General features: G+C 46.8%; 3 protein-coding genes and 2 long non-coding RNA genes across 10 annotated transcripts; 2 read left to right on the top strand and 3 right to left on the bottom strand.

Annotated features, from left to right (window-relative positions):
• Positions 1-9995: 9995 nt before the first annotated feature.
• cers6 (ceramide synthase 6) lies at positions 9996-122494 on the top strand (the record flags this gene model as incomplete). The annotated part of the gene is made up of 10 exons (XM_033023654.1): positions 9996-10103; positions 19739-19869; positions 65992-66049; positions 91192-91242; positions 98211-98303; positions 100700-100828; positions 107424-107530; positions 113293-113449; positions 118808-118831; positions 121624-122494. Coding segments are annotated over 10 exons (1002 nt in total), but the record flags the coding sequence as incomplete, so codon positions are not given.
• Positions 122495-145402: 22908 nt separating this feature from the next.
• On the top strand, positions 145403-201584 carry nostrin (nitric oxide synthase trafficking). 2 transcript variants are annotated; one of them, XM_033023655.1, is made up of 16 exons: positions 145403-145656; positions 159023-159108; positions 169746-169829; positions 173081-173143; positions 176512-176593; positions 176753-176815; positions 178988-179086; positions 180507-180632; positions 183305-183403; positions 184026-184151; positions 186840-186948; positions 187597-187685; positions 191760-191885; positions 194679-194889; positions 199149-199235; positions 200453-201584. In XM_033023655.1, exons 1-16 carry the CDS (start codon positions 145630-145632, stop codon positions 200581-200583), a joined length of 1608 nt encoding a protein of 535 aa, XP_032879546.1. In that variant the 5' UTR covers positions 145403-145629; the 3' UTR covers positions 200584-201584. The 2 variants fall into 2 exon arrangements, with proteins under 2 accessions (XP_032879546.1, XP_032879547.1); XM_033023656.1 differs by lacking the exon at positions 159023-159108 and having other exon boundaries at positions 145404-145656.
• Positions 201585-202440: 856 nt separating this feature from the next.
• On the bottom strand, positions 202441-216954 carry spc25 (SPC25 component of NDC80 kinetochore complex). Its single transcript, XM_033023657.1, has 7 exons — positions 216835-216954; positions 215951-216096; positions 210728-210793; positions 210496-210642; positions 208959-209063; positions 206117-206215; positions 202441-202642 (listed from the first exon to the last, which is right to left on the bottom strand). The coding sequence occupies exons 2-7, from the start codon at positions 216090-216092 to the stop codon at positions 202524-202526; spliced, it is 678 nt and encodes a 225-aa protein (XP_032879548.1). The 5' UTR covers positions 216093-216096; positions 216835-216954; the 3' UTR covers positions 202441-202523.
• A 3714-nt stretch (positions 216955-220668) lies between these two features.
• On the bottom strand, positions 220669-222014 carry LOC116975005. Of its 2 annotated transcripts, XR_004412507.1 has the most exons (3): positions 221937-222014; positions 221752-221830; positions 220669-221209 (listed from the first exon to the last, which is right to left on the bottom strand). It is a non-coding gene; the product is annotated as an uncharacterized LOC116975005 (long non-coding RNA). The 2 variants fall into 2 exon arrangements; XR_004412505.1 differs by lacking the exon at positions 221937-222014 and having other exon boundaries at positions 221752-221930.
• Positions 222015-223810: 1796 nt separating this feature from the next.
• On the bottom strand, positions 223811-236625 carry LOC116975004. 4 transcript variants are annotated; one of them, XR_004412501.1, is made up of 7 exons: positions 236355-236625; positions 232324-232403; positions 232140-232218; positions 231551-231597; positions 227974-228052; positions 225372-225418; positions 223811-223890 (listed from the first exon to the last, which is right to left on the bottom strand). It is a non-coding gene; the product is annotated as an uncharacterized LOC116975004 (long non-coding RNA). The 4 variants fall into 4 exon arrangements; XR_004412503.1 differs by having other exon boundaries at positions 223814-223890; positions 225368-225418; XR_004412504.1 differs by lacking the exon at positions 223811-223890 and adding an exon at positions 224251-224731 and having other exon boundaries at positions 225368-225418.
• Between the last annotated feature and the right edge of the window lie 1046 nt (positions 236626-237671).

The raw sequence follows: 237671 nt of genomic DNA on the forward strand, positions 1-237671 counted from the left end.
GTGAAAAAGGTAATATATGCACAGATTACTGAATATTATTTAGTGCAGACCTCACTGTCTGGATCTAATGCCCCTGTCCCACTTAGGAAACCTGAACGGAAACCTCTGGAGACTTTGCGCCCCACCCAAGGTTTCCGTGCGGTTCCCAGAGGTTGCAGGTGGTTGCCAGAGGTTGCAGGTAGTGGAAGCATGTAGGGAGACTGACAAAAACCTCCGGGAACCGCACGGAAACCTTGGGTGGGGCGCAAAGTCTCCAGAGGTTTCCGTTCAGGTTTCCTAAGTGGGACAGGGGCATTAGTGTCTAGAATGTAACGCAGCACATGTACTTCCTTGCATTTGAACATAGGGTAAATACAGGCGCTGGAACCTTGGACAAAATACGAAATGCAGGAGGAATTCAGCAGGCCAGGCAGTCTCTGTGGAGGGAATCTGTGGACAAATCACGTTACGGGTCGGGGTTTAGTCCTTCATCAAAATCAAACGGCTTAATTATCAATAGTCGAGGCTGTGAAGTGCTCTCGCCCAAATGTTATCGTTCCCTAGTAACCGTAAATGAAACTTGATTTATGGTCAACTGAAAATAATGACCTTGCAGATTATTAACTGCGATGGAAATGTCAAATGAGAGGGCATGGTTTTAAGGTGAGAAGGGGAAAGTTGTGCGGGGCAAGTTTTTTTTTCGTGCATGGAACGCGCTGCCAGAGGTGGTGGTGGTGGAGGCAGATATGATAGTGGTGTTTAAGAGGCTTTTGGATAGGCACGTGGATATGCAGGGGGTGAAGGGTCAAACACAGGCAGGTGGGACTAGTGTAGCTGGGACATGTTGGCCCGTGTGGGCAAGTTGGACCAAAGGGCCTGTTTCCATGTTCATATGAGATGCTGCCTGACCCGCTGAGTTACTCCAGCACTTTGTGTCCATCTTCAGTGTGAACCAGCATCTGCACTTCCTAGTATCTATGTCAGTTGTCATGAAAGGGAATGATGAAACTCTTACATGTTGAGCCATTATATCTTTTGCTCATTTTTATCTTGTTTTAATTCTATACAGTTGAAAATTAAAGATTATAATTTTTTTATTTTTTTTATGACTGTAATTTACAATTTAATAAACTCAAATTAGTTATCTCCATACTGAGATAATGTTTTATTAAACTTACATGTGGTCCTGCAGAGAGGAAATAAATATATTTTTAGATTTCAGCAGATTATTTAGTTACTGATTACAATATTCATAGATTTCAGGTAGATAGGGTGGTCAAAAATACTTTTGGCTCATTGGCCTTCATCAGAGTATTGAGTATAGATGGTACACAAAATTGCTGGAGAAACTCAGCGGGTGCAGCAGCATCTATGGAGCGAAGGAAATAGGCGACGTTTCGGGCCAAAACCCTTCTTCAGACTGAGTATAGATGTTGGGAGGTCATGTTGCAGTTGTATAAGATGTTGGTGAGGCCACGCTTAAGAGTATTATGTTCAGTTTTGGTCACCATGGTACAGGAAAGATGTTGTCAAGCTGGAAAGAGCGCACAGAAGATTTAAAAGGACAAATAAGACTCTACTCCTTGGAGGGTGGGAGGATGAGGGGTGATCTGATGGAGGTTTACAAAATCATGAGAGGAATAGATCGGGTAAAAGCACAGAGTCACCTGCACAGAGTATGGAATCAAGAACCAGGGAACTTGGGTTTAAGGTGAGGGGGGAATGCTTTAATAGGAACCTGAGATGTAAAGGGCCTGTCCCACTTACAAGACCTTTACAGGCGACTGCCGGCACCTGTGAGAGGTCATGAGAGGTCTCCTATGGTGGTGAGAGGTCACCCGCGACATGTCGCCAGGGGTCACCTGTACGATCGTGAGAGGTCTCCTATGGTCGTGAGAGGTCTCCAAAGAGTCGTAGCGTCTTTCTGGTCGCCGCTGAATTTTCAACATGTTGAAAATTCCGGCGACCTCTCACGGGTTGCGGAAGTCGCCTGTAAAGGTCCCGTAAGTGGGACAGGCCCTTAACTCTTTTACACAAAGGATGGGTGGGTGGCTGTGTGGAACATGCTGCCGAAGTAGGTAGTTGAGGCAGGTACTATCACAACTTTTAAGAAGCATTCAAATGGGTTCATGCCTAGGAAAGGTTCAGAAGGATTGGATTAAAGATGGAGAATGTTGGTCGGTGTGGGCAAGTTGGTTGTAGGGCCTGTTTCCATGCTGTATGGCTCTATGCCTCTAAAACAATCTAACAGTGAAATAAAATCTCAAATGGCAGTAAAACTCATGAAGACGCACCAGACAATAAAAAAAGAACTTGATTTATATTGTTTCCGTTGATAGTTAACCGAGGTCTGTGCATAGGAACATGGGTAAACTATAAATATTCCCTTCAATTGAATGAATTAGTTTTTTTTATTACTGTGGATAGTTTTTTTTTTACCAATTAAAAAATATAAAATTCTGGATAAGACTCTTCCCAATGTGGTAGAGTTGCTGCCTCACAGCACACAGACCCCCGCGGGACAGGCAGCATCTCTGGAGAGAAGGAATGGGTGACGTTTCTGCTCGAGACCCTTCTTCAGACTGATGTCTGAATCTAGCTCTGCCTTGATCAAAACGCAAAGTGCTGGAGTAACTCAGAGGGTCAGCCAGCACCTGGGGAGGGAACGGGCAGATGATGTTTGGGGTCGGGACTCTTTTTCGGACTGATGGGGTGGGGTTGAGAGAGCTGATCGAAAGAGATGAGGGTTTGAGAGCATTCTGCAGCACTACCTTTAGTTTCAACTGCTATTTATTCATTTGTCAGCTCACCATTTGATGACTTTGTCAGGCAGTTAAAGTCCAAATCCAACTCCAGTGTTCCCTTTAAGTAAGTAAGTAAGTTTATTGGCCAAGTATTCACATACAAGGAATTTGCCTTGGTGCTCCGCCCACAAGTATCAACATGACATGGTGACAGTTATGAATGACAAACACTAAACATTAATACTAATAAAACATTAATGATAAAACACCATTGACCAAGCATGTGAACCAACAAAATACCAGATCCAAGGGAGGCTACAGATGTTTGGCTGTTGAGTAGAGTAACTACTCGTGGATAAAAACAGTTTTTATGTCTGGCTGTGGCAGCTTTGCCTTCCAGAGGGAGTTTGTGGCCAGGGTGAGAGGGGTCAGAGATGATCTTGCCCACTCCCTTCCCGGCACTCACAAAGTAACAGGTTCAAGTAAAACCACGAGACAAGGAACTGCAGGTGCTGGAATCTTACGTGGAACACAAAGTGCTGGAGTAACTGAGCGGGTCAGGCAGCATCTCGGGAGGGTGTGGACAGTCTGAAGAAGGGTCCCGACAGAAAACGCCACATATTCCTTCTCTCCAGAGATGACGCCTGTCCCGCTGAGTTACTCCAGCACTTTGTGTCTCACTTTAGTGTAAACCGGCATCTGCAGTTCCTTCCTGTACATATAAACCAAAGTACTATTTTTCGAGGGCAGGCCACGATGGAAATAGATAGTTGGAGAATGTATATTTTCTTTGTCCGTGCTTTGGAAATCAGCATTTTCTTACAAGGGCACCTGATAAGTTTCAGTATTTTTAGATACAGTGCAGAAACAGGGCCTATGGCCCATCGGGTCCACGCTGACCAGTGATCACCCGTACACTAGTTCTATCGTCCACCCACATGGGGGCAATTTACAAAAACGAATTAACCTACAAACCCGCACGTCTTTGGGATGTGGGAGGCAGCCAGAGAGCCTGTAGTCAGGATTGAATCCGGGTCTCTGGCACTGTGAAGCAGCAAGCTTACTGCTGTGCCACTGTCCCACCCTCCATGCGAGGAGTGACCTGTCCTCTCATCTCCTTTGAGCCTGCTCAGTATTTTCACTAACAATGGCTTGCTTGCTGTCTGGGGTTTATTTCATAACATAGAAACATAGAAAATAGGTGCAGGAGGAGGCCATTCGGCCCTTCGATACAGCACCGCCATTCATTGCGATCATGGCTGATCGTCCCCAATCAATAACCCGTGCCTGCCTTCTCCCCATATCCCTTGATTCCACTAGCCCCTAGAGCTCTATCTAACTCTCTCTTAAATCCATCCAGTGATTTGGCCTCCACTGCCCTCTGTGGCAGGGAATTCCACAAATTCACAACATTCTGGGTGAAAAAGTTTTTTCTCACCTCAATGACTTCCCCTTTATTCTAAGACTGTGGCCCCTGGTTCTGGACTCGCCCAACATTGGGAACATTTTTCCTGCATCTAGCTTGTCCAGTCCTTTTATAATTTTATATGTTTCTATCAGATCCCCCCCCCCCCCCCACCCCCTCATCCTTCTAAACTCCAGTGAATACAAGCCTAGTCTTCTGGAGTGTTAACGTGCCAAATGTACTCTTGTCTTTGTCCTCAGTAAGCATCTATCTTGATCTGTACAATATCGAGCAGAAATCTAATTTGGGTGCCGTGGTGACATTGTTGGTGATGGGAATGGGGATTTTAAAACCATGGATTGTGTCCTGTCAATTAGTCGGCCTGTTGCCAGGCAGATTCATCTGCGTCACCAAGTGCATCTAAAATTGGGCGCATGTTAAAAATATTGTATATTGGAGAGCTGGAACAGATCGGGTAAACACACAGTCTTTTTGCCCAGAGTAGGGGAATCGAGAGCCAGAGGTTTAAGATGAAGGGGTAAACATCGAATAGGAACCTGAGGGGTAATGTTTTCACACACACAGGGGGTGGGTGTATGGAACGAGCTGCCAGAGGAGGTAGTTGAGGCAGGGACAATTGCGACGTTTAAGATGCAATTAGACAGGTACATGGATAGGACAGGTTCGGAGGGATATGGGCCAAACGCAAGCAGGTGGGACTAGTGTAGATGGGGCATGTTGGTTGACGGGCAGATTAGGCCAAATATCTGGATTACTCTGGCATATTTATAAATTATGTCTTCCTGTAAAACTGGAACACCACTAATTTTATGTACGCTACTCGACTAGGACCTGGTGTCTGTGCCAACGCACGGAGATGCTTGGTTTTACCATTAACCACCGTTGTTGTGCAGCAGAAACTGATGCATGCATGCACCAGAAATGCATGCAATATTCCACGGCCAGCCTCACCAATGATTTGGACAGTTGAATCATAATGCCTGATCTTTTGTACTCCATACCCTTCCCAAAGGAGGCAAGTGTGTCATGTACTATCTGCATAGAATAAAAATGATTGCAAAGAGTTGTGGATGCTGTCCAGACCAACACATGAAAAGGTCTCGATCTGAAACGTCACCCATTCTCTGTGCTGGAGTAACTCAGCGGGCCAGGCAGCATCTCTGGAGAACATGATTGGGTGACGTTTTGGGTCCGAAGAAGGGTCCCGACCCGATACGTCACATATCCATGTTCTCCAGAGATGCTGCCTGTCCAGCTGAGTTACTCCAACATATTGTGTTTATCTTTGGTTTAAACCAGCATCTGCGGCTCCTTCCTACACAAACCAACCTCCCTTCCACTGATCCTATTTATACCTCGTGCTGCCTCGGCAAGGCCAGCAACATAATCAAGGACCAGTCTCGTTCTCTCACTCCCTCTTCTCCCCCATCGCACAAGAGGTACAGAAGTGTGAAAACGCACACCTCCAGATTCAGGGACAGTTTCTTCCCAGCTGTTATCGGGCAACTGGACCATCCTCTCACCAACTAGAGAGCGGTCTTGACCTCCCCTCTACCTCACTGGAGACCCTCAGACTATTTTTAATTGGAGTTTGCTGGTCTTTATCTGGGAGTAAATGGAATTCCCTTCATCCTGTTTCTGTACACGTTGAATCAAGTATTGTCTTTCCGCTGACTGGATAGCGCACAACAAACGCGCGTTTCACTCTACCTCGGTACACGTGACAATAAATTAAACTGAGCTACACTACTCTGCCCCAGAGAGATGTGAGTTGAACACTTGTGTGGCACAATGCTTGTGCCTTTAGGCCTCGTCTGCGGTGAAGTTGTGAACTGTGGACAGTGAGGAAGCTGCTGAAAGTGTGGCAACTCCACTCTGGGCAGTGTTAGCGTGGACACCCTGTGACAGGTCCGTCTTACATCTGGCTTTGTGACCAATGTTGAAGAGTACTGCAGATGCGTTCAGAGCACACAGAGTGCTGGAGTAACTCAGCGGGTCAGGCAGCATCTCTGGGGAACATCAACAGGTGATGTTTCACAGAGTGCTGGAGTAACTCAGCGGGTCAGGCAGCATCTGTGGAGAACATGGATAGGTGACGTTTCGGGTCAGGACCTTTCATCGGACTCAAAACATCACCCAATCATGTTCTCCCGCCCCATTTAGCAATTTACAGAAGCCAATTAGCCTACAACCCCGCATGTCTTTGGGATGTGGGAGGAAACTGAAGCACCCAGAGGAAACTTGCGCGGTCACAGGGAGAACGTGCAAACTCCACACCGACAGCAGCCGAGGAGTGGATCGAACCTGGGACTCTGATGCTGTGAGGCTGCGTCTCTACCAGCTGCACCATCCCATCAGATTTGATTAGAGCTTTCTATTGTTAGAGGAGATATTCTCAGACTTCTGCTTCACTACATTGCTGTGCAGACTATATTTTTGGTAGACCCTGGAGAATGCAGATGCTGGAATCTGGAACAGACCTATATTTTGTATTGATTGCCATTATACAGTTGTAGGAATGCTGAGCATTGGAAACCTGACACCTCCTTGGTCTCTAGTCTTCACCCGTGGCTTTTTCATAAGTCATAGGAGCAGAATTAGGCCATTCGGCCCTTCGAGACGGCTCCTGATGGCTGATCTATCCCTCCCACCTAACCCCATTCTCCTGCCTTCTCCCCATAACCCCCGACACCCGTACTAATCAAGAATCCATCTGTATCTCCACCTTAAAAATATCCACTGACTTGGGCCTCCACAGCCGTCTGTGGCAAAGAATTCCACAGATTCACCACCCTCTGACCAAAGAAATTCCACCTCATCTCCTTTCTAAAGGTGCGCCCTTTTATTCTGATTGTTATTTTTGCCTCACCACTGCTATGCTTACCCTTTCCTTTTCCAATATGCGGCACCTCAGATGTCTGATGGTTGAACATAGAACATGGGACACAGAATAATACAGCACAGGTCCCTGGGGGAGCGTGCAAACACCGCACAGACAAAGCCTGGCAAGTGATAGGTGATACAGGTGGGGGGGGGGGGGGAGGTGATTGGCAGATGGGTGGAAGAAGTGACTCTTTTCTATCTGCCCCCCCCCCTTCCACCCACATCCCTCCCTCCAGCTTTACCTTTCACTCCTCCTATTCTCTCCGCACTTGACACCATTTTGTCTCCTTTTACACCTCCAGCCTTTGTCACTTACTCCACCGATCACCGCCTCACCTTTATCCACCTGTCACTTGCCAGGCTTTGTCCTGTCCCTGCCTCATTTTCAGCTTTCTCCCCCCCCCCCCCCCCCTATTCCATCAGTGTGAAGAAGCCCTACAGATGAAACATATAGATTGTTAAGGGTTTGGACACGCTAGAGGCAGGAAACATGTTCTTGATGTTGGGGGAGTCCAGAACCAGGGGCCACAGTTTAAGAATAAGGAGTAAGCCATTTTGAACGGAGACGAGGAAACACTTTTTCTCACAGAGAGTGATGAGTCTGTGGAATTCTCTGCCTCTGAGGGCGGTGGAGGCAGGTTCTCTGGATGCTTTCAAGAGAGAGTTAGATAGGCCTCTTAAAAAATAGCGGAGTCAGGGGATATGGGGAGAAGGCAGGAACGGGGTACTGATTGTGGATGATCAGCCATGATCACATTGAATGGCGGTGCTGGCTCGAAGGGCCAAATGGCCTACTCCTGCACCTATTGTCTATTGTCTTTATGACTGTGGAGGCCAAGCCAATTGATATTTTTATTGCAGAGAGAGATGGATTCTTGATTAGTACGGGTGTCAGGGGTTATGGGGAGAAGGCAGGAGAATGGGGTTAGGAGGGAGAGATTGATCAGCCATGATTGAATGGCGGAGTGGATTTGATGGGCCGAATGGAATAATTCTGCTCCTATCACATGACCTTATGGCCCCGACTGTGCCCATTCCCTCCACAGATGCTGCCTGACCCCACTGAGTTACTCCAGCGCTTTGTGTGATTTGCTCATGCTTTTATCTCACAGCTATGAGTGATATGCTTAATTTAGTTATTTCCTCGCAAGTGTGTGGTGGCAGTGAACTTTTCATCCCTAATGACGAAGAGAGATATTTAGCAGAAGAACGATAGGCTTTATCGCTGAATTCAGCTTTGAGCATTCACAGTTATTGTGATACGTTTATCGGAGGCAGGCAGATGGAATAATTTCACACTTATCAGGGATACTAAGATGATACCAGACAAGTGGCCGACAAAAAACTGCCTGCAAATGAGCCTGGAACACCCCCGCCATGGAAGGAAATTGCAAAGAAATATTTGTCCGATTATTGTTGAGGAAGTTAGAATGGTAATCTCTGCAAGAAAATGCGCAGATTAAACAAATACAAATAGGATTTTTTTTTTAAATTCTGCAGTGAATCTACAGATTACATTCCTTTTTAATTTCCCAACATGGACCTTGGTGGGTTTAGAAAGATGCAAAAACCCTTCCATTGACTCTTTTTACACTTCACGCTGCCTCGGCAAGGCCAGCGGCATAATCAAGGACCAGTCTCACACCGGTCCATCACGCTAACTTAGCTCCCTTGCATAGACTCCATTTATACCTCACGCTGCCTCGGCAAGGCCAGCAGCATAATCAAGGACCAGTCTCACCCTGGCCACTCCCTCGTCTCCCCTCTCCCCTCAGGCAAGAGGTACAGAAGTGTGAAAAGGCACACCTTTGGATTCCGGGACAGTTTCGTCCCAGCTGTTATCGGGCAACTGAACCATCCTATCACCAACTAGAGAGCGGACCTGACCTCCTATCTGCCTCATTGGAGACCCTCGGACTATCTTCAATCGGACTTTACTGGGCTTTATCTTGTGCTAAAGGCTATTCCCTTCATCCTGCATCATTACACAGTGTACGGCTCGATTGTTACCATGTGTGGTCTTTCCACTGGCTGGACAGAACGCAACAAAAAGCTTTCACTGCCAGAAAGTAAACTAAACTAAACTAAACTAAACTAATCCGCTTTGCCTGCAAGTGATTCATATATTTTTTGGCAGTATCTTTCCCCTCGTCCTGATGTTTTGAAAGCTTGGTGTGTAGGAAGGAACTGCAGATGCTGGTTTACACTGAAGATAGACACAAAATGCTGGAGTTGCTCAGCGGGGCAGGCAGCATCTCTGGAGGGAAGGAATGGGTGACGTTTCGGGTCAAAATCAGCCGTTCAAGCAGAAATCAATTTGAAAGAATCAGACTTCATCAGTCTGAAGAAGGGTCTCGACCTGAAACGTCACCTATTCCTTCTCTCCAGAGATGCTGCCTGTGCCGCTGAGCTACTCCAGCATGGCTGATGTTTTTGGGTCGAGAAGGGACTCAGCCCGAAACGTCACCCATTCCTTCTCTCCAGAGATGCTGCACAAACATAGTACTCTGTTAACAATGAGTTAAAAGGCCTGTCCCACTTTCACGACCTAATTCACGACCTTTTTTACTATTGGACATTTTTCATCAGGCTAGAAAAACGCCCCGACCTACTTGATGCCACCAGTATCTACGACTAGCATCACGACCATCCTACGAGCTTGTGACGACCATGCTGCGAGTATGAGTCGAGGGCAAACTCGGCAGAGGTCGTGAATTAGGTCGTGAAAGTGGGACAGGCCCTTAAATTTATTGTCACATGACCCGAGGTACATTGAAAAGCTTTTTTGTTGCGGGCTATCCTGTCAGTGGGAAGAATATACATGATTACAATCAAGCCATCCACAGTGTACAGATACAGGGTAAAGGGAATAGTGTATAGTTGTGATATTTGTTCTTTTGCTTGGTTAGTCAGTTCAAGGTGCAGCTTTTAACGGGAATGTTTAACAATATCTGTCTGTCTGCAGGTTCATTGCCAGGCCGTGTGCTTTAAGTCTCAAAATCCAAGCCAATGGACCCCAGAGAGCTCAGCCTAACGCCATCTTGGAGAAAGTCTTCACTGCTATCACAAAGGCAAGTATTTTACAGCCTGAGACATAAAACCATGCTTAATTATCAAATTGAGAATCTTTATAGAGTCATAGAGTGATACAGCGTGAAAACTGGCCCTTCGGCCCAACTTGCCCACACCGACCAACATATCCCAGCTACACTAGTCCCACCTGCCTGCGCTTGGTCCATATCTCCAAACCTGTCCAATCCATGTACCAGTCTATCTGTTTCTTAAATGTTGGGATAGTCCCAGCCTCAACTACCTCCTCTATCAGCTTATTCCATACACCCACCATCCTTTGTGTGAAAAAGTTACCCCTCAGATTCCTATTCAATCTTTTCCCCTTCACCTTAAACCTATGTCCTCTGGTCCTCGATTCACCTAATCTGGGCAAGAGACTCTGTGCACCGACTCAATCTATTTTATGCACCTCTATAAGATCACCAAGTACAACCTTAGGTCAGGGCCCGTGCAATGCCCTCTCAATGGAAGGTGTAAACGGGGTGACTTGTTCATTAGGTCATTAGTGATAGGAGCCATGTTAGGCCATTCGGCCCATTAAGTCTACTCCACCATTCAATCATGGCTGATTTATTTCCCTCTCAACCCCATTCCCCTGCCTTCTCCCCATAACCCCTGACGCCCGTATTAATCAAGAATGTATCCATCTCTGCCTTAAAAATATCCATTGACTTGGCCTCCACGGCCATCTGTGGCAATGAACTCCACTGACGTACTGTGCTGTCACAGTCAACGGTTATTTCTGTTAGCCAAGGGCAGATAAAAGACTGATCAATTGATAAACTTCCTTCTGTTACCACTCCAGATAACGAGAGCACGTGTGATGTTTGGTGCTGTGTCTTATCGCAAAGAACCTTTGCAACATGGAATTAGTGGTTTCTTATGTGTTGCTAAGTGTTTAAATAAACAGGTTTGGAACTCGCCAGTGGGGAAGGTTCACTTTCTATACATTTACATTAGACTTCGGACTTTAGAGATACGGCACGGAAACTGGCCCTTTGGCCCATCGACCCAAAAGCGATGCCACGAGTACCTACGTCGACCAGCAATCACCTCATACACTAGCACTATCCTACAAACTAGGGACCATTTTAACAACTTACCCAAGCCAATTAACCTACAAACCTGCACGTCTTTGGAGTGTGGGAGGAAACTGGAGCACCCGGAGAAAACCCACGGGGAGAACGTACAAACTCCGTACAGACAGCACCCGTAGTCACGATCGAACCTGGGTCTCTGGCGCTGTGAGGCAGCAACTCTACCACTGCGCCACGTTGCCCTGTATTATTTCATTTCAACAAGTATGTAATCCGGAACAGAGTGCAATTATTGGTCTTTTTAAATGATTTTGTTTTATCATCGTTGTTTGACTGCTCCGATTTACTTGGCAATTTCTACACTCTTAATACACACCCACACTGTTTCTACACTCAATAAACTAAACTAAACTCTTGGATATATTAGAGGCTGCTAATATTGCTCTGCATATTGTGGTCACATCCAGCGGTGGAGTAGACATCTGAAGAAGACCCAAAACGTCACCCATTCCTCCTATCCAGAGATGCTGCCTGTCCCGCTGAGTGACTCCAGCATTTTGTGTCTATCTTCGATGAAGTGCTAGGTTTCTTTTATGAGAAACCGAGGGAAAGAGTTAAGGGCCTGTCCCACTTTCACGACCTAATTCACGACCTCTTCCGAGTTTGCCCTGGACTCATACTCGCAGCATGGTCATCACGAGGTCGTAGGTAGGTCGTAGCAGGTCGTGATGCTAGTCGTAGGTACTCGTGGCATCAAGTAGGTCGGGGCGTTTTTTTCAAGCCTGATGAAAAATGTCCACAAGTAAAAAAGGTTGTGAATTAGGTGGTGAAAGTGGGACAGGCCCTTTACTGATGAATATGCGCAGGCCCGTTTCAAGCCTTGACCTTCATGTGGTCAAAGGAGATATGAGAATCCGCGACGCGAGTGTGAAAGATCAACGAGCTGGAAGTCAAGGAGAGGTCAACTAGGAGGCGAGGCTGGAGAAGTGTCGTAAATACAAGTTATTCTTTGCAAAGAATGTAACTGGTTCACGAGCATTCCTGCTCACGGCCTGTCAACGAGATGCATTGCATTCTGCTAATCTTGCTCTGGATCGCATGTGTATCTCTGTACAGGGCTGCCTTCATTCAGAGCAAGGACGGGGGACAGAGAACTAGCAGGACAAGTCTTTCCCCTCTTACGGCGCTCCTCAGCTGTAATTATGTGCAGTGGCGGGGCTGATGGATGTGCCGGTGCTGAAAGTCCCACCTCCCCGCACACCATTGTACGAATATAACCACTTATTGGTGCTTATTGAACTACAGTTTCGCAAATATAGTTCAATAACTAAGCACTTGTTGTGCAGAAAAAGATCCAATGTTTGTACTGCATGTATCAACAGCCCTAGCTCTCGACATCACCCCCGTTTCCCTTTCCTCCAGTCTAAAGAACGGTCACGACCCGAAACGTCACCTTTTCTTCAGAGATGCTGTCTGACCCGCTGAATGACTCCAGCTTTTTGTGTCCATCTTCGCCCCAGCTTCAGTATTTCTTTTCTTTCTACTCTTAGGCAAGAGATGTTCTTCTCAATGCTAGAACCCTAGATGTTCTTCTCAATGCTAGAAGCCAACAATAGCTCAGTGGGTCACATTTCAGTCTTTGAGTCCGAGGTTGTAGATTCAAGTCCCACTCTGGGAAGCTGAGCGTGAAGTTGTAGACGGATGCTCCCACATATGCTGGATTCTCTCTGCACGGGCGGTCACGGTGGCGCAGTGGTAGAGTTGCTGCCTTACAGCGTATGCAGCGCCGGAGACCCGGGTTCGATCCTGACTGTGGGTGCTGTCTCTACGGAGTTTTCACCTTCTCCCCGTGACCTTGGGTTTTCTCCGAGATCTTCGGTTTCCTCCCACACTCCAAAGACGTACAGGTTTGTAGGTTAATTGGCTTGGTGTAAGTGTAAATTGTCCTTAGTGTGTGTAAGGCAGAGTTAATGTGTGGTGATCGCTGGTCGGCGCGGACTAGGTGGGCCGAAGGGCCTGTTTCCGCGCTGTATCTCTAAACTAAACTAAAGCTGTGGAGGCCATGTCAATGGATATTTTTCAGGCGGTGAAAAGATTGTCCCTGGTGTATGTAGGATAGTGTGAATGTGCGGGGATCGCTGGTTGGCATAGATCTGATGGGCCGATGGGCCTGTTTCAGCGCTATATCTCTAAACTCAATTATAATCTAGATATTTCCCTCAACATACAATTTCATCTCCACATTAAGCAGACCCCTACACAGAGACGCGTGGTGGTCGGTGGGGTTCAGTGGTGGAAACACAGGAGGACTTCCTTCAGCTCATGTGATGGGGGCAGGAGCAGAGGATGAACAGCAACTGTTGGATGGAAACCAAGCACCGTCCAAAGCCCGGCTGGAAGCACGAGGCGATCAGATGAAAGATTCTTCATCAGCAGAAGAATGAATGGGTGGCTCCAAAGAGCCCAAAGTGCTGGAGTAACTCAGCGAGTCAGGCAGCATCTCTGGAGAACATGGATAGGTGACGTTTCACAGAGTGCTGGAGTAACTCAGCGGGTTAGACAGCATCTGTGGAGAACATGGATAGGTGATGTTTTGGGTGGGGACTCTTTTTCAGACTAAACAGTATCTGCAGTTTCAACCGTGGGGGATTCAGTTTGCAACCAGTAATTAACAGACATTGCACTCTCTGCAATGAAGAAGGGTCTCGACCCGAAACGTCACCCATTCCTTCGCTCCATAGATGCTGCCTCACCCGCTGAGTTTCTCCAGCTTATTGTCTACCTTCCATCTTTATGGAGATCACCCTCAGCGGGAAAGGTTCAGTGGTGACAGAAGGAAGGGAAACCTTTTTGCATTTGGATGGAAAAGGCGTTTTCCGGGAACGTTTCTCGGGAACGCTCCTAAAGATGATGCTCAAGGCCCATACTCCATCCTGGTCGTTCTGCAGTTGTACAAGGCCCTAGTGAGACCACACCTGGAGTATTGTGTGCAGTTTTGGTCCCCTAATTTGAGGAAAGAAATTCTTGCTATTGAGGGAGTGCACTCTGGAGTTTAGAAGAATGAGAGGGGATCTCATTGAAACATGTAAGATTGTTAAGGGCTTGGACACGCTAGAGGCAGGAAACATGTTCCCGATGTTGGGGGAGTCCAGAACCAGGGGCCACAGTTTAAGAATAAGGAGTAATCCATTTAGAATGGAGACGAGGAAACACATTTTCTCACAGAGAGTTGTGAGTCTGTGGAATTCTCTGCCTCAGAGGGTGGTGGAGGCCGGTTCTCTGGATGCTTTCAAGAGAAAGCTAGATAGGGCTCTTAAAAAAATAGCGGAGTCAGGGGATATGGGGAGAAGGCAGGAACGGGGTACTGATTGGGGATGATCTGCCATGATCACATTGAATGGCGGTGCTGGCTCGAAGGGCCAAATGGCCTCTTCCTGCACCTATTGTCTATTGTCTATTGTCCATCATGTGGCTCTGGAGGGTTTCAACAAACCTTGCTTGTGGGCAGACTGAGAACCAGTGGATGTTCCCACTGATCACCCACCCGCTCTCTGCAGCCCCTTCTAACAAGTACACTTGCCCGGGGGCTGAGGGCAATTTGGTCAACACTGGAAGACCAGCACTGGATGCAGCATGGAAACAAGCCTTCTAGCCCACCAAGTCCGTGCCGACCAGCGATCACCCCTTACATTAGCACAATCCTACACATTAGGGACAATTTACAATTCACAGAGGCCAATTAACGTGGAAACCTGTACACCTTTGGGATGTGGGAAGAAACCGAAGCACCCGGAGAAAGCCCACGTGGTCACGGGGAGAACGTGAAAACTCCGTACAGACAGCACCCGTAGTCAGAATCGAACCCGGGGGGTCTCTGGCGCTGTAAGGCAGCAACTCTACCGCTGTGCCACCGTGCTGCCAGCAGGGATACGTGATTCTTCCACAAGTCAACAGATGAAGAACAAGCAGGATGTGTAGGAAGGAACTGCAGATGCTGGTTTAAATCGAAGATAGACACAAAATGCTGCAGTAACTCAGCGGGGCAGGCAGCATCTCTGGAGAGAAGGAATGGGTGATGTTTCGGGTCAAAATCAGCCGTTCAAGCAGAAATCAATTTGAAAGAATCAGACTTCATCAGTCTGAAGAAGGGTCTCGACCTGAAACGTCACCTATTCCTTCTCTCCAGAGATGCTGCCTGTGCCGCTGAGCTACTCCAGCATTTTGTGTCTATCTTCAAGCACAAGCAAGGTTGAGGAACAGCTTCTCCCCAACGACTATCAGGCTCTCGAACACTATAAAATCCAACTGCCTGGGGTGCACGAGGGACTTTTAGCTTTGTATGGCCTTGCACTCTGTTTGTTTTTATTTATTGAATTTTTTTTGTCTGTTAATTACATTATCTAGTACTGTGTTTGCAAACCTGTCGGGCTCCTTCTGCTGTAAGTAAGAATTTCATTGTTCAGTTTCGTGACATAATGGGCCTGTCCCACTTGGACGACCTAATCCACGAGTTGAGAAGACCCTAGACGTGTTGAAAAAAATTTCAAGGTCATGTTGACTCGCCGAAGTAAAAGACCTCCTACGACGATGTCTATGACCTCCTACGACCCCTCTCGACCTCAGTCTTCCACACCTAAGACCAACTATGACTAGCTATGAGTGGAAAATGATAAAATGATGTAATGTTTGCATTTTTTTTCTCGGGCCAGTTACCGACCTACGACTACCCACGACTACCATCACGACCTACTACGACCTACCTACAAGTAAAAAGTGTCCATTTTTTCCATGCCGACCTGTTTTTGCTCGTGGACATTTTTTATCAGGCTGGAAAAAACACCGCAACCTACTTGAGGCCACGAGTACGCGGAGACCACTCATGAGGAAGAGGAAGAGTGACCTACGACCTCCTACGACCTCATGGCGACCATGCTGCGAGTATGAATCAAGGGCATAGAAACATAGACAATAGGTGCAGGAGTAGGCCATTCGGCCCTTCGAGCCTGCACCGCCATTTGATATGATCATGGCTGATCATCCAACTCAGTATCCCATCCCTGCCTTCTCTCCATACCCCCTGATCCCTTTAGCCACAAGGGCCACATCTAACTCCCTCTTAAATATAGCCAATGAACTGGCCTCAACTACCTTCTGTGGCAGAGAATTCCACAGATTCACCACTCTCTGTGTAAAAAATGATTTTCTCATCTCGGTCCTAAAAGATTTCCCCCTTATCCTTAAACTGTGACCCCTAGTTCTGGACTTCCCCAACATCGGGAATAATCTTCCTGCATCTAGCCTGTCCAACCCCTTAAGAATTTTGTAAGTTTCTATAAGATCCCCCCTCAATCTTCTAAATTCTAGCGTGTACAAGCAGAGTCTATCCAGTCTTTCTTCATATGAAAGTCCTGCCATCCCAGGAATCAGTCTGGTGAACCTTCTCTGTACTCCCTCTATGGAAAGAATGTCTTTCCTCAGATTAGGAGACCAAAACTGTATGCAATACTCCAGGTGTGGTCTCACCAAGACCCTGTACAGCTGCAGTAGAACCTCCCTGCTCTTATACTCAAATCCTTTTGCTATGAATGCTAACATACCATTTGCTTTCTTCACTGCCTGCTGCACCTGCATTCCTACTTTCAATGGTACACAAAATTGCTGGGGAAACTCAGCGGGTGCAGCAGCATCTATGGCATTCCTACTTTCAATGACTGGTGTACCATGACACCCAGGTCTCGTTGCATCTCCCCTTTTCCTAATCGGCCACCATTCAGATAACAGTCTACTTTCCTGTTTTTGCCACCAAAGTGGATAACCTCACATTTTCCACATTATACTGCATCTGCCAAACATTTGCCCACTCACCCAACCTATCCAAGTCACCTTGCAGCCTCCTAGCATCCTCCTCACAGCTAAGGAGGCTGCAAGGTCTCTCAGCTTCGTGTCATCCACAAACATGGAGATGTTGCATTCAATTCCCTCATCCAGATCATTAATATATATTGTAAATAGCTGGGGTCCCAGCACTGAGCCTTGTGGTACCCCACTAGTCACTGCCTGCCATTCTGAAAAGGACCCGTTTACTCCTACTCTTTGCTGCCTGTCTGCCAGCCAGTTCTCTATCCACATCAATACTGAACCCCCAATACCGTGTGCTTTAAGTTTGCATACTAATCTCTTATGTGGGACCTTGTCGAAAGCCTTCTGAAAGTCCAGATATAACACATCCACTGGTTCTCCCTTATCCACTACTAGTTACATCCTCGAAAAATTCTATAAGATTCGTCAGACATGATTTACCTTTCATAAATCCATGCTGACTTTGTCCAATGAATTCACCACTTTCCAAATGTGCTGCTATCCCATCTTTAATAACTGACTCCAGAATTTTCCCCAACACCGATGTTAGACTAACTGGTCTGTAATTCCCCGTTTTCTCTCTCCCTCCCTTTTTAAAAAGTGGGATTACATTAGCTACCGTCCATTCCTCTGGAACTACTCCAGAACTCCTCCAGGCAAACTCGGCAGTGGTAGCTAATTAGGTCGTGAAAGTGGGACAGGGGCTTAAGTCTATGAAACGCTCTTGACTCTTGCTGAGGCCGCACGTGGAGTATTGGGTTCAGTTTTGGACACCTTGTTATAGTAAAGATGCCTTTTAAGCTGGAAAGAGTACTGAGAAGATTTACGAGGATGGTGCCAGGACTTGAGGGCCTGAGCTCCAGGGAGAGGTTGAATAGGCTGGGACTATTCCTTGGAGCGCAGGAGAATGAGTGATCTTATAGAGGGGTATAAAATATTGAGTGAAATACAAAGGTTGCATGGACAGATTCTTTTACCCAGGGTAGGGGAATTAAGAACAAGAGGACTTGGGTTTAAAATAAAAAGCCCCTGTCCCACTTGCGTGTCCTTGGCACGCAAATTACGCGACCTCGTGGTCGCGTTGTGACGCGACAGTCCCACGAAAGCCGCGCGCGTCTTCATGCGCCCGCACAGCCGTCTGGATCACGCAACATCATTTGAAGATGGACACAAAATGCAGGAGTAACTCAGCGGGACTGGCAGCATCTCTGGAGAGAAGCAATGGGTGATGTTTTGGGTCGAGACCCTTCTTCAGTCTAAAAGAAGCGCCTTGACCCGAAACGTCATCCATTGCTTCTCTCCAGAGATGCTGCCGGTTCTGCTGAGTTACACCTGCATTTTGTGTCTCTCTTCAATTTACTTGGCCCCGCTCTGGGAGTAGAAGTGGGGGCGGATCCGGACTGCAACGGCCGTGAGCCCCAGGCCGAGCTCGGCGATCGTTCGCCTGCTTCTGCTGCTGTTGGAGGTGAGATGTTGCGTCACGCCAGGGTCTTGGGCCTGTCCCACTTTGGCCGTCAGTTACGCGACAGGCCGGTGGCACGTGAAGATTTTGTTCGGTACAAAATCCCGGAGCGCCGCTCGATACCACGCACAACTCCATACCCCTCCACGCTTCTCAGTGGGACCGGCCACACGATGCCCGTGTGCCTCAACGCGACCACAAGGTCGCATAATTTGCTGCGATGGACACGTAAATGGGACAGGGCCTTAACCTCAACAACTGTGATCTTCTATGGACTGTGTCTTTGATTGCACCGTGGACTTTGATTGTTGGACTATTATTTTACCTACCATTAATCTATTGTATTATTGATTATTATACATTATATTGTGTGTTATTCCTCGAACCACAGCAAGTAAGAATTTCATTGTTCCATTGTATGTCCATTTGATAATTAAACACGCTTGTCTCTTGTTCAGACTCTTTGTGTTATTGATCCAGAAGGCACAGCCAGTGTAGCCGCTGCCTCACTGCTCCAGAGACCCAGGTTCGATCCTGACCTTGGGTGCTGTCTGTGCGGAGTTTGCAAATTCCCACTATGAGCACGTGGCTTTCCTCCAGGTGCTCTGGTTTTCCTCCCACATCTCAGAGTCGTGCGAGTTTATGTTAATTGTCCCCAATGTGTAGGTGAGGGGTAGAGTCTGGGGGAAATTGATACCAGTATAGAAAGAATAAAATGAGTCTGAAGAAGGGTCTTGACCCGAAACGTCACCCATTCCTTCTCTCCAGAGATGCTGCCTGTCCCGCTGAGTTACTCCAGCATTTTGTGTCTATCAAGAGAGAATAGAGTTGGATTAGATCAGTGTAGGATCAGTGTACAATGGTGGGCCTACAATGACAGGCCCCCCTGTCTCCACGCTGTATCTCTCTATCTATCTTGAGGTATTGGCCTTTCATTATTTTTGCTCAAATATTGTCTGAAGAAAACGAACTCTATCAACCTCTAAAGATCACACCTTCTTCACTGCCCTTAAGGCCTCAGTTAGAAAACTCAACTCTTAGAAAAGTGAATTCTTAAGAATTGATAGATTCTTGATCAGTGCACGTGTCGGGGGTTGTGGGGAGAAGGCAGGAGAATGGGGTTGAGAGGGAAAGATGTTAGAACGTATGAACTTGCGCTTGCATCAGTGTAACAACATGGGTGGGAATCGTTCTGGCGATCTATAAATGTGGACTATTATTGATTATCAAGGAGAAATCCATGCTTGGCTAAATTGCCTTGTTATTGTTTCCCCAGCACCCAGATGAGAAGCGGTTGGAAGGGCTGTCCAAGCAGCTGGACTGGGACGTGCACACCATTCAGCGGTGGTTCCGCCAACGCAGGAATCATGAGAAGCCCAGCGTCCTTACCAAATTCTGTGAGAGCATGTACGGATTTAACCTGTTGTGTTTTACCAGTGTCACACTGAAGGCAATTTATTAATCTGCTGTGTTTCAATGCAGAATTGAGTTGTTGCAATGCAGAATTGAGTTGTTGCAATGCAGAATTGAGTTGTTGCAATACAGAATTGAGTTGTTGCAATGCAGAATTGAGCTGTTTCAATGCAGAATTGAGCTGTTTTAATGCAGAATTGAGCTGTTTTAATGCAGAATTGAGCTGTTTTAATGCAGAATTGAGCTGTTTCAATGCAGAATTGAGCTGTTTCAATGCAGAATTGAGTTTTCAATGCAGAATTGAGCTGTTTTGATGCAGAATTGCTGTGTTTTAATGCAGCTAAGGCGGTATTGAGTTGTTTTAATGCAGAATTGAGTTGTTCTAATGCAGAATTGAGCTGTTTCAATGCAGAATTGAGCTGTTTCAATGCAGAATTGAGCTGTTTCAATGCAGAATTGCTGTGTTTTAATGCAACTGTTTTAATGCAGAATTGAGCTGTTTTAATGCAGCTGTTTTAATGCAGAATTGAGCTTTCAATGCAGAATTGAGCTGTTTTAATGCAGAATTCAGCTGTTTCAATGCAAAATTGTGTTGTGTTTTATTCAGAATTGAGTTGTTTGAATGCAAAATTGTGTTGTGTTTTATTCAGAATTGAAGACAGTTGTTATCAGTTATGTTTTAATGCAGAATTAAAGACAGCTTTTATCTCTTGTATTTTAATGCAGAACTGACAACAGTTTGTAACCTAGAAGCAAGGAACTGAAGATGCTGGTTTACAAAACAAGACACAAAGTGCTGGAGTAACTCAGCAGGTCTGACAAATCTCTGAGAGCATGAATAAGTGACGTTTCGGGTCGAGACCCTCCTTCTGAAGAAGGGTCCTGACCTGAAACATCACCTATCCATGTTCTCCAGAGATACTGCCTGACCCGCTGAGTTACTTCAGCACTCTGTGTCTTTTTTATAACGTGTTGTGTTTGAATGCAGAATTGAAGACAGTTTATAATCAGACTGAAACAGGATTTTATTTCTTGTGATATTTAAAAATAATAAATTGATTACTTCTTGTTGGTGGTTCAGCATGTTAGCAGGTGAGCAAAACACAGTGCTGGAGTAACTCAGCGGGTCGGGCAGCATCTGTGGAGGGAATGGACAGATGACAATTTGGCTCAGGACGCTTCATCAGACTAGAGTCTGACTAGAGACACTTGGGACTCTGAAGAAGGGTCCCAACTCAAAATGTGGCCTGCCCATTACTTCCACACATGCTGCCTGACCTGCTAAACGCTTCCAGCAGTTTGTATCTTTGCTCAACATTCCAGCATCTGCAGTTTCTTGTCATAGACTCATACAGCACGGAAAAAGGCCTTTTGGCCCAACTTGCCCATGCCAACCAAGTCAAGTCAAGTCAAGTTTATTCGTCCCATACACATATGAGATGTGCAGTGAGATGAAAAGTGGCAATGCCCGCGGACTTTGTGCAAAAAAAAAACTACAAAACAGAATAGAATAGAATCAGTAATTACATATTTGTGGGAGAGAAAAAAAAGAAGAAACAGCAATTAAATGTTGAAAAAAGACACCACACAACAGTAAATTGGTTCAGTAAATAATAATAATAATAATAACTTTATTTATAGAGCACTTTAAAAACAACCACTGTTGCAACAAAGTGCTGTACATGACTAATCATGAACAAAAAATTATTACAAGACAATAAAAACATTAAAAAAGAGAGTAAAAACAATAAAAAACATTAAAAACACTAAAACAGGAGCAAAGTCTCATGCAGGGTCAAAAGCCAAGGAATAGAAAAGGGTTTTAAGACTGGTTTTGAAGATGGACAGTGAGGGGGCCTGTCTGATGTGCAACGGCAGAGTGTTCCATAATGTCGGAGCAGCAACAGAGAAGGCTCTATCCCCTCTGAGCTTCCGCTTAGACCTCGGTACCTCCAGGAGCAGCTGATCAGCTGACCTGAGGCACCGGGCAGGAGCGTAGGGATGAAGCAGCTCAGAGAGGTAAGGCGGGGCGAGACCATTTAAAGATTTTAAAACAAATTAAAACAAGTAAAGTTAGTCCCTGGTGAGATAGGAGTTTACAGTCCTAATGGCCTCTGGGAAGAAACTCCTTCTCAACCGCTCCGTTCTCACAGCATGGCAACGGAGGCGTTTGTCTGATCGTAGCAACTGGAACAGTCCATTGCTGGGGTGGAAGGGGTCCCCCATGATCTTGTTGGCTCTGGAGTTGCACCTCCTGATGTATAGTTCCTGCAGGGGGGCGAGTGTAGTTCCCATAGTGTGTTCAGCCGAATGCACTACTCTCTGAAGAGCCTTCGTGTCCTGGGCAGAGCAATTCCCAAACCAAATTGTGATGTTTCCAGTCAAGATGCTTTCCACAGCCGCTGAGTAGAAGCACTGGAGGATCCTCAGAGACACTCTGAATTTCCTCAATTGCCTGAGGTGGTAAAGGCGCTGCCTTGCCTTACTCACCAGTGCGGCAGCGTGTGATGCCCATGTCAGATCCTCTGAGATGTGGACTCCCAGGTATTTACCAAGATGCCCCATCTACACTGGTCCCACCTGTGTGGGTTTGGCCCATATCCCTCTAAACTTTTTCCTATCCATTTACCTGTCCTAATGTTTTAGAATGTTGTTTAGTACATCCCAACTACCTCCTCTGGAAGAGTCTCGACCCGAAATGTCGGCAATTCCTTCTCTCCATAGATGCTGCCTCACCCGCTGAGTTTCTCCAGCATTTTGTTTATATCTCCTCTGGCAGCTACACCCACCATCCTCTGGGTGAAAAAGTTGCCCCTCAGGTTCTTATTAAATCTTTCCCCTTTCGCCTTAAACATATATCCTCTGGTTCTTGATTTCTCAACCCTGGGTAAAAGACTCTGTGCATTTACCCTGTCTATTCCCCTCACGATTTTATACACAGCTTCTGCAGTTTCTGTGTCTCCATATTAGCAGATGAGGTCAGGTTCACCATTTAGAAAGGAGATGAGGAGGAGTTTCTTTTGCCAGACTCTGATGAACCTGTGGAACTCATTGCCACAGACTGCTGCGGAGGCCAAGTCATTGGGTATTTTTAAAGCAGAAATTGACAGGTTCTGGATTCATCAGTGGTCACTCGAAGCGAGTATGACTGTCCTCTCATGGAGGACGCCTGTGCGTGACTTTGTTTAACGTGGGGAGACTGGTGCACGGACAGCCACCCCACGTTCCTTGACAGATCTGGGTCAGGATCCAGTGGCGTGGAGTCCAAGACGACCGGAGACCCTTTTCTGCTGCAGCCTTCATCCGCCTTCCCAACCGTTGTGACGCTCCACTAAGAGCCATCGTCCTCCGCCTGTTCCACCGTTGAGGCCTTGGTTGGATTGCTCTTTGTCAGAGTCCTCCCCCTCGACCTTACCGCCGTGGGTGGCCCTACCAGGAGCGGAGCCCCAGATGGCATCGCTCTCAGGATCTCAGGTCCACACAAGCTTCTCCACCACGACAAGGTGACAATCCACGGAGAAGGGTTCTGGATTAGTAAGGATGTGAAAGGTAACAGGGAGAAAGCAGAAGATAGATAGATGGATAGATATAATTTATTGCCACACAACCAGGGTTGGTGGAAATTTGGGTTGTCAGCAGCAGTACAATAATAAAGAACACACAACCACAATAAAACTGTAACATAAACATCCACCACAGCATTCATCACTGTGGTGGAAGGCACAAAAATTTGGCCAGTCCTCCTCCATTTCCCCCCGTGTACAGGACCAGAGTCCAGTCAGTCCAGGATCGGCTCTTCCTCACCGGAGACCACGGCTTTAAGATGGTGTAGGCCGCAGGCCGGCGGTCGAGATTTAAAGTCCCCGCCGCAACCAGAAGCACCGTAGACTGCAGGGCCGGCGGTCGAAGCTCCCCTCCAGGGGTGATGGTAAGTCCATGCCAGACCCGCGGTAGAAATTGGCCGCGGGCCGGCAGTGATGGCTTCTTCTTCCCCCGGGTCCCCCACGAGGGATCCCGGGCTGTAGACGCCGCACCAGCTGGAGCTCTGCAGACCGCGGCTTCAGGCTGCGACTTCAGGCTGCCGGCTGCCCCGGGCCAGCGAAACGGAGCGCTCCCCTCCAGCGAGCCCCAGCAAGGGTCGCCCGCTCCACGCCGAGAGTCCACGCTGCGCCCGCCGCTGAAGCCCCGGGCGTGTCTCCGGGAAAGGCCGCGTCGATCCTTGATGTTAGGCCACGGCGGAGGCGACCTGGAAAAAGTCGCCTCTCCATGGAGGAGGCGACCGAAGCGGTTTCCCCCTTACCCCCCCACACCACCCCCCACACAAAACACACGAAGAAACACAAAATACACACTTTAAAACATACTAAAAAAAAAAAAAAGCTGGAAAAACTGACGTGCTGCTGACATGGCTGCACACAGAGGAGCGCCCCCTACAGAATGGAGTTGAAAGGGAAAGATAGATCAGCCATGATAGAATGGCAGGGTAGACTTGATGGGCCGAACGGCCAAATTCTACTATGACATGAATTTGATACATTAATGTGGCTATTTGCAAGTTCTCCATGTGAATATCTGGGTTTCCTCCGGGTGCTCTGGTTTCCTCCCACACCCCAAAGATGAGCAGGTTTGTCGGCTAATTGTCCTCCATAAATTGCCCCGAGATTGTAGGGAGTGGGTGTAAAAGTGGGATAACATAACATTAGTGTGAACGGGTGATTGATGGCCAGCATGGACTCGGTGGACTGAAGGGCCTGTTTCCAAACTGTATCTCTGAACTGAGAGGGAAAATTGTTCAGCCATGATCGAATGGCGGAGGAGACTCGATGGGCTGAATGGCCTAATTCTACACCAATGTCTTCTGGTCTTGCTCTCTATAGTCTTAACAACTAAAGATACATTTTTAACTAATACAGTATTTTAGATTAGACTTAAAATTAGATTCCTTTATTGTCATTCAGACCTTTTGGTCTGAACGAAATTATGTTGCCTGCAGTCATACACAGAACCAATAAAAACAAAACATCCATTAAACACAAATTAAACATCCACCACAGTGAGTTCACCAAGCACATCCTCACTGTGATGGAGGCAAAGTCTTAGTCTAATGCTCGATAACAGCCTGTTTTTGTAAACAAATGAAACTAATTCAAATCTGGTGAAAACTGTGATTGAATGAAATAGTTAATGTTTGATGTTGTTGATGATGTATATTTGATGCTCCCTCTGATTAGACACAACGACAAAAACCAACACAGCAAGTAGAATGGCTTGTAGACAAAAATGCTGGAGAAACTCAGCGGGTGAGGCAGCATCTATGGAGCAAAGGAAATAGGCAACATTTCGGCATCTGCAGTTCTTTCTTAAAGAAGTAGAATGGCTTAATGTAATGATTTAGACCAGGGGTCGGCAACCTTGTTCAGCATCGGGGCCAGGACCCATGTCTGTGAGCGGATGGCGGGCCACATCTATCGTCATAGTGTGGCACTTGGTGTGGTTTATTGCATTAGTTTTCACATGTTTTTCGATGAGTTTTCTGCAGTTCCCAGGTTGGCCCGCCTGCCCTGGGACTGGCTGTAGCGCCAAGGTTGCCTGCGTGCCCCGGGACGAGCTGTAGTTCCCAGATCAGCTCGCGTCCCCGGGACTGGCTGCAGTTCCCAGGTCGCGGAAAGTAATAATACGCCTGCGGGCCGGATGATTTTGGGTTACGGGCCGGATCCGGCTCGTGGGCCGTAGGTTGCTGACCCCTGATTTAGACTTTAAAGATACAGCGTTGAAACAGGCCGTTCAGACCACTGGGTCCGCGCCGCCCACTGATCACCCCGTACACCAGCTCTATCCTACACGCCAAGGACAATTTACAATTTTACCGAAGCCAATTAACTTACACACCTTTTGAGTGTGGGAGGAAACCGGAGCACCCGGAGAAAACCCACGCGGTCACAGGGAGAACGTGCATACTCTGTATAGACAGCACCCAGAGTCGGGATCGTACCCAGGACTCTGGCGCCGAGAGGCAGGGACTCTACTGCCGAGTCACTGTGCCGCCCTTAAAGCCAAGAAAGCCAAGCTAAGCTGAGAAAGCAGCAGGAGCTAAATGGGCACTGTTACCTTCTGATAACTTTACCTTCCTGAATTATTTCAGAAAAGCAACGGTGCCCTGCAGGGCAGCAGCAAATTACTGTGATTCTGCAAATCTGACAGAACATCTGAAAATGCTAAAAAAACAATCAGCGGGTCTCAGAGAATCCGTGAGGAGAGAAACAGTTTGTAGTTCAGATTTGTGACCTCTCATTACAACTAGTCTTTCGCCCGAACTTCAGTAAAAGCTTAAATTGTGGTTGAGAGATGAAACTCAAGACTAGTTCATAAGTTCTAGGATCAGATTTAGGTCATTCGGCCCATCGAGTCTACTCCATCGTTCAATTGTGGCCACACTATTTTCCCCTCTCAACCCCATTCTCCTGCCTTCTTCCCATAACCCCCGACACTCGCACTAATCAAGAATAGTAAGATTAAACGAGAACTTACCAGTTTGAAGTTTGATCTTTATTTTATGAGGAGTTGCGATGAGGGAATACGTGAAGACCCCGCCAGCACGCGTGCGCGGCATTCTTCAAAGCAGTGGTGTGGAATCACAGAAAATAGTAATTGAAGTAAACATAGTAAAGACAAGGAGAACTAAGATACCAGTTGACCTTTATAATTGAGGGCGGGAGCGGAGGGCACATAATCCCTCACCGTAACTCCTCATAAAATAAAGATCAAACTTCAAACTGGTAAGTTCTCGTTTAATCTTACTATTTTACTTCGGAGTCGCGTGAGTGATTGCGTGAAGATTTTAAAGCTCTGTGATTTCAAGCTGTGGAATAGTACATGCTTCACTCACTGCCGAAGTCATTCAAGGGAGGAAGTATGTTATTGTATTCAGACATGCATCCAATTCAGGCAATAACAATTTATTTTACCAAAATAATCCTCCCTAGGGCTAAATATATTACAGAATTCAAACTTGATTCTGCAATACCGCAGGTTTGGTTAGTGGCTTATTTTAAAGAATTGGAAGGTCTTTCTCTTGACCATCCTGCTGTAGCCAGGATATGGTCCATAGGCACTTCCTTGTCTCTAGTTGCCGGTGTTGCTGTTGCCCATGTGGATAGAAACTTAAGATGTCAGTATCCACCCCAGCAGCTTCCAAGCCTGTCTGAGCCGTCTAGCGATGGTTAGTGCTGATACCCGGCCATTAGGCTGTTTATGGCTGCCCATAGTGCTAATTTACTTCCTGTAGGCGGCGAGACTCTCGTCAGCAGCGGCCTCTGCAGTCCGTCTGCGTTTTTATTATTTTATGTCTACGTTTTAATGTAGTTTTTGTTATTTTTGTTGGGGTATGTGTGTGGGGGGGTGGGGGTGGTGTGGGGGGGTTGGGGGTAACTTTTAAATCTCTCCCTGCACGGGAGACCCGACCTTTTCTTTGTCGGGTCTCCGTTGTCGTTGGGGCTGCAACGAGGAGCGGCCTCCAACAGGAAAACCGGGGGCTCTGGTGCTGACTACTCACCTCACCGTCGCGGAGCTGGCCGAGTCCAGAGCGGGTGGAGCTGTGGTGGACGCTGCTGCGACCCGACCCCCGGATATTCGGTGACTGCAACTGCGGGTTTGGCGGACGGCACCGGGAGCCCGCGGGTCCCTGGAGGGAGACCGCTTTTCGGGGCTTCCGCAGCGGCGACTTCTCCCGCCCGAGTTGCGGGGTTGAGGAGCTCCTGGAGCGGGGCCTACATCACCGCCCCGCGCGGCTTGGAATGGCCGCGGGAGTTTGCGAGCGCACGCCGGGGGCTCTAACATCAAGACCCAGTGCGCGACCTTGCATCACCCGGCGTGGTTTTAATGGCCACGGGACAATTCGCCATCGCCCGCCGGGGGCTTTGACTTTGACTCTGACATGGGGGGGGGAGAGTGCAGTGGAGAGAAAAGTTTTTTTTGGCCTTCCATCACAGCAATGTGATGGATGTTTATGTAAATTATGTTGTGTCTTGGGTCTATTTGTTGTAATGTATGGCTGCAGAAACGGCATTTCGTTTGGACCTCAAGGGGTCCAAATGACAATAAATTGAATTGTATTGTATTAAGTTTTAGTAGTTTTAAGGTATAATAGAAGGTGTGTCATTACACACAGTCGGGTGTCAGTTGAGTATATCTGGAATTCCAAATTTTGTCCTGATGATCATGGTCTATCTTGTTTAACAAGCTCTAATATGCGAAGTTATCTTTTCTGGAGATGCCATCATATATCCCAGTCTCAGTTTATGTAGAAACTGGACCCCTAGATCTGAGACCAGTACTATTAGCATACTGTTTTTAAATGTCAGCCCCATTTGTCAGCCCCATTTGTCAGCCCCCTCCCCCCCCCCACCGGGACAGGGACATTGCTGGTGCCCCTAGCAATGTTAGTACAACACTGACGTCCCAGATCTGGGAGTACCTCCCTCTAGGAGGGTTGGTGTTGAAATAATCCTCATAAGTTTGACAACTAGAGGGTGAGATCCCATGGAGATTGTTGTGGCGCCTGCCATCAGCAAGCTGACAGGGCACTCCTGCATAATTATAGTATTGCAGCTCAGTCCTTCATCTACATGAAGGCTGGATAGGAATTCCCAGGACGTTGGTGGTTGTTGCTGTATTATACGCTACACCAGCCCTTGTTGATTCTTGATAGGCCGCCGTGATCATGCTCATGGTCCTGTCCGCCAGCCCGGATCTAGCATGGTGGACTATGGTTCAGGGACTATGTCCGAGACCACAGGGATCCATGGCTGTGTAGGCCAATCGGGTACTTTCAAGACACCTGATGTTGAGTCCATATGTGTTTTTGCTTAGGATCTGACTGATGAGGCAGGAGGGAAAAAACATTGTAAACAATTATTCCCCATTCAGTGAGTAACGTCCATTGCTGCTGCCCCAAGTGTGGTTCACAAGCGGCATATGTTGGTAACTGGTGATTGGGTCTAGATGCAAATAGATTGATAGCTGGTGTCCCTCTTTTGGTAATATCAGCAACTTTTTTGTGGTCCAACAGCCATTCGATGCTGTCATTGAATTTTCATGACCTGGTATGTGGCTCAGTATTGAGCTTACCTGGTAGGTAAGTTTGCTGATAGTCAAATATGTATGTTAACACACCATAGCCAAATATATTGGCCAGATTGACACATGGTATCGATCTTTTCTCCCATATGATTAATATGTGCCACCATTGTGATATTATCAATTCGTAGGCGGACATGCAGAGAGTGCATTGTTAGCAGTAGGCTTTTAGACCATAAAACGCACCCAACACCCGTGTTTTTAGTAATTAATTATTTTGTAGGTTTATCCAAGTCTGCTTTACTCTTTGGCAATGTTACAGACATATGGATAACGTTAATTGTAAATCCCAGAAAGTCCAGTTGTGGATGCCGTCGACTTAGATTTATCTGGATGGAGATGATCCCAGAGTGTCACCCTATGTTTGGTAGCTAAAACTGCTGATTTAGTTAGATCAGGGTTTTTTTCCCACAATTGATATATCATCAAGATATGCCATGACAATATGTTTTTGTTTCTAATATTGCCAAGGCCCGTTTTAATATCTTGGTGAAAAGTCTTGGGGCTGAAGTTAGACCATTAGGCAACGCTATGCCCTGTCATAGTTGCCCCATCCAGTTAAATTTTAGGTATCGACAATGATCCCTCCATGTCTCCCAAAACAAGTGTAATATTCCCCCTGTTAGTACAGGTCATACACCTTTATGTTCTGGAAGGAACCAGATCCACCTACTTACCTGGTTGCCGGTGGTACGTCCATTTCTTCAATTTCTGCCTCTTCTGCGGAAGAGACGCCGGAGTGCGGGGTTGGCACGTTTTCCATGAGGGTCGCTCTGAGCCTTGGCCTGAAAGGACCTTCATGGTGCTGCCCGGCCCTCATGCTTTCACCAGCGTCCTGGTGTTGATACCTGCTGGTGGTTGCATAGGGGTGCTGTCATTGCTAATGACGCTGTTATGAGCCTGACGGCTTTAATCTCTTTGTCGAGCTTTTCTCTGTACCATCGTCTGGGCGAGCAACCAATGATATGCCCGCTGTCAGAAGTTTTGAAATCTTCTGTAGTTTGACCTCCTGGGTTTTTGTGCCAGTCCCACTGTACCCCCAGATCGCATTGTTTGCTGCAGGCATTTTTAAAACGAAGTAAAGTTGACAGGAGGCCTATACTTCTGCGTAATTTTGTTGCCTGTTCCTGCAGAAGATGGAAGTACAGGTAGTCGATGCTGGCCGCCAGCCTGGTCTGTAATGGTACTTTTCGTTGATCCGTAATTTTGGTGATCACGCCCAGTAGCTCCTTAGGATTCTGCACCCCCTGCACACTGCCGTTTTCTTCAGCCACGTCCCCTTCTTCTGGACCAGCCCAGCCCAGGTCCACAACGCATTCCTCTGTCGAGGGAGATGCATTGTTTTACAGCCCTCGATAAGGTGCTGTTGTGGGAGTGCGAAGACTCCCATAGTGAGCTTGCTCCATCTCCCGGAGCAAGTCACGGGCGGACCTCTGCTGCACTCGGGCAGCGTGCCCCTTTGGCCGGACTCAGATGAGTATGATCGGCCGGTCTGAATCCTGCTGGGCTTTGCCTCCAGCCTGCTGCGCTGCTTTGAGCTGTACGACTCATGGCGCTGGATTCAGCTTGGAGTCGGTAAGTGGACCTTAGTAACCACGCCAACGGTCACTTTCACTGCCCTTGGGCAGTGCGTCCTTCTGGCCGGACTCCCCTGAGTCTATCGGCCGTACCGACTCCTGCTTGCCTGCAGCCCGCTGTGTTGTTTCCAGGTATACAGCTCGCGGTGCTGGGCTCAGCCTGCGCCGGTCGTACCCGGCTGTCGGCTGCCGGAACCTTCCTAGTTCCCCACAGCCTGCGGTCCTGGAACCGCTGTTTGCCCATGGCTGTCGGCTGCCGGAACTTTCCCTAGTTCCCCACAGCCTGCGTTCCTGGAGCCGCTGGACGTCTCTGGTGTCGGCTGCCGGGAACTGCCTTGTTCCCCGCGGCAGCCTGCGGTCCAGGTCCGTTTTTTCTTCCCCTTGTCCAACGTGCTGTAACATAAAGCATAGCAAGGGGAAGAATACAACTTCAATTTTTCCTTACCTGTGTAGAACCGTTTGAAATTTTCCCGCGGGAGCGCTCCACCCCCGCCTGTCGCTGTTGCACTGCGTGAGACGCAATGTCACGCACGCGTGCTGGCGGGGTCTTCACGTAGTCACTCACGTGACTCCGAAGTAAAATCTGACAATCACCGCCTGAAAAATATCCATTGACATGGCCTCTACAGCATTAGTTTAGAGATACAGCGCGGAAGCAGGCCCTTCGGCCCACCCGTTCTGACCAGCGATCACCACACATTAACACTGCCTTACACACACTAGGGACAATTTACACTTACACCAATTAACCTACATACCTGTACGTCTTTGGAGTGTGGGAGGAAACCGAAGATCTCGGAGAAAACCTACGCAGGTCACGGGGAGAATGTACAAACTGCGTACAGACAGCATCCATAGTCGGGATCGAACCCAGGTGCCCGGCGCTGCATACCGCTGCGCCACCGTGCTGTCCCTTAAACAATCCAAGGCTTCCTACTTTTAGTCTTCTGTGGTAATTACTTCCACCGATTCACCACCCTCTGACTAAAGAAATTCCTCCTTATCTTTCTAAAGGTACGTCCTTTGATTCTGTGTCCTGCAGTCTCCATAATCTAGACTAATCCATCATCAGAGAATTGGACAATGGGCAAAGTTACAGTCGTACAGCACAGAAACAGGCCCTTCAGCCTAACATCCATGCTGTCCAAGATGTCCCCTCTAACCTATTTGCCCACATTTTATCCCTCTAAACCTTTCCTATCCATGTACCTGTCCAAATATCTTTAGTGCTGTTCCTGTACCTGCCTCAACTGCTTCTTCTGGCAGCTCGTTCCATTTATCCACCGCACTCTGTGTGAAAACGTTGCCTCTCTGGTCACTATTAAATCTACCCCCCCTCTCACCTTAAACCTAAGCCCTCTAGCACTAGTCCAAACCTCCGATGTACAATTAAATAACAAGCAGTAAAGAGTGCAGAGAAGATTAACGAGGATGTTGCCTGGACTCAATAGACAATAGGTGCAGGAGTAGGCCATTTGGTCCTTCGAGCCAGCACCGCCATTCAATGTGATCATCCTCAATCAGTACCCCGTTCCTGCCTTCTCCCCATATCCCCTGACTCTGCTATCTTTAAGAGCCCTATCTAGCTCTCTCTTGAAAGTATCCAGAGAACCTGCCTCCACCGCCCTCTGAGGCAGAGAATTCCACAGACTCGCAACTCTCTGTGAGAAAAAGTGTTTCCTCGTCTCCGTTCTAAATGGCTTACTCCTTATTCTTAAACTGTGGCCCCTCGTTCTGGACTCCCCCAACATCGGGAACATGTTTCCTGCCTCTAGCGTGTCCAAACCCTTAACAATCTTATATGTTTCAATAAGATCCCCTCGAGGCCCTAAGCCACAGGTTGAGGTTGAGCAGGCTAGGACTTTATTCCTTAGAGCACAGGAGGATGAGGGTTGACCTTACAGATCTGTATAAGATCATGAGGGGAATATATAGCTAATGCAGGATTGGGAATTAGGATCGAACCTGGGTCTCTGGCGCTGTAAGGCAGTAGCTCTACCGCTGCGCCACCATGCCACTCTTTAGCTTAGTCAGTAAACTTACTTTAGTTTAGTTTATGTCACGTGTACTGAAGTACAGTGAAAAGTTTTTTTTTGTGTGTTATCCAGTCAGTAGAAAGGGTCTACAAGATTACAATCAAGCCGTCCACTGTGTTCAGATACAGGATAATGGGAATAATGTTTATTGCAAGATAAAGTCCGTTTAAAGGGAGTCCACGTGTCTACGATGAGGTAGATGGGAGTTCAGGACCACTCTTTGGTTGTTGGCAGAATGATTCAATTGCCTGATAACAGCTGGGAAGAAACTGTCCGTGAATCTGGAGGTGTGCGTTTTCACACTTCTGTACCTCTTGCCTGATGTGAGAGGGGAGAAGAGGGAGTGCCCGGGGTGAAACAAGTTCGTGATTGCGCTGGTATCCTTGCCGAGACAGTGTGCTCACTAGTATTTGATTTTTCAATCCTGGGAAAAAGGTTCTGGTTGTCTATGCTATCTGCTCCTATCATGTTGCCTCCTATCTGTGCCTCTGTCTTTGACAATAGGAAGTCCCACGTATGCCACAGAATACTTAGTGTTGCTATTCCAGCCTGACTGATGATTCCCATTCTGCAGTGCAAGCGTATTGTAACGTTTTTCATTTGCTAAGGCTCTGCGATGCAATACACTTTGTAAGCAGCTTTTACAGTTGACTACATGGAAAAGTAATGATAATGACCTAGATTTCGACGCCCCACTTTGCGTATTGTGTCCGTTTTGTTCATCCTGCTGACGGAAAGATCCCATTAAGCCGGGAGAAGTGCCGAGAAGATTTACGAAGATGTCGCCAGGGATCGAGGGACAGGTAGGGAGATAGGGAGAGGTTGGGCAGGTTCAGACTTAATTCCTTGGAGCGCAGGAGGCTGAGGAGTGATCTTATAGAGATGTATAAAATCATGAGGGGAATAGGCGAATGCACAGAGTCTTTAGCCCAGGGTAGTGGAATCAACAACCAGAGAACATAGGTTTAAGGTGAGGGGGGAAAGATTTAATAGGAACTTGAAAGGATTTTGTACGCAGAGGGTGGTGATAATATATATTGTTTGAAGGAACTGCAGATGCTGGTTTACATTATAGATGGACACAAAATGCTGGAGTTACTCAGTGGGACAGGCCGCATCTCTGGAGAGAAGGAATGGGGTTGAGACCTTTCTTCAGGATATATGGAATGAACTGCCAGAGGAGTTAGTTGAAGCAGGTACGACAACAGTATTTAAAAGACATTTGGACAGACACGGCTGCTCCTCGACCTACGATGGGGTGACGTTCCGATAACACCATCGTAAATCGAAAACATCGCGTCGAAAACGCATTTAATACACTGGGACCACGTGACCGGGAGTAACGTGCGGCTCGCTGCCGTTGTTGAGCGTTTGCCGATCGTAAAGTCGAAACATCGTAAATCGGGGAGCACCTGTACATAGATAGGAAAGTTTTGATGGGTTGTGGGTCAAACGTGGGTCTAATGTGACTATCGTGGATGGGGTATCCTAGTGGTCATGGACAAGATGGGCTGAAGGGCCTGCTCTATGGTATGATGTGGTAGGGTATGACTCGATGACCCGTGTTTTGCAATTAACGATGAAAGGATGGCGCCCATTGCTATTATCGTAAGGAGTTAACCATTAAGAACCAGCAGGCTTACGTATTGAGGAGCTAAGGCACCAGGAACAGTGGCACGACCGATCATACTAATTATCCGTTCAAATCAAAGAATTCCCACGGCTATGGAGACACAAGAAACTGCAGATGCTGGGATCGTGAGCAAAACACAAAGTGCTGGGTGGACTCAGCGGATCAGGCAGCATCCGTGGAGGGAATGGACAGACGATGTATTTCATTAACCTGAAGAAGGGTCCCGACCCGAAACGCCAACCGTCCAGTCCCTCCACAGATGCTGCCTGACCCGCCCTGACCCGCCCTGACCTGCCTGACCTGCCTGACCTGCATGACCTGCATGACCTGCATGACCTGCCCTGACCTGCCTGACCTGCATGACCTGCATGACCTGCCCTGACCTGCATGACCTGCCCTGACCTGCCTGACCCGCCAAATTCATCCAGCACTTTGTGATTTAATTCTTACAACTAGTAAAGCAGAAAGTAAAATTCAAGGATGATAACTCGCACTCTCTTCCCTCTCCTCAGTCCCCTCCACCCATATCCTTTCCTCCAGCTTCACATTTCACTCCTCCTCTTCTCTCCTTAACTGACACCCTTTGTTGTCTCCTTTTCACCTCCAGCCTTGGTCACTTATTCCACCCACTTAGTCCACCACCCCCCCCCCCCCCCCCCCCCCCCCCCCCATCACCTGTATCCACCTATCACTTGACATTGAAGACACAAAGTGCAGGAGTAATTCAGCGGGTCAGGCAGCGTCTCTGAAGAACATGGATAGGTGAAGTTTCGGGTCAGCACCTTTCTTCAGATCACTTGCCAAGCTTTGTCCCACACCCCAACCTCTGTTCTTTTCCAGCTCCCCTCTCCCCCCCCACTCCATCAGTCAGAAGAAGGGTCCCAATTTTAAACGTCGCCTGTCCTCTCCCTCCACAGATGCTGCCTGACCCGCTGAGTTAATCAAGGTAGCAGGCATTTTAAACTGGTACATTTGGATTTGCATTATGGTTATTTGCACGTTACGTTACGACCTGCGTTGGTTTCCTACGGGTGCTTCGGTTTCCACCTACGTCCTAAAGACATGCGGGTTTGTAGGTCAACGGGCCTCTGTAAATCTCATGTGTAGAGAGTGGATGAGAAAGTGAGATAACATAGGACTATGAACGGGTGATCGAATGTTAGCATGGGCTTGGTGGGCCGAAGGGCCTGTTTCCATGCTGTATCTCTTTTAATAGAAACTAAACATTTAGGACGGCATTGATGCACCATTATCACATTTATAACTTTTTTTATGAAACCTAATAATGCTTCAGTGAGGAGATGTAAAATATTTTTGCACCATTGTTTTCATATATTTCATCATTAAATTAAATTAATGAAAATGAACAATGGACCCTCGGGTGTAGTTTTGCACTGAGTGCATTTTCATGAATATGATTCATTGGTCAAGTTTGTCACAAGCTTTAGAAGCTAAAATTAGCCTTTGTTAATTGTGGATACATTTCTGATGGAAAGGTTTTCCCAACTGGATACTTAACTCAATTTTTGGTTGGCAATGAAAATGTTGCTCTATTTTAAAATGTATTTTGTAAACTTCCTAGAGGGCTAGTCCATGAAAATAATTCCCCTCTTCCACCCCGTCCCCGTCCCATTCCACCCATGTCCCTACTTCCAGCTTTACATTTCAATCCTCTTCTCTCCTTACCTGGCACCCTTTTCACCTCCAGCCTTTGTCACTTACTTCACCCATTTGCAATCACTCCCTCACCAGTATCCACCAGGGCCAGATTTAGATAAAGAGAGGCCCTAAGCTATTTCACTTGTGAGCACGCCCCCCAAACCCCCACCCCCACGACTAGAGGACCATGACTACCCGACAGTGACAGTGTGACACTTTTAGATCCTACTGTATGTTGTCATTAAACAGTTGGTTTTAAAATACATATTGGATTCACCGCGGAGCGGGCGATGCCTTACCTAGATCGCCGTTTGAAGCTCTGGAGTGTTGGGCCTGCGGCAGGGATGAGGTTTGGGGCCGGAGGAAGGCAGGTGAGTGGACTGAGGCCGAGGCGATGTCTGGTGGAGGGGTGATGGGTGGTCAGGGGGTAGGGGGGTATGAGGACTGTAGTGTGGGTGGGGAAGAGCTGGGGTCACATGGGTTATGTGGAATGGGGAAGACACAGTGGAACAGCCACTGAGGTTACCAGAGTTGGGGGGACTGGCACTAGGACCCAGCTCAGTCAAACCGAGGGGAGTGGGAATCTGCAGCGTGGAAACTTCAGGCCCGGTGCTGAGTCCAGGCTGCAGGTATGGCGACGGCTGCGGGCTGCTGGAGGGAGGGCGGTGGAGTGGCCAGGGTCAGCGGGCAAAGGGTAGGAGGTCCCTAAAGCTTGTCTAGCTTATACGTAAATCCGGCCCTGGTATCCACCAAAGATCCTGTAGCGGAGCAAGATAGACCACTCCTTCTAAATGCAATGGGCTGACGTGTAATACGCAACGGAGCGGAACGTGGGCCTTTTTTTCATCCATTTCAGTAACCCAACCCGACTCGCAGTGTAATCAACGTTGCAGGGGAACAATTTGTGTTAATAAATTATAATTCTGAAAATGAGGAGAAGATTTTTACCAAAGAACTTTTATTATTACGAGGATGTTTCCGTCTCCGCTCTAGTATCTTTGCTCCGCTATGGGATCTTTGGTGTGGAGACGGAAGCCGGTTACGAAAATGAGGCCGAAAATGCCCATGAATCTGCCCATGACCGTACTACATCTTTTTCGTCAAGTGATCTATCTTGCTTGCTATAGGATCTTTGGTATCCACCTATCACTCACCTGACTTTGTCCCGCCCCCACTTCTCTATTCCAGCTTTCTCTCCTCCCCCCTCCCCCTGCTCCATCAGTCTGGAGAAGGATCCCAACCTGAAATGTGTCATGAACATTTACCTCCTCAGATGCTGCCTGACCTGCTGAGATCCTCCAGCACTTTGTGTTTTGCTCAAGATTCCAGCATCTGCAGTTCTCGGTGTCTCAGTGTCACATAGAAACATAAACAATAGGTGCAGGAGTGGGCCATTTGGCCCTTCGAGCCAGCACCGCTATTCAATATGATCATGGCTGATCATCCAAAATCAGTATCCCGTTCCTGCTTTCTCCCCATGTCCCTTGATTCCATTAGCCCTAAGAGCTAAATCTAACTCTTTTTAGAAAACATCCAGTGAATTGGCCTTGACTGCCTTTCGTGGCAGAGAATTCCACAGATTTACAACTCTCTGGGAACAAAGCTTTACCTTATCTCAGTCCTAAATGGCCTACATGGCAACGTCTTTAGCTTCAAGGGCACTGTTTCCGTGCTGTATGACTCAAATACATTCATGCTTTTGTACCAAGTGGCCACCTCGGTGACATCCCGCAAACTGACAAAGAAATTGGGGTACATCATGATATTCACTGCTTTGAGTTTCATCATGAAAACCAAAAGCTAACAGTAGCCAATGAAATATTGAATGATCATTAGACAATAGGTGCAGGTGTAGGTCATTCGGCCCTTCGAGCCAGCACTGCCATTCAATGTGATCATGGCTGATCATCTACAATCAGTACCCCGTTCCCGCCTTCTCCCCATATCCCCTGACTCCGCTATCTTTAAGAGCTCTATCTACCGGTCTCTTGAAAGTATCCAGAGAACAGGACTCCACTGCCCTCTGAGGCTGAGAATTCCACAGACTCACCACTCTCTGTGTGAAAAGGTTTTTCCTCATCTCCGTGCTAAATGGCCTACCCCTTATTCCTAAACTGTGGCCCTGGTTGTGGACTCCCCCCAACATCGGGAACATTGGAATTACACCAATAAATGTAATCATTGGGAAGTTTAAAACAACAACCAATTCGTTGGCTGTACTATGCAGGGAGATGATGGTAACGCAACATTTAGTCTGGTCCATCTACAATAACATGATTATTATGAAATGAATTTTGGTCCATTCGGCTCGTCAAGTCTACTCTGCCATTCAATCATGGCTGATCTATCTTCCCCTCTCAACCCCTTCTCCCCGTAACACCTGACACCTTAGCAGCTGGAGATTATTGTCTTCCCATTCCCTCCATCTCTCTCTCTCTCTTCCCCATCCCCAACCCCATTGCCTCAAGAACACTTTCCCCCTGTGTCGTCACTTCATGTCTGCATGCCTACAACTTGTAATTGTCTTCTGTACTGAAAACGGAACAATGAAAATCGTACGTGCAGCAGCATAATAGCTTTGTAAATACCACCCTTCTTCTGATCAATTCCACATCACAAGATTAGAACTTGTTCAGCCAGAGCTGAACACATTTCTCGGCATCTGCATACAGTGTATGCATACAGTGGCTTCTTGTGCGTGGTGGCGGAAAGATTGGTGGAAACAGGGCCACGACGTGAACGCTCTTTCCTTGACTCCAAATACCACACTCATAGATGACATAATAAACAAAAAAAGTTCAATCAATCTATAACCCCAATATTAGCCTGCAAATAAATGCCTGAATTCCTTAGTGCAAACAAGACAGTTCCGAGTTTAGTTATAGTTTGTGATGTTCAATAGCCTGATGGTTGTAGTGAAGATGCTGTTCTTGAACCTGGCTGTTACAGTTTTCAGGCTCCTGTATCTTCTTCCCAATGGTAGCAGTGAGATGAGAGAGTGGCCAGGGTGGTGTGGGTCTTTGATAATGCTGGTTGCCTTTTTGAGCTAGCACCCCTTCGATGGTGGGGAGGTCAGTACCTGTGATGGACCGGTCAGTATCCACCACTCTCTGTGGATCCCTTCCATGGTGGGGAGATCGGCAACCATGATGGGCATGGCAGTGTCCACCACTTTTTGCAGTCTTCATTCCTGTGCGTTCGAGTTGCCAAACCAGGCAGTGATGCAACTAGTCAACATGCTCTCTGCTGTACACCTGTAAACGCAATCGTCGGCATGGCGATCCATTCAATCTTCTGAGGAAGTAGGGAGATTGATGGGATCTCTTTAAGTTGCATCAATGTACTGGGTCCAGGCTCCCCGTCGGATTGCAACCTTGGGATCAGGGGGTATGGAGAGAAGGCAGGTATGTGATATTGATTTGGATGATCAGCCATGATCATATTGAATGGCGGTGCAGGCTCGAAGGGCTGAATGGCCTACTCCTGCACCTATTTTCCATCTTTCTATTTTCTATGTTTGTCGTGGTCGGGGAGCTTGTGTGTCTCAGTGACCCCTAGAGCGATGCCAGCGGGAGATTCGTCTCCTGTTAGGGTCTCCCATGCTGGACAGGTCAAAGGGTAGAGGCGAGACGAAGAGCGATCCACTGGTCCTCCAGGTTGGGGGTTGAGCACAGGGCTAACAAACCCCGTCTCGTAAAACAAATATGTTACGGAAACAGCAACTGAAGGAACCAATACTACTGGGCTTGATGGACTTCCAGGGGTATTGACAGATGCTAAGATGAATGTAGAACCAGACAGCATCCCAAGAATAGCCCTGCACTGGACACTGAAGGGAAAATGAAAAGAGGGAGACCCAAAACCACCTGGCGTCGAACTGTAGAGCAGGAAATGAAAACAATGGACCTGATCTGGGGTAGTGTCCAGAAGCTAGCCCAGAACACACAGGAGTGGAGGACATTACTTGCTGCCCTACATGCAGGAGGCATAATAGGCAGTAAGGTAAGTAAGTACTGGGTCCAGGACAGATCTTCAATGATGTGCAGACCCAAGAACTTGAAGATGTTGACTCCATAGGAATGATTCCGCTAGTAAATGCTATTGTTTATCCTGAACTGAATGGGGCGATGATGTGGACTGGATGATTATTGATTACATGCAGAAAATTGCTCGCGATCTCTGTGAGTGATCAATCTTCCCACTAATTGTAATCATCCCCTAGTTTGATCTCTGCAAAAACATGTTGTGTCATTCCAGCAGTCATCTGGGATAGGATTTAAGGATGAATCAATTATTTTTTATACATCAAGTCAAGAGTGTTTCATCGTCTTATGCACCGGCAACGGAATTCTTACTTGCTGCAGCTTAACAGGCCTGTAAATGCAATCACACATAGCGTGGTCAGTGTGGTTTAGTTTAGTTTAGTTTAGAGAGCGTGCGTGCGTATGTGGAGCAGACCAGCAAATAGCGCAGCACGTAATTTTTTCGACTGCGCTAACTCGGTGAACTCCCACGCAAACCCACATAGTCATAAAGGCAGCCAGCATCTTAAAGACCCACATCACCCTGGGTGCCCATCTCGCTGCTACTGCTGAGAAGAAGTTACAGGAGCTTGAGAACTGTGACGAACAGCTTCTTCCCAGCGACCACAGGCTCTTGAACGCTGCACACTAACCTCAGCAACTGTGAGCATCTATGGACTGTGTCTGTGGTTGCACTACATACTTCAATTTTGCAGTACAGTATTGTGAGCTGGTTTCTTAGCACATCTGCATTTAATTTACTGTATTATTAATTATTGTAATCATATATTGTCTTTCTGCTGACTGGTTAGCACGCAATAAAAGCTGTTCACTGTACCTCGGTACACGTGACAATAAAACACACTTATCTATGTTTGATTGCATTTCCGGGCCTGTTAAATTGCAGTAGGTAAGAATTCCATTGTTCCATTGCCGTTATATAAGACGATGAAACACTCTTGACTCTTGAAGTATCAAAAAATAATCGATTCATCCTTCAATCCTATTCTGGATCTAACCTTCCAGAGCAGCCTACCATGTGGAAGCTTATCGAATGCCTCACCGAAATCCATCCATACAATGTCTACAACTCTGCCTTCATCAACCTTTTTGGCCACATCTTCAAAAAACTCAAAGGTAGGTAAACAAAAATGCTGGAGAAACTCAGCGGGTGAGGCAGCATCTAAGGAGCGAAGGAATAGGCGACGTTTCGGGACCCTTCTTCAGGCTTATGTCGGGGGGGGGGGGGTGGGTAGGAAAAATAAAGGAAGAGTCGGAGACAGTAGGCTGTGGGAGAGCTGGGAAGGGGAGGAGAAGGAGGGAGAAAGAGGGACTACCTGAATTGGAGGTCAATGTTCATACCGCTGGGGTGTAAACTACCCAAGCAAAATATGAGGTGCTGCTCCTCCAATTTGCGGTGGGCCTCACTCTGGCCATGGAGGAGGCCCAGGACAGAAAGGTCGGATTCGGAATGGGAGGGGCAGTTAAAGTGCTGAGCCACCGGGAGATCAGGTTGATTATTGCGAACTGAGCGGAGGTATTGGGCGAAGCGATCGCCAAGCCTACGCTTAGTCTCACCGATGTAGAGCAACTGACATCTAGAGCAGCGGATGCAATAGATGAGGTTGGAGGAGGTGCAGGTGAACCTCTGCCACACCTGGAAAAACTGCTTGGGTCCTTGAATGGAGTCGAGGGGGGAGGTAAAGCGACAAGTGTAGCATTTCCTGCGGTTGCAAGGGAAAGTGCCCGGGGAAGGGGTGGTTTGGGTGGGAAGGGACGAATTGACCAAGGAGTTACGGAGGGAGCGGTCTCTGCAGAAAACAGAAAGGGGAGGAGATGGGAAGATGTGGCCAGTGGTGGGGTCACGTTGGAGGTGGAGAAAATGTCAGAGGATTATGTGTTGTATGTGACGGCTTGTAGTGTGGAAGGTGAGGACAAGGGAGACTCTATCCTTGTTACGAGTGGGGGGGATGGGGAGTGAGAGCGGAGCTACGGGGTATAGAAGAGTCCCTGGTGAGATCCTCATCTATGGTAGAAGAGGGGAACCCCCGTTCCCTGAAGAATGAGGACATCTCCGATGCCCTGGTGTGGAGCACCTCATCCTGGGAGCAGATGCGGCGTTGGACGGAGGAATTGGGAGTAAGGGATACAGTACAATGATACAGGATACATGGTAGAACGTTTATTGCAAGGTAAAGTCTGATTAAATATAGTCCAAGGATCTCCAATGAGGAGACCGAAGAAGGGTCTCTACCCAAAACGTCACCTATTCCTTTTCTCCAGAGATGCTGCCTGACCCGCTGAGTTATTCCAGCAATTTGTGTCTATTTTAGGCAGACGGAAGGTCAGGACCTCTCTCGAGTTGGTTACAGGATGGTTCAGTTCCCTAAACTTCTTCTTCTTTTCGTGTCCGTCTTGTTACAAATGTTGACCTCGCTGTCATCGTCCGTCCTGAAAAGGACGCAAGCTTCCGGCGACAATCAGTGGGAGCCATCACTTGTCGCAATAGATGATGGTGGTAGCAGAATTAGCTCAGGTTACTTCCAGTTTCCAGCCCCGCGACGTGGACCCTTCTGCTATGGGGCCAGTTGCCTGATAACAGCTGGGAAGAAACTGTCTCTGAATCTGGAGTCGTGCGTTTGCACACTTTTGTACCTCTTGCCTGATGTGAGACGGGAGAAGAGGGAAGAGGAGCTGTTGCTTATTGAGGTTCCACTGTGCTCTTTGGACTCCAAAGGCATTTAAATGATCCCCTGAGTGTGCCCTAGATACATAGAAACATCGATAATAGGTGCAGGAGTAGGCCATTCGGCCCCTCGAGCCAGCACCGCCATTCAATGTAATCATAGCTGATCATCCACAATCAGTACCCCGTTCCTGCCTTCTCCCCATATCCCTTGATTCCGCTGGCCCTAAGAGCTCTATCTAATTCTATTTTGAATGCATCCAGCAGGGCTGCCAACATTGGGTGAGAGTTGGGAGTGAGAAATTGTGAGAGAACAAGCCCGAGGGAGCATAGCGACCGGGGGGGGGGGGGGGGGGGTGGGGGGGGAGGGGTTCCCCCTCCCATTGGTACGGAACATTTGCATTTTTCAGCTTGAAATTGTGCAATATGGTGCATACTGTAGCGAGTCTTTTAACTTACACTTGAATGCAATATATATGCTTTAAATTGGAGCGTTTTTGAAAGGGGGGAGGCTGGGCGATCACTGATCACAGGCCTTGGGGGCAGCCGGTAAGGGAGTGGAGCAACTGAGTGGGGAGAGGGTGTGGAAGAAGGGTGTCCCCCCTCCCAGGGTAGGAACTTTTTGAAATTTGATGTATTAAAATCATGTTTTAGTGCCCTGTAGAAGTATGATTTCAATGTTTTTTGTATGAAGTATTTTTAAGAGGTAACTTTTTAAGGGGTAACTTTATCCACACAAAGGGTGATGGGTGTATGGAACAAGCTGCCAGAGGAGGTAGTTGAGGCTGGGACCATCCCAACATTTAAGAAAAAGTTAGATTGATACATGGATAGGACAGGTTTGGAGGTATGGACCAAAAGCAGGTGGCGTAACTGGGACATGTTGGCTGGTGTGGGCAAGTTGCACCGAAGGGCCTGTTTTCACACTGTAACACTATGACTACATTATGCCTCCACCATGCATGAATGCTTCAAAATCAAGTGATCGAATTTTATTGCCATATACTCAAACATAGAAATATGGAAAATAGGTGCAGGAATAGGCCATCGGCCCTTCGAGCCAACACTGCCATTCAATATGATCATGGCTATTCATCTAAAACAGTACCTCTTTCCTGTTTTTTCCCCATATCCCATGATGTTGTTAGCCTCAAGAACTAAATGTAACTCTCTCTTGAAAACATCCAGTGAATTGGCCTGCACTGCCTTCTGTGGCAGAGAATTCCACAGATTCACAGCTCTCTGCGTGAAGAAAGTTTGTTCTCATCTCAGTCCTAACTGGCCCCCCCCCTTTATTCTTAAACTGTGACCCATGGTTCTGAGCGCCCCCAACATCGGGAACATTTTTCCTGCAGTTACAGTAAGTGAAAATCTAGCAGGCAAGCAGGATGCTTTCTCCAACCACCCCCATTTGAAGTCCACTATCTTCCACCGTTTCTACCCAGTGCTTGGTACTTACTTCCAGCAGCTACTGGTTGTCCTCCAGGATGCACCGAGCCGCAGCCTGATCCATGCCGGTCACCTGGGCGAATTTGGCACAGAGACTCTCACGGCAGCGGCACAACGCTTCGACGCCTCCGACGACCCAGGACTCTTGCACTGAGGCTGCTCCATGGCCGGAGCTGCAGTGAGCGACTCGCCAGCCCGGCAAACACTCGCCAGCCCCGCTCCCCGTCCGCATCTGTCCCCGCCGCTGCTTCCGCTTCCAACACCCGCGGCCCATGCAGTTGATATGAGTTTTGAAATTTTCGTTGATCACAGAATTTCTCACAACGGAGCGAGAGAAATTTGTGATCAGCGTGAGAATTTGGTGAAATGCGTGATTCTCACGCTCAATGCATGGGAGTTGGCAGCCCTGCCTCTCAATCCCCCTCTCCCTCTCCCCCCCTCTCTCTCCACCTCTCGCTCTCCCCTCTCTCTCCTCTCTCTGTCCCCTCTCTCTTTCCTCTCTCTCTCCCACCCCTCTCTCTCCACCTCTCTTTCTCTCCCCTCTCTCTCTCCCTCCCACCTCACTCTCATCCCTCTCTCTCTCCCCCCTCTCTCTCCCCCCTCTCTTCCGCTCTCTCTCCTCTCAACCCCCCTCTCTCTTTCCCCTCCCCCTCTCTTGCTCTCCTCTCTCCCTCTCTGTCTCTCCTCTCACCCTTTCTCTCTCCCCTGTCTCCCCCTCTCACTCTCTCCCCTTCCCTCTCTCTTCTCTCTCCCCCCTCTCTCTCCTCTCTTTCCCCCTCTCTCCCCTCTCTCTTGTCCCCTCTCTCCTCTCTCTCTCCCCCCTCCCCTCTCTCTCCCCTCTCTTTCCCCTACCTCTCTCTCCCCTCTTTCTCCTAACTCTCTCTCTCCCCCTCTCTCTCTCCCCCTCTTTCTTCTCTCTCCCCTTCTCTCTTTCCCCCCTCTCCTCCTCTCTCTCCCCCTCGCTTCCCTCTCTCTCCCCCTCTCTCTCTTTCTCCCTCCCTCTCTATCCCCCCTCTCTCCCTCACTACATACTCTCTCCTCTCTCTCTCTCCCCTCTCTCTCTGTCTCTCCTCTCACCTCTCTCTCTTCCCCCCCTCTCTCATCTCTCTCTCCTCTCTCTCTCCCCCATTTCTCCCTCCCACCTCACTCTCTCTCCTCTCTCTTTCTCCTCTCTCTACCTCCTCTTTCTCTTTGCCCCCCCATCACTCTCTCTTTCCCCCGTTTCTCTCTTTCCGCTCTCTCTCCTCTCAACCCCCGCTCTTCTTTTACCACCCCTCTCTCTAACCTACCTCTCTCTCCCCCCTCTCTCTCCCCCCCTCCCTCTTCTCTCTCTCCATTCACTCCCCCTCTGTCTCTCTCCTCTCTCCCCCCTCTCTCTCTCCCCCCAGTCTCCCTGTCTCCTTCCCCTCTCTCTCTCTCTCCACCTCCCTTTGAGAGTCTGTCCCTTCGGCACAGAGACTCTCGCGGCAGCGGCGCAACGTTTCCGACGCTTCTGCCGGCCCGGGGCACTCGAACTGAAGCTGCTCCATGGCCAGAGCTGCAGCGTGCGACTCGTCAGCCCCAGAAACACTCGCCAGTCCCGGCTCCCCGCATCTGTTCCCGCCGCTGGTTCTGCTCCCATCCCTCCCTCAGCCCCGGCTCTCCAACACCCTCGGACCATGCAGTTTATCCGAGTTGAAATTTTCGTTGATCACAGAATTTCTCACCACTGAGCGTGAGAAATTTCTCAGCGTGAGGGCGTGAGAGTTTGCTTGAGGGCGTGATTCTCACGCTCAAAGCGTGAGAGTTGGCAGCCCTGCATCCAGTGAATCAGCCTCCACCGCCCTCTGAGGCCCTCTCATCCTTCTAGATTCCAATGAATACAAGCCCAGTCGCTCCAATCTTTCGTCATATGACAGTCCCGCCATCCCGGGAATTAGCCTGGTGAACCTACGCTGCACTCCCTCAATAGCAAGAATGTCCTTCCTCAAATTAGGGGACCAAAACTGCACACAATAGCCCAGGTGCGGTCTCACCAGGGCCCTGTACAGCTGCAGAAGGACCTCTTTGCTCCTATACTCAACTCCGCTCGCTATGAAGGCCAACATGCCATTAACTTTCTTCACTGCCCTGCTCAGCAAATCATGGCAAGGGAGTGAAACGTCCTTGGAGATAGATTAAACGCATTCATTAGTTAGGCAAGAGAAATAAGCATGTTTCATCAGGGTATACACTAGGCACCCAGGGGATGCTGCAAAATTAGCCACGAAATAAACACTTGCATTGAAAAGACTCCGGGGATTAGTGGAAAATAATAGACTCTGTGTAATGAACCATCAGGAAATTGTAGTATTACAGTTTGAAATGCAGTGGGAATAGTCTTCAACGTTGCTGCATACAAATGTGTGCAAAACTAAACAAGAAGCAGTTACTGATTAATAATTCCAACTCTGAAAATTGTCTTTCAAAATTATCCTTTCATTGTGTAATTAATCTCTGGAACTGCTCCATTGAATGCTACATAATATATTCTAATAGTTTATCACTGTGCCAATTTGAACCTCTTTCTCGTTGACTCAATGAAATTGCAGAAGGTATCTTGACAACAAATATGTATACGGGATCTGTCCATTGATGCAAATAGCTTTTGCATAGACTTTAGACGTTTGTGATACAGCGTGGGAACAGGCCCATCGGCCCACCGAGTCCACGCCGACCAGTGATCTCCGCATACTAAAGGGCCTGTCCCACTTGCATGCGATTGCATGCGTTTGGCGCGACCAAACGGAAGCGGAGTTCGCGCTATGTTCGCGCGTGACGTAATTTGCGTCATACTTACCAATCAGCGGCGCAGGTGGCAGGCCGACTGAATTTGGGCATCGCACGGCGTCGGGCGGTGAAGTCATCACGCAACGCCACGCTGGCCGGTGACGCATCGCGCAATGCCACGCGCTAAGCGTATGCGTCAAGACGCTGCGTATGCCGTCAAGACGCTGCGTGTGACCGCAATGCGCCTGCGTGCTGACAGGCCGTTGGCGCGTCGAAGATTTCGGACACTGTCAGATTTTCGGAGCTCCGCGTGATGTTGGGACCAGACCCGCACAACTCCGCGCTTCTACTTGGGACCGGCCCCGCGCGGCCATACGGTGCCCGTACGCCTCAAGCGACCACGGTTGGTCGCGCCAAACGCATGCAATCGCATGCAAGTGGGACAGGCCCTTAACACTACCCTACACACACTATAGACAATTTGGAATTTTACCACGCCAATTCACCCGCAAACCCGTACGTCTTTGGAGTGTGGGAGGAAACCAGATTACCTGGAGAAAACCCACGCGGTCACAGGGAGAATGTAGAAACTCCACACAGACAGCACCCGTAATCAGGTTCAAACCCGGGTCTCTGGTGCTGTGAGGCAGCAGTTCTACCGCTGCGCCACCGTGCCGTCATATTTACAAGAATTTAACTAGATTAAGATTGTGACTATAAAGTGAATGACACTTCATGTAGAAACCCTAGAAATGTTGCCATTCATTGCTAATACCGCAGTTGTGATAAATAAAATATTAGATTCAAGAAAATCAAAGATATAAGAAGCTGTGTGAGACTCATAGAAATTTATGGCACAGAAATTGATTTGATTTGATTTGATTCTACTTTATTGTCATTGTCCATAGTACAAGTACTTAGACAACGAAATGCTTTTCCTCATACAGAACACGATAGTCCACAACACAAACATCCCCACAGCGGTACCAAAGTTTCCCACTGTGAGGGAAGGCACCAAAGTCCAGTCAACCTCCTCACTGATGTTCCCCGATGTTCACCCGTGATCGTGGCCTCCCGAGCCCCTCCGCAGTCGCCGCTATGGCGGCCCGATGTTCAGGCCCTCTCGCCGGGATGATGGAACTCCGACCTCGAATGGAAGAACATCCTCAGCAGCTTGGACCTCTGAATCGGCCACTTCCTACTCGAGTCCGAGGCTCCCGAAGTCCACAGGCCGCGCTGGGCGGAGATTCAACGCTGGCGGCCCTCGGCAAAGGGTCCCAGGACTCCGCGATGTTGGTCAACGCCGCCCGCGCTGGGAGCTCCGCAAACCACAGCTCCGCGATGTTGATGCTGCAGGCCCAACATTGCAGAGCTTCAAACGGCGATCCCAGGTGAGGCATCGCCCGCTCCGCGATGTATCCAGCGCTGCGCCGCCGCTGCTGGAGCTCTGGTTCGGTCCCTGGCAGCAAAGGCCGCGCCAATCCAGTAGGTAGGCTGCGAGGAGGGGTCTCGGAAAATAGTCGCATCCTCGCCAGGAAGAGACTGAAAAACGATTTCCCCCCCCCCTTACCCTACCCCCCTCCCCCACACAAAATACCGAAAAAATCCTCCAACACATACCCCAAACAAACCAAAAATAGAAAAACAAAGAGACTGTAGGCAGAGGCAGCCATCATGCAACCCCCCCCCGGATGTAATGTGTCCCTACTGCCAAAATCAGGCAACTGTGTAATACGGCTCTCCTTCCCATCTCCATTGGCTTGTTTAGTTTTGGGCTGGCAATCAGTTGTGTGTGTGTTCAGGGGAAAATTAAGGAGATTTGACGTGTCGCTGAATACAGTATTCCAGGTGCACGGTGAACAGCGGACTGGCTGGTTGCATCACGGCCTGGGTCACTAATCAAACACCCAAGAACTAAAGAGGCTGCAGAGAGTGGAGGACATTGCCCGGCCCAGCACGGGTACTGACCTCCCCACCTTCAAAGGGATCTACAGAGAGTGGAGGACATTGCCCAGCCCAGCACGGGTACTGACTTCCCCACCTTCGAAGGGATCTACAGAGAGTGGAGGACATTGCCCGGCCCAATACGGGTACTGACCTCCCCACCATCAGAAATGAGTCACTGGGCTAGTAAAGCTGCAGCAAATAAGAATTTTGTTGCACCGATTCCGGTACATGTGACAACTAAATACTCTTGGCTCGTGACACTTGAGACATGCTGGTGAAATAAAGTATGATTGTGGCTGGCATCTGCTCAGATGTGAAAATTGGTCGGCTGTGCCCTGTAATAAAACTCCCCCAAACCTGGTCTGATTGAAATGCATGTTGGAGGCCAATGCGGTTCTGCCTCTTAATTCATATCCCACTGTGAGTACGGTTTGGTAGAACAAATCTAATTTACAGAAGTTAATGGCCTCAGAAGGAGGTGGGTGTTTGAGATAGATTTTGATGCTGGGCCAAACTTCTAGCAATGTTAGAATTATTGAGAGGCATAGAACTGTACGGTATGGAAACATGCTCTTGGGCCTACAGAGTCTGTGCAGGCTCTTTTATAGTGGGTGGAAAAGTTACCTTTGTACATAAGGTCAAGTTAATGAGAAGTCACAAAGTGGTGCAAAGTTGCGCAATAGAGTGCTATAGGAGTTTACGATGCACTGGGATTGGTGACTGACACAAGATGGACTCTATCTTGAACTTCTGAACAATATTAACTTGTTCACAAAACCCTGCACTTTTTATTTCCCATGAAAAGTCAATTATTTGGATTTAACAGGGAATTCCAGTTAGAATTGTAAAATAATGGTTGTCAATTTTTATTTTTAACTAGATCAAGCATCACACACACACTAACCACCCCTCACATGCACACAATAACCACCCCTTTTGATATTCGAGAGAAGGGGGGAGGGAGAGGGGGAGGGGAAGAGGCGGGGAGAGGAGAGGAGAGGGGGGGGGGCGGAGTGGAGGAGGAGGAGGGGGGGGAGGAGAGGGAGGAGGAGGGGGGAGAGGAGGAGGGGGGAGAGGAGGAGGCGGGGGGAGAGGAAGAGGAGGGAGGGGGGGAGAGGAGGAGGGGGAGAGGAGCATAAGACATCCGAGCAGAAGTAGGCCATTTGGCCCATCAAGTCTGTTCCATCATCCCTGATCTATCTTTCCTTCTCAAACTCACTCTTCTGTTTTCTCCCCATAACCTTTGAATCCCGTACTAATCAAGAATCTGTCAATTTCTATTTTAAAAATACCCAATGACTTGATCTCCACTACTGTTTATGGCAATGAATTCCACAGATTCATCAGCCTCTGACCACGGAAAATCCTCCTCATCTCCTTTCTAAAGGTACGTACTTGATTCTGAGGCTATGAGCATTAGTCCTAGACTCTCCCACTAGTTGGAACATCCTCTCCACATCCACCTCCATCCAGGCCTTTCACTATTCGGTACGTTTCAATGAGGTCCCCTCTCATTCTTCTAAACTCTAGCGAGGACAGATCCAGTGCCGACAAACGCTCATCATATGTTAACCCACTCATTCCTGGGATCATTCTCGTAAACCTCCTCTGGACCCTCTCCAACACCAGCACATTCCTACTCAGATATGGGGCCCAAAACTGCTCACAATGCTCCAAATGTGGTCTCCTCAGTCTCTTCTCAAGCCTCTGTATGAGGCTTCAACATGAAGACTGCAAAATCTGCTGCAACCCTGCTGAACAGATCATCACCAAATTAAATTGGCCCATTACGTGGATGGATTTAGGACTTCCAGATGATTTTTTATGTGAACCACAATGAGACTGAGCACTGCAGATTGAGCAGAAGTCAAAACATTTAATGCTTCATGATATAAGATCAAGAGAATAAGGTTATGGCCAATCCTTTATCCATCTCCCGATGCTCGCAAATACACTGGTTAATTTGCCCAACAAATCCTCTGATCTCTGCATTAAATAAATATAGGTGTGTAAAACCATGTTTTATGTGCAGAGGGTGCATAGGGTGCAGACTTATGTGCATAATAATAATAATAATGGATGGGATTTATATAGCGCCTTTCTAATACTCAAGGCGCTTTACATCGCATTATTCATTCACTCCTCAGTCACACTCGGTGGTGGTAAGCTACTTCTGTAGCCACAGCTGCCCTGGGGCAGACTGACGGAAGCGTGGCTGCCAATCTGCGCCTACGGCCCCTCCGACCACCACCAATCACTCACACACATTCACACACATTCACACACAGGCAAAGGTGGGTGAAGTGTCTTGCCCAAGGACACAACGACAGTATGCACTCCAAGCGGGATTCGAACCGGCTACCTTCCGGTTGCCAGCCGAACACTTAGCCCATTGTGCCATCTGTCGTCCCAGGGTGGGTGCATAGGGTGCAGAGAAGATTTACCAGGATGTTGCCAGGACTTAAGGGCCTGTGCTAAAGGGAGAGGTTGGGCAGACTTGGACTTTATTCCTTGGAGCACAGGAGTCTGAGGGGGATCTTATAGAGGTATATAAGATCACGAGGGGAATAGATAGGGTGAATGCACAGAGTATTTTACCCCAGAGTAGGGGAATCAAAAACCAGAGGGCATTGGTCTCAAGTGAGAGGTGAGAGGGGATAAGATCTAATTGGAACCTGAGGGGCAACTGTTTCACTCAGAGGGTGGTGAGTGTATGCAACGAGCTGCCAGAGGAGGTAGTTGAGGCAGGCACAACAACAACATTGGAAAGACTTGGGCAGGTACATGGTTTTGAGAGATATGGGCCAAATGTTGACGAATGGGACTAGCTGAGATGGGGCATCTTGGTTAGCTTGGACAAGTTGGGCCGAAGGGTCTGTTTCTGTGCTGTATAACTCTATTTGGCCATCTTCCTGCAAATTCACAGCTGGTCACAATGAAAGAAAGCACAAGTTGGAAAACAGAGAGCATAGAACAGTGCAGCACAGGAAAGTTTCTTCAGCCCACAATGTCCAAGGTGAACACGATGACAAGATAAACTAATCTCATGTGCTTGCACATATCCATATCCCTCCATTTCCTGCATAGACGTCTAAAAGCATCTTAAACACCACTATCTGTCTCCACTTCCACCCCAGGCAGTGCGTTCCAGGCACCCACCACTCTCTGTGTTAAAATACTAGCCCCATACAATTCCTTAAACGTTGCCCCTCCCACCATTAGGTTAGTCTGTGATATTTTCACCCTGGGATAAAGGTTCTGACTGTCTACCCTATCTATGCCTCTCAGTGTGAAAAATATACATCTTCTAGATGCGCTGGGACGCATCCTCAGTGATGTGATGTGGGGTCATCGTGTGTTTTGGGTCTCGCAACATCAGACACCCTCGCCCAGGCGACCCAGCCGGGGTTGATCAGGCCCTGACTTGTGTCCCAGCAGCAAACGCCCACGGATCACCCATCTTAGTAACCACTCTGCAGGGGTTGGGAGACTCTAGCGCATGGAGGGACTGGGCTCTGTGGGGTGAGTCCTGGCCGGGCTCCTCCTGCTTCTCACCAGGTTCAAGGCCTGTGCGCTGCACCTCTTTCTCCTTCTCCGAGCATTTCATTCCCGCCTGATGGATTTTTAGGCCACGGTGGTTCATTAGGCCTTTCCGTAGCTTTATTGGGTGACTTTCTCACGAAAGACACAGACTGGGGTGCTAACCCAGCCTGTCCCGAATGCCACCTTTCCGTGCTGTCAACTGTCCATAATTTAGCAGGGAAAAATCCTACTATATATTAATCAATGGTTTACCGGGAGAATGGGGTTGAGAGAGGAAGATAGATCAGCAATGATTGAATGGCAGAGTAGACCTACTGGGCTGAATGTCCTCTATCATTTCCGATTACATAATTATATAATTCCCAAGATCTATTCTGAATGTATTTCATGAAGGGCTTCAACAATTTGTAAATTTACAATATCCAGCCCCCATGGAGAATAAAATAGCAATATGCAGGAAGGAACTGCAGATGTTGGTTTATACCCAAGATAGACACAAAATGCTGGAGTAACTCAGCGGGTCGTGCTGCCTGGCCCACTGAGTTATTTAAAATAGTGCTGGTTGTGTTGCTACATTGGTGTTTGATTTGTAATTTCCTTTCATTCTCACCACTATTAGGGATACGAATACGCTTGCACTGTTCTCCTCCTTACTGTTTCTTAGCTCCATCTAAATGTATTCTACCCTTGTAGTTCCCAGCCAAAGGCATCTCTCTCCCTTGCCTTCACCATCAACTTTCCTGGTTCTCCGATCCCCTCCACCCACCCCGTCTTCTCCAATGCCAAATTGGGCGGTCACGGTGGCGCTGCGGTAGAGTTGCTGCCTTGCAACGGATGCAGCGCCGGAGACCCGGGTTTGTTCCCGACTACGGGTGCTGTCTGTATGGAGTTTGTACGTTCTCCCTGTGGGTTTTCTCCGAGATCTTCAGTTTCCTCCCACAGTCCAGAGAAGTACAGGTTTGTAGGTTAATTGGCTTGGTAAATGTAAAAAATGTCCCTAGTGTGTGTAGGATAGTATTAATGTGCAGGGATCGCTGGTCGGCATGGACCCCACGCTGTATCTCTAAACTAAACTAAACTAAATGCTTCTACTCTATCATTCCATTTTGATTGTCCTTTCTTTATAGACAAAGAATGCCAGTGCACATGCGCTCCCACATGCCCGGCCCGTCAGCCGCGCCTGCGCAGTTGGGTGAGGCGTCACAACGGGGACCCAACGGCTCCACGGATCGTCTAGTATCAATTAAAAATCAAGTTACATTTATCAATGATTTACTTTTTCATCCAACATTGCGGACACTTTAACTTGTAATATAATAACTAATTCTGCTCCCATAACTTATAATTATATCATTCTCTAATATCATTCTTAATACCATTAATAATTGTGGGCTGCAAAGCAATAGTGTTGCTGCCTCACAACGCCAGAGACACGGGTTCGATCCTGACCTCAGGTGCTGTCTGTACAGAGTTTGTACATTCTCCCTGTGACCGCGTGGGCTTTCTCCGGGAGCTCCCGTTTCCTCCCACATTACAAAGATGTATAGGTTCTTAGCTTAATTGGCTTCAGTAAAAATTGTAAAATTGTCCCGAGTCTTCGTTATCTGATTTGCTATCAGCAGCTCAAGTCTCTGTGTTGAATTATTTAAGGAGATATATTTGCATACATGTCCACATTGAGGAACAGTCATTGTAGAAATGTATTTTATTGATTTGTGACGTGGACTTTTTATTAATATGTGTTGATCTGCTTGGATTTATTAAAACGTTAGATGCAGTGCCCAGTGGTAGCTTATGCAGAAGATTAGAAACCATGGGATTCATACTGCCTTGGTCGTGTGGATTTGGAACTGGTTTACTGATGGAAGACAAGGGGTTGTGGTGGAAGAAAAATATTCAAGCAGAGTTCAATCGAGATGAGCGGGGCAGGTTTTCTTTACACAGAGAGTGGTGGGTGCCTGGAACATGCTGCCAAGGGTGATGGTGGAGGCAGATACGATAGTGGTGTTTAAGAGACTTTTGGATAGGCACGTGGATATACTCAACAGCCAAAAATCTGTAGCCTCCCTTTGATCTGGCATTTTGTTGGTTCACATGCTTGATCAATGGTGCTTTATCACTAATGTTTTATTATTATTAATGTTTAGTGTTTTCTGAGTCATTCGTAACTGTCACTGTATCTCATGTTGTTACTTGTGGGCGGAGCACCAAGGCAAATTCCTTGTATGTGAATACTTGGCCAATAAACTTACTTACTTATATGGGGGGAATTAAGGCCATAGGTTGTGGAGAGAAGGCAGAAGAATGGGGTAGAAAGGGAAAGATAGATCGGCTATGATTGAATGGCGGAGTAGACTCGATGGGCCGAATGGACTACGTCTGCCGCTGTGGCTTATGAATTTATGATATGGATTATGTGCGGGCAGATAAGTGTTGGTCTTGGCATCATGTTCGGCACAGATATTGGGCTGAAGTGTATGATCCTGTGCAGTGATATTCTATGTTCAGTTTAATAGGTTTGGGAGTAGGTTCTTGATGCGGCTGTGTTAATGGACACTGGAGTAATGGCCCTGTCCCACTGCACGAGTTCATTCCAAGAGCTCTCCCAAGTTTAAAAAAAAATCAAACAAGTGGTAAGCACGTAGAATGCACGTAGCGGGTACGTCGGAGCTCGGGGACGTCTCTTAGCGGCTCGTAACGCTAACGGCAGGTACTCGGGAAACGCGATAAGCTCGGGAAGACTGGTGAAGATTTTTCAACATGTTGAAAAGTGTCCACGAGAGCCCTGAGTACTTACAAGCGGGCATTACCGTAAATCTCCGAGTTCGAATCAGGGCAAACTCAGGAGAACTCTTGAATGAACTCGTACAGTGGGACAGGGGTTTAAGAGGCAGCAGTGAGTCCTCTCGTACTAATCACTAAAATAGAACAAGATGGAGGCTCTCCGCAATACTAATTTTCTAAACCCATTTAGCCTCCACTGCCAGTCGTATTGTTTACTTGACTGAAGGCACTTTATTACAGAAAATACATTGATTTATAAAGCTAATTTAATAAATATTATAGATTTCCATTTGCACAAAAAGATGACATCATGCTGAAAATATGGTGCCTTGCAAAAATAAAGATGACAATGTATATTGATTTTTTTGATTGATTTAGAAATATTTTGAGTAGTTCAGTGTCTTGGAGAACAAATGAGTCATATTGGCTCGCACAGTAAACCTTGTGCCAGTAATTCCCAAAAATGATGCGTCAAAATTTCCTCTTCAGACCAAAGCATTAGTTACAGTAATCCAGTAATTCTAATGGCACGTGTAGCTTACATAAACCATGAATATTAGTCAACTAAAATAAATATTGAACGCACTTTGTATCCCCAGTGCAAATGTCAGCACATGCTTTCTTAATATGGAGACACAAGGAACTGCAGATGCTGGAATCTTGAGAAAACACAAAGTGCTGGAGGAACTCAGCGGGTCAGGCAGCGTCTGCGGAGGAAATGGACAGACGACGTTTCGGGTCAGGATCACCCATCGCCTGTCCATTCGCCCCACAGATGCTGCCTGACCCGCTGAGTTCCTCCAGCACTTTGTGGTTCTTTTTGGTGATGCAAGGAACCGCAGATGCTGAAAGGAATGGACAGACGATATTTCGGGTCAAGCCCCTTGTAGTAAGGGGGAGAAGAACAGCAGACTTTTTTTAATATGCATTCTTTCTGTCAGTATGTGGAAATATCTGGCATTTAAAAGTATGATCCTCTTTGAGAAGATTAGATTTTAGAGACATAGCGTGAAAACTGGCCCTTCGGCCCACCGAGTCCGTGCCGACCAGCGATCACCCCATATATTAGCACTATCCTACACACTAGGGACAATTTATAATTTTACTGAAGCTAATTAACCTACAAACCCGTACATTTTTGGAGTGTGGGAGGAAACTGGAGCACCCGGCGAAAACGCACGCGATCACAGGGAGAAGGTGCAAACTCCGTACAGGCAGCACCCATAGTCAGGATCGAACCTCTGGTGCTGTGAGGCAGCAACACTACTGCTACACTAAGATGCCACCCCCTCAGATGCAGAGGAGATTTGTGTGGCTATTGCTAGAACCTATTCCTATTTGAGGAAGGACATCCTTGTGATTGAGGCAGTGCAGCGTAGGTTCACGAGATTGATCCCTGGGATGGCGGGACTGTCATATGAGGAACGATTGAAAAGACTAGGCTTGTATTCACTGGAGTTTAGAAGGATGAGGGGGTATCTTATAGAAACTTATACAATTATAAAAGGATTGGACAAGCTAGATGCAGGAAAAATGTTCCCAATGTTGGGCGAGTCCAGAACCAGGGGCCACAGTCTTAGAATAAAGGGGAGGCCATTTAAGACTGAGGTGAGAAAAAACTTTTTCACCCAGAGAGTTGTGAATTTGTGGAATTCCCTGCCACAGAGGGCAGTGGAGGCCAAATCACTGGATGGATTTAAGAGAGAGTTAGATAGAGCTCTAGAGGCTAGTGGAATCAAGGGATATGGGGAGAAGGCAGGCACGGGTTATTGATAGGGGACGATCAGCCATGATTGCAATGAATGGCGGTGCTGGCTCGAAGGGCCGAATGGCCTCCTCCTGCACCTATTTTCTATGTTTCTAGGTTTCTATGTAACTGGGAAAATCAACATTAAATTATGGCTTGGACAGGTTTGGAGATCAAACGCAGGCAGGTGGTACGTGTAGCTGTGACATGTTGGTCGGTGTGGGCAAGTTGGGCTGAAGGGCCTGTGTCCACACTGTATCACTCTATGATTCTATAAGAGGGATGGTTTACTTTGGGACAATGATGGGTGGAACAAGACTTGATGAAGTGTACAAAGCTGGGAGCACGTGGAGAAATCCTCTCTATGTTCTCCAACAGTTGGGCCGAAGGGCCTGTTTCCCTGCTGTATGACTTTATGACTATGACTTCTTCACGGGTCTGAGGAATGGCCCCGACCCAAAACATCACCTATCGGTTTTCTCCAATGATGCTGTCTGACTCGCTGAGTTACTATAGCACTCTGTGCCTTTCTCAGTGATTTGGCTGACAGATGAGAGGCCACAAGTGGCTATTGTTTCTGACCTCAAAACACTCCGCTTTAGAGGTTAGAGTTTAGAGATACAGCATGCAAACAGGCCCTTCGGCCCACCGAGTCCGCGCTGACCATCGATCACCTGTTCGCACCAGTTCTATGTTATCCCACTTTCTCAGGCACTCCCTACACACTGGGGGGCAATTAACCTGCAAACCCACCCGTCTTTGGGATGCGGGAGGAAACCGGAGCACCTGGAGGAAACCCACGATGTCATAGGGAGAACGTGCAAACTCCACACAGACAGCACCAATAGTGAGGATTGAACCCGGGTCTCTGGCGCTGTAAGGCAGCAACTCTACCGCTGTGCCACCCCAGCGGGGGAGGGAATTAGGGTTGCCAACTGTCCCGTGTTAGCAGGGACATCCCGTATATTGGGCTAAATTGGTTTGTCCCGTACGGGACCGTCCTTGTCCTGTATTTGACTGCTACTACTCGGGTCGAGGGGACTGTTGGGTCGGAGTGCCGCGTCCGGCCCCGCCTCAGCCGTCCCGACGTAGTGCAGCCCATGGAGTGCAGCAGCAGCAGCGCCTCGCCCGTGGCCCCGTCGGTCGGCAGCCCGACCAGCTGTCCGACCTTCTGACCTTCGCTTACCGCCGACACCACCACCCCCCCTCCTTCTCATGGCCGATCATCGGTGCAGTTGTTGAACGGGGCGCCGGACTTTGCGCGCGACGTCGTGCGGCCCGGGCCAAAACTCCTCAGCTGGCCCGCCGGCTGGGCTTTGTGTGCAGTCCAGCACCCGGGCCAACTCATCATTCACCCAGCCACGGCCCAGTGGGTCAACAAATTGCCATTGGGAATTTGTCCCTTATTTTGACCTTTTGTCCCTTATTTGGGAGTGAGAAAGTTGGCAACCCAACTCCATGAGGGGCAACCTTTTCACACAGAAGGTGGTGGGTGTATGGAACCCGCTGCCAGAGGAGGTAGTTGAGGTTGGTACTATAACAACATTTGAAAGACACTTGGGCAGGTACATGGTTAGGAAAGGTTTGGAGGGATATGGGCCAAATGCAGACAAATGGGACTAACTTTGATGGGACATCTTGGTCAGCATGGAAAGGTTGGGCCGAAGGGTCTGTTTCTGTGCTCTATGACTGTGACTCTGAAAGACACTTGGACAGGTACATGGATAGGAAAGGTTTGGAGGGATATGGGTCAAACGCAGGCAGGTGGGACTAGTGGGACACGTTGGTCGATGTGGGCAAGTTGGTCCTATTTCCTTACAGTATGACTGTATGACACAGATTCCTATGAAATCTTTCCCCCACTCACTTTATGACTTGCACTGGCAATGAGCCTGTGCCTGGCCCATTGGTTGCAATCATCATTTGCCACGCATGGGAATTCAAGCATGAAGTCCATAAGTGATAGGAGCAGAATTAGGCCATTCTGCCCATCGAGTCTACGCCAACCAATCATGGCTGATCCATCCTGCCCTCCCAACCCCATTCCCCTGCCCTCTCCCCATACCCCTGACCCCCGTACTAATCAAATGAAGGCCAATAGCAAGCACATCATCTACAATAACAAGCCCGTACATTCTGCCGCAGTTGAGAGGGTGGTTCTTCAATTCACTTCTGTCCTACATTAGGATCCCAAAGTACCTCAGAATTGCGAGGCATGTTGTTTGCAGATGGATTTAGCTGTGATCTCTTAATGAGAGTGTGATTTAATTGCAGCACAGGGCATCAATAGAGAAACAAACAGTAGCTGCAGCTGTGATATAATGATGCTGTTTTTAATTGTCTCCTTGAAGCAGTCAGACGTTTGCCTGCACGCTGATTTGTTGGAACTGATTCTATTTGTGAATGAGGTCGCACATTGAGCCGTCCAAGGCAGGCCTACTGAAAGATCCAACACCAGCGTCAGCCTGCTCTCCATTTTGACACAGTGTGGAACCTATACATAACTAAAGCTCTGATCTTGTTATCTTCCGGTTTTCGCGGTCATTCTATTTGCGCAAAAACGGTACGCGATAGCGCTACGATTTTTCGCCAGCTTACTCACCGTTCTCCTGTGCTGTGTGTTCTACGTCACAATGGGAACCCAATGGGCGGTAATGGCTGCGCTGCCGGAGAGCTGCTAAGAGTGGATGGGGGAGAGGGGTCGAGGGGGGATGGAGTGAATGGGGGGGAGGGCAAGGAGCGGAGTGGAGGGGGGGGGTGAGGAGAGGAGGGGGGATCAGGGACATCACAACGGGAACCCGTCAGCCCCGCCTGCACAGTTAGGGGCTATGGGTGAGTGGTGGAATATTGCATTGGGGGAACGGGTTGCATTGGGGAATCGGGTGAGTGGTGGAATATTGAGTTGGGGAATGGGTTGCATTGGGGGACCAGGCCTCCCGCGTGACTGGGACCCAACGGGTCGCACAGTCTGGTACAAAATAAAAGCAGGGATCCTAAGGTTAAAGGGTCTTAGTTTTTTAGTTTAGTTTAGAGATACAGCGCGGAACAGGCCCTTCAGCCTACCGAGTCCGCGTTGACCATCGATCCCCGTCCACTAACACTATCCTACACTCACAAGAGACAATTTACATTCATATCAAGCCAATTAACCTACAAACCTGTACGTCTTTAGAGTGTGGGAGGAAACCGAAGATCTCAGAGAAAACCCATGCGGTCACGGGGAGAACGTACAAATTTCCGTACAGGCAACACCGGCAGTCGGGATCGAACCCGGGTCTCCGGCGCTGCAAGCTGTCTAGGGCAGCCGGAAGGGAGAGTGTACGCTAGCGCGCTTTAGCTGCCGCTGCTCTCTCTTCATATTGTGTTTTTGATTTTTGTCTTTGGATTGAATTCTGTCTTTAATTTGTGTACTGGTGATGTCTTTACTATTTATTTCATTCCGCTTACATGTTTTTACTCTAGTTGCTAAATTTTGTAAATGTGTCCTTGAGACTCTTGAAAGGCGCCCATAAATAAAATGTATTATTATTATTATTATAGGGCAGTAACTCTACTGCTGCACCACCGTGCCACCCTTATTGAAGTGTTATTGAAGAGTTCTAATTTAATGTACAAAACTATTTTAGTTTGGAGATGCAGCAGAAAAACAGGCCCTTTGGCCCAACAACCAATGATCAAGAGTCACAAGAGTTTTATTGTCGTATGCCCCACACAGTATAATGAAGTTCTCACTGGCAGCAGCACAACTGTTCACACTAGTTGTGTTATCCCACTTTCAAATCCACTCGCTGAGGACAATTTACAGAGGGCCAATTAACCTACAAACCCGCACGTCTTAAGGATGTGGGAGGAAACCAGAGCACCCGGAGGAAACCCACACAGTCACAGGGAGAACATGCAAACTCCACACAGGCAGCACCCAAGGTCAGGATCAAACCCAGGTCTCTGGCACTGTGAGGCAGCAGCTCTACCAGCTGCACCACTGAGTCACCCTAACATTTCTGACATTAAACTTCAGAAGCCAAATATATTTTGATTTACATGTTTTCAGTCTACCAGCATAATAATTGAACGTTGAGGCTGTAATCTCTTCTGTTTATAAACTATTTATCAAAACAGTTTATAATATAAAATGCAAAAAACAGTGATGTTACGCTGAGGTTTTATAAGACGGGTCAGACCTTATTTGGAGTATTGTGAGCATTTTTGGGCCCCATATCTGAGGAAGGGTGTGCTGGCTCTGGAGAGGGTCCAGAGGAGGTTTATGAGAATGATCCCAGGTATGATTGAGTTAATCTATGATGAGCGTTTGACGGCACTGGGCCTGTACTTGCTGGAGTTTAGAAGAATGAGGGGGGACCTCATTGAAACTTACTGAATAGTGAAAGGCTTGAATAGAGTGGATGTGGAGAGGGTATTTTCACTATTGGGAGAGTCTAGGATAAGAGGCCTCGGATAAAATAACGGATCATTAGAATGGAGAAGAGGAGGGATTTCTGGTGGTGAATCTGTGGAATTCATTGCCACAGATGGCCGTGGAGGCAAATCCATTGGGTATTTTTAAGGGAGAGATTGACATGTTAAGGGCTTGGACACGCTAGAGATAGGAAACATGTTCCCGATGTTGGGGGAGTCCAGAACCAGGGACCCCAGTTTAAGAATAAGGAGTAAGCCATTAAGAATGGAGACGAGGAAACACTTTTTCTCACAGAGAGTGGAGAGTCTGTGGAATTCTCTGCCTCAGAGGGCGGTGGAGGCAGGTTCTCTGGATACTTTCAAGAGAGAGCTAGAGAGGGCTCTTAAAAATAGCAGAGTCAGGAGATATGGGGAGAAGGCAGGAACAGGGTACTGATTGGGGATGATCAGCCTTGATCACATTGAATGGCAATGCTGGCTCGAAGGGCCGAATGGCCTACTCCTCCACCTATTGTCTATTGTCTATTGACATATTCTTGATTACGATGGGTGTCAGGATTTATGGGTAGAAGAAGAATGGGGTTTAGAGGGGAAGATTGATCAGCCATGATTGAATGGCGGAGTAGACTCGATGGGCCGAATGGCCTTATTCTGCCCTGTAATTTATGATCTCACAGAGCACAAGATTCATACTGAGATAAATGGATTCACTCTCTGTGGCTCTGTTTCAAATTTGATTCAATAGTGAGTTAATAAAACATCCTCCGATGCACCAAAAGTCATCTCACCCAGAGAGTTGTGAATCTGTAGAATTCTCTGCCACAGAAGGCAGCGGAGGCCAATTCACTGGATGTTTTCAAGAGAGAGTTAGATTTAGCTCTTAGGGCTAAGAGAATCAGGGGATATGGGGGGAAAGCAGGAACGGGGTACTGATTTTCGATGATCAGCCGTGATCACATTGAGTGGCGGTGCTGATTTGTATGACCAATGGCCTACTCCTGCACCTATGCTTCTATCTGTCTATTCCTTCCACGGATGCTGCCTGTCCCACTGAGATCCTCCAGTACTCATTCCCTTCACTCGATGATTCATGGGTGCCCAGGCCTCGAGCTTCGGAACCTCCCTCTTTCAACCTTTCCCCACCTTGTGGGGCGTGGACTCACCATCAGATTCAGATTCAGATTCAACTTTAATTGTCATTGTCAGTGGACAGTACAGAGACAACGAAATGCAGTTAGCATCTCCCTGGAAGAGCGACATAGAATATGATTTCAATAAATAAAACTATTTACATGTATACAGACATAGTGTTTTTCCTGTGGGAGGAGTGTCCGGGGGGGGGATGATTGGCAGTCACCGAGGGACGTTGTTGAGTAGAGTGACAGCCGCCGGGAAGAAGCTGTTGCTGGTCTGGCAACGGAGAGACCTGTAGCGCCTCCCGGATGGTAGGAGGGTAAACAGTCCATGGTTGGGGTGAGAGCAGTCCTTGGCAATGCTGAGCGCCCTCCGCAGACAACGCTTGCTTTGGACAGACTCAATGGAGGGGAGCGAGGAACCGGTGATGCGTTGGGCAATTTTCACCACCCTCTGCAGTGCTTTCCGGCCGGAGACAGAGCAGTTGCCATACCATACTGTGATACAGTTGGTAAGGATGCTCTCGATGGTGCAGCGGTAGAGGTTCACCAGGATCTGAGGAGACAGATGGACCTTCTTCAGTCTCCTCAGGAAGAAGAGACGCCGGTGAGCCTTCTTGACCATCGGAGCTGATTCCTTGCCAGAGATCGATGCTCCAAAGGCCTGCGGACTTTAATGTCAAGGAGCTCGCAGTCTCGGGTTGAGACCGACGTCGGGAAGCTCCAAAACCCGACCCGGGGTAGATCTCCCGGCGCGGGGGCGCGGAGGACAACGAAGGGAGAGATTTAACTTTTTTTTCGCCTTCCATCACAGTGAGGAATGTGGAGGAGTCACTGTGGTGGATGTTTATGTTAAAATATATTTTCTGTGTTCCGTTGCTTTTTATTGGTATGACTGTATGGCAAATGAAATTCCTCGTATGTTGCAAAACATACTTGGCTAATAAAGTATGATTATGATTATGATGAAAACTGTGTCTATGCTTCTACTACCTGCTGCCTCACAGCGCCGGGGACCCGGGTGCCATCTGTACGGAGTTTCTGCGTTCTCCCTGTGACCGTTGTGTTTTCCTCCAGATGCTCCGGTTTCTGGTGGGACTAGTGTAGATGGTCCATGTTGGTCAGTGTGGGCAAGGTGGGCCGAAGGCCCTGCTTCCACGCTGTCTGACTGCATGCATTATTATCAGAATTGTTGCCCGTTTACTCATAGGATCATAGCTTCTAATTTTAAAACAAATTACTTTCTACTCTCTATAATAGCTCTACTTGCTAGACATGTTAGCAGTGCTGGAGGCTTGAACATCTCAATGATAATTCAGGACAATCATAACTGAATCAGCCAAAGGGGAAATTGAGTTCTATTTGATTTTAAGTGAAGATCTAATTCTTCTGAGACTTCAGTATTTCTAGCTTGCATTTTACCTTATTGGATATTTAATTTAAAACATTTGCTAATTAATATTTCAGAAGCAATATTGCAGTATTTTAAAACAATATGTTTATGGCAGACAGATTTGATTTGCAACAAATTTGTGCTGATCGAAAAGGCCAACAACATTGGTGGACAAGTTTGCTTTATTTAAACTGTAATTTTTATTGTGGTGCCCTCCATTTTGAGTCCGAAGGCCACCCAGCACGGAAAAGGGGCTGTCCCACTGCGGCGACCTAATCTGCGAGTTTAGAAGAGTTTGCCCTCGACTCAAACTCGCAGCATGGTCAACACGTGGTCCTAGGAGGTCCGATGAGGTTACTGGAACTCTCCTTCATGCTCGAGGGAAGTTCCCGCATACTAGGTCAAAGAATCGTAGCATTTTTCTGGCCGGCGCAGGATTTTGAAATGTTCGAAACCTTTCGGCGACAGTTGCCTTGACGCCAATGAGCGTAGCTTGACTTCTCCTGGCGTAGGTCGTCGCCGGTGCTGACTTTGGTGACTTCCATTAGCGACTACCTCCGTCAACCGGCGACCAGTATCGGCGACTGAATTGTCTTAAGTTGTCTTCAGTTGTCGCCGATAGGATCATACCTTGTCGTAGCTTGTCGTGGGTGGATGTAGGTGGTCGTAGGTGTGGTCATAGGTTGATGTGGGACTTGCTAGCGCCCGCCGGGGGCTTTGACTTTGACTTCGGGAGAGGAATGGAGAGCAGGGGAGAGACAAGACTTTGCCTTCCATCACAGTGAGGAGGAGATTCACTGTGATGGATGTTTGTGTACATTGTGTTGGTGTGTGTCTTGGTTCTTTTCTTGTATGACTGCAGAAACCAAATTTCATTTGAACTTCATGTGAGGTTCAAATGACAAATAAACGGTATTGTATTGTATTGTATTGTATTGTATGTCCTAATAGGTCGCCGGTTGTGGGTAGCTTGCCGTAGCTTGACGTCGACTAGGTGGTAGGTTGTTGTAAACATTGTCGTAGACATTGTCGTAGGGGGGGGTCCAATCTCCGGTTTTTCATCAACCTGCTACGACTATGACAGTCGCCGGCAGTCGCCGAAAAAATCGCCTAATTGAGACGGGCCCATCATTTTCCTCCCATTCCCACACTGACCTTTCTGTCCTCGGTCTCCTCCATTGTCAGAGTGAGGCTAAACGCTAATTGGCGGAACAGCATCTCATATTTTGCTTGGGCAGCTTACAGCCCAGTGGTATGAATATTGATTTGTCTCACTTCAGGTAGGCCCGGCATTCCCTCTCTCTCCATCCCTCCCCCACCCAAGTCGCACCAGCTTCTCATTTTCACCCAACAAACACCTTACAATGGCTTGTTTCCTTTAATCATCGTTACTTATTTGCATACCTTTCATTCATTGTTATTTATCTCTCCACATCATATATCTCTCGTTTCCCTTATCCCTAACCAGTCTGAAGAAGGGTCTCGACCCAAAATGTCACCCATTCCTTCTCTCCAGAGATGCTGCCTGATTACTCCAGATTAATCCAGAGATTACTCCAGTTTTTTGTATCTATCTATGGTTTGTAGGTTAGTTGGCTTTGGTAAAATTGTATAATTGTAAATTGTCCCTAGCATGTGTAGGATAGTGTTAGTGTGCGGAGTGATCACTGGTTTTTGTGGTATTTGTGGAACTAGTGCCATTTGTGGAATTCCCTGCCAATTTGTGGAATTCCCTGCCACAGAGGGCAGTGGAGGCCAAATCACTGGATGGATTTAAGAGAGAGTTAGATAGAGCTCTAGGGGCTAGTGGAATCAAGAGATATGGGGAGAAGGCAGGCATGGGTTATTGATTGGGGACGATCAGCCATGATCGCAATGAATGGCGGTGCTGGCTCGAAGGGCCGAATGGCCTCCTCCTGCACCTATTTTCCATGTTTCTATGCTTGGCATGGACTCGGTGGGCCAAAGGTCCTGTTTTGGCTTTGTATCTCTAGGCTAAACTAAACTAAAACAAAACCTCTCCCTTAGGCATTGTGTCCAAGGCAAACTTGGTATGGAATGGTTTCTACAAGCTTCATTCTACAGCAAATCTTTACCCTCATAACTGTTTAAATGACCGGTATTGATATAGTGTAACTGATTATGAAAGTTGTAGCTGTGTGGCAAAACTCTTGCTTTCTTATGATTGTTTTCTGTTCTCTCCTACAGGTGGAAGTTCACCTTTTATCTTTATATATTCTCGTACGGTGTGCGGTTCCTGAAGAAGGTAGGTGATTCAGAACCTGAAAATAGTTTGGGATCATCTTTTTATTCTGTTCTTCAATGTTAATAATAAGGTATCGACACAAGGAACTGCAGATGCCGGTTTACCAAGGAAAGGCACAGAGTGCTGGAGTAACTCAACGGGTCTGGCAACATCTCTGGAGAACATGGATAGGTGACGTTGCAGGTCGGGAACCTTTTTCAGACTGATTGGAGGATGGTCCTGAAGTCAGAAGAAGGGATCCGACCCAATGCTGCCTAACCCGCTGAGTTACTCCAGCACTCTGTGAAACATCACCTATCCATGTTCTCCAGAGATGCTGCCTGACCCGCTGAGTTACTCCAGCACTCTGTGAAACATCATCTATCCATGTTCTCCAGAGATGCTGCCTGACCCGCTGAGTTACTCCAGCACTCTGTGAAACATCACCTATCCATGTTCTCCAGAGATGCTGCCTGACCTGCTGAGTTACTCCAGCACGTTGTGTCTTCCCATAATAATGATGATGTATAAGGTTCAAGTTTATTTGGCACATGCACTCATTAAGATAGAGTGAAATGATTTACCATGCAGCCAGACAATCAAAAACAGCACAATACACAGTAGAATATAACACAAACATATAACACAAAGGCAATACCATTCAGTCAATCTTCCTCCTTTGTTCACCATGGTTGGGGCCATGAACTCTCCGAAGTCGCCGCTATGGACGGCGGGCCCGATGTACAGGCCCTCACATCGGGATGATGGAAACTCCGACGTCGGGACGGATCGGAGCACACACTTGGAGTTCCCGAATCGGCCACTTTCTTACCGGAGACAGCGGCTTCACGATGCCATAGTCCACAGGCTGGCGGTCGGAGCACTTCTTCTGCCGATCCCCGGCAAGGGATCGCCCCGCTCCGCAATGGTAAATCCACCGCGACTGCTGCTGAAGCTCTGTGTCGGCCTCCGAGAAAGGCCGCATCAATCCAGTTGTTAGGCCGCGAGGGGGGGGGTGGGGCGAAGGTGCGACAAAGAGAAAAGTCATATCTCCGTCGAAGTAAGTGACTGAAAAACAGTTCCCCCCCCACACAAAAACATACATTTAGACATACATTAGACATACTAAAAAACAAAAAAAGTCAAAAGGTCGAACACGCTGCCGACGAGGCTGCCGCTCGCGGTGCCACCCATGGTGTACATGGACCAGACTAAATGTTGTGTTACCATCATCTCCCTGCATAGGACAGCCAGCAAATATGTTGTTTTAAATTTCCCAATGACTATCGTTGAAATTCCAATGATCATTCGATATTTCATTAGCTACTGTTAGCTTTTGGTTTTCATGATGTGACTCAAACCAGTGAACATCATGATGTCCCCCAATCTCTTTGTCAGTTTGGGGGATTTCACTGATTGGATGTATTTGAGTCGTAGAGTCACACAGCAGGCCCTTCAGCCTACAGACATTGCTATGTGACACTGAGACACCGGGGAACTGAAGATGCTGGAACCTTGAGCAAAACACAAAGTGCTGGAGGAACTTAATGGGCCAGGCAGCATCCGTGGAGGGAATGGACAAGCAAAGTTTCGGGCCGGGACCCTTCTTCAGATTGATGGAGTAAAAGGGGCGGAAGCTGGGAAAGAGAAGTGAGGGTGGGACAAAACCTAGCGAGTGATAGGTGGAAGGTACACAAAAATGCTGGAGAAACTCAGCGGGTGCAGCGGCATCTATGGAGCGAAGGAAATAGGCAGCTTTTCAGGCCGAAACCCTTCTTCAGACTGATTGTGGATGGGGGGGGGGGGGGGGGGGGGGGGGGGGAGAAGAAAGGAAAAAGGAGGAGGAGGAGCCCAAAGGCTGAGGGATGGGAGGAGACAGCAAGGTCTAACAAAATTGGGAGAATTCAATGTGATAGGTGGATACAGGTCAGGGGGGTGATGGGTGAAGTAAGTGACTAAGGCTGGAGATGAAAAGGAGGCAAAATATGTCAGATAATGAGAAATGAGGGGTGAGAATGATTTGGATGAGAGCATATGGGGCAAGATTGGCAAGTTTGCTGATGATACAAAAGTTAGTGGTTTTGCAGATAGTGAAGATGGTTGTGAACGATTGCAGCAGGATCTGGATCGATTGGCCAGGTGGGCAGAGGAATGGTTGATGGAATTTAATACACAAAAAGTGTGAGGTGTTGCATTTTGGGACGTCTAACAAGGGCAGGACCTACACAGTAAATGGTAGGCCTCTGGGTAGTGTTGTAGAGCAGAGGGGTCTAGGAGTACAGGTGCCTGGTTCCTTGAATGTCGAGTCGCAAGTAAATAAATGTGGTCAAAAAGGCTTTTGGCACTTTGGCCTTCATTAGTCAGATTATTTAGTATAGAACTTGGGAGGTCATGTTGCAGTTGTATAAGACTTTGGTGAGACCGCATTTAGAATATTGTGTTCAGTTCTGGGCACCATGTTATGGGAAAGATATTGTCAAACTTGAAAGGGTTCAGAGAAGATTTACAAGGATGTTGCCAGGACTAGAGGGTGTGAGCTATAGGGAGAGGTTGAGTAGGCTGGGTCTCTATTCCTTGGAGCACAGGAGGATAAGGGGTGATCTTATAGCGGTGTATAAAATCATGAGAGGAATAGATCGGGTAGATGCACAGAGTCTCTTGCCTAGAGTCAGCGAATCGAGGACCAGAGGACATAGCTTCAAGGTGAAGGTGAAAAGATTTAACAGGAATCTGATGGGTAACATTTTCAGACAAAGGGTGTTGGGTGTATGGAACAAGCTGCCAGAGGAGGTATTTGAGGCTGGGACTATCCCAACATTTAAGAAACAGTTAGGCAAGTACATGGATAGGACAGGTTTGGAGAGATATGGACCAAGTGCAGGTAGGTGGGACTAGTGTAGCTGGGGCATGTTGGCCAGTGTGGGCGAGTTGGGACGAAGGGCCTATTTCCACGCTGTATCACTATGACTCTAAGAGGAGGAGTGAAAGGAAAAGCTGGAGGGAGGGATGTGGGTAAAAGGGGATGGCGGAGGAGAAAGAGGGGGGACAAAAGGGAACTGTGGGACTCAGGGATGGGATATGAGTGTCAGGGGTTATGGAGAGAAGGCAGGAGAATGGGGTTCGGAGCGAGAGATAGATCAGCCATGATTGAATAGCGGAGTAGAGATGACAGGCCGAATGGCCTAATTCTGCTCCTATTACTTATGCCCGTATGTCTTATGACCATATGAGTGTACGGTGGAGGGGAAAAGAGCAGGGTGATCAGGGTGGAGGGAAATGGTGGGGTTGGGGGGAAGAGGTTTGATGCTTCTGAGGAGTTTATTTCACATTTATGGTTCAGTTTGTAAGCACTAAAACAAAAATTGTCAAGCTGATTTTGTAATTCCACATTTCCAGTGGGTAATTATGATTCTAGAAGGATCTATTGGAAAACCATCACAACTTCCTCCAAGAACCACCCGATATCAGCTTCTGTGTCTGAAGCATATAATCACAAAATCAATCCATGTTTGTTCAAGCTGAGCACCCTGATAATCACTGTCGACAAAAATGCTGGAGAAACTCAGCGGGTGAGGCAGCATCTATGGAGCGAAGGAAAGAGGCGACGTTTCGGGTCGACACCCTTCCTGTGGTTCTTTTAAATAAAGCAACCAGCAAATGCTAGCGTGGCGTTTACAGAGGAGACTTGTGCCTCTGTCATTGCGCCTCTGTTCACTGGATGTGGCAACACAAGTAGACAGAGTGATCACGCAGGCATATAGAGACCTAGAGCAGGGAAACAGGCCCTTCAGCCCAACTTGCCCACGCAGACCAACACATCCCACCGGCCTGTGTTTGGATCATATCCCTTTCCCATCCATGTACCAGTCTAAATTCCTTTTCAATGTTGTGATAGTACCTGTCTCATCTACCTTCTCTGGCAGCACATTCCAAACACCCACCACCCTTTGTGTAAAAAAAGTTGCCCCTTAGGTTCCTAATAAATCTTTCCCCCCCTCACCTGAAACCTATGTCCTCTGGTTGTTACTTCCCCAACTCTGGGTAGACGACTGTGCATTGACCCTATCTAATCCCGTCATGATCTTATACACCTCTATAAGGTCACCCCGCATCCTCCTGTGCCCCAAGGAATAAAGTCCTAGCCTCCTAAACCTCTCCCTACAGCTCAGACTCTTGAGTCCTGGCAACATCCACGTATAGGTATGCTCATCTTGATATAGAATGCTTGCCTTCATCGGTCAGGGGCATTGAGTATAAGAGTCAGGAAGGCAATGTGCATCTTTCTAGGACTATGGTTAGTCCACATTTGGAGTATTGCGTGCAGTTCTGGTCCCAAGAGGAATGTGAGGGCTTTGGAGAGGGTGCCGGGGATGTTTACCGGAATGATACCTGGATTAGATGGTATTAGCTACTGAGACAGGTTGGACAGACTGGAATTGTTTTCTCAGGAACACCGGTGGTTGATGGGAGACCTGATAGCAGTATATCAAATTTTGAGCGGCATAGATGGGGTAGACAGTCAGAACCTTTTTCCCCAGGGTGGAAATGTCACAGACTTGAGGGCATAGCTTTAAGGTGAGAGGGACAAAGTTTAAAGGAGATGTGCTGGGCAAGTTTTGTGCACAGTGGGTGGTGGGTGCCTGGAACGCGCTGCCAGGGTTGGTGGTAGAGGCAGATACGATAGTGGGCATTTAAGGGGCTTTTAGATAGGCGCATGGATATGCTGATTAGTTGGTCGGCAGGGATATTGTGGGCCGAAGGGCCTGTTCCTATGCTGCACTGTTCTATGTTCAGTGCTTGTTTATAGACAAAAAGATGTTGGTACGCACATCAATTAAATATTAATGGTTCAGTGATGCTTTATTTACAATCGAGCTACATTTAAGCTATTACATTAAGCTAAATTAAGCTACATTTATCAACAATTTTTCTCCATCAATGTTTTCTCCACCCAACATTTTAACCTGTAAGACAGTGTCCTTGAATTCTAAGTCAAAACAAATATATGTTCTCACGTTATCCATTAACTGAACATGGTTAATAAACATTGTCTTGGTGAGACCACACCTGGAGTATTGCGTACAGTTTTGGTCTCCAAATCTGAGGAAGGACATTATAGCCATAGAGAAGGTTCACCAGACTGATTCCTGGGATGTCAGGACTTTCATATGAAGAAAGACTGGATAGACTTGGCTTATACTCGCTAGAATTTAGGAGATTGAGGGGGGATCTTATAGAAACGTACAAAATTCTTATGGGGTTGGACAGGCTAGATGCAGGAAGATTGTTCCCGATGTTGGGGAAGTCCAGGACAAGGGGTCACAGCTTAAGGATAAGGGGGAAATCCTTTAGGACCGAGATGAGAAGAAACTTTTTCACACAGAGAGTGGTGAATCTCTGGAACTCTCTGCCACAGAGGGTAGTTGAGGCCAGTTCATTGGCTATATTTAAGAGGGAGTTAGATGTGGCCCTTGTGGCTAAAGGGATCAGGGGGTATGGAGAGAAGGCAGGTACGGGATACTGAGTTGGATGATCAGCCATGATCATATTGAATGGCGGTGCAGGCTCGAAGGGCCGAATGGCCTACTCCTGCACCTATTTTCTATGTATCTATAACATACGTGTTACATTAGAGGTGCCCCGTAAGCCGTGCCAGTGCGATACGTCAACAAAGGGCAGTGGGATTAGTTCTACATTTGCCTTTTCTGATAAAGTATGTTCCTTGAAAGGCAATCTACTGATATAGAAACATAGAAACAGAAAGTAGATGAATTTGTAGGCCAATCAGCCCTTCGAGGCAGCACCGCCATTCAATTTGATCATGCCTGATCATCCAGAATCAGTACCCTATTCCTGCTTTCTCCCCATATCCCTTGATTCCTTTAGCCCCTAAATCTAATTCTCTCTTGAAAACATCAAGTGAATTGGCCTCCACTGCCTTCTGTAGCAGAGAATTCCACAGACTCACAACTCTCTGGGTGAAAACATTTTTCCTCTTCTGAATCCTAAATGGCTACACCTTATTCTTAAAACTGTGACCCCTAGTTCTGGACTCCGCCAACATCGGGAACATTTTTCCTGCATCTAGCCTGTCCAATCCCTTAAGAATTTTATGTTTCTGTAAGATCCCCTCACATCCTTCTACATTCCAGTAAATATAAGCCCAGTCGATATATAAATATGCAAAGTGCATTTTCGGGAAGAACCAGGAACCGCTGATAATATTTTCAACAATTAATAATTACAATTGAAACACAAAGTACTTGTGCAGTAACACCAGGATAAGCACTCAACCAAGAAACCAAGGCCAAAGCCAAAGCACTATCTAAACTGATTCTACTATTTGAGCTAAGGACAATAACTGACTCCATATGCAACAATCAGCTACCCACATGTTAACAAGCTCATTAAAAAAAAACTGGTCGTGTAGATGCAAGTATATCATTGGGGTTATCAAGTGGGCACTTCCCTTCACTGATGTTTCATTGAGTTAGGCCCCACGACACCTCAGGAAGGCTCAACAGTTCGTGCTGGTGTCCCAGAACCACCCCCGTCAATACCTGCTCTCACCACTTATGCAACCAGTATCTACTAAAGAAAGGAAACTGGTCGTGTAGGAGGATGAGGGATGATCCCACAGAGGCACACAAAAATCATGAGAGGTATAGATTGGGTGAACGCACAGAGTCTCTTGCCCAGACTCAAGAATCAAGAATCAGAGGACACAGGTTTAAGATGAGGGGAGAAAGATTTAATAGGAACCTGAGGGGTGACGCTTTTACACAAAGGGTGATGGGTGTATGGAACGAGCTGCCGGAGGAGATAGTTGAGGCAGGTACTATCACAACGTTTAAGACGCTGAAGAGGGGTCTTGAACCTAAACGTCACCCATTCCTACTCTCCAGAAATGCTGCCTGTCCCGCAGAGTTATTCCAGCATTTTGTGTCTATATCAGAAACATTTAGACAGGTACATGGTTAGGACAGGTTTAGAGGGATACGGGCCAAACGCAGGGAAATGGGACATATTAGTCGGCATGGGCAAGTTGGACCGAAGGTCCCTTTTCCACGCTGTATCATAGAAACATAGAAAATAGGTGCAGGAGTAGGCCATTTGGCCCTTCGAGCCTGCACCGCCATTCAATATGATCATGGCTGATCATCCAACTCAGTATCCTGTACCTGCCTTCTCTCGATACCCCCTGATCCCTTTAGCTACAAGGGCCACATCTAACTCCCTCTTAAATATAGCCAATGAACTGGCCTCAACTACCTTCTGTGGCAGAGAATTCCACAGATTCACCATGAAAAATGTTTTTCTCATCTCGGTCCTAAAAGACTTCCCCCTTATCCTTAAACTGTGACCCCTTATTCTGGACTTCCCCAACATCGGGAACAATCTTCCTGCATCTAGCCTGTCCAACTCCTTAAGAATTTTGTAAGTTTCTATAAGATCCCCCCTCAATCTTCTAAATTCTAGCGAGTACAAGCCGAGTCTATCCAGTCTTTCTTCATATGAAAGTCCTGCCATCCCAGGAATCAGTCTGGTGAACCTTCTCTGTACTCCCTATGACTAAACACGTTACCGAGGTTTTGATGCCTTTTCGCAACAACTCTGAATTAAACTTACATAAAACCTCATGCCATTCAGCTGCAAAATATTGAGCATAATAACTGGCAGTTTCCTCCAGCAAATAGTGTGTCTGAATTAATTATGAAAACAAATAATCCCAGGTAGTGCGGCTGGTGATGAAATGAGAACCTCAGAAGCAAAACTGTGCAGACGGTAGAGAAGCTTGATGGCCCATTCTCACGGTGCGACCTGACCCAAGACTTAACAAGAGTTTAACATCTGGGAACCTCCTGCGATAACAGTACGGCATTCGTGGACCACCGAGGACCTCCGTGGCGCTATCGTGTAACTTTGCAAGGTCGGGAGAAAATTCAAACATTTTTGAATTTCTACAAGAGTGACTTGAGCACTTTTTGGTGAGCGTTGCAACATTGTATGAAGCAGATGCCAGTGCGATACCCGTGCGATATCCGTAATGACTCTTGCGGGTACCGTGGGAACTCCTGCGAACGGTAAACCCGGAAGCTTGACAGAGGGGACATAAGGTGTGTAATAGGTATTAAAGGGGGCTTGGGGTGTGGAGGAAGGGAAGGGTGGGGGTGGGGTGCTCGGGGTGATTACAATGCTCTCTGGGGTGCGGGAAGAAGGGTCTCGAAAAGCAACTCGCCGATTTGCTCTTAAGACAATTTGCTTGGATTTGAATCTCCCCGCAGTACAAGGAAGTAGAGGCAAGGTTGCGCCGTGTGTTGGAAGGAACTGCAGATGCTGCTTTAACCCGAAGATAGACACAAAAAAACGGGAGCACTTCATCGGGTCAAGCAGCATCTCTGGAGAAAATGTATAGGTGACGTTTCGGCTCGAGAGTTTCGGGTCTGAAGAAGGGTCTCCCAACCCGAAACGTCACCTATTCATTCTCTCCAGAATTCTCTGGCGGGTTAAAGCAGCATCTGCAGTTCCTTCCAACACACGGCGCAACCTTGCCTCTACTTCCTTGTACTGCGGGGAGATTCAAATCCAAGCAAATTGTCTTAAGAGCAAATCGGCGAGTTGCTTTTTGAGACCCTTCTTCCCGCACCCCAGAGAGCATTGTAATCCCCCAGAGCACACCCCCCCCCCCCCCCCCCCCCTTCCCTTCCTCCACATCCCAAGCCCCCTTTAATACCTATTACTCACCTTATGTCCCCTCTGTCAAGCTTCCGGGTTTACCGTTCGCAGGAGTTCCCACGGTACCCGCAAGAGTCATTACGGATATCGCACGGGTATCGCACTGGCATCTGCTTCATACAATGTTGCAACGCTCACCAAAAAGTGCTCAAGTCACTCTTGGAGAAATTCAAAAATGTTTGAATTTTCTCCCGACCTTACAAAGTTACACGATAGCGCCACGGAGGTCCTCGGTGGTCCACGAATGCCGTACTGTTATCGCAGGAGGTTCCCAGATGTTAAACTCTTGTTAGGTCTTGGGTCAGGTCGCACCGTGAGAAAGCCCTTTAAAAGCGCGCGCCATCAGACTCAGACAGCCTCTTCCCTCTGTTGTCAGGCTTGTGAACGGACCTTCCATAAGCTGGGGTTTAGTCCCTGGTGATATCCCGCCACGTAATGGACATCCATCTTCCCATGAAACAAAGACTAGAAGTTGCTCATGTGTCGCATTCCATTCAATTACCCATTACTGTCATAAAGTCATACAGCACTGAAACAGGCTCCTAGGCCCAACTCGACCATGCCGACCAATGTGCCCCATCTAGGCTAGTCTCATTTGCCTGCCTTTGGCCCATACCCCTCTAAACCTTTCCTATCCATGTATCGGTACAAATGTTGTTCTCATCCCTGAGTCAACCAGCTTCTCTGGCAGCTCGTTCCACGCACGGATTTATAGGTTAATTGGCCCTCTGTACATTGTCCCGAGTGTTAGGATAGAACTAGTGTACGGGGGGGGGGGTGATCGTCGGTCGGTGTGGTCTCGCTGTATCTCTAAAATAAACTCTAAAGAATTAATGACATTAGTTGATGGTGAGAGGTCCAGGGTTGCAGATATTAAAATAGTCAGCCAGTAAATAAGATGGGATTGTCAGGATGTGATGTTTGCCGTTGTATCTGCCATCGTTCTGCGTCATGCAGGGACTTGATTGGTACGTACTGGTTAGTACGGGATTCAGGGGTTATGGGGAGAAGGCAGGAGAATTGGGGTAGGAGGCAGAGATAGATCCGCCACGATTGAATGGTGGAGTAGACTTGATGGGCCGAATGGCCTAATTCTGCTCCTATCAGTTATGACCTTAATTAACATCCCGCCTGTGTGTGGGTTCATTTTATGATTTAACATCATTTGATCTTTCCATCTAAAAGATATTGAACAGTTTCTGTTCTCCTCTTAGACAGGCCATTAGTTTGTTCACTGATATCTGTAGGATTTTTTGGAAAGATCCGCCACGATTGAATGGTGGAGTAGACTTGATGGGCCGAATGGCCTAATTCTGCTCCTATCAGTAGGTATGTTGCAAAGCCTACCTGAAGCGTCGTTGAAAATCTGTCGCTGCGGGTGTGCGCGATTTTGGCGCCGTTTAGAGGGGGCGGGTTTAAAACGCGATTTTCTCTAGGCTGTTCAAATCGAAGATGTTCAGCCTAGTTAATTATTAACGAAAAATCGCTGGAAGACCCCGTCGCAAAAGCTATTATTAGTTTTAAAGGCCTCGTATAATAGTTATAGTAGTTTAAAAATCAATCTCTAAACCCGCGACCGCCAGCAACCGCAGGGTCTCATAAAGCAAACAGCTGAAGGTAGGCTGTATATTTTTACATTAAAAAGGGCTTCTAAAGATCCCTTTATACAAAGTTTAATATTGCGAGAGCTCATTTTGGGCCCATTATATCCCGCAGTATTTTTCTGGGCATTTGGGGCACAAATCTACCGCAATGTGAACGTTCTAAACCAGCGCGTTCCACAGGGACCCACTGGAAAGCTGATTTAAATGGGCATTTATTTACAGCAATTGAACACTAAATTCCTTCCATTTGGCCTATAAATTAATGTAAATGAGATTTAAAAATCATGTTTTATTGTGAATTATTTGTGAATATTATTTGGACATTTAGGCTATTTAAAAATGTTAATCATTTATTAAGAAATGGATAGATGTTTAGATCTAGTAATTGAAGTCTGAAATTAGCTACAATTAGGTAACTAACTAATTATATGCTTTAATTTCAGGTCATCCAAGTAAGATTATTTTATATTTGTTTCAGAATGCTTCAATCTATGATAACTGAAAATTTCATTCATTTCTCTTAATTTTTAAGAAAGTTATGGGCTTTTGACTGTTCATGATCACAGCTTTTTTGTTATGTCCATAGAAAATCAATAGGGAACAAGATGCTCATTTCCGAGTATGAAAATGGCCATAACTTTTTAAATACTTGAGATATGAAAGTGAATTAGGTGTCAAATTAAACTTATTTTTATGCTTTATCTGATGGGATAAATTACAGACTTGATTTTTAAAATCTCAAAATTTTGTAACATTGCTACTATCAGTTATGACCTTAATAGGTAAATGATAAATGATATTACTCGTCACATACAAATGCAGGAAAAACAGGCAGAGATAGATCAGAGATAGAGATAAATGCAGGAAAAACAGTTACAATGTGCTGAAGAGAAATCGGTGTCAGACGCGAACCAGCCATTTCTGTTTAACCTCGTAGTTAAAAAATGGCTTAATTGTGTAGCAGGGTATTGTCTTTGGGCTAGGAGGTTTAGGTACGCTGAAAAGCTTTGTTTTGCATGCTACCCATTCAGATCAGACAATGCTACACATGAATACGATCAAGTGACACTCGAGTACAATAGGCAGAGTAAAGGGGAAGACACAGAGTGCAGAATAGAGTTCTCAGCATTGCAATGCATCAGTTCCAGAGACAAAGTCCAATGTCCACCATGCAGTAGAGGTGAATCAGAGAGTACCCTAGCTTATGGAAGGACCGTTCAGAAGCCTGATAAAAGAGGGGAAGAAGCTGTTCCTTCGCCTGGTGGAGGGCACTTTCAAGCTTCTGTACCTTCTGCCGGATGGGAGGGGAGTGGGGAGAAGAAGGAATGACTGAGGTGGGACAAGTCGTTGGAGTCTGAAGATGGGTCTCGCCCCCGAAACGTCAACCATTCCTTCTTTCCAGAGATGCTGCCTGTCCCGCTGAGTTACTCCAGCATTTTGTGTCTACCAAGTCTTTGAGATGTCGGTTGCTTCTCTGGCACAAACCTTTAGCACCATTAATGTCCCTGCACCTCTTTCAGAGAACATTGCAACAGAAAAATGGAAGCAGGAGTAGACCATTTGGCCCTTTGAGTCCGTTCTATCCTCCAATATGACAATGGTTGCCCCTTTGCTTCACACCACGTTCCTGCTCTCCCCTCATTCATCCTAACGCCTATTGTGTCCCAGGCATCTTTGCTTTCGCCAAAAGACTATTACATCTGAGATAATGGTAGACCTGTTGTCCAAGATTTACTGTTATTGCTTGCTGCAGTTCTGAGATTTTCATTTGCATTTCTATTGCACTTTTGTTCTCTTGCGGTTCATCAAACGTGTCCTGTCGGCGTTGCTAAAAGCTTTTTAAATCTGGTGCTTTGATGCCAGAACGATAATTTGGATGACTGGCTCAAAATGCTAATAAGATAAAAGATATTAGCTGTTTCAAATGCCTTTTAAAAGAAATCCTCTGTCATGATTTTGTCAGGGTAAAACGACAAGTCCCTCATCCGAGTCCCACCAGGCAGATGCTTTCAGTTCCTTTTAAAAGAATTCTTAAAGACAGAATATTTTTAAGTTCCTTGCACATTAAGAAGTTTTAATAACTTCCTAGCTTGTTGGTCCAATACACTTTCCTTAACAGATGTAGAAAATGACAACGTGTGGTGGGCCTCGGTGTAGAAAAATCCCTTTGGTTTTTAAGGGATTCAGATGGCAGATTAGCTACAGTATGGCGTCTAACAACATCCTATATTTCTTTGGAGTCGGCACGTTGGCGCAGTGGTAGAGTCGCTTCCACACAGTGCCAGAGACCTGACTATGGGTGCTGTCTGTACGGAGTTTGTATGTTCTCCCTGTGACCGTGTGGGTTTTCCCTGGGAGCTCTGGTTCCCTCCCACATTCCAAAGACGTACAGGTTTGTTGGTTAATTGGCTTTGGTAAAAAATTGAAAATTGTCCCTTGTGTGTGTAGGATAGCGTTAGTGTGCGGGGATCATTGGTCGGCTCGGACTCGGTGGGCCGAATGGCCTGTTTCCTCGCTGTATCTATAAACTAAACTAAAGATTTATCAAGGTGCTCTCGTGTCTTTAAGCATTCAATGGATTCCCTCTGTCATGACAACCTCTCTGCCTGTGTCAAGCTGTCTTGTATGATGATTTCTTGCCAGTAATTGTTATAGATTAACCGTGTGAAGAGTTGCATGCAAGTGTTACAACACTTGCCCTCCAGCACACATGTACAGTCTAGCTTCAGTTAGATGATGAATGGATTGCATCTAACCCTGCAGCACTGCATCTAGTTTGACACTCGACATCTGGAGCAGTGTGGTGCAGTGGTAGAGTTGCTGCCCTACTGCATTTGCAGTACCAGAGACCCGGGCTCGATCCCAACTACGGGAGCTGCCCGTACGGAGTTTGTACGTTCTCCCCGTGACCGCGTAGGTTTTTTCCAAGATCTTCGGTTTCCTCCCACACTCCAAAGACGTACAGAATTGTAGGTTAATTGGCTTGGTATAAGTGTAAATTGTCCCTAGTGGGTGTAGGATAGTGTTAGTGTGCGGGGATCAGTGGTCGGTGCGGACTCAGTGGGCTGAAGGGCCTGTTTCGGCGCTGTATCTCTAAATTAAACTCCGCTGCTGAAAGTTCCATCTGTCAGATGAAGCATGAAGTCAGCACCTTGTGTCATTTCCCGACTGGCCGCTGCCAATCCATCGGCACTGTCTTTGACTAAAAACACGCGAGTTTAGTTCAGAGACTGGAGAAATCTCACGCGGTCACATGTATAAACTCCGTACAGACAGCACCTGTAGTCAGGATGGTACCCGGGTCTCTGGCACTGTGGGGCAGCAACTCTACTGCTGCGCCACCTTGCCACTGTGCCACCCTCTGTTGGGTTCTTTGGAAGCACATTAGCTGCATGTGGAAGGTTTTTATCTCTGGAGTTTGGCGGATTGACCTCAACGGAGAAGAAACGGCCAGACATTAAGAAGAATGCTTTATAAAAGGAGAAACATTTGTGGTTTTAACCTCTGTGAAATGATTCTTTCATTCTCACGCCTCTTATTTTATTTACCAAAATAACTGTGCAGTGAAGAAGAGCTATTTGGCACTTCTGTCAACACAATAAGAGAAGTTATTTTCTAAGTGCGGAACAATTTGTTGCCTAGTAATAGTATGTCAAGCTGTCACAGATTCTTTAGCAAAAGAAACAAAGAACCCATTACAATAGAAATCTGTGTTTATTTATCCTGGAAGCTGTAATTTATAAAAGAAGGAGATGTTTTCTTTTTCCGTTTTATTTTTAAGTTTCTGTTAAATGTTGGTTCTGTCAGTGTTATAGATTGGAGTCATACAGCACGGAATCAGGCCCTTCGGCCCGGCTTGTCCTTGCTGACCCAGATGCTCCATCTACTACAACAGTTCACAATGGATTGTTCCCTGTTTTCGGTAATACTGATAGAACTCTCCAAAACTGGCATTTTTGCCAAAGATAACTCAGCAATGTGTTTAATTGTCATGTATATCATCAACCGAACAATGACGGAACAGGACTCGAGGTCGCCTGAGCTGCAGGGAGAAGCTGAGCAGGCTATGACTTTATTCCTTGGAACGCAGGTGGATGAGGGATAGAGAGAAGTGTACAAAAACTGGAGAAGAATAGATAGGTTGAATGCACAGTCTTTTATCCAGGGTAGGGGAATCGAGAACCAGAGGACGTGGGTTTAAGATAAGGGGAAAGATTTAATAGGAACCTGAGGGGTAACTTTTTCACAGAGTGTGGTGGGTGTATGGAACGAGCTGCCGGAGGAGGAAGTTGTGGCAGGGACTATTTCAATGTTTTAAAAACATTTGGACAGGTACACGGGTAGGACAGGTTTAGAAGGATATGGGCCAATGTAGGCAGGCGGGACTAGTATAGATGGGGCATGTGTTTTGGCATGGACAGGAGGGGCCAAAGGGCCTGTTTCCATGCTGCTATGACTTCAAAACATCCTCTTGCTATAGTTTCCCAGAGTTAAGTTTCTCTGACTGTGACCATAGAAGATGCTATCGCAAACAAGATGTTCTCAAGAATTCCTACTATTATAAGCGGTTTAAATACCATAGATGTTTAAGAAGGAACTGCAGATGCTGGAAAATCGATTGTAGACAAAAATGCTGGAGAAACTCAGCGGGTGAGGCAGCATCTATGGAGCGAAGGAAATAGGCAACGTTTCAGGCCGAAACCCTAGAGCGTTTCGACCCGAGACGTTGCCTATTTCCTTCGCTCCATAGATGCTGCCTTACCCGCTGAGTTTCTCCAGCATTTAAATACTATAGATACCTTGGAATCCTCCGTCTCATCCTCTCTGTTTTCACGGCGTGACAGCGGAGGCGTTTGCCTGACCGTAGCAGCAGGAACAGTCCGTTGCTGGGGTGGTAGGGGTCCCCCATAATGTTGCTGGCTCTGGATCTGCACCTTCTGATGTATAGGTCCTGCAGGGGGGCGAGTGTGGTTCCCATAGTGCGTTCGGCCGAACTACTCTCTGCAGAGCCTTCTTGTCCTGGGCAGAGTTGTTGCCAAACCAGTTTGTGATGTTGCCGGACAAGATGCTTTCTACAGCCGCAGAGTAGAAGCACTGAAGGATCCTCAGAGAGTCTCTGAATTTCCTCAGCTGCCTGAGGTGGTAAAGGAGCTGCCTTGCCTTACTCACCAGTGCGGCAGTGTGTGTTGTCCATGTCAGATCCTCTGTGATGTGGGCTCCCAGGTATTTAAAGCAGCTCACCCTATCCACAGCAGTCCTATTTATCTCCAGTGGCATGTATGTCCTCGGATGTTGTGCCCTTCTAAAGTCCACGATCAGCTCCTTCGTTTTTGTGACATTCAAGAGGAGGCTGTTGTCCTGACACCAGATTGCCAGATCAGCCACCTCCTCCCGGTAGGCCTTCTCATCGTTAACGGAGAATAACACATCGGAGAATTACATAGAATTCAAAGCAACTGGACACAGCTTTTTGTAGTATTACCTGCAGTTTTGTGCTTTGTCTCTTCGCAACTGTAAACTGGTCTTGGAAACAGTCTAGGTTGATATCTGTGATGAACAAGATGCCTCAAGAGCAGCAATAGCCCACTTCCAAAGGAGTTTTGAAAAATGAGGACTCTAGGAGTATATGACAGAGTAATTGAGGGGATGTTTCCTCTGCCTGGATAAGTATCAAGACATCAGTGAGGGCACATTCGGAGTATAGTGTTCAGCTTTTGGTGTCCCTGCCACGGGAAAGATGTTGAGCTGGAAAGAATGCAGAGAGGATGTACGCGGATATTGCCACGACTTGAGTGCCTAGACTATAGAGAGAGGTTGGGCAGCTAGGATTTTATTCCTTGGAGCGCAGGAAGATGGGGGTGATCTTATAGAGTGTGTTGAGCAACCGGGAGATGGCATAGGCCTAGGCAGACTGAGCGTAGGTGTTCAGCGAAACGATCGCCCAGCCTGCGCTTGGTCTCTCCAATGTACAGGATTCCACACCTGGAACAGCGGATACAGTAGATGAAGTTGGAGGAGGTGCAAGCCTCATCTGAAAGGATAGTCGGGTTCCCTGGACAGAGTCGAGGGAGTAGGTATAGGGACAGGTGTTGCATCTACTGCGGTTGTAGGGGAAAGTACCTCGGGAGGGGGTGGTTTGGGTGGGAAGGGATGAGTTGACCAGGGAGTTGTAGAGGGAACGGTCTCTGCAGAAGGCGGAAAGGGGTGGAGATGGGAAGATGTGGCCAGTAGTGGGATCCCGTTGGAGGTGGCGAAAATGTTGGAGAATTATGTGCTGTATGCGACGGCTGATGGGGTGGAAGGTGAGGACTAGGGGGACTCTGTCCCAGTTGGGACTGAGGGGAGGGGGACCAAGAGCGGAGCTGTGGGGTACCGAGGAAGACCCGTGATGGTCTGAGCTGCGTCCACAATTCTCTGCAATTTCTTGCGGTCTTAGGTGGAACTGTTCCCAAACCGTGCTCTGATACATCCCGATAAAATGGTTCCTAAGGCGCATCTGTAGAACTTATCACCAATTTATCTCCAATATGCGGTCTTTTCTGTTCCGATATTCTTGTGAGCAACTTTGTAAAGTTGAGAGACAACTCATGAGAAAATCATGAGAGGAATTGATCGGGTAGATGCACAGAGTCTTTTACCCAGAGTATGGGAATCGAGGACCAGAGGACATAGATGAAGGGGAAAAGATTTAATAGGACCTGAATCGAGATGAAGGGGAAAAGATTTAATAGGAATCCGAGGGGTAATTTTTTCACACAAAGGGTGGTGGCTGTATGGAACGAGCTGCCAGAGGAGGTAGTTGGGGCTGGGGCTATCCCATCGTTTAAGAAACATTTAGACAGGTACATGGATAGGACAGGTTTGGAGGGTTATGGACCAAGCGCAGGTAAGTGGGACTAGTGTAGCTGGGACATTGTTGGCCGGTGTGGGCGAGTTGGGCTGAAGGACCTGTTTCCACACCGTATTACTCTATGACTCTATTTTTAATTTGGCCAAAGACGATAATAGAGGAGGAGAGAGCATTGGATTTTCAGAAGAGCTTTGAGACAAGGAAAATGTACGTATTCGCAGTGCAGCATCAGAGGCAGATGTCTGAGTGAGAATTAAAGGCCTTGATGTGCAGACAGACAGTGAACTCTCTTTCCATCAGCACTGGAGGACTTTGGTTAGGCTGCATTTGGAGTATAGTGTGCGGTTCTGGTCACCCCATTACAGGAGGTTTTGGAGAGGGTGCAGAGGAGATGTACTAGAATGGTGAAACGAGGAACTGCAGATGCTGGTTTACCAAGGAAATACAGAAAGCGCTGGAGCAACTCCGCTGGTCCGGCAGCAGCGTTGGAGAATATGGATAGGTAACGTTTCAGGTCGAGACCTTTCTTCGAACCCGGCTGAACGAGGATCCCAATGTTAAATGCCACCTATTCATGTTCTCCAGAGATGCTGCCAGTTATTGCAACAGTTTGTGTCTTCACCGGAATGATGCCTGGATTAAAAGATGTCAGCTACAGGGAGAGGTCAGAGGTCTGAAAGAAGTATATGAAATGATGAGAGGCACTGATAGGGCAGACAGTCAGAACCTTTCTCCCCAGGGTGGAAATGTCAACACAAGAAGGTGTAGCTTACAGGTGAGAGGGGCAAAGTATAAAGCAGATGTACGGGTTTAAGACTTTTGAATAAGCACATAAATATGTAGGGAACGGAGGGATATGGATCATATTCAGGCAGACGAGCTCATGTTAACTTGGCATGTAGGCATGTAGCATATAGATTAGGCATATAGCAGCTGAATCTATAGGCCATACACATACTCACTGATGTTGTGAAGACCTAACAAAATACTATAATTATTCTGGCTTTGTTAAAAACTAAATTAATAATCCAGATTAAACGCAGAAGCGATGTGCTGTATTTTTTTTCATATTCAAACTGAGAATCTTTTTGATTGAAAATCATTACCTCATAATATATTTGCTGTTTTTATTTTACTGGTTTGGCTTTGATTGCCTGTGTGATAAACTAAAGCCAATTTAAAATGCCAAAATACATGGGGTGATATTAGTTTGAGGTAGTAATATAAAGGCATGATTTTACAGTATATACGTGTGTGTGCAAGCATGTGTATGTGTGTGTGTTTATATATCTATAGAGATATATATACACACACACATATATATATCCACACACATACTGTATATATAGATGGATATATGTATAGATAGAGAGATATGGAAAGATATAGGAGGTACACAAAAATGCTGGGGAAACTCAGCGGGTGCAGCAGCATCTATGGAGCGAAGGAAATAGGCGACGTTTCGGGCCGAAACCCTTCTTCAGACTGATGGGGGGTGGGGGAAAGAAAGAAGGAAAAGGGGAGGAGGAGGAGGAGCCCGAGGGCGGGCGGATGGGAGGGTGGGAGGAGACAGCTAGAGGGTTAAGGAAGGGGAGGAGACAGCAAGGGCTAGCCAAATTGGGAGAATTCTATGTTAATGCCATAAGGACGCAAGGTCCCCAGACGGAATATGAGGTGCTGTTCCTCCAATTTCCGCTGTTGCTCACTCTGGCAATGGAGGAGACCCAGGACAGAGAGGTCGGATTGGGAATGGGAGGGGGAGTTGAAGTGCTGAGCCACCGGGAGGTCAGGTAGGTTATTGCGGACTGAGCGGAGGTGTTCGGCGAAACGATCGCCCAACCTACGCTTGGTCTCACCGATGTAAATCAGCTGACATCTAGAGCAGCGGATGCAGTAGATGTGCAACTCCGCTGTTGGCCAGAGGCAGGGTAGTTGAGGCAGGGTATGGAAAGATATATTTACTTTTATAGATATACACGCATATATATATATATATACTGTATAGAGATGGAGATATAGATATATGTAAAATACTTTTATCTTACAAACTCCTGTTATTCTTGCCCCATGTATTAAAATTTTGGCACCAAACAAAATGCTGTATTTAATCTGATTTGTTAAATAGCTAAATTTAATATAAGAGTTTGTTTATTGTGTGTGTGTGTGTGTGTGTGTGTGTGTGTGTGTGTGTGTGTGTGTGTGTGTGTGTGTGTGTGTGTGTGTGTGTGTGTGTGTGTGGTCTTCAAACCATCTTTGAATATGTGTTCTGCATTATTAATTCAACGGCTATATTCCTAGACTTGTCACACAGCACAGAAACAGGCCCTGCGATCCGTATTACACAATTTACTCCACTGCTCAGTTATTTTGCAGGGATGCTGATTCCTGTAGTCTACAACTTGCCCAAGCTTTCATCATTCATGGGAAGTACCTTCTCGCTGAATGCATGATCTAGCCAAGGTTACTCCACCTCTCTTGTTGTTAAGTTGGAAATGGTACAGAGAAGATTTACGAGCATGTTGCCAGGACTCGAGGGTCTGAGCTATAGGGAGAGGTAGAGTAGGCTGGGGCTCTATTCCTTGGAGGGCAGGAAAATGAGGAGTATAAAATCATGAGAGGAATAGATCGGGTAGACACACAGTCTCTTCCCCAGATTAGGGGAATCAAGAATCAGAGGACATAGTTTTAAGGTGAGGGGGGGGCAAGATTTAATAGAAAATAGAGGGGTAACGTTTTCACACAAAGGGTGGTGGGTGTATGGAACAAGCTGCCAGAGGAGGTAGTTGAGGCAGAGTCAATTTGCAAAATGTAAGAAACCATTAGACAGGTACATGGATAGGACAGGTTTGGAGGGATATGGGCCAAATGCAGGCAGACAAGTGTAGAAGGGGCATGTTGGTCGGTGTGGGGCAAGTTGGGCCAAAGGGCCTGTTTCCATGCTGTATCACTCTATGACTCTAAGCAGCTACAATTTGTCAGATATATAGATGTGAAGGGTTTAGAGGGATATGTAGGCAAATGAGACCAGTGCTTTATGTCAACTTGGTCAGCATGGACTAGGTGGGCCGAATGGCATGTTTCCACAACTCTATGTCTCTACGCCACATATCCAAACTCAAGGACTCCCCTCATCCAAATATGTCTGCACTGATTTAAAAATAGAGGAAGAATGTATTAAAGTTAATCCTTGCAATATTCTTTTAAACAAGTATTTTTAAATATTAAATGTATGGAAGGAAAAAAACATAGAGTAGAAAAGACACAAAATCTGGAGAATGTGGATAGGTGACATGTCTTGGAAAGAACTGCAGATAGACAATAGACAATAGACAATAGGTGCAGTAATAGGCCATTTGGCCCTTCGAGCCAGCACTGCCATTCAATGTGATAATGGCTGATCATCCCCAATCAGTAACCCGTTGCTGCCTTCTCCCCATGTCCCCAGACTCCGCTATTTAAATCGAAGGTAGACACAAAATGCTACCCAAGCGAAATATGAGGTGCTGTTCCTCCAATTTGCACTGGGCCTCACTCTGACAATGGAGGAGGCCCAGGACAGAAGATGTGACCAGTAGCGGGATCCCGTTGGAGGTGGCGAAAATGTTGAAGGACTATATGCTGTATGTGACGGCTGATGAGGTGGGGACAAGGGGGACTCTGTCCTTGTCACGAATGGGGGGAGGGGGAGCAAGAGTGGATCTGCAGGAAACCCCCGTTTCCTAAAGAATGAGGACATCTCCGATGCCCTGGTATGGAACACCTCATCCTGGGCGCAAATGCGGCGTAGACGGAGGAATTGGGAGTAGGGGATAGAGTCTTTACAGGAAGCAGGGTGAGAAGAAGTGTAGTCTAGATAGCTATGGGAGTCAATAGGTTTATAGTAGATGTCGGTCAATAGTCTGTGGATAGGTGACATTTCGGGTCATGACACTACAGTCCTGACCCGAAATGTCACCTATCCATGTTCTCCAGAGATGCTGCCTGACCCGCTGAGTTACTCCAGCACTCTGTGAAACGTCACCTATCCATGTTCTCCAGAGATGCTGCCTGACCCGCTGAGTTACTCCAGCACTCTGTGTCTTTTTTTGTAAACCAGCATTTGCAGCATCCAAAAAAAATAAGAGTAGAATGATTTTTACGTTAGCTGAAATATTTGAACAAATGTTCCCATTATATTGTACCTCGTAATTTGGCTAAACATGTCAACCTTTTAAATAGAATTAGGTCGTGACTGAGAATCAGTTTGAAATCCATCGCCTAATTTTCAGCCAATTCATCCACCACCAGTTTTTAATTATCATTGACAATTAGAGCAATGTGATTAAAATTAGGCAATATTGGAGCCATCATTGTACAGGATCTTGGTGAGACCACACCTGGAGTATTGCGTACAGTTTTGGTCTCCTAATCTGAGGAAAGACATTCTTGCCATAGAGGGAGTACAGAGAAGGTTCGCCAGGCTGATTCCTGGGATGTCAGGACTTTCATATGAAGAAAGACTGGATAGACTCGGCTTGTACTCGCTAGAATTTAGAAGATTGAGGGGGATCTTATAGAAACTTACAAAATTCTTAAGGGGTTGGACAGGCTAGATGCAGGAAGATTGTTCCCGATGTTGGGGAAGTCCAGAACAAGCGGTCACAGTTTAAGGATAAGGGGGAAATATTTTAGGACCAAGATGAGGAAAACATTTTTCACACAGAGAGTGGTGAATCTCTGGAATTCTCTGCCACAGAAAGTAGTTGAGGCCAGTTCATTGGCTATATTTAAGAGGGAGTTAGATGTGGCCCTTGTGGCTAAAGGGATCAGGGGGTATGGAGAGAAGGCAGGTACAGGATACTGAGTTGGATGATCAGCCATGATCATTTTGAATGGCGGTGCAGGCTCGAAGGGCCGAATGGCCTGCTCCTGCACCTATTTTCTATGTTTCTATGTTTCTATCATGATGTTAGTCACTGGAGTTTCTAAGGGAACTAACATGTTTGGGTGCAGATGGAGCTAATACAAATCCCGGGTCTCTGGCGCTGTGAGTTGCACCACCCTGCCGCCCCTCAAACCTCAGAGGGAAATCATAGAGGTGGTGCTCCTCCAATTTGCGCTGGGCCTCACTCTGGCAATGGAGGAGGCCCAGGACAGAAAGGTCAATGTGGGAAAGGGGAGTTGAAATGGTTGGCAACTGGGAGATCCAGTAGGCCTTGGCGGACAGTCGATGTTTGATTCTTAATCTTCATAAATCATAGGAGCAGAATTAGACCATTTGTCCCATCGCCTACTCCGCCATTCAATCATGGCTGGTCTATCTTTCCCTCTCAACCCCATTCTCCTGCCTTCTCCCCAGAACCCTTGACACCCTCACGAATGACTAGAATGTGAACATTTCAGAGACTGCTACGGACAATCTGTTTCAGGTTTTGGCACCGTACCTCGTCAATCACATTGATTAATTGCACATTTAGTACCACTATAACATGGAAGTTTATGGCTGGGCAAGGCCACAGTTCACAGCTCACCCAGCAGATGGAGTCTGACACGCGCGCAATATTCTGCATGGAGGGTTGACGAGATATTAGTCTTGCTCAATGGAATCTGACTACAAAATAAATCACCTCGACGCTTTGTCACCAGGATAAATATGGCACTGTGAGATGACAGTTAACAGCGTAAAAACAGATGAATTTTAACAGGAAAAAATAGGATTGGCAATGTGAATAAATGGCACATTTTGAAGTTATTTCAATCAAAGAACAGTACAGGTGAGGAGGAATTGCCGATGTTTCTGAAGAAGGGTCTCTACCCGAAACATCGCCAATTCCTTCTCTCCATAGATGCTGCCTCACCCGCTGAGTTTCTCCAGCATTTTGTGTCTACCTTCGATTTTGCCAGCACCTGCAGTTCTTTGTTAAATAAATAGAACAGTACAGCACGGGAACAGGCCATTCGGCCCACGATGTCTGTGCTGAACCTGATGCCGTTAAACTAATGTGTGTACACATGATCCATATCCCTATGCGGTCCTGAGCTACCATCTACCCTCACTGGAGACACTCGGACTATCTTTAATCGGACTTTCCTGGACTTTATCTTGCCCTAAACGTTTTTACTTTTATCCTGTATCTTTATACCGTGGACGGTTCAATTGTAATCATGTATAGCCTTTCCGCTGACTGGATAGCACACAATAAAAAGCCGTTCACTGTAGCTCGGTATACGTGACCATAAGCTAAACAAATCCATTCCTTGCATATCCATGTGCCTCTTACATACCATTATTGTGTCTGCCTCTCCCACCAGCCCTGGCAACACGTTGCAGGTACCTGGGGATATGTTCATGTGGTGGGAAAGGTTGAGGAAGGTGTTAGAAACACATATGGGCGGCACTGTGACAGAGTGGTAGAGTTGCTGCCTTAAGGGCCTGTCCCACTGTGGGGACCTAATTGGCGAGTTTAGAAGAGTTTAGGAGAGTATGAAAAGTGTCATGTTGAAGACCTCCTTCGACTAGATTTGACTAGTTTCGGGAAAATTGGACACGGAATAGTGGAGAGTGAAGTCGACCCCCTTTGACCTCCCTTCGACTTTGATGAAGACTATCTACGACTACCTTCGATTACCTTCGACTACCCTCGATTACCTACGACTAACATGCCGACCTACTACGACCTACTTCGACTAAACCTACGAGTAAAAAATATCGATTTTTTTCTATGGCGACCTTTTTTACTCGCGGGCATTTTTCAGCATGCTAAAAAAAAAAACGCCGCGACCTAGCTGAGGCCTCGAGTACGCAGGGACTACTCTTGAGCGTGAAGGAGAGTTACAAAGACCTCCTAGGACCTCGTGTCGACCATGCTGCGAGTATGAGCCGAGGGCAAATTCTTCTAAACTCACCAATTAGGTCGCCACAGTGGGACAGGCCCTTTACAAGCGCCAGCGACCCTGGTTCGATCCTGACTACGGGTGTTGTCCATATGTACGGAGTTTGTACGTTTCCCGCCACGACCGCGTGGGTTTTTTCGGGGATCTTCGGTTTCCTCCCCCACTCCAAAGACATTCATTGGCTTGGTATAAATGTTAAATTGTCCCTAGGATAGTGTCAATGTGCGGGGATCGCTGCTCAGTTGGACTTGGTGGGCCATAGTGTGTGGTTCCGCACTGTATCTCTAAACTAAACAATAATATATGAGGCGTTTGTCTTTATTAATAGAAAAAGTGACAAAAGCAAGTAAACCTTGCTAACCTATGTGGCGCACTTGTTGGTCAGAGGTTGGAGTATTATGGTCCGATCTGGCACAACACAAAGGAATCTGGATGGCCCGAGAGAAGATTATTAAAATCTAATTAAAATCAAATGAGGGACATCGTGGTATGAAGGATAGTGCTAGTGTACCTGGTGATCGCTGGTCGGTGCAGACTCGGTGGCCCAAAGGGCCTGTTTCCACACTGTATCGCCAAAGACTAAACTGCCTAGCAACAGGCCCTTTGGCCCACTGATTCCATGCCGACCATCGATCACCCGTTCACACTAGTTCTATGTTTTCCCACTTTCTCATCCACACCCCCACACACTAGTGAGCAATTTACAAATGCCAACTAACCTTCATGTCTTTGGGATGAGAGAGGAAACCCACGTGGTGACAGGGAGAACGTGCAAACTCCCCACTGACAGTACCGGAGGTCAGGATCGAACCCGGGTCTCTGGCACTGTGAGGCAGCAACCCTACCACTGTGTCGCACTAAGGGCACAAATTCATGCCAGAGGTACATAGAGTCATATGGTCGCACAGCACGAAACAGGCCATTCGGCCCAACGTATCCATGCCCAACCCGACTATTATAAGTTGTAGGAGCAGAATTAGGCCATTCACACTATAGATTTGTGCTTGTAAACTTTCAGAGATTGTCACACAGATTTTGCCATTCATTGTTGTACAAAGCTTTGGTGTGATTCCTGACACTCTGTTCTGTTCCATGTGCAGGTCCCTTGGCTTTGGGATACAAGACACTGTTGGTACAGCTACCCTTACCAGGTAAGGTCCACGGATTCTTTGCCGCACCTTCCAGTTTTACGTCGGATTTCCGGCATCTGTTTTGGCCACCGTCTTATCGGCAGGAAGTTGCCAAGTTGGAAAGCAAGGTTGCAGAAGCGATTTCCTGTATCAGGGTGACCAAAACCGAACACATTACTCAGCCACGGTGCCGCAGCGGTAGAGTTGCTGCCTTACAGCGCTTGCCGGGCCGGAGACCCAGGTTCAATCCCGACTACGGGTGCTGTCCGTGCGGAGTTTGTACGTTCTCCCCGTGACCTGCGTGGGTTTTCTCCGAGATATTCTGTTTCCTCCCGCACTCCAAAGACATAGAAACATAGAAAATAGGTGCAGGAGTAGGCCATTCGGCCCTTCGAGCCTGCACCGCCATTCAATATGATCATCCAATGTACAAGTTTGTCGGTTAATTGGCTTGGTGTATGTGTAAACTGTCCCTAGTGTGTGTGTAGGATAGTGTTAATGTGCGGGCATCGCTGGTCAGTGCGGACTCGATGGGCCGAAGGGCCTGTTTCCTCGCTGTATCTCTAAACTAAACTAAACTAAAAGCGTGGCCTCTCCGTCATAGTCAAACAGCAAGGAAACAGCCCTTTTGGCCGAAGTTGCCCATGCAAAACAAGGTGCCCCATCTACACTAGTCCCACATGCCCATGTCAGGCCCATATCCCTCTAAACATGTCCTATCCATGTACCCGTCCAAGTGCCATGAAGGAAATATGTCTGGTTACAATAGTTGCGGAGGCTGTCACACGCTCCCTATCATGGGCATAGCAACAATCTTTGGACAACTTTCTAGTCAAGATGTTCAACAATTATAGGATTGAAAACCCTGTCAACATAAATCTGCTTGTTGGTGTTGTAATTAGATAACTGATGCCCATCTCATTGCTGCTGACTCGCAATGAGTGGTGATCTTTAGAGAGGAATCATGAGAGGAATCGATCAGGTAAACACACAGAGCCTCTTACCCAGAGGAGGGGAATCGAGAACCAGAGGACATGGGTTTAAGGTGAGGAGGGGAAAGATTTAATAGGAACCTGAGGGGCAACATTTTCACACAAAGGGTGGTGGGTGTATGGAACAAGCTGCCAGAGAGGTAGTTGAGGCAGGGACTATCGCAACGTTGAAGAAACATTGGGACAGGTACATGGATAGGATAGGTTTAGAGGGATATAGGCCCAACGCAGGTATGTGGGACTAATGTAGATGGGACATGTTGATCGACATGGGCAATTTTGGTACAATTGTGTACAATTGCTGAGAGATTTATTGGATCATTGCCTGAAGTGGTGTTTTTTTGTTTGTTTAATTTATTATTGACACGTGTACCGAGGTACAGTGAAAAGCTTTTGTTGCGTGCTATTCAGTCAGTAGAAAGGCTATACGTGATTCCGATCGCACTATCCACAGTGCACAGATACAGGAAAAAGGGAAAAACATTTGGTGCGAGATAAAGTCCAGTAAAGTCCGATTAATGATAATCCGAGGGTCTGCAATGAGGTGGATGGGAGATCAGGACTGCTCTCTAGTTGCTGATGGGATGGTTCAGTTGCCTGATAACAGCCGGGAAGAAACTGGGCCGAAGCTGGGAATTATCAGCACAGTTTTCATTGTCGACATTAGTAAAAGGAAACGACAGCTGGTGAAGTGATATATCGCAGGGTTTGTCATCAATGCCCGCCCACGTCCCCATAAAAATCGTGAAATTGGTCAAGGTAAAATAACATTGCAATCTCTCCTCACCAAAACTGAACACAATACTCTTGAGCACGGCCTCACCAACAGTGTCAACAGCGTGGAAACAGCCCCTTCATGCAAACACGCCCATGCTGAACACTCAGAATGTTGTTTACACAAAGGGTGGTGGGTGTACGGAACCACCGGAAGAGATAGTTGAGCCAGGTGCGATCAGAACATTTAAGAACATTTGGACAGGTTCAGGGATAGGACAGGTTTAGAGGGATATGGGCAAATAGGTGCAGGTAGGGCTGGTATAGAAGGGACATGTTGGCTGGTGTGAGCAAGTTGGGCCGGAGGGCCTGTTCCTGTGCTGTCTGGTTTAGTTTAGAGATACTGTGCGAAAACAGACCCTCAAGTCCGCACCGACCAGCGATCCCCATACACTAGCACTATCCTACACACTGCAGCCCAATTTATAATTTTTAACAAAGCCAAACTTGTACGTCTTTGGAGTGTGGGAGGAAACCGGAGCACCCGGAGAAAACCCAACGCGGTCCTGTTGTCAGGATCGAACCTGGGTCTCTGGCGCTGCGAGGCAGAAATCCCCCAACTCGATAGATTAAAATGTAATTATCCAGTCTTACAATTTAAAAAGTGGCGACATTAAATTTACTGTAGGTGAGGTGATCTGGGAATAAGTAACGAGCAGACATTTCTGTGATGTTGTCATATTTCAATCATGTTTCTGTATTTCAGTAGATTATATCAATTATGGAATATATCTCATGATTTGATAAAATAAGCAAGTTGGGAAATTACCGACATTGCACATATTTGGGGCATATAAACAAAATGGGCTGAAATGATAATTGAGCCATTACAAGATCTAACAGCCATTCATCAAATTAAATATAAGATCATTACAGACTGTGAAACGAGATGTCACCTCTTACAAAAAGCTCTTTAAAATTCAAATACTCTGCTTCCTGGAAAGTCCATACATCAAAGATGAAAACTAAGAGTCTGGGTGATAAAACTGATCGGAGGGAGCATTTTACTTACCTACATTGTGTATGAAGGTAGACAAATCTCCAGGGCCTGATCAGATATATCAGGTCTTACTGTGGTTAAACAATTTATTATATCCCAATTGTGCTCAGCTTGGTATCTGTATTTTATGCTCCTAATAAATATGATGGGGTGGAGGGGGAAGAAAGCAACATTTCTGACTCGAAACGTTACATATTGTTACCTACGTTACCGAAACGTCATGACAAATGCTCAGGATGTGTACGCCCCTGTTAGAGTGAAGGGCAAACGTAAGGAAGCTTGGCTGACGAGGGAAATGGAGGCGTTGGTCAAAAACAAGAAGGATGCATGGGACAGGTATGGGACTGGGATCAAGTGCATCCCTGGAGGAGTTTCGGAAACTAAGGAGTAAACTATAAAAGGAAATCAGAAGGGCAAAAAGGGGCCAGGAGATAGCTCTGGTGGGTAGAACTAAGGACAATCCCAAAAGATTTTATAAATACATAAGGGGGAAAAGGATAACTAGAGAGAGAGAGTGGGACGTCTCAGGAATCAAAGCGGTCACCTCTGTGTGGAGTCACAGGAGATGGGCAAGGTCCTCAATGCGTATTTGTATTTACAGAGGAGAAAGACTGTAGAACGGAGGAACTTGGGGCAGTCAATGGATGTGTCTTGAGAGCAGTCAGGGTTACCATCGAAGAGGTGCTGAAGGTACTGCCGTGTATGAAGGTAGACAAATCTCCAGAGCCTGATCAGATATATCCGAGGACATTGTGGGAAACTAGAGAGGAAATTGTGGGAGCCCTGGTTGAAATTTACGAGTCGTCCTTAAATACAGGAGAGATGCTGGAAGACTGGAGGGTGGCAAATGTTGTACCTCTTTTCAAGAAGGGCTGCAGGAAAAATGCTGGGCACCATAAGCCAGTGAGCTTAACATCTGTAGTTGGAAAGTTACTGGAGAGTATTCTGAGGGATAGGTTATACAGCATTTGGATGGGCAAGGGCTGATTAGGGATAGTCAGCATGGTTTTGTACGTGGGAGATCGTATCTCACAAATCTGATTTTGAAGACGCGACCAAAAAGGTCGATGAGGGCAGAGCTGAAGATGTTGTGTACATGGACTTCAGTACGGCGTTCGACAAAGTTCCGCATGGAAGGCTGCTCTGGAAGGTTAGATCACATGGAATCCAAGGAGAGATAGCTGAATGGATAGCAAATTGGCTCCATGGAAGGAAGCAGAGGGTGATGGTGGAAGGTTGCTTCTCAACTGGAGGCCTGTGACTAGTGGTCACTAGTGTGACTAGTACTCGTTAGAATTTAGAAGATTGAGGGGGGATCTTATAGAAACTTACAAAATTCTTAAGGGGTTGGACAGGCTAGATGCAGGTAGATTGTTTCCAATGTTGGGGAAGTCCAGAACAAGGGGTCACAGTTTAAGGATAAGGGGGAAATCTTTTAGGACCGAGATGAGGAAAACATTTTTCACACAGAGAGTGGTGAATCTCTGGAATTCTCTGCCACAGAAGGTAGTTGAGGCCAGTTTGTTGGCTATATTTAAGAGGGAGTTAGATGTGGCCCTTGTGGCTAAAGGGATCAGGGGGTATGGAGAGAAGGCAGGTACAGGATACTGAGTTGGATGATCAGCCATGATCATATTGAATGGCGGTGCAGGCTCGAAGGGCCGAATGGCCTACTCCTGCACCTATTTTCTATGTTTCTATGTGGTGTGTCACAGGGTTTGGTGCTGGGCCCGTTACTGTTTGTCATCTACATCAATGATTTGGATGAGAACATACAGGGCAAGATTAGCAAGTTTGTTGATGATACAAAAGTGGGTCGTTTTGCAGGAAGTGAAGATGGTTGTGAACGATTGCAGCAGGATCTGGATCAACTGGCCAGGTGGGCAGAGGAATGGTTGATGGAATTTAATACAGAAAAGTATAAGGTGTTGCATTTTGGGACGTTTAGCAAAGGCAGGACCTACACAGTAAATGGTAGGCCTCTGGGTAGTGTTGTAGAGCAGAGGGATCTAGGAGTACAAGTACATGGTTCCTTGAAGGTCGAATCGCAGGTAGAAAAGGTGGTCAAAAAGACTTTTGGCACTTTGGCCTTCATCAGTCAGTATTGAGTATAGAAGTTGGGAGGTCATGTTGCTGTTGTATAAGACGTTGGTGAGTCCGCATTTAGAATATTGTGTTCAGTTCTGGGCACCATGTTATAGGAAAGATATTGTCAAGCTTGAAAGGGTTCGGAGAAGATTCACGAGGATGTTGCCAGGACTAGCGTGTCTGAGCTATAGGGAGAGGTTGAGTAGGCTGGGTCTCGATCCTTGGAGTGCAGGAGGATGAGGGCTGACCTTATTGAGGTGTATTGAGTCTCTTGCCCATAGTAGGGAAATCGAGGACCAGAGGACATAGGTTCAAGGTGAAGGGGAAACGATTTAATAGGAATCTGAGGGGTGACTTTTTCACACAAAGGGTGGTGGATGTATGGAACAAGCTGCCAGAGGAGGTAGTTGAGGCAGGGACTATCCCAACATTTAAGAAGTATTTAGATAGGTACATGAATAAGCCAGGTTTGGAGGGATATGGACCAAACGCAGGCAGGTGAGACTAGTGTAGCTGGGACATGTTGGTCGGTGTGGGCAAGTTGGGCCGAAGGGCCTGTTTCCACGCTGTATGACTCTATTTCTTTTCTCCAGAGATGCTGCATGTCCCGCTGAATTACTCCAGCATCTTGTATCTATCTTTGGTATAAACCAGCATCTGCAGTTCCTTGCTAAGTCAAGTCAAGTCAAGTTTATTCGTCACATACACATACGAGATGTGCAGTGAAATGAAAAGTGGCAATGCTTGCGGACTTTTGTGCAAAAAGACAAACAAACAAACAACCAAACAAACTATAAACACAATCACATATTCTTTTACATATTAAATATTGTGGGCGGAAGGAAAAACGTTCAGTAAAGTTAGTCCCTGGTGAGATAGGAGTTTACAGTCCGAATGGCCTCTGGGAAGAAACTCCTTCTCAACCGCTCCGTTCTCACAGCATGGCAACGGAGGCGTTTGCCTGACCGTAGCAGCTGGAACAGTCCGTTGCAGGGGTGGAAGGGGTCTCTCATGATTTTATTGGCTCTGGAGTTGCACCTCCTGATGTATAGTTCCTGCAGGGGGGCGAGTGAAGTTCCCATAGTGCGTTCGGCTGACGCACTACTCTCTGCAGAGCCTTCTTGTCCTGGGCAGAGCAATTCCCACATGTTCCCACATGTTCTCTGCAATTTCTTTCCATTTAGTTTAGAGATACAGCACGGAAACAGGCCATTTGGCTCACCGCGCTGACCAGTGATCCCCGCACACTAACGCTACCCTGCACACACAGTAGGGACCACTTACAATTACACCAAGCCAATGACCCCACAGAGCTTTACGCTTTTGGAGTGTGGGAGGAAACCGGAGATCCTGGAGAAAACCCACGCAGGTCACGGGGCGAACGTACAAACTGTGTACAAACAGCACCCGTAGTCAGGACTCTGTCGCTGTAAGGTAGCAACTCTATCGCTGCGACACCCTGCCGCCCTCTTGGGCAGAGCTGTTGTTGTGGTCTTCTTGTGTTCTTCCCCCCGATCTTGCGGTCTTGGATAGACCTCGCAAACCAAGCTGAGATGCATCCCAACAGTATGCATCCAGAAGTGACTGTACTGGTCGTAAGGCACTGCAACGGGTGGTGAAAACCGCTCAGCACATCATCGGTGCCCCGCTCCCTGCCGTGGATGCCCTCCACCGAAAACGGTGTCTGAGACGGGCCGGGAAAATCATCAAGGACCCCTCTCACCCTAACCATGGACTATTTGCCCTCCTCCCATCAGGGAGGCGGTACAGGAGCCTCAGGTCTCGCACAAGCAGGCTGAGGAACAGCTTTTTCAACAACACCATTACACTGCTGAACTCGGAGTCCTGACGCTAGCCATCCTTAGACTCTCCCACTTGTATACAGTTATCTGTCTATGTATCAGTTTTAATTCATCCACAATCCACACATTGTTAACCAGCATTTTTCTTTACTTTTATTGTATGCCAACTTTGTATTTTTATTTTGACTTCTACTATCTTGCACTATGACTATGACCAGACGCTAAACTGCATTTCGTTGTACCTATACTTGTATTTGTGCAATGACAATAAAGTTGAATTGAATTGAATTGCAGCGGGAACTGACGTGTGAAACGCTTTCCTATCCTCCACAGCCTCTCCCCTCCGATCTCCATTACTACTACATCGTGGAGCTGGCCTTCTACTGGTCCTTGATCTTCTCACAGTTTACGGACATCAAACGAAAGGTCAGAATATTCCACATAATAATAATTAAACCCTTATGTCACAAGAATCCATTGTGAGTACGAAGCATTCTTTATACTGGTGTTAAGGAAATCCTAAAGAACAACAATTTTAAAATAATCCATGCTTCCATTTATCCACTGTCTAATTAGTCATGCAGCACCAAAACAGGCCACTCAGCCCAACTCCTTCTAACCAAAAGTTACCCCTCAGGTTGCTATTGCATCTTTTCCACTTCACCTTAAACCTATGTCATCTTGGTCTCGATTCCCCTACTCTGGCCAAAACTCACCCTATCTATTCCCCTGTGCATTCACCCTACCTATTCCCCTCATGACTTTGTACACCTCTATAACATCAGCCCTCATCCTCATGCACTCTTTAAGAAATAAAGTCCTAGCCTACCCAACGTCCAGAGACGTACAGGTTTGTGTGTTAATTGACTTAGGTAAAATTGTAAATTGTCCCTAGCGCGTGTCGGATAGTAAACCCACGTCCTCCAGTTCTTGATGTCTGTACGTCTTGTCTGATGGGAGATGGGAGAAGAGGGAGTGTCCGGGGATGGGACTGGTCCTTGTTTATGCTGCTGGCCTTGTCGAGGCAGCGTGAGGTGTAAATGGAGTCAATGGAGATTTGGACCAGTTGGGACGTCTATGAAAACTGAGTTCACTGCTCGCGGCCATCTCTGGCCATCACAGTATCCGGTCCATTTATCCGTCTTCCAGCTAACACTTGGAACGTTAACCCATCCCCCGTCCAACTGTATCCCACCTCGTTGTCAGCGCGGAAAAGCCTCACGATCACACGATTACGGACCTCTGTATAACGGAGTCATGAGTGTTTCATTGCCATATGGACTGACAACAGCAGTTAAATGAACAGTAAATGATCACTGAACTCTCCAATTTTAGATAACTATCCTTCAAACCTCCCCCCACCCACCTTTTTTCCCCGCCCTCTTTCCCTGTTCCCCATGTGGATGCGCCCCCACTATTCCCCCCCCCCCCCCCCCCCCCTCTCCTTCCACTTATATCCTTCCTCTAGCTTCACAATTCGCACCTCTTCTCTCCTTACCTCACACCTTTGGTCCCTTTTGTTTTCGGACTGTATCTTGCACCGAACGTTATTCCCTCGGTACACATGACAATAAACTAAACCTTTCAGCTGTGGCCTTTGTCCAACCATCTATCAAAAAAACTCCACTCACCTGTATCCACCTATCACTCACCAGGCTTGGTCCTGCCACTCCTCCCTTGCAGACCCCACCCTCTCCGTCAGTCTGGAGAACGGTCCCTATCCATGTCCTCCACAGATGCTGCCTGTTCCGCTGAGTTGCTCCAGCACTTTGTGTCTTTTTTTCCCCCAAGTCCAGATAATACTCCGCGGGTCAGGCAGTATCTATGGAAGGAGAAAAAGTGGGTTAACATTTCAGGTCAGTGAGGCTTCACCAATTAGCACAGCCACTGTCTGACATATCGTGCAGAAAAACATGTTGAGTATAAATAGCATTGTCCTTTCAGGAAGTAGCAATAGCTGCGAGAGACTGAATCGTGACAGGAGGAACTAAATTGGAATTTGCAGGTTACATCGTGTTCTTGTAAATGTGTCACGTTTGATAACAGCCTGCTGTAAACTCACACTTCGCAATCACAGCTGTTAGTCATTGACTGACTTAATCTGACGCCATTGTTCCTAATAGATTCACATTGTCATGTATTCAGCTGCAGTGCATCTAACACTAGCCATGTATTACAGTCATAAGCCCTGTCTAACCACGCAAGTCCCAGTTGCCAGAGTCTGACCCAAATCCATGTATCTGTTTCAATAACTTCTAACTGCTATTATAGTCCCTTCCTCAACGACCTCCCCTGGCAGCTCTTTCCATATACCCACCACCCTCTGTATGGAAAAGTTGCCCCTCGGGTTTGTATTAAGTCTTTCCCCTCTCACCTTAAACCTTTGTTCTCTGGTTCTTCCTGGGGTAAAAGACTGTGCATTCAGACGATAGAGACAAAATACTGGAGTAACTCAGCGGGACAGGCAGCATCTCGGGAGAGAAGGAATGGGTGATGTTTCGGGTCGAGACCCTTCTTCAGACTGAACCCGAAATGTCATCTATTCCTTCTCTCCAGAGATGCTGCCTGTCCCGCTGAGTTACTCCAGCTGTTTGCATCTAGTTTTGGTTAAAAGCAGCATCTGCAGTTTCTTCCTACACAATCTGTGCATTCACCCCATCTATTCCCCTCATGATTTTAAACACCTCGATAAGATCACCTTGGAAATTCAGGTCTTCCAGTGGAACCTGTGAAGTGTGCAACGTACTGACAAGGGGATGGTTGCCGGGAAATTTGCGCTCACTTAAATACCCAACCTTCACCTCTTCTTCTTCATGTTTTAGGACTTTGCCATTATGTTCCTGCACCACACTGCAACAATAGCGCTGCTAATGTTCTCGTACATCAACAACATGGTGCGTGTCGGTACACTAGTCATGTGCCTTCACGACGCATCCGACTTTCTGTTGGAGGTAAGGAAAGAGTGTGATCCCTGATGGTGCCGTAACTGGCCATAACCAAACCCATCGTCTTGTAAAAAGAATCATCTTCTCGTGGCGTGACGCGTGCCATCGATTTTCCAGCACCATAGGTTCCAGAGCCTTGCTGCATTGTCCGATTTGCCAGGCCAACAGAGGTGGTCCCGCCCGCAAATTGGGCCGCGGGAGTCGGCTGTGAGAACGGATCCGCCGGCTCTGGCCGGGCCGGAGTTCCAGAGCCCAGGCCACAGGGGGCTAATTCATCCCACCGATCGGCCGTGGAAGTCCCGATCGGCCCCCTCCCCCGGCCTAGGCACCACATTTTCGGGGGGACTACCAGGGGGGATTTTGTCCAGATTAAAGAGGGGGGCAGACCACAAGTTGCCAGGAAATCAGTGGTGGACCTGGAATAATATTTAGTGAAATGACAAAGGGAAAAGTCACTAAAGCAAGGTTATATTTCCATTGGTTTTGCTTCCTTATTTCTATATAATTGAACGCTTATTGGGACAGTTATGGCCCTGTCCCACGGTACGAGTTCATTCCAAGAGCTCTCCCGAGTTTAAAAAAAAATCAAACTCGTGGTAAGCACGGAGAATGATCGTAGCGGGTACGTCGGAGCTCGGGGACGTCTCTTAGCGGCTCGTAACGCTAACGGCAGCTACTCGGGAAGACTCGCTAATGGCAGGTAAGCTCGGGAAGACTCGTGAAGATTTTTCAACATGAGGAATAATGTCCACGAGAGCCCCGAGTACCGACGAGCGGCCATTACCGTAATTCACCGAGTTCGGATCAGGGCAAACTCGGGTGAACTCTTGGAATGAACTCGTACCGTGGGACAGGGCCATTACATGGATAGGATAGGTTTAGAGGGGTAAGGGCCAAACATGGGCAGGGACTAGTGTAGATGGGGCACCTTGGTCAGCATGGACAAGTTGGGCCGAACGGCCTGTTTCCGTGCTGTATGAATCCATGACATGGTTTGTCTTCCGAACCTCTGCCTCTAATACTCCCTTCCTCTTCTTCTTAACGGGGCACAGTGGTGCAGCAGGTAGAGCTGCTGCCTCACAGCGCCAGAGACACGTGCTCGACCCTGACCTCGGGTGCTGTCTGTCCGGGTGCCCCGGATTCCTCCCACATCCCAAAGGCGAGTGGGTTTGTAGGTTAATCGGCCCTCTGTAAATTGCCCCTAGGGTGTAGTGAGTGGATGAGAAAGTGGGATAGCACGGAACAGGTGTGAACGGGTGATCGATGGTCGGCGTGGACTTGGTGGGCCGAAGGGCTTGTGTCCATGCTGTATCTTTCATTCCTTCAATGTTTGGTCTGACAATGTTTAATTTTCCCTAGTTTAACATCTTCATGCATAACACCAAGTTGTGTGTACCAACCATATAGTGCCAGTGACCCTTGTTAACACACTGTCTGTCCAACGTTGGTCAGTTCATTAGCAGCCCACCTTGTGTTTTAACTGGAAAAAAATACAAACAAAAATTGTTTGAGCAGTAATGCAGTTTTAAGTAACAATCATCCTATCCCAGTGCTGGAGTAACTCAGTGGATCAGGCAGCTTCTCAGGAGAACATGGATAGGTGACGTTTTGGGTCGGGACCATTCTTCAGACCCACTGACTTTCTCTAGAACTTTGTGCGTTTCCTTGGCAAACCTGCATCTGCAGTTTCTTGTTTCTACGTCATCGAATTAGTTAGAGTGAACATCATCATCATCAACATCGTTTAGAACATCTACGGGCACGGTGCCTTACGATGCTATGTACGACAGTGATCGCAACTTCTACTGAAGTGTGGATGGCCGTTGGCTCGCTAGGAGCTCATCCGCCCTCTGACAGGTCTTGTTTTTGGTCCTGCTGGGGGTCCACAGCCCCCTCCTCACCTGGTAAACCAGGTGGGGGAGACGGTTTAGTCGCCGACTATCCAACCATGGAGCAGGTAGCACGGGATTACATGGTACCCGTGGCGGGGGAAACTCACCCCCAACCTGACACAATGATAGCTGAAATAAACACTGAGAGGTTCAGTGGAAGTATACACTGGGGCAGAATACAGCAGATTAACGGAGTTTGACTCTGTCTTGAGTGTGTTCCGAGAGACCTGGGCCGATACTGAATGTTAAAGAAAACAATGTTCTAATTCCTGGGATATGATCATCACTCGCTTGGCAAATAGAACGGTCCAAAAGTGCTTTTACGAATATGAAATGTTGACATCATTTGCAACAATGTCCTTTTTTTAAATTCAGTGAAACACAAAGTGCTGGTGTAACTCAGCGGGTCAATCAGCAAGTCTGGAGAACATGGTTAGGTAACGTTTCAGGTCGGAACCCTTCTTCAGTCTAAAGAAGCATCCGACCTCCAACGTTGTCTGTCTATTTCCTTCACAGAAGCTGCCTGACCCTCTGTTTCTCAAGAACTTACTCAGGATTTCAGCGCCCGCAGCTCATTAGGCCTCTTTTTCTTTACTTATCTTTTAATGAAAGCATAGTTGATTAAGAAAAATGAATGATATGACAGGGGGTGAACTCAGAACAGCTCTTTTTTAGAGTTGGAATTCACAATCCCTGCAGCTTTTCTGCAAAGATGTACAAAAGGTGTAGAAGAGATTGACTAGGATGTTACCTGGGCTTGCGGGCTTGACTTACAGGGAGAGGTGGGACAGGCTGGGACTTTTTCTTTGGAGTGCAGGAAGCTCAGGGATGACCTTATTGAGGTGTACAAGGGCATGAGAGGCATGGATACAGTGAACGCTCACATACTTTTTCCCCAAAGCAGATGAAGTTTAATGCGGATAAATGTGAGGTTATTCACTTTGGTACAAAAACAGGAAGGCAGATTACTATCTAAATGGCATCAAGTTGGGAAAAGGGGAAGTACAACGGGATCTGGGGGTCCTTGTACACCAGTCTATGAAAGTAAGCATGCAGGTACAGCAGGCAGTGAAGAAAGCGAATGGCATGTTGGCCTTTATAACAAGAGGAATCGAATATAGGAGCAAAGTATTGTATTGTATTGTATTGTATTCAAATTTATTGTCATTGTCTCAGTTAGAGACAACGAAATAAATTTCCCTTACAGGCAGCATCATAAAAATAAAAATAAATAAATAATAATAAATAATAAAACATATTAAAAATAAAATAGAATTTTAAAAAAAAAAAAAAAAAGCACAAACAGTGAAAGTCCACGACACAACATAACACAGTGACACCAAGTTGAGGAAGGCACCATAGTCCAGCCAGCCTCCACTCCATTCTTCCCAGATGTTCACTCGTGGTCGAGGCCTTCCTAGCACCCGCAGTCGCCGCCCCGGGTGGCCCGATGTTCAGGCCCTCACGCCGGGCTGGTGGAACGCCGACGCCGAACCCTGACGGTGAACATCCTCCTCAGTGGCCCGGACCTCCCGATCAGCCGCCTCCCGCAGCCGGAGTCCGCAGCTCCCGTGTCCGCAGGCCGAGCCGGGCAGAGTCGCAGGACCCCGCGCTGTCCATCAGCGCCGCCCGCGTTTGGAGCTCCGCAAACCGCAGCTCCATGATGTCGGTGCAGCAGGTCCAGCACTCCGGGCTCCAGACGGCGATCCCCGGTAAGGCATCGCCAGCCCTGTATCAGCGCTGTCCCGCCGCTGCTGGAGCTCTGGTCGATCCCGGCAGGAAAGGCCACGCCAATCCAGTAGGTAGGCCGCTGGGGGGGGGGGGGGGGGCGAGGACGCGACTCGAATAATAGTCGCGTCTTCACCAGGAAGCGGCTGAAGGACGGTATCCCCCGCACCGTACCCTCTTCCCCCACATCAAAACACAAAAACCCCACAAAAAAACACACTTTTACATAACTAAATAAACAAAAAAACAAAAAGATACCGGGCTGTAGGTGGAGGCTGCTGGCACCAGCGCCACCGGAAGTACAACACCGCAAAGAGGTCCTTCTGCAGTTGTACAGAGCCCTAGTGAGACCACACCTGGAGTATTGTGTGCAGTTTTGGTCCCCCAATTTGAGGAAGGACATTCTTGCTATTGAGGGAGTGCAGCGTAGGTTTACAAGGTTAATTCCCGGGATGGCGGGACTGTCATATGCTGAGAGAATGGAGCAGCTGGGCTTGTACACTCTGGAGTTTAGAAGGATGAGAGGATATCTCATTGAAACATATAAGATTGTTAAGGCCTTCTTGAACAAGATTGTTAAGGGTTTGGACACGCTAGAGGCAGGAAACATGTTCCCGATGTTGGGGGAGTCCAGAACCAGGGGCCACAGTTTAAGAATAAGAAGTAAGCCATTTAGTACAGAGATGAGGAAACACTTTTTCTCACAGAGAGTGGTGAGTCTGTGGAATTCTCTTCCTCAGAGGGCGGTGGAGGCAGGTTCTCTGGATGCTTTCAAGAGAGAGCTAGATAGAGCTCTTAAAAATAGTGGAGTCAGAGGATATGGGGAGCAGGCAGGAACGGGGTACTGATTGGGGATGATCTGCCATGATCACATTGAATGGCGGTGCTGGCTCGAAGGGCCGAATGGCCTACTCCTACACCTATTGTCTATTGTCTATTCTCTATTGTGGATGATTCTAAAACTAGAAGGCCCAGGCTTAACGTGAGAGGGGAGTGATTTAAGATGGGCCAGATGCAGGCAAATGGGAATAGCCCAGTCTGCCAACTAGGTCGGCATGGACAAGGTGGGCTGAAGGGCCTGTTTCCGTGCTGTACAGCTCCCCTGGCTCTAAGGCCATTAATGTTATAATTGCATGAAATCACTGCCAATTCGCTACTATTCACATGGTAAATGATAGCGAATTGAGGAATGCAGTTGAACAGAGGGATCTAGGAATAACTGCACAGTTCCCTGAAGGTGGAATCTCATGTAGATATGGTGGTAAAGAAAGCTTTTGGTGTGCTGGCCTTTATAAATCAGAGCATTGAGTATAGAAGTTGGGATGTAATGTTAAAATTGTACAAGGCATTGGTGAGGCCAATTCTGGAGTATGGTCGCCCAATTATAGGAGAGATGTCAACAAAATAGAGAGAGTACAGAGGAGATTTACTAGAATGTTGCCTGGGTTTCAGCACCTAAGTTACAGAGAAAGGTTGAACAAGTTAGGTCTTTATTCTTTGTAGCGCAGAAGGTTAAGGGGGGACTTGATAGAGGTCTTTAAAATTATGAGTGGGATAGACAGAGTTGACGTGGACAAGCTTTTTCCATTGAGAGTAGGGAAGATTCAAACAAGAGGACATGACTTGAGAATTAAGGGACAAAAGTTTAGGGGTAACATGAGGGGGAACTTCTTTACTCAGAGAGTGGTAGCTGTGTAGAATGAGCTTCCAGTGGAAGTGGTGGAGGCAGGTTCGATTTTATCATTTAAAAATAGATTGGATAGGTATATGGACGGGAAAGGAATGGAGGGTTATGGTCTGAGTGCAGGTAGATGGGACTAGGTGAGAGTAAGTGTTCGGCTGGCCTGTTTCCGTGCTGTAATTGTTATATGGTTATATGCAGAGAGAATGATTGCAGGGATTAATTTAGTATTTTTTTAACAAATAGCAAACAACCAGTTCAAAGTTAACAGACTTTGAGCTAAGTTTCTCAAGTAACTCCACTGAAGTGGTTACCCTGAGCGTATGTTTCCAAAGATCAGTGTCAATAATTTATTCTGTGCAGTGAACGGAATTAGTCATTGATTAAGAGATCAGCAACTTGATTCATTGTTCTTTATAAAGTGTTTATGTACAAGCTGGCTGCATCATTTATCTTCTTATTTCATCCACAGTATTTCCATTTTCTGTACCTAACATGGTGGCAATTGCATGTTCGTGCTTGCAACTGCAACTGTAGAACTCCTCCCCCTTCTGTCGTGGGGTAGACTGGCACCCCTTTCCCTCCTCCCCAATCTTTGCACACCCCCAATCCTGGACTTTCCACTGGTCACTTTCACTTCATATTGACAGACCAATTTCCCTCCTGGGGTGACTAAAGTTCGATCGAATCATATCATGAGTTTGATGCAGAGATTATATTTAAATATACCCACCCTGTGACATTTGGTGCATGGAATAATTCTGCAATCTAATATTATTGGTGACTGGCCACAGATCAAGAACTCTGGTGCCACTTTTGATCTGCTTGTAAGCCTCCGCTTCTGGAGACGAGCAAATTAAAGCTTTCATAATGCAGATACAAGGAACTGCAGATGCAGGATTACATCAAAAAAAGACACACAGTGCTGGAGTAACTCAGCAGGTCAGGCAGCATCTCTGGAAAGGTGATGTTTCGGGTTGGGGCCCTTCTTCAGTCTAAAGAAGGATTCAACCCAAAATGTTGTCTGTCCATTCCCTCTACAAATACTTCCTCACCCACTGAATCCTTCCAGCACTTTGTGTTTTGCTCAAGCTTCCAGCATCTGCAGTTCCTCGTGACTCCTTTCCTTTAGGTCAATTGGTCTGAAGAAGCGTCCCAACCCAAAACGTCTTTGATCCATGTTCTCCAGAGACTCTGCCTGACCCACTGGGTTACACCAGTATTCTGTGGCTTGTTAAAGATATCATAATGTCCGTCAGATATTGAAAATCCGATACTAGTGTCTTTTTTTTATTTGCAGGCAGCTAAGATGGCAAACTATGCCAAATGTCAAAGGCTGTGCGAGCTGCTGTTTGTAATATTTAGTTTGGTCTTCATAAGTACCAGGCTGGGTCTTTACCCAATATGGTGAGTAAAGGGTTAATCTGTACCTCAATATCTTTAACAGTTAAATGCTTGATTTCACAATTATAAGTGTGGCAAATAATTATATTGTGTGTGTGTGTGTGTGTGTGTGTGTGTGTGTGTGTGTGTGTGCGCATATGTGTGTGTGTGTGTGCGCATATGTGTGTGTGTGTGTGCGCGTATGTGTGTGTGTGTGTGTGCGCATGTGTGTGTGTGTGTGTGCGCATGTGTGTGTGTGTGTGTGTGCGCATATGTGTGTGTGTGTATGCATATGTGTGTGCATATGTGTGTATATCACTTGAAAGCATAGTCTATATCTCTCGTTTCCCTTTCCCGTGATGTGTGTGTGCATGTGTGTGAAGTTTTTATTGCTTATTATGGTGTTTACAGAGTTATATGTTCACATATCTGTTGTTCTGTTTTGAGTCATATGACAATAAAACACTCCTGACTCTTGACACTTTGGGAAACTGCAACTGCAATTAGACAAGCTTGTTCAACACAAATCCTTGAAAAAGGCTTGTATATATGCTGCACTTTTTACACCAAGGAGTTGTCCCAAAGTTCTCCACAGCAAATGAAACTTACCGAATAGTGAAAGGCCTGGATAGAGTGGATGTGGAGAGGATGTTTCCACTAGTGGGAGAGACTAGGACTAGAGGTCATACTTTTACTTAGCTTACTTACTTAGCAAACTTACTTTTGTAAAGAAAAAGTGCAGCCTCACCAAGTTCCTATACAACTGCAACATAAGTGAAGAGGTTTGCAGTCTGAAGAAAGGTTCCAACCCAATACATCACCTATTCCTTTTCTCAGTGCTGCCTGGCCCGCTGAGTTATTCCAGCATTTTTTTTTCACGGGTGATAGGAGCAGAATTAGGCCATTCGGCCCATCAAGTCTACTCCGCCATTCAATCATGGCTGATGTAACTCTCCTTCCTAACCCCATTCTCATGCCTTCTCCCCGTAACCCCTGACACCCGTCCTAATGAAGAATCTGTCTATCTCTGCCTTAAAAATATCAATTGACTTGGCCTCCGCAGCCTTCTGTGGCAATGAATTCAACAGATTCACCACCCTCTGACGAAAGAAATTCCCCCTCATCTCCTTCCCAAAGGAACGTCCTTTTATTCTGAGACTAGTGGAAACATCCTCTCCACACGCACTCTATCCAAGTCCATCTTCAGTATAAACCAGCACCTGTAGTTCCTTGCTACACAGAGCTCGATTATCAATGACTGTGAAGAGGTGCAGGCAATGGCCCGAGAGGAATGTAAATGGAAAGCTCTTATCACTATGCACACTTTTTAAACAAATTATATTAAATGGTTTTATTTATTTATATGTGTACATCCTTAACGTTCAGGTTTAGGTTTGTTATTGTTACATATACCAAGGTACGGTGAAGTGCCTTGTTTTGCTTGCTAGCCAAATAGAACAGATAATGCTATCATAAGTATAGTTTATGGGTCTAGTTATGGGTCTAGGCAGAAGAAATGTGTAGGAGGGAACTGTAGATGCTGGTCTAACCCGAAGATAGACACAAAAAGCTGGAGTAACTCAGCGGGACAGGCAGCAGCATCTCTGGAGAGAAGGAATGGGTGACGTTTCGGGTCGAGACCCTTCATCGGACTGAACCCGAAACGTCACCCATTCCTTCTCTCCAGAGATGCTGCCCGTCCCGCTGAGTTATTCCAGCTTTTTGTGTCTATCATAGACAGGCAGAGACTGTTTGTACACACAAAGTGCTGGAGTCATTCAGTGGGCCGGGCAGCATCTCTGGAGAAAGAAGATGGCCAACGTTTCAGGTCGGAACCCGAATCTGAAGAAAGGTCTCAAACCGAAACGTCACCCATTCCTTTTTCTCCAGAGATGCTGCCTGTCCCGCTGAGTTACTCCAGCACCTTTTGTCTATCTTCAGTATATACCAGCATCTGTAGTTCCTTTGCACACAGAGACTGTTCATGGTTGCTAACTATCTTTAGCCATTGTGAGTATAACATTGAAATCTGGATGTGGCAGATAGTTTCAGCTCGGCACAGGTGGAGTTTAGGGATATTTGATGTTTCTGAAATAGCTTTCTATCAAATGGATGGTTGTGTATACCGGTAAGGCAGAGACTATAAAGTAGCACAACAAGCTGTCAGAGAGTTTACGGCAGCAATTCACCATTTGGCCTCCCTCTTGACATCTATAGCAATTCAATGGATTTCCTGTCATCGAACTTATTGCCAGCAGATTTATATCATAGATTACACCTCACAGCAATCTCAGCATAAATGGAAGGAGGCACAATGGCATCTTTAGTGTTAGAATTCAGTTTCAAACCGTTAGCTTTAACCATTTCTACTGAGGAAATAACTTCAGTGCCTATAATCTATGTTCATTTCTATTAAAAAATCTAGCAGCTGTAAAGATATAAATTTAAAACATGTGTAGGAAGGAACTGCAGATGCAGCTTTACACCGAAGATAGCTGGAGTTACTCAGCGGGACAGGCAGCGTCTCTGGAGAGAAGGAATGGGTGACATTTCGGGTCGGGAGTCAGGGGAACGAGAGATATCGATGGTACTGAGGAGAAATGAATGGAAAATATGCAAAAAACACTGATGATGGAGGAAATGTGGAGCACATGATATGCCATTGTTGGCTGTGGAATAGGTGATGACGGGAATACAGACAGAGGAACTCACCAGGTGGACAGTAGTTCGACAACTAGGGTGGGGGGTTGGGGGGGACGAGGACAAGGGGGAAGCCAGGGTTACTTGAAGTTAGAGAAGTCAATATTCATACCACAGAGTTGTAAGCTGCCCAAGCGAAATATGAGATACTGTTCCTCCAATTTGCATTTGGCCCGGGACAGAAAGGTCAGTGTGGGAATGGGAGTGTTTAGCATCAGGAGATTGCATAGGTCCAGGCAGACTGAGCGGAGGTGTTCAGCGAAATGATCGCCCAGCCTGCACTTGATCTCACCGATATATAGGAGTCCACACCTGGAACAGCGGATACAGTAGATGAGGTTGGAGGAGGTGCACGTGGACCTCTGCCTCACCTGAAAGGACTGTCGGGGTCCCTGGACAGAGAGTCGAAGAAGGAGGAGGTATAGGCACAGGTGTTGTACTTCCTGCGGTTGCTGGGGAAAGTACCGGGGGTGGGCGTGGTTTGGGTGGGATGGGACGAGTTAACCAGGGAGTTGTGGGGAGAATGGTCTCTGCGGAAAGTGGAAAGGGGTGGGGATGGGAAAATGTTGCTAGTGGTAGGATCCCGTTGGAGGTAGCAGAAATGTCGGAGGATTATGTGTTGTATGCGACGGCCAGTTTGCAGGTTAATTGACCTCTGTAAATTGCCCCCTATTGTGTAGGGAATGGGAAAGTAGTTCAACATAGTGTGAACGGGTGTTTGATGATACACACCCATTTCTTCCACCACCCCCCAGTCGCCCTGCTATTTTCCCCATTTCTGCCCTCTCATCTCCCATCCCTCAGTTGTCCCCTTCCACCACCTCACCTGTATCCACCTATCACTCGTCAGGCTTTGTCCCGCCCCCACCTCTCTTTACCAGCGTTCTCCCCACCAGTCTGTAGAAGGGTCCCGACCCGAAACGTCACCTGTCCATTCTCTCCACTGATGCTGCCTGACCCACTGAGTTCCTCCAGCACTTTGTGTTTTATCCTGGGTAAAAGCCTGGGACCATGCTGCTTTAACCATGTATTTAGCACTGAACAAGTTCCAGAGAAAAGTTTCAGTTTAGAGGGCGGCACGGTGGTGCAGCGGTAATGTTGGTGCCTCACAGCGCCGGAGAGCCAGGTTCAATCCTGACTGCGGGTGCTGCCTGTACGGAGTTCCTACGTTCTTCCTGTGACCTGCTTGGGTTTTCTCCGGGTGCTCATGTTTCCTCCCACATTCCAAAGACGTACAGGTTTGTAGGTTAATTGGCTTCGGTAAAATTGTAAATTGTCCCTAGTGTGTGTAGGATAGTGTTAGTGCACGTGGATCACTGGTCGGCTCGGACTCAGTGGGCCGAAGGGCCTGCTTCCGCACTGTATCTCTAAACTAAACTAAACTAACAGATTTACACGACAGATAAAATCTAATTAAAATATCTCAAATGAATGGTGCATAATTTGTCTCACTGCATCAAATTTGCATTTTGACGTCATTTTAAATGGACTGGTTTCCTTTAAGGCTATAACTGGGAGCTCAATATTAGGATCATTGATTTCATAGCAACATTGTTAAATGCAATTTATAACTTATTTTGACCAAATGTAAACCTCAGACTTAGATTGTTTTCCCTGGACTGCCAGCATCTGTGGGGAGCCCTGATAGAATGATATAAAATTATGAGAGTGTAGCGAGTCCAAACTTTGTGATCAAACGGTTACTTTATTCGGTGAGATAAGTTTAACATACGTGCGTTTGGGACTCTACCATATTGAGTCATTGCTGCGGCCGCTGAGGGAGGGTGTTGACTCGAGCTCCGCTACCTGTTGACTCACGATCTCAAGGTAAGAACTGCTGATACAGCAGGACACTCCCCTTAACCTATGATGTTCAAAGGTTTATTAGTCACATACACCTAGGTGTAGTGAAATGCTTCTTGCCAATGCAGCACATAAAAATAACGAATACAGACATAACAATAATAAAGAAATTTAAATATAAAAAACATCCTTCCACAATGGTTCCCATTATGAGGGAAGGCACAATGTCCAGTCCCCATCCCATGTTCACCCATAGTCGGAGGCCCGATGTTCCAGGCCGTTCTCGCCAGGTGATGGTGCTCCGGCATCGGGAGAATCCTTACAGCAGCATGGGATACCTGGAACAGCCGCTTCCTTACCGGAGACCGCGGCTCCCGAAGCCGACAGGCCGCGCTGGATGGAGCTCCACCACTGGCGATCTCGGCGAGAGATCCCAGGCTCCCGATGTAAAGTTCAGCGCTGCCGCCCGCGGCTGGCCGCTCCACAGACACGCAGCTCCGTGATGTTTTTTATCAGTGGTCTCAGCTCATACCCATGCAGGACGGCGCCCCCTGTCACGTGACAGCCCTCGTAACCACTGACGAGGGTTCGACAGTAAGCAGTCTGACCACCAGGTGACGTCACAAGAGACATAAATAAGGTCGAGAGTCAGAACCTTTTCCTCAGGATGGAAAATAATAAATACTAGAGGGCACAGCTTTAAGGCAAAGTTTAAAGATGTGCAGGGCAACTTTTTCCGCAGGGTCAGGTGGGTGTTTGCTACGCGCTGCCAGGGGTGGTGGTGGAGGCAGATACGATAGTGGTGTTTAAGAGGCTTTTGTGATAGGTGCGTGGATATGGAGGGATATGGATCATGTGTAGGCTGATAGGAGATGGTCTTGGCATCATGTTGAGCACAGACATTGCGGGCCGAAGGGCCTGTTCCTGTGCTGCACTGTCCTGTGTTCATTGTTCTATGTTCTCAAGTCAAGTCAAGTTTATTCGTCACATACACATACGAGGTGTGCAGTGAAATGAAAAGTGGCAATGCTCGCGAATTGTGCAAAAAACAAACAAACAAACTACAAACAGGATGGAACAGAATCACATATTCACATATTACATATTTGTGGGAGGGAGGGAAGAAAAAGGAAAATAAGCTGCCACCACAGCAATGAACATTAGGGACAATATCTGTCCTTGTGCTGTGATGCTACGATAAGTTTTAATCTGTGTTCTCGGCTAATGAAACTGGACGTACAGTCGCACTCACTCTCTGATGGCCATTGTGTACCTTGTTTCAGGATATTAAACACCACCTTGTTTGAAAGTTGGGAGATAGTTGGTCCCTATCCATCCTGGTGGGTCTTCAACCTGCTGCTGTTGTTGCTGCAGCTACTGCACAGCTTCTGGTCGTACCTCATCGTCAGGACTGCTTGTCGAGCCCTCGCTAGAGGCAAGGTAGGTCCTCCTCACCGCTGCCTCCCTCCTCACTCCTCACTCCTCACCTCTGTGTCTTTCCACTGACTGATAGCTCGCAGCAAAAGCTTTTCACTGTACCTCGTTACACGTGACAATAAACCAAACTGAAACTGAAACTGACTGTCACAGTAATCCTTATTAACTTTAGTTTAGTTTATTTATTGATATAAATTCAATATTTCTCCTTTCTAAAAGTACACCTTTTTAAGGGCCTCTCCCACGGGCGACCTAGTCCGCGAGTTCTAGCGAGTTTGCCCTCGACTCATACTCGCAGCGTGGTCGACACGAGGTCGTAGGAGGTCTTCGTAACTCTCCTTCATGCTCGAGGATAGTCCCCGCGTACTCGAGGCCTCAGCTAGGTCGCGGCGTATTTTTCAATGTTAAAAAATGCCCGCGAGTAAAAAAAGGTCGCCATGGAAAAAATCGATACTTTTTTTACTCGTGGGTTTAGTCGTAGTAGGTCGTAGTAGGTCGGCATGTTAGTCGTAGGTAATCGAGGGTAGTCGAAGGTAGTCATAGATAGTCTTCAACATAGTCGAAGGCAGGTCGAAGGGAGGTGGAAGGAGGTCGTCTTCACTCTCCACTATTCGGCATCCAATTTTCCCAATGTTATTCGAAGCTAGTTGTAGCTACTTAGCCAGTCTTCAACATAGTAGAAAGAGGTCGAAGGAGATCTTCTACATAGTCGAAGGAGGATTTCAACATGACATTTTTTCAAACTCTCCTAAACTCTTCTAAACTGGCCAACTAGGTCGCCCAAGTGGGACAGCCCCTTTATTCTGAGGCAAGTGGAAACATCCTCTCTATAACAGAGATACAGTGAAGAGCTTGTTCTGGGTGCTATCCAGTCATATCACACTGTACATGAGTACAATGGATGCTCTTCTGCAGGGAGTCGCCATCTTGCAACGTCCAAGTCTGTGAAAAGTCTGATCTTGTTCCAAGGAGATCTACAATTCCTTATTTCCTCACATTAAGGCCCGGTGTCCTGGCGGCACTGTAGGGGTGGGCCTGGCCCAGCGAGATGCCGTTTGCTCCATCCACCGCTGCTCCGTGCAGCTGCCGCAGTCCGCGCTCCACCACCCGCCCGGCTGCAGGAGGGTCTCCCACGGCCACCTACGCAGGCACGAGCGCCCACAGTCACCGCAGACCCACCGTCCATCCGTCACCTCCACCACCGCGCACAACCACCGCAAACCCGCCACCTGTCGCCTCCAGCAGCCGCCCCCTCTGTTCCCGTGTGCCGGGAGTCTCCGGGACCCGCTTCCCGAACTTTAGGGGGTTTCCGAGACCTCGGGAGGTGAGTTCACAGACGGTTCACAGCCGCCAACTTTACCCTTCAACTCCCACCGCTCGCCGCCGCCATTTGGAAACATGCTCCTTAATGCTTCTGTCCCATTCCAGAAGCCACATTGGGTCGAACAAATATCAAGCATGTTCTAAATATTCTCAACAACTGCTCTGCAAACGTCCACCATTACTGGGTGAAATGCCCTGCACCTTCTCAGCAAATTTCCCAAGTAATGAATGCATCAAGTCTTGTCCAACACCTCTCCCACATTTGCTTGTCTGAGCTCCTTTAACGAAAATTATCCCTGGAATAATTTCTATGTTGAGCATTTGACGGCACTGGGCCTGTACTCGCTGGAGTTTAGAAGGATGAGGGGGAACCACATTGAAACTTACCGAATAGTGAAAGGCCTGGATAGAGTAGATGTGGAGAGGATATTTCCACAAGTGGGAGAGTCTAGGACCAGAGGGCACAGCGTCAGAATAAAAGGATGAACCTTTAGAAAGGAGATGAGGAGGAGATTCTTTGGTGAGAGGGTGGAATTCACTGCCACAGACTGTTGTGGAGGCCAAGTCAATGGATATTTTTACAGCAGAGATTGGCAGATTCTTGATCAGTACGGGTGTCAGGGGTTATGGGGAGAAGGCAGGAGAATGGGGTTGAGAGGGAGAGATAGATCAGCCATGATTGGATGATGGAGTAGACTTGATGGGCCGAATGGCCTAATTCTGCTCCTATGACTTGGGGACATAAAGTTGACTCTCCTAACTGGGTCTCTCAGCTTCACCACTTAAAACCATCTGACTTGGAGGAACAGACCCCAATTTGTTTTGTGAAGAGCAGATTGAAACTGGCCACTCCTGGCTCCAGCCCATGTGCTTGACTCCAATCCACTTTGAGTAACATTTGATCGGTGGCAGGAAATTGCCATTTCCTCTGTCAGGAATTAACTGCCTGACAATGTCAGGCCCAGGCCACTGCTGCAAGGGAATTTTCAGCGGGTTTTTCCCACAGTTGTAATAAATACGGCCATGGTTTCCTGAGAATCCAAGGACAGTGTCCAAACAGGACCAGTCAACAAGGTTTCCTGCGATTGTGTTCCTGCTGACGATTCCTATCGGAAACATCCACCCGTGTTTCCGCCCATGCATACGGCCGTTTGGTCACGCTGCATTCGGGGGCGAGGCTATCTCTCCAACCTTGATACCGCCCTACGAGGAATCACTCATGCCCAAGGAGAGACTAGTAGTCTACAGTTGTAAGATGCCGCCCAAATCCAGGCGGCTCTCTGTGAACCGGTCCCAGCAGTGAATCTGCTATCACGTATTACAATTGCTCCACTCTTTTAAACCTCTAAACGTTATTCCCTTTATCCTGTATCTGTACACTCACTGTGAGTGGCTTGATCTTAATCACATATAGTCTTTCTGTTGATAGGCACAAAATGCTGGAGTAACTCAGCGGGTCAGGCAGCATCTCTGGAGAGAAGCAGTGGGTGACGTTTTGGGTCAAGGCCCTTCTTCAGGCTGATGTCAGGGGAGTGGGCGGTACATAGATAAGGAAGGGTAAGGTGTGAAAACAGGATCAAGGGAATGGGGATCAAGGAAAATATTGAATAGATCATTGTTATTTGGGAGAAGGTAACAACAAAGCAAACAGAGATAAAATGTAATCAGGGACAGTAAGACTTCTGTGGCAGAGAATTCCACAGATTCACAACTCTGGCTGAGAAGTCCTCTTCTCAATCATAAATGGCCTACCCCTTATTCTTAAACTGTGACCCCCCTGGTTCTGGACTCCCCCAACATCAGGAACATTTTTTCCTGCATCTAGCCTGTCCAATCCCTTAAGAATGTTATATGTCGCTATAAGATCCCCACTCATCCTAAGTTCCAGTGAATACAAGCTCAGTTATTTCATCATTCTTTCGTCGAGACCCTTGAAGAAGGGTTTTGACCCAAAACGTTCCCTATTTCCTTCACTCCACAGATGCTGCCGCACCCGCTGAGTTTCTCCAGCATTTCTGTCTACCTTCATCTATCACTTGCCAGGCTTTGTCCCACCCCCACCTCTCCTCCACCTTTGTTCCCCTTACCCTATCAGCCTGGAGAAGGGTCCAGACCCGAAACGTCGCCTATCCATTCCCTCCACAGATGCTGCCTGGCCCTTTGAGTTCCTCCAGCACTTTGCGTTTTGTGCAAAGTTAAGCAACTGGTTTTAACAAAGTATTTCATTTACAGTGGAGGTCAAATGAAACAGACATTGTGCAGAATTGAATGACTTTGTCTCAGGATTGCGGCATCTGCAGTTCCTTGTGCCTCCACTATTTTGTTGAGTGTTTCCTTTGTCTTCCTTTCTCACTTCTTTCCTAATCCCCTTCACATTCTTGTTCTTTTGGGCATCATGTTCTACCTCCTCTCCCCAACCTCAACCCGCCCTTTCTCCCAAACGATCATTCTTCCATCACGGTCACCATACTTCCTCACCGCTTCCCTGTGCCTTGTTTTACCATGCCAATCGTTCCTTGATGCCTCAATTCCTCTTTAATATTCTCACTAGGGCGAAGCTTTATCACAGATGTCCCACCCCGGTCATTCCTCCTTCGGAGTGCGGTGGAGGCAGGTTCTCTGGATACTTTCAAAAGAGAGCTAGATAGGGCTCTTAGAAATAGCAGAGTCAGGGGATATGGGGAGAAGGCAGGAATGGGGTACTGTTTGGGGATGATCAGCCATGATCACGAAAATGGCGGTGCTGGCTCGAAGGGCCGAATGGCCTACTCCTGCACCTATTGTCTATTGTCTATTGTCCTTGTTCCTGTCCAGCAGCAGGTTCAGAAACTTGAAAGCACACTTAGGAACAGCTTCTTCCCCTCAGGCTAATAATCAGGCTTCTGAACAGTCCTTCCATAAGCTAGGGTACTGTCCGATTCACCTCTACCCCATTGCGGCCATTACACTTTGTCTCTGGAACTGATGCTCTACAATGCTGAGAACTATATTCTGCACTCTGTATCTTCCCCTTTGTTCTGTCGTACTTGACTTTGACTTTATTGTATTTATGTATAGTATTATCTGATCCGTTTGCATGGCATGCAAAACATAGCATGCAAAACGTAGCTCGGCACATGTGACATTAAGAAACCCAAGCCCGACCTGCTGAGTTCCTGTGTTTGAGCAGTAAAGTGTCTTGTGGTTGCACAGCTGATCATGTTATTGCCCGCAGTAAGCCACAGTTGTAGACAAGGCACTGTACCTCAAGAGTGATAGTCCATAAGTTCATAAGTCATCGCAGCAGAATTAGACCATTCGGCCCATCGAGTCCATTCCACCATTCGTTCATGCCTGATCTGTCTTTCCCTCTCAACCCCATTCTCCTGCCCTCCCCCTAACCCCTGAAACTTTATGGGCATATCCCACTTAGGTGATTTTTTGGGCGACCACAGGCGACTGCCACAAAATTTTCAACATGTTGAAACATTTTCGGCGACATTGGCCACAATTTTTGCTGTCGTAGGTGCTGTCGTAGGGTCGTAGGTGAATTCCATTAAAATTAGTCCCTGGCAGTTGCCTAAAAAGTCGCCTAAGTGGGACAGGCCCATTATTAATCAAGAACCTTTCAATCCATGCTTTAAAACTACCCAATGACTTGGCCACCATCTATGACAATGAATTTCACAGATTCACCCCCCTTTGACGAATGAAATTCCTCCTCACCTCCATTCTAAAGGTATGTCCGTTTATTCTGAGGTTGTGCCCTCTGGTCCTGGGCTCTCCCACTGGTGGAAATCCACTCCACATCCACTCCATTCAGGCCTTTCACTATTAGGTAGAGTGATAGAGATATACTGCATGGAAACAGGCCGTTTGGCCCAACTGGTCCATGCCGATCAAGATGCCCCATCTGAGCTAATCGACGAGGTAGTTACAGTACGTTACTAGTCTAGCTTGTGTCTGGAGTTCATTAGTGATGAACATTTGTGGAGGTCGCTCCATACTAATTGATTCTCTCTCTCTCTGTCCTTTCTCTTCGTTGCACACATGCGGAAGTCTGGGAAGTGGAACCCTTTGCATGTAAGTTGTACTGGTTGAACCCTTGCAGTCCGTCGCAACAGCGCTTTCAATCTTTGTCTTTGATCACGGGCAATTTACTCCATGGATCATTGCATTTCCAATGGGATCTTGCTCTCAGATGTTAATGGTCATCGTCGGTCTGCAGGCTTCTAGTCGGCCTGCACGGACAACCTTGCTGTGAGATATTCCCCCTCTGCAGCTTGCATTGTAATTGCCGACGGGAGGTATTGGGTGTGTTCAGCAGACCTGCTGCACTTAGCTGGGGTAAAAGATTATGGGGAGATGGCAGGAGAATGGGCTTGAGAGGTAAAGATAGATCGGCCATGATTGAATGGCAGAGTAGACTCAATGGGCTGAATGGCCTAATTCTGCTCCAAGAACTTACGAACGAAATATTTGACATTCATCCTATTATAAAGTAAAAGTTAGAAGGCATTTCATGCAATCTCACAGACCCACATGAAGGTGAGTGGTCAGTGAATGTTCTTCTGAAAAGTGAAAAGTCGTATCTGGCTGTGGAGGCCAAGTCAATGGGTATTTTTAAGGCAAAGATAGATAGATTCTTGATTAGTACGGGTGGGTGTCAGGGGTTATGGAGAGAAGGCAGGAGAATGGGGTTAAGAGGGAAAGATAGATCAGCCATGATTGAATGACGAAGGAGGCCCGATGGGCCGAATGGCCTAGTTCTGCACCTGTGATTGATGAACACATTGCAACACTCTACTGAGGGGTGACCTGGCTGCTCACACATCATCACCATCTCAAAAAGGTCTTGATTACGTTGGCTGCTTTCCTGAGGAGGGATTTTTTAACTCAGAGGGCGGAGAATCTGTGGAATTCATTGCCACAGACCAGTGGTGGAGGCCAAGTCATTGGGTATTTTTAAGGTAGAGATAGATAGATTCTTGATTGGTACGGGTGTCAGGGGTTATGGGAGGAGGGCTGGAGAATGGAGTTGAGAGATAGATCAGCCATGATTGAATGGCGGAGTAGACGCAATGGGCCAAATGGCGATGACTTATAAACGTATGAAATTTGTAGGTTAATTGGCACTCTGTAAATTGTTTGTGGGGAGTGGATGAAAAAGGGGGCTAACATAAATCTAGGGGCAGCACAGTGGTGCAGAGGTAGAGGTGCTTCGCTTTGCTCCCACATCCCAAACACTTACAGGTTTAAAAACATAGAAAATAGGTGCAGGACGAGGCCATTTGGCCCATCGAGCCAGCACCGCCATTGTGATCATGGCTGATCATCCACAATCAGTAACCCGTGCCTGCCTTCTCCCCATATCCCTCGACTGCACTAGCCCCTAGAGTTCTATCTAACTCTCTTTTAAATTCATCCAGTGAATTGTCCTCCACTGCCCTCTGTGGCAGAGAATTCCACAAATTCACAACTCTCTGGGTGAAAATATTTTTCTCATCTCAGTTTTAAATGGTCTCCCCTTTATGCATCGACTGTGGCCCCTGGTTCTGGACTCCCCCAACACTGGGAAAAATTTTCCTGCATCTAGCTTGTCTAGTCCTTTTATAATTTTATATGTTTCTATAAGAATCCCCCTCATCCTTCTAAACTCCAGTGAATACAAGCCTAGTCTTTTCAATCTTTCCTCATATGACAGTCCCGCCATCCCAGGGATCAATCTCGTGAACCTCCGCTGCACTGCCTCAATCACAAGGATGTCCATCCTCAAATTAGGAGACCAAAACTGCACACAATACTCCAGATGTGGTCTCAACATGGCCCTGTTGTGGGACCTTATCAAAGGCTTTTTGAAAGTCCAGGTACACTAAATCCACTGGCTCTCCTTCATCCATTTTACTTGTCACATCCTCAAAAAATTCCAGAAGATGACTCAAGCAGGAATTCCCCTTCGTAAATCCATGCTGACTCGGACCGATCCTTTTACTGCTATTCAAATGTGCTGCTATTTCATCTTTTATAATTGATTCCAGCATCTTCCCCACCACTGAAGTCAGGCTAACTGGTCTGTAATTCCACGTTTTCTCTCTCGCTCCTTTCTGGAAAAGTTGGACAACATTAGCTACCCTCCAATCCACAGGAACTGATCCAGAATCTATAGAACATTGGAAAATGATCACCAATGCGTCCACGATTTCTAGAGTCACTTCCTTAAGTACCCTGGGATGCAGACCATCAGGCCCTGGGGATTTAACAGCCTTCAGTCTCATCAGTCTACCCAATACCATTTCTCGCCTAATGCAAATTTCTTTCAGTTAGGTTAATTGGCTTTGGTAAAAAAGATTGTAAATTTAATTTAGTTTAGTGTAGAGACACAGCACGGAAACAAGCCCTTCAGCCCACTTAGACCGTTCCGACCATCGATCCCCGCATACTAACACTATCCTACACACGAGGGACAATTTACAATTATACCAAGCCAATTAGCCTACAAACCTGTACTTCTTTGGAGTGTGGGAGGAAACCAGAGCTCTTGGAGAAAACCAATGCAGTCACGGGGGGAACTAACAAACTCTCTACAGACAGCACCCATAGTCAGGATTAAACACGGGTCCCTGGTGATGTGACGCAGCAACTCTACCGCTGCGCCACTGTGCTGCCCCTAGTGTGTAGGATAGTGCTAGTATACACGGTGATCATCGGTTAGCATGGACGCGGTGGGCCGAAGGGCCTGTTTTTGCGCTGTACCTCTAAAGTCTAAAGAACTAGCCATGTGAACGGGCGATTGATGTTCGACGTGGACATGGTGAGCCGACAGGCATGTTTCCACTGTATCTCAAAACAAAACTAAAGTGAACTTCATTCTTCAGGTGTTGAAGGACGACCAAAGTGACATTGAATCCAGCTCTGACGAAGAAGATTCCACAGGATCGGCTGCAAATCGCAGGTACATCGGTGCCACGAACGTCACCAACGGATACCTTAGCGGCGGAGTCTATTTAGAGGAGCACTAGCCCCTTGGCCGGGGAATGCTGTACAGTGTTGTGGATCTGGTCATTCTAAGCATTGCACGGACAGGCTGGCAACTCTACCCTGGGAGTATCTCACCAAATGTGTTTCGATGCATTCTATTCATGTCTCTCCATGTCACACGAAGGTTTAGGAATATCAAACTCATCCGGATAGTGCACTGCCGTCACCTGTATGAGAATGAATGGCAATAAACTTGTTGATGTGGGCATGCCCTGTATGTAATGTCGTCCAGCGCAAAATGGGAACAGTATTTTCATATGTATTGTCTTTGTATATTACATTATTTATTTTTATATGTTTGAGATTTGTGGGAAAAGGGGAAGTGTTCAGTGTTTTGCTCTTTGGGAAGAGTAGAGCCATTTTAGATAATCATGTTATGCGCTGCTCCAACTGCTGCAGACCTGTCTTACGCAGTGGGTCACGTCTAGTTATCCACTCCTGTGGTTTAGGCAGCACTCATAGTGATATGTTTTAGTGCTTTTGTTTGGTGTCTTTCTACTTCTTTTATTTCAATGGTTCCTTTGGTCTGATGTTTTGCACAAAGGTCTTTTTGTCCCCAGTGAAAGTCAAAATCAAAATCGCTTGAGATGACGAGTTAAACCTTCTGGCAAGATTGCTTTCAGTATATTTCTGGTGAACCTCACACCACTTCTGAACTTCTGACACTGATTCCTGATCAATAAAAGCCGTCGTCCTGTGCCACACCAACAGAAAATGTCACCTTTATTTTGGCGTCACTTGCAGTCTGGGTTGATTATTGTCACGTACATACAGAGGTACACGGTGGGAAGCCTTGTTCTCCATGCTGTCCAAAACAGATCAGATATACTGTGGAATTCTCTGCCTCAGAGGGCGGTGGAGGCAGGTTCTCTGGATGCTTTCAAGAGAGAGCTAGATAGGGCTCTTAAAAATAGCGGAGTCAGGGGATATGGGGAGAAGGCAGGAACTGGGTACTGATTGGGGATGATCAGCCATGATCACATTGAATGGCGGTGCTGGCTCGATGGGCCAAATGGCCTACTCCTACACCTATTGTCTATTGTCTATACCATACATAGATGCAGTCAAGTCAAACTCATAGCTGGAGCAAAGGGGAAGATACAGAGTGCAGGATATAGTTCTCAGCATTGCAGCGCTTCAGTTCCAGAGACAAAGTCCAATGTCCGCAATGGGGTAGAGGTGAATCGGACAGTACCCTAGCTTATGGAAGGACTGTTCAGAAGCCTGATAACAGAGGGGAAGCAGCTGTTCCAGAGTGTGGTGGTGGGCGCTTTCAACCTTCTGTACCTCCTGCCTGACGGGAGCGGGAAGAAGAAGGAGAATGACCAGGACAAGTGGGACAGGTCTTTGATTATGCCGGCTGCTTTCCCAAGGCAGTGTGAAGTGTGGATGGAGTCGATGGTGGGGAGTCTGGTCTGTGTGATGGACTGGGCTACATCCACAACTCTCTGCGATGTCTTACGGTCTTGGGCAGAGCTGTTCCTTAACCAAGCTGTGATGCGACCTGTCGGTAGTCAAGAGTCTTTTATTGTCATATGTCCCAGATAGAACAATGACATCCTTACTTGCTGCAGCACAACACAATATGCAAACATAGTACGATATAACAAACGAGAGAGAAAAAAGAAAAGCTCTGTGTGTATATATACACATGCTCACAACATACACATATACACACACATATATATATACACATACACACATACTCAAAACACAAACAAAACTGTGCAACAATAATAATAATAATAGTCCATTGTAGTTCAGAGCCTATATGAGGATGTCGTGTTTAATACCCTGATGGCTGTAGGAAAGAAGCTGTTCCTGAACCTGGACGTTACAGTTTTCAGGCTCCTGTACCTTCTTCCCGATGGCAACGGTGAAATGAGTGTGGCCAGGATGGTGTGGGTCTCTGATAATGCTGGCTGCCTTTTTGAGGCAGTGACTGCAATAGATCCCTTTGATGGTGGGGAGGTCAGTGATGGACTGGGCACTAGTAACAACTTTTTGCAGTCTTTTCCGCTCCTGGACGTTCAAGTTGCCAAACCAGACAATGATGCAACCAGTCAGAATGCTCTCTACTGTGCACCTGTAGAAGTTCAAGAGAATCATGTCAAGTCAAGTCAAGTCAAGTCAAGAGAGGTTATTGTCATGTGTCCCAGATAGGACAATAAAATTCTTGCTTGTGTGCTAGAATCCTCTTTGACATACCAACTCTCCATAATCTTCTCAGGAAGTAGAGGCGCTGTAATGCTTTCCTTATAATTGCATCAGTGTGCTGGGACCATGAAAGATCTTCGGAAATATGCACGCCCAGGAATTATGCTTTCTATGTTGCATCTGTAGATGACGGTGGGCAGCAATTGTAGCACCAGCCTTCAATTCCTATTGTCCCAAGAAGAAACTGAGGGGGAGAGAGAACTCTTTATCCATCTCCACACCCTGGAACTCTTCCAGCAGATAGGTAAATATAAAGGCAGGATTTTAAGAATGGAGGTAACAGAAAATGGCAACAGCAGTGGTAGAGCTGCTGCCTCACACCGCCAGAGACCCGGGTTCGATCCTGACTACAGGTGTTATCTGTGTGGAGTTTGCACGTTCTCCCTGCGACCACATGGGTCTTCCGGGTGCCCTGGCTTTTTCCAACGTACCAAAGACATGCGGGGATTGTAGTCTAATTGGCCCTCTTATAAATTGGCCTTAAAGTGTAGGGAGTGGATGAGAAAGTGGGAGAACATAGAACCAATGTGAATGGGTGATCGATGGTTAGCGTAGGCCGAAGGGCCCCGTTTCCATGCTGTATCTTTCAATTTAATTGTAAATGAGGAACCATAAACCAAGTACATTAACATTGAGTGTATTTAATATGGACTAGCAATGGGGCAATAACATTCTTATCTGCTGCTGCTGCTGCTACTGAAAAAAGGTTGATTAATCCCACAACACTAATATACAATAACCAGCAATAAAATGAATCCATAACCAGTAACTAACAATCACAATAATACTTTATTAGCCAAGTATGTTTTGCAACATACGAGGAATTTCATTTGCCAAGTCAGTCATACAAATAAAAAGCAACAGAACACACAAAATACATTTTAACATAAACATCCACCACAGTGACTCCTCCACATTCCTCACTGTGAAAAAAAAGTACAATCTCTTCCCTTCTTTGCTCTCTTTGGGGGCCTCGAGCGCTCGGTTGACGGGATGATCTTGACTCCCGTAGTTGGTGGTCGGGCCCTCCGCATTGGGGCGATCAACTCCTGCATCGGGGGGATGTCAGCTCCCCCGTGATGGACGATCGGACCCCGCTCCGTGGCTGGTCGAACCACTGCGTCGTTGGAGCTTCCGGACTAGCCTCTCCCGAGACTGCAAGCTCGATGGTAAAGTCCCAGGCAAGGGGTTGGCTTCAATGTTAATTCCCTGCCCTGCGGTGGGGCACAAGGTCAGTTCGAGGAGGCCTCCAGCTCCATCGATGGTAGGCCGCAGAGCGACCGGAGATGCAATCCGGAAAATAATCGCATCTCTGGCAAGGTGAGAAACTGAAAATAAGTTTCCCCCGACCCCCTCCCCCTCCCCCACATAAAACAAACGGGAGAACATTTACACAGACTTTCAACATACACTCAAAATTTAAAAAAGACGAAAAACAGACAGACTGTTGGCAGGGCTGCCAATTGTAAGTAAGTAAGTAAGTTTTATTTATATAGCACGTTTTAAGTCAACTCGCATTGACATCAAAGTGCTTTACATAAATTAAATAATAAGTTTCCATACAAACCATAGAAAAAGGTTAAAAAAAAAAGAATAAAATGGACACATTATAGAGTTCAACACAAACGTCCCCCCACAGCAGAATCAAAAATTCCACTGTGGGGAAAGGCACCAGAAAGTTAAGTCCTCTTCCTCTCTGAAACACCCGAGGTCGGGGCCCATTTGTGGCCTTGCAGCCAGTCTGATGATTTTCAGGGCCCTCTTGCCGTGAAGATGGAACTTCGGCGTCGGGTGAAACATTCCTCAGCGGCTTGGAAAAGTCTGGAGCGGCTGCCTCCTCCCTGGAGACCGGGGCACTCGTAGTCCTCAGGACGCGCCGGTTGGAGCTCCGACCCCGGCGAACTCGATCCCTGGCTCTGCGGCGCTCCAAATCCAGCGCCGCCTGCGGCCAAACACCCGCAGCCACAGTTCCGCGATGTTGGGATCGACGGCCACAGCGCTCCGGAGCTTACCGCACGGCGACCCGGTAGGCATCGCCTGCTCCGTGTTGGTATCCCAGCGCTGCGCCGCCGAAGCTGTAGTCCCAGCCGGTCCCGACAGGAAACGCCGCTCCATTTTCGATGGTAGGCCGCGAGGACGGGGCGAAGAAGCAGCTTGGAGGGATGCTGCCTCTCCGACCAGGTAGGGGACTAAGAAATAAAGTTCCCCCTTCCCCACCCCCACCCCCCACATAGAAGACCTCCACTAACATTTTTTAACAGGACAAAATAAAATAAAATTAAAAAAAGGTGTAGAGACGGACTGCAGGCAGGCTGCCATACGCAGACGGCGCCCACTCCTGCACATCCGCCATAAGAGACATAATTGTGCAGCGCCCCTGGTGGTAACATGAGGTAACCTGATCATAACTGTGCAAAACTAGTCGGCAGTGTAAACAAAGACATTGACTATAGAAGATCACAGTTGGTGAGTTTAGTGTTGTGCAGTGTTCAAGAGCCTGATGGTTGCTGTGAAGAAGCTGTTCTTGAACCTAGTCGTCACGGATTTCCATTCATAAAGAACATAGGATCTGCACACAAAGTATTTTTTGGAGGAACTGAAGGAAATTCACATTAGGCAGGAAATGGTGTTGGATAGACTGATGGGACTGAAGGCTGATAAATTCCCAGGGCCTGATGGTCTGCATCCCAGGGTACTTAAGAAAGTGGCTCTAGAAATCGTGGACACATTGGTGTTCATTTTCCAATCTTCTATAGATTCAGGACCAGTTCCTGTGGATTGGAGGGTAGCTAATGTTATCCCACTTTTTAAGAAAGGCGCGAGAGAAAAAACACGGAATTATAGACCAGTTAGCCTGACATCGGTGGTGGGGAAGTTGCTGGAGTCAATTATAAAAGATGAAATAGTAGCAATGTTACAACATTTTGAGATTTTAAAAATCAAGTCTGCAATTTATCCCATCAGATAAAGCATAAAAAGAAGTTTAATTTGACACCTAATTCACTTTCATATCTTCAGTATTAAAAACGTTATGGCCATTTTCATACTCGGAAATTAGCATCTTGTTCCCTATTGCTTTTCCATTGACTTAACGCAAAAGCTGTGATCAAGGACAGTCAAAAGCCCATAACATTCTTAAAAATTAAGAGAACTGAAAGAAATTTTCAGTTATTATAGTTTGAAGCATTCTGAAACAAATATGAAACAATCTTACTTGGATGACCTGAAATTAAAGCATATAATTAGTTAGTTACCCAATTGTAGCTAATTAAATAATTCAATTACTAGATCTAAACAACTATCCATTTCTTAAGAAAATATTAACATTTTTAAATAGCCTAAGTGTCCAAATAGCATACACACAAGAATTCACAATATAACATGATTTTTAAATCTCATTGTCATGGATTTATAGGCCAAATGGAAGGAATTTAATGTTTTATACCTGTAAATTAATGGCCATTTAAATCATCTTGCGAGTGGAATTTTCTGGAACGCGATCATTTGGAACGTTGCGGCTGCGGTGAATTTAAACCCCATATCAGCAGGAAAAATACTGCCGGTTCGTATGGGGAAAAAATCACCGTTTCGCAACGTAAAATGTGAATTAAAGGCATCTTATGGAGTACTTTTATACATAAAATATACGGCTTTCATTTACCTGTCCCGTACGTGAAATCCGTCCCCGTTGTCGGCGTTGACGGCGTTGACGGCTTTAGAAGTTGATTTTTAAATTACTCCAGCACTGAACTTGGCGGGCGATTAAAAAAAAAATTCACAGAACGCCCGTCGGAACAATTCTTTAGCAAAAGCTTGCACTCCGAGAAAATATAATCCAGGACAGGGAGGTGAAAACCGCATTTTAACCCCCCCCCCCCTCCCCCACCCCCCTCAGAGGCGCCAAATTCGCGCACACGGCCAGTGGCAGAACTGCAGCGCCGCTGAAGGTAAGTTTTTTAACATACCTAGAAATAGCGGCACATTTGGATAGCAATATGATGTAATAGGATCGGTCCGAGTCAGCATGGATTTACGAAGGGGAAATCATGCTTGACTAATCTTCTGGGAATTTTTGAGGATGTAACTAGGAAAATGGACAAGGGAGAGCCAGTGAATGTAGTGTACCTGGACGTTCAGAAAGCATTTGATAAGGTCCCACATAGGAGATTAGTGGGCAAATTTGGAGCACATGGTATTGGGGGTAGGGTACTGACATGGATAGAAAATTGGTTGGCAGACAGGAAACAAAGAGTAGGGATTAACAGGTCTTTTTCAGAATGGCAGGCAGTGACTAGCGGGGTACTGCAAGGCTCGGTGCTGGGACCGCAGCTATTTACAATATAAATCAATGATTTAGATTCAAAGTAACATTAGTAAATTTGCAGATGACACAAAGCTGGGTGGCAGTGTGAACTGTGATGAGGATGCTATGAGGATGCATGATGACTTGGACAGGTTGGGTGAGTGAGCAGATGCATGGCAGATGCAGTTTAGTGCGGAAGAATGTGAGGTTATCCACTTTGGTGGCGAAAACAGGAAGGCAGATTATTATCTGAATGGGGTCAAGTTGGGTAAAGGGGGCGTACAATGGGACCTGGGGGGTCCTTGTTCATCAGTCACTGAAAGTAAGCATGCAGGTACAGCAGACAGTGAAGAAAGCAAATGGCATGTTGGCCTTCATAACAAGAGTTGAGTATAGAAGCAAAGAGATCCTGCAGTTGTACAGGGCCCTGGTGAGACCACACCTGGAGTATTGTGTGCAGTTTTGGTCTCCTAATTTGTTGAAGGACATTCTTGCTATTGAGGGAGTGCAGCGTAGGTTCACGAGGTTAATTCAAGTTCAAGTTCAAGTTCAAATTTATTTGTCACATATGTGAAATGACATTTACCATGCAGCGTTACAATTCAAAAAAGGACACAATACACAACATAATCCAACACAGACATCCACCACAGCATTCTTCACTGTGGTGGATGGCAATACAGTTCAGACAATCCTCCTCCCTTGTTCCTTGACCCTCCGTAGTCGCCGCTACGGACAACCCGATGTTCAGTCCCTCTGGTCGGGATGGTCGGAACGCCGACGTCGGGACAGGTCGGGCACACCCCGTGGCCCGGAGCTCCCAAATCGGCCACCTCCTTACCGGAGACCGCGGCTTCCAGATGTTGTAGGCTGCAGGTCGACGGTCGGAGCTGTTCTCCGGCGACCCCCGGCAAAGGGTCCGCGATGTTAACGAACCCGCTGTACCGCCATTGAAGCTCTGGGCCCGACTCTGGGAATGGCCGCACCTAACCAGCTGTAAGGAGGGGATGGGGTGAAGAAGTAACAAGGAAGAAAGTCGCATCTCCATCGAGGTAGGTGCCTGAAAACGGTTTCCCCCCCACCATCCCCCACACAAGACACACAGAGAAACACTAAAACATACTTTTGGACATACTAAAAAAAAAAAAATGTCGAAACCACTGCAGGCGATGCAGCCGACTCGCAGCGCCACCACTCCCGGGATGGCGGGACCGTCATATGTTGATAGAATGGAGCGGCTGGGCTTGTATACTCTGGAATTTAGAAGAATGAGAGGAGATCTTATTGAAACATATAAGATTATTAAGGGATTGGAAAGGCTGCTAGAGGCAGGAAATGTTCCCCAAGTTGGGGGAGTCCAGAACCAGGGGCCACAAGTTTAAGAATAAGGGGTAGGTCATTTAGAACAGAGATGAGGAAAAACATTTTCACCCAGAGAGTTCTGAATCTGTGGAATTCTCTGCCTCAGAAGGCAGTGGAGGCCAATTCACTGGATGCACCACCATCTTGACTAAAGAAATCCCTCCTCATCTCCATTGTAAAGGTCCGTCCTTTAATTCTGAGGCTGTGCCCTCTGGTCCTCGACTCTCCCACTGGTACAAACATCCTCTCCACATCCACTCTATCCAGGCATTTCACTATTTGGTAAGTTTCAATGAGGTTTTCCCTTCATCCTTGTAAACTCCAGCTAGTACAGGCCCATTGCCATCAAACTCGCATCATGTGTTAACCCAGGTACCCAGACATGGCGTTGAAGGACGAGAAGCTGAAGCAAAGAAGTCGAAGCCAAATAGCCGAATGGAAACAAAGCCGAAACGGCAAATAACCGAAAGCATACGAAGCCGAAACGCCAACGAACTGAAAGGACGGGACGCCTAAAAGCCAACTAACCGAAAGGCTGCGTCGCCTAAAAACCAACTAACTGAATGCCGCTCTACCTAAAAGTCAAATAACAGACCTGACATAGCTGGGGGGCGGGACTTGTCAGCGATTGGTCCAGACCCCCGCGTCCATCACATCACTGGCTGGTGGAGACGGGAGGGTGGGGGTCATTTTCCCACACAAGACATTATTTGATTTTTCCACAGAGCGGCATTCAGTTAGTTGGCTTGTAGGCGACGCCGCCTTTCGGTTCGTTGGCGTTTCGGCGTCGTATGTTTTCGTTTCGGTGGCGTTTCGGCTTCGTTTGCTTTCGGTTATTTGGCTTTAACTTCTTTGCTTCAGCTTCTAGTCCTTCGTCGCCACGTCCGCACACGGTTAACCCAATCCTTCCTGGGTTGAGCCGCTGGGATCCTCCAGTACTTAGTGTTTTGCTCTGGTTTATCCAGGTTTGTTAGGATAGAGTTCGGAGGTCACAGCTTTAAGACCACCTGTCGGGGAACGTGATCATGAATGGAAATCACCACTTCCTCTCAACCCCCGAATGTTGCGTTTGGCCTAAAGTCCCAGGTTGCTCTAAAGATGCGGAAACTTCACCATTTAATGATACTTTCAGCATCAGGTATGATTCAGAAACATTGAGCTGTGAGATAACCTGACTAAAGATGGGACGACAGATGGCACAATGGGCTAAGTGTTCGGCTGGCGATCGGAAGGTAGCCATTTCGAATCCCGCTTGGAGTGCATACTGTCGTGTCCTTGGGCAAGACACTTCATCCACCTTTGCCTGTGTGTGAATGTGTGTGAATGTGTGTGAGTGATTGGTGGTGGTCGGAGGTGGTAGGCGCAGATTGGCAGCCACGCTTCCGTCAGTCTGCCCCAGGGCAGCTGTGGCTACAGAAGTAGCTCACCACCACCGAGTATGACTGAGGAGTGAATGAATAATGCGATGTAAAGCGCCTTGAGTATTAGAAAGGCGCTATATAAATCCCATCCATTATTATTATTAAAGATAGACACAAAATGCTGGAGTAACTCAGCGGGACAGGCAGCATCTTTGGAGAGAAGGAATGTGTGACGTTTCCGGTCGAGACCCTTCGTAAGTCTAAGAATCAGGGGAGTGGGAGACACCGAGATAAGGAAGTATAAGGTGTGAAAATGAGACATCAAATGGGATGGGATCAAGTACAATGTAGAATAGATCATTGTAGAAGTTGTAGCTAGGAGAAGTTGACAACAAAACGTACAGAGATAAAATCAGGGGGACAGTCAGACTGGTTGGAGAACTAGGAAGGGGGAGGGATGAAGAGAGAGGAAAAGCAAGGGTTACCTAAAGTTAGAGAAATCAATATTCATACCACTGGGGTGTCAGCTGCCCAAGCAAAATATGAGGTGCTGTTCCGCCAATTTGCGCTGGGCCTCACTCTGACAGTGGGATCTGACAGTGGCAGCTCCACTACGATAACATGACTAATATTTATATTCAGTCAATCTGAACAATAAGATCTGACCAATTATAATCTAACAATCAAATCCTAATGGGGACACAAGGAACTGCAAATGCTGGAATCTTGAGGAAAGAACAAAGTGCTGGAGGAATTCATCGAGTCAGTCAGCATCTTTGGAGCAAATGGGCAGACAATGGTTTGGGTCAGGACCCTATTTCAGGGTGAATGGAATCTGAAGAAGGAATCCAACCCAAACCATCACCTATCCATGTTGTCCAGCGATGCTGTCTGACCCGCTGAGTTACTCCAGCACTCTGTGAAATGTCACCTATCCATGTTCTCCAGAGATGCTGACTGACCCGCTGAGTTAAGGGCCTGTCCCACTTTCACAAATTATTCACCAATTCTCCCGTTTTCCCCTTGATTCAAACTCGCAGAATGTTCGTAACGAGTTCGTAGATATATCGTAGCAGCCCGTTATACCAGCTGTAGGTACTCGTGGAACGCTTTTTCCAGCCTGATAAAAAATGTCCACGAGTAAAAAAATAGTCGGGAGGAGAAAAATTGCAACTTACCTGATGCCCCCGAGTACCTACAGCTGACATAACGAGCCGCTACGATATATCTACGGGCTCCTACAGACTCGACATTCTGCGAGTTTGAATCAAGGGGAAAATTTGGGAGAATTTGTGAATAACTCGGGAAAGTGGGACAGGCCCTTAACTCCAGCATTCTATGTGTTGAACTGAATCTTAATCTAGGATCTGAACACCAGGATAGGCTGGGTATCCTATGAGCCCATCATTCACACCTTTTTTATCCTCCAACTTTTCCAATCTTGACAGATCCTTCTTGCTTTCTTGTTGTGCTTTGTAATGAAGAATGTTTCGTTTTATTTTATGTGTATTTTAGAGATAGAGCGTGGATGCAGACCCTTTGGCCCTTCAAGTCTGTGCTGACCAGCAATCGCCAATTCATGCTAGTTCCATCGTACATGCTAGAGACAATTTGCCGAGGCCAATTAACCTACAAACCTGCATGTCTTCGGAGTCTGGGGGGGAAACCGGAGCACCCGGAGAAAACCCACGTGGTCACAAGAAGAATGTACAAACTCCGTACATACAGCACCCGTGGTCAGGATCGAACCTGGGTCACTGGCGCTGTGTGGCAGCGACTCTACCGCTGCGCCACAGTGTTGCTCCATGTACACTGCAGTATCAATGTCTAGAAATGTATCCTGGCCTGTGGCACTACACAGGCTCCTGAGTAACATCAGCACGTCACAATTGGTACTTTTCTCCGGTACTAATGGGGAAGCATGTTGAAACACCAAGCATCCATACTTCAGTTGTGTGGGAAGTCAAAAGAAAAGCCCATAACTAATTGCAGATATTTCTCTGAAGAAGTTCTTCTGAAGAATATCTGAAAGATTAGTCTGGAGTGACTCAGCGGGTCAGGCAGCATCTGTGGAGAATATGGATAGGTGACGTTTCACAGAGTGCTGGAGTAACTCAGCGGGTCAGGAAGCATCTCTGGAGAACAGGGATAGGTGACGTTTCAGGTCGAGACCCTTTTTCAGACAGTCAATCACACTGAAGAATTGTCCAGATCTGAAATGTCACCTATCCGTGTTCTCCCAGGATGCTGCCTGACCCGCTGATTACTCCAGCTTTTTGCTTCGTTTTTTGTTAACCAGCATCTGTAGTTCCCTGTTCCTGCTGATTTTCTATCTCGATTTAAGGAGCTTTGTTTACTTTTCAAGCCATGACAATGGGTATTTTGAAAGCAGAGGTTGGTACGGGTGTCAGGGGTAATGGGGAGAAGGCAGGGGAGTGGGGTTGAGAGGGAGAGATAGATTGGCCACGATTGAAAGGCGAGGTAGACTCGATGATACCGAATTGACCTAATTCTGCTCCTATAGCTTATGAAGTTCTGAAGTTATTTGTTAACTAAATTCCTCCAACTGAAAAAGCAACACTGTTCGCTTCCAATGCAAATATGTGAATACAATTGAAAACAGAAATATCACCTTTCCAAACCTAAAGGACACAAAATGATTGCTAATCACTTTAATCTCTTCAAGGTGGTGAGTCTGTAAGGTAGCACATTTAGTGCCATTGGCCAGGATACATTCCCTGACATTAATACCACATACGTTCATCATTACAGAGTACAATTTAAGAGGTGTGTGATTGATCTGATTGTGATCGCAACTCGACATTCCACCTGCCTTCAATAACCCTCATACCCCTACGTAGCACAAGTGTGTGTCAGTGGAGCACACAGTCAGTGCACAACAGTTGCCACTTTACAGGAGCCATCTTCGACCCTTCAATACTCAGAAGAGCCTCCGATTAAAAGCAGAAGGGTCTCGACCCGAAACGTCACCCATTCCTTCTCTCTGAAGAAGGGTCTCGACCCGAAACGTCACCCATTCCTTCTCTCTGAAGAAGGGTCTCGACCCGAAACATCACCCATTCCTTCCATCCACATATGCTGCCTGACCCGCTGAGTTACTCTAGCATTTTGTGTCTACCTCAGAAAAAAAGGAGGTACCTAATGATTTTAAATATATATATAATGGGGTCAGTGTTTTACTGAAGCTTTTACGGGCTTTCTCACCAGCACAGAGCTTTTCCAGCTGATCTGGGTAGCCTGGGTCAGAATTGTTTGTTTATCTGTTCCCCTCCACCCCGCTGTTATTTTGGCCCTTTCGATCCCATCAGTGGAATCTGCAGAATGCACTCCAACACCACATCTTATTTTAGAGATAAAAGATAACATCCACTGTTTTGTTGCATGCTTTCAATCCTTGTCGTAAGTATTAAGTCAACACTAAGCTATCCCACAGGATTATAACCAAATCTTAGGATGTTTTGTAATATTTTAAAGAATATTGGAAGCATAGAAACCTAGAAAATAGGTGCAGGAGGAGGCCATTCGGCCCTTCGAGCCAGCACCGTCATTCATTGTGGTCATGGCTGATCGTCCCCTATCAATAACCCGTGCCTGCCTTCTCCCCATATCCCTTGATTCCACTAGCCCCTAGAGCTCTATCTAACTCTCTCTTAAATCCATCCAGTGACTTGGCCTCCACTGCCCTCTGTGGCTATGCGGCTTATCTGGCTGGTTTTAGTGTTGAAAATTTGTTTTTTACCATTACGCTCTTTTAGGAAGGATAATAATAATAATAATAATAATAACTTTATTTATAAAGCACTTTAAACAACTACAGTTGCCACAAAGTGCTGTACATGAGAAATCATGAACAAAAAGCTATTACAAACAATTAAAAACCATTAAAAACCGTAAAACGAAGGACTATAAAAAAACACACTAAAAATTAAAAGACATTAAAAGCACTGAAAACAGGAGCAATGCCTCAGCCAGTGTCGAAAGCCAAAGAATAAAAATATGTTTTTAGGGAGGATTTGAAGATGGACAGTGAGGGGGCCTGTCTGATGTGCAGCGGCAAGGTGTTCCAGAGTGCCGGAGCAGCAACAGAAAAGGCTCTATCCCCTCTGAGCTTCCGCTTAGACCTTGGTACCTCAAGGAGCAGCTGATCAGCTGACCTGAGGCACCGGACAGGAGCATATAGGTGGAGCAGCTCAGAGAGGTAAGGCGGGGCGAGCCCATTCAACGATTTAAAAACAAATAAAAGAATTTTGAAATGAACTCGAAAGTGCACTGGGAGCCAGTGTAGGGAGGCCAAAATTGGCGTAATGTGCTCCCTCTTTCGAGTTCCAGTCAAAAGGCGAGCGGCAGCATTTTGAACAAGCTGGAGACGAGCCAATGAAGCTCGTGCGACTCCAGAGTAGAGTGCGTTACAGTAATCCAGCCTAGATGTAATAAAGGCATGGATTACTGTTTCAAAATGCTCCCGCTCGAGAATGGGCTTCACCTTTGCCAGCTTCCTTAGGTGAAAGAAGCTGGACTTAACCACCGCGCCTATTTGTTTGTCTAGTTTAAAATCACCGTCCATCCTAAAACCCAGGTTCAAGACAGTTGGCTTTACAGACAATGCCAGTGGACCCAAGTCAACAAAGGGAGGTTCACGGCAGCCATTGGGGCCAAACAAAATCACCTCTGTCTTCTCTTCATTAAGTCCCAGAAAGTTTAAGGCCATCCAGGACTTTGTCCTCAAGACAAGACAGAAGTGATTTTAGAGAATAGTCTTCTTCTTTCCTGACTGGCATATAGCGTGGCATATTCCCCTGAGGGGGAATTTCTTTAGTCAGAGGGTGGTGAATCCGTGGAATTCTTCGCCACAGAAGGCTGTGGAGGCCAAGTCAGTGGATATGATTAGGGCAGAGATAGATAGATTCTTGATCAGTACGGGGTTATGGGGAGAAGGCAGGAGAATGGGGTTGAGGGGGAGAGATAGATCGGCTATGATTGAATGGTGGAGTAGATTTGAGGGGCCGAATGGCCTAATTGTGCTCCTATCACTTCTGACCTTCTGACCACCCGCACGCCCCCCAGTATCTGCATCTTGTAAACTATCCGACCTGTTCCAAACCAAAGGATATGGATCACATATCTGCCCCCTCCCCACCCTGCATCCTGTTTCTGCTCTGCTGGCAGCCTTTCAATACAGCGCTGGGTACAAGTTGAAAGGCAGACTCCACTTTCTTCAAAATAATGCTCTGTGCCTGCGCTGTGGCAGGTGTTGGCAATCCCTTGCTCTCGGCACTCTGTGTCGGCAGAGGTCACGGAGTCACACGGCACGGATACAGGCCCAACTTGCCCATGCCGACCAACAGGCCCCATCCACACTTGTCCCACCGGCCCACGTTTGGCCCATATCCCTCCAAGCCTGTCCTATCCATGTACCTGTCCAAAAGTCTTTCAAACGCTGTTCTAATCACAGCCTCAACTACCTGCTCTGACAGCTCGTTCCATACACCCACCACCCTCTGTGTGAAAAGTTGCCCCTCAGGACCCTGTTAATGCTTTCCCCTCTCACCTTAAACCAAAGTCCTCTGGTTCTTGATTCCTCTACTCCAGGTGGCATTCCCCACACCTATTCCCCCTCGTTTTCCTTTCACTTTGGCACGTGAGGGGCCGAGCTGCAGGGAGAGGTTGGGTAGGCTGGGAATGTATTCCTTGGAAGGCAGGAGGATGAGGGGTGATCTTGTATAGGTGTAACAAATCATGAGGGGAATAGATCGGCTGAATGTCCCTTTGTGCTTCATGCCTCTCTGAGTATGATTGGAAAAATGTGCAGACTATTCACTAGACAATAGGACAATAGGTGCAGGAGAAGGCCATTCGGCCCTTCGAGGCAGCACGGCCATTCACTGTGATCATGGCTGATCATCCACAATCAGTACCCCGTTCCTGCCTTCTCCCCATATCCCCTGACTCTGCTATTTTTAAGAGCCCTATCTGGCTCTCTCTTGAAAGCATCCAGAGAACCTGCCTCTACCGCCCTCTGAGGCAGAGAATTCCACAGACTCACCACACTCTGTGAGAAATGTGTTTCCTCATCTCCGTTCTAAATGGCTTACCCCTTATTCTTAAACTGTGGCACCTGGTTCCTGGACTCCCCCAACATCGGGAACATGTTTCCTGCCTCTAGCGTGTCCAAGCCCTTAACAATCTTATATGTTTCAAAGAGATACCCTCTCATCCTTCTAAACTCAAGAGTGTACAAGCCCAGCTGCTCCATTCTCTCAGCATATGACAGTCCCGCCATCCCAGGAATTAACCTTGTAAACCTACGCCGCACTCCCTCAATAGCAAGAATGTCCTTCCTCAAATTAGGTCAGTACATGTCATTGTCATTATGTGTAAACATAGAACATAGAACAGTACAGCACAAGAACAGGCCCTTCGGCCCACAATGCCTGTGCTGAACGTGATGCCAAGTTAAAGTGAACTTTCCCCCTCTCACCATAAAGCTATGCCCCCGAGCATTTGACATGTCCACCCTGGGAGAAAGGTTCTGACTGTCCACCCTTTCGCAGCCACTCATAATTTCTATCAGGGTCTCCCCTCAACCTCTGACGTACCCGAGAAAACAAATCCAAGTTTGGGTTGAGGAATACTCCCATATAACCCTGCGGAACATTTCACAACCTTGTGGTACTTATTTCTCCATAATAATAATAATAATAATAATGGATGGGATTTATATAGCGCCTTTCTAATACTCAAGGCGCTTTACATCGCATTATTCATTCACTCCTCAGTCACACTCGGTGGTGGTGAGCTACTTCTGTAGCCACAGCTGCCCTGGGGCAGACTGACGGAAGCGTGGCTGCTAATCTGCGCCTACGGCCCCTCCGACCACCACCAATCACTCACACACATTCACACACAGGCACACACAGGCAAAGGTGGGTGAAGTGTCTTGCCCAAGGACACAACGACAGTATGCACTCCAAGCGGGATTCGAACCGGCTACCTTCCGGTTGCCAGCCGAACACTTAGCCCACTGTGCCATCTGTCGTCCCATAAGTAATGTCGTCTCAGTTGTGCGGCACGGTGGCACAGCAGTAGAGCCACTGCTATCCATGTAGAGCCACTCCCTCTCCACATTAGTAGAGCATCCAGTAGAGCCACTCCCTCTCGAGAGAAGGAAGCCCGGGTTCGATCCCGACTACTGGCGATGTCGGTACGGAGTTTGCACGTTCTCTCCGTGACCATGTGGGCTTTCTCCAAGATCTTCGGTTTCCTCCCACAGTCCAAAGACCTACAGGGTTGTAGGTTCATTGCCTTGGTATACATATAAATTGTCCCTAGCGTGTGTAGGATAGTGTTAATGTGCGGGGATCGCTGGTCGGCACGGGCCGAAGGGCCTGTTTCCGCGCTGTATCTCTAAACTGAACTAAATTGTTTATTTTCACTATTGAGTTTGTGCACAAGGATTCGAATTTGATCAAAGGAAATCTAAATATTTTCTGAATCAAAACAAAGTGCTTGGCGAATGCCGTGGAGAATGGGATCCAAACTCATAACAGGAAATGCAAGTCATTCCAATCATAGTCATTTAAACTCGGGGGAATTCAGGCAACGAGCCCTGGGCTGTTAACTACACGTTTCCATTGAATTCTGTGGAAATGTTCAGCCTCCGTGTGACCAGTCGTAAAGCAAGAAGGGTGGAACACCACGAATGACCCACAAATTCATTATGTCAAAATAACCTTGCAGGTACCATCGTTACATTAACGAGACTCTTGGACAGGTAGCGTGTAGGAAGGAACTGCAGATGCTGGTTTAAACTGAAGATAGACACAACATGCCGGAGTAGATCAGCTGGACAAGGCAGCATCTCTGGAGAGAAGGAATGGCTGGCGTTTCAGGTCGAGACCCTTCTTCAGACTCAGGAAGGGCCTCGACCCGAAGCGTCACCTATTCTTTTTCTCTAGAGATGCTGCCTGACCCACTGAGTTACTCCAGCATTTTGTGTCTATCTTGACTTGGACAGGTACATGGATAGGATAGGCTTTGAAGGATACGGGCCAAACACAGGCAGGTGGGACTAGTGTAGAAGGGGCATGTTGGTCGGCGTGGGCAAATTGAACCGCAGGGCCCGTTTCCTTGCTGTATCACTGTGGCTTTATGACGCGATGAGGTCTTCCAACATTGAAAAATTCATTATCAATACCAAACCCTTACTCATTTTGCAGATGGCACTAAAATGGGTGATATCGGAGATAGTGAAGATCGTTGCAACATCTTGATTAACTGGGCAAGTGACAATGAAACACTCTTGATCTTTGGCTTTAGGTTACAGGACACAGAGGAGGTGGAGATGGTAGTTCACGTAACAGAATTTGTTCCTGTTCCTGAAGAGACTGCGCTGTGGAGTTCTTTAGTGGACATTCAGGAAAGGCGGTAGATAAGATATAGCACAGACATTGTGGACCGAAGGGCCTGTTCCTATCATAGTATCAACTTCTATCAAAGTCAGTGGTGCAGCTGGTAGAGCCGCTGTCTCTCTGAAACGAAGACTAAAGATACAGCATGGATACAGGCCCTTCGGCCCACCAGGTCCATGCCGACCATCGATCATCAGCCATTCACACTAGTTCTCACCCACTCTGTACACGCCAGGGACAATTTACATGGGCCAAATTCACCTACAAATCCGCACGTCAGGAAACGGAGGAACCAGGAGGAAACAAACGCACGCGGTTTCATGGGGAGAACGTGCAAACTCCACACGGTCAGCACCCGAGGTCAGGATCGAACCGGGGTCTGCGGCTCTGTGAGGCAGCAGCTCTACCCGCTGTTGGCTTCACTGCGATGAGCAAATGAGATGTGGCGCTTTAGTAATCTCCGGTGTGTGTCAGACTCAGCCAGCATGCCGCGATGTTGCTAGGAGCCGAGATCCATGCAGAAAGGAAGAGACTGCGCTCGGGTTCACTGTTGGTCACGCTGACGGGGGGAGAGCACTCTTGTGGGAGCAGCAGGAAGTATCTCTGACACGTCCGGCCTAAAGCACAGACAACTTACACATCCTGCTCTCCTCTCAGCTTCCAGTGGAGCGGTCACACACACACACAACTCCCACTGCAGATGTGGCCCCGAGCAATCCTGGCCCTCTCTCCCCCCCACCCTACCTCCCCCAGCAGCCAGTCAGCCCGACTGGGGCAGCAGCTCGGAGGTAGAGGAACACAGGCGGGTGGGACTGGTGTAGTTGGGGCATCTTGTTCTGCATGGGAAAGTTGAGCTGAAGTCCCTGTTTCTGAAGAAACAAAGAACTGAAGGTGCTGGTTAACACAAAAGATAGACACAACATGCTGGAGCAACTCAGCAGGTCAGGCAGCATCTCTCGAGAGAAGGAATAGAAAATATTCATTTTTTCCAAGGAATTGCATATGCTGGTTTACAGTTGCATGTTCTGACTCCAGGGATTTAGTGGTGCAGCGGTAGAGTTGCTGACTCGCAGCGCCAGAGACACGGGTTCGATCCTGACAACGGGTGCTGTCTGTGTGGAGTTCGCACGTTGTGCTCGTGACCTCTCGTGTGGGTTTCGTCCGGGTGCTCCGGTTTCCTCCCACATCCCAAAAAAATTCCAGGTGTATTAGAAACATAGAAACATAGAAAATAGGTGCAGGTGTAGGCCATTCGGCCCTTCGAGCCTGCACCGCCATTCAATATGATCATGGCTGATCATCTAACTCAGTATCCTGTACCTGCCTTCTCTCCATACCCCCTGATCCCTTTAGCCACAAGGGCCACATCCAACTCCCTCTTAAATATAGCCAATGAACTTTCCAAATGTGCTGCTATCCCATCTTTAATAACTGACTCTAGCATTTTCCCCACTACCGATGGCTTCTGTAACTTGCCCCTAGCGTGCAGGATAGTGCTAGTGCACAGGGCGATCGCTGGTCGGTGGGCCGAAAGGCCTGTTTCCACGCTGTAATCTCCAAATTAAAAAGTAAAGCTAAATGCTGCTCAGTGTCCTGCAACGCCTTGTGTTGCAGAGCTAACACTCACTCTCACTCTGTGGCTGGGAACGACTGGTCTGGACACACCCTTCATTTTAATACAAATTCCTCACCACACACCCACATTCAGCTTTTATCAGCTTCAACAATTTCGCAAACTTGTGGGCAGAGGTGAGTTTTACCAGAATGTTACTAGGACTCACGATGCTGGAGTTACTCAGCAGGTTCAGGCAGCATTTCTGGTTGGGTTGCCAACTTTCTCACTCCCAAATAAGGGACAAAAGGTCAAAATAAGGGACAAATTCCCAACGACAGTTCGTTGACCGACTCGGCCGTGGCTGGGTGAATGATGAGTTGGCCCGGGTGCTGGACTGCACACAAAGCCCAGCCGGCGGGCCAGCTGAGGAGTTTTGGCCCGGGCGCGATATCGCGTGCAAAGCCCAGCACCCCATCCAACTCATGAACCGATGATCGGCCATGGGAAAGAGGGGTGGTTGTGTCGGCGGTAAGCGAAGGTCCGAAGGTCGGACAGCTGGCCGGGCTGCCGACCGACGGGGACACGAGCGAGGCGCTGCTGCTGCTGCACTCCATGGGCTGCACTACGTCGGGACGGGTGAGGCGGGGCCGGACGCGGCATTCCGACCCGACAGTCCCCTCGACCCGAGTATTAGCAGTCAAATACGGGACAAGGGCCGTCCCGTATGGGATAAACTAATTTAGCCCAATATATGGGATGTCCCGGCTAATACGGGACAGTTGGCAACCCTAATTTCTGAGGACCAAGGATAGGTGATACCCTTCTTCAGCCTCTGCCAGAATGCTGCATGGGTTAGGGGGTGTCAGCTACTAGGAGAGGTTGGTCAGACTTGGATTGTTTTCTCTGGAATGTTGAAGGCTGAAGGGAGACCTGATAGAAGGATGCAAAATTATGAGGCATAGATGTGGTAGACATTCAGAACCTTCTTCCACCAGGGTAGAAATATCAAAGACTAGAGTGCATAGCTTAAAGGTGAGGGGTAAAGTTTAAAAGAGATGTGAAGGGCAGGTTTATTACACAGAGGGCGCTGCCAGGGGTGGTGGTGGAGGCAGATTCAACAGTGGTGTTTAAGAGACGTTTAGATAAGCACATGGAAATGTAGGGACTGGGTGGGTGTGGATTTATGTACAGGCAGATGAGATTAGTTTATCTTGGCATCGAGTTTAGCAGAGACATTGTGGGCCGAATGGCGTGTTCCTGTGCTGTGTTGTTTACTTCAGGCACAGCATGGCCCTTCGGCCCACCGAGTCCGTGCTGACCAGCGATCACCCCGTACACTAGCACTATCCTACACACTAGGGACAATTTACACATTACAGAAGACAATAAACCTACAAACCTGCACGTCTTTGGAGTGTGGGAGGAAACTGTACAGACAGCATCTGTAGTCAGGATTGAACCCGCTTCTCTGGCACTGTAAGGCAGCAACTCTACTGCTGCGCCACCGTGCCGCCTGGTTCTATATTCCATTACAGCAACAAACAGCATGAATTAAGGGAGAACTTATTTAAAAAGGAGTTGGTGATCCCTTCAATAGCACTGGTGGGGACAGGATGGGTGGTCTTTATACTGCTGTCCTGGGGGCCATAATTAGAAACATAGAAACATAGAAAATAGGTGCAGGAGGAGGCCATTCGGCCCTTCAAGTCAGCACCCCCATTCATTGTGGTCATGGCTGATCATCCCCAATCAGTAACCCGTGCCTGCCTTCTCCCCATATCCCTTGATTCCACTAGCCCCTAGTGCTCTATCTAACTCTCTCTTAAATCCATCCAGTGACTTGGCCTCCACTGCCCTCTGTGGCAGGGAATTCCACAAATTCACAACTCTCTGGGTGAAAAAGTTTTTTTCTCACCTCAGCCTTAAATGGCCTCCCCTTTATTCTAAGTATGTGGCCCCTGGTTCTGGACTCGCCCAACATTGGGAACATTTTTCCTGCATCTAGCTTGTCCAGTCCTTTTATAATTTGATATGTTTCTATAAGATCTCCCTCTCATCCTTCTAAACTCCAGTGAATACAAGCCTAGTCTTTTCAATCTTTCCTCATATGACAGTCCCACCATCCCAGGGATCAATCTCGTGAACCTACGCTGCACTGCCGCACTTGATAAAGGGCTGCGTGTCACCGTGTCACCTCAGTTTGGGACAACAATTACAGTCAACATTGCCTACAAGTTGGACATACGGCCCTGCACATTCCAGAGTGTTACTGCATCTACCATCTGCTTCATCTTGAGGCATTTGGACTAGCCATAATTTCCACATGAAATCATGCCGGTCACAAAGTTGTGGTCAGGATCCCCGCATGACTGAGACTCGTGGAATGGCAGGCGATGGAGTCTGGAACAAAACCCACAAAGTACCAGAGGAACTCAGCGGGTCAGGCAGCTTCTGCAGAGGTAATGCCGGAGAGAGGAGAAGGTCTTACAAAAAGGGGGGCCCAACCCAATTTGAAGTTGGTTCAGGATAGTAGAAACAAGGAACAGGCAGCATCCCTGGACAACATGGAAAGGCGGCATTACGGATCGGGACCCTTCCTCTGACACTTTAGATTAGTGTAGGAATAGTATAAATGGGTCGGCAAGGATTCGATGGGCCGAAGGGCCTGTTTCCGTACTCTATCTCTACGTCTCTGCAGTAACTGCTGTGTACTGGAAATATATACAATTCTTAAGGGATTGGACAGGCTAGATGCAAGAAAAATGTTCCCGATGTTGGGGGAGTCTAGAACTAGGGGTCGCAGTTAAGAATAAGGGATAGGCCATTTAGGACTGAGATGAGGAAAAAAAAACTTTTTCAGTCAGAGAGTTGTGAATCTGTGGAATTCCCTGCCACAGAAGGCAGTGGAGGCCGGTTCACTGGATGTTTTCAAGATAGAGTTAGATTTAGCTCTTAGGGCTAAAGGAATTAAGGGATATGGGGAAAAAGCAGGAACGGGGTACAGATTTTGGATGATCAGCCATGATCATATTTGAATGGCGGTGCTGGCTCGAAGGGCCGAATGGCCTACTCCTGCACCTATTTTCTATGTTTCTATATGCATACGCATACTCATACTTACTTTATTAGCCAAGTATGTTGGGGAGGGGGAAACTACCTTTCAGGGTCCCTACCTGGTCGGAGAGGCAGCTTTTCTCCGGGCTGTAGCTTCGACCCGTCCTCGCGGCCTACCAGCGGGTCTGGAGCGGCGTTTCCTGTCGGGGACCGCCCAGAACCTCGGCTTCGGCGGCGGCACAGCGCTGGAGCGCTATCGTGGAGCGGGCGATGCCTTGCCTGGGTCGCCGCGCTGGAGCTCCGGTGAGCTGAGACCGCCGGGTAAAACATCGCGGAGCTGCGGGACTGTGGAGCGACCAGCTGCGGGCGGCGGCGCTGAACTTAACATCGGGAGCCTGGGATCTCGCGACGAGATCGCCAGTTGTGCAGCTCCAACCGGCGCGGCCTTGTCGGCTTCGGAAGCCGCGGCCTCCAGTACGGAGGCGGCCGTTCCAGGTGTCCCTAGCCGCTGTGAGGATTCTCCCGACGCCGGAGCACCACCACCCGGCGAGAACGGCCAGGAACATCGGGCCTCCGTAGAGGCAACTGTGGAGGCCTCAATATGCCCGACGTTGGGGACTGGACTTTGTGCCTTCCCTCATGGTGGGAGCCACTGTGGGGGGATGTTCTTTGTGTTTAAGACTCTCATTGGTGTTATGTCTGTATTCTTTCTTTGTGTGCTGCAAAATGGCAAAAAGCATTTCACTTCATTGCACCTATGTGAATGTGACCAATAAAATACCTTTGATACTTTGTTTTGCAACATACAAGGAACTTTGACATATTCAGTTTGATTCTGAGGGGCAATCTTGATCTAGTTGTACAGTCAGCCTGTTAACTAAATGACAGCTCTGAACTTGTATGTGCGGCAGATCGGCGCAGTGTCGACTTGCATTCATACCAATCCTTGTCCATGACGTAATTGTGGGTTACACCCACCCACATACAATCCCAATCGGATGAGTAATTTCAATCAGTAAAAGCCACAACGCCAGGTGATATTTTTATGGTTTATTTCACATTAGAATCCACCAAGACCACCTCCTGTGAACCATCTGGCCCATCAGACCCACGCCACACAATGCGTTTAGTTTGTACCCCGATATCTAGGTGTATATTGAATACATTTATACATTTCCGTAGTGTGGGTGGGATGAGTAATAACTAGAATGGAAAAACCACAACTCTTGTTGTTTTATCTCTCTCTCATGGGAATTGAACTAAAGTTGGGAGGTGAGGGAGCAGGGGGGCGGGTTATATGTTGACAGACAGAGTCCCCTCCTCGTTGCAGAGGTGTCAGTCTAGTCGTGGCCTCTCTGTGCCCAGGGCTAGAGAGGGTTGGACTGGGTTAGTGATGGTGGGCGGGCACTAGGACCCGGCAGCCGCGCTCCTGCTGCCCGTGTCTATATCAGAGACGACTGCTCAAAGTTCAAGTGGAAACTCGCTGCCTGCACCTTTTCCCTTAAACGTGTGTGTGTGTGTGGGGGTCCGCGGGGGGAAAGCGAGAGAGAGAGGGGGGCGAGATGAAAGACCCCGTCACTGGATGCACTGTAAGTCCTATCAATGCGCTTGTTTTTGTCCATGCTTCTTGCTAAACCAGTGGGGGAATTGGAAACCTCTTAATGTAAAGGTGGGCAAAAGTTTGGGGAAATTCTTAAACTCTGTGTTGCACATGTTAACAATGTCAAAGTTTTTTTTGCCCCAAAGATAGGTTGCTGCATTGCATGCTATATCCAAACTGTTTCATTTTCCATGCAAGTATAAACGGATTCGCCCATTAAGTGCGTTTCCACAGTCATAGATAGGCGTTGTATCCCGCAGGATGTTGCTTGCTCCATGAAGAAACTCGTTGGGAGGGTGCAGGAAGGAACTGCAGATGCTGGTTTAAACCGTAGATAGACTCACAATGCTGGAGTAACTCAGCGGGACCGGCAGCAGCATCTCTGGAGAGAAGGGAATGGTTGACGTTTCGGGTCGAGACCCTTCTTCAGAGAAAAAGACCACCGGCCAGTCTACATTTGAGCACAGAGTTGGGGACAGGTGGAGCAGGGGAACAGGCCATTCGGCCCACCAGTGACTTGCGGAGTTCCACAGGGGGTCGGTGCTGGGGCCACTACTCTTCACCTTGATATTAGTGATTTGGATGAGGGGATTGAAGGCTGTGTGGCCAAGTCTGCGAATGATACAAAGATAGGTGGAGGGTTAGGTACTAGTGTAGAAACATAGAAAATAGGTGCAGGAGTAGGCCATTCGGCCCTTCGAGGCAGCACCGCCGTTCAATATGATCATGGCTGATCATCCAAAATCAGTACCCCGTTCCTGCTTTCCCCCCATATCCAGTGATTCCGTTAGAAACATAGAAATTAGGTGCAGGAGTAGGCCATTCGGCCCTTCGAGCCTGCACCGCCATTCAATATGATCATGGCTGATCATCCAACTCAGTATCCCGTACCTGCCTTCTCTCCATACCCTCTGATCCCCTTAGCCACAAGGGCCACATCTAACTCCCTCTTAAATATAGCCAATGAACTGGCCTCGACTACCCTCTGTGGCAGAGAGTTCCAGAGATTCACCACTCTCTGTGTGAAAAAAGTTCTTCTCATCTCGGTTTTAAAGGATTTCCCCCTTATCCTTAAGCTGTGACCCCTTGTCCTGGACTTCCCCAACATCGGGAGCAATCTTCCTGCATCTAGCCTGTCCAACCCCTTAAGAATTTTATATGTTTCTATAAGATCCCCTCTCAATCTCCTAAATTCTAGAGAGTATAAACCAAGTCTATCCAGTCTTTCTTCATAAGACAGTCCTGACATTCCAGGAATCAGTCTGGTGAACCTTCTCTGCATTCCCTCTATGGCAATAATGTCCTTCCTCAGATTTGGAGACCAAAACTGTACGCAATACTCCAGGTGTGGTCTCACCAAGACCCTGTACAACTGCAGTAGAACCTCCCTGCTCCTATACTCAAATCCTTTTGCTATGAAAGCTAACATACCATTCGCTTTCTTCACTGCCTGCTGCACCTGCATGCCTACTTTCAACGGGACACAAAATTGCTGGGGAAACTCAGCGGGTGCAGCAGCATCTATGGAGCGAAGGAAATAGGCAACGTTTCGGGCCGAAACCCTTCTTCAGACACCCCCACATGCCTACTTTCAATGACTGGTGTACCATGACACCCAGGTCTCGCTGCATCTCCCCTTTTCCTAGTCGGCCACCATTTAGATAACAGTCTGCTTTCCTGTTTTTGCCACCAAAATGGATAACCTCACATTTATCCACATTATACTGCATCTGCCAAACATTTGCCCACTCACCCAGCCTATCCAAGTCACCTTGCAGTCTCCTAGCATCCTCCTCACAGCTAACACTGCCCCCCAGCTTAGTGTCATCTGCAAACTTGGAGATATTGCCTTCAATTCCCTCATCCAGAACATTAATATATATTGTAAATAGCTGGGGTCCCAGCACTGAGCCTTGCGGTACCCCACTAGTCACCTGCCTGCCATTGTGAAAAGGACCCGTTTACTCCTACTCTTTGCTTCCTGTTTGCCAGCCAGTTCTCTATCCACATCAATACTGAACCCCCAATGCCGTGTGCTTTAAGTTTGTATACTAATCTCTTATGTGGGACCTTGTCGAAAGCCTTCTGGAAGTCCAGATACACCACATCCACTGGTTCTTCCCTATCCACGCTACTAGTTACATCCTCGAAAAATTCTATAAGATTCGTCAGACATGATTTACCTTTTGTAAATCCATGCTGACTTTGTCCAATGATTTCACTACTTTCCAAATGTGCTGCTATCCCATCTTTAATAACTGACTCTAGCAGTTTCCCCACTACCGATGTTGGACTAACTGGTCTGTAATTCCCCGTTTTCTCTCTCCCTCCCTTCTTAAAAAGTTGGGTTACGTTTGCTACACGCCAATCCTCAGGAACTACTCCAGAATCTAAAGAGTTTTGAAAGATTATTACTAATGCATCCACTATTCTACTTCTTCTTCTTCTTTGGAGTTTTACGGCAGCCGGCATCCACAATGTTGCATTGCTGCCACCTTCTGGCTTCACTCCACAGTCCTCATGTCTTTACATTATATCCTTTTTATAAGGCCAGAGGCCCTCAAGAAATTAAACAACACCTTTACTCCTTTTCCTTCCCCTCCATACTCTAGAGTGTTCTTTTCTGATATATCTGTCATTCCAATTTTCTTCATTTCACTGATCAAAACTCTTCTTTCTGTTCCATATCTTCTACATGCAACTAGAGCATGCTGAACTGTTTCTGGCTGATGGCATTCCTCACACATCCCAGTAGGGTGTTTTCCCAACATTTTTAATGTGCTGTTCAGGTGAGTGTCCTATCCTCAATCTTGCTAATACTACCTGTTCTCTCCTGTTCCCCCCTCTTCTTGCTGTAATGCCCACTCTGTTTTGTAACGAATAGAGGTGTCTCCCCTTTGTCTCCTGTTCCCAGTATTGTTGCCATTCCTGATTTATTTTCTTCCACACAATGTGTCTTCCTTCAGATTTGGATAATTGTAGGTTTACCTCTATGTTCTCTTTTTTAACGGCCTCTTTTGCTAATTTGACCACTTTTTCATTTCCTAGCACACCAATGTGTGCTGTGACCCACAACAAAGTCACGTCACTGCCCTTCCTTGTTACTTGGCTTAATAGTAGTAGAATTTCATACACTAGGTCAGGCCGCCTATGGGATGCACCAGACCCAATACCCATCCACTATTTCTGGAGCTACTTCCTTAAGTACTCTGGGATGCAGCCTATCTGGCCCTGGGGATTTATCGGCCTTTAATCCATTCAATTTACCCAACACCACTTCCCGGCTAACCTGGATTTCACTCAATTCCTCCAACTCCTTTGACCCGCGGTCCCCTGCTATTTCCGGCAGATTATTTATGTCTTCCTTAGTGAAGACGGAACCAAAGTAGTTATTCAATTGGTGGTACACAAAATTGCTGGGGAAACTCAGCGGGTGCAGCAGCATCTATGGAGCGAAGGAAATAGGCGACGTTTCGGGCCTTCTTCAGACTCTATTTCTGTTATTCTGTTATTCAATTGGTCCGCATGATCAACTCACCTGTTTCTGACTGCAAGGGACCTACATTTGTTTTAACTAATCTCTTTTCACATATCTATAAAAACTTTTGCAGTCAGTTTTTATGTTCCCTGCCAGTTTTCTTTCATAATCTATTTTTCCTTTCCAAATTAAGCCCTTTGTCCTCCTCTGCTGGTCTCTGAATTTCTCCCAGTCCTCCCAGTATGCTGCTTTTTCTGGCTAATTTGTACGCATCATCCTTCGCTTTGATACTATCCCTGATTTCCCTTGTTATCCACGGATGTACTACCTTCCCTGATTTATTCTTTTGCCAAACTGGGATGAACAATTTTTGTAGTTCATCCATGCAGTCTTTAAATGTCTTCCATTGCATATCCACCGTCGACCCTTTTAGAATTAATTGCCAGTCAATCTTGGCCAATTCACGTCTCATACCCTCAAAGTTACCTTTCTTTAAGTTCAGAACCATTGCTTCTGAATTAACAATGTCACTCTCCATCCTAATGAAGAACTCAACCATATTATGGTCACTCTTGCCCAAGGGGGCACGTACAACAAGACAGCTAACTAACCATTCCTCATTACTCAATACCCAGTCTAAAATAGCCTGCTCTCTCGTTGGTTCCTCTACATGTTGATTTAGATAACTATCCCGCATACATTCCAAGAAATCCTCTTCCTCAGCACCCCTGCCAATTTGATTCACCCAATCTATATGTAGATTGAAGTCACCCATTATAACGGTTTTGCCTTTGTCGCACGCATTTCCAATTTCCTTTGATACCATCTCCAACTTCACTACTACTGTTAGGTGGCCTGTACACAACACCCACCAGCGTTTTCTGCCCCTTAGTGTTTCGCAGCTCTACCCATACCGATTCCACAACCTCCAAACTAATGTCCTTCCTTTCCATTGCGTTAATCTCCTCTCTAATCAGCAACGCTGCCCCACCTCCTTTTCCTTTCTCTCTATCCCTCCTGAATATTGAATATCCCTGGATGTTCAGCTCCCAGCCTTGGTCACCCTGGAGCCATGTCTCCGTGATCCCAACTATATCATAGTCATTAATAGCTATCTGCACATTCAACGCATCCACCTTATTACGAATGCTCCTTGCATTGAGACACAAAGCCTTCAGGCTTGTTTTTACAACACTCTTACCCCTTATACAATTATGTTGAAAAGTGGCCCCTTTTGATTTTTGCCCTGGTTTTGTCTGCCTGCCACTTTTACTTTTCACCTTGCTACCTATTGCTTCTACCCTCATTTTACACCCCTCTGTCTCTACGCTCACAGAGCTTAGATAGAGCTCTTAGCCCTAAGAGCTCTATCTAACTCTCTCTTGAAAATATCTAGTGAATTGGCCTTCACTGCCTTCTGTGACAGAGAATTCCACAGATTCACAACTCTCTGGGTGAAAAAGTTTTTCCCTAAATGGCCTACCCCTTATTCTGCAAAGAAAGTGTGGACTCTGCAGAAGGACTTGGACAGGTTGGGAGAGTGGGCAGAGAAGTGGCAGATGGAATATAGTGCAGCAAAGTGTGGAGGCATGCATTTTGGTAGTAGGAATAAAGGCGTAGACTCTTTTCTAAATGGGAAGAGAATCCAGAAATCGGAGGTGCAAAGGGACTTGGGAGTGCTGGTGCAGGATTCCCAAGTCGAATAGGTAGTAAAGAAAGCAAAGCAATGCTAGCTTTTATCTCAAGAGGGCCTGTGTACAAAAAACAGGGATGTAATTCTGAGGCTCTATGAGGCACTAGTAAGACCACATTTGGAATATTGTGAGGAATTCTGGGCACTATATCTGTGTAAGGATGTGCTGGCTCTGGAGAGGGTCCAGAGGAGGTTTACCAGAATGATCCCAGGAATGAGTAGGTTAACCTATGGTGAGCGTTTGTCGGTACTGGGCCTATACTCGCTGGAGTTTAGAAGAATGAGGGGGGACCTCATTGAAACGTACAGAATAGTGAAAGGTTTAGATAGAGTGGATGTGGAGAGGATGTTTCTACTAGTGGGAGAGTCTAGGACTAGGGGTCATAACCTCAGAATTAAAGGATAGTTTTTTAGGAAGATGAGGGGAAATGTCTTTAGTCAGAAGGTGGTGAATCTGTGGGATTCTTTGCCACAGAAGACTATGGAGACCAAGTCAGTGGATAGATAAGGCAGAGATAGATAGATAGATTATTGATTAGTGTGGATGTCAGGGGCCATGGGGAGAAGGCAGAAGAATGGGGTTAGGAGAGATAGATCAGCCATGATTGAATGGTGGAGTAGACTTGATGGGCTGAATGGCCTAATTCTACTCCTATCACTTATGACCTTATGACCTTGCATGTACTCACCAATTTGAGCAACGAGTGAAGGAGCAGTGTAGCAGGGAAACTGGCCGTTCGGCCCACCTTATCCGTGCTGGACCAAGAGTGTGCATTTGAGCATGGAGCCTTGGAGCAGTACAGCTGGCTGACAGGCCCTTCGGCCCACCTTGTCTGTGCTGACCAAGCTGGCATATTTGCCTGTACGTGGCCCAAATCACGGGGCATGATTAATGAATCTAGCCCAATGATTTTCAGCAGATTTTTAATGTGTTGAGGGTGTGGCCTGCGGACAATCCCAGATTGTATTTATTTAGGGGGGCAGATAATTATTACTGTCCTAGCCTATAATCTAGCTCATTGGAGAACATCGTACTATTTTTAATCAGACGTTTTCTTGCACTAAACGTTATTCCCTTTACCCTGTAAACATACACTGTGAACGGCTTGATTGTAATTGTGTACAGTCTTCTCATTGACTGGATAGCACGCAACAAAAAACTTCTAGCTGTACCTCGGTACACATGACAATTATAAACTAAACTCTCTAACTAGCAGAAGTACTGTATTGGTGGCAACTGTAGCAAATGATCTGATAGTTGAGACCCGGGTTCGATCCTGACCACGGGTCCTGTCTGTTCGTTCGCTGTTTGTAGGTTCTCCCCGTGACCACGTGGGTTTTCTCCGGGTCATCCGGTTTCCTCCCACACTCCAAAGACGTGCAGGTTTGTGGGTGAAATCGCTTTGGTAAAATTGTAAGTTGTCCCCAATGTGTAGGATGGTGCTAGTGTATGGGGTGATCGGTGGTCGGCGCGGACTCGGTGGACCGAAGGGCCCGTTACCGTGCTGTTTCCCTTAACTAAACTAGACTGGTGAAGGGGAGAGAAGGCAGATTGTATTCCAACAGGAGCTATCCCAGAGTAGATTAAACTTACTTACTTACTGCCTTATTCTGCCTCCTGGCATGTAGGGTAGCAACGAAGGTCCTCCACTCAGTAGTGTTGGTTCCTTCAGTTGCTGTTTCCGTAACATATTTGTTTTACGAGACGGGGTTTGTTAGCCCTGTGCTCAACCCCCAACCTGGAGGACCAGTGGATCGCTCTTCGTCTGGCCTCTACCCTTCGACCTGTCCAGCATGGGAGACCCTAACAGGAGACGAATCTCCCGCTGGCATAGCTCTAGGGGTCACTGAGACACACAAGCTCCCCGACCACGACAAGGTTGCAATCCAACGGGGAGCAGAGTTGATTAGTCAAGTCAAGTCAAGTTTATTTGTCACATACACATACGAGATGTGCAGTGAAATGAAAGTGGCAATGCTCGCGGACTTTTGTGCAAAAGACAAACAACCAAACAAACTATAAACGGAATGATGAGGAATGATGATGAGGAAAACATTTTTTACACAGTGAGTGGAGAATCTGTGGAATTCTCTGCTGCAGAAGTTAGTTGAGGCCAGTTCATTGGCTATATTTAAGAGGGAGTTAGATGTGGCCCTTGTGGCTAAAGGGATCAGGGGGTATGGAGAGAAGGCAGGTACAGGATACTGAGTTGGATGATCAGCCATGATCATATTGAATGGCGGTGCAGGCTCGAAGGGCCGAATGGCCTACTCCTGCACCTAATTTCTATGTTTCTATGTTTCTAAACACAATCATAACACACATATTCTTTTACATAATAAATAATGGAAGGAAGGAAAAACGTTCAGTAGAGTTAGACCCTGGTGAGATAGGCGTTTACAGTCCGAGTGGCCTCTGGGAAGAAACTCCTTCTCAACCTCTCCGTTCTCACCGCATGGCAACGGAGGCGTTTGCCTGACCGTAGCAGCTGGAACAGTCCGTTGCAGGGGTGGAAGGGGTCTCTCATGATATTGTTGGCTCTGGAGTTGCACCTCCTGATGTATAGTTCCTGCAGGGGGGCGAGTGAAGTTCCCATAGTGCGTTCGGCCGAACGAGGGGGTAAAATTCTGACCGATGAAGAAGTGTTTTATTGTCACATGTCCTGAAATGGGAAAATGAAATATTTACTAGCAGCAGTAATACAGATATGTGAACGTGTAGGGAGGAACTGCAGATGCTGGTTTAAACTGAAAATAGACGCCAAAAGTTGGAGTAACTCAGCGGGACAGGAGGAGGAATGAGTGACGTTTCGGGTCGAGACCCTGCTTCAGTCTAGTCAGGGGAAAGGGAAATGAGAGACATAGACGATGATGTTCTAGAGAGATAAAGAACAATGATATGCAAAAAAGTCATAATGATAAAGGAAACGGGCCATTGTTAGCTGTTTGTTGGGTGAAAAGGAGAAGCTGGTGCAACTTGGGTGGGGGAGGGATAGAGAGAGAGAGAGAGAGAGCGAGAGAGAGCGGGAATGCCGGGGTGACCTGAAGTGGGAGATATCAATATTCATACCACTGGGCTGTAAGTTGCCCAAGCAAAATATGAGATGCTGTTCCTCCCAATTTGCGTTTAGCCTCACTCTGACAATGGAGGAGACCGAGGACAGAAAGGTCAGTGTGGGAATGGGAAGGATGAGGAATTAAAGTGTATAGCCACCGATAGATCATGTAGGTCCATGCGGGCTGAGCGAAGGTGTTCCGGGAAACGATCGCCCAAGCTACGTTTGGTGTCGCCGATGTATAAGCGTCCACACCTTGAACAATGGATACAGTAGATGAGGTTGGAAGAGGTGTAAGTGAACTTCTGCCTCACCGGAAAGGACTGTCTGGGTCCCTGGACAGAGTCGAGGGAGGAGGTATAGGGACAGGTGTTGCATCTCCTGCGGTTGCAGGGGAAGGTACCTGGGGAGGGGGTGGTTTGGGTGGGGAGGGATGAGTTAACCAGGGAGTTGCGGACGGAACGGTCTCCTTGGAAGGTTGAGATGGGAAGATGTGGCCAGTGGTGGGATCCCGTTGGAGATGGCGAAAATGTCAGAGGAATGTGTTGTATGCGATGGCTGATGGGGTGGAAGGTGAAGATTAGGGGGACTCTGTCTCTGTTGCGACTGGGGGGAGGGGGAGCAAGAGCAGAGCTGCGGGGTATCGAGGAGACACATGCGAGGGCCTCATTGATGTTGGGAGAGGGGAACCCCCGTTCCCTAAAGAATGAGGACCTCAGATGTCTTGGTATGGATGCGGATGTGGTGTAGACGGAGGAATTGGGAGTAGAGGATAGAGCCTTTGCAGAAAGCAAGGTGGGAAGAAGTGTAGTCGAGATAGTTGTGGGAGTCAGTGGGTTTGTAATGGACGTCAGTTGATAGTCTATCTCCTGTGATGGAGACTGTGAGATCAAGAAAGGAGAGGGAGGTGTCCAAGTGTATAGTATTCTGTGAACAACGTAATAACAAAAATATAAGTTCTGTGTGTGTGTGTGTCTGTGAGAATGGCCCCAAGTCTATATAGTTCGGAACTTATTTGGAGGTTGTACTGTTTATTAACCTGATGGTTGTTGGGGTTACGGGAAGTGTAAGTAAAATCATTCTATATTCAGAGATAAAGGACAAATGAGTGACCTTCCCCTTTGGGGGTAACCAGAAACTGGAGCAGTGGGGAAGTAGCAATATCCAGTTCCACTAGATTATGACAAGTAAAAAGTATTTGAGGGTTAAAGGAACACGTACTGTTATCCCCGGAGATTTGGTACACAATGGTGAGGAAGTAACGTTTCAAGTGAATATATTTAAGGCTGAGATGGATGGATTATTGATTAGTACAGGTATCGGAGGTTATGGAGAGAAGGCAGGGGAATGGGGTTAGGGGGGCGAGATGGATCAGCCATGATTGAATGGTGTAGACTTGATGGGCCGAATGGCCTAATTCTGCTCTTATCACTTATGATCTTATAATTGAATGGACTGTTGCCGTCTCCTATCTGGAGTGTTGATGGGCACATAAAATGCTAGCATGGAAACAGGCCCTTCGGCCCAACAGGCCCATGCTACACTAGTCCCACCAGCCCACGCTTGGACCATATCCCGCTAAACCTTTTCCAATCCTTGTCTAAATATATTTTAAATGTTATAGTCCCTGCCTCAACTACTTCCTCTGGCTGCTCGTTCCATACCCCCACCACCCTCTGTGTGGAACAAGTTGACTCTCGGGTTCCTATTAAATCTTTCCCCCTCACCTTAACCTATGTCCTCTAGTTCTTGACACCCTTACCCTGGGAAAAAGACTGTGCATTTACCCAATTTACTCCCCATATGATTTCATACACCTCCACGAAGATCGCCTCTCATCCTCCTGCACTCCAAGGAATAGAGTCTGATCCTGCCCAATCTCTCCCTATAGCTCAGGCCCTCGAGTCGCATCATGTAAAGCAGCATCTTGTCAATCTTTTCTGCATTCTTTCACTATGTGACAGCCTTCTTATAGCACAGTGACCATAGCTGCTCACAATACTCCAATTATGGCATCACCACCATCTTGTACAACTGTATGGCGGGCGAATATTGGGCGGGCAAACGTGTTCAGTTTTGGTCCCCTAATTTGAGGAAGGACATCCTTGTGATTGAGGTAGTGCAGCGTAGGTTCACGAGATTGATCCCTGGGATGGCGGGACCGTCATATGAGGAAAGATTGAAAAGACTAAGCCTGTATTCACTGGAGTTTAGAAGGATGAGGGGGGGGGGGATCTTATACAAACTTTTAAAAGGACTGGACAAGCTAGATGCAGGAAAAATGTTCCCAATGTTGGGCGAGTCCAGAACCAGGGGCCACAGTCTTAGAATAAAGGGGAGGCCATTTAAGACTGAGGTGAGAAAAAACTTTTTCACCCAGAGAGTTGTAAATTTGTGGAATTCCCTGCCACAGAGGGCAGTGGAGGCCAAATCACTGGATGGATTTAAGAGAGAGTTAGATAGAGCTCTAGGGGGTAGTGGAATTAAGGGATATGGGGAGAAGGCAGGGACGGGTTATTAATAGGGGACGATCAGCCATGATCACAATGAATGTCGGTGCTGGCTCGAAGGGCTGAATGGCCTCCTCCTGCACCTATTGTCTATGTTTCTATGAATAAGCAAGCCTTGTGTGGTGAAACAAAGGGATCTTTATTGGCAAAGTAAAGAGAACACCACACGCGAATGGGGGAAGGTCACCCCAGGTTTCACGATATATACTAACCCCCAAACCCTGTGACCACGCCTTCCCGCCAAACCCAGTCAAGTGACCCTGCCCCCGAATGCTGAGAGTTCGCACAGAAAGTGGCCTAACCACCAGGTGGCGCCACAACTGTAACATAACATCCCAACTTCTCTACTCAATATCCTGAATGTTGAAGGCCAATGTACTGAAAGCTTTCTTCACCAACCTATCTACCTGTAATGCCACTATCAGGGAACCAGGTACCTGTACTCCTAGAATCCTCTGCTCTATAACACTCCCCAGACCCCTTCACTGTGAAGGTGTTGCCCTAGTTTGACTTCCAAAAATGTAAAGGGCTGTACGAGCTAATTGAAGAGTTCTCCCGAGTTTCCCCGATTCGAACTCGGAGATTTACGGTAATGGCCGCTCGTAGGTACCCGGGGGGCTCTCGTGGACATTTTTCAACATCTTGAAAAATCTTCACGAGTCTATACGAGTTTACCGCATTTCCCGAGTACCTGCCGTTAGCGTTACGAGCCGCTAAGAGACGTCCCGAGCTCCGACGTACCCGCTACGTACATTCTATGTACTTACCACAAGTTTGATTTTTTTTTTTAACTCGGGAGAGCTCTTGAATTACCTCGTACAGTGGGACAGGCCCTTAACACCTTTATACTTATCTGTATTAAACTTCATTAGCCATTCCCCAGCCCACTTGCCCAGCTGATCAAAAACCTGCTGCAATATTTCATAACCTTCACTGTCTATGATATCACCTACTTTAGTCTCATCTACAAACTTACTAATCATGCCTTGTGCATTCTTATCAAATCATTGATATAGATGACAAACAGCAATGGGCCCAGAACCGAACCCTGAGGCACACCATTAGTCACAGGCCTCCAGTCTGGAAAAAGCAACCTTCCACTATCACAGGGATAGACACAAAATGCTGGGGTAACTCAGCGGGACAGGCAGCATCTCTGGAGTGAAGGAATGGGTGACGTTTCGGTTCGAGACCCTTCTTCAGACTAGTCGGGGAAAAGGGAAACGAGAGAATAGACGATGATGTCGATCATTGTAGATCATTGATATAGATGACAAACAGCAATGGGCCCAGAACCGATCCCTGAGGCAGACCACTAATCAGAGGCCTCCAGTCTGAAAAACCAACCTTCCACTACCACGCTTGGTCCATATTCCTCGTGGGTGCCTCGTAAAGCGTTGTGGGCGGCCATGGTGGCACAGCGATAGTTGCTGCCGTTACAGCACTTGCAGCGCCGGAGACCTGGGTTCGATCCTGACTATGGGTGCTGCTTGTACGGAGTTTGTACGTTCTCCCCGTGACCGCGTGGGTTATCTCCGAGATTTAGCTTCCTCCCACACTCCAAAGTGGTACAGGTTTGTAGGTTAATTGGCTTGGTAAAATTGTAAATTGTCCCGAGTGTGTGTAGGATAGTGTTAGTGTGCAGGGATCGCTGGTCGGCGCAGACTCGGTGGGCTCAAGGTCCTGTTTCCGTGCTGTATCTCTAAACTAAACTAAGTCACTCTGTGTTTCCTTGAAGCCAATTCTCTATCCAGTCAGCTAACTCTCCCTGGATCCCGTGCGATCTAACCTTCCAGAGCAGCCTGCCATGCAGAAGCTTATCAAAGGCCTTATAATAGTGTACAGAGACTACATCTACTATCCTGCCCTCCTCAACCTACTTGCTAACTTATTCAGAAGTATCTTCATCAAATTTGTGACATAATCTGCATCAGCAAGCTATGGAGTGGCTACTTTGCAGATTGGCCTTCAGGATATTTCATGTTACGAATTGGTGGCGTCTGTTTGACTATCGTTAATTGAACTTTTTCACTCTGAGGGTAGTCCGTATGCGGAACGAGCTGCCAGAGGACGCTATAGAAGTGGCTGCAATGACGACTTTTAATCGACATTTGGACAGATATATGGAAAGGAAGGGTTCAGATGGGTTTGGGCCAAATGCAGGCAAATGGGACTAGCCCAGTATGGACACAGTGGGCCGAAGGGCCTGATTCTGTGCTGTACGGCTCTGCGACTCTAGTTAAAGGTTCTGTCCATGCATTCCAATGACTGAGCTGTAAAGGGTTGCTGTGTGGGGAAAATAAATGATGCTAATTTGACGTAGACATGGTGGGCCGAAGGGGCTTGTTTTTTGCCATGTACAACCAGTGCCTGTTTTTTGAAAACTTTGAAAAATGAATGTATAAAATGAGTAGCAATAATTTTAGATTGTGATGAGACTGGGTGCCCATTCTGGGTGTCGGGGGTTATGGGGAGAAGGCAGGAGGATGGGGTTAGGAGGGAGAGATAGATCAGCCATGATTGAATGGCAGAGAGTAGACTCGATGGGCCGAATGGCCTAACTCTGCTCCTATCACTAATGAACATGACCTAATTCACTGGTCTCTGATTGTTTTCAGTACGACAGCATCTATCGGCACATCAAGAAGTTTGCCAAAACCGGCGACAACTACTGCAAGGAGCTCATCTCCGTCCTACAGCAGAGGTAGAGTACGTCTGGTTGGCGGCGACATTTCCCCGTGTAACATCAGTCATTTCACTGTGGAACGGATGACTCCATTAATTATTGCAAGCACCTTTTATCCCTGACCTTGCTGGCCCGTTTACAACAAGATGAGAAATACTCTTGTGTGGTGTAGAGTCCCAGAGCTGTGCAGCACTGCAGCAGGCCCTTCGGCCCACTTTGTCCATGTCCCCTCTATTACTGGACTTTATCTGGCACTATCAAAAAATAATTTACTTGATTACGAACACGATATAAAACCACCATATTACAAAATCACCAAACTATTCGGACACTGAATACTAAACGACTGAGTTACAAATATACTGATAACTACTATGCAACTATGTCCCTCTCTAACACCACCCGGGCGTGGACGTAACCCCGGTAAAAGGGCAAGGCGCTGTGACTCGTGGATGGACAGCTTGGCCTGGCCTAGGAGCAACCCAACCAGGACATCGTCAGCCCTGCCCACTCCCTAGATCCCATCACCAGTCCTTCCTTCGGGCACTGACAGCAGAGCCACTCCTCCCCCTAGGTAGAGTGGCGGTGCTCCTTGCCCTCTAGACCACCGTTATTCCCTTTATCCTGCAACTGTACACTGTGGACGGCTCGATTGCAATCATGTCTAGTCTTTCCGCCGACTGGATGGCACGTAATGATTACACGTAATTCCCTGTGTAAAGGGAATGATCCTCCAGCTGGTCATTGTTACCGCTGTGATTCATTTAGTCTGAGCAGCAAAGTGTTTTTGTGTTAGCGCGTGTTTGCAGCATGCCGCCCGCCCCCCCCCCGTAGCTGGATATCAACGGCCATTGTTAGAATTGAATTGAATACTTTAGTGTCGCATGTGACAAGTCGCAATGTATGCAAATACTCGCTACATCAAGGGCGCTGCCAAAGCATGGATGACAGGAAGACTTGCATAGCTGTTGCCCCTTCCATGGGACACGATGGCTGTTGGTACCTCTAAAGTCTAGTTGCCCTGGTACCTGGGAGACGTGTTTCTCCGACACAAAAATGTCCTTCCCCTTCGTCGTTTTAACAGCTGAAATGTTACCCGTGGCTTAGTTTCCATTTGTAGGAAGAATGTTTGAACGGAGTACTGATTGGGGATGATCAGCCATGATCACAGTGAATGGCGGTGCTGGCTCGAAGGGCCGAATGGCCTACTCCTGCACCTATTGTCTATTGTTTAGCCATCAGTGTTGTATGTGGTCCATTGCTGCGATATTAATATCAAATAATGATTCTCTGCGTCGTTCCTTTGGTGAAAGGATTGTCAGCACTGGTCCCAGAATGTAGTGTGTTTTAACTGAGCTTTGACATTGCATTCCATGCTGTGGGCCAAATGTTTAATTATTTATAATGCCAGCAACCAAGATCTTGTGATGCGATTGTAATGGCTTGGAATGGGAAATCAGTCTTTGATGTGTCTCGGGAAGTGATAAACTTCCAAAGCACCAAGTGCTGCAGATTCTGAGGATTGATCTGTGGTTAACCCACCGAACACCGGTTTCAGTTCGGGTGTGACAATAGACAATAGGTGCAGGAGTAGGCCATTTGGCCCTTCGAGCCAGCACCGCCATTCACTGATGGCTGATCATCCACAATCAATACCCCGTTCCTGCCTTCTCCCCATATCCCCTGACTCCGCTATCTTTAAGAGCTCTATCCAACTCTCTCTTGAAAGCATCCAGAGAATTGCCCCACACTGCCTTCTGAGGCAGAGAATTCCACAGATTCACAACCCTCTGTGTGAAAAAGTTTTTCCCCATCTCCATTCTAAATGGCTTGCCCCTTATTCTTAAACTGTGGCCCCTGGTTCTGGTCTCCCCAAAAAATCGGGAACATGTTTCCTGCGTCTAGCATGTCTAAACCCTTAATAATCTTATATAAGTTTCAATAAGATCCCCTCTCATCCTAAATTCCACAGTATACAAGCCCAGCCACTCCATTTTATCAACATATGACAGTCCCGCCATCCTGGGAATTAACCTTGTGAACTCCCTCAATAGAAATAATGTTCTTGTTCAAATTTGGAGACCAAAACTGCACACAATACTCCAGGTGTGGTCTCACTAGGGCCCCGGACATCTTTGCTCCTATACTCAATTCCTCTTGTTATGAAGGCCAACATGCCATTCGCTTTCTTCACTGCCTGCTTTACCTGCATGCTTACTTTCAGTGACTGATGAAGAAGGACCCCCAGATCTGGTTGTACTTCCCCTTTTCCCAACTTGACACCATTCAGATAATAATCTGCCTTCCTGTTTTTGCCACGAAAGTGGATTACCTCACATTTATCCACATTAAACTGCATCTGCCATGCATCCGCCCACACACCCAACCTGTCCAAGTCACCCTGCATCCTCCTCACAGTTCACTTTGCCACCCAGCTTTGTGTCATCTGCAAATTTGCTAATTATTGATTTATATTGTAAATAGCTGCAGTCCCAGCACCGAGCCTTGCGGTACGCCACTGGTCACTGCCTACCTTTCCGAAAGGGACCTTCCCTTTGTTTCCTGTCTGCCAACCAAGTATCTATCCATGTCAGTACCCTACCCCCAATACCATGCGCTGTAATTTTGCCCACTAATCTTCTATGTGGGACCTTATCAAATGCTTTCTGAAAGTCCAGGTACACTACATCCACTGGCTCTCCCTTGTCCATTTTCCTAGTTACATCCTCAAAAAATTCATGATTTCCCCTTTGTAAATCCATGCCGGCTCGGACCGATCCTGTTACTGCTATCCAAATGAGCTGCTATTTAATCTTTTATAATTGACTCCAGCACCTTCCCCACGCAATGTCAGGTCTATAATTCAGCTTTCTCTCTCCCGCCTTTTTTAAAAATTGGGATAACATTAGCTACCCTCCAATCCACAGGAACTGATCCTGAGTCTATAGAACATTGGAAAATGATCACCAATGCATCCATGATTTCTAGAGCCACTTCCTTAAGTACCCTGGGATGCAGACCATCAGGCCCTGGGGATTTATTTATCAGCCTTCAGTCCCATCAGTCTACCCCAACACCATTTTCTGCCTAATATGGATTTCCTTCAGTTCCTCTGTCATCCCAGATCCTCTGGCCACTAGTGCATCAGGAAGTTTGTTTGTGTCCTCCTAAGTAGAGCCTACCAGTGAAGTATCGAAAGTACCTATTCAACTAATCTGCCATTTCCTTGTTCCCCATAATAAATTCACCTTTTTCAGTCTTCAAGGGTCCAACTTTGGTCTTAACTAATTTTTTCCTCTTCACATACCTAAAGAAACTTTTACTATCCTCCTTTATATTCTTGGCTTGCTTACCTTCGTACCTCATCTTCTCTCCCCGTATTGCCTTTTTAGTTATCTCCTGTTGCTCTATAAAAATTACACAATCCTCTTGCTTCCCACTCATCTTTGCTATGTTATACTTCTCTCTTATTTTTATACTGTCCCTGACTTCCCTTGTCAGCCACGGTCGCCTCTTACTCCCCTTGGAATCTTTCTTCCTCTTTGGAATGAGCTGATCCTGCACCTTCTGTATTATTCCCAGAAATACCTGCCATTGTTGTTCCACTGTCATCCCTGCTCGGGTATCTTTCCAGTCAACTTTGGCCAGCTCCTCCCTCATGGCTCCATAGTCCCCTTTATTCAACTGTAACACTGACACCTCCGATTTACCCTTCTCTCTCGCCAATTGTAGAATAAAACCTATTATATTATGGTCACTGCTTCCTAATGGCTCCTTTACCTCGAGTTCCCTTATCAAATCAGGTTCATTACACAACACTAAATCCAGAATTGCCTTCTCCCTGGTAGGCGCCAGTACAAGCTGCTCTAAGAATCCATCACGGAGGCACTCCACAAACTCAATTTCTTGGAGTCCAGTACCAACCTGATTTTCCCAGTCTACCTGCATGTTGAAATCTCCCATAACAACAGTAGCATTACCTTTACCACATGTTAATTTTAACTCTTGATTCAACTTGCACCCTATATCCAGGCTACTGTTTGGGGGCCTGCAGATAAGTCCCATTAGGGTCTTTTTACCCTTACAATTCCTCAGTTCTATCCATACTGTTTCTACACCTCCTGATTCTATGTCACCCCTCGCAAGGGACTGAATTTCATTCCTCACCAACAGGGCAACTCCACCCCCTCTGCCCACCTGTCTGTCTTTTCGATAGGAGGTAGACCCTTGAATATTCAGTTCCCAGCCCTGGCCCTCTTGCAGCCATGTCTCAGTAATTCCCACAACATCATACTTGCCAATTTCTAACTGAGCCTCAAGCTCATCCACTTTATTTCTTATACTTCGCGCATTCATATACAACAATTTGATCTCGGTATTCACCTCCCCTCTCGCACCGCTCACAATTGGCCCTGACCTTACTCTCTTATCCCTTCTTGAACTTTCCTTCCCATTTATTCGGGAGTCTTTTGTAATTTTTCCTGTATTCACTTTGCCGTTAACTCCATCTTTATACTCCCAATTTGTCAATCCCTCTCCCCCCCCCCACTATTTAGTTTAAACCCACCACGTGTAGCACTTGTAAACCTGCCTGCCAGAACGTCGGTCCCCCTCCAGTTAACCTGTAACCTGTCCCTATTGTACAGGTCACCCCTACCCCAGAAGAGATCCCAGTGGTCTATAAATCTAAATCCTTGCTCCCTGCACCAGCCACACATTCGGATCCCCCCATCTCCATGTTCCTGCCTTCACTGGCATGAGGTACTGGAAGCAATCCAGAGATATCTGTTCATTTCAGTTTAGTTTATTGTCACGTGTACCGAGGTACAGTGAAAAGCTTCTTGTTGCGTGCCCACCAGTCAGCAGAAAGACAACACATGATTACAATCAAACCATTTATGGTGTATAGTTGCATGATAAGGGTATAATGTTTAGTGCAAGGTAAAGCCAAAACAATCCAATCAAAGATAGTCCGAGGGTCACCAAAGGGGTAGTAGTTCAGCACTGCTCTCTTGTTGTGGTAGGATGGTTCAGTTGCCTGATAACAGCTGGGAAGAAACTGTCCCTGAATCTGGAGGTGTGCCTTTTCACATTTCTGTATCTTTTGCCCGATGGGAGAGGAGAGAGGGAGTGGCCAGGGTGCGACTCGTCCTTGATGATGCTGCTGGCCTTGCCGAGGCAGTGTGAGGTATAAATGGAGTCAATGGAAGGGAGGTTGGTTTGTGTGATGGTCTGGGCTGTGTCCACAATTTGCTACAATTTCTTGCGGTCCTGGATGAAGCTGCTCCCAAACCAAGCTGCGATGCATCCCCCTATGGCCACCGTACCTACCTGTGACGCCACTTTCAAGGAACTATGTACCTGCACTCCTAGAGCCCTCTGTTCCACAACAGTCTCCAGAGACCTACCATTCACTGTGAGAGATTGTGTAATCACCAAGTCTACACTCTGGAATCTTTTTGAATATTGCCCAAGTCCCTGTCGTGAGTCATCTCCCAGTCATGCAGTTATTTTGTTTCTTGCCAAGTTCCCATGAGCAAAAGGCATCGGACTTGCAGTCATCTGCATTCATTTGATACTCTCCATCAGCCTCTCTGTGTGTAACATCATGAGAGGAATAGATCGGGTAGATGCGCAGAGTCTCTTGCCCAGAGTGGGGGAATCGAGGACCAGAGGACATGGGTTCAAGGTGGAGGGTGAAAGATAGGATTCTGAGGGGTGACCTTTTCACACAAAGGGTAGTGGGTGTATGGAACGAGCTGCCAGAGAGGTAGTTGGGGCTGGGATTATCCCAACGTTTAAGAAACAGTTAGACGGGTACATGGATCGGAGGGAAATGGACCAAAAGTGGATAGGTGGAACTAAGTGTAGCTGGGACATGTTGGCCGGTGTGGGCAAGTTGGGCCGAAGGGCCTATTTAAATGCTGTACCACTCTGACTCTCTCCTTCCACCGTTCACAAGTATGGCCCAAAGAACAGGAACCAGGGATATCAGGGTGGGACATGCGGTGAATGAAAGGATGACACTGAACTGAGGTTGAGAGATGACAATACTTGATGCATGGGTTTGGATGTACAAGCCTCTGCTTCCAAACAGTGGATGTCCACCCAGCACCCAACATAACCAAAGGCTTAAGACACAAAAAGCTGGAGTAACTCAGTGGGTCAGACAGCTTCTCTCGAGAAATGGAATAGGTGACATTTTGGGTTGAGACCCTTTTTTTCGTTTTTTTTAGTTTAGAGGTACAGCGTGGTAACAGGCTCTTCGGCCCACCGGGTCCGTGCCGACCAGCGATCCCCGCACATTAACACTATCCTATACACACTAGGGACATTTTTTGCATTTACCAATCCAATTAACCTACAAACCTGTACGTCTTTGGAGTGTGGGAGGAAACCGAAGATCTCTGAGAAAACACACGCAGATCACGGGGAGAGCGTACAAACTCCGTACAGACAGCACCCGTAGTCAGGATGGAACCCGGGTCTCCGGCGCTGCATTTGCTGTAAGGGCAGCAACTACCGCTGCGCCACCGTGACCGGCGTACTTCACATAAAGACTTGTCAAAGACTTGTCCCACCCCGGCCATTCCTTCTTCTCACCGCTCCCCTCCGACAGAAGGTACAGAAGCGTGAAAGTGCGCTTTCACGATCTAATTCACGACCTCAGCCGAGTTTGCCCTTGACTCGTACTCGCAGCATGGTCGTCACGAGGTCGTAGGTGCTCGTGGCATCAAGTAGGTCGGGGCGTTTTTCTAGCCTGATGAAAAATGTCCACGAGGAAAAAAGGTTGTGAATTAGGTCATGAAAATGGGACAGGCCCTTTAGGAACAGATTCTTCCCCTCTGTTAACAGTCTTCAGAATGGTCCTTCCATAAGCGCTAGGGTACTGTCTGAGTCACCTCTACCCCATTGCGGACATTGAACTTTGTCTCTGAGACTGATGCGCTGCATTGCTCTGCGTTGGAATGGTCCGACTCATCATGCAACAGTGAAAGTAACAGGTGTCCTAAACTTCCTGAGGCGCAACTTTCATCATTGTTCAGCTTCTGTCAAGGAGAAGCTGTATTTCACCCTCGTTAGACCTCATTTGGACTACGCAGTTGCATCTTGGGACCCATACACAAATAAAACATTTCATCCATCGAACGTGTCCAAAGATATGCCGCTCGATTTGTTACTAACACCTATGAGAGAGAAGCGAGTATCACCAAACTTCTGAATTCTCTGGGGTGGAACCCTCTCCAAGACAGACGTGAAGCTCACCGTTTGACCTGTTTTTACAAAATGGTCAGCTAGACATCGATCACAAGACCTACACCAACCCCAAACCAATTAGGAGCAGACGAGGGCATTCGATCCAATTTGTGTTCCCAGCTACAAAGACAGATGTATACAGCAATTCGTTCTTCCCCCGCACAATTAAAGCATGGAATAATCTCCACCAAACTATAGTTACCCAACCAGATGCAACTAAATTTAAAGTAGCACTTTCTTCCCAATAACCCTTTCTGGCTTAATCCCTCCCTTCACCACCTCCAGTTTAAATTCCAGTTGGAATATTTTGGAGGACCAAGTAACCAAGAACCAAGAATGCTGAGTATATTCTGCACTCGATATCGTCCAGTTTGCTCTACCTATCATACTTCTGTTTGGCTTGACTGTATTTATATATGTTTGGATAGCATGCAAAATGAAGCTTTTAACTGCACCTCAGTGCATGTGAACCTGAAGTAATCCTGAACCTCAACGCACTCTCACGGGTGGGTAAGGGGTTGTTTCTGCTGTTCCAGTGTGAGCAAAGAGGTCCTTCTGCAGTTGTACAGGGCCCTAGTGAGACCACACCTGGAGTATTGTGTGCAGTTTTGCTCCCCTAATTTGATGAAGGACATTCTTGCTATTGAGGGAGTGCAGCGTAGGTTTACAATGTTAATTCCCGGGATGGCGGGACTGTCATATGCTGAGAGAATGGAGCGGCTGGGGTTGTACACTCTGGAGTTTAGAAGGATGAGAGGTGATCTCATTGAAACATATAAGGGTTTGGACACGCTCGAGGCAGGAAACATGTTCCCGATGTTGGGGGAGACCAGAACCAGGGGCCACAGTTTAAGAACGGAGTCATTTAGAATGGAGACGAGGAAACACTTTTTCACACAGAGAGTTGTGAATCTGTGGAATTCTCTGCCTCAGAGGGTGATGGAAGCCGATTCTCTGGATGCTTTCATGAGAGAGTTAGATAGAGCTCTTAAAGATAGCGGGGTCAGGGGATATGGGGAGAAGGCAGGAACGGGGTACTGATTGGGGATGATCAGCCATGATCACATTGAATGGCAGTGCTGGCTCGAAGGGCCGAATGGCCTACTCCTGCACCTATTGTCTATTGTCTATTGTTACATCTGTTATTAGCAGTTCCACACCAACAAGAAAGTCAGAGAGGTTGCCGGATTAATGGACGTTGATAGAAATTCACCCCATGAATAAGGCTTTGGAAAGTGTGCCAAGTGCCAAGCACACAACTCACTGAGAGGAGACAGCACACTGTTTCTATTGGAGACACAAGAGACTGCAGATGCCAGCGTGTGGAACAGCAAACAAAGTGCTGGAGGAAGTCAGCAGCAAAGATCCTATAGCTCTGCTATAAGATCTTTGGTCAGCAGGTCGAGCAGCATCTGTGGAGGCAGTGGACAGGCAACATTTCTGGTCACGACCTGTCACCTCTCATGGCACATGGTGGTGCAGAGGTCGAGGTGGTGCAGAGGTCGAGCTGCTGCCTCACAGCGCCAGAGACCCGGGTTCGATCCTGACTACGGGTGCTGCCTGTGTGGATTTTGTACGTTCTCCCCGTGACCGCGTGGGTTTTCTCCGGGTGCTCCGGTTTCCTCCCACATTCCAAAGACGTGTGGGTTTGTAGGTTAATTGGTTTCTGAAGTGTAAATTGTCCTGATTGTGTATGATGGTGCGGTTTGCAGTCGGGGGTGGGGAAGGGAATGTACCACTGGTCATAAAGTGCTGGATTAAAGGGCCTGTCTCACTTGGCCGTCATTTGTGCCTCATTTATACGTTGTGTGTAAAATAGGTCGACGCGTTGTTGCACACAAATCACGCATCATCATGCCGTCTGTTGCGCGTGACGTCATTAGAATACCCTGCGGCACGGCGACGCATAGTTACGCACGGTGACGTAACCATGCGTCACCATGCGATACACGTGAGACATCGGGACGCCAGCGTGCGACACCAGTGCAGCAGCGTGCCTACCCAATGCGTCAGCGTGTGTACGCGATACGTCACGCAGGTGGCACGCGAGGATTTCCTACAGCACAAAATCCTGGGGCGCCGCACGATACCGCACGCAACTCCACTCCACGCCTCTCTATGCGCCCATCACGCGCTACCCACATGCTACCCTGCGTCAGAACGCGACAACCACATTTTTGGAGGTTGCGTAAATGGCGCGCAAATGACAGCCAAGTGGGACAGGCCCTTAACTCAACAGATCAGGCAGCATCTGAATGGTTCTTTACTATCATGTGCATAGGCTTCAGTAAGATTATTACCATACATAAATACAATCCTAGATTAAGTACAGAATGCATGGAAACAGCCAGTGGGCTGTTATACAGAGTCCATATACAAGAGTCTCCAGGTTTTGGCACTAACCCACAGTCCCAGCTACAGCTGGCCATAAAGGCCCATTGCAGCCGTCACCTTCGTGCGTATCGTCCTGCGAGCCGTCGTCCTTCTCCTCGCCCGACCACCTTCAGCCTTCCTGCCTCCCACAGCTGGCCTTGAGGGCACAGAAGGTAAGACCCCCCCTCCCCCCCCCCCCCCCCCCCCCCCCTCCCCCGGTTCTTCTTACCGGCCCTTTGTTCTAGCGTCTGCTGCCGTCGCCAACTGCCTCCACCTCCTCTCCGGTTCTGAAGAGGAGCCCCGACCCAACATCACCCATCCATGTTCTCCACAGATGCTGCCTGAGCCACTGAGTTACTCCAGCACTCTGTGAAACGTCATCTATACATGTTCTACACAGATGCTGCCTGACCCGCGGAGTTACTCCAGCACTTTGTGTCTGTGTCTGTGACTGTGCCTGTGATCTCCTTCCAGGTCCTCCCTCTGCCGAGATGATTTTTCCACTTCCCAACCTGGTATGTCCGCTGTGTTTAATGAACGGAGCAGGGACATTTCTCTATCCGTTTGGAAGTGGGTGGATTGGGATTTGAATGGAAGGTCCCGATAGACATAGAGGCAACAACCAACAGCGACACATAACCTCTCTTCCCACAAGTGGTCGCTTCACACCAACAACAGACAAATGTGTAGCATTGAAAAATGGGACAATGCGCATCAAAGCTGGAGTAACTCAGCGGGACAGGCAGCATCTCTGGGGAGAAGGAATGGGTGACGTTTCGGATCTGAAGAAGGGTCTCGGCCCAAAATGTCACCCATTCCTTCTCTCCAGAGATGCTGCCTGTCCCGCTGAGTGACTCCAGCATTTTGTGTCTATCTTCGGTGTAGACCAGCATCTGCAGTTCCTTCCTCTGCATCAATGCATGCGTGCTGGTCTTCGAAGGAAGCAGGCTGGTTGATCAGCACGAGTATATTAATCGTTGATTCGAGATGCACTAAAATCTCCTTCTGGTTTGTGATGTTTCTAGGGTTGACCTGGAGAAAATGTATGCGAAAGGACTGCACCGGCTGGCAAACAAGGTCACCAAAGCATCCAAGGACATGATCAAAAAGTAAGCACTGTCTTTTAAATATATTTCTTGGTTTATAATCTTATGAAATTAGGAAGCAGCAGCAGGACTGATCGGTGTGAAGAAGGGTCCTGATCCTCAACATCATCTGTCTATTCCTTCACAGATGCTGCCTGGCCCGCTGAGTTTAGTTTAGTGTAGTTTAATGCTGATAAGTGTGAGGTGCTACATCTTGGCAGGACAAATCAAAATAGGACGTACATGGTAAATGGTAGGGAATTGAAGAATGTAGGTGAACAGAGGGATCTGGGAATAACTGTGCACAGTTCCCTGAAAGTGGAATCTCATGTAGATAGGGTGGTAAAGAAAGCTTTTGGTGTGCTGGCCTTTATAAATCAGAGCATTGAGTATAGAAGTTGGGATGTAATGTTAAAATTGTACAAGGCATTGGTGAGGCCAATTCTGGAGTATGGGGTACAATTTTGGTCGCCTAATTATAGGAAGGATGTCAACAAAATAGAGAGAGTACAGAGGAGATTTACTAGAATGTTGCCTGGGTTTCAGCAACTAAGTTACAGAGAAAGGTTGAACAAGTTAGGGCTTTATTCTTTGGAGCGCAGAAGGTTAAGGGGGGACTTGATAGAGGTTTTTAAAATGATGAGAGGGATAGACAGAGTTGACGTGGAAAAGCTTTTCCCACTGAGAGTAGGGAAGATTCAAACAAGGGGACATGACTTGAGAATTAAGGGACTGAAGTTTAGGGGTAACATGAGGGGGAACTTCTTTACTCAGAGAGTGGTAGCTGTGGAATGAGCTTCCAGTGAAGGTGGTGGAGGCAGGTTCGTTTTTATCATTTAAAAATAAATTGGATAGTTATATGGATGGGAAAGGAATGGAGGGTTATGGTCTGAGCGCAGGTATATGGGACTAGGGGAGATTATGTGTTCGGCACGGACTAGAAGGGTCGAGATGGCCTGTTTCCGTGCTGTAATTGTTATATGGTTATATTATACAGATAGATCGCGGAAACGGGCCCTCCAGCCCACTGAGACCACACCGACCAATCGATCACCATCGCGCACTAGGGACTATTTTACAATTACCAAGTTACAGAAGCCAATTAGCCTACAAACCTGCACGTCTTTGGAGTGTGGGAGGAAACCAGAGCGCCTGGAGAAAACCCACGCAGGTGTCTGGGAGATAGAACAAACTCTGTACAGGCAGCACCCTGGGTCAGGATCGAACCCTGGTCTCTGGCGCTGTACGGCAGCAACTCGACCACTGTGCCGCCCTCCAGCACTTTGTCTCTCGCCCCCCCCCCCCCCCCCCCCCCCCCCCCACCCCCCCGCTTCTGATTGTGATCCAAGATTATACGCCAGGAATAATTCATCTAAGGAGCTTCATTTTTAACACATCCCCTAATCTGAATAATATCCAGTTCTTTCAAGTATCAGAGTTTTTTTTAATGTCGGGGTCCCAACCCGAAACGTTGTCTCCGCAGATGGAGCGTGACCCACTGAGTTCCTCCAGCACTTTGTGTTTTGCATGAGGCTGCAGTTCCTTGTGCCTCTTTGTTCCCACACCACAGGCCCTGATTTCTTCCATTGACATCTGTATGAATGTCTTCATCGTCCAAAGACGGACAGGTTTGTAGGTTAATTGGCTTGGGTTTGTATACTTGGTATAAGTGCAAATTGTCCCTAGTGTGTGTGTGTGTGTAGGGTAGTGTTAATGTGCGTGGATCGCTGGGCGGTGCGGACTGGGTGGGCCGAAGGGCCTGTTTCTGTGCTGTCTATGTATCTCTAAACTAAGCTAAACTTTAAAAAAAAACAATAATTCTTCAATAAAGGGTTCAAACCTGACATTAGATTCTGGTCAAGGGGCTTTACCATTTGTTTATGATCTGCTGATTGAGCGGAGGCCTGGAGATCAGTAGACAAGGTCCCTGGGAGCAGGGAGTGGACGTGCAGTGTTGCGTGGGCTGGAGTTGGCAACAAGTCTATCTTCCCGCTGAGTTTCTCCAGCATTTTTGTGTATCCTCCACCAGTGCTCGGATTTAATCTTCCTGCACAAAACACAGGCCAGATATCAGCTGGCATCCCAGATATCCTATCTCAGCTGGGAATTCATGTGATCTGAAGGCCCGAGGAAGGGGACAGAACCTGCAGAGAAAACCTGGCAGCGTTACATGTCTCCATGGAAACAAATTCCTTTCCGTCAAAATAATCTAATACACAGCTCTTGCAATTTCTGTGGAAATATTCTGTGCCAGCGCTTTAGTCAAATGTTGGTCATATTGTCGTACAGAATGGAAACTGGCCATTCGGCCCAACTTGCCCATGCCGACCAACATGTCCCATCTACACTAGTCCCACATGCCGGCATTTGGCCCATATCCCTCTAAACCTTTCCTATCCATGTACCAGTTAAAATGTCTTTTAAATGTTGTTATAGTCCCTGCCTCAATTACCTCCTCTGGCAGTTCGTTCCATATACCCTGCACTCTCTGTGTGGAAAAAGTCACCCTCGGGTTCCTATTAAATCTTTTCCCCCGCACCTTGAACCTACCTATGTCCTCTGGTTCTTGATTCCCCTGCTCTGGGTAAAAGACTCTGCAATTTACCACATCTAACCCGTATGAGTTTATACACCTCTATAAGATCACCCCTCGTCCAGCTGTGGTTTTTTAAATGTCAATCTACAACTAAGTATTTTACTGGAATGTTTCTGGATTGTTGTAAATATTTGTTTTCAAGTGCAAGCACATTGTGATTGTTATGGACAAAACACTGGAGGAACTCAGCGGGTCAGGCAGCATCTGTGGAGAAAATGGACAGATTATGTTTCAGGTCGGGATCCTTCTTCAGATGGCAGTCTGAACTCTGAAGAAGTGTCCCAACCCGAATCATCCTGAATCTGGAGAAGGGCTCCGACCTGAAACGTCGTCTGCCCATTCCCTCCACAGATGCTGCCTGACCCGCTGAGTTCCTCCAGCACTTTGTGTTTTGCTCAAACTTCAAGCATCTGCAGTTCCTTGCATCTCCATGCTTATGTGTAAGGAGGAACTGCAGATGCTGGTTTAAACCGAAGATAGACGTAAAAAGCTGGAGTAACTCAGGGGGTCAGGCAGCATCTCTGGCGAGAAGGAATAGGTGGTAGGGAGGAACTGCTGGTGGTGGAAACCATTTCATCAGAGATGCTGCCTGACCCGCTGGGTTACTCCAGCACTTCTCTCTCTCTCTCCATAATTATTCTGGGTGTTTTTTCTTGATGTTGCACTTGTCCCTTTGCAGCTCCATATTTGAAGGCTGGAAATGTATTGCCCAAGAGATGACCTACACTGCGGACTTACACACGTGAGTTTAAAGCTGGCCGTCGGTGGTCTGGAGGGCAATCGGAGTGAGGGTCATAGAAAACAGGTGCAGGAGTAGGCCATTCAGCCCTTCGAGCCACTGCATCTGACATGGCGCTCCATGGACCAACCACTGTGTGCGTGCGTGTGCGTGCGCGTGCGCGCGTGCGTGCGTGCGTGTGTGTGTGTGTGTCTCTTTGAAATCCTGGGTTAAACACTCTACGCTGCCTATGCCCCTCATGATTTTCTACATTGCTATCAGCTGCCCCTTCAACCTCTGTTGCAGAGAAAACAATCCACGTTTGTCTAACCTCTCCCTGCAGTTTATAACCTCTACTGCAGGCAGCATGCTGGTGAACCTCTACTGCACCCTCTCCAAAGCCTCCATGTAATGGGATGACCAGAACTACACACAAAACCCCACTTGTGACCTAACCACAGTTTTATACAGCTGTAACGGGCCTGTCCCACTTTCACGGCCTAATTCACGACCTTTTTTACTCGTGGACATTTTTCATCATGCTAGAAAAACGCCCCGACCTACTTGATGCCACCAGTACCTACGACTAGCATCACGACCAACCTACGACCTCGTGACGACCATGCTGCGATTATGAGTCGAGGGCAAACTCGGCAGAGGTCGTGAATTAGGCCGTGAAAGTGGGACAGGCCCTTAACCTGCCTTCCTGATTCTTGTACTCCATTTCTTGTAGTTTTGGAGTAATTTTGAAAGCTTTGCGCTGACATTTATACCGTTTCATATCTTTCATTCATTTGTCCTATATCTATCCACATCACCGCCTATATCTCTAATTTCCCTTTCCCCTGAAGAAGGGTCTCGACCCGAAACATCACCTATTCCTTCTCTCCAGAGATGCTGCCCGACCCGCTGAGTTCCTCCAGCTATTTTGCATTGGATATTTTGTCTATGTTTTGATGTATCACTTATTCTATCAATCTGAGTGTGATGTCTCGAGCGGTATGTAGAAACCATCTTCTGTGCTTTAATTCTGCAGTGGTTGTAGTAGATTATTTTACTTTAGACTTTAGAGATACAGCGCTGAAACAGAGTCTGTACCGACTAGCGATCACCCGTTCACTAGCTCTATCCCACGCAGTAGGAACAATTCACAGAAGCCAATCGACCTACAAACCCCACACATCATAGCGTGTTCTGGGCACTATGTTTTAGGAAAGATGCTGTCGAGCTGGAAAGGGCGCAGGGAAGATTTATGAGGATGTTGCCAGGTCTCGAGGGCCTGAGCTATAGGGAGAGGCTGAGTAGTCTGGGACTCTATTCCTTGGAGCGCAGGAGGATGAGGGGTGATCTTATAGTGGTGTATAAAATGATGCGAGGAATAGATCGGGTAGACGCAGAGTCTTTTTCTGAAAGTAAGAGAATTGAGAACAGGAGAACATAGGTTTAAGGTGGGTATGGGGGGGGGGGGGGGATTTAACAGGAGTCTGAGGGGTAACTTTCTCATGCAAAGTGTGGTGGGTATACGGAACGAGCTGCCAGAGGAGGTAGTCGAGGCAGGTACTATGCATAATTTATGAAACATTCGGACAGGTACGTGGATAGGATGGGTTTAGAGGGATATGGACCAAATGCAGAAAGGTGGGGCCAGTGTAGATGGGACATGTTGGCCGGTGTGGGCAAGTTGGGCCAATGGGCATGTCTCCACACTCTATAACTCTATGATCATAATCCATGCAGCATCCAGCCCTTCATTGCCTGCTGTACGAGCGATTCTCTCATTGATCCTCCTCTTGTTTTGCCTGCCATCCTTCCCTGCAGCGTGTGTGTGTGTGTCCGTGGCAGCCTTGTGACTAAATATAGATTGAATTCTGGGAATGGGGAGTTTTGGAGATGTGACAAAGTTTGTCTGAATGATCAGAAGTCAGCAATGTCAAATGTGACTATTTTTGAGATTACATTAAATTCTTGCCATGTAAGGCTGAACGTTCCATTGTCATAGTCATACAGCATGGAAACAGGCCCAACTTGTCCGAGCCGACCAAGATGCCTCCGATGACCAACTTTCAATCACGCATCTACCTGCAGACACACCCTGCTCCTTCCACCCATATTCCATGTTTACCCCCTTTTTCAATATCCCCACTGTATGAGGGAATGTTGTGCTACATCCATACACTGTATTTCCCTTTACTTAGATAGGCACAGACACAAAATAAAACAGCGCGTAGATCAGTGGTTCTTCTTTCGTGTCCATCTATGTTTCAAATGTTCGACCAGGCATAGATCAGTGGTGAGTCTATCTAACAAGTCGGTTTATTGAAGGTCTTAACAGTGCACACCAGGAAACACTCTAAGAGAACCCAAAGTGTTTCATAGATACAAAGTACCTGCAGCATTTTTATATTCTCATGACACAATGGTTACTTGTGGATCTGAAATGTCATCATTAATCAATGTCTCCACAATCTTTCATCTTTGTTTTAACCTTTTAATAACATTTCTTTTTATTTTGGACACCCCTCTCCCATATCTAACAAATGGGCAAAAGATCCATTTCCTGGGTATTATATTACTCTCAGCCTCCAATAGACAATAGGTGCAGGAGTAGGCCATTTGGCCCTTCGAGTTATTCTATCTAAGCTAGCTTTGCCGAGAGCTAAAGACATTGACACATCTAATTACCTCTGACCACCCGTGCTGGCTATTTCTCCCATCTTATTCCCCAGTTTGTGAGCTGTAAGGTTGAACAGACTATAACCTACTGATCTTACTTATCATTTCCTATATTTCCCACAACACCCTCCCTCTGGCTTAACATTTCACTCCGCCTCTTCTCTCCTTATCTGACACCCTTTTGTCTCCTTTTCGCTTCTAGTCCTAGAGTCATACAACGCAGAAACAGGCCCTTCAGTCCAACTCGCCCATGCTGACCAAGATGCGCCATCTATTGCTAGTTCCAGCTGCCCGCATTTGGTCAATATCCCTCTAAATCAGTCCTTTCATTGTACCTGTCCAAGTGTCTTTATAATGTTGAACACAGAGTGCTGGAGTAAACTCGGCAGGTCAGGCAGCATCTCTGGAGGATGTGGATAGGCGACTTTTCAGCTTGGGACCCTTATTCAATCTGAACGCCACCTGTCCATGTACTGCAGTGATAGCACCTGACCTGCTGAGTTACTCCAGCACTTTGTGTCCTACACAAGATTCCAACGTCTGCAGTTCCTCCTGTATGCCTTTTAAACGTTGCGGTAGCACCTGCCTCAACTACCTCTCCGGCAGCTCATTCCACTCTTCCACCACCACCACCACCACCACCATCCTCTCAGTGGAAAAGGTTGCCTCTCGGGTTCTATAGATTATTTTCGCTAACAAGTTCTTGTTGTTTTGAACAGGGAGTTAGGCGGCGCTATTCACCAGGAAGCTGTGAAACCCATCTGTAAGATGCTGGAAGAACATACAAAAAGGAGAAAGTCAGTATGTATTGCCCTTTCCTGCAAATTAAATCTGTTTCACCTTATTTTGAGACGACTTATTTCTAAGTTGCTGTTTGCATTAATCTTTCACGTATTTTCCAATCCTGAATTTCCAACCCCTCCCCCCTCCCCCCCCCCCCCCCCCCCCCCCCCCCATCAGATGGACGGTGCTGTGGAGAAATCTTCTAAGCTTGTTGTGGACAACTGGAGTCAACAGATCCGGGTACGACATAACATTTTTTAATAGTCCCCGCACATGCCACTGCAGATGCTAGCTGACAGAGAGAGAGACAGAGCGCTGGAGTGACTCGGCAAGTCAGGCGGCATCTCTGGAGAACACGGCCAGGCGACATTCCGTGTCGGGACACTTCTTCAGACAGATTGTAGTTGGGTGGGGGGGGGGGGGAGTTGGAAGAGAGGTGAGTGTGGGACAAAGCCTGGTGAGTGATAGGTGGGTACAGGTCCAGGGGGTTGGATGGGCAGATGGGTGGACGAAGGCCAGAGATGAGTTGAAGACGAAAGGGTGTGAGATAAGGAGCGAAGAGGCACAAAATGTGAGGTCGGCGGAGGGGACGGAGATTGGATCTGCAGGGACTTTTTTCATTGGAGTGTAGGAGGCCGAGGGGTGACCTTATTGAGGTGTGCAACGTCATGAGGGGCACCGATACAATGAACGCTCATAGTCTTTTTCCCAGGGTAGAGAATTCCAACACTAGAGGGCACAGGCTTAATGAGAGCGGAGAGATTTAAGAGACCTCAGGAGAAACTTTTCACTCAGAGGGTCGTCCGTATGTGGAACGAGCTGCCGTAGGAAGCTGTAGAAGTGGATACGATTATGACTTTTAAAAGATTTGGACAGATATATGGATAGGAAGGCTTTGGAGAGATATGGGCCAAATGCAGGCAAATGGGACTATAATGCAGTATAATGTGGATAAATGTGAGGTTATCCACTTTGGTGGCAAAAACAGGAGAGTAGACTGTTATCTAAATGGTGGCGATTAGGAAAAGGGGAGATGCAACGAGACCTGGGTGTCATGGTACACCAGTCATTGAAAGTAGTAATGCAGGTGCAGCAGGCAGTGAAGAAAGCGAATGGTATGTTAGCATTCATAGCAAAAGGATTTGAGTATAGGAGCAGGGAGGTTCTACTGCAGTTGTACAGGGTCTTGGTGAGACCACACCTGGAGTATTGCGTACAGTTTTGGTCTCCAAATCTGAGGAAAGACATTCTTGCCATAGAGGGAGTATAGAGAAGGCTCACCAGACTGATTCCTGAGATGTCAGGACTTTCATATGAAGAAAGACTGGATAGACTCGGCTTGTACTCACTAGAATTTAGAAGATTGAGGGGGGATCTTATAGAAGCTTACAAAATTCTTAAGGGGTTGGACAGGCTAGATGCAGGAAGATTGTTCCCGATGTTGGGGAAGTCCAGGACAAGGCGTCACAGTTTAAGGATAAAGGGGGAATCCTTTAGGACCGAGATGGGAAATACATTTTTCACACAGAGAGTGGTGAATCTCTGGAACTCTCTGCCACAGAAGGTAGTTGAGGCCAGTTCATTGGCTATATTTAAGAGGGAGTTAGATGTGGCCCTTGTGGCTAAAGGGATCAGGGAGTATGGAGAGAAGGCAGGTACAGGATACTGAGTTGGATGATCAGCCATGATCATATTGAATGGCGGTGCAGGCTCGAAGGGCCGAATGGCCTACTCCTGCACCTATTTTCTATGTTTCTATCCCAGTGGCCAAGGTGGGCTGAAGGGCCTGTTTCCGTGCTGTGCAGCTCTATGACACAAGATAACGTGTCATAGAGCGGGAGGCTGAGGGGTGATCTTATAGAGCTGTACAAAATGAAAAAGGGGAATAGATAGGGTGAATGCAGTCTTGTACCCAGCGTAGTGGAATCAAGAGCCACGGGACATGGGTTTAAGGCGAGATAGGAACTTGAGGGGCAACTTTCTCCACACAGAGGGTGGTGGGTGTACAGAATGAGCTGCCAGAGGAGGTATTTGAGGCAGGGACGAGAACAACATTCAAAAGACATTTGAACTGAGGTGTACAAGATCACGAGGGGCATGGATAATCTTTTTCCCAGGGTAGAGGATTCTAAAACTAGAGGGCACAGGTTGAGAGGCAGGAGCAGAGGGGAGAGATTTAAGAGGGGCCTCGGGAGGGGCATGGATAGGAAAGGTTGAGAGGGATGTGGGCTAAACACATGCAGGAGGGACCAGCTTGGATGGGGCATCTTGGTCAGCATGGATGCGATGGGCAGAAAGGCTTGTTTCTGTGCTGTAAAAGACTGCATCAATATATTCCAGCTTCATTAGGTGTTTTCACAAAGTGTGTTGTCCACTTTCTAATGCCGACTCTGATTTGTTGGAATATTTCAGTGCAAGAAGAAGATGTTGGGACTGACCAAGAGCCATGAAGCAGTGCATCGTGCCGTGGAGAACAATAAGCAAATAGTGTCTGAAAAAGAGAAAATAAAGGTTCTGGTGCTTGTATTAAAGTCATTCAATCCAGCACGGTCCAGTCTGTTTTGTTTGACCTCCATCGCAAATGAAATAAAGTGCTGGAGGAACTCGGCGGGTCGGGCAGCATCAGTGGGGGGAATGGACAGATGAGGTTTTGGGCTGATTGAGTGGGGGGGGGGGGGAGAAAGCTGGAAAAGAGAGGTGGGAGGGGGGCAAAGCCTGGCAAGTGATAGGTGGATACAGGTGACTGGAAGATAGGTGGAGTAAGTGACAAAGGCATTTAGACAGCTATATGGATAGGACTGGTTTAGAGGACCAAACATGGGCAGGTGGGACTAGTGTAGATGGGGCATGTTGGTTGGCTTGGGCAAGTTGGGCCGAAGGGCCTATTTCCGTGCTGTATGACCCGATGGGTGGAGGTGAAAAGGAGGCTAAAGGGTACCAGATAAGGAGAGGCGAGGAGGGGTGAAATGCTGAGCCAGCGGGAGGGAAATGAGTGGAAGGCTATGTGGGGAGATGGAGGGGAAAAAGGAATCTGGGTGGAAGGAGCAGGGAAGCCTGAATGTCTGCAGGTGGATGGCTGATTAGTGTTGGTTTTGTGTAGTTTCAGTTGTCACGTGTACCGAGGTACAGTGAAAAGCTTTTGTTGCGTGCTAACCAGTCAGTGAAAATACCATACATGATTCCAATCAGGCCGCCCACAGTGCACAGATACAGGATTAAGGGAATAACATCATCATTTGAGGAGAATTTATTACTTTTTGTTTTATGGTTATTAATTGGACTTTAAAGCCATATAATTATACTTGTGAATTATTGTCTGATAATGGCGGCACGGTGGCGCAGCGGTAGAGTTGCTGCCTTGCAGAGCCAGAACCAGGTTCGATCCTGACTACGGGTGCTGTCTGTACGGAGTTTGTGCGTTCTCCTCATGACCTACGTGGGCTTTCTTCAAAATCTTCGGTTTCCTTCCACACTCCAAAGACGTGCAGGTTTGTAGGTTAATTGGCTTGGCGTAAGTGTATAAACATAAAATTGTCCCTGTTTAAGAAGGAACTGCAGATGCTGCAAAATCGAAGGTGGACAAAAGTGCTGGAGAAACTCAGCGGGTGCGGCAGCATCTATGGAGCCGCCATAAACTAAGGAGTCTGAAGAAGGGTTTCAGCCCGAAACGTTGCCTATTTCCTTTGCTCCAAAGATGCTGTTGCACCCGCTGAGTATCTCCAGTACTTTTGTCTATCTTCGTAAAATTGTCCCTAGTGTGTGCAGGGTAGTGTTAGTGTGCGGGGATCGTTGGTCGGCGCGGTGGGCCATACGGGCTGTTTCCGCGCAGTATCGCTAAATTTCAAAATATATATATATATATTTTTGTTCTATCTAGCGCTGCTTCTAATGGTGTGACTAACTCTTTGCTGGGAATGTTTTGATTCCACAGCTGCTAAAAAAGCTGAAGAAGTCGACGGAGATGCTGCTGAAAGTGGACGAGCAGTACTACGAGATGAACCGGGCCGGTGAGGACGTGCGGCTGAAATGGGAGTCCATCTTTGAACAGTCTTACCAGGCAAGTCCAACCTTCTCTTCAGAAATCCAGTAGAAACGTTTGCAACACTAATACAAGTTGAGGGCAACTTTTTCCTCAGAGGGTGGTGGGTGAATGGAACGAGCTGTCAGAAGAGGTAGCTGAGGCAGCTACCATCACAACATTTAAAAGACACTTAGACAGGTACATGGATAGGAAAGGTTTAGAGGGATATGGACCAGGCACGAGCAGGTGGGGCATCTTGGTTGGCTTGGGTGAGTTGGGAGAATGGTCCAATTCCATGCTATATGACCAGAAATATATTCTTGCATTAATAAAAGTCTTCACAAAGGGTCAACCTTGTGTATTGGCCTTGTGTGAGAGGGGAATGATTTAATGGGAACTCGAGGGGCAACCTTTTCACACAGAGGGTGATGGGTGTATGGAATGAGGAAGTAGTTGAGGCAGGTACCATCACAACATTTAAAAAACACTTTGGGCAGGTACATGGATAGAACAGCTTTAGAGGGATACTGGACCAAGAGGGACCCGTTGGGTCCCGGTCCCACGGGAGGCCTGGTCCCCCAACGTAACCAGTCCCCCAACGCAATATTCCACCACTCACCCATAGCCCCACGGGAGGCCCGTTCCCCCAACGCAATATTCCACCACTCGCCCGTTCCCCCAACGCAATATTCCACCCCTCACACATTCCCCCAACGCAACCCGTCCCCCAACGCAATATTCCACCACTCACCCGTTCCCCCATATTCCAACTGTGCAGGGGAGTATCCCCCAAGCACTGCCTCCCCCACCTCTTGCTTTGAGGACTTTAAAAAAAAAATGCAATTGCTCCCATCCCACTCCTGTTTAGCTAAACACTTGCTGGAAGGACTCGGTGTTCTTCGATTACTGGGCCAGCAAGCAAGTTAGCTGCTAAATTGTTCTTAAACTTGAATTTCTAAAGTTTAAAATTATGAACAACTATGACTTGGACACTTGAAGTTTTAGAATGATCTTCTGCTCCTGGTTGGGGGGGAGGGAGAGGGAGGGAGGGATAGTGGAGGCTCAGTGCAAGTGCAATCACCACAGAGATTGAGAGGCTTTTGGATATGAAGGGAATTGAGGACGATGGCTTCAGAGCAGGAAGTAGCTGAGATCTTATTGAATGACGGAATACAGGTCACCCCCGATTATCTGGCAGCTGGTAGTCCGGCACCTCCTTTAATCTGGACAGAATGCATTTGAAATCCCCTTCTGCCCCTTCTGGAAGTCCACCCAAAAATGTGGTGCCTAGGCTGGGAGAGGTGGCCGATCTCTACTTCATCGGGACTTCTGCGGCCGATTTTCCCCCTGCAGACGGGGCACTGGAACTCCGTCCCGACCAGAGCTGGCAGATCCGTTCCCATAGCCGACTTCCCCGGCCCACAAGGCCATGACCTCTGTTGGTCCGGCCCACAAGGCCGTGACCTCTGTTGGTCCAGTAAAACAGATAATCCGGCAAGGCTCTGGAACCAAGGGTGCCGGAAAATCGGTGGAGGACCTGTATATGCGAAGGACCCAAATGGGCCCCTTGGTCACTTTCTTGTGGTTTTCAGCATTTGGACCTTGCAGTAAGTACGTGAAGCGATGACTATGCATCGTGTCCTTGGCATTAATACCAAAGGTAGACACAATATGCTGGAGTAACTCAGCGGGGCAGGCAGCATCTCAGGGGAGAAGGAATGGGTGACGTTTTGGGTCGAGACCCTTCTTCAGACTGGCACTAACACTAGCAGATGCAACAAACTCTCAACCAGGACTTGTGTACATGTGCGTACAGGTTTCTTGCCCGCCGAAATACTTGACAGCAAGTAGTGTAATTTAATACTGTAGTCTCTCCATTCCTGCTGAACAGGAATTGCAAGCGCAGTACAATCCTGAACTGGCCCTTTGGCCCACATCATCTGTGCATGCCAAACGTGATGCGATTGCAGATGCTGCCTGACCCATATGTTTAGTTTACTTATTGTCGAGTTACGGACCCTTTGGCCAACCGTGTCCGTGCCAACCAACCATCTTAACCAATAATCCCTGCGCTAGTTCTCCCTACACATTAGGGACAATTTACAGAAGCCAATTGACCTACAAACCTGTGCGTCTTTGGAGTATGGGAGGAAACCGGACCCCCCCGGAGAAAACCCACGCAGTCACAGGGAGAACGTACAAACTCCACACAGACAGCATCCCAGAACCCAGTAGAGTTACTCCAGCACTTTGTGCCTTTTTACTTGGTAAACCAGCACCTGCAGTTCCTTGTGTCTGCAAGTGAGTGAACTCAGTGGGTTTGCATCATAAATTGGATGCTTCATTGTCACGAGCGTTTAGTCAGATTTATTTAATCAATTGAATTTAAATTTCCATGGTGGGTTGTGCTCTGACGTCGAGTCATAGAGTGATACCGTGTGGAAACGGGTCCTTCATCCCAACTTGCCCACACCGACCAACATGTCCCAGCTACACTAGTCCCACCTGCCTGCGTTTGGCCCGTATCCTTCTAAACCTGTCCTATCCATGTACCTGCCTCAACGACCTCCTCTGGCAGCTTATTCCATCCACCCACCACCCTTTGTGTGGAACAAGTTACCTCGCGGGTTCCTACCACTCGCATACCTCATTTTTCCACCACGCAACTCCACTCATTTATAATCATTGTAATCATTTCATCCTAACAGGTAATTCATGATCTGGAGAAAGACAAAATAAATCTCCTGTGCAATATCTTAAATAAATACAGCCGGCACATTACTTATTTTGGAAGAACACTGATAGAGGTATGTGGCATAATTGCTATAACACTTGGCAGCATAATACAGCATGGAAACAGGCCCTCTGGCCCAACTCGTTCACACTGACCAAGATGCCCCATCTAAGCTAGGTCCATTTGGCCCATATCCCTCTTAAACTGTTCTATCCATGTACCTGTCCAAATGTCTTTTAAATGTTGTTATTGTAACTGCTTCAACTACCTCCCCTGGCAGATCGTTCCATATACCCACCACCCTCTGTAGAAATTTATATCAAATCTTTTCCTTATCACCTTAAACCTAGCCCTTCTGGTTCATTTCCCCCCCCCCCTACTCTGGATACAAGACTGCACATTTACCCAATCCCTTCCCCTCATGATCTTGTACACCTCTATAAGATCACCCCTCATCCTCCTGCATTCCAAGGAATAGAGTCCTAGCCTGCCCAACCTCCCTCTAATAGCTCAGTCAGGCCCTCGAGTCCTGGCAACATCCTTGTAAATCTTCTCCCTGCACCCTGAATTGTGGCACTTAATTCCCAGAGTTCCAGGGAAGGATTATTGCAGCTGAGCAGTAATGAGCTGGGTGATGTTTTAAACCTTGTTGGATCTCTGTGGATGTACAGATTGCGTTGTTTGTCGTTGTGTAGCGTCAGATGCAAATCCATGAAGTGGTGCAAGGGATTGGTGTTGATCAAGATATCCAGGCACTGTTGGACAACACGTCCGGTTTATCCAATGAAAACAAAATAGGATTTCTTCTGACGGATTATTATGTAAGTACGCACTTTAAGATACAAGATACAAGATAGATTTATTCATCACATGTGCCAGATGGCACAGTGAAATGAAATTCCCATACAGCCATACAATAAAAATAAGGGACACAACACACTATAGAGTTTGACATAAAACATCCCCACACAGCAGAATCAAAGTTTCCCACTGTGTGGGAAGGCACCAAAGTCAGTCTCTTCCTCCATTGTTCCCCGTGGTCAGGGCCTCCCCAAGCCCTCCGCAGTTGCAGCTACGGGCGGCCCGATGTTCAAGACCGCTCGCTGGGGTGTTGTAAGTCCGACGTCGGGGCTGCGGGACGTCCTCAGCGGCGTGGACACTAGAGTCGGCCCCCTCCTACCGGAGTCGGCAGCTTCCAAAGTCCGCAGGCCGCGCCGGGTGGATACTGCTGCTGGAGACCCTCTGCAAGGCGCCCCAGGACTGCGCGATGACGTTCAGCGCTGCCCGCGTTGGAAGCTCTCCGCACCAGAGCTCCACGATGCTGGAGCAGCGGCTCAACGCTTCGGAGCTCCAAACAGCGACCCGGGTAGGCATCGTCCGCTCTGCGGTGACTCCAGCGCTGCGCCGCCGCTGTAGCAGCCCTGGTCCGGTTCCCGGTCCCCGGCAGGAAAGGCCGCTCCGATCCAGCTGGTAGGCCGCGAGGTGGGGGGGCGAGGACGCGACTCGGAGAAATAGTCGCATCCCCGCCAAGAAGAGACTGGGAAACGGTTTCCCCCTTACCCTGCCCCCCTCCCCCACATAGAAAAGTTAAAGTTTCCCCCAACACAAGACTTTAGACTAACTAAAAATAATAAAAAAGATAGAAATAACAGACAGGCTATAGGTAGAGGCTGCTGCCAGTGCAGCGCCCCTAGGGCACCTTGTAACACGGTGGCGCACAAAGCCAGAGACCCGGGTTCGATCCTGACTACGGGTGATGTCTGTGCCGAGTGTTTACGTTCTCCTTGTGACCACGGGGGTTTGCTCCAGGTGCTCCGGTTTCCCCCCCACACTCCAAAGACATGTGGGTTTGTTGTCCAATTGGCCCTCTGTAAATGTCCCCCTAGTGTGGGGGAGTGGGATAACATAGAACTAGTGTGAACAGGTGATCGATTGTCGGCGTGGACTCGGTGGGCTGAAGGGCCGGCCTTCTTTCGCACTCTATCTTTAAAAACTTTAAAAAAAACTAAAGCGCCGTTATTCAATGTCTGCAGGTATATTGCTCTTTAACTTCAATTGTTAATGTGGCATGGGAATTAAAATATCTGAATACTATAAGGTCTACTAGAAAAGCACCAGGAAAAAAAATAAACCAGAGTGAATCGGTGGCTGAGAGTCCTAAACCGAGGGTATGTCACAAACTCGGCCTCCTCCACTGCCAGAGTAAGGCCCCGCGCAAACTGGACGAGCAGCAACTCGCGTTCCACTTGGATAGCCTACGAGGATGAGTGGGTTAACAAGTGATGAGCGTTTGACGGCGCTGGGGCTCTACTCGCTGGAGTTTAGACGAATGGGGGGGGGGGGGGGGAGACTTCATTGAAACTTACCGAACAGTGAAAGACTTCGATAGAGTGGATGTGGAGAGGATGTTTCCACTAGTGGGAGAGTCTAGGACCAGAGGCCATAGCCTCAGAATAAAAGGACGTACCTTTTAGAAAGGAGATGAGGAGGAATTTCATTAGCCAGAGGGTGGTGAATCTGTGGAATTCATTGCCACAAACGACTGTGGAGGCTGTCAATTAATATTTTCTGGGCGGAGATTGACAGATTCTTGATTAGTATGTGTGCCAAGGGTTATGGGGAGAAGGCAGGAGAATGGGGTTGAGAGGGAAAGATAGATCAGCCATGATTGAATGGGGGAGTAGACTCAATGGGCTAATTCTGTTCCTAAAACTTATAAGCTTATGAAGCCAGCATTGGACATTGAATACTCCACTTTCAATTAATACCAGAGCACCCGGAGAAAATGTATGCAGTCACGGGGAGAACATACAAACTCCATACAGACAGCACCCATTGTCAGGATTGAACTCTGGTCCCTGGCACTGTGCAGCAGTAACTCTATTGCTGCCCAACGATGCCATCCATTGGGGCAAATCCTGGAAATGTACACTTGAGTAATAGTAGAAAGAGAAATGATTGTTAAGTGGGAATGTTTGCATTTTTTAAATAATTATAATATCTACAATCTGAAAATTAATCATAATTTGAAAGTTGAAAGAAATAGAACTGAATGTACAAAATTACATCAACCTTGTGTCACACACTTTGTGTGTGTGTGTGTGTGTGTGTGTGTGTCATCATCGCTGGCTTTTGTCCAACCCATCAAACCTACTCCCCCCTCACCTTTGTTCACCTATGACCTGCTGGGCTTTGTCCTGCCCCTACCCTCTCCCACCTCTGCAATCAGCCTGCAGAAAGGTCCTGACCCAAAACGTCACCCTTCCATGTTCTCCCGAGGTGCTGGCTGACCCGCTGAGTTACTCCAGCACCTTGTGAAACGTCACCTATACATGTTCTTCAGAGATGCTGCCTGACCCGCTGAGTTACTCCAGCACTCTTTCCAAATGAAGTTGAGTGCTGTTGCTATTGTTGCATTGCGATGTTGACTATGATCGGCGACGGGGAGCTTTGCTACTAGCTGTGCAGTGCAGTGAGATGGATGTAGTTGTCATGTCTTCTCCACGTAGGAGGAAGATAGTCGGAACACGATGGATAAAGAGAGAAGAAAGATCGGACTGGATCTAAAGATACAACGGCTTCAGGATGACATCAGCAAAATCAAGAAGGAAAAACAAGGTTGCTTTGTACTTACTCTTCATAACTTAATTAGACATGAGCAGAATTAGGCCATTCAGCCCATCGAGTCTGTTCCACCATTCAATCATGGCTGATCTATCTTTCCCTCCCAAACCCATTCTCCTGCCTTCTCCCCATAACCCCTGACACCCGTACTAATCAAAAATCTATCTCTGCCTTAAAAATACCCATTGACATCCTCCACCGCTGTCTGTGGCAATGAATTCCACAGATTCACCACCCTCTGACTAAAGAAATTCCTCCTCATCTCCATTCTAAAGGTATGTCCTTTTATTCTGAGGCTGTGCCTTCTGGTCCTAGACTCTCCCACTAGTGGAAACATCCCTTCCACATCCACTTGGTCCAGGCCTTTCGCTATTCTGCAAGTTTCAATGAGGTCCCCCACCTCATTCTTCTAAACTCCAGCGAGTACAGGCCCAGTGCGACAAAACGCTCATCGCATGTTAACCCAATCATTCCTGGGATCATTCTTGTAAATCGCATCTGGACCCTCTCGAACGGCAGCACATCCTTCCTTAGATATGGGGCCGCAAACTGCTCACAATGTTCCAACTTGTCTAAAATTACAGAACGTATCGGAATGAATGAATTCTAAACGTAAAGATGTTTGATCTTCTCACTCTACAGGTTTGGAGAGGATGAGTAGGGCAAGTTTCACAAGTCCAACATTTTTTGATTTGAAAACTGAGGAGCCAAATGCAACGATGAGAGACGAGGTATTGTGGTCTTCAACAGAAAATGGTCTACGGGCTGTGGGAAAAATGATTAAAGACATATTATTGAACAATAACTAATAGCGCGTAAATTATTAGATCAACGGTACTAGCATGTAAGCAAATCCAATGCACTCAGAGTAAATATGGAAGTTCTGATTTTCCGAATTAGATCGGTTTTATATATTGCTTAGGAAGGAACTGCCAATGTTGGTTTACACCGAAGATAGACACAAAATGCTGGAGTAACTCAGCAGGACAGGCAGCATCTCTGGGTAGAAGGAATGGGTGACGTTTCAGGTCGAGTCCCTTCTTCAGACTGAGATTCAGAGGAGAGGGAGACACAAAGGTAAGGAAGGGTAAGGTGTGAAAACAAGACATCAAAAGAGACAAAGTTCAAGGAAAATATCGAATAGATCATTGTTAGCTGGGAGAAGGTGACAACAAAGCAAACAGAGATAAAATGTAATCGGGGACAGTCAGACTGGTGGGAGAACTGGGATGGGGGAGGGATGGAGGGAGAAGGAAAGCAAGGGTTACTTGAAGTTAGAGAAGTCAAAGTTCATACCGCAGGGGTGTAAGTTGCCCAAGCGAAATATGAGGTGCTGTTCCTCCAATTTGCACTGGGCCTCACTGCCATTATTTATTGCTTACATTTTCTTGTTCAGGTATTATCTCAAGATTTGTGAAACTATCTGCTCCTACTCTTAATCAACTCTAAATGAAAATGCTTAATCCAGTGTATATATTAGTCAGGAGAAGTTGGGTTGTTTTCTTCAGCGTGTCGGAGGTTGAGGGGAGACCTGATAGAACAATTGTGAGACGCATAGAAATGGTAGACATTCAGAACATTTTTCCCTCGGGTGGAAATGTCAAATACTGGAGGGCATTTCCTTAAGCTAAGAGGGGAGGGGTGGGAGATTGCAACCTTCATTTGGTCCACCTTGTTTCGACGAATGTAATCAACCTGGTATGCACAATGAAATAGAACAAGTTGTCCTACAACTTTAGGCTGTGCAAGACGAAGAGGGGAGAAAGAAAGATGTGCAGAGCAAGTTTTGTTTTTTTACACAGAGTGGTGGGTGCCTGGAACGCGCTGCTATAGGTGGTAGTGGAGGCAGATACGGTATTGGCATTTAAGAGGCTTTTAGATAACCACATGGATATGCAGGGAATGGAGAGATATAGACCATGTGCAGACAGAGGAGATTAGTTACTCTTGGCAAAAATAGACACAAAATGCTGGAGTAACTCAGCGGGACAGACAGCATCTCTAGGAATGGGTGGCGTTGTCTATCTTTGGTTTAAACCAGCATCTGCAGTTCCTTCCTACAGTTTTCTTGGCATCGTGTTTAGAATGGTCATTTTTGGCGGCGCGACTCACCCGTTGCAGCGGCCCCTACAGCCTGCCTGTCTTTTTTTATTTTGTGTCTAGTTAAATGTAGTGTTGGTGTTTTTTTAAAACTAGTTTTAAATGTGTATATGTGGGGGGGGGGGGGGGGGGAGGGGGAAACCGTTTAAAATCTCTTCCCTGTCCGGGAGACCCGACCTTTTCCCTGTTGGGTCTCCGTTGTCGTTGGGGCCTAGCACCGTGGAGCGGCCTCCAACCTGAACGACCCGGGGGCTCGGGAGACTGCAGAGCTGCGGAGCTGCAGACTACTCACCATCGTGGGGCTGGCCGGCCTCGGAACGTGGGGAGCGGTGGTGACTCGCTGCTGCGACTCGACTCCTGGGGCTCGGAGGCTCCAGCAACGCAGCCGCAGGTCCGGTGGACTGGGACATCGGGAGCTCGCGGGTCCGGGGGGGAGAGAGAGACCGCTTCCCGGAGCTCCCGCAACGCGACTTCTCCAGCCCGTGTCGCGGGGTTGGAACGACCCGGAGCAGGGTCGTACATCGCCCGGCGCGGCTTCATGGCCGTGGGACATTACAGCGCTTGCCGGGGGCTCCAACATTGTGACATTTAGACCGCGAGCGGGGCCGTAAATCGCCCGGCACGGCCTAAAATGGCCGTGGGACTTATCATCGCCCGCCTGGGGCTTGGACATCGGGAGAGACATGGAGAACAGGGGAGAGAAAAGACTTTGCCTTCCATCACAGTGGGTCCACTGTGATGGATGTTTGTGTGAATTAAATTGTGTGTATGTCTAGGAAATTGTCTTTGTTTGTATGGCTGTGGAAACAGAATTTCGTTTGAGCCTCACTGAGGCTCAAATGACAATAAATTGTATTGTATTGTATTGTATTGTGGGCCGAAGGGCCTGTTGCTGTGCTACAGTGCTCCGTGTTCACAGTGAGCTGGTTCTGCAGCAGTCCAGTGTCCCCGAGTGTCTCACTTGTGCTTTATCTGCACGGTTTATGCCGAGATCTCCCCGCACCGCCATTGTCATTGTGGCGATGTCACTGAACAAACCCACTTGGTGAACTGGCTTCTCTGAGGATGGAATTAAATTAACACCAGTGAACGTCAGCAATTCGTATCTGATGGTGCTCTGAAGGTTCACCTTTGTGCCAGCATTGGATCAGCTTTATGTGGAAACGTGGAACTGCAGATGATGGCTTACAACAAGTTTTAGACACTAAATGCTGGAGTAACCTCAGCGGGACAGGCAGCATTTCTGGAGAGAAGGAATGGGTGACGTTACGGGTCGAGACCCTTCTTCAGAAACGTCGCCCGTTCCTTCTATCCAGAGATGTTGCCCGTCCCACTGAGTTACTCCAGCATTTTGTGTCTATCGTTGGTGTAAACCAGCATCTGCAGTTCCATCCTATACAAAAAGTTTTAGTTTGGTTTAAAACAAGTCTTGCATGTTGGAGAAGGGTAATGGGAGAATTGGCCAACAGAGAACTTAAAGGTCATGTTAGTTTAGTTTATTGTCACGTGTACTGAGGTATAGTGACGTTTTTGTTACGTGCTATCTAGTCAGCGAAAATATTATACGTGACTACAATGTAGCCGTCCATAAAGTACAGATACAGGAGGCCGAGAATAATGTTTAGTGCAAGTTAAAGTCTGTCGGCAGCAGCCTCTGCAGTCCGTCTGTCTTTTTTCTTTTTATCCTGTTAAGTGGATGACTTGGTTTTAGTTTTTATATTATTTTTAGCTGCGGGGGCGGGGGGGGGAGAAACGTTTTAATCTCTTCCCTGTAAGGGGACCCGACTTTTTCCTTGTCGAGTCTCTGTTGTCGTTGGGGCCTAACATCGTGGAGCCGGCGGCCTCCAACCAGAATCGACCTGGGGCTCCAGTTGCGGAACCTGCGGATTCACCATCGCGGAGCTGGCTGACTTCAGAGTGCGGAGCGCTATGGTGGCGAGCGGCTGCGACCAGACTTCGGAGCTTGAAGGCTTCGGCTGCAGACCCGGTGGGCGGTAACATCGGGAGCTCGCGGGTCCTGGTGGGAGACCGCTTTTCGGATCTCCCGCAACAGCAAACTTCGCCGGCCCGAATCGAGGGGTTTAAATCGACCCGGAGAGGGGCCTTACATCGCCCGGCACGGCTTAAACGGCAGCGGGACTTACCATCGCCCACTGGGGGGGGGGGGGCTCTGACATCAGGAGCCTCGATCTGCTCGCTGCAGCAGTTTTGGCTGCTTGACTGCGGGAGTGGAATGGGCACAGAGAACAGGGAAGAGATAAGTCTTTGCCTTCCATCACAGTGAGGAGGTGTTTGGGGATTCACTGTGATGGATGTTTTGTGAGTAATTGTGTGTTTTGGTTTATTTTTTGTTTGATGATGACTGCAGAAACGCAATTTTGTTTGAACATATGTTCAAATGACAATAAACAATTCTGATTCTGATTCTAATTCTGATTAAAGATGGTTCGAGGATCTCTAATGTGGTATATGGGAGTTCAGGACCAAAGTGCTGGAGTAACACAACGGGTCAAGCTGCATGTCTGGATATGTGCCCCTCTTAAGAATCTGGAGTCTGAAGGAGGGTCCTAACCCAAAACGTCACCTCACCATGATCTCCAGAGATGCTGCCTGATCCGCCGAGTTCCTCCAGCACACTGGGTCTTTCTATTATATCAGTTTTATGGGTTTTTTCCATTTTAATGATTATATACATTTGCTTTCAGGCAGCACTGAAACTAACCCTTTTGGAATTGAATTTCTACAAACTTGCATCGTCCATGGCAGAACTGGAAGGCAATCCCAAACCATCCCACCCTCTCAGTGACTGCATCACCAACTGGAAAGATAAGGTGAGGTTGGTTTCGTTTAGAGATACAGCGCAGAAACAGGCCCTTCGGCCCCTCCAGGTCCGCGCTGACCAGCGATCCCCCGCGCACTAGTTCTACCCTACACACAGAATCCAATTAACCCGCACGCCTTTGGAGTGTGGGAGGAAACTGGAGCACCTGGGGATGGGAAGGGATGAGCAGGCCAGGGATTCACAGAGTGGTTTCTGCAGAAGGGATGAGGAGAGGAAGCAATTTACTCATGCTGAAACGAAGAAAAGTTTACTGTGTCTGGTCATCCGGTCATCAATGACTTTTTTTTTAGGCATTGATAGAGCCTTGTTTGGATGAAGGGCCTGTTTCCATTCTAGAATGAGTGATACAGTGTGGAAACAGGCCCTTCGGCCCAACTTGACCACACCAGCCAACATGTCCCAGCTACACTAGTCCCACTTGCCAGCATTTGGTCCACATCCATCCAAACCTGCCCTATCCGTATACCTGTCTAACTGTTTCTTTATTGTTGGCATCGTTCCAGCCTCAACTACCTCCTCTGGCAGCTCGTTCCATACACCCACCACCTTTTGTGTGAAATGATGCGTAGACATTTATTGTATGACCATTTTGATAAGACTTGCTGATTAATTTAGAAACCTTCTGATGAGGTATAGTGTTAATGTGCGGGGATCGTTGGTCAGCGCGGACCCGGTGGGCTGAAGGGCCTGTTTCCGCGCTGTATCTCTAAACTAAACTAAAAGGTAGCATGGCAGCACACGTATCAGAATAATATACGCAACATTCATCTAACCACCAACTTTAATTTAGAAACTTTAAGTGTATACAACGGCTTGCAGCTTTGCATTGAGTCACACAGCATGAAAACAGGCCCTTCAGCCCAAACTGCCTGTGCTGACCAAGATGTCCCATCTGTGCATTTGGCCCACATCCCTCTAAACCTTCATATCCATGTACCTGTCCAAGTGTCTTTTAACTGTCATTGCGGTACCTGTGAGGGTCAGTGTTTTCGTGAAGTGGCTGGACCTTCCCAATTGTGGCATATCAAAAACATTCAGTACATCATCGCGACGTGTAAGAATCCTTCTGGTTGTGCAAGCTATCAGTAATGGAAATGGCCTACAACAATATTCAGTGGTGGTGTTTTAAGCACGTCAAAGTACAACTCCGAGAATATTCTTTCGGTAGAATGCCATGAAAGTTTACCGTTTGGTTGCCATAGTTGCAGGTTGTCCTATTAGGGGAGATTAAGATGACCATGCCTTAGAATAAATAAAAGTGATCTCAATGAGAAATACATTCTTGATTAGTTGTCAGGACGAATGTGTTGCCTGTCTGCAGGATCTAGAACCAGGGTGCTAAATCCTTCTGATTCTGTACCAAAGATTGGTACCACAAGGAGGAGGACTGGCTGAACTCTGTGCCTGCCACCACAGTGAAGAATGTTGTGGTGGATGTTTGTGTTAAATCTTATTGTGTATTGTGTGTTCTTTTTAAGTGTATCGCTGCTGGCAAATTCATTTCACTGCACCTTCGGGTGTATGTGACGAATAAAATTGACTTTCTTTTGACTTTGGAGTCATAGTTATACAGCACGAAACAGGCCCTTCGGCCCAACTTGCCCATGTTGACCAAGATGCCGCATCTACACTAGTCCCACCTGCCTGCATTGGCCCATATCCCTCTAAACCTGTCCTATCCATGTACCTGTCTAGGTGTCTTAAATGTTGTTATGGTGCCTGCCTCAACTACTTAGTTTAGTTTAGAGATTCAGCGCGGGAACAGGCCCTTTTGGCCCACCGGGTCCGCGCCGACCAGAGATCCCCGCACATTAACACCATCGTACACCCACTCGGGACAATTATTTTTACATTTACCAAGCCAATTAACCTACAAACCTGTACGTCTTTGGAGTGCGGGAGGAAACCGAAGATCTCACAGAAAACCCACGCGGGTCACAGGGAGAACGTACAAACTCCGCACAGACAGCACCCGTAGTCAGGATTGAACCCGGGTCTCCAGCGCTGCGTTTGCAGTAAGGCAGCAACTCTACTGCTGCGCCACCGTGCCACAGGCTGAAGAAGGGTCTCGACCCGAAACGTCACCGATTCCTTTCCTCCATGGATGCTGCATGACCCGCTGAGTTCCTCCAGCTTTTTGTGCTTACCCCCTCTGGCAGCTCATTCCGTGTACCCACCACCCCGTCCAAGTCTATTCATGATGGAGATTTTTAAATGTTAAAGGCAGCAAGGGATATCTGGTCAGTACAGGAAAGTAGCATTGAGAGAACCATGATCTTATTGAGTGCTGGAACAGACACTAGGGTTTACATTTACAATGCTCCCTGCTGCTATTTTTAAGGGGCATTCAATGGTGCTTTATCATCATGTGCCTACTTCACAAAGATCGCTGATCTCAAAGCAAACTGATAATCATGTTACAAAGAAGATCGACACAAAATGCTGGAGTAACCTCGCGGGTCTGGACCGATCATCAGCTGGAGAGTAAATTGTTATAAATATTGGTATATTGCATTAGAAAATTGGTAGTTTAGAGAAACAGCGCGGAAACAGGCCCTTCAGCCCACTGAGTCCGTACCCACCAGCGATCCCCGCACATTAACACTATCCTACACAAACTAGGGACAATTTACACTTATAGCCAATTTACCTACAGTACAGACAGCACCCGTAGTCAGGATTGAGCCCGGGTCTCCGGCGCTCTAAGGCAGCAACTCTACCGCTGCGCCAAACGTGCGGTCCGAGCTTCACCTCGTTATTACATTTCATTTATATTTGGCAGGATTATCATCACAGCCTGGTGCAGATATCTCGTCCTGTGAAAATGAAAAGCAGGCAGCAGAACAGCACGAGAAGCTCTGTATTTGTGGAGCCGGGTCAATATCATGAACCCTGTGCCGTGCACATGGAGGAGCCGATCTATGCGAACCATTGCAATCATTTACCGATGCCAGTGGACCCACCTAAAACCAACGCGGGGACAGCTGACTATGGTAAGTGAGGAAAAACAGGCACTTCCGGGAGAAAATGGGCTTTGTACTCCCAGGAGATGTACTAGTTTGGTTTTGAAAAATGACACTTCCTTATGGGGGGGGGGGTGGAAAAATCACCCCAAGTAGATTAAACCTATTAAAATTAATTTTTGTTTTCAGTTTGCATTTGCCTTTGCGCATAGATAGTGTTTGTACTTAGTTTGTTATGTGTACCGAGGTACAGTGAACAGCTTTTTTGTTGCATGCTGTCCGGTAATTGGAAAGACAATACACGATTACCATCGAGCCATTTACAGTGAATACATACATAATAAGGGAATTCCAAGTATTTCAAATTTAAAAAAAATGCCTAGTGTCATTAAGCAGGGAAACGGGCCCTTCGGCCCAACTTGTCCATGCCAACCAAAATCCCACATCTACACTACTTCCTTGGTCCCACCTGCCCACATTTGGCCCACAACACTCTAAACCTGTCTGATCCATGTAACTGTCCAAGTGTCTCTTAAACGTTGCGATAGTACCTGCCTGATGACTTCTTCCGCCAGTTTGTTCTATATACCCACCCCATTAAATCTTCCCCCCCCCCCTTACCTTAAACCTATGTCCCTGGTTCTTGATACTCCTGTTCTGGACAAAAGACTGTACATTTACTCTATCTAGTCCTTTCATGATTTTGTACACCTCTGTAAGATCACTACTCATCAAAAGATCATGTGATTGGAGTGGAATTAGGCCATTCGGCCCATCAAGTCTACTCCTCCATTCAATCAAGGCTGATCTATCTCTCCATCCTAACCCCATTCTCCTACCTTCTCCCCATAACCCCTGGTTCTAATTAAGAATCGATCTATCTCTGCCTTGAATATATCCACTGACTTGGCAAAGAATTCCACCGACTCACTCATCCTCCTGCACTCCGTGGAGTAAAGACCTAGCCTGTCCAACCTCTCCCTGTAGCTCAGGCCCTCGAATCCTGGCAACATGCCCGTAAAAATGCAAATGGTTGCTTTGTGTTGCATTTGGAGCTCTTATGCATTGGCAGCGAATCTGAACAAAATATAAACTACACATTATTTTTCCAAGAAGTTGCACATTAATTAAAATCTCTGTTGGTTTTGGCATCTGCTTTGGGTCCAAACACTGGGGTTCATAATCTATGATGAGGAAGAAGGGAGTCACAAATTGTGAGAGACGTGTAAATTGATGTCAAATCCTTTTAAAACAAAGCCATTCGGAGAGATATTTTAGTTTAGGTAAACGACGAGTCCACGCCAGTCATTGATCACCTGTTCACACTAGTTCTATGTTATCCCACAATTTACAGAGGCCAATTAACCCGCATGTCTTTGGGACGTGGGAGGAAACTGGAGTACCCGGGGGAAACCCACGTACGTGGTCACTGTGAGAACCGTGCAAACTCCACATAGACAGCACCTGGATCGCTGGTGCCGTGAGGCAGCAGCTCTACCAGCTGCCCCTAAGAGGCTAACAGTGAGAAAAGGGAGCATGATGGTTCAGGATAACTGCTACATATACAAAACAGGTCACTTTTTCTCAGTGAAGCAGTGAAGTGCGTTTAGTACTCGAAGGAAACGCGGGAGAACGTGCAAACTCCTCATGGGTAGCACACGTAGTCTAGGTTGAACCAGGATGGCTGGTGCAGTGATGCAGGCAGCTCTACCAGCTGGAGAATGTCGTGACAGCATAAAGTTCTATTTTGTGTAAAAACAGTAGGTCGTGAGTCTTATGGGTTGTGACACAGACCAACAACTTCAAATTATAAAGGTCAAATGTATAGATCAGTAAATATGTTCATACTTGCAGAGGCCTCTGGCTACCATGTGAACAATACTGTGAAATATAAGTATTGAGGCCTCTAAATTTCTGCGCATTGAGTATAGAAGTTGGGAGGTCGTGTTGCAGTTGCAGACATAGAAACATAGAAAATAGGTGCAGGAGGAAGCCATTCAGCCCTTCAAGCCAGCACCGTCATTCATTGTGATCATGGCTGATTGTCCCCAATCAATAACCCGTGCCTGCCTTCTCCCCATATCCCTTGATTCCACTAGCCCCTAGAGCTCTATCTAACTCTCTCTTAAATCCATCCAGCGACTTGGCCTCCACTGCCCTCTGTGGCAGGGAATTCCACAATTTCACAACTCTCTGGATGAAAACGTTTTTTTCTCACCTCAGTCTTAAATGGCCTCCCCTTTATTATAAGACTGTGGCCCCTGGTTCTGGACTCACCCAACACGTTGGTAAGACCACATTTAGAGTATTGTGTTCAGTTCTGGGCACCATGTCATAGGAAAGATGTTGTCATCTCGTGCTCTTAAAGATAGCGGAGTCAAGGGATATGGGGAGAAGGCAGGAACGGGGTACTGATTGGGGATGAACAGCCATGATCACATTGCATGGCAGTGCTGGCTCGAAGGGCCAAATGGCCTACTCCTGCACCTATTGTCTATTGTCAAAGCTGGAAAAGGGTGCTGTGAAGATTTACGAGGATGTTGCCAGGATTGGAGGGTCTGAGCTTCAGGGAGAGCTTGAGTACGCTGGGATTCTACGCAGGAGGATGAGGGGTGATCTTATGGAGGTGTATAAAATCATGAGAATAGATCGGGTAGATGCACAGCCTATCACCCAGAGTAGGTGAATGGAGGACACAGGTTTAAGGTGAAGGGGGAAAGATTTAATAGGAATCTATTAAAGAAGTATAATAGAAGTAACTTTTTCACACAAAGGGTGGTGGGTGTATGGAACAAGTTGCCAGAGGAGGTAGTTGAGGCTGGGATTATTCCATCGTTTAAGGAACAGTTAGACAGGTACATGGATAGGGCAAGTTTGGAGGGATGTGGATCAAACGCAGGCAGGTGAGACTAGTGTAGCTGGGACATTGTATGCCAGTGTGGGCAAGTTGGGCTGAAGGGACTTTTTCCACACTGTATCACTCTAGGACTCGGATTCCAAAGTAATTTGTGGGTTCAGCTATCACCACAGTTTCTCCTCTGCTATTGCCCTCTTGATCGAAAGCTTCAAATTGCTGAGGAGATGGAGGGTAAAAGTGGTAAAGGGTAAATTGGGACTCCACAGAAAATAAAGTTGCATGATGAAACCAAGATGTTTCACTGCGAGCACTTTACTTGCAAATAAAGAGTGAGCACACCGATTTAATGGAGGTAGAATTTTAAGACTTCATATATCGTTCTGACTACATTTTTAAGGTTTAATGTGATTAGATATTAAAAACCATAACAAATAAAGCAATGGGATTTGGACTAATTTTAGCAGCTCCTGAAGCATTGATCGTAGCATTTTGGAAAATTTACTGGACAGCACACGTTTAAAGTGGGAGAGACAAAGTTGAATGGGAAAAGGATGAGGGGGGGGGGGGGGAATCTTATAAACATATAAAATTATAAAAGGACTGGACAAGCTAGATGCAGGAAAAATGGTCCCAATGTGGGGCGAGTCCAGAACCGGGGGGCCACAGTCTTAGAATAAAGGGGAGGTCATTTAAGACTGAGGTGCGAAAAAACTTTTTCATCCAGAGTTGTGAATTTGTGGAATTCCCTGCTAGGGGCTAGTGGAGTCAAGGGATATGGGGAGAAGGCAGGCACGGGTTATTGATAGGGGACGATCAGCCATGATCACAATGAATGGTGGTGCTGGCTTGAAGGGCCGAATGGCCTCCTCCTGCACCTATTTTCTATGTTTCTATGTTCAGGGCAAGTTTTTGTTTACACAGAGAGGGTGGTGGGTGCCTGGAGTGTGCTGTCAGGGGTGGTGGTGGAGGCAGATATGACAGTGGGGTTTAAGTGGCTTTTGGATGGGCACATGAATATGCAGGGAATGTTTGAGATGATAGCAGGTACATGGATAGGACAGGTCTGAAGAGATATGGACCAAACGTGGGAGAACAGAGGTGGATCTGGTGCTGGATACTTTGTAACTTTGTCGGTACCCTTTATGTGGCGACTATTTGCATACCTTGGGTATGCAAGCAAAGAATTTCACTGTGGCTTGAGACGATAAAGTATTCATTCATTCAGGTGGGACTAGTGTAGCTGGGACATGTTGGCCGGTGTGGGCAAGTTGGACCCAAGGGCCACACTGTATCACTCTCTATGACTTTTGCAGCATTAGAAACACTCCAACCATTCTACTCCAGTCTAGTCACAATAAGTTAGTTTCAACTAGAAGTTTTGTCAGTGAGAATAAGACCGAGCATGCACTAAGATTGTCGTTTTACTCTACAGTAAAAGACCTTATTCCGGAGATTGGAACGTGTAAGGTCCTGTATGACTATGAGGCTGCGAGAGATGATGAACTTAGCATGCAACAAGGTAAGGACTTTCATGCCTAAGAGGTTTTACCAATAATCTCTAGGTTTAATTACTGGAGACTTCCTTGAAACCAAGTGATCTGGTAGCATTGAGAGAGAATGGTATTGAATAGTGGCATTATACATAGGTTAAATACAGTGGCTCAGGCAGCATATTTGGAGAGAAAGGACAGATAAGGTTTTGGGCCACGACCCTTCTTCAGACTCTGAAGAAGGGTCTAGACCTGAAACATCGGCTGTCCATTCCCTCCACAGATGTTGCTTAACCCCCTGAGTTACTCCAGCACTTAGTGTTTTGATCAAGATTTCTGCAGTTCCTGGTGCCAGCATTGTAAGTTGGGTTTATTCCTGTCACCTGTACTAAGGTACAGTGGGAAGCTTTGCTTTGCTGTCAGCACAGATCAGGCCACAGTGAGCACCACCGGTAATTGGAGGAGCAGCACCTCATATTCGGCTTGGGCAGTTTGCACCCTAGCGGCATAAACATTGACTTCTCCAATGTCTGGTAGCCCTTGCTGCCTCCTCTCCTCCTCCCCTTCTCAGCTCTCTTAGCCCTCGGGCTCCTCCTCTTCCTTTTTCCTTTATTCACCAATTAACCTACAACAGTCACTGTGGCGCAGCGGTAGAGTTGCTGCCTTACAGGGAATGCAGCGCCGGAGACCTGGGTTTGATCGTGACTACGGATGCTGTCTGCACGTTCTCCCCGTGATCTGCGTAGGTTTTCTCCGAGATGTTGGGTTTCGTCCCACACTGCAAAGACGTACTGGTTTGTAGGTTAATTGGCTTGGTAAATGTAAAGAAATTGTCCCTAGTGGGTGTAGGATAGTGTTAATGTTAGTGTCAATCGCTGGTCGGCGCGGAAAGGGCCTGTTTCCGCGCTGTATCTCTAATCTAAATTAAGCTAAACCGACATATCTTTCGGATGTGAGAGGAAACCCATGCATCACAGAGAACGTGCAAACACTGAAGAAGGGTTTCGGCCCGAAACGTCGCCTATTTCCCTCGCTCCATAGATGCTGCTGCACCCGCTGAGTTCCTCCAGCAATTTTGTGTACGTGCAAACACTGCACAGACAGCACCCGTAGTCGGGATCAAACCCAGGTCTCTGGTGCTGTGAGGCAGCAACTGTGGGCCGCCATTGAGCAGACACAGACACCAGAGAACGGTAGTTTTGTTTTGGGTCCAAGATGTGACTTTTGATATTTTCCCCCTCCGCAGGTGATGTGCTTAGCATTTACAAGAAAGAAGTGACTGGCTGGTGGGTTGGCAGCCTGAGAGGAAGAAAAGGCATTTTCCCAGCCACCTATGTAGAGGAAATACTGCAAGTTCACGACACATCAGAAGCATGAAGGGTTCGTGACATTCCTGCCCTTCGGGGAATCACAGGAATGTACACCCATATACTGCGGCCCGGTAAAGAAAATACTGACGTGTGGATTTGTAACATTTAAAATCAAAACTGACTCTGTATTTTGGACACAGATTTTCTACACTGTCGCTCTGCATCAGTTTTCTCTTAAAACACAGGCAAAATGTATCCATTGTGGAGGATGGTACAAATGAGGCAAATGTGATTCGGGAGGCGTGCAGACGGTGCAACTAAAATCTACATCCGGCTGAAAGATTTGAACCAGGAATTGTCAATCCAATGTAAATATTAAACATAAAAGGTGGGCAAGGTTAACAAAAACGTCAATTCTTAAAACATGAGGTAGGAGGAATTCACATTAAGTGTTTGGTATTTCAACGATTGGCATAGATTAAGGTTTACCGTGAGATTGGAAGGCATTCAGAACTCCTCCAATGGTGCGTTGAGCCTGTTTCTATTATGAAGTGCAGAAACTTTGCATTCTTCAGCCCACTCGGACACAGAGGCAGGAGTGAAAACATCATTTACAAGCAACTTGGAGAGGACTGGCATTCTCCAGGGCACTAGTATTCAGGCTCACTGACAGCTCACCAGCCATTGCTGTATCCAGTGTTACTGCGCTCCACTCTACATTGCAGCCAATTCTAGGCAACATCAAGTGATGTGCACATCCTCAACCACTTTCAAAATATAATTGAAATACTTTTTCACGTCACAACACAAGCAAGAGATGTTTAAATTATGTTTTATTCTGTGTTTGTTTATTCAGTATTTCAAAGTAACACCCCATTTATATACTGTTGCCTTAAACAATTGTGTGTTCTGTTGCCTTAACGCTTAGTTGGTCACTGTTCGCCATCAAAACAGAAGCAATATTTTACGCAAGTACACTGAAAGATAGATTAAGTAAATTGGGGTGTCAGTGACAACCCCACAGCACAATTAACCTGAGCTCAATCACAAATAAAAGTGTTAAATATCTGTTGATGCTCATACTTACGCAAATCTTACACAAGCTCTCATTTCATGCAAGATTCGCAGGCGCTATTTCATTCTTCTAAAATCAAATGAAATGTTTTGTCACATCAGCTTAATCATAAAAGAAAAACATAGAAAATAGGTGCAGGAGGAGGCCATTCGGCCCTTTGAGCCAGCACCAACAAACATTGGCATTAATCTAGTAAAACATCTATAACAAAATGAAAAGGCACACAAAGCTGGAGCATCGGTGGAGAAAATAGACAGGTGATGTTTTGGGATGGGACACTTTTCTTTGGATCGATTGGGGGGGGGGGGGGGGGGAGGGAAGGTTGGAAGAGATGGGTGGATACAGGCGAAGGACTTTTTAGATTGATAGATGCTTGGACAAAGGCCAATGATAAAAGGCCAAAAAGGTGTGAGGTAAAGAAAGGGGAAGGTGCAAAATTAAAATACAGAGCACTTAAACAAACATTAGTTAAGTCTGACAGACACAAAAAGCTGGAGTAACTCAGCAGGTCAGGCAGCATCTCTGGAGAAAAGGAATAGGAGGCGTTTCGGGTTGAGACATTCTGAAGAAGGGTCTCGTTCAGAGATGTCACGTGTTCCTTTTCTCCAGAGATGCTGCCGCAACCTGCTGAGTTACTCCAGCTTTTTGTGTCTATCTTCGATTTAAACCAGCATCTGCAGTTCCTTCCCACACAGATAAGTCTGACATTTATGTAGATGGGGAAAGAAAACATTGATCAATCACAGCTGGAGCAAACTTTGACATTAAAAGTATTTTGAATTACCGTCAGAAATGGTTGAAATTACCACTGACTTATAATCAGCAAAAATAGACAGGCACAATAGTGTATTTACATGGTCTGTGGATGGCAAATATAATAGCCGAAGCTTACATTTCTTAAGTTGAACACAAATCACAAATGTATCTTGGAGTTACACCAGTGCAGTAAAGGCCTTCCTGACGCTTGCAAGAAATGCAGAGAAATTGTTGTTTTCTTTGAGCTTCTCCTGCAGTAGAGGCATACATTCCAGCGGAGGGTCACAGGACACGACTAGAAATGGGAAAGCAATCCAGCATCAGTAATGGACCGTTACATTTGGAACAAACCCCGTCTTCCACAGTGATGGCGGGGGCTTCCCTTTTGTACAAACAGCAAGCTATGGGAACGGAGCACTTTGGGCTAATAAAAGGCGTCACGGTGGCGCAGTGGTAGAGTTGCTGCCTCAAAGCGCCAGCGGCACGGGGAGACCCGGGATCGATCCCTGCTACGGCTGCTGTCTGTACGAAGTGTGTACGTTCACCCCGTGTGGGTTTTCTCAGAGATCTTCGGTTTCCTCCCACACTCCAAAGACGTACAGGTTTGTAGGTTAATTGGCTTGGTAAATGTAAAAATTGTCCCTAGCCTGTGTTGGGGTTTTTTCCCCATTAGAAGCAGTGCACAGTAGTATAGACCGTGGCATATGACAAAATACATTTAATGTACATCTCCTATTTTTAATTTAACAAGAGAAAAATAGAACAAGAGAGAAAGAACGAAAAAGAGAGAGAGAGTGAAAGAAATAGTGATGTGTAAACCCCTAGACTAGCAGATAGTGCAGTCCAGGAGTGTACGAGTAAAAGCCTATAGAAAAGTGAGAAGACAAAAAACAAAAATACTCTTATCAGCCTGTGTAGGTTAATGTTAACATTCGGGGATCGCTGGTCGGCCTGGACCCGGTAGGCTGAAGAGCCTGTTTCCGCGCTGTATCTCTAAACTAAACTAAAACATGTTTCAGTATTAGTTCAAAGAACAGTGACCGGAGATCAAGTGAACCAAAACATGAGACATATTTAATTTGTCTAGTATAAACAACCAAAATTCTGTTTGTTTTAGTTCAAAGTACAGCTCCACCACCGACTTTCCGGCACCATTGGTTCCAGAGCCTTCCTGAATTATCCGTTTTGCTGGAGCAACAGAGGTCCCAGCCTCTGGGTGTCCAACGGTACCCCGGAGCGGTCTGCTGGGCCATGATACCGGCCCGGGGTTCAGGAGCCCCGACTGCAGGGGGCAAATTTGACCTGCGATCGGCAATGGAAGCTGCAATGAGGTTGAGATCAGTTGCCTCAACGGATTCAGGCGCCATGTATTCTGGGGGGGGGGGGGGGGGGGGGGAGAGACTTCCAAGGGTGATTTCAAGTGTGCTCTCATAAATTTGTCCGGATTAAAGGAGGTGTCGGATTAAAGGCAGTGCTACAATTCTCTTCTGTATGACTATCAGGCTGCGAGAGATGATGAACTTAACATGCAGCAAGGTAAGGACTCTCGCACCTAAGACTGAAAGAGGTTTTACCGATAATCTCTAGGTTTAATTACTGGAGACATCCTCGAATCAAGTGATCTGGTAGCATTGAGAGAGAATGGTATTGAATAGTGACATTATACGTAGGTTAAATACAGTGGCTCAGGCAGCATCTTTGGAGAGAAAGGACAGATAATGTTCTTCAGAATCTGAAGAAGGGTCCCGACCTGAAACATTCCCTCTCCATACAATTCTCCTGCTTGTCTTTAATTCAGAGTACAAGGTCAACAACTTGCCACATGCACATTTTTTTTCCACCTCCGATCAAAGTTAGGCACTTAGAAAATAGAACAGTACAGGGACAGGCCCTTCGGCCCACGTACTGTTCCTGTCTGTGCCGAACGTGATGCCAAGACCAACTCTTATCAGCCTGCACATAACCCACTCTCCTCCATTCCCTGCCTATCCAAGTCATTCAAACGCCACTATCGTAGCTGCCTCCACCACCACCCCTGACAACGCGTTCCACGCACCCAAGACCATCTGTGTAAAAACACTTGTTTGAACTCGGGTGAATTACTGAGGAAGTACAAGGGCAGCAGGACTAACAAATCGACACCACTCTATTGAGGACAAAATAATCATTTGGGATCTACAAAAAGACATGTGGAACAAACTTCCATCTAATGTTGCTCACAATTTTGAGGGGCAATGAAAGAAGACATAAAACAATTCTAATGACAGTATGCAACTACACACAAGTTATTAACTATTCGCGGGGCACAATTCCTAGGACTTTATTCCTTGGAGCACAGGGGGATGAGGGGTAATCTGAAAGAGGCATCATGAGGGGAATAAATAGGGTGAATGCACAGTGTCTTTTACCCAGTCTAGGGGAATCGAGAACCAGAGGACATAGATTTAAGGTGAGAGAGGAAAGATTTAATAGGAACCCGAGGGGCAACTTTTCTTTTTACACACAGAGGGGTGGTGGGTATATGGAACGAGTTGTCAAGGTTAGGAGAAAACGAGCTGTGGAAGCAGCACCCTCTCTATAACCGAGAAAAATATGGTCGTCAGGTGGGAGGTGCTCTCGGGGCTGCTGTACTTGGCGCAAGTGTGGCCTGTCCCTCCCTCCTACGCTACAGGGATCACCCGGGCCATCTTCCAGTTCATCTGGGGTCGAGGATGGACCGGGTTGCGATGGGGCAGATGCCACGCAATGTGCCAGTCAGCTGGACATTGCCGCACCATCTGTCGTTTGTGGAAAGATTCTTCCGGACCAACACCTTTGACCACAAGTCCATCGGGCAGTGGTCAGCACGGAATGTCCTGCAGGCATTGCAGGGAAAGGACTCGATGGATCCGGTGGCGTGGTTCCCAGAGCAGACTGCCCAGCTTGTCTGGCAAAATGCCTCATCGCCAGAACTGACCAACAAGCACCAAGACCTGGCTTGGCTGGCGGTGAGGGGAGCCCTCCCAGTTAGATCCTTCCTGCACCGTCGAAGGATTTCTAACTTTTAATACTTTTCATTGCCAGCGCACGCTGCCCCCGGGACACCTGCTATGGAGAGGAGACGGTTGCCCACCTCTTTGCAGAGTGTGGATTTGCAAAGCGGGTCTGGAGAGGTTTGCAAGGGTCCCTGTACGATTTATTCCAAACAGCTTTGTCACAGAGGACTCTGTGATTTACGGACTGTTTCCAGGGACACATTCAGAGACTGACATCGAGTGATGCTGGAAGGTCATCAACTTAGTGAAAGACGCTCTTTGGTCTGCCCGAGCTTTGTTCACCACCCAGCGGAGCGAGATGTCCGTCAGGGAATGTTGCCGACTGGCCCGCTGCAGACTGCAGGAGTACGTGCTGAGGTGTATGTGACTAATAAATAACCTTTGAACTCTGATCATTAATAGCCCATTGGACTTTATCTGTTTATTTATATATATATATTCATTGGTATATGGTCACACTGATCTGTTCTGTATTTATTTATGCTTACTATATTCTGTTGTGCTGAAGCAAAGCAAGAATTTAATTGTCCTATCTGGGACACATGACAATAAACTCTCTTGAACTCCACAGCCTCACGATGCTCATTGGAGCTGTGAGAATTGTGTTATCTTTAGCTATCAGGAAACATTTAAACACAAACAACTGCTGGAATGTGAATGCAACTTCACGATGGGATGGGGTGGAGTCTGACTGCCTTTGGTTTTAAATACCATAGTTATCAACAATGCCATACCTTCATAATTCCCTTCTTCGTTAAATTTCAGTAAGAATGTAAACAGCTGCCCGGGGTCTTTGCTGTTGACGTTTTTGAAGATGAATTGCAGTTGTTCACCTTTTGACAGCCAAAAAAAAATAATTTGATATTAAATAAGCATGCCAAGACAATATGTCAAAAATCTGATGCACACATTCAGGGACACTGCACAGCAGAGGTCTCTTTGTGATTTTCTTTCATGGCGTACAAGCACATTTTAACTTCGATCAAATGAGAAAAGTAAACCGCGATTTAGAAACAGAGAAACAGAGAAACATTCGGCCCTTCGAGCCTGCACCGCCATTCAATATGATCATGGCTGATCATCTAAAATCAATACCCGTTCCTGCTTTCTCCCCATATCCCCTGATTCCGTGAGCCCTAAGAGCTAAATCTAACTCTCTTGAAAACATCCAGTGAATTGGCCTCCACTGCCTTCTGTGGCAAAGAGGTGCCTCTCTGGGTGAAAAAGCTTTTCCTCATCTCAGACCAAATGGCCCGCTGTCTTAAACTGTGTCCCCTGGTTCTGGACTCCCCCAACATCGGGCACATTTTTCCTGCATCTAGCCTGTCCAATCCCTTGAAAATGTTATATGTTTCTATAAGATTCCCTCTCATCCTTCTAAATTCCAGTGAATATTGTACAAGCCCAGTCGACCCATTCTTTCATCATACGTCAGTCCCGCCATCCTGGGAATTAATCTGGTGAACCCACACTACACTCCCTCAATAGCAAGAATGTCCTTCCTCAAGTTAGGGGACCAAAACTGCACACAATACTCCAGGTGTGGTCTCACCAGGGCCCTGCACAACTGCAGTAGGACCTACTCAAATCCTCTCGCTATGAAAACAATTTTTTGGGGAAAAAATATTGCCCTGCAGAAAGGTATAACAAGACAAAGACGTGTGGGTTTGTAGGTTCATTGGCCTACATTGACACCAAGTACATTGCCCCGAGTGTGCTACAGAAAAGGCGGATGGAGTTTTATCTGAGCAAGTGTACTTTGGGACGGCAGATTTACAGCAAGACCAAAAACCCAATTAATGGCATGGCCCTTCTTAGCATCATTGGAGAAAGGGATATTGGGGTCCAAATCCATAACTCCCCAAAAGTGGTAACACAAGTAGATAGGTGGTAAAGGCAGCATATGGTATGCTTGCTTTCATAGGTTAGGGCATTGAGTATAATAGTCAGGAAGTCATGATGTAACTTATTGGGACTTTGGTCAGGCTGCATTGGGAGTATTGCTTGCAGCTCTGGTCACCCTTACAGGAAGGTTGTGCAGGCTTTGGAGAGGGTGCAGAGGAGGTTTACCAGAAAGCTGCCTGGATTAGCGAGTGTTAGCTACAGGGAGAGCTCGGACAAACTGGGATTGTTTTCTCTGGAACGCCCGAGGTTGCAGGGAGACCCGATAGACGTATATAAGATTATGAGGAGCATAGATAGGGCAAACAGTCTGAACGTTTTTTCCCAGGATGTAAAAATTCAAGGTAAAGTTTAAAGGAGATGCGTGGGGCAAGTTTTTTTTCCCCCAGAGGGCAGTGATTGCCTGCAATGCGCTGCCAGGGTTGGTGGTTGAGGCAGATACATTAGTGGCATTTAAGAGACTTTTGGATAGGCGCATGGATACGATGGCATTATGTTCGGCACAGACGTTGTGGGCCGAAGGGCCTCTTCCGTTGCCCTCGTGTTCAATGCTCTATGTAGACAGTGGATGAGAAAGTGGGATAATGTAGAAATAGTATATACAGTTGGTCAGCGTGGACTAAGTGGGCCAAAGGGCCTCGTTCCATGCTGTATCGCTAAACTAAATGCTGCATGTATACATAGCTTTTTTTTCCAATTAAAATATGAAGTTAACATTTCAAAATTAACGAGGTTTAGTTTTAGAGATAAAGCATGGAAACAGGCCCACTGAGTCTGTGCCCGACCATCGATCACCCATTCACAATAGTTCTATGAAGACAAGGAACTACAGTCGCAGGTTTACACAAATTCTAAAGTTTACCCCACTTCTGCATCCTACACACTAGGAATGCAAGGACATTCTTGCTATTGAGGGAGTGCAGCGTAGGTTCACAAGGCGAATTCCCGGGATGGGGGGGGGGACTGTCATATGTTGATAATATGGAGCGGCTGGGCTTGTATACGCTGGAATTTAGAAGGATGAGAGGGCCTCTTATTGAAACATAACAGATTATTAAGAGATTGGTCACGCTAGAGGCAGGAAACATGTTCCTGATGTTGGAGGAGTCCAGAACCAGGGGCAACAGTTTAAGAATAAGGGGTAAGCCATTTAGAACGGAGATGGAGGGAAAACGTTTTCACACAGAGGGTTGTGAGTCTGTGGAATTCTCTGCCTCAGAAGGCAGTGGAGGCTGATTCTCTGGATGCTTTCAAGAGAGTTAGATAGGGCTCTTAAAGATAGCGGAGTCGAGGGATATGGGGAGTAGGCAGGAACGGGGTACTGATTGTGGATGATCAGCCATGATCACAGTGAATGGCGGTGCTGGCTCGAAGGGCCGAATGGCCTACTCCTGCACCTATTGTCTATTGAATAATTTACAGAAGCAATGAATCTACATACCCACACATGTCTTGGGATGTGGAAGGAAACCAGAGCACCCGGAGGAAACCCACATGATCACAGGGAGAACATGCAAACTCCACATAGACTGCACCCGTAGTCAGGATTGAACCCAGGTCTCCGGTGCTGTGGGGTAGCAAATCTACCGCTGCACCTCTGTGATTACAACCAGCTTTGCAGTTCAACACATACAGTGTATCAATTTATTTTAGAGAGATACTCCAAGTTCCTACCATGCACTCTGCGGATTTCCAGACCCATTCTCTTCTTGAACATCTCTGCCGACGTATTCAGTTCCTTCAGCTTTGCTTTGTTTTCCTGCTTTTGTGTAGAAATTGCTATTTGTGGAGGGCGGAAAAGTAGCCATTACTTTCATGCCGAACAAAACCAGAAAGAACAGTTTCCAATCAAGGGAAGGTATGGACACTCATTTTTTAGTTCAGTTCAGTTTAGTGATACAATCAATCAACCAAAGACTTTATTGTCATTCAAAAATACACCAACAAATGCAAATCTGAACAAAATTTCGTTGCATCTGGCTCACCGTGCAACATAAAATAACAAAAGGATAAAATAGATAAAAAGATAAAATAGATAAAAGATAAAATAGATAATAGTGGCGGCACATTATATGGAATTCAAGAGTCTGATGGCTCGGGGGAAGTGCTATTGCAGAACCTGGCCGTTCTGCTCCTCATACTGTGATACCTTTTTCCCCCCGAGGGCAGCAGAGTGAACAGTCCATGATGGAGATGTGTGGGGTCTTTAATAATACTGTTGGCCTTGGACAAGCAACGTTTGCTCGCAATGTCCCCGATTGAGGGGAGAGAGGTCCCAATGATTTTTTCAGCCGTCCTCACCACTCTCTGCACGGACTTCCAGTCGGAGGCTTTACAGTCCCCAAACCAGCAGAAATACAGTTGGTCAAAATGCTCTCTATGGTGCCCCTGCAGAAAGTGGTGAGGACAGGATGGGGGAGATGAGCTCATCTCATCCGGTGCAACAAGTGCAAATACAGCATGGTAACAGGCCCTTCGGCCCAAGTACATACCGACCATCGTGTGAACCAACCGTTGTGTGTTATCCCATTCTCTCTTCCGACTCCCGACACACTAGGAGCAATTTGCAGAGGGCCAATTTACCTCCCAACCCGCACGGCTTTGGGATGCGACAGGAAACCAGTGCACCTGGAGGAAACCCACGTGGCCACAGGGAGAACATGTAAACTCCGCACAGACAGCACCCGTAATCAGGATCGAACCACCTGCGCCATTGAGCTGTCCAAATTATCCATTTGATGGCACGTTTTCCATGGAGAATGTAACTGCAGATACTGGAATCCTGAGTAAAACACACAGTGTTGGAGGAAGTCAGGCAGCATCTGTAGAGGGAATGGACAGATGACGTTTCGGGCCGTGACTCCTTTTCAGACCTTCATCGGGGTGGAAGATTGCAACCTTCACGTGGTCCGCCCTGTTTTGACTAATGCAATCAACTCGACGTGCACAAACGGAAGATCAAATAGAACAAGTTGTCCTACAACTTTAGGCTGTGCACGCCACACGAAAGAAGAAGACCTTCATCCATCTGAAGGACCATGACCGTAAAACGTCATCTGTCCATTCCCTCCACAGATGCCACCTGACCAGCTGAGTTCCTCCAGCACTTTGTGGGTTTTTTTTTTAAACAACAGATTTTCCTTCTCATTTTTTGAAATTGTGATTAATTGCAATTAATTGCAGTTGCTCCCTGAACCAGAAACATACGTACATTCCTGCTTTTGGACAAGTTCTTCTTTCAGTTGCTTGATCTTTTTTACCAATTCCTGCTTCTGCTTTTCACAACTTTGAAAATGTTGGTTTGCGACGCGTATATCTTCTTGCATCGTCTGCAACAAGGTGCTCTGCTCAGCAACAGCTGCAGGGAAATGGCAGCTCCTGTTAGACATGGGTAATTCCAGGCCAGGTACAGCTTTGCGGATCAGCAGTTTACGCCTACCTACCCTTTTTTGTTAATTGGACTTTATCACGCATCTGCTTCTCTTCTTCATATATTTCGAGGCACCTGTCTGCAAAACAGATTAATACTTCAACACTTTTCAGGGGAAAGAACATTAATTCATATAAATTAGCAGAGTTTAATGCAGGTAGGTGCAAGGTGGGAAGACAAACCATCGCAGGGCTTGGCAGGGCCCTGGGGAGTGTAGTGGAGCAGAGGGTTCTCGGAGTGCAGGTACATAGTTCGCTGAACATGGACAGGTGGATAGGGTGGTCAAGAAAGTTTTTGGTACGTAGGGCTTCATCAGTCAGGGCATTGAGTATACCAGTTGGGATGTTACATTACACTCGTACAAGATGTTGGTGAGGCAACACGTACCAGTATTTAATTCAGTTACCCTGCTATAAGGATGCCATTAAGTTGGAAAAAGTGTGGAGAAGATTTACGAGGATGTTGTCAGGAGCTAGGGCCCAAGCTATAGGGGGAGGTTGGGCAGGCTAGGACCTTGTTCCTTGGAGCGCAGGAGGCTGGGGGGGGGGGGGGTGTGATCATAAGCAGGTATATAAATTCATGAGGGGAACACTGTAGATAGGGTGAGTGCACAGAGTCTTACCCAGGCTAGGGGTATCAAAAAATACAGAATACATAGGTTTATGGTGTGGGGGGGAAAGGTTTAATAGGAACCTGAGGGACAACTTTTTCAGGGGTATGAGACAGGAACTCGTTCAAGTTGACTGGAGTAGATTGATGGAAAAGGAACATCAGGAAAGTGGGATGTTTTTATAAGTGTGCTAACAAGAGCTCAGGACATGCCCGCCCCTGTTAGTGAAGGGCAAGGCAGGCAAACGTAAGGATGGCTGGATGACGAGGGAAATTGAGGCTTTGGTCAAGAGTAAGAAGGACTCATGGGACAGGTATAGGCAGCTGGGATCAAGTGTATCCCTGGAAAACTTTCAGGAACTAAGGACTGAGCTAAAGATGGAAATCTGCAAGGCAAAATGAGGGCAGGTGATAGACAGATAGCATTAAGGGTAATCCCTAGAGATGATATAAGCACATAAAGGGAAAAAGGGTAACCAGAGAGAGTAGAACCGCTCAGGAATCAAAGTGGTCAACTCTGTGTGAAGCCACAGGAGATGGGCAAGGTCCTCAATGAATATTTATTCCTGTTTTTACCGTGGAGAAAGACAAAACGTGGGATCTTGGGGCAGTCACTGGAAATGTCTTGAGAGATGTCGCAGATGTGCTGAAAGTCCTGACGCGTATGAATGTAGACAAATTCCTGGGCCTGATCAGATATATCCGAGGACACTATGGGAAGCTAGAGAAGAAAATTGCAGGAGCCACCGCTGAGATGTACGAGTCATCGCTAAATACAGGCGAGGTGCTGGAAAACTGGAGGGAGGCAAATGTTGTGCCTCTATTCAAGAAGAGCTGCAGTGAAACGGATGGGAACCACAGGCTAGTGAGCTTAACATCTGTGGTCGGAAAGTTACTAGAGATTATTCAGAGGGATAAGATAGACATGCATTTAGATGGACATGGAGCGATTAGCGATGATTAACATGGTTTTATATGTGGGAGGTCTTGTTTCACGAATCTGATTGTTTTTTGATGATGTGTTGAAAAAGGTTGATGAGGGCAGAGCTGTAAATGTTATATATATATAGACTTCAGCAGGGCATTTGACAAAGTTCCGCATGGTAGGTCGCTCTAGAAGGTTAGATCAAATGGGATTCAAGTAGAGATCAGGATCAAGTCTATCCCACGTTCAAGTGGATCAAGTGTATCCCAAAGACCCGGGTTCGATCCTGACTACGGGTGCTGTCTGTACGGAGTTTGTACCTTCTCCCCGTGACCTGCGTGGGTTTTCTCTGAGATCTTCGGTTTGCTCCCACATTCCACAGACGTACAGGTTTGTAGGTTAATTGGCTTGGTAAATGTAAAAATTGTCCCTAGTGTGTGTAGGATAGTGTTAATGTGCGGGGATCGCTGGTAGGCGCGGACCCGGTGTGCCTGTTTCCGTGCTGTATCTCTAAACTAAACTAAACTAAACTAAAGATAGCTGAATGGATTTAAAAAAATTGGCTGTATGGAAGGAAGCAGAGGGTGACGCTCGAGAGCATTGAGTATAGAGGTTGGATGGTCATGATGCAGTTGTATAAGATGTTGGTGAGGCCGCATTTAGACAATTGTGTTTAGTTTTGGGCACCATGCTGTTGGAAAGATGTTGTCAAGTTGGAAGGGTGCAGAGAAGATTTACCTGTACGAGATGTTGCCAGGGCTAGAGGTCTGAGCTATAGGGAGAGGTCGAGTAGGCTAGAACTTTATTCCTTGCAGCGCAGGAGGATGAGGGGTGATCTTATAGAGGTGTTCAAAATCATGAGAGGAATAGATCGGGTAGATGCAGAATCTCTTGCCCAGAGTAGGGGATTCGAGAACCAGAGGACATGGGTTTAAAGTGAGGGGGGAAAGATTTAATAGGAACCTGAGGGGTAACTTTTTCACGTAAAGGGTGGTAGGTATTTGGAATGAACGGCCGGATGGGGTAGCTGAGGCAGGGACTATCGCAACGTTTAAGAAACGTCTAGGCAGGTAAATGGATAGGATAGGTTTAGAGGGATGGGCCAAATGCAGGCAAGTGGGACTAGTATAGATGGGACATGTTGGCCAGTGTGGCCAAGTTGGGCCAAAGGGCCCGGTTAACATGCGGTAAGATTCTGTGGTCCTTTTCTATCCATATACCTGTCCAAGGGTCTTTTCAATGTTGTTATAGTACCTGCCTCATCTACCTCCTGTGGCAGTACATTCCACATACCCACTTTCACTCAGAGACAACTTTTTCTCTAAGTTGTCTCTCGGTTTCCTATTAAGTCATGACTCTCGCACCTTAAACCTGTGTCCTCTGGTTTTTGATTCCCCACAAGATTCTATACACCTCTCTCAGATCACCTCTCTGCCTCCCGCGCTCCAAGGAATGAAGTCCTGTCTTGCCCAGCTTCTCCCTGTAGCCGGGGCCCTCGACACCTAGCAACATCCTCGTAATTCTTCTCGTAAAACAGCATCTGCAGTACAAGAGGAATCGAAAGCAGCAGACCATACACACACTAAGACTTTCCTACCAAGGATCTAAACAATTTTTCAAATGATGTGGACATAATCGTGGAGTACAGGAGATTTGAGATCAGCCATGATTTAGTTTGAGTTCACTCTATTTTAGTTTAGAGATATAGTGCGGAAACAGGCCCTTCGGCCCACCGAGTCGGTGCCAATCAGCGAAGATCCACGAAAACCCACGCAGATCACGTACAGACTGCGTACAGACAAGCACCTGTAGTCGGGATCGAACCCAGGTCTCTGGCGCTGTAAGGCAACAACTCTACCGCTGCACCAATGGCCACTTGTGTTTGCATTTCACATGTTCAACCTCCAGAGAGACTTCCGGATTATGAGAAGCTATGATTTGGATCATATTATGCTTCAAGGAACAGAAATTTAAAACTATTAGGAAAACAATTAGTGAAAGGAAGAATTTACACAACATATACTCTGTCAGTCCAGCAATGGAGTGCAAAAGAAACAACAGATGCTGGAATCTTGAGCAAACCACAAAGTCAGGCAGGTAGACACAAAATGCTGGAGTAACTCAGCGGGACAGGCAGCAGGTTCCTTCCGCTGCTGGGCATGGGGGGCAGGGTGTGGTGGAGATGCCCCTCAAAATAAGGGAAGCGATTCCACGCCAGTGGGCCACATGAGTGGCATGGGTGTGGGGTAAAATTGTGATTCGGGGAAACTTTATTGTATGTATGTATAGCCTCCGAAAATGTCGGATGGAGTTTTGTAAGGATCATGTATTGTATATATTTATTTCTCGAATTTTGAAAATTAAAAAAATGGGACAGGCAGCATCTCTGGAGAGATGGATGACATTTCGGGTCTGAAGAAGAGTCTCGACCCGAAACATCGCCCATTTCTTCTCTTCAGAGATGCTGCCTGTCCCGCTGAGTTCCTCCAGCATTTTGTGTCTCCCTTCGATTTTAACCAGTATCTGCAGTTCTTTCTTACACACAAAGTCAGGCAGTATCTGTGCAGGGACTGAACAGGTGACATTTTGGGTCGAGATCTTTCCAGACAGATTCTCAGTCTGAAGTAGGGCCACAGCCCGAAATATCACATGTCCATTCCTTCCACAGATGCTGCCTGACACGCTGAGTTCCTCCGGCACTTTGTGCTTTGCTGCAATGAAGTACCACTTCCTATCCTTGGGATTTAAGTCTGTGATCTTCTGACTCTGCAAAGAAGTATTAACAACTGAGCAACAGCAAATGTTCACCTTTCCAAGAAAGCACTTCCCGGGAGAATTAAACTTATACTATCAAGTCTATTTAAAATTAAACCAGGGAATCGAATGTGCATCAAACATTGTGCCGATCCTGTCCTACATAGCTACTTTAAAAGATGTTTTACTTTTTCATGTTCATAAGTTGCTAGACTCTGACTAAAGATATTCCTCCTTATCTCCTTCCAAAAGCTATGTTTTTTTATGCTGAGGCAACGACCTCTGGTCCTAGACTCTCCCACTCGTGGAAACATCCTCTCCACATTCACTCAATCCAGCCCTTTCACTATTCGGTAAGTTTCAATGAGATCCTCCCTCATCCTTCTCAACGCTCGTCATATTCTAACCCAATCATTCCTGGGATCATTCTCATAAACCTCCTCAGAACCCTCTCCAATGCCAGCACATCCTTCCTCAGATACGGGGCCAGGAACTGCTCACAATACTCCACATTCTGAGGTTAATTTTTGCATACTGTAGGAGCCATTTGTGTTTAGGCTAGCTACGGTTAGCACATTATATTATTTTGTCTAGATATATCTTACAGTATTATTTTGGACACTTGCGGCGGTCATTAGAGTTACAGAGTGGCGTATATGTATATATATACAGGCATAGAGGACAGGAAGCGACAGACACAGGGAGGGAGAGCATACAGTTCTCGCCAGATCGGGGAGAACAGCCAGCTACAACTTGTATGCAGAATAAGGAAAACCTGGTACGTTCATGTCTTTGTTTGTACTGGATATAACGACTGGAAGTTCTGTTCTATTTGGTCTGTGTAAGATCACACCAACTTACTAATGGCAATGGAAAAGAGGTCAACGGTAGAGTCGGAAATTTGCCATTACACATACAGTAGATATAGCAGCAAAATGCAGACTGTACCTCTGGTGATTTTCAAGGATTCTCCATATCTCGATTTGAATCCTTCTGGATTACAGCTCTCCCACAAACTAAAAAATTTCGCTCTGGTTTCACTCAGCTTTTCATCCAGCTGACTTTGCATATCTTCTTTGAAATTATCCATCGATCTATGGCAAGTGTATAAAAAGTTATTTCACGTTTACAAAACGGGAGGTATCGAATTCGTTAAGATGTGTAGACCAACACATAGCAACAGATGCTGGTTAATACACAAAGGGACACAGAGTGCTGGAGTAACTCAGCGGGTCAGGCAGCATCTCTGGAGAACATGGATAGGTAACGTGTTGGTATGAGACCCTTCTTCAGACTGATTGGGAGGGAAGAAAACTGGAAAATGAGAGAGGCAGAGCAAGGCGTGGCAGGTAATAGCTTGACACTAACGAGTGGAGGGTTAGGATTGTAACAAAGCAAGAGATGAGAACAATATGTGTGGGGCAGGTGTTAAGACTTGTGGATTGTGAAGACAAGAGGCGGAAAGTAGCCTACAGGAAAGGGAGAGAGAGAGGGGGAGAGAGAGAGGGGGAGAGAGAGAGAGAGAGAGAGAGAGAGAGGGGGGAGAGAGAGAGGGGGAGGGAGAGGGAGAGAGTGTGTGTGTGGGGAGGGGATAGGGGTGTGTGTGTGTGTGTGTGTGTGTGTGTGGGGGGGGGGGGGGGGGTGAGTCTGGAGAGAAGGGTCCAGATCCAAAGCGGGCCATTCCCTCCATAGACGCTGCGTGACCCGCTGAGTTACTCGAGCACTTTGTGTTTGGCTCAGATGGACAATTCCAGACTGTACATCACACCCACACACACCACCCCAACACACACACTCCACCACCGTCCCCTTTACCTCACTCACTCACTCACCTCCCGCTTGAATTTGCCGCCAAGCTTCAACCCGCGTAGACGGAGCGACCGCTGGCGGAAGTGCTCGGGGAAACCGGAAATAGAGAGCGAGCGCGCGCATGGAGAGAGAGAGGGGGAGTGAGAGAACGAGGGAGGGAGAGAATGAAGAGAGGGGGAGAGAAGGAGGGGGAGCGATGGAAAGATGGATAGAGGGATGGAGAGGGGGGAGCGAGGGAGAGAAAGAGAGTGAGGGAGGGAGAGTGTCGCGGGTTGGAGGTAGTGAGTGGTGGTGAGGGCCCCAGGAGACTGACTGCTCACACACACACAGCCACACAGACACACACACACACACTCACACACAGACAGACACACACACACAGCCACACACACACACAGGCACACACACACACACACAGAATGGATTGAGAGGAGTGCCTGCTTTATCTGCATTTTACTGCTTTCTTGTCAAGTAAAGTTTACTTTGGAATTAAAAATGCCATGGGGAGTATTGCTTATTCCCTTTCTCACCTTCATGTCTCAGGCCAGAGAGAGTCGAGTGTTGAACTCTTATGTGTATCATATTGTGAGCAATTTTGGGCACCATATCTGAGGAAGGATGTGCTGGCTCTGGAGATGGTCCAGAGGAGGTTTACAAGAATTATCCCAGCAAGGAGTGGGTTAATCTGTGATGAGTGTTTGATGACACTGGAGTTTAAAAGAATGAGGAGGAGGGGGGGGGGGGGGGGGGGGGGGGGGGACACTTCCTTGAAACATTCAGGATGGTGAAAGCCTTGGATATAGTGGATGTGGAGAGGATGTTTCCACTGGTGGGTGAGTCTAGGACCAGAGGTAATAGCCTCAGAATTAAAGGGTGTTCCTTTAGGAAGGAGATAAGGAGGAATTACATTAGTCAGAGAGTGGTGAATCAGTGGAATTCATTGCCACAGACTGGAGGCCAAGTCGACGGGCGACTTTTCAGGCAGAAATTGACCGATTATTGATTAGTACGGTTGGCATGGGTTATGGGGAGAAGGCAGGAGAATGGGGTTAGGAGGGAGAGATTGATCAGCCTTGATTGAATGGTGGAGTAGATTTGATGGACCAAATGGTCTAATCCTACTCCTAGAACTTATGAACTATCAAGAGAGCAGTGGTTCGTAACTGCTGTAGTTCAATACGGCTGTGGGGTCAAGGAAATAGCGTTCACATCGCGGCACTGTTTCCCCGAATCTTTCCACCAGCACGCACAAGAAGCGCAAGATGCCGAGAAGTGTGTACAGCTCGGGCTGAACAATTTCTAATCTTGTGATATGGACTCGATAATAGGGTGTAAATGCAATGACATTGATAATATATGAACAAAAATTCAGTAAAGTCACAATACTAGTGTAAAACCCCCCTCAAAAGTCCTCAATATAAACAAAGACAGTTTGTGGTTCATAGTTGAGGCTAGTGTTCCTAGAGCCTGATGGTTGTTGGGACACAAACTGGAGGAACAGCACTCGCACTCCTCAAACCCGGTGGTTCGCTTATCCCTCCTCATCCCCTAGTACCTTCCTCTGCAACCGAAGGAGATATAACCTCCTTGTCTCTATACCTCCTTCCTCGTCTCCATCCAGGGACTCCTGCAGTCCTTCCAGGTGAGACAGAGGTTCATGTGTACCTTTAATCCCATGTATTGCATTCGGTGTTCCCGATGCGGTCTCCTGCACGTCGGCAAGACCAAGCGTAGCTTCGTTGATCATTTGGGGATCATGACAGAAGCCTCCTCGTTGTGATCCCTGGAAGCGACGACTAGATGCACTCTGACACGTCGGGCGACAATTTCTGTCAACATGCTGGACGACGACAAGCCAACAGCGAGCTACATCGTCTGACACACGAGTGAGTGATTGATCATTTCATCGAACACTTGTGCTGCAAACGCAGTTGTCGGACATTTCAACTCGCCTTTCTATTCCCAGAGACCTTTCTGTCCTGGGCCTCCTTGGTGAGGCCACACGCAAACTAGAGGAACAACACCTTGTATTCCACTTGGGTAACTTGCAACCCAATAGTATGAGCATTGAATTCTCCAACTTCAAGTAATATCCCCTAGCCCACCCCACATGTACATCCGTTCTCCCATCTCTTCCTGGGTCACCTTGGTGCTTTCCCCTCTTTTACCGCCCCTTTTCCTGGCCATCTCCAACCCTGGTACCCAGAAGGTCAGAGACAGTGCAGGACACCAGGTACTTGGAAAGGATCTGCATCTCTTTCAGTGCAGTCAATGCCGCAAATGCAGCAACATGAAGGATTTGTTGAAACAAGAAACTGCAGATGCTGATTTGTACCAAAGAGGGACACAAAATGCTGGAGTAACTCAGCAGGTCTGGCAGCATCTCTGGAGAAAATGGATAGGTGACATTTTGGATCAGGACCTTTCCTCAGATGAAGGATTTAGTTGTCTTGGTAGTGGCAAAAAGAGCTTTAAATCAACCCACAAATGGGTCTTTCATTTGTGGATAATTCCAAAAGTCAATTTTTCAAAGCAAAAAAAAGGGGCCTCCAACACCTGACCAGGCACACACAATCAGCGGGTGAGGCAGCATCTCTGGAGAGAAAGAATGGGCGACGTTTCGGGTCGAGACTCTTCTTCAGACTGCTGTCAGGGGAGGGGACGGGAGATAGAATGTAGGCCGATAGTAAGACGAGTGGGAGAACTGGGAAGGGGACGGGGGATAGAGAAAAATAGCAAGGGCTATCTGGTTAGAGAAGTCAATGTTCATACCGCTGGGGTGTAAACTACCCAAGCGAAATATGAGGTGCTGTTCCTCCAATTTGCGCTGGGCCTCACTCTGACAATGGAGGAGGCCCAGGACAGAAAGGTCAGATTGGGAATGGGATGGGGAGTTGAAGTGCTGAGCCACCGGGAGATCAGGTAGGTTACCTGACCAGTTAGTATAGTGGTTAGTATTCCCGCCTGTCACGCGGGAGACCGGGGTTCAATTCCCCAACGGGGAGATGATTTTTCTACGCTGCCTGCAGGACAGCTGCTATGGAGAGTAGACGGTTGCCCACCTCCGCAGAGTGTGGATTTACAAAGAAAGTATGGAGAGGTTTGCAAGGGTCCATCACGATTTATTCCGAACAGCTCTGTCACAGAGGGCTCTGTGATTTACGGACTGTTCCCAGGGACGCAATCAGAAACTGACATCGAGTGCTGCTGGAAGGTCATCAACTCGGTGAAAGACGTTCTTTGGTCTGCCCGAGCTTTGTTGACCTCCCAGCGGAGCGAGATGTCCGTCGGGGAATGTTGCCCACTGGCCCACTGCAGGAGTATGTGCCGAGGGACGCACTGTAGCTCGGTGCAGCCAACGCCAAGGCTCTGTGGGGGAGGACCAGTCTAGGTTCCTTCCGCTGCTGGACATGGGGGGCACGGTATGGTGTCCTTGTTCGGACTTTACTGGCTTTATCTCGCACTAAACGGTATACCCTTATCATGTATCTGTACACTGTAAATGGCCCGATTGCAATCGTGTATAGTCTTTCCGCTGACTGGTTAGCACGTAACAAACCTTGGTACACGTGACAATAAACTAAACTGATTGTGCTCATCCCCATTCCCTCGTTTTCCTTCCATCCTTCTTTCCCCTTCCTCCCATATCACTCCATCCAACTCTGCATTTCCACCTCTTCCCAAATGCGGAAAATCTGCGACAATTTCTAATGCCCCTTCTTGCAGCAGAGCTGTAGTTTCTCAGCGAGTCTCCCAACAAGACCAAAGCGGTACCGATAGTTTGTTGCCCACGTTTCCAGCATGGGAAAAGAGTATTAAAGTATAACCACACCCACACAAAATTGAAATGTAAGCCATTGTGTTTTAGAAAGGTATTTGCTTTATTTTGGATTTGAAGTTTATACATCCATAAACAGAATAATAGACTGTCTCATTGTACAGTAAAGGCATTAGAACTAAATAGCGGTTGGAACATAAACATTGGAATGATTGCGGCTACATTTAATTTCGCAATTTACCTACGATTAATCTCTCAAAATTATTGGAAAGGTCAAATTTCGTGTCATGTTTCCTCAACTTAACAACCAGATTTTCTGATATCGCATTTTTCTGAGGCTTCATTGCATGCAGACTGTTATTACACTAAAAGAGAAAGCATTTGCATCAAGCAGTTTGACAAGTGCATCAACGGCAAAGTCCATTTTATTATTATCTCATCTAACAAAACAATTTTACAAATAAAATCAGTATGCAATTTAAAAATAATTCATTTCAAAATATAAAAAACTATACACCTTCAAGATAAAATCATTGTCTTGCTGTCTCCAAATTCATGTTAAAATTTACCTACACAAAAAGATCTCCATTGCCACATCGCTGAAGTGCATAGCCCAACACCTGTAAAATATAAGAGTACTCATGTTATACATTGTTCAGCACATACAGGTACTCCCCAATTTACGATGCTTCGACTTGCGATATTTCCACTTTACGATCGGCAAACGCTCGGCAGCAGCAGCAAGCTGCACGTCACGTCCGGTCAAGTGATCACAATATATCGCAATGCATCTTCGACTCGTGATATTTTCGGTTTACGATGGGTTTATCGGAACGGAACCCCATCGTAGGTCGAGGAGCAGCTATATATAAATGTGTGAATATACGCTAGGATGAACTATTTACAAAATATAGTCCACTGTGAAAGCATCTTTTCAGTTAATATACCTCCATTTCTTACAAGCTTGCAACCAAAACAATACAAGCATGCCTTTGTGGGAGGGTGTTAAAACACCAAATTGCTTCAATTCTTAAATAACTCACACTGCAACACCGTCACAAAGCAAGATAATAGTTAATATGCAATACGAGGTATACATTCTTTGTTTGATTCAACTCTTATTCAAGATCAGATCCGTTGTGGAAAACAGAAGGCATCTTACCAGAACTTTAGTTGTATTTCTGGAGGAAGCCCTTTTCACAAAGCCAGGTCATCACTTTACAAATGCAGCTTCCAAAGAGCTAGAAAAATAGATATTAAAAAATCTGAACATTTCCAAAACTCTAAGATGGCCGCAAAATACAATCTCACTGCTTCAAACCCATATGTGTTGGAATTGATGTATACCGGCCGGTGAACGGAGCAAATCACAGCCAGTCGTAGATAACTTCCGCTTTGCTCTTCCCTCCATTGTTTCCCTCCCACCCTCCCTCTCTCTTTCCCTCCCACCCTCCCTCCCTCTCTCTTCCTCCCTTTATCTCCTCCCTCCATCCCACCTTCTCCTCCCCTAACAGTCTGTGACCCATAGCGCTATGTGTAAAGGCAATAGTGCTCCAGCCGGGAGCGCTATTTTCAGAACACCCAGAGCGCTAAACTGACAGCGCTGTTTAAACCTGTAGCGGGACAGGCAGATAAAAGCTTACAAAAATAACCATGCAGATCTTGAAGTTTAAAATACCAATAGACTTATTAATCTGCTATAATTTTTAGAGCTAAATGACTTTTTATATCCTTGCATTTTTTAAGCAGCAAGATGAAACAGGAAGTCGGGCTGATTTAAAAAAAATCTGTATTTTACAAAGCAAATCCATACATCTGTATTCTGATCACATTTCGGTACAAAATACAGAAAATCCGTACTACTTGCATCTCTGTTAATCTCTCAAAATCATAGAAAAGTACAGATTTCCTGTCATGTTTCCTCAACTTAACAACCAAATTTTCTGATATCACATTTTTCTGAGGCTTCATTCCATCGATTAATTTCATTTTCTATTTTTTGAACATTTATCTGTGGTTTCAGTACAAAAATAACACATTCCATAATTCAAACTTTAAAAAATGTAAATATTAAATGGTATATGGGCCAGTGTTATCTGACACTTCATTGTTTACAATTTGCAAAACGTGCATATTTTGGGGTCTAACCTTCCTGATGTATAGCTGAAAAGAATTCTTACCTTGTTTATCCAGACAATAAATACAGACCTAGACAAATCAAGCTGGAGTAACTCAGCGGGACAGGCAACATCTCTAGAATCTCTCCAGAGATGCTGCCTGTCCTGCTGAGTTATTCCAGCTTTTTGTGTCTATCTTCGGTTTAAACCAGCATCTGCAGTTCCTTCCTACACGTTAATACTTTCTTAATTCTTGCACATTCTACCACAAATGGATCATGAATATTCTGTCCCACCCTTAGCACTAGCAATACATTCACGTGGGTTGGTGGTTGTGGGTTAAAGCTGCATCAACGGCAAAGTCCATTTTATTATTATCTCATCTAACAAAACAATTTTACAAATAAAATCAGGATGCAATTTTAAAATAATTAATTTCAAAATATAAAAAACTATACATCTTCAAGATAAAATCATTGTCTTGCTGTCTCCAAATTCATGCTAAAATTCACCTACACAAAAAGATCTCCATTGCCACATCGCTGAAGCGCATAGCCCAACACCTGTAAAATATAAGAGTACTCATGTTATACATTGTTCAGCACATACAGGTACTCCCCAATTTACGATGCTTCGACTTGCGATATTTCCACTTTACGATCGGCAAACGCTCGGCAGCGGCAGCAAGCTGCACGTCACGTCCGGTCACGTGATCACAATATATCGCAATGCATCTTCGACTCGTGATATTTTCGGTTTACGATGGGTTTATCGGAACGGAACCCCATCGTAGGTCGAGGAGCAGCTATATATAAATGTGTGAATATACGCTAGGATGAACTATTTACAAAATATAGTCCACTGTGAAAGCATCTTTTCAGTTAATATACCTCCATTTCTTACAAGCTTGCAACCAAAACAATACAAGCATGCCTTTGTGGGAGGGTGTTAAAACACCAAATTGCTTCAATTCTTAAATAACTCACACTGCAACACCGTCACAAAGCAAGATAATAGTTAATATGCAATACGAGGTATACATTCTTTGTTTGATTCAACTCTTATTCAAGATCAGATCCGTTGTGGAAAACAGAAGGCATCTTATCAGAACTTTAGTTGTATTTCTGGAGGAAGCCCTTTTCACAAAGCCAGGTCATCACTTTACAAATGCAGCTTCCAAAGAGCTAGAAAAATAGATATTAAAAAATCTGAACATTTCCAAAACTCTAAGATGGCCGCAAAATACAATCTCAGTGCTTCTATTTGTTGTAATGTATGGCTGCAGAAACGGCATTTCGTTTGGACCTCACGGGGTCCAAATGACAATAAATTGAATTGTATTGTATTGTATTCAAACCCATATTTGTTGGAATTGATGTATACCGGCCGGTGAACGGAGCAAATCACAGCCAGTCGTAGATAACTTCCGCTTTGCTCTTCCCTCCATTGTTTCCCTCCCACCCTCCCTCTCTCTTTCCCTCCCACCCTCCCTCCCTCTCTTCCTCCCTTTATCTCCTCCCTCCCTCCCACCTTCTCCTCCCCTAACAGTCTGTGACCCATAGCGCTATGTGTAAAGGCAATAGTGCTCCAGCCGGGAGCGCTATTTTCAGACCACCCAGAGCGCTAAACTGACAGCGCTGTTTAAACCTGTAGCGGGACAGGCAGATAAAAGCTTACAAAAATAACCATGCAGATCTTGAAGTTTAAAATACCAATAGACTTATTAATCTGCTATAATTTTTAGAGCTAAATGACTATTTATATCCTTGCATTTTTTAAGCAGCAAGATGAAACAGGAAGTCGGGCTGATTTTTAAAAAATCTGTATTTTACAAAGCAAATCCATACATCTGTATTCTGATCACATTTCGGTACAAAATACGGAAAATCCGTACTACTTGGCAGCTCTGTGTGTCTCTCAAAATCATAGAAAAGTACAAATTTCCTGTCATGTTTCCTCAACAACAACCAAATTTTCTGATATCACATTTTTCTGAGGCTTCATTCCATCGATTAATTTCATTTTCTATTTTTTGAACATTTATCTGTGGTTTCAGTACAAAAATAACACATTCCATGATTCAAACTTTAAAAAATGTAAATATTAAATGGTATATGGGCCAGTGTTATCTGACACTTCATTGTTTACAATTTGCAAAACGTGCATATTTTGGGGTCTAACCTTCCTGATGTATAGCTGAAAAGAATTCTTACCTTGTTTGTCCAGACAATAAATACAGACCTAGACACATCAAGCTGGAGTAACTCAGCGGGACAGGCAACATCTCTAGAATCTCTCCAGAGATGCTGCCTGTCCTGCTGAGTTTCCAGCTTTTTGTGTCTATCTTCGGTTTAAACCAGCATCTGCAGTTCCTTCCTACACGTTAATACTTTCTTAGTTCTTGCACATTCTACCACAAATGGATCATGAATATTCTGTCCCACCCTTAGCACTAGCAATACATTCACGTGGGTTGGTGGTTGTGGGTTAAAGCTGCATCAACGGCAAAGTCCATTTTATTATTATCTCATCTAACAAAACAATTTTACAAATAAAATCAGGATGCAATTTTAAAATAATTCATTTCAAAATATAAAAAACTATACACCTTCAAGATAAAATCATTTGGCTTGCTGTCTCCAAAATCACGCTAAAATTTACCTACACAAAAAGATCTCCATTGCCACATCGCTGAAGCGCACAGCCCAACACCTGTAAAATATAAGAGTACTCATGTTATACATTGTTCAGCACATACAGGTACTCCCCAATTTACAATGCTTCGACTTGCGATATTTCCACTTTACGATCGGCAAACGCTCGGCAGTGGCAGCAAGCCGCACGTCACGTCCGGTCAAGTGATCACAATATATCGCAATGCATCTTCGACTCGTGATATTTTCGGTTTACGATGGGTTTATCGGAACGGAACCCCATCGTAGGTCGAGGAGCAGCTATATATAAATGTGTGAATATACGCTAGGATGAACTATTTACAAAATATAGTCCACTGTGAAAGCATCTTTTCAGTTAATATACCTCCATTTCTTACAAGCTTGCAACCAAAACAATACAAGCATGCCTTTGTGGGAGGTAGGCTGTGGGCCGAGGAGCTTTATTCTGCAGTTTCGTGACCCAAGTCACCAAACTACATGAAATTTTCACATATTGTGTAAAACAATCATATAAATCACCCCTGAAACTAGTCATGAACAAGACTTGCACATTTTTAAATTAAATTAGAGAAAAACCGGAAAAATTCCGGGTAATTTTTAGTCCAATCAAAGCACGTTTAACATTGAGTAGTCTGCCAGTTGGCCAATCACGCGCTTTGCTTCAGGCTAGCACACAAAATGGCTGAGGGGGCTTAACAGATGCCTGTTTTACTGGAGATTCCGATTTGTTGTTCTGTGGAATACATGTCGTGGAAAGTTGCAGCAGGTAATTGAATTTAGTGAGAAAAGCATTAAAAAGGCTGAAGAAAGTGCTGCTAAGTGGATGGAAGTGCAAGAAAGCCTTGAAAGCAAAGTCGCTGCTGAGGTGCTGGAACACAAAGATTAAGACAGCCAGGAATCAACTCTAACTGAAAGGTAAGATCTAAAGTCTGAATTTATGAAAATCTATCTGTATGGACTTTAATTAATTTAATTGCACCCTTTTATAATGTGAATAAATTCATTCATTCACTTACTCCATTCATTCATTCATTCATTCATTCATTCATTCATTCATTCATTCATTCATTCATTCATTCATTCATTCATTCATTCATTCATTCATTCATTCATTCATTCATGAAGTTGAGGGCCTAAACTATGTTTCCATAACACAGTCAATTAAACATTGTCACTAATGCCAGCTTGTTGTAGAGTAATAAGTCTTTAACAGCTAATCTCGGAGCTGCCTGCGATAACTTACCGGGAAAAAGTGCTCCGATCGCGGGGCCTAGGTACCCGCGGTAAAGTGAAGCCGCGGTCTCAATTAATAAGCGGCCGATTCGCGAACGCGGAGTGGGGGGAGGGGAGGCTGTACATAGTGCCATCTGTAGCGGCCGTTTTCAGGCACCGACAACGGGAGAAAAACGGAGGGATATCGATCGCACTTTATAGGTTTCCATTGCAGTGCGAAGGTCAGAAATGGTTAATGTTTCTGTAGAAATGAATTGGTGATATGTGAACTTGAACTAGTTTTTCTATGGTAGTAACCTATTGTTATTCTCATTAACATTCTTCTTGGTTTCTTGGACCTCCAAAATATTCCAAATGGGATTTAAACTGGAGGTGGAATTTTATTAAGATTAATTAACATTATTTATTAACAATTATTAATTAATTTATTAATTATTATTAATTAACAAAATTTATTAACATTAAGAAGAGGTTGAAATTTTATGAATTGACGTCCATGCAGACTTAATGACTATGAGATTTTATTTCTGTAGCCTCTTGAAATAGCTTATCAATTGTAGTAAATTACAGTGTCAGTCTCATTGACATTAAGAAGAGATTGACATTTTATGAATTGAAGTCCATGCAGACCTAAGTAATATGAGATTTTTTTTTCTGCAGCTTCTGCCCCTCCACTCTTCAGAGCCTGTCCACACAAAATATGACTACATTCATATTTACAGGATATATATATATATTGGTATAATATATATATATTTTTTTGATTTTTTGATTTTGTGTCTTTGGAGCGATTTCTATCTTTAATTTGTGTATTGATGATGTCCTTATTATTTATTTTTCTCCAACTAAATGTTTTTTTTCTCTTCTGTTTAATCTTTGAGATTTGAAAGGCACCCGAAAATAAAATTTATTATTATTATTATTATAATAATAATAATATATAGTTTAAATGGACTGCAACACGGACATAGGCTGCCCATGATGTAATACGGGCATTGGCCACTAGATGGCGCTTATTTTCCCAATCTCATTTTCTAATTAGTTTAATTAATTAATGTGCAACGTTTGGCAATGACGAGTTATGACATCCTTCTCAATTATATTTCATCTAAATCTGTGGAAAATTTCATGTAGTTTGGTGACTTGGGTCACGAAAACTGATTTCTAGACACATTTTTGAAGCTCGGCCCACAGCCTAAGGGTGTTAAAACACCAAATTGCTTCAATTCTTAAATAACACACTGCAACACCGTCACAAAGCAAGATAATAGTTAATATGCAATACGAGATATACATTTTTTGTTTGATTCAACTCTTGTGCAAGATCGGATCCGTTGTGGAAAACAGAAGGCATCTTACCAGAGCTTTAGTTGTATTTCTGGAGGAAGCCCTTTTCACAAAGCCAGGACATCACTTTACAAATGCAGCTTCCAAAGAGCTAGAAAAATAAATATTAAAAAGTCTGAACAATTCCAAAACACTAAGATGGCTGCAAAATACAATCTCACTGCTTCAAACCCAAATGTGTTGGAATTGATGTATACCGGCCGGTGAACGGAGCAAATCACAGCCAGTCATAGATAACTTCCGCTTTGCTCTTCCCTCCCTCCCACCCTCCCTCTCTCTTTTCATTCTCTTTCCCTCCCACCCTCCCTCCCTCTTTCTTCCTCCTTTTATCTCCTCCCTCCCTCCCACTCCCTCTCTCCTTCTCCTCCCCTAACAGTCTGTGACCCATAGCGCTATGTGTAAAGGCAATAGTGCTCCAGCCGGGAGCGCTATTTTCAGAACACCCATAGCGCTAAACTGACAGCGCTGTTTAAACCTGTAGCGGGCCAGGCAGATAAAAGCTTACAAAAATAATCTTGCAGATCTTGAAGTTTAAAATACCAATAGACTTATTAATCTGCTATAATTTTTAGAGCTAAATGACTTTTTATATCCTTGCATTTTTTAAGCAGCAAGATGAAACAGGAAGTCGGGCTGATTTAAAAAAAATCTGTATTTTACAAAGCAAATCCATACATCTGTATTCTGATCACATTTCGGTACAAAATACGGAAAATCCGTACTACTTGGCAGCTCTGTTAGTCTCTCAAAATCATAGAAAAGTACAAATTTCCTGTCATGTTTCCTCAACTTAACAACCAAATTTTCTGATATCACATTTTTCTGAGGCTTCATTCCATCGATTAATTTCATTTTCTATTTTTTGAACATTTATCTGCGGTTTCAGTACAAAAATAACACATTCCATGATTCAATCTTTGATAGTTAAAACTTAAAAGATATATAAATATTAAATGGTATATGGGCCAGTGTTATAGAAACATAGACACAGAGAAATTAGGTGCAGGAGTAGGCCATTCAGCCATTCGAGCCTGCACCGCCATTCAATATGATCATGGCTGATCATCCAACTCAGTATCCCGTACCTGCCTTCTCTCCATACCCTCTGATCCCCTTAGCCACAAGGGCCACATCTAACTCCCTCTTAAATATAGCCAATGAACTGGCCTCGACTACCCTCTGTGGCAGAGAGTTCCAGAGATTCACCACTCTCTGTGTGAAAAAAAGTTCTTCTCATCTCGGTTTTAAAGGATTTCCCCCTTATCCTTAAGCTGTGACCCCTTGTCCTGGACTTCCCCAACATCGGGAGCAATCTTCCTGCATCTAGCCTGTCCAACCCCTTAAGAATTTTGTAAGTTTCTATAAGATCCCCTCTCAATCTCTTAAATTCTAGAGAGTATAAACCAAGTCTATCCAGTCTTTCTTCATAAGACAGTCCTGACATCCCAGGAATCAGTCTGGTGAACCTTCTCTGCACTCCCTCTATGGCAATAATGTCCTTCCTCAGATTTGGAGACCAAAACTGTACGCAATACTCCAGGTGTGGTCTCACCAAGACCCTGTACAACTGCAATAGAACCTCCCTGCTCCTATACTCAAATCCTTTTGCTATGAAAGCTAACATACCATTCGCTTTCTTCACTGCCTGCTGCACCTGCATGCCTACTTTCAATGACTGGTGTACCATGACACCCAGGTCTCGCTGCATCTCCCCTTTTCCTAGTCGGCCACCATTTAGATAATAGTCTGCTTTCCTGTTTTTGCCACCAAAATGGATAACCTCACATTTATCCACATTGTACTGCATCAGCCAAACATTTGCCCACTCACCCAGCCTAACCAAGTCACCTTGCAGTCTCCTAGCATCCTCCTCACAGCTAACCCTGCCCCCCCAGCTTAGTGTCATCCGCAAACTTGGAGATATTGCCTTCAATTCCCTCATCCAGATCATTAATATATATTGTAAATAGCTGGGGTCCCAGCACTGAGCCTTGCGGTACCCCACTAGTCACTGCCTGCCATTGTGAAAAGGATCCGTTTACTCCTACTCTTTGCACATACAGGTACTCCCCAATTTACGATGCTTCGATTGCGATATTTCCACTTTACGATCGGCAAATGCTCGGCAGTGGCAGCAAGCCGCACGTCACGTCCGATCAAGTGATCACAATATATCGCAATGCATCTTCGACTCGTGATATTTTCGGTTTACGATGGGTTTATCGGAACGGAACCCCATCGTAGGTCGAGGAGCAGCTATATATAAATGTGTGAATATACACTAGGATGAACTATTTACAAAATATAGTCCATTGTGAAAGCATCTTTTCAGTTAATATACCTCCATTTCTTACAAGCTTGCAACCAAAACAATACAAGCATGCCTTTGTGGGAGGGTGTTAAAACACCAAATTGCTTCAATTCTTAAATAACTCACACTGCAACACCGTCACAAAGCAAGATAATAGTTAATATGCAATCTGACACTATATTGTTTACAATATGCAAAACGTGCATATTTTGGGGTGTAACCTTCCTGATGTATAGCTGAAAAGAATTCTTACCTTGTTTGTCCAGACAATAAATACAGGCCTAGACACAAAAAGCTGCAGTAACTCAGCGGGACAGGCAGCATCTCTGGAGAGAATCTCTCAAGAGATGCTGCCTGTCCCGCTGAGTTACTCCAGCTTTTTCTGTCTATCTTCAGTTTAATCCAGCATCTGCAGTTCCTTCCTACACATTAATACAGGCTTACTGGGCTTCAAGCTAGTTTTTTAAATTCTTGCACATTCTACCACAAATGAATATGAGCATGAGCATGAATATTCTGTCCCACCCTTAGCACGATCAATACATTCACTTGGGTTGGTGATGGTGGGTTAAAGTTGTTCCACGGGGAGAGATTACACAGAATGTTTGAAGATTATGGGGCAATTTCATTGAAATGCAAAATTCACATCTGATTCAAGGTCAGTTTATTGTCACATGCACCAATTAAGGTACAGTGAAATTCAAATTACCGATTCGATTCAACATAATAATGCAGGGAAGAGGAACTGCAGATGCTAAAGATAGACACAAAAGGCTGGCGTAATTCAGCGGGACGGGAAGCATCTCTAGAGAGAAGGAATGGGTGACGTTTCGGGTCAAGACCCTTCTTCAGACTGGTTAGGGATAAGGGATAAGAGATATCCCTGGCCTGAGGTGGTCAAGGCAGGGACACTCTCAAATCAAGATGCTCACTATCCAGGGCTGAGGGAAAACATTTCTTTACACAGAGGGAGTGAAGACCAAACAACGCCTAAAGATTTTTCCTCAAGTGGACAATATTTTAAATGAATATAAAGCCTAAATTAGAAAAATCTGCAGACTGTCATTACACTAAAAGAGAAAGCATTTGCATCAAGCAATTTGACAAGTGCATCAACGGCAAAGTCCATGTTATTATTATCTCATCTAACAAAACTTTTTTATAAATAAAATCAGGATGCAATTTTAAAATAATTCATTTCAAAATATAAAAAACTATACTCCTTCAAGATAAAATCATTGTCTTGCTGTCTCCAAATTCACGCTAAAATTTACCTACACAAAAAGACGTCCATTGCCACATCGCTGAAGCGCATAGCCCAACACCTGTAAAATATAAGAGTACTCATGTTATACATTGTTCAGCACATACAGGTACTCCCCAATTTACGATGCTTCGACTTGCGATATTTCCACTTTACGATCGGCAAACGCTCGGCAGTGGCAGCAAGCCGCACGTCACGTCCGGTCACGTGATCACAATATATCGCAATGCATCTTCAACTCGTGATATTTTCGGTTTACGATGGGTTTATCGGAACGGAACCCCATCGTAGGTCGAGGAGCAGCTATATCTAAATGTGTGAATATACGCTAGGATGAACTATTTACAAAATATAGTCCATTGTGAAAGCATCTTTTCAGTTAATATACCTCCATTTCTTACAAGCTTGCAACCAAAACAATACAAGCATGCCTTTGTGGGAGGGTGTTAAAACACCAAATTGCTTCAATTCTTAAATAACTCACACTGCAACATCGTCACAAAGCAAGATAATAGTTAATATGCAATACGAGGTATACATTCTTTGTTTGATTCAACTCTTATTCAAGATCAGATCCGTTGTGGAAAACAGAAGGCATCTTACCAGAGCTTTAGTTGTATTACTGGAGGAAGCCCTTTTCACAAAGCCAGATCATCACTTTACAAATGCAGCTTCCAAAGAGCTAGAAAAATAGATATTAAAAAGTCGGAACAATTCCAAAACTTTAAATGGCCGCAAAGTAAAATCTCAGTGCTTCAAACCCAAAGTTGTTGGAATTGATGTATACCAGCCAGTGAACGGAGCAAATCACGGCCAGTCGTAGATAACTTCCGCTTTGCTCTTCCCTCCATTGTAAGACGCGGACTTCTGTAACATTCACAAGTCAACATTGTACGAGAGGGTACACAAAATTGCTGGGGAAACTCAGCGGGTGCAGCAGCATCTATGGAGCGAAGGAAATAGGCGACGTTTCGGGCCGAAACCCTTCTTCAGACTGATAGGGGGTGGGGAAAGAAAGAAGGACAAAGGGAGGAGGAGGAGGAGCCTGAGGGCGGGCGGATGGGAGGGTGGGAGGAGACAGCTAGAGGGTGAAGGAAGGGGAGGAGACAGCACGGGCTAGCCAAATTGGGAGAATTCAATGTTGATGCCAAAGGGACGCAAGGACCCCAGACGGAATATGAGGTGCTGTTCCTCCAATTTCCGCTGTTGCTCACTCTGGCAATGGAGGAGACCCAGGACAGAGAGGTCGGATTGGGAATGGGAGGGGGAGTTGAAGTGCTGAGCCACCGGGAGGTCAGGTAGGTTATTGCGGACGAGAGAGTTGCAGGTGCGTAACATGCACTAATAACTTAAAATATTCAAATCACTACTCTTACGAAAAACCAGGCTCCTCCCTCTCCACAAATAATCCCCCCCCCCCATCCATCACAGCCCTCTCCCTAACTATACTTCAAACAGAAAAAGTAAACATGAACTGGAAAATTTATAAATCACAGAAGAACCTTTTATTCAACTGTGAATTGAATATCATAAAAAAATTTAAACAAGAATCTGACATAAATACTGAAAATGCTGGAAGAACTCAGCAAGTCTGGCAGAATCTGTGGAAAAAGAAAGATATTGTTTCAGGCTGGAGGCAGCCCAGAGGTGGAGCAGTTCTTAGACCCTTGATCAGACCTCAGCTCTGATCAAGGGTCCATGACCTGGAACGTTAACCAGTCTCTTTCCATGGCTGTTGCCTGATCTCACCAGTTCTTCTTCCACCATTTTCTGTTTTGATATCCGTTTCATTCGCAAGAGACAACTTTACCCAGCTCATGATATTTCAATTCTGCATCTAACAACTTTTTGACATAAAAGGTATCAAGGGATATGAATGTCGTTGAGGAGAGTGGTGCCGATGTAAAACATTAGCAATGATCTAATTGACTAGTGAAGCAGGCATGAGGCATGTTGGGACTCAAACTTTGATACTTCAAACCCAGTGTCCAGGGAGAACGTACAAACTCCATACAGACAAACACCCCTGGTCAGGATCAAAGCCGGGTCTCTGACGCTGTAAGGCAGTAGCTCTACTGCTACGCCACCGTGCCACCCAAACTAAACTAAAATGCTATTTTATGTCATTCAAGCAAATTGCTCGTATTTTACTGCTGAGTAACCAAGCTATGTAATGCACATTTGGGATCTTTCTGGTAACATTTTAAAATAACAACAGTTGTCCATGAATGGACCAAGACAGCAATGTCTGTCACCATCCACACCTAGTATCCCACACTGCCTAAGACGGGTCTCGACCTGAAACGTCGCTCCATAGATGCTGCCTCTCCCGCTGAGTTTCCCCAGCTTTTTTGTCTACCTGCCTAATTATAGTTATTAATTTACTGTATTATAGACAATAGGCAATAGGTGCAGGAGTAGGCCATTCAGCCCTTTGAGCCAGCACCGCCATTCAATGTGATCATGGCTGATCATCCCCAATCAGTACCCCGTTCCTGCCTTCTCCCCATGTCCCCTGACTCCGCTATTTTTTAAGAGCCCTATCTAGCTCTCTCTTGAAAGCATCCAGAGAACCTGCCTCCACCGCCCTCTGAGGCAGAGAATTCCACAGACTCACCACTCTCTGTGAGAAAAAGTGTTTCATCTCCGTTCTAAATGGCTTACCCCTTATTCTTAAACTGTGGCCCCTGGTTCTGGACTCCCCCAACATCGGGAACATGTTTCCTGCCTCTAGCGTGTCCAAACCCTTAACAATCTTATATGTTTCAATGAGATCTCCTCTCATCCTTCTAAACTCCAGAATGTACAAGCTCCAGAATGTATGCTGCTCCATTCTCTCAGCATACGACAGTCCCGTCATCCCGGGAATTAACCTTGTGAATCTACGCTGCACTCCCTCAATAGCAAGAGAATTCTAGAATATTTAATAGTATCTGTGCATTATTACCTGTTATTAGACAAACGGAAAGCATTTGCACCAAATAAGTGGGTATACAGAGGGAAATGCAAAGACTAGTTAATGTTTATCCCGCCTTACAAAACAGTTTTACAAATAGTAGTCAAGTCAAGTCACATTTATTTATATAGCACATTTAAAAAACAACTCTCGTTGGCCAAAGTGCTTTACATTTGTTATAAGAATAGCACAACAAAACAAACAACATACATATATACATGTAGCCCTCACTCAGAGGACGTCAGGAAAGGCTTGGGCGTATAGATAAGTCTTTAGTCTTGACTTAAAAGAGTCGATGGAGGGGGCAGTTCTGATGGGAAAGGGGATGCTGTTCCACAGTCTAGGGGCTGCAACCGCAAAGGCGCGGTCGCCCCTGAGCTTATGCCTAGACCGTGGGATATTCAGCAACCCCAAGTCGGCCGATCTGAGGGGCCTGGAGGTGGAGTGGTGGGTGAGAAGACTTTTTATGTAGGTGGGGGCAAGCCCATTGAGGGCTTTGTAGACATGAAGGAGGATCTTGAAGTTTGTACGGAACCACACAGGGAGCCAGTGGAGAGAGGCCAGGATCTGGGTGATGTGGTCCCTTTTTTGGGTGCCCGTCAGGAGTCTCGCTGCGGCGTTTTGGACCAGTTGCAGGCGGGACAGGGAAGATTGGCTGATGCCAGTGTAAAGGGAGTTGCAGTAATCTAGGCGGGAGGAGATGAATGTGTGGATGATCTTTTCCAGGTCATCAAACTGGAGGAATTGTTTTATTTTAGCTATCGTCCGAAGCTGAAAGAAGCTAGCTTTTACCTCGGCATTGACTTGTTTGTCAAATTTCAGTGCTGAGTCAAATATCACGCCAAGGTTTTTGACGTGAGGTTTGAGTAGTGGGGTAAGGCTTCCAAGGCTGCCTGCTATCATTTTGATTGAATCCGAGGGGCCGAGAAGGATGACCTCAGACTTACTCTCGTTTAGTTGGAGGAAGTTCTGGGCCATCCAACACTTTATATCCTCGAGGCAGTGGGTAAGGTTAAACAGACTTGATTGGTTTTTGGGCTTCAGAGGGAGATCGAGTTGGGTATCGTCTGCGTAGCAATGGAAGGAAATGCCGTGCCTTTTGACTTGGCCTAAGGGGAGCATATACAGGGAGAAGAGAATGGGGCCAAGGATGGAACCTTGTGGAACCCCACAGCAGAGATTAGCTGGGGAGGAGAATGAGTTGCCTATGTTAGTCGAGAAACTCCTACCTTTGAGGTAGGAGATGAACCAGCTCAGGGCAGTGCCATAAATACCAACCCCATACCGTGGAGCAGCGAAGGAAAATACCCTGCCTGAACAACCTTCAGCAGTCCAAGTACATGAAATATAGTACATGAAATGGCCGGTTAAGCTGCAGCAAGAAGGAATGTCATTGTTCCGCTGTTGGTACATATGATAATTAAACACTCTCAACTACAAATGTGTGATTAGTTCACATTTATTGTCACATGCACCAATTAAGGTACAGTGATATTTGAGTTACCATATAGCCATACAAGTAAAAAAAAAGAACACAACACAATAATTTTAACATAAACATCCACCACAGTGGAATCCACATTCCTCACTGTGATGGAAGGCAATAAAGTTCAGTCATCTTCCTCCTTTGTTCACCCGTGTTGGTCGGGGTCTGGACTGCCTCAAGTTCAAACCGATATGGACACTCTGAATGGTCAAGCATTTACTATTCCTAACTGATCCTTAACATGATAGACAGTCACAGGTCAGCCACATTGCTATGCTGATACTTCAAAGATAATGTGAAAAACATTTATCTCCCAGAAAATTATATCAGTCAAGCAAAAACTAATAATTGCACTGTTAACAATATTGCCACTGACCTTACTAATTTTAAACTCTCCACGTAATTTAGCAGGACTTGGACTGCTGAAGGTTGTTCAGGCAGGGTATTTTCCTTCACTGCTCCACGACAGAACCATCTCACCACACGTGGCCTTGCCGGGGAAAACCCACTGTTAACAGTAAAACACAGAGTGTTGCAGGAACACTGCGGGTCAGGCAGCATCAGTGGAGGCAGTGAGTGGACAATGTTTCACGTTGGGACCCTTCTTCAGACTCTAATGGAGTAGTCAGTCAAACAGCATGGAAACTGGCCCTTCAACCTATTCCATTCCGATCAAGATGCCCCCATCTACTTGCACATGATACACTAATCCCACCTGCCCACGTTTGGCCCATATCCCTCTAAACCTTTCCTGTCCATTAACCTCCTCTGGCGGCGTGTACCATATACCCACCACGTAAAAGAGTTTCCCCACAAGTTCCTATTAAATCTTTCCCCACTTCTTGAAACAAGAATTTCGTTGTCCTATCCGGGACACGACACATGACAATAAACTCTCTTGACTTGACCTGAGCTCTGGTTCTTGATTCCCCTACTCTGGGGTGAAAGATACTGTGCATTCTCTCCATCTATTCCCCTCATGGTTTTATACACCTCCATAAGATCACCCCTCCAGCCCCAGTCACAGCCAGAGCCTCCCCCCCCCCACATTGAGGGAGGCGGGACACTGGGCAGACAGGGAGAACCTGGAGCACCCAGGGCAGAGGGGTCACCCAGGGCAGAGGGGTCACCCAGGGCAGAGGGGTCACCCAGGGCAGAGGGGTCACCCAGGGCAGAGGGGTCACCCAGGGCAGAGGGGTCACCCAGGGCAGAGGGGTCACCCAGGTGGGTTACTCCCCCTCCAGCCTATTACCTCAACCCTGTCCCCACTGACCAGAGTGAGCCCAGCTCCCCCAGGTGGGGTGGGGCCGGGCCGGGCCCCCTCTCTCCCAGTCCCCCGGTCCCTTCCACCGTCTCTCTCCCTCAGTCAGTCTCCCGGTCCCTCTCTGTCTCTCTCTCTTTCTCCCGCCGCCACTGCACAAGATGGCGCCCGGGCGCCGCCATGCCCGGGGGAGGGGAGGACGGGCCCTGACCACCGGCTCCGTGAGCACCCACCGCGCCGCCCTCCCGTCCCGCTCACACCAACCCCCGCCTGTGTACTCTTGCTGCCACGTATAACGGGCCTGCTCGCTGCCAGCGGGTTTGGTGCACGAGGCGGCTGCAGGTAACCCGGGCTCCCCCTCCCCCGAGCCGGCTGTAAGCTCATCCGGTGGCCATGCTGTCCCCAGCCCGACTGCAGTACCGCGGGACCCCC

Source organism: Amblyraja radiata, chromosome 7 (assembly GCF_010909765.2).
Source record: "Amblyraja radiata isolate CabotCenter1 chromosome 7, sAmbRad1.1.pri, whole genome shotgun sequence".
NCBI classification, from domain to species: domain Eukaryota; kingdom Metazoa; phylum Chordata; class Chondrichthyes; order Rajiformes; family Rajidae; genus Amblyraja; species Amblyraja radiata.

Coding starts and splice junctions, on each gene's coding strand:
- nostrin (XM_033023655.1), top strand. CDS start 145,630: ATGAAAGACCCCGTCACTGGATGCACT. Junction 173,144..176,511: donor TACACTGCGGACTTACACAC/GTGAGTTTAAAG, acceptor TGTTTTGAACAG/GGAGTTAGGCGGCGCTATTC. Junction 194,890..199,148: donor CGCGGGGACAGCTGACTATG/GTAAGTGAGGAA, acceptor TTTACTCTACAG/TAAAAGACCTTATTCCGGAG.
- spc25 (XM_033023657.1), bottom strand. CDS start 216,092: ATGGATAATTTCAAAGAAGATATGCAAAGTCAGCTGGATGAAAAGCTG. Junction 209,064..210,495: donor ACTTGTCCAAAAGCAGGAAT/GTACGTATGTTT, acceptor CTCCACAAATAG/CAATTTCTACACAAAAGCAG. Junction 202,643..206,116: donor CGAAGAAGGGAATTATGAAG/GTATGGCATTGT, acceptor TCCCATTTCTAG/TCGTGTCCTGTGACCCTCCG.